Consider the following 288,358-nt stretch of genomic DNA (forward strand, 5'->3'; position numbering starts at 1 on the left):
AGGGCCGCCTCGGGAACAAGCTCTTTGTCCTGGGCCCAAACCCCCACACCTGGTGCCAATCTCCCTTCTCTACTCCCGACCCGCTGGGTGAGCTGATGACCAAGCCGGTGGAGGTGACTGGGTGGCCACTGAGCCCTCATCCAGTCCCCAGGTATTGGCGGCCCCACAGGCCAGATCCCAGCGAGGTGACACGGTCCCTGCCTTTCAGTGTATGGGGAACGCAAGACCATGCCTGGCACAGGGCCCTACTCAGAGCAGACGGGTGTTCTGAAAGCAGAAACCCCCTCTCGCACCCCAGGGTGTCAGGAGACACAGTTGGGGACCACAGAGAGGGCAGGAATGGGGACTCTCAGGACTCCAGGTTGGGAAGGAGTGGCCAGGCTTGGCATAAGCTCCTACAGGGGAGCCAGGCAGGTGTGCCAGCAGCAGGGCGCGGGGCCAGGGGCGGCCAGCGTGCCCTGCATTTGATGCCAGGGCCATTAGAGATTGATGGGGAGTGGACTGGGGTGGCTGGCAGTGGGCGGAGCTGGAGAGTGGGAGTCTGGAGGGGGCCGGAAGGGGTCATGGGGAGGGAGGTGGGAGCCAGGCATTGCACTGGGTGAGGGAGGCCAGGCCGCCTGCCCCTGAGATGCCCATTCTGACAGGCTGGCCGTGGGAGAGGCTTTTCTTGTCCATGGTGTGCAACTTCCTCTGCAGGCCTCTGGGCTGCTGCCTGGCAGTTTACAAACCTTTTACCTGTCTTCAAAGGCCCCAAAGGCCACAGAGGCCTCTGAGGAACTTGGTGGGCACCCCCCCACCTTTTTTTTTTTTTGAAATAGAGTCTCACTCTGTCGCCCAGGCTGGAGTGCAGTGGCAAGATCTTGGCTCACTGCAACCTCCGATTCCTGGGTTCAAGTGATTCTCCTGCCTCAGCCTCCCGGGTTGCTGGGACTACAGGCACCCACCACCACGTTCAGCTAATTTTTAGTAGAGATGGGGTTTTACCGTGTTGGCCAGGCTAGTGTAGAACTCCCGATTTCAGGTGATCTGCCCGCCTCGGCCTCCCAAAGTGCTGGGATGACAGGTGTGAGCCACAGTGCCCACCCCGGTGTGCCTTCTGTATGCCCATTTACCATATGCCCATTTACCCTCTTCTGTCTCCTCAGAGCCAGCATGAGAGGGCAGCTGGTTCCTGGGGCATTAAACCCTTCAAGAGGACCCAGATGTCATCAGGTGAGGAATGTCTCACCTATGGAGGTGTTTAAAGCTGAGTCCGTGTAACTCACAATTCCTCATCTCCTTTCACCGACTGTTCACATTTTGCCACATTTGTGCACCTGCCTGCTCTTGCCCTCCCTCTCTCTCTCTCTTTCTCCCCCCACACCCCTGCCCTGCCAAACCCTTGCAGGCAGGCTGAAGCCACCATAGCACTTCTCCGTCACACTTTGGGCTGTGCCTGCTGAGAACACAGTGCACGCCTACAGAGAGGTTCTGTCATCCGCCCCAGAAAACAGACGTCGATGCCACCATCGACTATTGAGTCCACGTCCCAATTTCTCCAGTGCTGGGACTGTGCCTCAGGCTGCCCTGCCCGGCAACTCTGATTATCGGCTATTCCACTTCTCCATTCCTTCAGTCCACAAACACTTATTGAGCACTTACTGTTTGCCACGTCCTGTTCTAGGTGCACAGGACACAGTGAACAAGGCAGATCAGGCCTTGCTCCCTGGCTCCCCTGCTAGCAGGGAGAGGAAGTCATCAGGAGAAGCTGGAGTCATTCTAGAGGGTGCCAGGGTGTCAGGATGGTGACTGGAGTCAGGCTCCAGCTCGTGGTTGGATTTGGAGGTTGTGGGTGAGCTGGGACCTGGGTGACGAGCCGGAGCTGACCACGCATCTTTGCGTCCGAGTCTCAGGCTGTTCCCCACCTGGCTCCTTCACTCACTGTCTGGGTAGTGGCGGTGCCCCAGGTGCCCAGCACTGTGCCAGGAGTGAGGGATGGGGGAGTGTGTTGCGGTTACCCCAGGCTGCCCTGCTGGGGGTACAGGGCCTGTGGGGCCGACCGCTTGGCTCTCCGCCTGCAGGCCTCCAGGTGGTGTGGCTCTCAGGCGAGGAGCTGACCCAGGAACGGTCCCGGGGAGCTCGTCCTCACCTGGATGAGATCCCAGACTCAGAACAGAGGCTGTGACGGGTTGAGACTTTCGGGGTCTGCTGGGAGGGGGAGCGAGGATATTTTGCACGGGAAGAAAGGCAGGACTCGGTGGCCAGAGGGCGGAGGGTGACACTTTGAAATGTGTCCTCAAATCCTTGGGCCTGCTCGTCAAACAGTGGGGCCTAATGCAGCACTTCCCCTGAATGTGGGCCAGACTTGGTGACGCGCTTCTGACAAACAGAAAAGGAGCAGAGTGACGGTGGACACGCGAGACCGGCCCATCGAAGGCACTGAGGCTCGTCACTGGCCCTCCCTAGGATCCCTCACCTGCGGGGGCAGTGGCCACATGACCACATGGGAGGACACTCCAGACGCTCAGATGGGGACATCCACATGGCGAGGCGCAGAGGCCTCCTACCGACAGCCACGTGGGTGCCGCCACCTCGGAAGGGGACCTGCCCACTTGGGGGCGTGTCAGATGATGGCCCTGGCTCTGTGACTGCACCTTCACGGGAGACAGAGAGCCAGGCCACGAAGACACTCCTGAATCCCTGACCCTCAGATCCTGTGGGACATTAAACAGCTAAGTTCTGGGGTAATTTTTTTTTTTACTTTATTTATCTATCTATCTATCTATTTATTTATTTATTTTTTGCAGCAAAAGAGAACAAATATGGAGTTTGGGTTTTGAAAGAGGGGTCCTCTCTAGAGGTGTAATTAAAAATGATAATCAAGTTGTCCAGGCACAGTGGCTCATGCCTGTAATCCCCAGCACTTTGGGAGACTGAGGCAGGTGGATCACCTGAGGTCAGGAGTTAAAGACCAGCCTGGCCAACATGGTAAAACCTCGTCTGTACTAAAAATACAAAAATTAGCTGGGTGTGGTGGTGCACACCTGTCATCCCAGCTACTCCAGAGGCTGGGGCAGGAGAATCAGTTGAACCTGGGAGGCAGAGGTTGCAGAGAGCTGAGATTGTGCCATTGCACTCCAGCCTGGGCAACAAGAGTGAAACTCCGTCTCAAACACACAAAAAAACAACAAAGAAAACCAGGCCAGGTGTGGTGGGTCACGCCTGTAATCCCAGCTACTTGGGAGGCTGAGGCAGGAGAATTGCTTGAACCTGGGAGGCAGAGGTTGCGGTGAGCCGAGATCATGCCACTGCACTCCAGCCTGGGCTATACGAGTGAAACTCTGTCTCAAAAAAAAAAAAAAAAAAAAAAAAAAGATAATAAAGTTGTGGGTATTCTGTTTAGGTGACATGTGAAGCATCATTCAAGGAGGGGCTTGGGTTCTTAACAGTTCATCTCTTGATGATTGGAACACACCTGCAACATCAGGGCGGGGCTGGAGGGGTTCGAGGCGACGAACACAGTGATAGGGAGGGAAAAGAACTCAGGCTCCAGGGTTAGAACATTAAAGCTGTTGGCTGTGACTTGATGGCTTAATCAGCCAATCAATACGGTTCCCAGGCAGAAGGAGTTGATGAAAAATGCATGAGGGGGGCTGGGGAGGCCTGGGAGGAGAAAATGAGGAAACAGCCTGCTCTGTTTGTCCAACACTGGCCAAGAGATTAAATCGGCAAGGCGGACACGGGGCGCCGCGGGCTGACTGTGACTTAGCACATAACACACGTGCGCATAGCCTTTCTCTTCGTGAGGCAGAAACCCGTTCATTAAACTGCTTTTCTTGACTAAAGATGGATTTGATAACCTTTACCAGTGTTAAACACCAGCAGAAACTGAAATCATGTGGGGTGCAAGAGAGGCTGGTGGAATTGGGTGGAATCGGGGTGTTAATGATCTTAGGGAAGGCAGCCAGCAAGAGGCGAGTGGGAGGGGGCCCCAGCCCCGACTGTGTTCACCACAGTCAATAACAAAGTCTGGCAAAGAGCTAGGACTCTTTTTTTTTTGAGACAGAATCTTGCTCTGTCGCCCAGGCTGGAGTGCAGTGGCGCAATCTCTGCTCACTGCAACCTCCACCTCCCAGGTTCAGGCAATTCTCCTGCCTCAGCCTCGAAAGTAGCTGGGATTACAGGTGCCTGCCACCACACCTGGCTAATTTTTGTATTTTTAGTAGAGACGGAGTTCCACCATGTTGGCCAGGCTGGTCTTGAACTCCTGACCTCAAGGGATCTACCCACCTCGGCCTCCCAAAGTGCTGGGATTACAGGCGTGAGCCACCGCATCCATCCTGAGCTGAGCCTCTCGGTGAGCTCCTCTGAAAGGGGACTACTGTGGATTGTTTTAAAACGCCAATTTTCACTTGACACCCTTGTGACAAGTAGGATCAAATCCAGCGGCGAGTGACAGAAAACCCAGAACATTAGCGGGTTAAACAAGATAACTTAGTTCCCTCCAGTACAAGAGAAGACCAGAGATGGATGTTCAAATTGCCAGTAAGCCAGCCTCTTACCTTGCTGCTCTGCCATCCTCAGCATGTGGCTTCTACCTCAGGGTCTAGAGTGGCTGCTTGAGGACCAGCCATCATGTCCACACTTCAGCCAGCAAGAAAGAGGAAGGGCAGAAGAGACCTCCCTCCTCCCACCACTCCCCTAAGGACACCTCCCAAAAGTTGTGCGTAACCTCAGTCGCACCTCCACAGGCACTCCGAATGGTAAAGAAGCTGGTTGATGAAGTCTTCGTCCCAGGCTAAAATTGGGAGCTCTATTACAGAGGAAGAATGGAAGCGTGACCACTGGGGAGGGAAGCAACACATTCTGCCACGTCCTAAAGTTAAAATACATTCAGCCTGAACAAAACATCTTAGGTCAAAAGAAGACATTGACTTTGAGCGCAGCGCCAGGGACAGAAGGATGACAGAGGGGGAGCGTAAGTCCCCCCTTGAAGGGGGAAAATGTCACACGGCGGGATGTTAAAAGTACACGGGGATTAGTCACATAAACCGTGACATTTCAGTCGTGATGCGATACATGTAAAAACAGCAAACTTCATCCAGACAGAAAACAAAAATTTACCTGATCACATCTGAGTAAGAGGTCCTCCCGCCGTCCCCTCCACCCCCGCTGCAAGGCCCTTCATGGGGACCCTGGGCTGCACAGCTTGGGGAGGATACGCAGAGTTCATCCTCTTAACACCCACTTAACAGTGAACCAGCCATGAAACCCTGGGTTCCGAACATATACCCACTATGCGCTGAAAACCTGCCCGTGGCCGACACACACCCCATCAGACGCATGCATGGATAAATGGCACTTTCCCAAGCTGTAGGTGCTGAGAGAGCCCGTCACAGCGGGTGTATGAGTTGGGACCAAGTTAGGTGGTGAGGGACAGAAGGCTCCAAGTCACGGTGGCTTGAACAAGGCAGAGGCTTCTCTCCTCTGTCTACACCCGGGGGTGAGTGGGGAGGGCTGGTCGAGGGCCCACGGTGTCTTTAGACCCCCAAGTCTGTTCTATTAAATTAGAGCCAATCTAATCAAAGGATGTGAACTGACGGGACGCTGAGGACGGGTTCCTCCAAAGCAAATCGAGGCCTGCATCTCTGGCGTGAGTTCAGCAGCCTTCAGTGGCCCCCAGGGTGGCCCCCATGGTGTCCGGCAGGTGTCTGCTACGCCCCGGAACCTGGGAGCACGTTAGGTTACAGGGCAAGAGGGAAGGAGGGCTGCCGCTGGAGAGGCGGGTGCGAATCGGCGGAGTTTTGAGTAGGGAGCACAGCCTGGATTATGCAGCTGGGCCTCGTGTTGTCCCCACCGTCCTTAAAGGGGTAAGAGGGAGACGGAAGGGGAGTCAGAGTGACGGCTGTGAGGCCTCCACCCAAGCCTGCTGGCTTCGAGAAGGAGGGAGCGGCCGTGACCAGGAACCAAGAAGTGAGGTCGGCCTCTAGAAGCTGGGAAAGAGGAGGAAATGGAGTCTCCCCCAGTGCCTCCAGAGGGGCGCACGGCCCTGCTGTCCCTGGGTGTCAGCCGTGCGAGACCTGCCGCAGACTTCCAGACTCCGGAACTCTGGAATACGTTTGTCTGTGTGAACCACGCAGCATGGTCAATTATTACAGCAGCCACAGGGGAGGAACGCACTGCCCGAGGGAGGCGCTCATGGCACCCAAACCTCACTGCCCACAGGGAGGGCCCAGCGCCTCCTACCCTGCCTGCCACACTCGGAACCACAAAGGGTCTAGTTCCCCAAAGGGCCGGCTGTGCGACAGCTCCAGCTTCTGTCCTCTGCTCTTTTTGCCTGGGTCTGTCCTTTGAGAGTAAACGTCTTTTTTTTTTTTTCTTTTTCTGAGACAGGGTCTCACTCTGTCGCCCAGACTGGAGTGCAGTGGTGCCATCTTGGCTCACCGCAGTCTCCACCTCCCAGGCTCAAGTGATTCTCCTGCCTCAGTCGCCCAAGTAGCTGGGATTACAGGTGCCTGCCACCACACCTGGCTAATGTTTGTATTTTTAGTAGAGACAGGGTTTGCCATATTGGCCAGACTGATCTTGAACTCCTGACCTCCAATGATCCAGCTGCCTTGGCCTCCCAAAGTGCTGGGATTACAGGAGCGAGTCACCACGCTCCGCCGACTAAATGCCTTTCTAGACACCATTGCCGCTGCTCAGAGTTAACTGCTTGGAGTGCCCGGTCCAGGCAAGCCCAGCATCTCTCGCTGGGGCGGCTGTGGTTTGATCATGCATCTGCTGCAGCTCCTCATCTGAGGGGGTGCATGGTGCTTGGTCAGAAAGGGGTTGTGGGAACCTTCCAATTTCTGGTGAGAAAGGCCTATTGTACAACAACGTCAGTCTGGTTGCAGCTGAGGACCAGCACGGTGAGTGTGTATAAAGCGCGTGGAGGGTGTGTTGGAATTTAATCTCTGGGTTTACCAGCTTTTGCTACCATAGCATAGTAAACGTTGCTAAAAGGTTTCTAAGTATCACTAGCAAGCCTCTGTTAAATACTGGCAGGAAGCCCTGTTTCTTTGCTACCTTCTGCTCCTAGGAGAGGCTGTGCAGCCGAGGCACAAGGATCCAGGCTTGTCGAGCCCATCAGACCTGAGTTCAAATCCTGACTCTGCCTAGAACCTCCCTGAGCTGCAGTCTCCTTGGTGATGAAATGGGGAAGCTGCCATGAGGCAGGCTGAGAGTCACATGTTCATCCCCTTACAGGCTGTCCCGGCCTGCCATGCGCCTGTCTGCAGCCAGGACGTAACCAGCTGCCAACACAAAGTTGCCACTTAGTGAATTGGCGTCTCTTGCTGGCATAGGCTCACAATTGCCCCTTTTTCTATGGCCCCAGAGTTTGAAAAACTTTAGAACTACCTGTCTGCTTCCTAATGAGATCCCTACTCTTTTATGCTCAGAAGTTTTCCTGAACTTTGCTGGTTTGCAAACTAATGGAATGAAACAGAAAGGAGAGCAAATTAACTATGGCCTTTTGGCGATCATTAATTTGACCAACTACCCTTTGGAAAGGAAAGGCCAGTGCCTATTAGCTTTAGGGGCATCGTGTGCAAAGTCAAATATCAAAAGGCCACGGCAAAAAAGGGACTGCGTTCTAATCAAGGCAGGAAGATGCAATGTGTTCACAGAAATGCAGAGAGGCCCACGAAAACGGGGCAGTGCCATGATTCTACCACAGTCTCAGACACTTGCCCTTTTTTTTTTTTTGAGACAGGATCTTGCTCTGACACCCAGGCTGGAGTGCAGTGGTGCGATCTCAGCTCACTGCATGCAACCTCCACCTCCCAGTGAGACCCCTGCACTTTCTAAGTGGCATTGTAAGGCCCTGTGCTGAGGACAGGTCACGACCCACACCTGAAGATGTCTCGTGTCTGCAGGGAGGAAGCCCTCATGGGATTCCCATACACCTCCTGGACTCCTTTCTTTCTTTTATTTTTTCCTTTTTTTTTTTTTTTTTGAGACAGGGTCTCGCTTTGTTGCCTGGGCTGGAGTGCAGTGGTGCAATCATGGCTCACTGTATCCTTGACCTCCTGGGCTCAAGCGACCCTCCCATCTCAGCCTCCCAAGTAGCTGGGACTGCAGGTGTGTGCCACCATGACTGTCTAATGTTTAAATTTTTTGTAGAGATGAGGTCTCACTATGTTGTCCAGGCTGGTTTCGAATTCCTGGGCTCAAGAGATTCTCCCACCCTGGCCTCTCTAAGTGCTGGGATTACAGGTGTGAGCCACTGTACCCAGCTTGGATTCCTGTCTCTGATTCCTTTCCTCAGAGTAAGCAGGGAGACATGAGGAGTCTCACCGTTCCATGGAAGATGGGGCAGGTCCCACGTGAATGAGCACTTCCCTATGGCATCCACACTTCTGCCTGTGCACACAAGGTGGGCTTCGCTCTCTGATCCTCTGCTCGTCTGACACGTGAACTGTAACCCCGGCACCCAGCACCTGTACACAGTGGCCGTGCAATACACATTTGGTGTTCAGGACTTCCACACCAGAGGGCTAGACTCACTGGCCAAATTCACAGCTGTAGAATTCACGCTTAGAGAGATCAAGTTACTGGCCCCAGGCCACCAATTTAGGAGCAGAGCAGAAACCTGGGCTTGGCATTCTTACTCCATTCCAGTCGGCAGGTATTCATTGAACACCTGCTGTGTGCGAGGGCCTAGAGCAGCATCCAAGACAGATGCTGCCCCTGCCCTGTGGAACCTGACACTTGTGGGGGAGACAGATGACAAGAGAGTTAGCAGCAGTGTGCGGGGAGCTCAGAAGGACGGGGCGGAGCTGGGGGAGGAAGGGACGGGGCGTGCACACTTTTATTCTGAGTGGTCAGGGACAGCCCAGCTAGAAAGGTCGCTTCCTGGAGGAAGTCAGAGAATGAGCCACGTGGCTTTCTGGAGGCAGAATGTTCCAGGTGGAGAAAGCAGCCCAAAGGCCAGGAGATTGAAAACGTGGGGAAGGTCTGGGCGATCTGCTGACTCAGCAGCTTCTTGCACCCGACCATCAAGGTGCCCTCTCCTGCCCTTCCCAGGGCAGATCCATCTGCAGCAGCTGCCCGTGACAGGGCATGGCGAGGCATCCCTGGCACCCTTCACTCCTGACTGAGGCTCCTCCACTGAGCACCACGACCTGGGCCTGGGGCCGGGTTGTGGAAAGCAGGCTGCTGTCGCCAATGTTTTCTTTCATTCACCTGTGTGGTTGCAGGGTCCATTTCATCTTGACACTGAAGGTCAAGTGTTACCCTGAGACGGTTTTGGGGACGTGAAATCATGTTGACCGAGGGGGGTTTGGTTCTTGCCTTCATGCTGTCACGCCCCTGCTGGGTGAGCCAAGCACGTCTCCAGGCCTTGGACATGGCTGCTGTCAAATGCACGGATGAACTAGAAGGTATCCAAAGTCCCTGCTGAGTGCGTGGGATGGCAGGGAGGAGAGAACGACCACGTTCTTCCAGCACAACACCACTCACCAGTCACTGAACCCAACACGCTACACCTGACAGCAAAGCCCCAGCCATAAAAGGGAAAACGGATAAACTGGACCTTGTTGGGACTGAACACGTCTGCTCTGTGAAAGACCCTGTTAGGAGGAAAAGGCAAGCCAAGGACTGGAAGAAAATATTTGCAAATCACGAAACTGACAAAGGACTTACATCTCAAAGATGGGAAGCGCTCTCAAAATCCAACACAAAAAAATCAATTAGAAAATAGGCAAATGGCTGGGCGCAGTGGCTCATGCTGGTAATCCCAGCACTTTGAGAGGCCAAGGTGGGTGGATCACTTGAGGTCAGGAGTTCGAGACCAGCCTGGCCAACATGGCGAAACCGTGTCTCTACTAAAAATATGAAAAATTAGCTGGGCGTGGTGGTGCATGCCTGTAGTCCCAGTTACTTGGAAGGCTGAGGCAGGAGAATCGCTTGAATACGGGAGGCGGAGGTTGCAGTGAGCTGAGATGGCGCCACTGTACTCCAGCCTGGTGACAGAGCGAGACTCCGTCTCAAAAAAAAAAAAAAAAAAAAAAAAGGCAAAAGGCATGCAGAAACATTTTGCTTAAGACACCAGATGGTAAATAAGCACACAAAAAGATCTTCAACATTATTAGCCAATAGAGAAATGCAAATAAAAGACGCAAGACATCACTACACACCCATCAGAATGGCTAATGTAAGAAATACTGACAACGCCAAACGCTGGTGATGCTGCAGAGAAACTAGATCACTCACACTGCTGGCAGGAACGGGAAGGACTGCAGCCACTCTGGAAAATAGTTTGTTCCTTAAAACTAAAAATGGACTTACCATACACCCAGCAACAAGATTCAAAGGCATATATATAAAGGCACAGAAATGAAACTGATTTTCATGCAGTGACTTGTACGCAAATGCTCGGGGTAGCTTTGTAATAGCCCCAAGCTGGAAACCACCCAAATGTCCTCCAGTGGGTAAGTGGTTAAGCAGTGTGGTACATGTACACCGTGGCACATTACTCAGCTAGGAAAAGGAGTGGACTGTACATACTGGTATGTGGAACAACTTGAATGACTCTTAAGGAAATGATGGTAAGTAAAAAAAGCCAATCTCAGAAGGACACATACTGCGTGAGTCCATGTATATAACACTGGTGAACTAAAATAATTACAGAGATGGAGAACAGATGGGTGGCTGCCAGCGGTTGGGGGCGGGAAGAGGGGGCGTGTGTGGCTAGAGAGGGGTACGATGGGGAGTCGTAAGGATGGTACCGTTAGTCATCTTGGTTGTGGCGGTGATGGTTTCACAGAGCTACATATGTGATGTAATTGTACAGAGCACCAGCCTGGGCAACATGGCAAGACCTGGTCTCTACAAAAAATGCAAAAATTAGCCGGGCATAGTGGTGTGTGCCTATAGTCCCAGCTATTTGGGAGGCTGAGGTAGGAGGATCACTTGAGACTGGGAGGTTGAGGCTGCAGTCAGCCGTGATTGCACCATTGCACTCCATCCTGGGTGAGAGAGGGGAGTATCTCAAAAAAATACAAACCACTACATATATATATATATATATATTTTGCATAGAGCCGTACACTCACATACAAACACACACGAGTGTCTAGCTGGTAAAATTGGAATAACCTCTGCATCACCCTGATGTCAGTCCCCTGGTTTTGATACTGTACTTTAGTTATGCAAGATGTTAACACAGGAGGAAGCTGGATGAGGGGTACATGGAGCCTCCCTATATGTTTCTTTGCAACTTCCTGTGAATCTATAATGATTTCAAAATAAAAAGTAAAAAAAAAATCCAATATAAGTATGGCATGCATTATGGTGTGCAACCAAATAGAGGAATTCCCTTGTAACATAAAATCCAAGGATGGACACAACCAAGAAATAAACAAGCTGCCAAGGACAGCACCACTGATCCACGCTCCCTGAGAATGGAAGAGGCTCAGCACGTGTTGTGTGGTGGGGGCTGCCGTTCATCCATCAGAAAGGGTTCTCCCCTCGGCCAGAGTGAGGGTCGCAGCTGGCTCCACGGCTGCCCAGTTAAAGACTGCATTTCCCGGCAGCCCTGGCAGCTGGGTATGCTGCGTGACGAAGTTTCTGCTAATGAAATTCAAGAGGAACTGACGTGGGCCAGTGCTGGGTCCGGGGCTTAACACACTGGCACGTGCTCCCCACGTGCCTTCCCCTTTCTGCAGACTTGGAAGGTGCCTGTGACAATATCCTAAGACAGGAGAGCAGGATCCCCAGATGACTGCGTGGAGCACAGCTGTCCACTCCCTGGTGGGGATCTTAAGTGGAGGAGAAACGTGTCTGCTGTCTTTAAGCCACTGTATTTTTGGACCTCTGTGTGATAGAACCTTAGCCTTTGCTAAATGGGAAAAAGATTTCAAAACAGTACAGTCTGATCTCATCTTTGTTCTGAAAAACAAAACAAAACAAAAAACAAAAAAAACCCAAACACACGTCCATAGGAGGGTCTGGAAAGGTGTGCACCGAAGTGCTCCAGGGATGAGCTCCTGCGTGTGGGAATCACAGGTATTATTTGCTTTGCTTATTCGCATTACCTCATTTTCTACAAAAGGAACATATGGATTCCTTTTGTGATTAAGAAAGCAAGCCTATGATGGAGATGAGAGCCAAGGCTGAGATGAGTAACGCATTAAATAACAGTCCATTCCACCCGAGCGCAGGGTGTGAGCACGGCGGGTGCTGACAGTCGCTTGCTGCTGTCCCGGGCTGGCTCTCCAGCTTGTGGTCTCAGTTTCCTCTCCCTGTCCCCCTGGCCTCAGCCCCTCCCTTGTCCCTTCTTCCCTGGAGGCACAGGTCATTGTCTCTATCAAGCCTGGGAGGAGCACGCTGCAGATGAAGCCCTGCCAGCAGGACCTGCCTGTTCCCTTAGCGCCAAACTGCAGCTCACACCGAGGATAGTCAATCTGCAGCTGAAATTTCAAACTCAATTAGCGCCGAGACAGGCTGGAGCTGCTCCCAAGTAACTAATCATCGCAGAGCTGCCAAGTGCTCTACCTGGGATGTGCTGTGAACCTCAAGGTTTAGCTCTTCAAGTACTAGTAACAGGGCACAGGCAGCCCGCAATTTAAAATTCAACTTGAAAGTGAGTTTCTGAAGTTCCTTTCCCCGGATGTAAGGGCCTGGCTGGGAAGGAGAGTGGGGGAGGGATGGCAGAGACTGGGGAAAAATGGCCCCTGCGTGTCCTAGAGAGTGAAGCCTAATTATCCACTGCCTCTCGTCCACGGTTTCGGACGTGCAGATCATTCGGCCTTGAGTGGCCTCAGCAGGTGAGCAGGTGGAATGGGGCTGGCCCACTGTGTCCTGTCAGGCCCAGAACCATGAGGCTCCCCATCATCTTCCACATGCTGCTGGAGATGTGGAGGCTGGGGGCACAGATTAGAAGGGCGCCTTGTCCTTTTCTGTCTTCTTCCCACAGACCTGATGGCCGAACAGTGCCTCCCGTCAGGTTTGCAGGGGCTCCAGATCTTGTGAGAATCCTGGTGTCGTCCCTGCCCCTCCCAACTCCAGTGCCCTTAAAAGGCTCTCGATTTAGCAGCAGGCCCACACTCCGACACCCTAAATGCAATGGTGAGTTTGCACATTAACACGGAAAGATCAGCCTGTCGTGCAGTCAGTGGTGTGAAGTAGAAAAACATCACTCCATACCAAAAGGCCAATTCCCAATTTAGTTCAGAAAAAAAAAAAAATCTGGACCACCTTTCATAGACCTCCTCGCTCCATTCTGTCAGTTCCTACTGGGCACCCAGGGGATTCACCGTCACCCGGCCAGCAGACAGCGTGGGGTAACGCCGTCCCGGCCTCTGGTGGCCACGGGAAGCACTGGCAAGACAGAGGAGTCAAGTTCTGGCTCAGGCCACGCCCAATGCAGCATGGCAGGGCCCGTCCCTTGCTGCTGAGGAGCCACAGAGCCCGGCTGTGGCCAGCCTGGCAGCCAGCCCCTCCGTGTGCTGCTGCGTGAGCCCCTCTGCTTGGTTTCTCATGTAATAAACAGGGAAAATACGCACCCCCCAGCCCGGGGTTAAATTAGCCAACAGTGTAGTGCACCTGGCAAGCAGAGGCGCTGCACTGTAGGAGCCCTAGTTAAGTCACATAAAATACCTTGTAGGTCGGGCCTAGAGGTCATTCTTGGATAGTCTATTTCTAATTGAAAAAAAATTCTTTTGTAGAGATGGGGTCTTGCTATGTTGCCCAGGCTAGTCCTAAACTCCTGGATTCAAGCCATTCTCCCACCTCAGCCTCCCAGAGTGCTGGAGTTATAGGTGTGAGCTGCTGCACCTGGCCCACCCTTGGACATTTGAGCTCATGTTCTGCTCCTGGTGACCCAGCACCCATTGATGGCCACCTTCCTTTCAGTGACAGGCACCAAAGGATGGCTCTGAGGCCTGGTGACCATCCTCACAGCAGCGGCGTCTCTGGCTTCCCTTGCAGTCCACCATCTTGGAACTGACCTCAACCCACCTTGGTCTCCATTTGTGTCAACTTCAGGTCAGTGCATTCTGTTTCAGTGGGAGACACACAAAGCCGGCCTCCCTCACGTTCATCTCCCGGAGTACCCAGCCTTTGAGGGTTTGGCAAATGAACCCATCACCCTTCCAGCCCCTCTCTCCTTTCTGGATCTCAAATATACTCCTGTTCACCCTTGATTGAAGGTGGAGAATGTCAGAGATGGGAAGGCGTTAAAGGCTAGCTGCTCAGGCTCTTGTTTTCCTCCAACCTTCCCTTTTTTTGGGGGTGGGGGGCAGGGGACGAGATCTCACTCTGTCACCCAGGCTGGAGTGCAGTGGTGCAATCTTGGCTCACTGCAACCTCCGCCTCCTGGGTTCAAGCAGTTCTCCTGCCTCAGCCTCCTGAATAGCTGGGACTACTGGCACATGCTACCACCATGCCTGGCTTTTTTTTTCTTTTTTTTTTAGTACAGACAGGGTTTCACCATGTTGGTCAGTCTGGCCTTGAACTCCTGATCTTAAGTGATCCACCCACCCTGGCCTTCCAAAGTGCTGGGATTACAGGAGTGAGTGAGCCACTGTGCCCGGCCTCAATCTCCCTCTTTAATTAGGGAGTGTTAAAAAGCAGGAAAACAGAACAGCAGGCAGCATGTGCGCCCCAACTGGGCAGCCTCCCCATGACTAACGCACGGCCGATCTGTTCCATCTCCAAGCCCCCAGCCCCTCCACCATGGCTCAATCACCAGCCTCGCATCTCACAGGTGAGGGCATGGGGTTCTCAGATGAAGCGACTTCTCTAGGCTCCTGCCACCGCTAGCAGAAGGCTGGGGTGCAGGCCTGGGCAGTGCGTCCGCCCCCCGCCACCTGCCTACATCCTTCACACTTTCTGTCACAGCCACACTCTTTTTGTGCTATTATTTAATGTTTTTCTTTAATAGTCACACTTTTTCACCTAAATAAATTTATTTTAAATGGACACTTTGTATCACTCCTGTAAATGGGAAACTGGCATCATTTTCAATAAACAGGTTTCTCTGAGGACGACACAGAGAAGACAAAACCAGCGCCATTTAGTTCCAAGTAGAAACAGGGCCTGCCCCTGGCTGTGACCTCAAGGCTCTTCTCTCTTTTGAAAACAGGGACTGGCGGGAATTGGAGCGACCTTTAGTGCCAGTGGGGACGTTCTCAGACTCGCTGCAAATCGGGAGGATTCAAACAGTTAAAAACCCAGATCGCTTTCTCACAATGAGATTTACCAGGACCACAAATCCATCAATCCTCAGATAGATGCTTTTCCACATTTGAACGTCTCTGCCGTGTGCCGTCTGCCAGCTGGCAGTCACGACGTGCGTGTCACTATCTGCACATGCTCCAACTTGGTCATAGCTGGTCACACTGTCGTCACTTCGCATGAGCTATGCACATCGTTCCTACCGCTCGGGGTCAGTTTACTTGCCTTTTAAATGTCTCCGGAAAGATGTGCGGCACTGAGACAAAGGGTCATTATGTACCCGATATCCTCAATTCCATCTTTTCTTGCAATGCAACGAAGAAACAAGTGTCTTACAAGACCAAAGAAAGGAGGATAGGGCAAGTCAATGGAGCCGTGTGCTGGTCTGTTACTGGGAGTGGTGTAAACGGATCGCCTATCACAGGCTAAACAACAAGACTGAAGGCAGGAGAAATGACTACTCCCTTGGAATAGATGAAAGAAAACGTCAAAGCAATGAAAGGCTGGTGCGACGGATTCACGTGTCACACAGGATTATCATTAAGACCAGGGTTTAATTGGCAGCATGGATTTATTAGTGGTTCGTAATCATGTATCTTAGGAGCACTGGCATCTTGAATTTGACAAAGCAGGTGTGGGATTTAATCTACGGCCACCCCTGGTCTGGAAACGTCCAGCCCTACCCCGAGTGTCCCTCCCACTTCCCCAAATGCCCCTCCCACTTCCCCGAGTGCTCCTCCCACTTCTCCGAGTGGGCCATCAAAGCATGGCCATTTCTCCTGGGCAGAGGCCTTAGGTGCCAGTGCATGTGACAGTCACCTGGAGGTTGCTAAAGATCAGGTTGCTGGACCCCACCCTGGAGCATGTGTAATTCTTTCTTTTTTTTTGAGATCGGGTCTTGCTCTGTCTCCCAGGCTGGAGTGTAGAAGCGTAGCCTCGACCTCCCGTGCTCAAGCGATCTTCCCACCTCAGCCTCCCGAGTAGCTGGGGCTACAGTCGCACACCACCATGCCTGGCTAATTTTTTTCGGTATTTTTTGTAGACGTGGGGTTTTGCCATGTTGCCCAGGCTGGTCTTACACTCCTGGGCTCAAGTAATCCACCTGTCTTGGCCTCCCAAGTGCTGGGATTACAGGTGTGAGCTACCGCGCCTCACCTGGGGATGTGTATTTCTAATAAGCTCCCATGGTGGCAGTGCTGCAGGTGGGACGCCACGTGGGCAGGCAGTGTCCTAGAGGCCTCAGCAGTAAACCCTCTCCATTCTCTGGCCCTTTTCAGCCAGGGGTCGGGGGAAGGCTGGGTGGTACCAGAAGCCAGGGAGGACCCACTGGTTTTTCTGGACATCTCAGAAGGCGTCATCTCTCTTGACGCTTTGTTCATGGCAAAGAGAACATTGTTCTAGCATGGGCCTGGCCAGGCGGGCTCTGGGCGATGCCACCACCCTCCTCAAGCCCTTTACCAGGTCAACAATCTTCACAGAAACAGGCTATGGCTTTAAAAGTTGGCGCTGAGGCATTGAACAAAGTCGGGAGATGGGGCTGGGATCAAGTCACAGTAATATTGAGGAAAAAACCTGGGACCCACAAGCCGACACCCCAGCGAGTGCTGCTCACGCGCGTCTGGCCAGCTAACCTGGGCGGGTTCCTTTCCCTCTGGGGTGTGCGTGTGACTGGTTTAGTAAAAAGAAACTTCTGCATGCTCTTTTTCTCAAAAAGAATCATCCATTTTTCAAGCCATCACAGTGTCTCTGAAATAGAGGATCTGCCAGCACTGCCCTCTCCCCGGCAAGCAGGACACAGGACAGTACCTGCTCAAAAAGAACCACCCTGTGAACATGGGACGTGCTGGTTTCTGTTTCCTCAAAGGGCCCAGGTCCATTACGGGTTCACGAACTGAATGTGTAGTTCTTATAAGGTGCTGTAAGAAACAAGAGACAAAGTCTTGTCCAGGGTACAAAAGGTTTATTGCTTATAAAAATAAGTTACCAAACCCAAAACCCCACAAAACACAAGAACCCTGCATGACGATCGCCATGAACACAAGGGCTCATTCCAGTAACAGCTCACAGAAACGACAGACAAGCACGGCGGCCGGAGGTCAGCTCACCAGCACTGCCGACACGCGGACGAGGAGCATGCTGCACAGCTTCCTTCTACCAGCTTCTAGAAAAGTCTTCTTTGCCTTCAGTCTACTGGCTAGTGGCAATAATTAGTCCCATCAGCCACAGAGGGGGCCTGCTCTTCGAGAGTGGCCTCAGCACACATGGCGCTGTTTTATGAAAGGGAGGAGCGGCTGTACCCATCTGGGCAGCGAGGAACCAGCTGAGCCTTCTGTGGGCTTCCTGCGTGTCTGGGAAGGTGCCGGGTGGGGTCTGAGGCTGGGGCCAGCGTGGGGGCTACTGCCGGCAGGTGTCATGGAAGGCTTCGAGGGTTCGGAAATCCCTCCACGTGGGGGGAAGGCCGTCCTGCAGAAACTTCCCGCAGCGCTGGCACGGGGCCTGGAACAGCTTTATGTAACTTCTTAACCAGGTCTAAAACGAGAAACGAGGAGAGAAGTGAAAGAATGGGATATGGGTGCTCCCAAAGTCCTCCTTCCTATCAAGCCTAATGGCCCAGACAACTTAAGTTGGCTTTGGCCCCAGAAGACGCCCCGTGATTTCACAGGGAGCAGCAGGCGGAACCCACAAGGTCACCTGACTGCTGATGTTCACTTGTGATGCTCGCGTGCCCCTCCCAACCGAGGGGGTTTTGAAAATAGCAACCCCTACTCTCAAAAGCAGGAAGGCCTCCCTGGAGTCCCCGGGAACCACCGAGCAGCCTGGCGTCTGGGGGCCAGCACCCCGCTTTCACTTTCTGGGTCTCATGTCTTCTGAATGTCAGTATCCATCCTCTTCTCCTTGCCCACCACTAAGAGCGGGCTGTGGGTGTGTGCTAAGGAAGCCTTGGAACTGAGGACAATTTCAGATTTCTCCGAGGAGGTCAACATGCCTTCTAGCTAATCTGATTTCGGAGGTCGTCACTCACTGTTACAGTATGGCCTGACACACTGGGGGGATGGGTGGGGACAGCTCTGGTGCCACTAAATAACATCATAAGCAGCAAATCCACACTTGAGTGGTTCAGAGTGCAGAGTGCAGAGCTTTCTTGGGCGTCATACATAAGGATGAGTCTCCCTTAACTCAATTCTCAAACCCAAGGAGATTCACTACCAAAGAAAAAAATACCCAAACCCCAAACGGAAGGCAAGCAAGTTCTCGCTGTGAAAGGGGCACACGAATCTTGTCATTTCATGTCCTCCTGAATTATGTCTATAAGAGAAAACTGTTATTTGAAGAGGTCGGCCGAGCTTATTGATACAAATTCTTCCATCTCCATCTCCACCACAGCTGCCTTCATGGTGACAGGGCATGGCTCATCAGTACTGTCCCCCTTTCCAAAGGCCAGGTGGTTGGGGGTTTTGGCAATAAACACGAGGTCACGAGGTCATTCAGTTAAACTACTTATTCTTCCCTAACTAGCAGAAGTTCTGTCTCTGCCACAAATAGTACTTATGTCTGTGCCTCAAATCAATCAATCAACAGATTGGTATTAATTGGCTGGTGTGGGCTGAGCACAGTGCTGAGTGCTGTGACAGATGAAAAGAGTTCTTTTTTTTTTTTTTTTTTAAGAGGCCAGACCTCACTCTGACACCCAGGCTAGAGTGCAGTGGTGCAATCAATCATAGCTCGCCGTAACCTTGAACTCCTGGGCTCAAGCGATCCTCCTGCTTCAGCCTCCTAAGTGGAGTCACTGGGATTCAAATCTTCCCTGAATCCCAAAGTCAGTTACCAAAGGGAAAGGGGGCATTACAACGTGTTAGGCTCAAAAGCACGTCTCTGCAGCTATCTGAAATTGGAGCAGGAGAACCGTTCCCTGGACACACAGAAGGACCACTCCGTGAGGAGCTCTGAGCACCTGGCCGTGTTGTGCCCAGTCTGCCACCATCAGGAAGCCAATCAACGCACCAGGGATGTGTCTTCCGAGGAATGAACTCCAGGCTCTCTGAGCAGTGGGACCGTTGATGCCCATGTGATGGATGAACACTGATTTGGCTTTGCTAACAGGTGAGTCTCTGGAGTCGGTTCTCTAACCGGCAGACTTTCTAGCATGAAGAAAACAGGGAGTCCCGGTAGCGGTGGACTCTGGGGTCTGCCGGCGTGAGAGCACGCGGCTGTGTGAGCATGACGGTGCAACAGCTGGCTACGTCTGTCAAGGATGCGGGGGACATGGTGTTAGCCCTGCTTAGGCCAACTGGTGGCCGTGTGATAAATGCTGATCAACTGGCCCTGGGGTCGGGGAAAGTCCTGACTTGCAGTGTTTGCTGATTTCCGTGGCGTCCACACTCCCACCAAGTTTGATTTCAAACTAGTAGTGGCTGAAGAACCAGCTCGCAAGACTCTGAACAGGCACTGGCAGGAGCCGGCTGCAGCACACCATGGGAATGGCTGCTTTGCGGCTGCTTCCATCTCCAGCTCCAACTCTGAAAATCGAAGGAGTAAACGTCTTGGGGAACTGCACGATTTAATTCACTGCGACATACAGGGCCTGGCCCAGATTAGGAGCTCAATGAAATATCTGTGGACTAAGTCAATGCTGGGAACTATTTTGGAAGATCATTTCTGAAAACACTGCATTTTCAGCAAGTAGAAGAAAGCACTAGTGAATGAAGCTGGAAGTGGTTTCACCCAGATCCCTTCCCAGTTTAAAGAAAGTAGCAGTTTTAAACTGGCAGCCCCATCTCCCACTGGGAGGCCCTCAAAGTCTGAAGATGCAACGGCTGCCCTTCAAGCTCCCTGTTCTCACTTGAAGGGAGCCAAGGTTTAAACAGGGGACCTGACTCCTGAAGCCACTTACCATGAAGGATCGAACCACGACATCCGGCATCTGGGGCAGCTGATAGTGGAGCAGGGCAGTGGTGGCGTGGTCTGTCACCTGAGAGTGCAGGACAAAGACTAGTCAGCGGCCACTCCCAGCCGGCATGGAGAAAACAAGCAGGACAAAGGCACGCCTTCTGTGTGAAAACAGATCTGAGTATTTTGTGGAGGAAAGGGCATCTAAAATAGAATCTCTGTAGAAAAACTCGTTAGCAGAGTCGGGGAGTCAGAGGGGGAGAAGGGGCATGCTGTCGGCAGAAAGGATGCGGGCCTGGAGGCAGGGGGAGTGTGGACGATTCCAGCAACTGAAAGCCTGGCCAGGCTGGAGCACTGGCAGAGGGAGCAGCCAGAGGCCAGTCGGGGCAGATCCCGGAGAGGATCCCAAGCCTCCCTGCTCAGCGAGGCGCGGCACACACAGGACATAGGCCAAGGAGCACTTCCGCCTGGTACACACACTTCCTCTTCCTCCTGGAACATTTTTCCCAACAGGGCAACTCTTTCTGTTTCCTTGAATTCTCATTCTGTCACCATTTGTAGCCACACAGGATTTATGATGGGGAGCCTGGCAGTTTCTAAGGCTGTTCTGTTGGGCCTCACCACTGCTAGGAGGGCCCTTCGCAGGAGCTGGGCGCGCCTGGTGTGGTCCCCTCACCAGCTCCCTGAAGGCTGTGGCCTATGGTCAGCACCCTAGGGGTCTGCATCCATTGTCTCCCGACTCCTCAGGGGAAGTTTATCAGCAAGGCCAAGGGCAAGGCTGCTTGAGGTCCACTGGAGGCATCAGGTGACCACATGGAAAGAGCACAGGGTTAAGCTGCGGCACCACCCCCTGACCTTGATCCAGCTACTTATCCTCTCTGCATCTCCATGCCCCTTCCGAGAAGCAAAGGGGCTGGCCTGAGAACCCTGGTGGTTCTGAAACTGTATGACACTGTGAATTGTTAATGCCTGCCATCAATCAGCAAATGAGCAGATTATACCTAATTTGATAGTCATGTTCAAAGTAATGGTTTACATGATTGTCCTCATTAGGGATTCTTGACATCGCACATGTCATCATTAAAAACAAAACAAGCCGGGCACGGTGTCTCATGCCTGTAATCCCAGACCTTTGGGAGGCTGAGTCGGGGGGATCACTTGAGCCCAGGAGTTCAAGACCAGCCTGGGCAATAGAGCAAGACCCCGCCTCTATAAAAAATACAAAAAATTAGCTGGCTGTGATGCCACACACCTATAGTCCCAGCTACTTATGAGGCTGAGGTGGGAGGATCATTTGAGCCTGGGAAGTTGAAGCTACAGTGAGCTGCGATTGTACCACTGCACTCCAGCCTGGGCGACAGAGACCCTGTCTCAAACAAAACAAAATGAAAAAACCACACCTAAACCAAAAACCCAAAAAACTCCAGAGAAAGTCCTTAGCTTTGAGAACAAGAATGAACACAGGTCTCACTTGTGCAGACGTAGCCATTTTCTAGCCCCCAGTGAACGCTATGTACGCGGCTGAACCCATGCAGGGGTAGACCAAGCTGGGCAGGTGGAGACCAGGGTCTGGGCCCCGCATGGCGACATGTGTCCACACCTGCAGCTAGAGAGGCTGCCCCACAAAGTGTGAGGACACCGGCTGTGCAGCCAGGCAAGCCGGGGCCTGGCCCCCTGGCCTCTTATGGGGCCTCTCTATAGCCTCAGTTTCCCCCTCCATAAAATGGAGATTGTCTCACATATTGAGTAAGGCTGGTGAGAGAACAGCGTGAGGCCAGTCGTGGCAAGCACTCACTCTCTGGCAATGCCACCAGTCCCGCCTGCCTGGTCTCCTCTTCTGCTCTGCCTGGGCCCTGGACTTGCCCTATTTCCCACTGGACTTTCACGGCCTGCCCGATGGCTGGTGAGCCCCACCAGACAGACGGTCAGCTCCACGGGGCAGGAATCATGTCTGCCTAGTTCATACTGCATCCCCGAGGCCTAGGATAATACCTTGCATACAGCAGGTGCCCAATACATATTTGTTGAACAAAGAAGTAAACTTAAAAACGCCCACTCACCAAAGGCCATGGACCACAAACACCTGCACTTTCTCGCAAATACATCAACAGTTCATGTAGCCAACACTGCTGAGAAATTCTTACCCAAGTGGCTTTCAAGATAAATGGTACTTATTCCTTCGAATGCCAAGACTGCTTTTATTTTAAGCATTTTTGACAGACAGCTTTCTAAAATGAGCAATGCTTTTTTTTTTTTTTCTTTTAAACAGTAGTAATGATAACTTTGCAAAATGACTGGTGGTAATTGGTGGGGGGAAATTAACGGCTACAAAACACAGCAAAGCAAACTGGGCTCGAACGGTCCGTGAACTTGAACGCTCGGTTCTTGCCCATCTAGCTCCCATGCTAAGAAAACCCGTGAAAGTGCCATTTTACGGGCTGACAAGATGTCTTTTGCAATTATACTTGCCATTACAGAAGAACTAAAGTTTTTGGAGAATTCTTTCTTCTCACCCCATTTATTTTTAAAATGTCTCCAGTGTAGCTCCTGTTGGAACAGCCGAGGCAGCTGGGCTGGCTTTGTTTGCTCTGGCCCTGCTGTTCTATAGCTCAGGTGTGACACCTTCCCCGCCATGGGAACGTCGGTCCCTGGGAGGCCCCTGGGGTGAGACCGCCTCTGTCCACTTCGGCCTTGTAGCCACGTGCAGGCGGAGAGGCTCTGTCTGGCTGCACTTTTCTTTCTTTTGTTTTCACATTTTTAAACACAAATGACCAACACTTAAAATTCGGGAAACTTCACTTAACCATGGTGCCCAGCTCCTCTTGAAGCACTGGAGGATCTGGGGACCGTCTCACAGGCTACTGTGAAGATTAAACGGGGCCCAGCGTCTCCCCATCTGTATGTGTGACCCTGGCACTGCCACGTGGCCACCAGCTGCAGCAGCTGAGGGGCGGTGACAAGTGCAGTTTGCCTGAGCACCCTAGGGTCTTAGATCCAGCCTGCTCCACTCATCAGGAGACCTGCCTGGCCCCTGTGGCCTTTGGAGTTTACAGCCTCTAACCAAACCAACAAGAGCCTGCACCCCCAGGATTCCCCAGACCCTCCCCAGCCTGCTGTTCCCTGGGCACCTGGCCTGGCTTCCTGATCTTTATTTGAGCTCATCTTCCCTGGCCTGACAGATCTGTGCCCATCTCCTCGTCCCTTCCTCAGCTGACCTCTGGACTTGACCTCCTCTGGCTGAACTTGAGTTCTCCAAGCCAAGTTCCAAGACAACTCAGTTTTGATAACTGCAAGGTGCTCTCTCCAGGCAAGGCATCATGTGAATTACAGGAACATTTCAAGTGGTCTTCCGGACCTGCACCTCCTCCAGCATTTTTGCTAAATGGCCTTTCACCCAGAGGCCCGAGCCAGAAACCTGGGCCCTGCCCTGTCACCTGTCTTCCCCCTGCCTCATACGTGGTTCCAGGTTATTTATCTCAAATCCTTCTACTTCTTCCCACCTTGCCTGCCTCATCACGGCTCAGAGGGAACATTCTGTAGCAAAGAGGGAAAGAGCATGGGCTCCATCCATTCCAGCAGCGACGCCTTGGGCGAGGCACCTCATCTTTCTTTGCTGCAGTTTTCCCATCTGGAAAATGGGGATAATGACAAAGAGTGCCTACCACAGGGGATGACTGTGAGAATGAAGTAGTAGGCAGACGTGTGTGCTGGTCAGAAAACATGAGTGATTGCCATCGTTCAACCAGAAACCCAACTACGTCAATCCCCTAAAACCCTCTTATGGCTTTCCCTGAACTCAGGATGAAATGCGAACTGTGAACGTCCACGTGAAACCCTGCAGCGCCCGGTGTCCGCCTCCTTTCCTCGGGTCCCTCAGCTCCTCAAATGCCCATCTCTGTCCTCCCTGAGTCCTCCCCTCGGCGTGGGCCTCTCTCCCTTCCCTCCCCTCCTTCGCATGTTGAGGGAAGCCCCCCAGGCTCTTCCGATGGGGCTTGTCTCCTTGCCTGGCTCTCTTCTCCCACCTCAGTCCTCATATCTGAACTTGGTATTTTTTGCCATGTGTGTTTAGTGTCAATTTCCCTACCTTGAGCCCATGTCCATCTAGTGCCTGACACGGAGGTCCTCAGTACATGTGTGCAGATGGAGAGAAGGGCCCCCATTCTGACTGTCTGCGGGGAGAGTGGCTCAGATGAGGTGGGTGGCGCCAGGGGCCTGGAAGGAGTGGGGACTGGACAGGAGCTAGGACCTGGGCTCTGGACTGCCTCTAAGGTTCTGGGGCATCTTGGACTTGCCCTCTGCGGTAGAAGTTACCAGCGGTCACTTGTCCTTGAGTGACACAGCCCGTCAAAACTCAGGATGGGGATGTAATGTGAGGAAGAAATGAGCTTGAGGCACGCAGAACTACAGCAGGTTTGTCCCTCAGCATCCTCTTCCTCTCTCCAGACCAATCTGCCGCCTTGGATATTCACTGCACATCTAGAAAATGGGCCATAGTGTCGGCCAGGTCTCCCAATCCCGTTACAGTGGTGGCACAACAAGTTCAAGCTGTGGCCAGGGAACTTTCCCCTTGAGAATGGTGCTGCTTGAAATGTTTGGGGATCAGCGGCGCTGGCACCATCTGGGAGTTGGTTACAAATCTGCCTTCTTGGGCCCCTCTCTTGCCACAGCATTGGAATCTCCAGGGTGGGGCCCAGACACTTTGTCAGCCCCTCCAGGCTATTCCTAGGGATGCTAAAATGGGTGAGAATGCAAGGCCTGTGAGCGCACAATCACCAATCACCGGGGGTCTTGTCAGATTTTCATCTAGGAACTTGGGGAGGGGCGGAGCATCGGCACTGCCAGCCAACTCCCAGGGGTGCCCATGCTGCTGGTTAGGGACTGGGCTTTGAGTGGCAAGGCTGGGGCATATCCCAGGCACTACAGGAGAATGGCCCCCAGAGGGTTAAGCATTTGATTCTGGGCCATGAAACAAAGAAATACAAATCAGAATGACAGTCTGTCTTTCTCATGAATCAAAATGAATGGCACCCCCCGAGTTTCACGATGGGCACTGTGGGGTGCCAGGGTGGAAGGTTTTCACAACGGGTGCCTGTAGAGTGGGGGGTTTCCTTATTTCTGAAAAGTGCTTTTTTTTTAAAGACCCATCAGATATTTTATTAACTTATAGTAGCTATTATTAATAAAAGCTTATTATGTGCCAAGCCCTGTGTGCCCCTCTCATTTAATTCCCACAGTAACTTGGAGATAGGTGCTTTTCTTTTTCTTTTTTCTTTTGAGAGAGGGTATTGCTCTGTCACCTAGGCTGGAGGGCAGTGGCATGATCTTAGCTCAGTGCAGCCTTGACCTCCTGGGCTCAAGAGGCTGAGTTGCTGGGACTATAGGCTCATGCCACCCCACCCAGCTAATTTTTTATTTTTGTAGAATCAGGGTCTCGCTATATTGCCCAGGCTGGTCTTGAACTCCTGGCTTACATCATTAGCCTGACAAAGTGCTGGGGTTACAGGCGTGAGCCACTGCACCTGGCCCACTATTCTTTTTTTTTTTTTGAGATGGAGTCTCTCTCTGTCGCCCAGGCTGGAGTGCAGTGGCGCATTCACTGCAAGCTCCGCCTCTCGGGTTCACGCCATTCTCCTGCCTCAGCCTCCCACCCCCTATTCTTATTTACATTTGATAGAGGAGGAGTGAGGATGTCCAGAAGCTCGGAAGATGCACATAGTGGGTGAGGGTAGCACTGTGGGAGCCCAAACACTGGGAGGCCCAGGCCTCTGCCCACCTCCCACCCACTGACTCCCATCCCTGGCTCTCCCAGTTTGCAGATAAAGGTGCAGGCCCAGGGTTGTGGCCAGCAGCCGCCCACCATCTCCCAGGGCGGATAAGTCTTTGGGAAGCTAGAGTTCCGACGCCAGGCACAGGTTGGGAGATTCACAAATGCACCTGCTATAGCACAGGCTGCTCAAGGGTAGCACAAACTGAATTCACTAGAAAGTGTCCTCTTCAGAGGCGGCGGGAGCCATGCGCCACAGCCCTGCTGGGCGTCTGGCTCACAGGCAAGGCACCTAATTAGTTTTTCCATTGCTGGTCGGCAATCTGGCCAAACTCAGCCTCTTTTTCAAAAGGTCCAGTATAAAGTATTCTCTTCCATTGCCAAGTGGTGGCAGCTTTTTCCAGCACTGATGCAATCACTCGATTTCTTCAATTTCCCACCGCCAATTACAGAAATACTTTAATAGAAGGAAACAAAGCTGATTAACTTGGTATGTTTTCCCTCCTGTCCTCCCCGAGTCCTCCACTGCTGGTTTTCGAATTCCTGTGGATGGCTGTGGAACACAGGAGAACTTCACCTACAATGATCTTCCTTCTTGTCAAAGCATTCCACCTTCAACATTTTTTTGTTTTACATTTTTCAACCACAAAGTTGTTTTTTTGCTCAGCATCCAAGATGTGGAAAAAACAGGCCGGGGGCAAAAAAAAAAAATCTGCTATTAACTAATTTAAATCCACTCTGTGGCAGCCGAGGTTCGGTCCCATTGTGTGGCAAAGCTAATGAGATTCCACTGGGAGATAAAAGCCGCCCTCCCTCTTGGCGGAGGCCAGGAAGGGCGCTAATGCTCCCAATGAGAGGGAGGCAACTCACCCCACCAGTGAGTGCCGGTTTGAGAAAAGGCTTGTAAAAAGATCAAAGGATGTGAGCCCAAGGAAAGGGAGGGAGAAGGAGGCAGGAGGGTAACAATAAGCCAGTAAGACAGGGGCCCTTGAAGCAAGAGGAAAGTGGGGATGGGGAGACAGGCCTCACAAAGGGGCAGAGGGCGACACAGGGCAGGGGCTTCGCTGTGAGGCGCCCTGCTCACCCCAAGGCAGAGAAGCCTCAGATGCCTCCTTTGGGGTGTGTCCCTTGTCTCAGTGGTGACCTGCAGTGATTTACTGTGAGAAGGGTGACATCTCCATTGCCTGCCAACAGATCCAGTTCACTTGATCGATGTTCCTTTCGGTTTTCCCTACCCTCTCTCAGCATATCCAAACCCAGAGAGAACGGAACTCAGGGAGGGAGTAGGGACTCTTTCAAGAGACCTTGAAACAGCTGCCAGTCAACGCGCTGGAAAAGGAGATGCCAGTCAAAACAGTCTCCCAAAGCTCCTCTGCCATATTGTGTGCACGGAGCTCCTGACGGCCCCCCTCCTACAATCAGAGCTGGAGGGTGCTTCGGAGATCATGAGTTATTTTAGCTAAACCCAAAGTGGCACTGCCTGCAATAACAGCAACAACCCACATCGCCATTTACTGAGCACTAACCCTGTGTGAGAGCTGGTCTACACTGCACAGCCCGGGTGTGTGGCTCCTCCAACAGGAGCCCAGCCTCTGGATCTGTCCCTTGTGAGCTGTGTGACCTTGGGCAACGGTTAAATGGGCCAATGCAGGGACAGTGCACTGACAAACAGATCTCAAGTGTCCGACGCATGGCAAGCGCCCGCCAAACGTGTCCCCTCGCGGTTTTAGCCCCACTGAATCCCCACGACAACCTTATGACAGAGGTACTCTCACATTTGACACTTCTAAGTCAGAGGGTTAAGTCGCAGGGAGGTTAAGTGACTTGCCCAAGCTAAGGAGCTGCTAGGTGCAGAGCAGGAGTTTGTTCTGACCTTCTGAACCCCAGCTTGAGTGCCCAGACTCTATGCCCCAAGCCTGATGGGACCCCACTCCAGGCCTCTTGGGGTGGACAGAGGTTGTAGGGCGATGAAGAAAGGTGCCATTTTCAGGCCCTCTCTTCCCCAGAGGGACTGGACCTCAGCACTTTTAGGGTAGAGCTGGGATTGGATAACAAGTCTCCTCATTTACTCCCCAGTTCCTGTCACTGACACAATGTTCCTTCCACCTCTCAGCCAGAAGCTTCAACCTGTCTGGCTCCCTGCTATGTGCCGGCCCCAACCCTCCCAACGGCCTGACAGAGACACCGGTGGGCCCTCAAGAAACCCTCCAGATTGAATGAGCCTCCCTGCCGTGGACAAAGAAGGGGAAATGGGGCAAATACAACGCGGCTGCATCAGGTGGGCGCGTACACACATTCACCGAGGAAATGAAAGTGCAGTGTGAGGAAAGGGGCGGGGCGGGGAGAGTGGGATGGCCCTACTGTGGACCCTATTCAGTGTGCATCCTACTGTGTGCCCAGGATTCGGTGTGCATCCTACCGTGTGCCTGGGATTCGGTGTGCATCCTACTGTGTGCCCGGGATTTGGTGTGCATCCTACTGTGAGCCCTGGATTCAGGTACGTGTCCTGCTGTATGTATTCAGGTGCGTGTCCTGCTTTACGCCCCGGATTTGGTGCTCACCCCACTGTACATCCCAGATTCGGTATGCAGCACCCACACGCTTTTTCCTACTCAGGCCCTCTCCCGCTGTGGGGGCAAAGATAACAGGTTTAGGCCCAGCAAGCTGATTTCTTGCTTAAGCTTAACCCCCAGAGCCCAGGTTTTATGTTGACCAGATGGAGGTTTGTTCTATGGCAGTAAGGGAAGAATAAAGGACACTGTGATGACACAGAAAGGACTGGGGGAAAAAACCCTTTTAATACACTATTGTTACTCAGCAGTTTCCTCTTTAAAAAGCAAGGGTCTGTTGGGCTCCTTGATGGGGTAATGTTGAGAAGATGACAATGCCAGTCGCCAGTCTGGCACAGGAACAACAGCGCCATCCACAGCAAGACCCTTGTCCTCTGTTTCAGGGGTGAACTTGTACTTGTCACCTAAGCTGGAGCTCGGTGGTCCGATCACAGCGCACCGCAGCCCCGAACTCCTGGCTCAAGTGATCCTCCTGCCTCAGTCTCTCAAATAGCTGGGATGACAAACACACACCCCCAGGCCTGGCTAATTTTTTTATTTTTAGTAAAGATGAGGTCTTGCCACGTTGTCCTAGCGGGTCTTGAACTCCTGGGCTCAAATGATCCTCCCACCTTGCAAAGTGCTGGGGTTATGGGCGTGAGCCACCACACCCGACCCAACCTTGCACCTCTTTCCTATATTTTTTCCTCTGAATTTTCTGAATACTTTCAACTTGGGGTATTTGATTTGATTTAAATGGAAACTTACAGTTTCTGCCAGGAGTTCTAAAACAGGGGCCCTTGTATTTCTCAGTGATCCAGGAATTGAGTGCCCGAAGGTCATGAGCACCAGCTGGCCCCAGGGGGCATGCTTCCGGGCCAGAGTGGAGGCTGCTGGCCGGCATGCAGGTAAAGAACAGACTCTGGAGGCTGTTGGGAACCGCCTTCCAGCTCCTGGTTGGTGGAGCAGGCTGGGGACCAGGACCCAGGAGTTCACAGGCTCCCTGAGATGATTCTGGGTGCAGGTGCAAGGGCCGCTGCGGGCCACTGCCTGCTTCCCACCACCAGGGGACAGGGCTGTGGCTGAGCAGCGCCGGGAGAGCTAAGCTTGAACAGGGATGCTCTTCCCAACGCACCCGCTGAGGGCATTATCTGCCGGCACACAGCCCACGAAGCCAAGCGAGGAGAGTGGGCGCCTCTCATTATTCAGAGTATTTCCCCACAAGATTAGTAAATAGGGAAAGTTAAGTACTCAAGTGTTTAGAAGTTGCTTATTTAAAAGAGAAGCCTGGTAGGGACCCAGACTGTGGCTTCCCTCCAGCCAATATGGGCTTCTATATACTGTGAAGAGAAGATTCCCTTAGACCTCGGTGAAAGTGACAAAAAGGCAGAGGGGAACCGTCAGGAGACCGGGGTTCGACCCTAGCTTAGTGATGAATGGCCTGGGGGGCCTCTTCCCTGCTGGCCCTTGGTAGAAGAGCGTGGTGAGGCTGGGGTGGGGCTGGGTAATTCTGCAGGCCCCTCGAGGTCTAGGTTTTCAGTGGATGCTGCTGCAGAGCTGGAGCTGCCCTAGTTACCTCCTGGCAGCATGGACACGCTGTGCCCTGAAGTTCCTGCCCTAATCCAGGAACCCACCTGCTGCCCTGATGTGAAGGCACTCTCAGGTGGGCCTCAGATCCTAGGCCAGTTCAAAGAGCTTGAGAATTCAGCTTGGAACCAGGGAGACCACCTGCACAGCACTGTTCTCTGTGTGGGAAGCCTCTGTGCCGCTCAACCAGACTCTGGAACACTCCAGTAGCAGGCAGCAAAGCCAAACGTGTGCTAGGCACAGGTGCCCAGGCGGTTCCCACGATGCAGAGGTCAGAATGGGCTTTCACTGGGTGGATGTATTTTAATGTTACACAAGGAGATTAGCCCAAGAGTTTGGGTCTCCACGAAGAGTTTCGCCAAGGACAGAGCCACCCGTAAGGAGAGGGACAGTAGGAATCTCTTGGAAGGAGAAAACTCTTTGTGGGTCCTGTGGGCAAAGACATGAACCAAGTGTGTTAAATGTTTAAAAAGACAGCAATCCCTGCCAGCAGTGTTGCTCTGAGGATGTATGCTGGTTTGATGAAGAATATTTAAAACAGTCCCAGAAGTGCTCATTCCATGAAAAGAGGAGCCGTCATTATTTCAAAACTGGAATGCTATGAAGTCAGCCCTGACAGTGATGTTGGGGGGTGATGGGAAGTGCGCAAAGACGAGCTTCTCAAATGGGGATGAAAGTACAGTAGAGCGGAAGCAGGGGATTTATTTTTTATTATGCAGCTCTCGTCTCTAATCTGTACCTCGGATTTGTATGCCACGGGTTCAGCGGGCCTAGCAGCCTGGAGAGGAAACATCGAAACCCTCAGGGACTTGGGATTACTTGGATGGGATCAATATTTCCTCCTCTGCTTGACGAAGGAGCCATTTGCATGGGCTCTGAAGGGCTTATAACTGTCCACCAGAGCCAGGCATGCTGCTCTGGGATGAGACCAGAGGCAAGGCTGCCTGAGCTGGAACTGGAGAGGTGAAGGCAGACATTGCTGCTCCATCTTGCCGGAAATCCCTGCTGACACTTTGGAGATCAAGCTCTGTGTCTGAGAGGGGCAAGTCTGTGGATGTACTTAGTAAGATCTCTGGCATACACCAGGGCCTCTATAAATGAGATGTGGTTTGGTTTGGGGGTTCTAACCTCACTCTCTTTAAAGTTCCAGCCAGGGTGCCACTGATGCCTGAGAGGGAAGCCCCCAACTCCCTGGACCCTTGAGGGCAGACTGGCCGCAGACAGCCTTTAGGGGTGATGTGCCCCCGCTGGCCACTCCACAGCCACCTACGGGATCCTTCTGAAAGCCCTGGAGGAGCAAAGGAGGCCTTGCGGACCTGGGTCTCAGCCGCATTTCCCTTCAGTCCCCACCTTCCATGGCAGCAACGCCAGCTCCTGGAGGAATCCGCCTCCCGCCCCAACACGTTTTCCTGGCTGCATGTCTGTGCTCAAGTGGCCTCTCTGCCTGGAATGTTCCTGTCAGGCTAAGCCCTTCTCACCCCTCAGGACTTAGCTCAGGGTCTTCCCCATCCCAGCCCACCCCCCGGCTGGGGGAAGGTCCCTTGCCTGTACTCTCAGCAGCATCCTCTGCACACCCCTGCCGGGCACTTGCCAGACCTGTGACCAGATGCCCCTGTCCCCCAAGCCGTGCTCTCCTTGAGGTCACACCTGCCACATCTCCATCCTCCCTGGGCCTAGCTCAGGGTCTCCAAGAGGACTGTGGCTCAGCACTGGGTGTGGCTCACCTAGCAGGAGCCTGAGTGAATGGGAGAGAAAGTGGACAGGAGTGTACGTATTGATTTTCAGCCACTGGGGAAAGGGGAGTGGAGTGACAGGGAAGGGATGGGGTAGAGAAGCAGAGGTTGGCACTGCCTGGGAGGTGGGGCCTGGGCGAACAGGGGAGCCGCAGGGTAGACACGAGGGAACTTTCCAGGGTCCTGACCGCCTTCCATGTCTGCCAAAGGCCCTGTGAGAGGCTGCGCTTTCCAGGGTCCTGACCGCCTTCCATGTCTGCCGAAGGCCCTGTGCAAGGCTGCGAGGAGACGCACAGGGTCTTTGACATTTCTCAGGATTAAGGAATTAAGGCTTTTTATTTAGATGAAAAGAAAAAAGTTCAGTGCTTTCCAGATGGCAAAACGTCAGTTTCTGTCCCTGGCTGCCAGGAAAGTCCAAGCCCAAAGACACCTGAATTGTTCTGCACCCACTTGGTGTGATATTATTTTCTGCAGGAACAGCCTTGCAGTCAGAGAAACATCCAAAGACATCTGGGCTCCCAGGAAACACAGACAATACCACCTACTTCTCCATCAAACTTGAGGTAATGACCGGAGAAGAACGCAGACTGCAGAGCTGGGAGAGAGACCCGCAATGACACAGCTCAGCCGCCAAGGCGCTGGTCCCCTAGCCACCCCTGCTCAGTGGGGGAAACGGGAAATTGGGGCACAACATCTCAATCTCGGGTGCCTTCCGGAGATCACCGGTTGTGCCACTGGCCCTCCCAGGACCCTAGGGACTGATCCAGGTCCTGGACCCAGGATGCTGCCTACATCAGCACTTCAGGGCTGCCCAAAGGGCACTGCTGCATGGCTGTAACTGTGATGTCTTACAGGCTCTTCAGCTCACTTTGTGACCAGAAGCACAGATAACATGCCTGAAAAAACGGGAAGGCGGACAATGCTTTGGTGGGAGTGGTAGGTCTGTCAGAGCAGCTAGGTCTTGGGTTGACTTTATACACGACAGCTGGGCGCAAACCCAGGTCTGTCTGACTCCAGCCTGCACCCTGAGCCACCGTGTCCACTGCGGAGATATGGGAAGCACAGACGGAAGGGGTGGTCACTGAGGAAGAGGCCTGTGGGAGGAAGCCTGCTCACAGGGGATGGAGGGATAACTTTCTCAGGAGAAGTGTGTGTCACCATTGACAGGCTCTTCAGAGAAGTCGGCCAGGTGGTGGACAAGAAATTCACCTTATACTTCATACCTATGAATTCAACTTCACGCCAAGTTTGTGGGGCAGGTACTCTCATGGCTCATCGCAGCCTTAACCTGCCACACCCAAACCATCCTCCCACCTCAGCCTCCTGAGTAGCTGGGACTGCAGGCACATGCCACCACACCCAGCTAATTTTTATTTTCTGGGGAGATGGGGTTTTGCCATGTTGCCCAGGCTGGTCTCAAACTCCTAGGCTCGTGATCCCCTGCCTCGGCCTCCCAGAGTGCTGGGATTACAGGCATGACCCATGCGCCTAGCTACGTCTCTGTTTTACAGATGAGGAAACTGAGGCAAGTGAATCCACACACAAAATAGGTGGGGGAGCCAGGACCTGATGACATGGCAAATGGCTCTTAGCCACTGTGCTATATGGCCTCTCTCTGGGATGGTCGCTGTGGGGAACATGGTGGGAGGTCAGCCTGGGCTTAGAGAGCAGATGGGCGGGGGCTGTCCTGCTATGCTGGCAGCCCATGCATGGAGTTTAGAGCCCTATGGGCTGAGGACGGAGGCCTGGGGAACGGGAAGGTGGGCGTTCTTCCCAGAAGCAGTTTTCAGATTTTGACCTGAGTACGCTGCAGCCCTCACAACCCTTCAGGAAGAAATAAGCTGTAGAGATGACAGATGACTACTCTGTGACTCCTCTAATGGCGGAAAGCCACAGACCACTTCCAGGGCAACACAGTGCGCCCTAAGAAAGTCAACAGGATGGCCCAGGCTTTCCTGGTTCAATTTTAGCCATAAAACTGGGTCCATGTGAGCTCCTGGGCCATGCCCACATTCAGCAGGGGCTGAGGGAGCCTTGTGCAGGAAAGGTACTGGGGCAGCATAAGAGAACAAATGATCAAATCTGTCCGGGGTTTAGATGCTTATGAATATTCAAACAAGACCATTAAGAGAGAAGGTGGCGGTAAAAGGGTTTTCGGCTGTCGAATTGAGCCTGATGCCCCTCCCTGCAGCTCTCAGCTCCCAGGGCCCTGCGCCGATGCTTCTGCTTGGTGACCTGGTCAATACAGTCCAGCTGTCAGCTGAGGGAACGGCTGCCCTCAGGGACGCCCTGGGACTGTCTGCCGCCACTCCTTCCCTGAAGCCCGTCGCCAGCCCACTAGCGGGCTCACACACACATCTCTTGGGCACACCACTCATCGGAGTCACGGATAGGACTCTGCCTTGCTACATGAAGCGGCCCATTTCCCTTCGCAAGGGTGAAAGCTGTCCCTCAGTTCTATCTGTTTGGAACACACTTGTGAGGCAGCAACAGAACGCACAGAAACAGATGAAAATGACACCACATTCTGTCCTTACAACATAAGTTCTCCCTGTTGGAAAAAGTTAATCACCATATAAGAGGTGGGGGGATGGTCAGAGGGCCGAGATCTGTAAAAGGCAGAAGGGCCTTCAACGACTCTGGGAGGCTGCTCCCGGCTGTGGAGTCCCTCTGAGTGTGGGGGTCTCACCTGTGCATGGTGCTGAACAGGGAACAGGACTGAGATCTGGCCTGAGGTCTTAGAACTTTCGTCACAACCATGGCCTCTTCCAGGCCTTCATCTGTGGCATTTGGAGAGGCTTTTGGAAGGAAATGCAGAGGAGGCTGGTAGGAGGAAATGTTAGAGATTGAAAATAACGTGGCTGGGCGCAATGGCTCATGCCTGTAATCCCAGCACTTTGGGAGGCTGAGGCAGGTGGACCAGCCTGTCCAACATGGTAAAAACCTGTCTCTACTAAAAATACAAAAAAAAAAAAAAAAAAAAAAAAAAATTTAGTTGGGTGCGGTGGTGCACCCCTGTAATCTCAGCTACTCGAGAGGCTGAGGCAGGAGAATTGCTTGAACTTGGGAGGTGGAAGTTGCAGTGAGCCAAGACCATGCCACTGCACTCCAGTTTGGGCGACAGAGTGGGACCCCGTTTCAAATAAATAAATAAAATAACGTAATGACCGTTGATGGGGCCTCTTTAGTGGTGTGAAATGCTGCAGCGGCTCCACACACCTGAGTGAGGTGTGCAGCACAGCCTGACTCAGAGGAGGGTGATGGGTCCCGTCCCTGGGGAATGATCCCATATTGAAACAGTTTCCTTCCCTAGGAGGTGGAATGCGAGATAGGTGAGGATTTTTGAATACTATTGGGGTTGGGAGTCAACTTACCCCAGGTTCTCTGTGTACCCACCAACGCAGTATCAGGTGTTCACCCACTTTTCAGAGAACTGAGTCTTCTAGGGCTGACTCAATCTCTTTTACTGAAAAGCACCAGGTGGCCACCAAGTAAACAGACCTTGATAAAGTCTGCCTCAGTTAGGGGCTAGTCTTGCATATTAAAAAGAATGAACAAGCCGGGTGCGGTGGCTCATGCCTGTAATCCCAATAGTTTGGGAGGCCGAGGCAGGTGGATTACCTGAGGTCAGGAGTTCAAGACCAGCCTGGCCAACACGGTGAAACCCCGTCTCTACAAAAATTAGCTGGGCGTGGTAGCGCATGCCTGTAATCCCAACTACTTAGAGGCTGAGGCAGGAGAATCACTTGAACCTGGGAAGTGGAGGTTGCAGTGAGCTGAGATTACACCACTGCACTCCAGCCTGGGCAACAGCACGAGACTCCATTATAAAAAATAAAATAAAAAAATAAAAAAATAAAAAAAATCAACTAATAAATGAACAAAGGAATGAAGAAGCAAATGGCACTCTGCCCAGAACATGACCCACCATGGACAATCCATTTGCTCACAGCTAAAAGTTCAGATGGTGCAGAACTGAAAGGGTTACTCATCTTTCTGCAACGACTGTGGACTGAGAGCTGGACATCTGCGGGCTACTTTCATGCTGTCCCTTACCTCTGATGAGAAAGCTGTAAAGTGTGCGCAGGTCCCTTTGGGCCTCTCTCTCGATGTCCCCTGCCTACCTGGGCGGTACACACACTGCACCTCTCTCTCCAGCCACCCCAGCAGGACTTAATGCAGTGAGTAGCTGTCAGTCTGCTCTCACTCTCCCTAAATTGCTGGATGAAAATGCACACTGTTCTGAAATGAAGGGGTTAAAGATCAAAACAGTGGCTGCCCCTGCAGAGTTTAAATGTCAGAAAAATATGAACACGCCTGAAACCTTTCCTAGCTCTTTGTGATTCTGCCCTTTCAGATGGTCACCCCCCACCCGCCCCGCCCATTTCTAAGTCCCATTCTCTGAATCTGCTCTGCTGGAGACTTGCTGGCTATAAAAAGCTTCTTCATCCTAGGACCAAGTGCAAGGAGCCTCCAGGGACCACAGTAAACGATGGGAACCTGTTAGCAGCCACAGACCCACGGCAAGCTGTCCCCAGCCCTCTGCTACTTCCACACTTGGGTAAGGGGTCTAACGAGGAAGAGTGAAAAGGGCTTGCTGACGGCGTGAACGTCTGCAGACAAAAGGAAGGCAGAATTTTGCTTCCTGTGGTGGGATTTGCTGCAGAAGCTCAGGTGCTCAGGCTGTAAGCCAGCGGGTCAGGCACAGGCCTGAGAGAATGTGACAGGGACATGCTTCCATTCTCCTACCTCCTGACATTGTTTGCCAGAAATAAAAAGGTGAGTGTTAGCTTGGTTTGGCTCTGCAAGGCAATCCCCCTCCCCTGTCACATTGAAGGAGGGACCTCGGCGGGGCTTCCTGCTTTCCCAGTTCTGCTTTCCCTCGTTCTGGGCTGGCCACGGCTGCTTCTTGTGGGCAAGAAAACAGACCCAACACAGTGACTGCAACCACATGGTGAAGGCCTAGGAGAGGGAGCTCTCGGGGTTCTACCTCAGCTAGGGCAGGAGGAGAATTCCGCCATTCATGCCATGTGAGCTGCTGCTGGTGGCCCAGAACTCCCATCTCAGAGGTGGGCACAGCTCTGGTACCTCCCACCACTGTCAGGACATATCTTCAACCTGAGCAATCTCCTCTTCTTGATGACCAAGGAGCCTCCTCCAGCTTGTCACGCTGCTCCCCAGTGCACTTCACGCCACTGCTGCAGGCTGAGCTTTTCTGGATGGTGCTGGGCACTAACGCCACCCTGGCCAGTCGACTTGGCTGGGTGTAAACAGGCAGAGCAGGTGGAAGATGTCTGCCGCAGTGCTCCCAAACAGCGTCTTTCTGGGAAACACTAAAAGCAACATCGATCGTGACACCCCATGTATAAGTGGGTGGACAGGAGGAAAATAGAATCTTGAGAAATAGCAAATCCTAAAAAGCGGAGTTTAGAAATGTTGCCACCGAATCCTTCTCTTTTGGTGATTTAGGTTTGAAATACTTAACGTCACCCCATAAACTGTGCCAGGTCTCTGAATCTGCAAAGGACAACGTGGTCCCACCTCTGCATGTAGTGCAGGGCCTGGTGGTGGCACAGGGAGGTCTACCTGCTGGCCACTAAGATGAACACGATGGAACAGGCACGGCAGTCACTTCCCTGGGATGGAGGCTACACCATGCATGCTTTGTGCTTTCTACCGCCATCTCCCACAAGCTCAGTGATACAGAAAGACTTTTTTTTTTTTTTTTTTTTACAAGATCCCAAACTCATTCCATGTGGTGATGATGAGTTGAAGACTTTATTGATAAAGGATTAAGCTTAATTCTGTATATTATTTTCCAATACGTCTCCTTCATTTGACAGTAAATGGAAGACATTTTAGTAGGCAAGAGAGAGGACTCACTAATTTAATTCTTACTTGTCCCTGGGAAAAAAAAAAAGGCTTCAATGTTATCTGCCTTTAGTTGTAATCAGAAGGCACTACCAGCTCTCCCAATTGTGTTTCTTTAATCTGGTACAGGTCAATATCAGAGGTTAAGTCCACTTAGTTAATAATAGGTGAAAGGAGAGATGATAAAGGAATCTCAGAAAGGCTTCTGCACAAATACACATGATATGCCACTCAGCAGTGACATAAAATTCCCATTCCTTAGAATTCATCAATTTTTACTACTTGAAATGTGTTACACAGACTGGAAGGAAGGAATTGGCGGATGCTCCTAAATCTCTCCAACTAGACTAATATCAAATTTTAAACACTTCTGCTTCAGAGTGTGTTTGTAATTTTAAACAAATACAAAGAGTGCCTGGCAGGTTATTTTCAAGGGAGGTAGGATAAAAATATAGCACTGTCTTTCTAAATCTGCTTCACGAAATCTGTGTTTCACACATCTTACAACTTCCTAATACACTTTCTGCTTGCATTAAAAAAGACAAGAACATTAAAAACAAACAGGCAAAAGTGAGCATGTGCAAGCCCCTCCCTCGCCAAGGGTATTGGAATGGAAATGGACCACTGTTAAAGACCAAGTTACGAGCTGCAATGCTGGCGACCCTCGAGAAGTCATCATTCACCTTTTGTGGAGACAGGAGGAGGGAACTCATTGCAATACCACAGAGGACATGAAGATAAGGACCAGGTTGAGGGGAAAAACCGACCGTTTTAATGTTCTTCACTATTAAAGCAGAGCAAGATACAGATAATGGGCAGTGTTCTTTCTCCTCAGAATATTTTTCAACCAGCCACTGGGGGAAAAATGACAAGGACAGTCAGCAGGGAAAATGTTAGCATTGAAGGCTGAGACCTTTTGCATGCGAAACAAGTAAATACCTCCAGTATGGTGACTTAGATAAGAACACTAAGATGAGAAATGTATTTCCCTGCACTAAAGCCTGTGCATAACCACACCCTTCCTTCTTTTATGTTCCAGATCCAGGGACCAGGGAGGAAGACAGGGTGGGAAGGAGGGAGGAAGGAAGGGAGGCTATTTTCTCCATTACAGTTTCAGGGAGCTCAGTTGGGTAAAGGGGTGTTAGAAGAGTAAAGCTATGATTTTCTTTGTTAAAACTTTATTTTAGAGCAGTTTTAGATTTACAGAAAAGCTGCAGAGATGCAACAGACAGTTCCCATGTCCCTCACCCCGTTGCCCCACTGTTAACATCTTCCATTACTATGGCACATCTGTCACAACGAAGAAACCAACACTGGTTACTCACTCATAACTGAACTCCAACCTTTATTTGGATTTCACCAGTTTTTCCATTAGTAACCCCTTCCTCCCTCCCCTACTACTTCTTTTTTTTTTTTTTTTTTTTTTTTTTGAGACGGAGTCTTGCTCTGTAGCCCGGGCTGGACTGCAGTGGCCGGATCTCAGCTCACTGCAAGCTCCGCCTCCCGGGTTTACGCCATTCTCCTGCCTCAGCCTCCGGAGTAGCTGGGACTACAGGCGCCCGCCACCTCGCCCGGCTAGTTTTTTGTATTTTTAGTAGAGACGGGGTTTCACCGTGTTAGCCAGGATGGTCTCGATCTCCTGACCTCGTGATCCGCCCGTCTCGGCCTCCCAAAGTGCTGGGATTACAGGCTTGAGCCACCGCGCCCGGCCTTTTTTTTTTTTTTATGTAGTCTTGCTCTGTCACCCAGGCTGGAGTACAGTGGCTCAGTGCAACCTCCTGCGTAGCTGGGATTACAGGCACCCGCCACCAAGGCTGGCTGATTTTTGTATTTCTAGTAGAGAAATACACCATGTTGGCCAGGCTGGTCTCAAACTCCTGACCTCGTAATCCACCCACCTAAGCCTCCCAAAGTGCTGGGATTACAGGCATGAGCCACTGTGCCTGGCCCCAATAGTAACCTCTTTCTGTTTCAGGATCCAATCCAGGGTAGTACATTGCATTTAGCTGTGATTAGATCATGAATCTATAACACTAATATAGGTTCCCTAAATGTGTGGTTTTCAGCCTCAGACTACTCCCCTAATCCTAGCCACCTGTCCTCTGCCTAGCCCTTATCACCAAAAAGGGGCCCGGGGGCGCTGTGGATTGATGTACAGTAAACACCACTAGAGGGTGGTCCATGACGCCCCTCTGATACTAAGTCCTATACTCACTGCTTAATGCACACCAGATTTTCTTCCGGGGTGAGGAAATGTTTTAGAACCAGACAGAGGTAGTGAATGTACACTATTGTGAATGCACTTAAAGCCAAGGAGCATTCACTTTAAAACGGTCAATTTCATGTTATGTGAATTTCACCTCAATCTACAAAAGAGTCCTATGCTTCCTGGCACACGGTGGACACAACCATTCTTCATCGTGGGGATAACTTGGACCAAGCTTTCAAAATCACATCCCCCTGTATCAATCCCGTCAGTGGTTTCTCACTGAATTAAGGATAAAATCCAAATTCTGCACCAGGGCCTAGAGGTACCTCCCTGAGCTGAACCCTGCCTTCTACCTCCACTTTGTTCCCCCTTCACATGGCTGGCTCCTGTTTCTCACACTGCCTGCCTCAGTTTCCCCTACAAAGGCTTCCTCTGACTAGCCTAATCGGAAGGAGGCCTCCCTGTGGTTCCTGGCCACAACCCCCGGTTAATCACCTGGAGTTATTTGTTAGGCTTCCTTGCCTGTTGGGAGTTTCCTCTGTGGTCCTGGCACCTAACAATGCCTGGCACATGGCAAAGGGGCTCAGTGGATACCGGTTTTTTTTTTTTTTGAGATGGAGTCTCACTCTGTCATCCAGGCTGGAGTGCAACGGCACAATCTTGGCTCACTGTAACCTCTGTCTCCCAGGTTTAAGCAATTCTTCTGCCTCAGCCTCCCGAATAGCTAGGATTATAGGTGCCCGCCACCATGCCCGGCTAATTTTATATTTTTAGTACAGACAGGGTTTTGCCATGTTGGCCAGGCTGGTCTTAAACTTCTGACCTCAGGTGATCCGCCCACCTTGGCCTCCCAAAGTGCTGGGGAGTGGATACCTGTTGTTGAGCTGGATGAGGGAACGAATGAGATGATGGTCAACTCTCTTATTTCACTACTGGATGAGACCAGAGATGGAAGATGGATGAGAACAGAAGAAGCGGGCTGCTGGGGAGCTGGCCCTGAGTACTGTGGGGACTGGTGGGGGTGTGGCGGGGGGCACAGAACCCTCATCAGACACAGGGCCTGAATTGGTCCAGGGAAGGGGCCCTGCACTGTCAGGAGCTGGGGAAATGAATTTTCTCTGGTCACTTTTCATTTTGTCTGACATTTCCCGTAACAGTTTTTCATAAGGAAGCCCAATATCTGAAAAAGATACAGTGTCGCCAGAGCACAAAGTGGGGAAGGGGCTGGGTGAGGGACTGCCAGCCTGCCTCCCTTGGTCCATTCCTTGGGCACCGGTGGAAACCGCTAGAGCTCTGAGAAACCGAGTTTTAAAACTAGGTTTTTCAGAATCCAGTTTTTGGAACATCTCAAAAACCTACGGTTTTCCTAAGGTATAATTTACATACAAAAGGCTGCCCCTTTGTAGTAATATAGTTGTGAGTTTTGACAAACATGTACAGTTGTGTAACACCACCACAATTAAGATACAGAATATTCCCACCACCCCACGTTCCCTTGTGCCCCTTTGGGGTCAATTCCCTGTACCCTCCCCTAGGCAACCACCGATCTGATTTCTGTCCCTAAGGTTTTGTTTTTTCCAGAATGTCATACATATGGAATCAGACAGTGAGCATCCTTTTCTGTCTGGCTTTTTTCACTGTTTCAAATGCCTCTCTTTTGAGACCAATGTTTAAATCTCAAAGCATTCAGGTTTTCTCAATGCCACTTGAGTAAGAAGCAAAAAGTAAAACTTACCTTCTGGAATACTTGATAGTTGGATTTGGACCATATATCAAGCTGAGGGGAAAGGAGAGAAGGATCATCAGCATCGGTCTTAGAATTTGGGACTTCAAGAAATCATATTGTAACTACTGTTAACCCTTCTTAAACTTGAAAAAAAAATCTGATTATAGAATAATAGGATCTCAGGGTTGAAAAGGATCTTAACTGTCCAACTTAATTTCTTCTTTATCCATTTGTAGGTAAGTTAAGAAAAGCAAATGGAGGAATACAGGAAGTCACCTTGAGGTACCTGCTGCTTCCAGGGCTCCGGCAGGCTGAGCCCCTGGCTCACTTGCAACTTTGATTCTCACCACGGCTCTTGCATTTCTCAAGGCCAAGGTCAACGCTGCTTCAGGCCCTTTGCACTTGCTGTGCCCTCTGCCTGAACTGTGTTTCCCATAAACCCCTGTGTGGCTTTTCTTATACCCCCTTTAGCTCAAATGTCACCTCATCAGAGAGGCATTTCCCAGTTACCCTATCAAAACATTCTTTCCCGTACCTGTTACCTTGATTCTCTTTACTTTTTTTTTTTTTTTTTTTTTGAGATGGAGTCTGGCTCTGTCACCCAGGCTGGAGTGCAGTGGTGTGATCTCAGCTCACTGCAACCCGCACCTCCCAGGTTCAAGTCACCCGAGTGGCTGGGACTATAGGCGTGCGCCACCATGCCTGGTTAATTTTCATATTTTTAGTAGAGTTGGGGTTTCCCTATGTTGGCCAGGCTAGTCTCAAACTCCTGACCTCAGGTGATCTGCCCTCCTTGGACTCCCAAAGTACTGGGATTACAGGCATGAGCCACTATGCTGGGCCCTCTTTACCATTTCAAAATTTAAAGTTTTCATAACATTTAAAACTGCCTGAAGCTCGATTATTCCTTTATTTACTTGTTTCCTGCCTGACTTGCCCACAGGATGGAAGTTCGGTGAGGGCAGGAGGCTTGCCTTCCTTCCCACTGCCTCCCCCGGTCCACAAATGGGGTCTGGAATGTTGTGGGCATCACTAGGTCTTTTCTGAGTGGAGGAAAGCTGGCAGCGTCCAGCTGCTGGGCACCTGTTCCATGCCAAGCACCGCACTAGGCCCTCCACACACACTCGTGTAATTCCCAGAACTGGCCCACGTGGCTGGTCCCATGAACAGTCTTCCTCTCCAGATGGGGAAACAACAGCTCAGAGCCGTTCATGAGCCCAAGACTGTCTGGCGAGGCATCTTACAGATGGCCTCATCTGGTGGTGCTCAAATCCTGGCTGGGCATCAGAAGCCCCTGGGGAAGGTTTTTGTTTTTTAATATACAGATTGCTCAGTTCCTCCCCTAGAGTATGGAATCAGTGGCTGGAGCGGGCCCAAGAGCCTGTTCCATTGTTTGTTTTGTAGCCCTGCTCCCAAGGGTAACTGACGCCTGGCCGGTCAAGAGCCCCTGCTCTAGGGCGCCCCTACTTGACGAATGAGGAAGCTGGAGGAGGTGTGAGTTGGCATGTGGGTAGGGCTCACAGTAAACCCAGTCCAGTCCTCCTCTGGCCACACTTGGTCACACACAGGGTACTTCAGTAGCTCATTCTAACCAAAACCATTTTGGTTTTTACTGGTTTGCATGATATACCAGATCAATGCCTTCTGTTTCAAGAGTTTAGAACAAATTAAGTACAGCAAAAATAGAACTACCCACAATACAGTGCTGACAGAGACGGTTCAAGGGCAATGAGGAAATGAGAAAGCCATCACTGTGTCCCATAGGTGCTAAAAAGTTGACTTTAATATATGAGTTCAAGAGCTGAGTGAATGGAACACCTGGTCAATGAGCCTCTGGGAACCTGCCTTTGGGGTTGGCCAGTGGTCAGGTAGAACCCTGGGCCATGGCGTTTTAGGCCTGTGTGGTGTGTGATTGATTTCGGAGCACCAGAAAGCATTGGGAAGCCACTGGACAGAAAAAGTCCTTTAAGAAGACAGGACAGGATGTGCTGCACTTGACCCAGAACACTTCGGAGCCCTGTGTCTATTCTGCGGAAGACACTAAAACCTAGCTTTCTGAAAACAGTGCTTGGAAATTAAAAGCAGGGCTGTGAACAGGCATATACATTTAGTTCTCCTGGCTTTTCCCTGTTCACAATTAGTTTCATGAAAATTTCACTGTGTTTGAAGACTTTCAGGACAGCAGAGAAGGTTAAGATGATTCTGAGGAGGCCACTCTACTTCTGCAGGACAGGGCAGAGGTTTAGTTCATCGCACTCCATGACAAATCACGGAGGAGCTTTCACTGATTCAGCATTCATTCATTCAATCGGAAAAATGAACCTCAAGTTCACCCATCTCTCCCTACCCCCACTGCCTGCACCGATCATCTCCTTCTTGGATTGCCACAAAAAGCCTCAACAGATCACCCTCTTTCTACTCTGGCTAAACTGCTCTTCAGAAAGGTGGTGTCAATTGCCAGTCAGTGCCCCCAACTTAAACCACTGGATGGAGTAAGAATTTTAAAGATCTTCCAGCGCTGGAATTAAAATGTGACAGCTCAACAATTTGCAAGGGGAAAAGTGACACGTTACCTCCAGATAACTCTGAGGGAAACCTCAAAAGAAACATACGAAATTAATTCCCCACGTTATCAATTCTGTTGAAGAAAACTACTGTTGGGCAGCTGGTCATATTTGGGAGGATAAATCAGGTTCCTATTACTTTCTTAGTGCAGCAGTGCAGCCCAGGGCTTAACAAATGCAGCATTTAAAGATGATTCAGGGGTTGCAGGATGAATAAGAATGACTTTTGCATCTTTTAGTTGTACCAAAATCACTGCCAAGATGACAGGGAGAATCCAAAGATGCTAAATCTCAATTTTAGGAAGAGGAACACCGATGTCTGAACTTGGAACTAATACAGTTCTCCTTCCATTTTGAGCCCACAGCTGTTTCTTCTGAACTTCTTCACTGTTTACCCTTCCTGCCTGCTTACATCATACATAAGCAGACCAAGACACAAACACAGAGCCAAGAAAAACAGAAAAGAAGAATCTGCTAGATTCAAAAGTTATAGCTTTTATCTTAAAGATAAACATATTTAAAAATCCTTCAGTATCTGCAAAATGTTTTAATTTTAAAAAATCTAGAGAAAACTACGCATAGGTTTAGTGAAAACGTGGCCTCTCCAGCCTCATTGTGGATTCTCCACACACACCACATTTATTCAAAGTGAGGATGATGCTCTTTTTAAAAGGTTTAAATATATTATTCAGGACCCTAGGGAAAAGCTCCTACCATCTGGGACAGAAGGACCTTAGACAATACGGTCTATTTACCTGGCGCGCATGGGTGGAAAAGAACCTCTGAACAATAGGGCCCTCTTTTGCTAGAAGTGCACAGCAGGTGGTTCGGACTTGATTTTCTGCTAGATTTATGCCAAAGAAAGCCAATGAAATGAGCATTCCGGAGTCAATGCCCTGCCTCTCCTCAGGGCCAGGAAGATTTCAGAAATTCATTTCAGGGAGCCAGAACTGATCCAAGTGAGTATTTATTAGCTTCAGCTTATTTGCTGCAGAGGCAGACATGGCTACCAATTCTTTGCTGGCTGCAATATTCAAAAAAGGAACATTCTGGAAGCTGCAGACCTTCAGCCTGATGAACAAGAAATTATTCTGAACTATAGTGCCAGGAAAAAGAAAGCAAAGCACCCTTCAGTATTGTGAGCAGGCATTAGAAAGATCTGAAAACACAAAAGTCAACCTTGCGGTAATTGGTGGCTGAGTCTGCGGTCTCAGAGCAGCCTCCTGGCCTCTGGGGATTGGAGTAAGTATTTTAAGGGTGGGTGGGGTGTGGTCTGTTCTCAGGTGAAATGAAAACAAACCCTGTAGATGACCAACTGCTTTAGCACAGACACATCTGTTCTTAGGGGCAAACACCAAGATATCAAAAGACTTCTTGATACACAGGAAGAACTGGTGAAAATGGTGACAAATCAAATTTATTCACTGACAAGAACAATCAGAGTGACCCGGTATCAGCAGGCAGGTGATTCTGTCTGCAATGCTGACCACCACCACCACCTCCATCACAACCAGCAAGGGCAGATGCCATTTACTGATGAAGATGATGCATTTGGCCTACTCTTTACCTGCATCATCTTTTAAAATTCCTTTGGCGATAACATGAGGTTGATAAAATCCTTTCTGATTCACAGATGAGGACACTGAGGCTCAGAGAAGTGAGGCAACTTGTCCACCATTGCATAATGCGAGGTGGGGAATTTGAAAGCAGGTCTGTGTGCAGAGGCCCAGCTCTTCCCCTGGGAGGAAGAGACTGCCTTCCAGCTAGATGGCAGGCGGGATGCCCGGGGCTGCACGCTCCCTAAGCTGTCACTTGCGCAGCTCTTCCGGGAGCACAGTTCTGCTTTGAGGCCTGCTGCTGTGACAACCACTGCCGCTAAAATTCATTTAACAGCACGTGAACATTTTGGCAGCTCATCAGAAAGTTATCAATTCTTTACTTCATTTCAAAAAACAGTGGAATAGATTCAAAATTATCTAAATAAAACTCATAAGCCATACAAGGTTCCAACTTTTAGAACCTTTATTTAGTAGCTTCATTTTGCAAGGTGAATAGGTGATAGGCCTATTGGTTTGGGTAGAATGCTGTAAACCAGCTATGGTGACGGAGCTCTCCATGGTTACCCACGTTTTCAAAACCATAAACTTCTATGTGGTCACCCTCTCAAATCCGCCCACCCTCCCCAGAGAATACAAGAGTGAACAAGAGCCTCACCCAAGAACACAGTGTTACAGGTCTATTATTCTTCAACTTTTCACTTTCCATCAGGACATGCATTTGTTACTAAAAAACTGCTGAAAGCTCAATTTCAGGGCATCCTCTGCATATGAATTAAACTGGATTCCCCTTTCCCTGGCTTTCACCCTTCCCCCTAGAAGTAACAAGAGGCCATTTTTCTGAAGGTCGTCTGAACAATTTCAAAGGCTATAACAAATCAAAATGTTCCCTGCATCTGATATCAAACAGGGCTGATGCCAACACTTATTAGAGAAATCAGATTCAGCTCCCCACCCCCTCGACCCACATGCACACACACAGCCAACTTTGAAGTGGAAAGAATGTGGGGATCAGAGATTACCCTGGAGACAGCTCTGGCTGTCTTTGAAGGTTTCCTTTGATACCACCATTTCTTTTCCTCTCTTATGCTCGGAGGCTAAAAGCTGCCTTTTTTTTTTATTGATATGGGGTAATTAATGAAGCTATAGCATTAACATAACCTAAATCCCCTAATAAGATAAATTCAACCGAGACACATATTTTTTCAGTTAAGTCTGACTGGTATAAAATCAGGACAATGGCCAGGTATTCATCTTCAATCCTGCCTTTTAACATGCTGAGTCATGGCTCTTGCTACTCCCTGATTACAATGAATAAGTGGTTGGTAAGTCCGAAAGCATTTTTGTTTTATTAGAGGAATCAGGCTATTGGTCCTTGGTATCAAAAATATGCATTGCAGGTAAAGAGACAGGAGGCTTCGGTCATGGTGGTGGTTGTTACAGCAAAGTGATAGCCTTGCTGGGCTGGATTCTGATGGGGAAAAAACCTGCAAGGTCTGGAAATTAGGGGTGGTGCTGGGCCACTACAGCAGCAATAAGGATAATGAAACTTTCGAATGTGCTGGCTGCTTCGGGCTTGGAGGACACAGACAACCGCAGAGGCAGAAGTTAAGCCCATAGGAGGCTTCCTGAGCCACACCCAGGCCTCTGTGGCTGTGCTCCAGGAGACTGCAGCAAAACAGCCCCCTGCAGCCACCTAGGCACCAACTCAGCAAATGCAGGGCTGCGTCCCGAGAGCGGCGACGTCTCCAGCGACAACGTGCTCTTGCAGAACACACGTCAGGCCCCAGTGGCTCCTTCCAGACGCCACATTTCATTTGGGATGTGCCAGACAACTCAACACGTTAATTGCACTAATGCCTAGATTGTACATAAATAAAGTACATACAGAGTACTCAAAATAGAGCACTAATAATGTCTGCATGGTTTATTTTTATCATTTGTGAAGTGCTCTGAAAAAAGGGGCTAATCAAATTGGCTAGGATGAGATTCTGGGTGGAGCAGTCATTTTGAGAGCTTCTCTGCCAAATGTGGTCAGGGTGTCCTTAAAGTACAAAGGGGCCTGGTTCTGTCAGTCTTGCAAGTTCCAGTTTTAGGGTCTCTGCTTACTGCTTGGGCCAATGCATACAGTTGTAAAGGGGGACACAAGGCTTCCTGTCCCACCACATTTCTGATGTCAACCACGGCCCCAAATGCACAGCCATTTTCCTTAGGAGGAAGAGAGAAGCTGGGCTAATCTCTCCTCAGGAGGGCCCGAGGTCTCCCTTTACTCGTATGTCTGTTTTTATCCTTTGACTTATTTACGACTTCAATTCCTGGCGCTCCTTTTAGTCCCCATTTCTCATTTTGGATTCTCCACTTTGCATTCCAGCTTGAGCATTTTCATATCCCAAGTAGGCTTTTTCATTATCTCCTCCCAGACAGGACTGGGCTCCTACCATGCTCCTGGCACAGAAGTGCACCCTAGGGACAAAGAGTCACACGATGGAGCCTGTGCCCTTGAGGAGCTCCTGGCAGATGCAGGATTGAGATCCAGCCCTGTGTGGCTGTGGACAACTTTAACATTCTAGGTCTCAGTCTCTCCATGTGTAAAATGAGTCTAAGAGCAGCCCCTACATCATGATGCTGTGAGGAGGATTCGACAGTCACTGTGGGCAAAGTTCGCTTTGTGTAGCGCCTACCTGATCACTGTGTGTTAGTACTGTTAGTATTTTTATTAATTGCAAGATGGACATGCAAATAATCATGATGCACTAATTCTAGTACTAGTAAAAGATTGTTCTGAATTCTGTGGGTGTGTAGATAATGATGATTACTCTGTGCTGTAAGGAGAGGCAAACCAGGTCGGCCATCTCTAGAGGCCATGCTCGTAAGCAAAGAGGCTCTTGGGAAAATGGAGACAGGATGGGAAGGAAGATGGCATTCAGCCAGTGTAAAGGGAAGAGTAAACCTTTTGTCAGGTGGACTAGGAGGGATCCCAGGGCAAAAAGCACAGAACGTGCAAATATGTGAAAGAGTCTGGCATGTCCTGGGAGTCACAGGGAGCACATGAGGCTGGAGATAAGATGAGGTGTGTGTAGAGAACGATGCCAGATGAGGTCAGAAAGGAAGGCAGGGGCTACGCCATGAGGCATTTAGATGCCTTGCAGAGGAGTCTGGATTTTATTCTACAAGCCAGAGTTTTCAGAAGTATGTTCTACAAAATGGCAATGTCACAATATGTTCTTTTTTTTTTTTTGAGACGGAGTCTTGCTCTGTAGCCCGGGCTGGAGTGCAGTGGCCGGATCTCAGCTCACTGCAAGCTCCGCCTCCCGGGTTCACGCCATTCTCCTGCCTCAGCCTCCGGAGTAGCTGGGACTACAGGCGCCAGCCACCTCGCCCGGCTAGTTTTTTGTATTTTTTAGTAGAGACGGGGTTTCACCGTGTTAGCCAGGATTGTCTCGATCTCCTGACCTTGTGATCCACCCGTCTCGGCCTCCCTAAGTGCTGGGATTACAGGCTTGAGCCACCGCGCCCGGCCACAATATGTTCTAAGAATAAAGGAAGACAAAAGAATTTGGTGGTCAAGTAAGTTAGGAAAATATTGCATACTCTCTACTCCCTTAAGATATTCATAAGGCACATCAGCAAACTGGTTTCCACAGTAAAGAAACCCACTGAACTTTCTCTAACCCAGAGTTTCTCCAACTTGTTTGACCATGCATTGCTTTCTGCCTAACATCTATTAATATCCTACTTTCCTACTTTGGGGAGGACTGCTTTGGGCAAGGGGGAGATGGCGAAAAGAAAGAGAATCATCCGCTCGCATGTGTATTTTAGGAAGACAGCTCTGGAAGCCAAGTGAAGGACAGACTGTGAGGGAAGCAAGACTGGAGACTAGAAGTGAGGCAGTGCGTGCATTCTTCAGTGCAGAGATAATGAGAACCGGAGAGGAGCGAGAGGGGTGGAGAGGGATGGGGGGCCCGGTTTGAGAGTTACTTAAGAGGGAGAACTGCCAGTAATCACTGACAGCCTAGACCAGCGGGATGAAGGGAAGAAAGGTTTAACCAGTTAGGTGGTGGAACTGTTAAACAAGATAAGGAAAAGAGGAGGGAAACTGAGTTTAGGGAGAGAGATGAGGAGTTTTGTTTTGGACAGGCTAAACTTGAGGAACATGGGAAGAAGTCTGATCTAGAAACAAATCATGAGTGATCCTTGTGTGGGTGACATGGATGGGAATGGCCAAAGAGAATGCACAGAGGGAGAAAAAACTCTGGGAAACTGGGAAGTCAAGGGTGAAGATAAGAAAGAAGGCAGTAACTGGAGCAGCTGAGGAGTGGCGATCAGAAGCATTTTGGAAGCACCGTACCTATGAGACTCTATACTCCAAGACCACTGTTTTAAGTGTAGAATAAAAATAATACCAGTTATCATTTACAGAGTATCAACTAGATGGCAAAGTGCCAAGTGCTTTATGTGTATTATTTCGCACACTTTCAGGAAGGGGCAATTAAATAGAATGTGAAAGTCACCATGCAAAGTAGGTAAATTTCCACTCCTCCTTACGATCTCAATTCAGAGCATGCTTCATTTGCACCCTAAGTTTGGTAACTCTAGTAGCATAGTCCTGATTATGACTCACCTTTCTACGTATTTGTTCTTCATCTCTCCAATTTGCTTCTAAGTCCTTGGCAAGCAAGGGTTATGTTTTGTACCAGGCGTGACTATGAAGTTGTCAACTTTGAAAAAACTCAACAAGAATGGCATCTCAAAATGCCACTGCCCGTGGTCTCTGCGAGGGTATACACTACCCTCAGTGCTGCCTTTGCTGCTGACCGACAGTGTGGAACCTTCTGGAGCAGCTGTCAGAGTTTACAAATCAGACGCACAGACCATACCTGACTGAATACTCACTTTACACGCGTGCTCCAAAGACATTTGGTTTTTCCAAAAAGAAAAAGTAAATCTCCCTTCAATGAATGATATGGTATCAACGAGGAAATTTACGAGAACTGGGCACAGTCCTTGGAGCAGGAGTAGCATCCCATGTAGACAACACTTGTGTGGAATGTGGAAATGCTGGGTTACTTGTTCAAAACACACATCTCATTATATCACAGGTCATGCTTCTTATGGAACGCCCTGCTATGTGCTAAGCCACAGTTACCACCTTTTTTTGAAGAACATTCTATTCTCATTATAATGTGGCTGTTGGGTGGTGAGTACCAGTATTCATGCTAACAAACCTTTACGTTTTAATGAGTCATGAGGGAAGGAAAGGCTCCTGATGGGGTGGGGAGACGAGGCTCCGCGCTGAGAGTGGCCTGGCAGAGTGTGGGGCATCTCAGGCGGGGTGCTCATTACACTCCGGTGCAAACACAAATGAAGACTGTCAGCTCCCATCAGCATCCTCCGACGCGCTCTGTGGAGCCATATGGAGACTGCGCAGTCAAAAGGAATTAGGGGTTCACACGGGTGAACTTTCCATGAAAGAAGTCACCCGTGGAAATAACACGTCTTTTTCAACAGCAGTATTCAATATATGCTGCTGTGCACAGCAACTTCCTAAGGTGACTTGTTAGTTTTGTGGAAAAAGAGTGTCATCAGGTTGTGTCAAATAAACAGGAATTTTCCTCATGGTTCTAGGAAAAGCAAAATGCTGACCCCTGGGCTATTGAGGAGCTGTTTGACTTGGGGAAAAAAAATCCATTTCCTCAGAAGACACATTTAATGAGGCAACTGGGGTCTAAGGTGATAAATTAGAAATTCAACTAAGGGCATCAGGCTTAGAGGAAAAAGCAGAAGCTTGATGAAAAATGCAAGCAGAGAGAACGAAATGTTTTTTCATAAAGTGTTCACTCTCACCCTGACAAATCTATGTTTGTTGATCATTTCCGCTATGATTGCTAGTTTTTAATGCCATTCATCTGAGACTCGACTACATTTGTTCTGGGATACAGAAAATCAAGGAACACGCAAGACTCCAGAATGCTTACCTTGCCATCTTCGGTGTAGACATTCTCGTTATATCCCTTTACTATTGTTCGATCAATGAACAGGCTCCGCATGACGACGATCACTTTCAACACCTTTCCCAAGGTTACCTGCCAAACACATGTAAGCTGACACTTGAGCACGCAAATCACACAACGTAGGGCAGGAGTGTGAGAAGAAATGACCACCTGGCCGATCCAGTGAGACTGGATTCATGGTGCTGGCCCTGTGGATCCTCCAGCACTGGAAAACGAACTCTCAGTAACAGCAAGTTCTTTCTGTAATCACTGAAAAATGTTTTGGGCCTCAACTTGTCTAACTTCCCTAAATTTATTTATATTTTTGGCTTACAAACTCTGAGGACAAGTTTTACATGTTTACTATCTGCTGGAAAAAGTAAAATCCTTCCCCTTCCCATTTTAAGATTTTCTTTTTCAAAGGTGAGGATCCTACAATTCTGGCAATTATAGGATTTAGTGAGCGTGTTGTTTCGTACTATGTCGTGGCCCTATGCAGACCTATGCAATATGTACAGAGTACAATATACAGAGCAAAGGCAGGTACCAAATGCCTCTTGGTTGAACTATCTATTTAAAGTAATTGGTAAAAGTGGAAAAGCAATACCAAATAAAGTCAGGAGGTAAAAGGAAAGTAGCTGAATTTTATCTCCAAAAAGGAAACATGATCCTGGAAATACATTTAAGTGCTTTTACTCTCAGAACCTAAGCACATATTATACATTTAAAAAAAAAAAAATCCTAAAAAAAGTGCAGTTTCATGTATGCCAGGGTAAAAGGAACCTGCTGTGCTTGCTGGAATAGGCTCAGCACCAAGAATAGAAACAGCACCTTCCTTTCTTTAGGGACACTATGGTGTGGATATGGCTGTTTCCCCCCACCAAAACTCACGTTGAAATTTTATCCCCAGTGTGGTGTTGGGAGGTGGGGCCTAGTGGGGGGTGTTCGGGTCAAGGAGGTGGATCCCTCAGAAATGGCTGGGTCCCTTCTTGAGGTACTGTGTCCCTGCTCTGGCGAGACTGGATCAGCTCCCTAGAGAGTGGGCTGTTATAAAGCCAGGACACCCCTCGGGTTTTGTCCTTCACATGCGTCGCCTCCCCTTAGACCTTCCACCATGTTGTGATGTTTGTGACGCAGTGCAACACAAAAGCCCTCACCAGCCGGTGAAGCAGATACGGGCTTCATGCTTCTTATACTTCCAACCGGCAGAACTGTGAGCTTAATCTCTTTTCTTATAAATTACCCAGCTTCGGGTATCCTATTATAGCAACAATAAATAATATACAGATGAAGACAAGGGGCTCATGTAACTCTTCTAAAACTTTGCTAAAGCTTTTCATTTCGTATATGAGACCCTGGACGCAGACCCCAGCCCGGGACCCACCTGCCCATAGTCCGAGTTGCTCTGATGAGGCTTTGATGTCACAGAATTTGCTGAAAGAAAGCCCTGCTGAGCTGCACAAGGTAAGAACCTTAGCCCCAGACGGCAATCCTGATCCTTCAACTCCAACCTGTCGTCAGTTTCTGGGGATGCCACCCCCAATCACCCCTTCCTCATGTCCCCATTCCTTGCAGTTTCCAACTGATCATCCCCAGTAACAACCTTCCGCTTTCCTTGATTAGTCCTGGGCTATCAGTGAACACCTCCAACATTTGATTCCTTCAATAATTTCAAGTATTAGGTTGATAGCTCTATTTCTGCATACTTTAAATAGTACTGAATGCAAACATGGTAAGAAAAAACATGTATTTACATTTAAGGGAACGCTAATAAAGGCATCCCATTTCTGCATACCACTTTTAAATATTGTCACACCATGTAATGTTCAGTGGGTCTCTTTATTTTTTTATCATCCTATGTCCAATCAATGGGTCAGTTTTTTGTGGAACTGAAAATCCCTATCTAAGGATGCCAATAAAACATGGAAGCAGAGTGAGTAACTCTGTCTTTAGTCAACATGGAGCCTATCGGAAGAAAGGGAGGGAGGGAGAGCAACTGAGTTATAGTTTTTGTGTGTGTGTGTATGTTTTTTTTTTTTTTTTGAGATGAAGTCTCGCTCTTTCACCCAGGCTGGAGTGCAGTGGTGTGATCTCGGCTCACCGCAACATCCATCTCCTGGGTTCAAGCGATTCTCCTGCTTCAGCCTTCCGAGTAGCTGGGATTACAGGCAAACACAACCACGTCTGGCTAATTTTTTTGTATTTTTAGTAGAGACGGGGGTTTCACCATGTTGGCCAGGCTGATCTCAAACTCCTGACCTCAAGTGATCCATCCGCCTTGGCCTCCCAAAGTGCTAGGATTATAGGCGTGAGCCACCGCGCCCGGCCGAGTTTTGTAGTTACAGGCACTGAAATCAGTACCTTCTCACTAGGCTAAAGTGAATGTAGGCCCAACACATTCTCCACAGGTCTCCTCTGGAAGGGCCACTGTTCGCAACTGCACGTTTTAACTTTCTTTGCTAACAAGCCTAGGTGACTAAGCAATTGTTTCCTGAAACACCAAAACCTGGCTGACATTAATTAAATGATAAATTGCCTTTGTAATTTAAGTTTCTTAAGATGGATTTTAGAAATACACACTAATAACACTAGAAATTTTATATTCAAATTTTTTTGTATTAAAAGTTAATTTTGATATTTTAAAGTTAACTAATACTTTAAAAAGTTAAAAATATAAACGTTTATTATGGAAAAATCTAAATGTAGAGAACAAAGGTTCTTCGTATCTTCTTGATAGTTGTTCCCGGCCTTGCGATAGAAAGATAATCACTATTAACATTTTGGGGTACTTCCTTTCAATCTTTTTATTATCAAAGGCTTATGGTTTTTGAATTTCTAACATTGTTACAATGAAACTATATATGTATATTTTCTTTTTTTTTTTTTTCTGAAACAGAGTCTCACTCTGTTGCCCAGGTTGGAGTGCAGTGGCGCCATCTCAGCTCACTGCAACTTCTGCCTCCCGGGTTCAAGTGATTCTCCTGCCTCAGCCTCCTGAGTAGCTGGGATTACAGGTGTGTGCCACCACGCCCAGCTAATTTTTGTACTTTTAGTAGAGATGGGGTTTCACCATGTTGGCCAGGCTGGTTTTGAACTCCTGACCTCATGATCTGCCCTCCTTAGCCTCCCAAAGTGTTGGGATTACAGGTGTGAGCCACCGCGCCCAGCCATATATATTTTCAAATCAAATTTTCCCTTAAAACTATGACAAGTATTGTTCCATACTGCTATATAGTCTTCAAAATCAGTGTTGCATTGCTGCACGACATTCTATTGAGAGGATATCCTATAATTTCTTTAACCATTCTCTTATTGGTGGACATTCAGGTTACTTCCAAGTTTCCCCTAATATAAATATGGCTGCAGTGTATACTTTTGTTCACAAAGTTTTCACCACATTTGGAATTATTTCCCTAGGTTTGCAAAGTCATAATTACTGTGGCAAACAATACAAATATTTTAAGGCTTTTGATATAATCTGCCAAACTGCTAACCACAAGGGTTATACCAACCAGAAAGGTATGAACACACCTATTTCATTCTGCTTTTGTCAGCGACGGGCACTACTAAATCAAAACAAAACAAAGTAAAACCCAACAAACCCCTTCCCTGCCCAAAGTACCAACTTAATTGATTTTTAAAAACTTCTTATTATGGAAGATTTAAAAACATATACACGAGTAAATGAAATAGTACAAAGAACCCCATGAACCCATCCCAACTTCAACAATGACCAACTCCTGGCCAGTCTTGTCACCTCCACCTCCACCTCCTTTTCCCTCCCTGAGTTACTCTTCTGAAACAAATAACAGCCATGGTACCACTTCATCTGTAAATATTTCAGTACATATTTCTCGAAGGGCTCCAAAAGCACAAAAGCAGAACCACGACACCCACATCTATAGTAATGCTCCAATATTATCAAGCATCCAGTTCAGTGTTCAGATTTCCAACAGCCTCATAAATGCCACTTTATTACAAGTCTGCTCGTATCAGGATCCAGATATGGCCCACACAATGTGGCTGCCCGACATGTCTCATAAGTCTTTCCCAAACTAAAGAGATGCCCTCCCAACCCCATGCCCCCATTTTATCTGTTGAAGAAACTGGGTTATCTCCTACGGAGTTTTCCACAGTCTGGATTTTGCTGATGGCATCCCAGTGGTATACTTTAACATGCTCCTCCTTCCTCTGTGTTGCCTGCAAATTGATAATAAGATGAGGCGCAGGTTTGATTTTTTTTTTTTTTTTTTTTTTTTTTTTTTTTGCAAGATGACTTCTGGGGCTGTAGTAGTTTATGGATAGTCAGTATGAAAAGTCTTGCACTGGCTTACTTTTAGGATCGTCTGAATCCATAAAGCTCTATGAAGTTTGTCAATTCTCATTTATTTATTATTTTTGAGATGGAGTCTTGCTCTGTCACCCAGGCTGGAGTGCACTGGTGTGATCTTGGCTCACTGCAACCTCCACCTCCTGGGTTCAAGTGATTCTCCTGCCTCAGCCTCCCAAGTAGCTAGAACTACAGGAGCATGCCACCACGCCAGGCTAACTTTTATATTTTTTTAGGGTTTAGCCATGTTGACCAGGCTGGTCTTGAACTCCTGACCTCAGGTGATCCACCTGCCTCGGCCTCCCAAAGTGCTGGAATTACAGGCGTGAGCCACTGCACCCAGCCAATTCTTATTTTTTATAGAGCCAAAAAAGATCCTGGTGCTCATCTAAGTTGAACAGGCATAGAATTATGGCTTGATGGATTTTTTTTTTTTTGAGACAGTCTTGCTGTCTCCCAGGTTGGAGTGCAGTGGCACTATCTTGTCTAGTGCAACTTCCGCCTTCCAGGTTCAAGCGATTTCTCCTGCCTCAGCCTCTCTAGCTGCTAGGATTACAGGCGTGTGCCATCATGCCCGGCTAATTTTCGTAGTTTTAGTAGAGACGGAGTTTCACTATGTTGGCCAGGTTGGTTTGGAACTCCTGACCTCAAATGATCCTCCCACCTCGGCCTCCCAAAGTGCTGGGATTATAGGCATGAGCCACTGCGCCTGGCCTGGATTTTTAACATGGTCATAATATACCCAATTTTGAAGCCTAACATTTTGAAGCTTTGGAATCACGTCTCAGCGCTGCTGTTGGAAAGCTTGGCCTAGCTACCTACCTACTCTGAACATCTAAATGGAGATAATCGCATTCCCATCTCAGATGACTGTGAGGAGTCAGTGAGACAATGCACAGGTGAAGAGGACAGCACAGGGAGTGCTCAGTGGCAGCTACTGTTACTTGGCCCAAACCCCTGTTTGGACTCAATGGAGGTGAAATGGTTTGAAGCCAGTTAACATCAAAGCTGGAACCAGAACTGCTGCTGTAGCCAAGTCAGTGAACTGGCTGACCTGGTCCTTATGTTAATTTCCCTTCCTGCTGTCACTCCTGGGGCTACAGGAAGCTGAGAGGGGGTGACAGCTGTGCTGGACTTGAAGGATGAATAAGACTGTGGGGTCTGCTGAGTGACCACTGAGCAGAAAGTGCCTGCAAGCCTGAGGGTCAGGCAGCCAGACCTCCTGGCGGTGGCCATTTGGTGTGCAGGTCAATTGCTCCTCCTCTCCAGCACTGGGCTTCAGGCTCTCATTCTCCACTTGCAGGCAGTGTGACCCAGGGCAACTCAGACAACCTCTGGTGCCTGATTACTCAGCTGTGAAATGTGGTGGGACCTTTTGAGGAAACTGAAGGAGGCGAGACCATGGAAAACTTGGGCCCAGGGGCGCGGTGCACAGCAAAGCTCAATGGCTGGTAGCACGCTTTCTCTTCGGAGTGTAGTGAGGCAGGAAGGGTAACACAACAGAAGCCCTCCCGGCTCTGCCATCGCGATGGAGCCTGGTGTGCGCTCTCCAGCGGTCCTCCCAGCCCTCACATCACTCTACGAAGATTCCGATTCTCATGTATCTGGCATGTGCCAATTTCTAACGTATCTGGATGCACCAGGTTGTAGTGACCTTGAACTTTTTGATAGACTGATAAGGCGATGTGGCACATACAGGCTGATGGGCATCTTTCCACAAACTAGCCAACGCTGGTCACAGTCAGCAGCAAAACGCCCACCGACGGGGCTACAGGTCGGCTCTTGGCAACTGCTATAGGATACCACTGATAAAAGCTAATGCCATCTGGTAATGAAGCGAGCTTGCTGTTGCCAAGGTAACACTTTTCTATACCAAGCAGCACATTTCCAAAGAGCTCGCTCACTACTCATGGTAGAGAGTCAGGGAGGCACTATGTTTCCTGTGCAGGCATCAAGGTGCACTTGAAGAGGAAGCCCAGCCCGCCTCCCATCTGGCCATCGCCTCCCCGAAGTGTATTTAGAAAAGCTGCCCCTGCCTAGCCCCCCATCAGGTCAGCTGCACTCTGGGCAGCGGGGGCTGAAACTGGTGGTCTTCTCTATCTGCTTTTCCAGCGATCGCCTGCCAAGCTGTATTCCATGAAGAGAATTTCTAGTCCACTGTGGCAAGGCAAGTCACAAGACAGGAAAGGAAAAGTGGGAGGAAAGTAGAAAAAGTATTTAGTTCGGCTCTGCCAACTGATGTCTAACGAAAACCGAACAAATCTGGTGGTGGAAATGATATCTCTACCGCCTAACCATGTGAGCTGAGAAGGTGAGAGGTCACTTAAAACATTCTTCCCCTAGAACTCGTGTAGGGGAGCTTTGAAACTGAGCGGTATCTGTGTCTAGTATCAGGGGAGGTGAGCTGACCAAAAGCTTACCTGCACGAGGAACCCGGGCCCAGGTGGCATTCCCAACCTGGCAGAAGGCACGTGTGTGGGGGGTGAAGGGGGGTAGTTCAGGGGTTTGTCAGTTAGACAAATAGTGGCATGTCTAAGCCCTGCTTTGGGGAGGGGAGTGTGTTATTAAAATTAAAAAGAAGCCAACTATTTCTGTAAAACCATCCATGAATGTTATTTTCTGTATACAAAATAAGTCTGATATGTAAGTGCCCTTAAGGGGTCTGTTGTCATTTAAATGATGTTTTTCCAAGTATAGCAGAAAGAAAGAGGGAGAGGGAGAGAGAGGGAGGGAGAGAAAAAAAGGGTAAGAGAGAAGGAGGGAGGGAGAGAGAAGAGAGAGACACAGAGGAGGAGGGGGGAGACAAGAGGGGGAGAGAGAGGTGAGAGAGACAGAGGAAGAGATGGGGAGAGACGAGGAGAGACAGGAGAGATGGGGAGAGAGAATGAGGGAGGGAGAAGGGGGAAGGAGGCGAGAGAAGGAGGAAGGGTGGAAAGGAGGGGCAGGCGGGCACTCCTCAAGGAGATTTAGGAAGCGTTTTCCTTCATACAATACTGAGAACCTTTCTCTTTGTACTAATTCCAAACAAAGAACAGGCTAAGGTGAGTGAGTGCCGTGAGCAGTGTCCTGCTGAAGAAATGTCTGTACTGTGTGCAACACTGGGCAAGGACACTGCTTCCCAGAATCACAGAACTGCAGGGCTGGAAAGGATGTAAACAATCATTATCTCTAGCTCTCCCATTTCTAAAGAAGTAAACTGAGGCCTAGGGAGGTTAAGAAGTATCAAATATGGCTCCTACCTTAAAGAAGGTGACACAACCGACATACGCCTGGAGTCACTGGAGGGCACCTGAAGTGCTCTGCCACCTGGAGCTCACAGTGTGCTTGAGGAACAAAGGGAGGAGGGCACTGCCTCACTGAGCTGTCTGGCACAACCAGAAAATGCCTGGTTCAGCACCTGCCTAGTGCACCGCGTATTTTGAAAGGGTAGAGTTGGCTGTATAGATGAGCAGTTCCCAAATGGGGTTCCAAATGGGGATCTCCTCTAAGGGGTGTTTTTAGATGTGGTCTGTGAAAACTGATCAGTGCCCCTACACTTTTCCTGGGGGTCCTTCCTCCATATCATGCAGATTTACGCCTTTGCTCTGGAACAAGGGCAGGTGCATGCACACAGGGCAGGCAACTTCCTCCTCTGTCTGCCTAACAACCCCGGGATTCAGCCCAGGCAGGTGTCTCATTCCCATTCTTAATAGAAGGAAGCGGAAGTTTTGAAAGATTTGAGTCCAAGGTCACTGGTTTTCTGTGAAGGGCCAGAAGCTGCCTCTTGCTGTTTCCCTACCTCATGCCTGGCCCATGACCCCACATCCGTGTCTGTAAATCACAAGCAACGGTGACCAAAGAGCCTTGAGTCATGGACTCCTCCAGCCACCCAGCAATCCTCCTCCAGGGCTCTGTTAAGGGGCTCAAAGCCTTGCCAATCGAGACTCCTGGCTTCCCTCACAAATGACTTCATACGCACAAAGCTGACCCCATCTCTAAGACGCTAATGAACTACTTGCTCCTCTAATTTTGGCATTTTTTAAAAAGCTAGCACTCTGAATTCTGCACAGCTGCTAGGTATGTGTAGCCTGACAGAGTCGTGCTGGGCGGAATTGTTCTCTTAACAGCAGGCTCGAGAGAGAGCTGCGGCAGCAAGGGGGGATGAGGGAAACTGGCTGTTGCTTCTTTCTAGGAAAACTGTAAAATTGGATACAGTCAAAAGAAAACAGAGACAGACCAACTCGGAAAGGCTGAAACTCTGGCAGAGCTGGGGCAGAGAAGAGAAACTGTCATGCCACGGAAGAGGGGGCCACCAGGACTGTATCGTGTAGGACAGAAACTGAATCATAAAAAGAAAACAGAGCGATGTGACTTGGAAACCAAGAGGTCAGACTGAGGGACTGTCAAAGCTAAAACCGATGTTCTTCCATGCTGAAGGTCACTCATTTTGCTCTGCGAAACCAAACCAGTTGTGCCTCCAATGATAAAACACAACGTAATATAATGTGATACAGGAAAGGAGAAATGGCCCCGGGGGCGGCTGCCACATACGGACTAGACTCCAGATACAAAGTTGTTACAACCCTAAGAGGTGAATTGTATTTTTCCTCTGACAAGGACCCAGCAAAAACGAGGCAGGCAGACTGAATGTTGGTCTGTTTGCCAACAAGTCAGAAACCAACTTGCCAGCAAGATGGGAGAGCACGGCAGCTATAGTTCTGGACTCTGGGAGGAGAAAGACCTGCATTTGTGTCTTGGCTCTGCTCCCTCCTGGCTGTGTGACCTTGAGCAAGTCACTTGACCTCTTTAGGCCTCAGTTTTCTTGCCTGTCAACCCTGGAAGGAATGACACCATGCATGTGAAGTGCTCAGCACCACGTCTGAACCATGGCAAGGGCTGGGTCAGTCCGTGGTGGCCACAGGGTGTATTAGTCCATTTTCACAGTGCTGATAAAGACACACCTGACACTGGGCAATGTACAAAAGAAAGAGGTTTATTGAACTTACAGTTCCACATGGCTGGGGAGGCCTCACAATCATGGCAGAAGGCAAGGAGGAACAAGTCACGTCTTATGTAGATGGCAGCAGGCAAAGAGAGAGCTTGTGCAGAGAAACTCCTGTTTTTAAAACCATCAGATCTTGTGAGACCCACTCACTATCATGAGAACGGCACGGGAAAGACCCGCCCCCATGATTCGATCATCTTCTACTGGGTTCCTCCCACAACACACGGGAATTATGGGAGCTACAAGATGAGATTTGGGTGGGGACACAGTCAAACCATATGATGGGGTTACCCCATTAGTCCCCTCAGCACAGGGACAGGCAGTGTGGGATGAGCGCCAGGGGTTTGGAGCCTGAGACCCAGGTTCAGATACTGCCTCTGCCACGTACAGAGCAGAGTGGCCCTGGGAAAGGCAGCCCACGTGCACTTTGACTTACTTTCTTCCAACATGGAGCCCTCTCTAAGGACTGCACAGCTGATGCTATTGGGCGTCCAGGAGAGCTACTGTTGGGACACTGTACTCAGTGGGCACTCCCTGCATCATGGCAAAATATTATCACTGTCGTCATTATTAATATTTTTGAGACAGGGTCTCACTCTGTTGCCCAGGTTAGAGTGCAGAGGCGTGATCTTAGCTCACTGCAACCTCTACCTCCCGGGCTTAAGTGATCCTCCTGCCTCAGCCTCCCAAGTAGTTGGGACTACAGGCATGTGCCACCAGACACAGCTAATTTTTTTTTTTAGATGGAGTCTCACTCTGTCACCTAGGCTGGAGTGCAGTGGCGTGATCTTGGCTCACTGCAACCTCTGCCTCCTGGGTTCAAGTGACTCTCCTGCCCCAGCCTCCTGAGTAGCTGGGATTACAGGCGAGCGCCACCACACCAGTAAATTTTTGTATTTTTATTAGAGACAGGAGTTTCACCATGTTGGTCAGGCTGGTCTCAAACTCCTGACCTCGTGATCTGCCTGCCTTGGCCTCCCAAAGTGCTGGGATTACAGATGTGAGCTGCTGCGCCCAGCCCAGCTAATTTTTTGTAAAGACGGGGTTTCGCCATGTTGTCCAGGCTGGTCTTGGACTCCTGGACTCAAACAATCCATCTGCCTCGGCCTTCCAAAGTGCTGGGATTACAGGCGTGAGCCACTGCAGCTGATCTGTTATCATTATTTTAAAAAATTATTAAACACCCTGCCTAATAAGACGTGTTTTATTTTTATATTTTTATTATTTTTTAGAGACAGGGTCTTGCTCCATTACCCAGGCTGGAGAACAGTGGCATGATCATAGCTCACTGCAGCCTGGAACTTCTGGACTAATTTTTCTTTTTTCTTTCTTTTAAATAGAGATGGTGGCGGGGGTGTCTCACTATGTTGCCCAGGCTGGCCTTGAACTCCTGGCCTCAAGCCGTCTTCCTGCCTTGACCGCCCAAAGTGCTGGGATTATAGGTGTGAGTCATTCCACCTGGCTAACAAGTTTTTATATGAGGTAGCTTATTCCACTCATGAGTGAACTGGGGTCATTTGCTAAAGAGCCATCAGTGTTAACAATTTGGGCAGCACTTCTGATTTTCCTTAGCTCTTCTATATTCTCCTCTCTTCTAAATTCAGAAGTATCCTGGTTGGAGGGGAATTTCAACACAGTGGACTAATCCATTTGCCAAGTGTCATAAAAGGTTTTCATGCCTGGGAAGGGTTATGAAATAGTGTTCCATCTCATACTGTAAATATAAAATTCTTCATAATCTTCCTATCTCACCTCGTCTCCCCTTCAATAACAACAACACAAGTTCACATAAAATGTAAAGAAACAAAGATAGAATAGAGAATTGTGCTTTCCAATCTTGGTTTCATGCTACCTCTGGGCTTCCCTTGCAGTCTTGGGAAAAATCCCCCCAAACTATCAAAATTAGCTCATTTAATTTATAAAACATATATTCAAATATATAAAATATAGCCCTTCCAGGGAAAGCGAATACAGAATTAATGCCAATGCCTGTATAAAAATAGGGCCTCCAATCCAAAAAGATCCTATGTGAATCAAGTGGGATACAGGTTACCTGACAAAATGGGAAGCTACCGTTTTCTTGAACATACTGAAAATGTCAAGGTGCTCCTAATAGATGTGAAGAGGAATCCTCGACAGCACACGTCCTTTATCTGTACGTGAAACTGAACATGACAGTAATGAAGCCCGCCTCACACTGTGTTCCTGTCTCACTGAAACTACCTGCCATCCAAGGAAGCTGCTGTTTTCTGTGCTGGGTGGAACCCGCTGGTCCAGTAGGCACCCTACACAGTGGCCTGGTAGAGAAGGCTCTGCCTCATATTGGTTAGGCCAATAAAACTGCCCCCTTCCAGGGCCAGGCACGGTGGTTCATACCTGTAATCCCAGCACTTTGGGAGGCCAGGGCGGGAGAATTTCTTGACTCTGGGAGGTTGAGGCTACAGTGAACTGTGATCAAGCCATTGCTCTCCAGCTTGGGTGACAGAGCAAGACCTTGTCAAAAAAAAAAAAAAAAAAAAAAAAAAAAAGAAAAGAAAAGAAAAAGAAAAAACCAACCTGCCTCTTTCCAGAATTTGGACTGCAGAACATGGAGAAGAACCTAGAGCTGCCTTGGATTGCAAATTGCTTGTTCTTCCAGTTCCTTCTTCCTCCTATCTACCCAACAAATATCTGATAAATACGTATTATGTGCAGGCCAGGCATTAGGCACCCAGAGTGAGAAATGAAATAGACGTTCACAAAGCTAACAGTCTAGTGAAGGAGACAGGCAACGAAGAAGGGTATAAATACAGAAATAGAAATTACGAAGAGTTATGAAAGAAATGAACAAACCGAGGATAGCTTAAAGAGAGATTATTCAGGTAATATCTACATGTGAAAAAATGACATATAGAACAGATCACTCAATTATTCACTTGCTCATTCATTTACTCAAATACTTACTAAGTACCCACCAGGTGCCAAGCATTGTTCTAAGGACTGGAGACTGAGCAGGGAATGAAACAACATGTGATCTCAGGCTTGTACATCTTTGGATGGGGGAGGGGGTTGTGGGCAGATAATAAACAAAAAATACTTGGTCTGTATGGGGCTATGAAGATAATAAAGCTGGACAAGGGTGTTGGTTCAGCTTTGGTTGAAACCTACTGGGTAAGACAAGGTCATCCATGCCCAGTGCCAGAGCAGAGCAGCACAGGCCGAGAGGGCAGCACCTGCAAAGGCCTGGTGTCCTAGGAACAGAAAGGAGGTCAGACAGGTGGGCAAGAGTGTGACTGGCCTTTGACGCTCTGATGAGGAGCTGAGTTTTGTCTGGGTGAAATGGAATGCAACTGTAGGGCATTCAGCAGAGGAGTGGCATGTCTGGTGTGTGCTTTTAAAGGAACACCTTCCTGCTGCTTTGTGGAGGCATCAAGAGAAGAAATGGAAAGACCAGGAGAGGGAATAATGGTGTTAGTGAAAAGGGGTCCGGATCCAGACCCCAAGAGAGGGTTCTTGGGTCTTGCGCAAGAAAGAATTTGAGGCAAATCCATAAAGTGACAGCAAATGTATTAGGAAAGTAAAGGAATAAAAGAATGGCTACTCCGTAGACAGGCTGCTCAACTGATTATACTTACAGTTACTTCTTGATTATATGCTAAACAAGGAGCGGACTATTCATGAGTTTTCCAGGAAAGAGGTGGGCATTTCCCGGAACTAAGGGTTCCACTCCTTTTTAGACTATATAGGGTAACTTCCTGACATTGCCAGGGCATTTGTAAACTGTCACGGTGCTGGTGGGACAGGTGCTTTTCAAATGCCAATGCAGTATAATGAGCATATGAGTAGTGAGGATGATCAACGGTCACTTTTCCTGCCATCTTGGTTTTGGTGGGTTTTGGCTGACTTCTTTACCACAATCTGTTTCATCAGCCAGGTGTTTGTGACTTCTATCTTGTACTGACCTCCTATCTCATCCTGTGACTAAGAATGCCTAACCTCCTGGGAATACAGCCCAGAAGGTCTCAGCCTCATTTTACCCAGCCTCTATTCAAGATGGAGTTGCTCTAGTTCAAATACCTCTGACAATGGCGGCTTCAACTAGGACGGTGGCGGTAGAGAAGTGAGAAGCCAATGGATTTAGAAACTGACAGGATTTGCTGATGGACTGGATATGAGGAGTGAGATAAAAGGGGAAACTAAGTAAGGAAACCTGCAGGCTTCTGGTTTGAGCACCAGGTAATGACTTTGCTATTTATTGAGAAGAAGAAGGGAAAAACCTGGAGGGGAAATAGCACTTCCTTTTCACCAAGTTTAGGATACTTCGGAAATATGTAAGTGAAGAGATGTTAAATGGGCAGGCCAGGCACAGCTGAGGCCTGAGCTAGAGATAGTTCAATTTTACGAACAATAATAATAGGCCCTCTTTTTCAAGGTGGCCTGGGTGAATCTCAGATGAGCTGATGCTCATCCTAAACCCACTCCTGTGAACAGCATTAGTGTGGACTCTGAGGGGCTCAAGGGGGCTCTTCCCCAAAAGGGGTGGGCCCCGGACTTAAAAAGGACTCTCCTCTTGATAAGGCAGATTCAAGTCCAGGTGAAGGTGGTCCCCACACAGACTTGCCACTTGCATTAGAAGGGTACCACAGTGCCCTCTGTGGCAAATTTGGCCCTGTTAAATCTCCGCTGCTTCTGCTGATACCCTGTTAGGCAGCACTTGGCTTTTTAATATTTTGTCTGTAGGATATATGCCAACTTGACCTTGATGAAGAAAATTTTAATACAAATCAATACGTGGACAAGGTCACTTTAAAAATCCAATTAATATGAATGGAAAAATATGTCCCACAGTTCTGTGAGCTGAAAGTGGAACAGTTGCAAGTTAACAACAAAAGAGGCAACCATATAACACTGTTTGGGTTCTTGTGTGTCTGAGAATGCAGCTCTCTGTGTCCTTAGACACATGAGGTAGTTAGAATACTGAAAACTTTTTTATTTTACTTCTATTTAGGGTAGCTTAAAATTAAACTGTAGTTTGTTTGAAGAAAAACATAAGATGTACTGAAAACTGTGAATTCCTATAACCTAATTTTAAATAAATTAAACTCTGGACTTCAACTCACCCAGGAATCCCTAGAGAAATCTAAGGCTTTTACAAGATTTGAATAGCAGCAGTTTGCATTTATGTAGAATTCATTTACAAAACTGTTTGCAATGATCACCATGATAGAAGGGGAAACCGAGGCGCTGGTATTTAAGAGTCTTGTTTATTCCTACAAGCATTATTCAACCAGAGCTCTAGACACTTCCTTCTCAGATTTACCACCTCTACCCCTATATTTCACTCCTGATTAATGAGAAAATTTTATTTTACGCCAAGAATTACAGAAGCACACAATAAATTATAGGAATGTATTATGTATTACTATTATTATTGGATTCTTCCATATTGTTCTATTTTCCTTGTTACATTGTATCCCATTTGGAATCTCAGCTTTTCTACCCTTAAACCAGGTTATAAGAGAATATAAATGATTAAGCATCTACCTAAAGACAAAACTACCTTGTAACTTCAAGGAACACCAGCAAATTACGTAAAATCAGAATGTGATGTTAGGGGTGCCAGTGAAATAACATAAACCTGTTTCTCAATTCATTTACGTTTGGATTTTTTTTTTAAAGGGCTACTGAAGGGCCCAGAGCTGAGTGATACAGGAAAGTCCCACACTTTGCAGGGTTTTTCAGCACCCTACGGAATCCTCACGGATTTGAAGAGCAGATGTCCTGCTATGCAGGGCTGAAAAGAAAGCTTCCATCTAAACAACACCGGCTAAGGTCACAGACAATGGTGTGAGTGTGTCTGCTCACCTCCACAGATTACACTGCAGCAACAAATTAAAAGGCGCCCAACTCTTTGCAGCCAAAGGACAAGCTGCTGCCTTGCATACTGCCTGCTCTGTCCTCCCTCCTGGACCAGTGCGGAGGATAGTTTTGCGTTCTCCTTCGTTCGAAAATAATACAAATCAGCAGACTTCCCATCTATCCCTCCCCATCCCCAGCAACCTCCAGTTACCTCATCTGCCACTAGTATTAATGCTCTTCACACCCTCATTATTCTTTAATGATGCCTGTTTGTAAATAGCAAGATGGGATGCAATTAAACCATGAGAGGCTAAATAAACACACATACTAATTAGGATCTTTACAAGAGATTTTTTTTTTTTCATGTATAGACTGGAATTTACCTTTCATTAATCTAACTTAATTGCAATAGTGCACCAATAAAGAGTCAACACAAATTAAGTGCTCTAAATGATTTCCCCATATTAAGGATGAGCAAGTGAGCCTTCCTTTGGGTAACAAGCCATAGTGTGCAGGAGGAGGGGACTAAATGGGAAAACAGTACCACTAAACATTAGGAGAAGGATTTTGGCACTAAGATAGGTATTGACACCATTATCAGAATGCTGGTGCTTCAGATGCCTGAAGTTAATGAGGTCAAGGTCACAGGTTCAAACTGCAGCTTCACCCCTCTTGTGAGTCAACTAGCTTTGCTTGGTTCCATGGTAGCAGACATCACCCCTTACATGTGTCAGCTGTCACTGGTTCCAAGAGAGACCAAATAAGGGTTTGGAACAGTGGGTTCAAATCCATTCCCACTCCTAGAATAATAATGGCCAGGAACATTTGCTTCGTGGCAAGGCAGTAGATATTTCTGTATGGAAAGAACATCTGTTATTTGCAGGAAAAGAAAAGTTCTCATGTTTTAACCTTTGATTCTAGAAGGTGTGAAATATTATACACATTTGGCAACTAACTTGAAGCAAGAATATGATGGTATATCAACATTAGATATAGTCTTTTAGCAAAGACGCAGAGTACCTAGCAACGTATTCATTAAACAGGTGCTGACTGAGCCCTGCCTAGATAGCAGGTGCTGTGCACGGTCAGGAATCTAAAAAAATGTCCCTCATCCAGAGCACTCTCCATCCTTTACATATTTTACTTTTCCTTCCCTAATCACTGCTGTTAACCATTTATTGCCTTTCTCTCCTGGTCAAACACAGACATGCATGGAGATGCAGTGGCCCCAACTTCCCTCCTGCCCCACAGCTGAGCCAGTGGTACCACTGTCTTAGAACTGGCAAATCTTAAAAAGCTAGGGCCTGAAAAGTCCAGAAAGGCAAGAGGTCTGAGCCAACCACCCGAGGAACTGAGACTCTACATTAAACTGTATGACCCAGAGACCAATTAGATTCTGGAGTTCCTAATTTAAAAAGAAGTATTTGGGAAGCTCTCCTTGACATTTTCCTAAGTCTATTTCATGAAAAGGGGTCTGTGGTCAAGCATGTCCAGGAAGCAATATGCTCCTCTTGAAGATTCACAGTGTGTATGAACTAAAGGCTCTGAAAAGGACTGCAACTAAGGAAAGTGCTTAGCCTTCTTTAACCAGTGAGTGCTTCCTAAACTTACTGCCCACATGAACTTCCTTTAGAATTAGTGTTCCAAGAAACCCACTTTGGGAAACACTGTTACATTAGTATCAGGAAAAAAAAATAACTTGCTATTCAACCAGGCACTGGTAGCCTGGATCCTAGTTTTGCAATTTGATACCACATGTGACTTCACTCACTCCCATGTCACTCCCTGCAGGTAAAAACGTGACAGCAATGCTGCTCCCCACTCCTTTACCCCAGAGTCTGGAACCCACTGAACCTGACTTCACCGTGTAACAGACCAACAGAGGCTCCAAGGATAGGAAATGGCTCCCTGACAGACTGTGGATAAAAATCTATCAACTCGGCTGGGTGCGGTGGCTCATGCCTGTAATCCCAGCACTTTGGGAGGATCACCTGAGGTCAGGAGTTCGAGACCAGCCTCAACATGAAGAAACCCCGTCTCTACTAAAAATACAAAATTAGCCAGGCGTGATGCTGTGTGCCTGTAATTCCAGCTACTTGGAAGACTGAGGCAGGAGAATTGCTTGAACCTAGGAGGCGGAGGTTGTGGTGAGCCGAGATCATGCCATTGCACTCTAGCCTGGGCAACAAGAGTGAAACTCTGTCTCGGGAAAAAAAAAAAAAAAAATCTATAAACTCTAAGACGTTTAATCGCTCCCAGTTCAAGAACTTTCAAAGATCCACTCTTAAATTCCTTTTTATGGTTACATTATAAGTCTCTGAAAACCCAGTCTTGTAACAGCATCACCAACAGCCCTCACTTAATCACTCTGGTAGATCATATATAAAAACAAAACAGAGCTAAAAAAAAATCATTCCATGTTAGCGAGCAGATGTCTAGCCCATTTGCAATTAATACGACCCACTTCCATACAATCAGACTGCTTAAAATTCCTGGAACAAGATGTAAAAGTTAAGATGCAAATGTTCTGATTTTAATGAGAATGAATGGAAACTATAAAATCCTCTCTCCCTTTGAGGGTAGGTACAATCTACATATAAGTCCCAACTGCACACTAAATTTATCAACAAAACAATCATTTGATAAAGGCTGTGTGAAGGAAGAAAATAGAACTGGGAAAGTCAGAAGTATTTTCAGAAAGCACTGCCTACCAAAATTACATTTGATCAAAACCATTATTCTTTTAAAAAAAACTTCACTCATTTCAATACATTTCCCCTAGTCACCTACATGCATTAGGAGCTTCCTGTATTTCTTTGAATCTCTGTGACCTTTTCATGGATAGCAGCAGAGGTTGATAAAGAAAGACCAGGACTTGGGCGTTTCATGGATCTCACTTCAAATCCCAGCTGTACCACTTAATGTGACCTTGAACAAGTTACTGAACCTTCTGAGTCTCAGTGTTCTCATCTATAAAACAGTGATAACATCTTTGGCTGAGGAGTGAGTGTGAACATCAAATAAATAATCATAAGCATATAGTAAGGGGTGAAATAGAGTCCTGAGCACACAGTAGGCATATTAAGTGGTAGCAGTGATCAGAATAATATTCACAGTGGCAGGGACATACTCTGCTAGGATCAAAAGGCAAATCTCACTGTTGTGAGATAACACTGTAACATGGTGCATTCCTATTATGAATGGTTATTGGGAATTCAGCAAAAGCCAGGTGCTATTGTACATGAGAGATACAACAGCGTTGTACACTGAGGATACAGCAGTGACCAAAACAGTCTCTATCCTCACAGAGCTCTCATTCTAGTGGGGGAGCCTGGAAAAAAGAAACAGAGAACATGGGGAAGAGATGGGTCATGTAGGGGCTTAGAGATCACGGTAAGGATGTCTCTTGGTGCAACGGGAAGCCTGTGGAGTCTCCTGAGCAGAAGAGTGATACCGCACAAGTGGCACTCTAGCTGCTATACAGATTACATGGCTGCAAGGGTGGAGACAGAGAGGCCAGTTGGGAGAATGTGGAGAAAGATGGCAGGCTGAACTGGGTGGCATTGGGGAAAGGTGAGTAAATTCTGGATATGCTTCTCAGGAAGAACTCATGGAATTTACCAATGGATTGATTGTGAAGTATGGGAGAAAGAAGAGGCAAGGACAGCTCCAAGAATTCTGGCCTGGGCAACAGGAAGAATCTCAAGCAGCAAGTATGGAAGTCAAATTGCGACATGAACAGGCAGATGAATCTGAGGCTGAAGTCCAGGGAAAGGCCAAGACTAAGGATGTCAACTTGGGTGCCACCAGCAAATAGAACCATTTAAAGCCATGAGATGCAGGAGATTATCTAGGGAGTAGGAGTAGACAGAGAGGGGACTAGACCAAAACCTGAGCTCCCAGATATGTCAATGTTTTGGGGAGATGAGCAGCAATCTATAAAGGAGACAAGAAGGGATAGCCAGTGACAGGGGAGGCAAACCTGAACAAACAGTAGCTAGTATTATGATAGCTTATTCTAAGGCAAAAACTAACAAAACATCTACTCCAAAATTCCATTTGGCAAGCCTCACACATCTTTGTAATTGAAGGAAGTGGACATAGATGGATGCGCAGTGAAATAAGCATGATCAATAATGAGTCACCTTAAAAGCAGACACAAGAACTGCCGCCATGGAATCTTAACTAAACAAGTCACTCAAGGTGGGGAGGGGGAAGGACAAGAATTTTCACTCTAGGTTTGATTGAAGGACCCAGATTATTTACAAAGGATTTTTGAATGGAAACAACGGCACTTTTTAATAATCACAGTGTTTAGGATCAACAGTTGCTGTGGTAATTAAGTGCGTGACCACGGCCTACAACATTTCATGATCTTCAACAAGCGCCTAGTGGAAACCACTGCCCTCCCACTCCCACTCCCACTGCCCACTGGCACAGCTGTAAGCAATGCTATCTGAATGAAACAGGCAATTTTCATGGCAACCCCAAAAACGAAGGCTTCAATTAGCTCCACTTTACAGAGGGGCAAATGATGGCACAGAGACTGACTACTCAAACTCACATGACTAGAAATGGCCAGGCAAGGATTTGAACCCCAAGCTGCCTGGCTCCAGAGGCTGCCCGCTAATTACAATTTGCTTACAAGTCAGGTTAATGATGATGATGATGAGAATGATGACTACTATTCCTGTAACTACATGTAGTACAATTAGTTCAATTAATTTTTATTAAGATCCAATATAATACAATTTATATAATCAATAATACCACAGACCATATTAGTGTAAATGCAGACTAATTTTTTAATTCAATTGCCAACAGAAATGAATTGTGCATGTCATTTTTATTAAAATCGAGCAACTGTTTTATCTCAATGTATAAACACCATGAAAAGATTAACTGGAGAAAAAAAATCAACTGTGTAGACTGATATTAAGAAACAAAGTAAAATATCAAGATAAACTGCTTTTAAAATCAGTTGAAGATTTAATATAGCCCTGGAAGGTTTCAATTATTTACATGCTTGGTCTATACAGTGTAAATCCAAGTTAATGAGATTCAATTGCTGTATATAAATTTGAATCAGGACAACCCGATTGTCTACAAGAAAATAGCAGCTTGGGCTTCTGTGTTAATAATTCTTCAAAACAAAGCTTATGGGTCAGGAACAGAAACATCATTTTTGCGGCACATTATTGACTGCAGTGGGTGTGGAGAGAAATGGCTCCATTTGGTAAAATACAAACCCTAAGACAAGTTGCAAGGGATCCACAGTCTATTGATCAATACCATTGTTCTTCTAACAACGAGGCCAACACTAATACTTTACATTGTCTCTTTGTCCTATAGAAATTATGAAGTCCCAAGAGAACCCTTCTTTGTGACGTTCCCTGTATCTAGTACCAAGGGCTCTGGCGTGCTATGTCACAAGGTGGAACACAGCAGACGTTAACAGGGCACTGGCCAGCTCCCAGCACTTCCCTGTTACCCTCTTCCTAAAGGCACTGCGCACAGCAATATATGATACTGTGGGCACCATCAAACGGCATTCTACAGCAAAGCAATCCATGTAAGATCAATCCACGATCCCTCTGCACACAGCACACCCCTTCAATACAGGCATAAATGGGATTCTAGGGGCATAAAGGAAGGTGAGGCTATCTCGGCCTGGAAATAAGGGTAGGCATTTGAAAGATGACATTAGAACCCAATCTCAAAGAATGCACAGTCGTTTTGCCAGAAGGGGCAACAGGTGGAGAAGGGTGCCATGGGCAGAAATGTAGGTACAAAGCATAAAAGCACCAGGCATGGCAATCTTGTTCCTAAGGAGCCCCCGGAAACGGGAAGGTATTTTTGCTTGTCACAGTATAAGTCGGGGAGCTACTGGCAGTCAGTAGATTGGAGCCAGGAATGCTAAACCTGCAATACACTGGCCAGTTCCACACACTGGAACTGAAATTGTTCCATCCCAAATGCCAACAGTGCCTCTACTGAGAAACATTAGAGAATACTGAGGATACCCAGGGAAGGGAGGAGAGAGGGAAGAAGAGGAGAAAGGTCAACTGAGGCCGGGTTATACAGACCATGTACACTAACTATCCTAGAAAGGGGGGCTTTATCCTGCCAGTGACAGGAGCCAACAGGGTAGTGGACTGGCGTCTCTGGAATCATGAGTCCAGTGTGGAAGATGAGGGGAGGCAGAGTGTTTGGAAGCAGGTAGATCAGGAGACCAATGAGACGGCTGGAGCAAGAGTTCAGACGACAGGAGACGAGAGCAGTGCAGATGGGGCGTGGGGCTGGCGTGCAGGGACGAGGCATGCCGACAACACATCAGGAGGAATGCGTGTGGCACTGTGGGTGACAATGCGGATGCCACCTGCAATGTAATCAGTGCTAGATATTACAGTTTGGGGTTATCTTTCACACAGGATTTGATCAATAAGCATTTGTTACAAGAATGAAGATAAGTACTGGAACAGAAAAACGTCAAATTGGAGACAAGTTGCAAGGGATCCAAAGGGTGTAGGATAAGCATAAGACAAGTAGTCTGGCCTGAAAACATCCAACATTTATCACTGACTAAAACTAAATTAGACAACCTTAAAAAAAAAAAAAAAAAAAAAAAGTAAAGGTAGTGGTAGTACCATGCATTCACTCAAACCACTTTTCTAAATTATAAAAAGAGTTTCACCCTGTCTCAAAAAGGCCAGTGCCACCTGTTTCTACCTGGCATTAATTTCACATATTCAAAATATTTTAAAAGTAAAATCCAACTTTAAAATTCCCTTGGAGGTGGAATTGCCTTCTCCAACATTTAAATTCACTATTGTAAATGCCAGTCATTGAAATATACCTGTTAGGGATGGAGGAATATGTTTTCCACCTCTTTGGGACAAATGCAGTTGAAATGTGTGGAAGGAAACCAGAGATCTGAATTATGGGCTTTCAAACGTTATCTTTAGAAATTATGAGCCTGATGATTTGGGCATATTAGCATTTTTGGAAAAGGGGGACAATCTAGATTGCCTAACTAGGCTATTGCTAATGTAGACTACATATTTTTGTGGAATCTTAGGGAAACTGTCAGTTACCCTGAAGTCCTAAACATACATTCACTGGACAGATACAAGTGCACCACTGCCTCTGGGAATGACTGTGCTGTAGAAATTACCTAAACAGACAATGTATACCTAGTAAGTGGCATTTGTCAAGCAAACAAACAACTCCCTGAAATTAGTTCTAAGAAAAAAATATTTATCTCTAAATTTGACTTAGTATGTTTTTGTCACAAAATAAAAACTATGTAACATAAAGTGTTTTCTTTCTGTATGACTTAGCTGTCAGAAAATTGAAAAACAGGTTTAATGCCCAAGCATTTTTTTTCAAGCTGCTCCACTCTGGTGCCTGAAAGCATCAACTCCTTCTGCTTCCTTTACATGGCCATTTTCGTCAACAATAGGATCTCTCCCACTGTGCTTTAATGTGCAAGCCACCACAAATTCACCCGGAAATGAAACACACATGTTCCAGGGTACTGAGTATGAAACAAGAGTTCAGAGAATAGAAGCTGGACCTGCAGGTCAGCAGAAAGCCTACGGAGAATGGCCTCCGAGCTCTAGCTGAGGTCTACAGCCAGTGTTCTTAACCTGCTTTGGGAATGAGCCTCCCATTCTAATAAAAGTCACAGACCCTCTCCCTCAGAAGAAGGCACAGAAGGACATCCACACATAGAAAACTGCAGGGTTCAGAGGTTTCCTGAAACCCATCCACTACCTCCCAGGAGTTCATGGACCCAAGGTTAAGAGCCCTGAGATAAACACAATAGCAATTTCAAAAGAGTAGGGAGGAGGAGGATAGGGAACTCCCACAAAATGACATTACTAGGTTTTAAACAGAACACCGTATTTACACGGAACTTGAAATTGTTTGCCTCCAAAAGATAAATAGCCAAGTACAGTTTTGGCATACATATTTAAGATGGAAGCACAGCACATATTTTGCCTAAGAGATCTCAGAATTGAGTGGGCCCAGAACAATTTCTGAGGCAGTTCTCAGCCTCGGTTGCTGGGTCCTGAGTTCACCTCTGGCTACAGGGAGGCTGGAGACTCTAGGGAGCTCAGGGCCAAGTGGGTGGCACCCTGAGCAAGCAGGCACGACATGCTGCAGGCTGGGGAAGACCTGAACATTTGGCTTCGAGTGACTTTTTTTTTTTTTAAAGATGAAAGTTTGAGCTCTCAAGTCAGACTAGGATCCAAATAGTCACTCTGTCACTTAGTACTGTAGCTTTGTGGGCTTGAGCCTCTTCAAGCGTGTTTTTTCATTTGGAAAATGGGGACAATGCCACCCACCTCCTGGGGTCCCAAGCAGGGGTGAGTGCGATGGTGTGGGTAAAGAACTGTGCACAGTGCCCAGCACAGGGAGTGCTCACACGAACAAAGACACTGGCTGAGGAGACCTCTAGCATTGGGCCACTATGTACCCCATGAATTTTACACTTGAAAGGAAACTTTATACTACAAAGTTTTTCCTTTGTAAATTTTAATTCTAAGAATAATGCATAATAATTCTTCTGTTTTTTTTTTTTTTTTTTTTTTTGAGATGGGGTCTCGCTGTGTCACCCAGGCTGGAGTGCAGTGGCGTGATCATGGCTCACTGCAACCTCTCCACCTCCGGGGCTCAGGTGATCCTCCCATCTAAGCTTCCCGAGTAGCTGGGACTACAGGCATGCATCACCATGTCCAACTAATTTTTTAAAGTTTTGGTAGAGATGGGGTTTTCCCATGTTGCCCAGCCTGGTCTTGAACTCTTGCACTCAAGCAATCCACTTGCCTCAGCCTCCCAAAGTGCTGGGATTACAGATGTGAGCCATCACACCTGGCCTTAATGCATGTTTCTAGTAAAAGTGATCAAACAATACTTAGGTGTCTTAAGCAGAAGGTAAAGAAACTAACGCTCTTACCCCACCCACCATGAGATAAACACACGTCTCTAACAGTGCAGTGTACAGATATCCCTTCTAGCCTGTTTACGAGTGCACTTATCAATAGGTATATGTCTGTTTCCCTCAAAACCAGGATTGCAGAGTCTGTATTTCAGGCTCATTTAATAATATATCATTCCCTAATCGCTTATCTCAGTATTTGAAAGAAGACATTTAATTTTCATTTCTTTACACACACATGCATGAATCTGAATCAACACTTACTCAACCAATAATTACTGAACACCTACTATGTGCCAGGCACTGTTCTAGCGGGTTGGGACGTATCATTGAACGAAAGAGACAAAGATCTCTCCTGTGTGGAACTTAGGGTCTTTCCAGAGGAAACACAAAAGCAATAAGCATAACAATAAGGAAATCATATCCTACATTAGAAAGTGGTAAGTATAACAAAAGAAAATAAAGGCTGCTAAGGAGATAAGGAGTTGGGGTGTAGTTAGTTGTACATGGTGGTAGAAGGGACAGGAGAGTGGAGCCTTGAAGACTAGCAGAAATGGGGGCTTGGGGAAACCTTTGGCCAAAGGCTTTATGGCAGCACTGGGCCTAGTGGTGGGGGAGAGTGGGGTGGAGTCAGGGGCAGATGATGGGCTGTCACAGGGGACACAGGCTTTCACTGGAGGGAAATGGGGAGCCACTGCAGGTTCTGAAGAGAGAAGATACATGCCTGACTTTCCCTTTAAAAGGCTCTGGCCTCACGTGGAGAACTGACGAGCGGCAGGATGGGAGCAGGGAGGCCGGGTAGGAGGTGGCTATAATAATCCAGGTGAGAGGGACCAGAGGCTTGGAGACGGGTGGTGACATTGTGGGGAGCAGAAGCAACAGATTCTGGGCCAAACACATATCGTTTCATCCAATGTGGATATCTAAATATGCATGCTTAGAAATGTTAATTTCTTATTCTGAAATAACTTTAAACAAGTTCAGAGTCACAGAAAGTTCCAACAATAGTACAGAGAATTCCCGTACACCCTTCATCTAGGTGCCCCGTTAGCACTACCCTGCACCTGCCGCACACTCACATCTGCACTCTCTCTGCACACACACCCGGTCCATCGTCAAACTGTCGCCCATACATTTTAGCACCCATTGATGATTCTTGATTCTTGTCTGAAACAATTACTATGGTGGCTACCCAATTTTCTAATTTCTTTTACATTTCTTAGTTCACATTCTACTGTAAGAAAGAGCTTTCCCAGAGCTATTGCTAAAGAAATGAGCAATATACCATGAGCTATTGTTACACCGATAGCTCTCAACTTTTTACTCATGTATTTACTTAAATCAGTATGGACTCGAAGATTATTACTGTATTCAGTGGATTGTAATCCATGATGAGTGTTATTTATTTTGGTGTTCAATTGTCCTGGGTTTGGTGAGTAGGAGGCTCCTTCCAACTGGCTTCTGTGTCTTTTTTTTTTTTTTGAGACACAGTCTCACTCTGCCACCCAGGTTGGAGTGCAGTGGCACGATCTTGCCTCACTGCCACCTTCACCTCCCGGGTTCAAGTGATTCTCCTGCCTCAGCCTCCTGAGTAGCTGGGATTACAGGCAGGCACTGCCACAGGCAGCTAATTTTTGTATTTTCAGCAGAGATGGGGTTTTGCCATGTTGGCCAGGCTGGTCTCGAACTCCTGACCTCAAGTGATCCGCCATTCTCGACCTCCCAAAGTGCTGGGATGACAGGTGTGAGCCACTGTGCCTGGCCTGTGTCCTTTGATGTGTCCCTATCATTCTTTGGGCACTTCCTTGCTTTCCGGTACAGCAAGATGCTCCAGGCTCATCTTTTCCTGCTATTCCGTTCTGGAATCAGCCACTTCTCCAAGGAGCTCCTATTAGTGAGAACGAGATTTGGAAACTAACATGTGGATGACAGTTGTGCTTACTGTTCCTGGGGTCTCACTGCTTCTAGACCTTCTCAGCAGACAGAACTGGGAAACATGCACTCGTGTGTGTACAGACACATCTATATCTATTTCTATATCCATACAATAAAAATAATCCGTTGATACTGATACTTCCAACTGCAGTCCAACACACTGAGGGTTGACTTTTGGCATTCTGCTTTCCATCTTTATAATTTCCCTCTCCAAAGGGAAGAAACCTGACTCCCATTATCCACAATTTATTTCCGTATTTGCTCAAACCTAGAATACACATAGTTTCAGAATCACTAATTCAAACCACTGTGAAAAACCAGCCAACCAACTGAAGTTTAATATTAGTTCACAGTTATTATAATCCCTAGCTTAAGGGTTTAGGGTCACAATGTCAAGTTCAAAGGTTACTAGTGTTAGTTCTCTATGCCTCTCCTATCCCCTAACGTGTGGTCACATTATTCAATTGAAATACATTTCAATTTATTTGTTTTGCATTCTTCTTTTTTAAAATCTTGTCCAGTTTATTTATTTTTTCGAGTATGTGAAACATTCACATGTTCTAACAGTCAGAACTACGTAAGAAGGTATGCCGGTATACTCAGAGTCAGGCCTCCCCAACACACACCTCCCTTCCTCTATTCCCCGCTCCTCACCCGGGACATGCCTTTCCCATCTACCCACCCATAACCAATTTCTCTGCTTCAGGTTTATCCTTCCCCACTACAAATGAGCAGATAATGGGTATTTTATATCTCCCTTTTCCCAGAAAAAGTAAGCGTATTAAGGATACTCTGGCATTTTGCTTTTTTTCTATTAACAACATATCTTGGCAATCACTGCATGTGAGTCACAGAGGTCCTTCTCATTCTTTTTGGAAGATGGAGAAAAAAGTGATGTGGCTCCACTGTGCGACTTATCATAATGTGTTCACTCACGCTCCTCTGCACAGGCATTTCGGCTATTTCCAATATTCTACAATTACAAACAAGCTTCAGTTAATAACGGTGTATATGCATTTTCATATAGTTGGAAGTGTGATGTACATAGTTTTCCTAGACACTGCCAAAGTCCCTTCAAACAGTTGGATGAATTTGCATTCTCATTAGCAAGGTATGAGAGGGCGTTTCCCCACAGCCTTACCAACAGAACCTGTTGTTACGTTTTTTAATGTTTGCCAATCTGGTAGGTGAGAAATGGTACCTCAGTGCAATTTTAATTTGCATTTTCCTAATTATGGGTAAGGTTGAACATCTTTTCATCTCTTTAAGTATCATATATATTTAAAATTTGGTGAACTGTCTCTTTTCCTCATTTTCTACCCCATTTTTGGTCTTTTACCCTATATTTTTATGATTTAAAAAATAATTTTAGGGATATTAGTCCTGTCTGTAATGTATCTTGCAAATATTTTCTCCCAGCTTGGCTGTCTTTTGATTTTCTAATGATGTTTTTGACCATCTGAAGGTTTTTTTTTTTTTTTTTGCTTTTCATGACAGAGGCCCTACTGACTTGAGATGCCACCTGCATCATACTAAATTTCCACATGCACCTGGGTCTATGTCTGGGCTATTTTATTCTACTGGCCTGTTTGTCTACTTATAAGCCAGTACTGCACTGTTCTAATGATAGAGGTTTTAGGGTATGTTTTAATGCTTGATGGGGTTAGCTCCTTTGGTAGCTTTTCTTTTTGGTGTTTTCCTATCCTTTAATGCATACGTATTTTTTCACACCAACATCACCTTTAAAAAGCTTTCAATAAGTATGTTAAATTAATTCATATTCATTGATATGACATATGTGTGGTCTCAACTTGGTCATACCATTTTATAGTTATGTGTGTAATATTTTCAGCGTTTCGGCCGGGCGCGGTGGCTCAAGCCTGTAATCCCAGCACTTTGGGAGGCCGAGACGGGAGGATCACGAGGTCAGGAGATCGAGACCATCCTGGCTAACACGGTGAAACCCCGTCTCTACTAAAAAATACAAAAAACTAGCCGGGCGTGGTGGCGGCGCCTGTAGTCCCAGCTACTCGGGAGGCTGAGGCAGGAGAATGGCGTAAACTCGGGAGGCGGAGCTTGCAGTGAGCTGAGATCCGGCCACTGTACTCCAGCCTGGGCGACAGAGCCAGACCCCGTCTCAAAAAAAAAAAAAAAAAAAAAAATATTTTCAGCGTTTCTTTCTCTAGGTGATACTTTCTTTGCTTGTTTATTTATTTAGGTCTACATTTTTGTTCTCACGCTTACCCAACAGATAACAGGAACATCACTTTCCCCAGGTTGTGACAATTAAAAATATCTCTAGGCCTTGCCACATGTCTGCTGGGAGGCAAAAATCACTCCCAGTTAAGAACCACTGCTCTAAACCAAGCAATTCCGCTCCTAGGAGTAGATCCAAGAAAAACGGTAGCCCATGGGTACCATGGAACATGAACAAGAATGTTCTGCGCAGGACCGTTTGATTATTCGATTCTGATTTTTCTGTGGGTACATGAGAGGTGTACATATTTATGGAATACATGAGATGTTTTGACGCAGGCATGCAATGCGTAATAATCGTATCATGGAGAACGGGGTGGGGGGGGGCGGGTGTCTTTCTCCTCCAGCATTTACACTTTGTGTTACAAACAATCCAATTATACTCTTCATTATTTTAAAATGTAAGAGCAGGACTGTTTATAATAGAAAAACAGAAACCCAGAAATAAATCGAATGACCATCGATTGAAAAATGGATAAATAAATTAGAATAAATTCAGATAATGGAATATTTCCTATCAGTGAAAATGAATAAGCTATAGCTAAACCAACAAATTGAATGAAATTTAGTAAAAAACAGAATGCTGAGTGAAAAATTAAGTCCCTGAAGACAACATATAATCCCTCTAAAATAAATTAAGTTAAAAACCAGGGAAAATTGAAGAATAAATTTACGAATACACATATATATGGTGAAGCACCCCCTTCAAAACAGGAGAGAATGATAAACATGCAGGGGGATAACAGCTCCTGTGGGGCGGGGGAGTGGTGGGGGATGCGGGGTAGTCCCAGGCAGCACAGGCTGCCAATCACGCTCCAGCTCCTGGTCCAGTGCTATGTTCAAAGGTGTTCACTGCATTATAAATAAATCAATATGAAAGGGCCATGCCTGCGTCAGTGATGACAGCGTGTCATGAGTCAAGGGTCACGATGAATCCAAATTTGTACATCTGAATTTAAAATAACAGAGACACCTCACTAAGCAGGAAGCCCTCCTCCCAGCCTGTGAGGCCCAGTCTGGTGTCTCCTGCTTAGGTGGTGTCAACTTCTCCCTTTCTTCCCCTCACTCCTGCACTCCGGCTGTGCTGGCCTCCTGCGGTCTCCCCAGGCAAGCCCACTGCCTTCCAGGGAGGGTCTATTCTACCTGTGTGGCCTCTCCTGGACCCCGCCCCCCAGATGGCTCACCTGCAACCTCGCTTCATGCAGGTCTTGATTCACAGAGGGCTGCCCTGCCCCCCAACACCTTCTGCCATGCTGCAGTCCCTTGCCCCGCTTCTGTTCCTCTTAGCCTTATCACCATCCGACATCATTTTATGCAAGTTGCTGCTCTCTTGTCCATTTTCTACACTACAGGCAGGCTCCATGAGGGCAAAAACTTCTTGTAGTCCATGCCGAACAGTGCCTAGAACTATGCCTTTATCTCCAGGGGCTCAGTGAGTATTTACTGAATAAATATGAACACCTTAGTAGCATATCTCATAAGCCAGTTTGACACTAGAGCTGGGACTTAACAAAAAGGCCAGCCTTCTTCAGAACTCCAAGGGCACAAAGGAGTTCTCAAAATGTACTCCACAGACTACCTGAGACTCAGCTGAGATGCCCAAGAAACACAGCAGTGACAAAAGGTAGAGCTCCAGGACTCCACCGTCCTTCCCCTCGCTCCCTGCACTCTGGCCGTCCTGGCCTCCTGGGTTCCCCAGAGCTGCTGAATTGGAATTTCTGTACTGCCTGTCAAGAATGTGCACTTCCCACAAACTACGCTGGTGACTCTTAGTCCTTCTCAAGCCTGAGCACTACTGAACTCAGTGGAGAAATCAAGGCCCCAAATAATTAAGCAGTCTAGCTACTAAACAGTCTTTCCTATCTCAAAGAACTCAGGGTGGAGTAAATGAGACAATGTTAGTCTAAATAGTTGAATACGGGATGTGTCATTCACAAGCAGGGTATGAATACGTTAAGGAAAGGGAAGGTCAGTTAAAATGTGGATTTAGAAAGACTGCTAAATGAGTTTTATCTTTTGCAAATCAAATAACATCTAAATAAAAATGATAAAATATCGAGATACATTTTCAATATCATGGTTGAAGCGTTTTTCTTTTCTTACATTTTTCTACCTAATAGATCAGTCAAAAATGGTAAATTAATATTTTAAATGCCGAGAGAAGCCAGCAGCTTGTTCCAGTCTCCGATTCAGTTAAGCTCGTAAAATATTTTGACTGTTCGAAGAAAATTAATAATGGGATGTTAGGCGGTAGATTAACTGACACTAAATATCAACATAGCTAGATTTATTTTTGGATAACTGTGCTCATCTCTTCAAAGAACGGAAGCAAGATTTATTATATCATGAGTTATTAATTTACACAACACCAAAACAGCCCCGGAACAGAGCAGAGAGCACCACAATGTATTGAAAGATTATGCAAGAGGCTGCAAGTTTAGATCTGACATTAGCTACGGCGTGGATTGTATAGGCTACAGTCGATTACCTAAGGTGTACAAGGACACCAGAAGTTAAGCCAGGAACCGTCTTGGCAATTTCAGAATCAAATCAGTCACAAGTGTCATTCCTTCTCCCCTGAGTAGCCAAAGAGCAGATCCCCATTTCTGCCAATATGGACAAATGGATACATATGAAAGTCGAAGATGCTTTTATTTCTGCCATTCATGTATTCATTCAGCAAATGCTGAGTGCCCATTTGTCCTTCCTCCCGTCCTCTCACCCCAACTCCTCTCCTAAGAGTGCACTCCCTGCGGGTTCACAATTGTGAAGAGGCCTCCAGCATGTGCCCCATATCAAACACAGTCCTAGGCTAGGAGGTGACTGCTCCTAAGGTTCTGATTGGCCTCGAAGCCCTGGTGCTTCCAGGCCAACAACAAAAAGCTGGTTTGGCTTTAGATAAGCCAAGCTGAAATATAGAGAGGGCTCAAAAAGTGCCAGTTTGGTAGTCTCCCTCTCCCTCTTCCCTTTTTATACTCTGAAGAAACTGTCGATGATGGACTGAGACTCCCAATTACAGACCGGACCTGCCAGGAGGGACAAAGGTCAGGGTTGCTCCAGGCATGTTAGGAGCTTCTTGGCAGGGACTGCTTGATGAAGGAGGAAGCCAAAATGGGATCACCAAAACCTGCCTTTTGTCCACACATTGCCTGAAGTCCAATGACTTTATGCTGTTTTCCCATGCATATGCACAAACAATCCCCAAGCCCGCTACACTCATATACCAAAAGCAGATGAGATTTAGAACAGCAATAAAATCAGTGGAATGTGTCATTGCAGAACCAAGGCCATTTAACAGGAGCCGCTCTGGACACCCATGTGGGCACTGCAACACCAGGTTTCACAACTCAGGTGGCTCTTAGGAAAACGCCGTCTTTACCTACTGATCACAACCCCGCCCTGCTCCTCCAGAAAGGAGTCTGCACTGGCTCTGTGGCTTGGGCTAAGGCTTAAAAATGTATCCTGAGGTGGGTGGAGCAAGATGGCTGGAGAGAAGCCTCCCCTGACCATCCCCCGCTGCAGGAATACCAATTTTTAACAACTACACGCAAAAAAGCAACATAATAAGAACCAAAAGTCAGGTGAGCAATCACAGTGTCTGGTTTTAACCTCATTTCGCTGAAAGAGGCATTGAAGAGGGGAGGAAAGACAGTCTTCAGTGATGCCACCCCTCCTCCTCCTCCAGCAGCTGCCAAATGGCCCAGAGAGGATCTGCACACTTGGGTGAGGGAGAGCACAGCAACTGGGGGACTTGCCATTGAACTCAGTGCTGCCCCGTCACAGCAGAGAGTAAAGCCGTGCTGGGCTCAGCTGCTGCCGTGTCCACGGAGGGAGCATTTGGACCAGTTCTGGCCAGAGGGAAATCACCCCCCCAATGTGGGAACTTGAGTTTCTCACCAAGCCTCGCCAGCGGTGCTAAAGTTTTCTGGGGTTCTAGGTAAACTTGAAAAGCAGTCTAGACCACAGGGACCGCAATTCCTAAGCACGTTCTAGTGCTGGGCTGGGCTCAGAGCCAGTGGACTGGGGGGCTCGTGACCTAGGGAGACAGCAGCCCAGGTGGCTAAGGCAGTGCTTGCACCACCCTTCCCCCAATTCTAGGCACCACAGTTTACAGCAATGAAGGTGACCCTTCCTTCTTCTTGAGGACAGGAGAGCAAAGAGTAAAGAGGACTTTGTCTTGCATCTTGGACCCAGCTCAGCCACAACAGGATAGGGCACCAGGCAGTTGTGAGGACCCCATTCTAGGCCCTAGCTTCCAAACGAAATTTCTCAACACCTTGGGCCAGAAGGGAACTTGCTGCCTTGAAGGGAAGGACCTAGTCCTGGCAGGATCCATCACCTGCTGACTAAAGAGCTCTTGGACCCTGAATAACCAACAGGACACCCAGGTAGTATGCCGTGGGCCTTGGTGAGACTCTGAGACGTGCTGACTTCAAGAGAGATCCAGCACATTCCCAGCCGTGGTGGCTCTGGGGAGAGACTCCTTCTGCCGGAGAAAAGCAGAGGTAAAAGTAAAGGGGACTTTGCCTCGCCCCTTAGGTACCAGCTTGGCTACAGGAGGGCAGAGCACCAAATGGGCTCTTGGGGTCCCTGAGTCCAGGCCTAGGCTGTTAGATGGCATTTCTGGACCTGCTCTGGTAGAGGGGAGTCCACTGCCCTGAAGGGTGAGTCTCAGGCACCGCAGCATTTGCCACGCCTTTATGGTGAGTGTAAATTAGTACAACCACTATGGACTCTCCACTGACTGAAGAGCCCCTGGGCTTTCAGTGAATGTCGGCAGTGGCCTGGCAGAACGCCCCATGGACCAGTGGTGGTGGTGGTCACTGGGAGAGGCTCTTCTGCCTGTGGAAACGGGAGGGAAGCGTGGGAAGGACTTTTCTTGTGGTTTGAGGGCCGGCTCAGCTGCAGTAGAAGAGAGTACCAGCTAGATTTCTAAGGTTTTTGACTCCCATCCCTGGCTCGCAGACAGCATCTTTGAACCCACCTGGGACCTAGGGGAACTTGCCGCCCTGAAGGGAACGACACAAACCTGGCTGGCTTCCCCATCTGTTGACTGTAGAGTCCTAGCACCTTGAGTGAACACAGGTGTAGTAGTTACAGCGAGCCTTAGGCAAGACCCAGTGCTGCGCTGGCCTCAAGTCTGACCCAGCACAGTCTCAGCAGTGGTGGCCACAGCAGTGTTTGCATCACCTCATCTCCAGCTCCAGGTGGCTTAGCACAGAGACAGAGAGGCTTCCTTTGTTTGGGAGAAAGTAAGGGAAGAGAACCGAGTCTCTGCCTGGTAATCCAGATCTAAAAAATAGCCTTAAAGGGCAAATCTAAGTGTCTTAAAGAGGAGGCAGAGAAAAAAGACAGGGGTAGAAAGTTTATTCCAAGGGGTAACATCAGATCACTATCCAAAACTAGAGAAAGATAGCAACATTCAAGTACAAGAAGATTATAGAACACCAAGCAGTTTTAACCTGAAATAGACTACCTCAAGGCATTTAATAATCAAACTCTCAAAGGTCAGAGATAAAGACAGGATCCTAAAAGGAGCAAAGCAACAGAAAAGAAGCAACATAAGAGTGGAGCTCCAATATGTCTGGCAGCAGACCTCTCAGTGGAAACCTTACAGGCCAGGAGAGAGTGGCATGGCATATTTAAAGTGCTGATGGAAAAAAACTTTTACCCTAGAATAGTATATCCTGTGAAAATATCCTTCAAGCATGAAGGAGAAATAAAGACTTTTTCAGATAAACCCTGTCTCTACCAAAAATACAAAAACTTAGCTGGGTGTGGTGGTGTGGATCTGTGGTCCCAGCTACTTGGGAGGCTGAGGAGGGAGGATTATTTGAGCTCACCGGGTGAAGGCTGCAGTGAGCCAAGATTGTGCCACTGCACTCCAGTCTGGGTGACAGAGTGAGACCTTATCTCTGAAATAAATAAATAAAATAAAATATAAATGAATGAATAAATAAAACAACAGGTTATAAGACAGTATTTGCAAACTTCATGGTAGCCTTAAATTAGAAAATATACAATAGATATACAAAAAATAAACAGCAAGAAATTAAATCATAGCACCAGAGAAAATCACCTTCACTAAAAGGAACAAAAGAAGGAAGGAAAAAAGGAAGGAAGACCTCAAAACAACCAGAAAACAACAAAATGGAAGAAGTAAATCCTTACTTATCAACAATAACATCGAATATAAGTGAACTGAACTCTCCAATCAAAAGACACAGAGTAGCTGAATAGACAAAAAAGCAAGACCCGTTGATCTGCTGCCTACAAAAACAGCCTTCACCTATAAAGATATACATAGACTGAAAATAAAAGGATGGAAAAAGATATTCCATGCCAATGGAAACCAAAAGAGAGCAGGAGTGGCTATACTTATATCAGACAAAATAGATTTCAGGACAAAAACTGTAAAAAGAGACAAAGAAGGTCATCATATAATGCTAAAGGGGTCAATTCAGCATGAGGATATCACAATTGTAAATATATATGCAACCAACAATGGAACACCCAGATACACAAAGAAAGTATCATTAGCGCTAAAGAGAGAGACAGGCCACAATACAATAATTTAACACCCCACTTTCAGGATTGGACAGATCTTCCAGACAGAAAACCAACAAAGAAACATCAGACCTAACCTGGACTACAGAACAGATGGACATAATAGATATTTACAGAACATTTCAATCCAATGACTGCAGAACACGTTCTTCTCCTCAGCACACAGATCACTCTCAAGGGTAAGACTACATGGACCACTCTCAAGGACAGACCATAGGTTAGGTCACAAAACAAGTCTGAAAACATTAAAAAAAAAACAAAAACAAAAAACTGAAAGAATATCGAGTATCTTCTCTGACCACACTGGAATAAAATTAGAAAGCAGTAACGTGGGGAATTTTGAAAACTATACAACACATGGAAATTCAACAATATACTCCTGAATGACCAGTGGGTCAATTAAGAGATTAAGAAGGAAACTGAAAAGTTTCTTGAAATAAATGATAATGGAAACACAAAATAAAATTGGCAAACCTTTAGCCAGACTGACTAGGAAAAAAAAAGAGAGAGAGAGAGAAGATACAAATAAAATAAGAGATGAAAAAGGAGACATTACAACTGATACCACAGAAATTAAAAGGATCATTAGTAGCTACTATGAGCAACTACATGCCAATAAATTGGAAAACCTCGAGGAAATGGATAAATTCATAGACACATACAACCTACCGAGATTGAACCATGAGGAAATCTAAAACCTGAACAGACCAATACCAAGTAATGACATTGACGCAGTAATAAAAAAGTCTCCCAGTAAAGAACAGCCCATGGTCCAATGGCTTCACTGCTGATTTCTACCAAACATTTAAAGAAGAATTAATACCAACCCTACTCAAAGTATTCCAAAAAACAGAAGAGGAAGGAACACTTCCAAACTCAGTTTATGAGGCCAGTATTACCCTGATACCAAAACCAGACAAAGACACAACAACAAAAAAGAAAACTATAGGCCACTATTTCTGATGATTATTGATGCAAAAATCCTCAACCAAATACTATCAAACTGAATTCAACAATACATTAAAAAGATCATTCATCATGATGAAGTTGGATTTATTCCAGGGATGTAAAGATGGTTCAACATACGCAAATCAGTTAATGTGAAACATCATATCAACAGAATGAAGCACAAAAACCATGCAATCATTTCAATTGATACTGAACAAACATTTGACAAAAACCAACATCACTTTATTATAAAAACCTTAAAAAATCTGGGTATGGAAGGAACATACTTGAACATAATAAAAGCCATATATGACAGACTTACAGTTAGTATCATACTGAATTGGGAAACTGAAAGCCTTTCCTCTACGGTTTAGAACTTGACAAAGATGCCCACTTTCATCACCGTTATTTAACATAATACTGGAAGTCCTAGCTAGAGCAATCAGACAAGAGAAAAAAATAGAGGGCATCCAAACTGGAAAGGAAAAGGGTCAAATTATCCTTGTTAGCAGATGATATGATCTTATATTTGGAAAAACCTAGACTCTGCCAAAAAACCATTGGAACTGAGAAACAAATTCAGTAAAGTTGAAGGATACAAAATATACAGAAATCAGTAGCATTTCTATAAGCTAAGAGTGAACAGTCTGAAAAAGAAATAAAAAAGTAATCTGATTTAACAATAGCTACACATAAAATTAAATACCTAGGAATCAACCAAAGAAAAAAAAATCTCTACAATGAAAACTATAAAACACTGATAAAAGACATTGGAGAAGACACAAAAAGATGGAAAGATATTCCATGTTCATAGGTTGGAAGAAACAATATTGTTAAAATGTGCATACTACCCAAAGCAATACATATTCAATACAAGCCTTATCAAAATATCAATGATATTTTTCACAGAAATAGAAAAAAAAAATCCTAAAATTTACATGGAACCACAAAAGATCCAGAATAGCAAAAGCTACCCTGAGCAGAACAAAACTGGAGGAATCACATTACCTGACTTCAAATTATATTACAGAGCTATAATAACCAAAACAGCATGGTACTGGCATAAAAAGACACATAGATCAATGGAAGACACTAGAGAGACCAAAAACAAATCCATACACCTACAGTGAACTCATTTTTGACAAAGGTGCCAAGAACATACATTGGGGAAAAGATGCCCCTTCAATAAATGTTGCTGGGAAAACTTAATTTCCATATGCAGAAGAATGAAACTAGACCCCTCTCACCATACATAAAAATCAAATACAAATGGATTAAAGACTTAAATCTAAGACCTCAAACTATGAACCTATTACAAGAAAATGTTGGGGAAACTCTCCAGGACATTGGTCTGAGCAAAAATGTCTTGAGTAATATCCCATAAACATAGGCAGCCAAGGCAAAAATGGATAAATGGGATCACATCAAGTTAAAAAGCTTCTGTACAGCAAAGGAAACAATCAACAAAGTGAAGACACAGTCCACAGAATGGATCTGCAATATTACGGAATTTGCAAACTACCCATCTGACAAAGGATTAATAGCCAGGATATATAAGGAGCTTGAACTCTACAGGAAAAAAAAATGTAATGATCCGATTAAAAAAAAGAAGACATACAAAACGGCAAAAACCCAGTTACAATAGCTTTTATCCAAAGACAGGCAATAACAAATGCTGGCGAGGATGTGGAGAGAAGAGAACCCTTGTATACTGTTGGTGGGAATGTAAATTAGTACAACCACTATGGAGAACAGTTTTGAGGTTCCTCAGAAAACCTAAAAATAGAGCTACCATATGACCCAGCAATCCCACTGCTGCATATATATCCAAAAGAAAGGAAACCAGTATATCGAAGAGATAGCTGCACCCCCATGTTTGTTGTAGCACTGTTCACAACAGCCAAAATTTGGAAACAACCTAAGTGTCCATCAAGAGATGAGTGGATAAAGAAAATGTGGTACACATACACAATGGAGTACTATTCAGCCATAAAAAAGTACGAGATCCTGTCATTTGCAACAGCATGGGTGGAAATGAACGTTGTTAAGTTACGTGAAATAAGCCAGGCACAGAAAGATAAACTTTATTATGGTCTCATTTATTTGTGGGAGGTTAAAATTAAAGTAACTGAACTCCTGGAGATAGAAGGTGGTTACCAGCAGCTGAGAGGGATAGTTGGGGTGGGAGTATGGGAGCAGGATAGTGGGGATGTTTAACAGGTACAAAAAGTAGTTAGTAAAAATAAGTAAGCCTCAGTATTTCATAGCACAATAGGGTGACTACAATGAATAACAATTTAATTGTACATTTAAAAATAACTAAAAGAGTATAATTGGATAACTTACAAAACAAAGAATAAATGCTTGAGAGGATGGATATCCATTTACCAGGATGTGATGATTACGCATCACAGGCCTGTATCAAAGTGTCTCATGTACCCCATAAATACATACACCTACTGTGTACCCACAAAAATTAAAATAAAAACTTTCAAAAAAAATATCCTGGTATATGCAAGAGAATGCTCATGCCAACATTATTTATAAAGCAAAACTGTAAACAACCCCAATGTGCCTTGGCAAGAGAAAGGATAAAGTGTGGACAGTCACAGGATGGACATTAGATGACAATGATCAAACTGCAAGATAGGACCACCATCAGGGATACATCTCAGAAACAACATACATAGTATGACACTATTTTTACACAGCTCAAAACTCAAGGAGGCGTTATTTAGCGATACAGGCACATGTGGCGAACTGCATTTTAAAAATGAGAAGGGGGTGCCTCTCAGGGTGGAGATGACCATGGGTCAGGAGGCAGGGATTAGGGAGGAGTCATACTGGTCATGTTCTATTTCTCAAATTGAGTGATGAGCTCATGGGTTTATCTCAGCTTTATAATTTACATATACATTACATAAATTATTTAGTATATATCAAATTACATAATTTAAAACTTTTAAGAAAAAACTGGCCAAGTACAGTGGGTCATATCTGTAATCCCAGCACTTTGGGAGGCTGAGGCAGACACATCACTTGAGCTCAGGAGTTCGAGACAAGCCTGCCCTCTCTACAAAAAATACAAAAATTAGCCAGGCATGGTGACACACACCTGTGGTCCCAGCTATTCAGGAGGTTGAGGTGGGAGGATTGCTTGAGCCCAGGTGGTTGAGGCTGCAATGAGCTGTGATCACGCCACACTGCACTCCAGCCTGGGTGACAAAGTGAGAATCTGTCTCCAAAAAAAAAAAAAAAAAAAAAACAACGAAAAAGGAAAAGAAAAAATCACCAGCCTGGTGCCTGGTAGTCCAAATCTTACTTGCCACCAGCATGAACTGTCCTCAGAGACAAGAGAAGGATAGCATCCTGGAGGCTTGGGGAGATAGGGATAGGTGTTCTGACCGCACAAGCCCAGGAAACAACTTCCTCCAGTTCCTACTTGTCAAATGAGCACAGTTGGTGCTACCCTACCTCGAGGGCCACAGTGAGGATCAGATGAGACAAGTGCTGCGTAAGCCACAAGCCTCTGTCCACACAGACGTTCACTGTGTCATACAGACAGCTGATTCCTCTAGGGAATTACTTCCCCTCCACTCCTTGCAGTTCTGTGGGGCTGCCAAGGCCTGACTCCCCCATCCTCGGGGCTCAGGGCAAAGAGCAACGGGAGGCTAGGCCAGCAGCAGTGTTCTTCCCAGATTGTATGCACAGGGATGGAAGGCAGTTCATATGGAATCATTTGGGCCATGGGGCCCCCTAAAAAACATTGTCCTGATCTTGTTCCTGACATGCCTGGAGCTACTCTGGTTTTTGTCCTGCCTGGCAAGTCAGCTTCATCACTGAGTCTCATGCACCTGGCACCATCAAACAGCAAAACCCAAACCAACTCTTTCCTTATGTGAGTCAATCAGTTGCTGTTGACCGCATTCAAGGAAGCCCAGCCAATTCCGGAGGAAATGCCATTGTATTTCAAAAGCACAGGCACAGTTCAGACATTTGCCAAGGGAGGTAAAGGAAGGCGTCGGCTGAGTGTGCTCAAGTGCTGCTTCAACGGCCTCCTAACTGGTCTTTCCCCATAGCCTTCCAGAATACAGTGTATTCCCGGTTAATTCAATTTATTCCAGGTTCATCTCCAGAAAACACTTTCAACTCTTTCCTACACCTCCTGCCTACAGTCTAGGCCCCAAAACTTTACCAGCGAAGTCCAGGGAACAGGTGACTAGCAGTAGGTAGTGGGGGAGGTGGCATCTGTTGGTCCTGCTCCCCCTCCAGGTAGGAATTCCCGTCACCCACCTCATGATGGATGTGGGAGGAGTGAACAGCCTAGAGATTTGCCATCTCATAAAATTCCAACTTCTAATAGTAAACGCCAAACGCAGGCATTATGTTAAAAGTATGGTTAACCCCGTGGCAATCTGATTCTAAATCAGATCACCTACCACTGTTCCTGTAAGTAAGCACCAGCTTCTGTGAGTTCCTGTGTCGCTGAAGAAAGATAACAAGTAGGCACCTAGATGCACATGTCTGAATTAGCGGGGGTGGATGGGTGTTGGTGGTAGTAAATAAACCGGGGATGTGAAACGTGATTCTTGCCTTGAATTGAGTCCCTAAACTCTCTCATCAGTCTATTAGGACAGAAGCTCCATGGGAAAGCAGGCGAGGTCGACTGTCACTGTGAAATACATGCCTGCCTTCTCAGGTGGAAGCAACTCATCTGTGTAGCCTGTTTGCCTGGAATCTTGTTCCCTCTGCTCATTCCCTTCAATGCCAAATCCCACCCTCGTCATGAAATGGGAGCTCAATGACCCAGAAATAATTTGAACAAACCTATTTCACTGAGGACGCATTCATTCATTTCTATCTTCATTAACTCTTTGGGACCCTGTCAGGTATGCTGAGAGCAGGATTTATGTTTCAACTGCTGGGTCTGGGGTATCTTAAAATCTGGGCAATTTGTACACTTAACTGAGAGAGACTTTTTTTTTTTTTTTTGGAGACAGAGTCTCGCTCTTTTGCCCAGGCTGGAGTAAAATGGCACGATCTCAGCTCACTGCAACCTCTGGAAGCAGATGATATTTTGTGCTCTGTAGACAGATACATTTTATATGAAGAAAACTGTTTCCCTTTTCTACGGAAAAAAAAACAACATAGCATTATCTCCTTTTCTTTAGTTTTTTTTTTTTTTTTTTTTTTTTTTTGAGACAGTCTTGTAATGTCACCCAGGCTGGAGTACAGTGGTGCAATCTCGGCTCACTGCAAGCTCCGCCTTCTGGGTTCACACCATTCTCCTGCCTCAGCCTCCCCAGTAGTTGGGACTATAGGCCACCACGCCCGGCTAATTTTTTTGTATTTTTAGTAGAGATGGGGTTTCACCGCATTAGCCAGGATGGTCTCGATCTCCTGACCTCGTGATCTGCCCATCTCGGCCTCCCAAAGTGCTGGGATGACAGGCGTGAGCCACCGCGCCCGGCGATTCTTTATGTTTTAACTGAAAGCAATTTTTTAAGTAGCATGTTATCCAGGTAGATGTCACTGATTTTTTTTCCCCACAAACGAAGTAACAAACATTTAACAAGCCCAGATCTTTTCCTGTCTTAAGACCAAAACACACATGCACACACAATGTTCCCCTAAGATGAATGGGCTGGAGTAAATAGTAACTCATCCTGGGTGACTGGCTATTTATAAGATTTCACACAAGTAAAATGCTAAAATATGGGGAGTTCACACTAGGCTCCAAAGCAGCAACAGCAGAATAGATGGAAAAAATACCCAGTCCTGAACCGTACCTCCCTGACACCCAGTGAAACCATCATTCTTATTCAGTAAACTCTGCTTTTTTATAAAATGTGGTGGTTCCTCAAAAATCTGCGTTCAGGGAAGTATTCTTCAAGCACATACAAGTGTTATTATACAGACCACTAGAAAAGCTTCTCATCATTGAGGTCTCTGTGACTTCCTAATTAATAATATAATCTGGCATTTCTATCCCACTGTATTTCCAAAACACACCTGTCTTTGATGAATTCATGCAAATACAAACATCCACCAGGAGATTATGAGGTGATGTGTTCAGAGCAAACCATAATCAGAAACAGCAAAACCAGAAGTCATCAGTCACAAGTCTCAGAACACTTTCTTCAAATACATAATATTCTGGTTTTGTATTAAGAGAGTGTTTTCTTTAGCAGGATCCAACAGTTGAGCATCACTATTGTCTACTATACTTCTTTGGGGAAAGATAGAAAACAGATTCACCAAAACATTGGGAGGTTGCATGAAGTGACTTAAGGTAAAATGGTCTTACAGTGTCTTTCCTCTCTGGTTAATTCTTACATGGGATCTGCAATTTTGTTCAAAAGCAAGGGTTCAATGTGCAGAATTATTAACCTACAGAATGCCAGTAAAGGAAATATGTTATTCACCATCAAATAGGAATTTAATCCCCATTCCATAGATCCTACAACACAGGACCAGACAATTAATTGAGAAGTCCATTTTTTTTCCCCAACATCCCTACAAATCAGTCAAGTGGATCTTACCAGAAGCATTGCTGATGTTCCATTGGGTCTGGATAAATGGATGGACATTTCAGGAAACATCCTGTCAATGCGGTTGATCACATCATCAACATATCTAAGTGGGAAAAAAATAAACATGTATGAACTACGACTCCAGTTAAGAACTACAGATTAATAGTATTCGAAAGACATTGCTTTTAAATGTAATTTTAAATCAACATAACACATTTTTAAGAAGGCAAATAGGATTAGAAATCTTTTTGTCTTTACCTCTGTATGTCCACATAATGTGTTTTTAATGCTAGTTCTTGATTTTTCATTTTAAGGCACGACTATTAATTTTCTTCCATAGGAGGTCAGGATTTAGCTGTGTCACCTGCTGGGTCACTGGACTCCAACAACATGGCCCCCTCCCTTTGTCCTTCCAGTCCAGGATGGCAGCAGTGTCCTGCTGTTGCACACCTCTGGGCTGTCTCACTGTCTCATCAGGCTTCTCCTCTGAATCACTGCAATAACCAATTCCCGGGATTAAATTCCTTCTTTTTTTTTTTTTTTTTTTTGGACGAAAACTTGCGTGACAATTGCTGTGTCACCCAGGCTGGAGTGCAGTGGCGCGATCTTGGCTTACTGCAACCTCCGCCTCCCGGGTTCAAACGATTCTCCTGCTTCAGCCTCCCAAGTAGCTGGGACTACAGGCACACGCCACCACGCCCGGCTAATTTTTGTATTTTTAGTAGAGATGGGGTGTCACCATATTGGCCAGGCTGGTCTCAATCTCCTGACATTGTGATCTGCCCGCCTTGGCCTCCCAAAGTGCTGGAATTACAAGCGTGAGCCACCACGCCCAGCCAATTCCTTCTGTTTTTAAATACCTGAAGTCATTCCTGATCTCCTGGTTGTGCTCTGATTCAAGTTATATCACAATTTTTACTTAAATCAGTAGTCTGTGATTATATTCTAAAATCTCTGCATATATTTTTAATAGCTGAGCTACATAGTAGCTCATGACTACATTTATTTACTTATACAGCTTTCTGTTTTCTTGTATTTCTATTTTGCCTTTCCTTTTTTTCCTTTTTTGAGACTGAGTCTTGCTCTATTGCCCAGGGTGGAGTGCAGTGGTGTTATCTCAGCTCATTGCAACCTCCACCTCCCAGGTTCAAGCGATTCTCGTGCCTCAGCCTTCCAAGTAGCTGGGATAACAGGCGCCCACCACCACTTCTGGCTAATTTTTGTATTTTTAGTAGAGACGGGGTTTCACCATGTTGGCCAGGCTGGTCTCAAACTCCTGACCTCAAGTGATTCGCCAGCCTCAGTCTCCCAAAGTGCTGGGATTACAGGCCAGAGCCACTGCACCCAGCCCTGTTTCGCCTTTTCATTTGATTAGTTTTCTATGTATCTGTTACAGTTTTATTCCCAAACTCTCTACCTGACTCTTACTCCAAACATATCAGGCAAGCTATCAGCTTCATGTTTTCCTTGGAGATATCCCACCGAAAGGGAATCCTCTGTTCTTACAGCCCAGATGAAACCTGTATCTCTTAAGGTTTAATAATAATTGAGGTCAGTGACATTAAGGACTGAGCATGAGAATTGGCACATATAAAGGACTCAAAAATTGTAAGTGCCCTGATTGGTAGTTCTACCACTTACACCATGGGCCAATTCTGCAAAAATGCCCTCTCTTACTGGGATAAATTCTTCCCTACAGTGGTAGCGCATTGTGAAGACATCAGCCCATAGCACCGAGTGGGTCTGGCTCAGGTCCTTTGAGAACAAAATCATACAAGAATTTGTGTTCACCATCCAATCACACTGGACACAAAGAGGATGTATAATATAATAGCTGACATGTAAAACTATCTATTAAGGATTTTACATTGGATTTCATATCCATTGGCTACGACAAATTAAATTACATGTCCATTAAGTTAGGGACCTATAAAAGGTGTATTCTCTTGGGGTAAGAGGGAGATTAGTTCTCTGTTCACAACATGAAAAGATTTTAGTTTGAACCTGGGGCTCATGAGAGATAGCAGAAAACATGATGCCATTTGTTAAAAAGCAAACATCACATGCCAGCTCTGAAAGTCAGAAAGTGACCCTACCTATTCTCTAAGGAAAGCCTATCAGGTTTTCCTTAGAGAATGTGATGTCGAGTTTTAAAACTTTCAGCTGAAGAAGGAAGGGGAAAAATTAGAGAGGGCCCAGCGGTAAACAACAACAACAGTAAGCAGACTGCAGCAGAGATGAGTGAGAAGGCGTGGAGGTGCACTGAAGGGTATTTGATCCTGGAGAAAAGAAGGCCGAGGGAGACTTTGATATTCTTTAAGTACATGAATGGCTTTTACGAACTCAGTACCAAACAGCATCTCCCATCTCTTGAAAGCACCATACTGTGAGGATATGGCACCAAAAAGTGAACTTGCTCAGAAAGAATGAGAGGCATTTCTTAAAGGCAAGGCCTCATTCTGCCGATTTTTTTTTTTTTTTTCCAGATGGAGTCTCCCTGTTACCTAGGCTGGAGTGCAGTGGCACAATCTCAGCTCACTGCAAGCTCCGCCTCCCAGGTTTACGCCATTCTCCTGCCTCAGCCTCCCGAGTAGCTGGGACTACAGGTGCCCGCCACCACGCCCGGCTAATTTTTTGTATTTTTAGTAGAGACGGGGTTTCACTTTGTTAGCTAGGATGGTCTCGATCTCCTGACCTTGTGATCCGCCCGCCTCAGCCTCCCAAAGTGCTGGGATTACAGGTGTGAGCCACAGCGCCCGGCCTCTGCTGATTTTTTAATGGTTTAATAAACAGTCTTTCCTGGATGGCTAAGACACAGGCTGACCACATATCATGTCCCGTGGTTCCTTCTAGATTTACAGCATCATGACACACAACCTTGGATCTAAGCTTAAATGCTACAAAAGGGGTGAGAAGTGAAGAAAAGAGGAAATGAACTCATTTTTCATCACTGCCTGACGTTTCTTGAAATGGTGAAGGCACATGACAAAAACGTCATGCCCAAAGTTTATACCAGGCCATTGGAAACATTCCTGCATGTATATACTTCTTTTCTAAATCTATATGTGTGGTTTAAACCCAGTTTCTTCCGACTCAGCAGGAAGCAAACATCCACTGTCCTGTGTGAATGGAGGTCATTGCTAAGTATATGCTAATGGGGAGGAGGATAGGCGATGTCTTCTGAACTGATCCTCAATCAATAGCCATCATAGCTCTGGACAGCAGAAAGCAGATGAATATGCAGATCTTCAGCACAAAGGTAACATCATAATTTGCTTTCTCTTGTACCTTTCACCTTGAAGGCATCAAGATACATTCTGGAAAACTAGTTTCCTTAGGAGGCTAGAAAAATAAAGAAATGAGGTGGGTTAAGCAATGATCTCAGGTCAAGCAAAAAGCCAGAAACCAAGCTCAGTGTGTAGATTTCTAGAATTCCATGCCAGCTACCTAACTTTGCTTGCTTTTAGTAAGGACCAGAGTTCTAAATGGGCAAACAAAGGTTCCTGACCATTTTTGATTCCTTTATTGATGAGATTTTTACCTCTAAGAAAAGGCAATGGCAAAAGAAAAATAAGTTCCTAGGGAAAATATCTGCTGATGGCGCGGGTAAGTGAAGAGATCCAGGTGGGTTTCGCTGTTCTTGTCTTGTTGTTTCTTCCCCAACCCGTGACCTTAGACAAAGCTCAGCAAACTCAAAGACTGTAGGAAGCAAAACTGCATTTTCAGGAGATTGTTTTCCATTCACATGCCTAACACAAAGGAGATGCAAATTTCTTTTCTACAGGTGACATTATGTATTTGCCAAAAAGGGAAAGAGAGAAAGTCAGTTGCATCTTTAGCTGAGGAAAACAATGTCTAAATTCGCGAGGCAAAAATCAAAACACTTCATTTTCAAACAGACCCAACCTTCGAAACACAAATCAACCACTAGTGACTTGACAGAAATAAGGAAAGCTTGGAGGCTCAAATTAAAAATCTAGAGACAAAAATGACACTCTTTTTTTCGCTGAGGGAAGGAGTGTTGATATGGGAGGTGGTCTCTGGCAGTACTCTCCGAGTGTTGCCTCCCGAGACAGTGGGCACTGCTGTCGTCTGCAGCGGGCTCTGCAGTGCGGCGCCCCACTTTGAGAGCAGGGCTAAGGACAGGTAGGAACAGCGTGCTCCCCTCCTACACTTCCACCATATGTTACACTCTGTTCTGTGGCAGAATCAAATTACTTTAATTTTTACCTTTGGAATATAGGCAAACAAGCAGTAACACAGCAGTGGTGACTAGTTTACACTTGAGCAGACGCGGCGCGGAAAGACATTAATTTAGTGCCAAATTGAGCAGTGAGTCACAATTTGCACATATCTGTCAACCTGTTAACAGGGTAATAACTTGGAAAGACTGCTGTTCCTATTTACATTACAGAAGCCTTTCGAAAATGGAGAGCTGCTTGGTTCTCCTTGAAGTATTTGGTCAATGAGCTGGCTTGATGGTCCAAGAACTGGGCTAGAAACACAAACTTCTAGAAATTACAGATTCGAATCAAGGTATGATCCATAACTTCAGCATGTTCAGATAGAAAACGAACTTTTAAACAACCAGAGCATTCTGTTTCCCTGTCCTTTGCCCTAGCTGCGGTCAGACTCTCAACGGTTTCCAATCCATTTTTTCCCAGCCCAACCCAACCATCTCTTCCTGAAGGACAGCTTCAGTCTCAACTGCCTCAACATCTCCACTGCATCAGAAACAATCCAACCATTCTCAAATGGCTAAAATGGATTTCAAGAGCCCTATACTTTTGTTCACTTCTAATTTTCTTCAAGTAGCCCAGCTTGCTCCTTTCAATGGCCTTAGTCTGAGAACTAAAGAACACCAGGACCTCAGAGGTCCTCTCATCCACTGTCCCCAACAATTTAGGGTTTTAACAGCATCTCCAACAGGTGGTCTGCATAAATATCCCCCATCACCACCTCATGAGACAACCCCTTGCATTGTTTGACGTCTGATTGTTTCAAATCCACTTGCTAGTATCTGCACCCAATCATCCTACTTTAGCCTTTAGAATGACACACAAATATTTCCTCCAAAACCTAAAGGCTTTCTGGGGTCCATGAATGGACTTTATAAAAGACTGTTGGGTTTTCTGATTTCTTTCATCAGCGGTTTTTAGTCTTTTTTTTCTGAGACGGAGTCTCGCTCTGTCACCCAGGCTGGAATGCAGTGGCGCGATCTCAGCTCACTGCAACCTCTGCCTTCTGGGTTCAAGTGATTCTCCCTCCTGCCTCAGCCTCACAAGTAGCTGGGATAACAGGCACCTGCCATCACGTCCGGCTAATTTTTGTATTTTTAGTAGAGACAGGGTTTCACCACGTTGGCCAGGCTGGTCTCCAACTCCTGACCTCAAGTGATCCGCGTGCCTCTGCCTCCCAAAGTGTTGGGATTACAGGTGTGAGCCACTGTGCCCGGCTGGTTCTTAGTCTTTCTTAAGTCACAGATCCCTTGAAGAAGGTATGAAAATTAAAACACATGTCTGTACAACATTTTATCTACAAACTTCTGCAGTTCATAGACCTTTACAGCCCACAAGCATCCCTGTTGTAGCCGTGTTCTGGGAACTGTGGTCCCTGGTTTGCTTTTTTGTTCTTTTCTGAATGGTTAACTTTTGTTTTTCAGTAAAGCTATTTTTATTAAAAATACATATATTTATATATTTGTTGCAGCCAGAAATGAACATAACTGAAATGGCCTAGGGGATACAAACAATCTACTAATTCTTATCATCTTTAAATCATGTTTCTGTGATGGAGCTGTAGGCTAGTTTTTGTTTATTTTTAATTGACAAATAAAGATTGTATATATTTATCATGTACAGCCTGTTGTTTTGAAATATGCATATATTGTGGAATGGTTAAATCAAGCTAATCAGCACATACAGTGCCTTAGATATTTAGCATTTTTTTTTCCATGTGTGTGGTGAGAACACCTAAAATCCACTGTCTTAGCAATTTTCAAGAATATAATACATTGTTATTAACTATAGCTACCGTGTTATACAATAGATCTCTTGAATTTATTCCTCTTACCTACTTGAAATTTTGTATCTTTTGATCAGTATCTCTCCCCAACCCCCACGCTAAGCCCTTGGTAACTACCATTCTACTCTCTACTTCTATGAGTTCAACTTTTTTAGATTCCACATAGAAGCGAGATTGTGGCCAGGTGCGGTGGCTTATGCCTACAAACCCAGCACTGGGAGGCCAAGGCAGGAAGACGGCTTGAGCTCAGGAGTTTGAGATCAGCCTGGGCAACATAGCAAGATCCTGTCTCTAAAAAAAAAAAAAAAAAAAAAAGCTGGGTGTGGTGGTATGTGCCTATAGTCCCAGCTACTTGGGAAGCTGAGATGGGAGGATCGCCTGAGCCCAGGAGTTCAAGGCGGCAGTGAGCGGTGACTGTGCCACTGCATTCCAATCTGGGTGACAAATAAAACCCTATCTCTTAAAAAAAAAAAAAAAAAGAGAGATCATGCAATATTTGTCTTTCTGTCCCTGGCTTATTTCATTTAACACAATGTCCTCTAGGTTCATCCATGTTGTTGTAAACGACAAGATTTCCTTCTTTTTCAGGCTGAATGGTATTCCACTGTGTATGTACAACACATTTTCTCTACTCATTCATCCACTAATAGGCAGTTAGGTTGATTCCACATCTTGGCTATTGTGAACAATACTGCAATGAACATAGAGATGGGGATGTCTCTTTGACACACGGACTTCATTCCTATGGACATATACCCAGTAGCGGAATTGCTGGGTCATATGGTAGTTCTAGTTTTAACATTTTGAGGAACCGCCATACTATTTTCCATAATGGCTGTACTGATTTACAGTTCCATCAACACTGTGCGAGGGTTCCCTTTTCTCCACATTCTTGCCAACATGTATCTTTCATGTTTGTTTTGAAACACCTGCCTCTGACTGTTACTCATCTTTCCAACAAATCAAAGACCTACCTCCATGACTTTAGAGGTCATCTGATTGGGGTAACCACTTTTGCCCTCTAAAGTCACATTTCTCATGCTTTACACCCATGTCCTTGTTTGTATAAGCAAAGGGCTTCCTACTTTTTGTATCACTGTTAAGGCACAGCTCAGTGGTGAACTAAAATCTCAAGTTCTAGGAGGGCCAAGGGGACCCTTCGCTCCAGCTGCAGTGACTGTTACAGCCTCATCTAGGCTTCTTCCACGTCCCTGAGCAGGCTCACTCTATCTTGGACACTGTGCACACTCTTTCTGGAAGATTCTTCTCACAAGTATTCTCACCCCCGTGCCTGGGTCATTCCTACTCATGCTTCCGTCTTTGAGTTTCATCTTAAATGATGCTTCCTCAGGGAAGTACCGTCTCACAGTTCCCTTGGCACCCCATCAGTCAGTGTATCCCATTTTATCTCTTATGATACTTTTAAATTTGCTTTGTGCTCCTGTCCTCTTTGTCATTAAATAATTTTTTGAGTGCCTATTTAACACCTAACTCCCCTATGGAATTCTATGGGAACCTATGACTGTCTTCTTTGATGCTGAATCCCAGTATCTTGCCACAGTGCCTGGCACCCACTAAGCATGCCTTAAATATTTCCTGAATGACTAGACTGTACATTAAAAGTAAGCCACACAGACCCAAATTAGGCCATTATAAAACAACTACAATGCAAAGTTCTCTTTAGCAGAGGAAGATGTGAGGTGTCAGGGGTTCATTACTTAGCCATCAAAAGTCACCAACAGCAGCAACCAGAGAACTCCACAAAACAAACCTCAAAGAAAGCTGCAGATATCCTTTATAGTCTTCCAGCTTAATATGCAGCTACAGAATCCCTGCATCTGTTTTAGTAGAAGCTCAGTGCCTCTTAGAAGCAAAACCTTCTACAGAAGCACACTGTTATTGACATGCCAATTTTAAAATGTTGCTTTTAATGAACTAATTAATTCTGCAAAACATTAGTACAAAGATGCATGCTACCAAATTGGGATTACAATACTAAAATGATAACAAAACAGAATGTGGAAGACATTTCTAAAGATATCGCCTTTGCAAAACATTAATTTTTTACTCCACACATTCAAATACATTGCAAAGTATTTGTTATTAAAACCTTAAAATAATTTACTGGACAGATGGCTTAGTTCTCTAAAGACTGACCCCCTCCTCAAAAGGAAAAAAAAAAACACACACACACAACAAATCTGGGCCCTAGCCAGTGATCCCATATTAGTGTGATGCTTAGCAGCTCGAGCCGGATTTAAATAGCACTTACCCCACACAATGTGTAAAATACATGCTGTTCATTTTCTCCACCCGTACAAAATCTAAAAGTTAGGAATGCATATATTAATAGACCACCTTTTGGGGAAAAGGGTAATGCCCAGTAGATACCAAGAAGGGAATCATTTGCACGATCTGAAAATGATTTAAGATTTCCCTCCATACCTGTCCGCAGTGATGAGACAGAGGCCTTTGGCAGTGGGTGGAAACAGACGGGGGCTTGTTTAATTACTTCAGGAGATGAGACTGACTGAAACTACGACTATCGATCTCGAGATGCTGGAGAAAGAGATTGGAAGCTTAGTCCAATTTGCTTACTTCTCAGATTTATAAAATGTCTATATCATGGCTGTGAAAAATTTCTGATTTGCTCAAGAAAATCAAAAATACTTTCTAAACTGTGCAACCAGGCCGGGCACACTGGTTCAGGCCTGTAATCCCAGCACTTTGGGAGGCAAAGGCAGGAGGATCACTTGAGGTCAGGAGTTTGAGACCAACATAGCCAATATCGTGAGACCCCGTCTCTACTAAAAATACATAAAAATTAGCAGGACATGGTGGCATGTGCCTGTAATCTCAACTACTCAGGAGGCTGAGGCACGAGAATTGCTTGAACCCAGGAGGCGGAGGTTGCAGTGAGTCAAGATCACACCACTGCACTCCAGCCTGGGCGATAGAGACTCCGTCTCAAAACAAAACAAAAAAAAACCCCAAAAATAACAACAACCAAACAAACAAAAAACAAAACTGTACAACTAAAAGCAAGACTAGATGTACTGCAGGCAGAAATAAACACATTAGCTTAGATTTCCACACCACCTCTCACTACACACCCTTCTCATCCCAACACAACTGGCTACTTATCTACTGTGTTGTTCTCTTCCAATGAAAGACACTCAAAAACTTCAAGATCTCTTTATGGCAACTCAACACTTAGGCAGGCAGAGCTGGCAAGATAAGGGAGAGCTGCTTCCTGGGAGGGAAATGGTGACCAAGCAGCAGTAGGTGGGGAGCTTGATCCTGTCTTCTCCTTAGTAGCTCTTCAATTTTGAGCCATGTGAATATATTACCTGAAGAAATGTAAGAGAATCAGCCAGGCAGGCAAATAAAAGCTACCCCTCCATTTCCAGAAGTCGAAAGCAACACGCAAGGGCCCAGCACACACTGAAACGTATAAACCAACCTGCCTACCTTCTTCCTGCTACAGGGTGTCAAGTTGCCCTTTGAGGTCATGGGTATGTCATGGACTAGAACACGTGACAAATATCATCATAAAATAGAATTATTCTTACACATGATTTAGCATGATTTAGAGAAGAATTGTTTACTAGTCCTACAGTATCTATTAATAAATATTTTTGAGTGCCTACTCCTCAACAACGACTGTGTTCTAGGAATGATATTAAGTACTAAGGATAGAAAACAATTACAGCAGGTTCACAGCAGGCCTTGCGAGAGGGGAGGATGACCAGGGCCTGAGCTTGGCCTTCCTGCTAGAGGAGGGTGAGTGACAGAGCAGGCACTGTTTTCCAGTTTTCAAAGCACTTTTGCACCCTGTGCCTTGCTCGATCTCTCACCAACTCCGGGAAGTAAGCAGGGCAAGCAGAAAGCTCCTGTTTTACAAACGACAGAAAAAAGAAGACAGAAAAAAGAAGCCCAGGAAGACACTATGGCTGAGAGGCAGAGCTGAGCCCAGAACCCACGTCTCTGGATTCCCCATTCTAGGGCTTTCTTACACACAGCAGTGTTTTTATCAGGTCTGTGAGGATTCCTTGGAAAAAGCAGGTTTCATTTTTGTCATTCTTCAGGCTTCTCATAAAACAACTGAGAAATCTTTTAGTAGTGTAGTAACAAAATGAAATCAATTGATGGTTTTCTTCCTTCCCAGTCATTTGGTAAATATTCGTGCAGTGCCTAAGTGAGCTCAGGGATGCAGTGATGACTAAGGCAGTCTCTGCCTTCATGGGGTTTCCAGTTTCTTCAAGGCAGAAGGCTTGTCTCTAGAGAAACAGGACAACTAGGTTAAACTTCCTCAAGTTCTCCCGCTGGGTTTTTGATTTTGTGACTCTCAATTAATGTGCAAAGTTGGCAGGAAACAGGGAGGAGTGAAACTTGCTTTGCATTTTATTTCATATTAATAACTAAAAATATTAATATAATTAATAATTTCTAAATTTCTGTTCTTCTTGCATTACAAATTTACTCAGATATCTTGTGGGTCCTGGTTTTCCCTAAAACATTTAAGCAACATATTAAGTTTGGGAAAGAATTTTAATGTCACTCAACATCTACCTGCTCTGCAAGCCCTTACATGTTTACGAGACAGAAAAAAAAAAACAAAACTCCTAATAATAAAACACCCACGTTGAGCTTTCCAGCAACATCAATTAACGATAGTTATTAAATCAGCCATTTCTGTCAGATCCGGTGAAATGACGCTTGGAGCTCAGATAGGCAGTGAACTGAGATGCAACAATTCACATGGAGTTAAAGCAAAGCAACCTGTGGGCGGCAGACACTCAACCAGGAGCTGGCGAGGGCAGATGATGCCTGCCTTCTCACATTCCAACGGCTTTCCCTCCCGTGCCCTGGTACGGCTGAGGACTGTCACTGTGGCACCACTTGGCAATGCTCGGATGTAGTGACTGCTTCCAGTTACTCAGTTTGTCGCACAGGTGTAGAACCATTATTTCATTTCCACTTGATTTTTTTAACGTCCCTGAGAATGTACACGGTAGATTTCACAAAAAGAAACGCCAAAGAGAACGATCACAATCACTGAACGACTTGTTCTAGCCATAACCATACATTAAAGCAAATGCACACTCAGAGTCAGAAATAGTCAACATATCTGAGGAAACCGCAGAACCCCTCCTGGGACAAACACGCTATTTGTTTGACAGTAAGTTTGATCTTCATTCATCAGACGATCAGCTCCTTGAGGGGAAAGTCTGAGGCTCACATCTTTAATTCCTGCAGTAATTCTGCACATAATACATACTCAATAAATGTGGTGAACGGGACATTTAAGTAGACTGACACAAAGAGAGATAAAGATCCCAGAGTAAACAGAATTTTGTTCTGTAATTGTTTCTCCTACAAGTAGCAAACATTTCTGAATCAGGAAATGTCACCCAACAAAGTGAACAGACACAGTGAAGTTGTGCGCTGCTTCTCCCCCTTACTGACGGCACTACTGTAGCGCAGCTGGGTTATAAAGCAGGACTGAGATGATGACAAATGGAAAGTAACTCAAACAAAAACAGACCTTCCTGGGCGAGGTGCCTTGGCTGGAGCTCCAAGAGTTCTTCCCACCTCAGGACTCATCCCCCAACCTCTTAAGTGAATTGCCTTCAGGTGTCTGCTGAACGGAACCTTCGGTAGAGAAGCCTTCTCCAAGGCCCTCAAATGCACACCAGCCAAGTGTCATCAATCACGGTATCCTTCCCCTGTTCTTCACAGTACACATCACAGTCTATCTCACATATCTGGGGGAATGACTGTTTAATGTTTACCTTGCCCACCAGACTAACTCCACAGCGGGAAGGCACAGGCCATCTTTCTCCCTGCCACCAGCCCCCAGCACACTGTCTAGCACACAGCAGGCTCTCAATAGACAACTGATAAATGAATCATGCACACGGAGTCCTTACAACTATATTCAGCACAACAGAGTCTGAAGCTGGGGCTTAGGAATCATAGGGACCTGGATGTTCAAGTTCTCACAGTGCCCTCATCTTGGACAGGTTACTTTAACCTCTCTAAGCTTTGGCATCCTTATCTGTGAAATAAGGATAACATCACAATCCTATTCACATAATCATTATGAGAAGTACAGGAGTGAACACAGCACATAAAGCACTTAACACAAAATAGACAAATAATGGTATTAGCTGTTCCTTTTATGTGTACAAACACTGTCTTTTTCTGCACGAAAGGTTAGGAACTTCTGTTTGCATCTACAGAAATACAAAGCCTCAAAAAGTTAATTGCAGCCATGAAAACACCTCGAAGCATGAGCTTTAAAAGTAGGGATGTTTTTTCAGGTTTCTGGTTCATTTTACTACATCAATGCATTTCAGTTAGTAAGCACAGTTCTTTTCATTATTTTTCGAAGAAGGCCAATGAGAGAGTGGACAGACTGTTCATATTTGGCATGATCCTGAAACGACCTAGTCAGGAAGTGGGCTGGAGTAAATGGATCTGGCTTCTAGAATAGGGACTATGCTGAAGAGCTTTCGTTTGTCCCTCTGCCATCCCGCACTGTGCCCCAGGAGGCTGGCCTACACACAGATTACAACAACAAGCCTTTTTGCTCTCTGGCTTCCAGCTGTGTTCTGACCAATACTAGGCACTGACTGGAGACTCAGAGGGCAGGAGAAGCACGAGGCCAAGGGTCCTTGTCCTTGAGGGCCAGCTGTGACAACTCAGTAACAGCAAAACACCAATGACTCCAATCCCACAGCAGGAAAGGTCTGGTTCATCCCACTATTCAGCAGAGGCACCAGCAGCAAAGAGACATGGACTGGGGGGAAACAGAAGCCACCCATGACCAATGACATCACAGACCTTGTTACTGGTGGCAGCGGGGCAGCAGCAGCTATGTTTCACGTTCACTGTTTCTCCACCCCCTGCCCCACTACCTTATGTAAAGAGCACTGGGTGGGAAATGACCAGAGCCTTCACCCTCTCCAGACCCACCCTCTCCACAGTGGTCTGTGCCCCAAAAAGCTGACCCACGTGGACTGCATCCATGGGCTCCTTTGCCCTCTGGCTGAGTTTGGCCAAAGGGAGACGTGGAAGGTGGAAAAGCAGCGAGGTCAGGGTATTTATCCTGCCTGCCAAGTCCCCAGGAACTGGCTGCATCCCTCATCATAGCTCTGTCAGGATCCCTCTCTACACAACTCTCTCTCTCACTCTGGGCTCCAGTAACTATGCCCTCCTCTTACCCCTGGGGGAAGGATAGTAACAGCTCCACCCATAGGCACTAGCCCAGGTGCTGCCCTAGTCCCTTATGGGTTCCCTATACCCTGCCCACACCTTTGGAAACAGTCTCTTTATTAAAGTCTCCTCAATCTGGAAATTGTTCCCTTGGACAAATTTCTTCTCAGAACAAAAAGTTCTTCCTAAATAAAACACATGACATTAAAACCAACCCTGCTAGAGTAAGAAACACGACAAATTGAAGACTATTTAAACCAACTGAAGGTAACAGTGATATAAATATTCTAGATTAGTAATGAAACAAAATTTACATGCACACTGCTTAACTGAACAACATTCATTTAATAATTTTTTCCCCCTGGAGTATTTTAACTGTGGATGTATGTGGCTAGTTTAGAAATTTAAGACATCCAAACAGGATAATGGAAGGATCTGCCTCCCTGAGAAACAGGTACCCCAGTCTGGGTTTCTGCTGCCTCTCTTATTTCCCCTTCCTTTTTTTTTTTTTTTTCTTGAGATGGAGTCTCGCTCTGTCGCCCAGGCTGGAGTGCAGTGGCGCGATCTCGGCTCACTGCAAGATCCGCCTCCCGGGTTCATGCCATTCTCCTGCCTCAGCATCCTGAGTAGCTGGGACTACAGGCGCCCGCCACCATGCCCGGCTAATTTTTTGTATTTTTTGTAGAGACAGGGTTTCACCGTGTTAGGATGGTCTCGATCTCCTGACCTCGTGATCCGCCCGCCTCAGCCTCCCAAGGTGCTGGGATTACAGGTGTTAGCCACCACGCCCGGCCTTCCCCTTCCTTCTTAAAGTGCCCTGGCACCTCCAAACTGCAGCCACAAAGTAGTCCTTCTCGGGCCACTCCAAAGTTTGCTATTCCCTTTAAGTTTTCTGTCAAATTCATATTTGCAGGTGTGAATTTGCACAAACTAACAGTTTCCAAAATGTCATACACGTAAAAGTGGTTTTAGGTGATATACGGATGAACATTTTTCATTTCAATATCTGTATATAAAGAACAATATACAACTAGCAAATAAAACCTGTGATTTCATAGATATTGCTCAGTCATGGTACCATAGAGGCTAGGCTTTAAAAAATTATACAAATATTATACAAATTATAATTAAAATTATATTATTTAATAATATTTAAAATACGATACAAATAATAGAACAGCTGACCAAAGGTTTTGGCAAAAATCCTACAGTTGGTTTGCAAATGACTGAGTTTAGAAACACTATCTTACAGTAAGGCAGGTAATTACACAGCTTCATTCCAAAAAGGTTTTGCCTTGTTCATAAATTGTGGGGTTTTTTTCCCCACTCTAAATAAATCTTCACTTTTATATCTTTTTTTTTTTTTTTTTTTTTGAGATGGAGTATCTCTCTGTCACCCAGGCTAGAGTGCCAGTGGCATGATCTCGGCTCACTGCAACCTCTGCCTCCCAGGTTCAAGCGATTCTTGTGCCTCAGCTTCCTGGGTAGCTAGGATTACAGGCCTCTACCACCACACCTGGTTAATTTTTGACGGTTTCGCCATGTTGGCCAGGCTGGTCTTGAACTCCTGACCTCAAGTGATCCGCCCGCCTCAGTCTCCCAAAGTGCTGGGTTTACAGGCGTGAGCCACTGTGCCCAGCCTTTATATCTTTTTAAAAAAGTTTTCATGCATATATTTGGATATATTGAAGGAGGAGAAATGGACAAGCACCCTAGGAGTGGCCAGGGTGTTTAGGTAAGCAGCACCACTAAGCAAGGGCTGCCAGTGATCAATCAGCTGGGAGCTGACCACATTGGGATGTGTGTCTGGGAAAGTGTGATATGAGCACAGGAGGAGGGCCTCCTTGATAGAAAATGTCTTTCCCACAGCCAGCAGCATGCACGCTTAGTGGCTCCAAAATGTCTTTTGCCCCTTTCAAAGCAGTTAAAAACCACGCCAGAACATACTTCTGTCAGTGGAGCCAAATCTAGGATTCTACCTGAGACAGGTGGATGATGCTTGCAATACCCTGAACAAACTTCTAGAGGGTGCCCTCTATAGGTTTAAGGTGGCCTCATCAAACCATAAACTAGACTCAGCTGTGATCTCCTGCGGCTGAGAACTCTTATGGCAGTCTTTCAAATTCTGGCAGAAATTCTTTTATATTGTACATCAGAGGAGAAATAAAGTGAATCAACTTGACCCCTCTGCTCATTAATGCTACCACTGCCCCTCTGAGTCCTCCTACCTGTTTCTCTCCCATAGCATGCCACCCCAAAGAAACTCCTCTGCGCAGAGAAAGGGGACGACTTCAGGGGTGAACAAAATCCATCATTTATAAGCAAGGAAGGTCATAAGAATTCTCATTTTTAAAAAAAGCTTAGAAGGATGAGTTCATCCAGAAGATATAACAATCCCAAATGTGTATGCTCCTAAAAAATAATCAATACCATGCCTCTCTCAGTAATTGATAGAACAAGTAGACAGAAAGTCAGTAAGAATACAGAAGACTTGAACAGAGTTAACCCAATGACATATATATTCTATATCCTAAAACGGTAGAAGGTACATCCTTTTCAAGTGCACTTGGAACATTCACTAATACAGACCATAAGCTGGGTCTTAAAACAAGTCTCAAAATCATGCATAATATGTTCTCTGACCGCAACTGAAGTTAAAAATCAATAACAAAAATACAACATAAAGAGCCCCCACATATTCAGAAATTAAACACACTTTTAAACAACTCATGGGTCAAAGAAGAAATCACAAGGGACATTAGAAAATACCTTGGGCTGAATGATAAAAATATATTAAAACATGTGGGATGTAGCTAAAACCATGCTCAGAGGGAAATTTATAGTTTTTAAAAGCCTATATAAGAAAAGAAAAAATACTTAAATATCAAATATCTAAGCTTCCATTAAAAAAAGAAAAAGAAGAGCAAATTAAATCCAAGGTAAGTACAAGGAGGCAATGCATGTAAATCAAGGAAATAGAAGACAGATAAATATAGAAAAATCACCAAAACCAAGAGCAGGTTATGGAAATAAAAATCAACAAAACTGAGAAGTCGCTACTTAAGACTGATCAGAAAAGGAAAAAGAGTGAAGATAATTTATCAGTACCAGGAATGAATGACGAGACATCATTCAGATTCTAGAGAAGAGAATACTATGAACCAATCTCTTCCACAGCTAGATAAAGTGGATGTCTTTGAAAGATATAAATTATATAACTGATATAACAAGAAATAAAAATCTAAAAAGCTTTACATCTATTTTGCTAAAAGTGAATTTGTTATTAAAAATCTTCCCATGAAGAAAACTCCAGACCCACACAGATTCCTCAGCTAAATCTATCAACTATCAAGGGAAGAAACAGTATCAATCATATGGAAATTCAGAAAACAGAGAAAAAATATTTCTCAACTCATTTAATGGGTCAAGCATTATCCTGACACTGAAACTAGAGAAAGGCACCACAAAAAAAAGAAAGTTATAGACAATACTCTTCCATGAACAAAGATACAAAATTCCTTAATAAAATATTAGCAAATAGAATCCAGCAATATATATAAAAAAAAGATAATATATCACGATCAAGTATATTTCAGAAATGCAAAATTGGAATAACATTCAAAAACCAACCCATGTGGTCTAGCCATACCATGAAATATTACCTGCTAAAGTTATGAACCTTGGGGAAATTAGGCTAAGTCAGAAAAAAATAAATACTGTCTGATTCCACTTTAAGGATATACTTACAGAGGTCAAATCCACAGAGACAGAAAGTAGAACGGCGGCTGCCAGGGGTTGGTGCAGGGAGAATTGGAAGTTACAGTTTAGTGGGTACAGAGTTTTAGTTTTGCAAGACGAAGAGTTTTGACGATGAATGGTGGTGATGGCTGCACAAAAATATGAATGTACTTTGGGAGTACATTGGGAATGTACTTTGGGAGGCCGAGGCGGGCAGATCACCTGAGGTCAGGAGTTTGAGATCAGCCTGGTCAACATGGCGAAATCCCATCTCCACTAAAAATACAAATATTAGCTAGTCATGGTGGCAGGCGCCTGTAATTCCAGCTACTCGGGAGGCTGAGGCACAAGAATTGCTTGAACCCAGGAGGCAGAGGTTGCAGTGAGCCGAGATCACGCCACTGCACTCCAGCTGGTTGACAGAGCGAGACCCCATCTCAAAAAAAAAAAAGTGAATGTACTTAATGCCACTGAATTGTAACATTTAAAAGTGATTAAATTATATGTGTACATAATAAGAATTTTAAAAAAATCAATCCATGCCATATAACTTACCATATTAAAGGAAAATCATTTGATCACTTCAATAAATGCAGAAAAAACTCTTGACAAAATTCAACACCCAATTGATTTAAAACACACACACACACGCACACTTTCAGTGGAGTAGGACTAGAAGAGGGCAAAAGATCTGAACAGATACTTACTTTGTAACAAGGACAGGCCAATCTTCAGGCCAGTAAGCACCTAAAAGGGGGCTCAACATCAATAATCAAAGGAAAATGCAAAATGTCCTTGGCCTGCACTAGAATGGCTAAAATAACAAGGACTGGCAATATGAAATGTCGGTGAGGATGCAGAGCAAGGAGATGTCGCATTCACTGCCAGTAGGAGCACAAAGTGGCAAAACAACTGAGGAAAGCTGTTTGGCAGTTTCTTATAGAGGTAAAGATATACATACAACATAAGATGCAAGAATTCTACTCCTAGGTATTTGCCCAAGAAAAGTAAAATGCTTTATCCATACAAACACTTGTACATAAATGCTCACAGCAGTTTTATTTATTTATTTATTTTTTTGGAGACAGGGTGTTGCTCAGGCTGGAGTGTGCAGTGATGTGATCATAGCTCACTGCAGCCACGAACTCCTAGGCACAAGCAATCCCTCTGCCTCAGCCTCCTGAGTAGTGGGACTACAGGTGTGTGCCACCATGCCCAACTAATTTTTTTTTAATTTTTGATAGAGATAAGGTCTCTCTATGTTGTCCAGGTTGATCTTGAATGCCTGAGCTCAAGCGATCCTCCCACCTTGGCTTCCCAAACCATTCGGATTACAAAGTAGCATGAGCTACAGACCATGTTCCTGGCCCAGTTTTATTTTTATTACCCCCAAAACTAAAATAACCCACAAGTCTGTAAACAGGAGAACAGATTAAACACATTGTGGTATAGCCATACAATGAAATACTACTCCATAATAAAAAGAATATACAATGTATGAACAACTAGAATGAATCTTGAGAATCTATGCTGAGCAAAAGCAGATGGGCACAAAACATGCTTCCATGCACCGTATATGAACTCTTAAAAGACACATCTGGCTGGGCTCAGTGGTTCATGTCCGGAATCCTAGCACTTTAGGAGGTCAAGGTGGGATGATTGCTTGAGCCCAGGAATTCAAGATGACCCTGTCTCTATTTAAAAAAAAAAAAAAAAAAAAAAAAAGAAAGAAAAGACATTTAATCTAGAGTGGCAAAGAGGAGACCAGAGTCTGCCTGGAGGGCAGACTGGGAGGGGGCAGATGACTGGGATGGAGCATAAAGAAATTTCTGGGGTGATTCTCCTATCTTATTTGGGGTGATGTTTACACAGATGCATGTATTTGTCAAAACTCATTGAACTGTACATTCATAAACACAGAATACATAAAATTGGTGTATTTTATTTTATATAAGTTATAGTTCAATCAAGTTGATTTTTAAAAAATGCTTGGAACACACATGGAATTCTCAGCACTAATCTCAAATATTAATAGGATGAGAGTCAAATTAAGTGTTTTCTGTTTTTTGTTTTTTGAGATGGATTCTTGCTCTGTCACCCAGGCTGGAGTGCAATGCCGCAATCTTGGCTCACTGCACACCTCCGCTTCCCAGGTTCAGGTGATTCTCCTGCCTCAGCCTCCTGAGTGGCTTACAGGCACGCGCCACCATGCCCAGCTAATTTTTCTGTATTTTTAGTAGAGAAGAGGTTTCACTATGTTGGTCAGGCTGGTCTCGAACTCCTGACCTCGTGATCCACCTGCCTCGGTCTCCCAAAGTGTTGGGATTACAGGCATGAGTCACTGCACCCGGCCAAATTAAGTGGTTTTTAATAAATAAGTCTTGGTTAGACAAGGCAAGAGACAGAATCCCCCAGGGACTCAGGCAATGAGAGCTCAGGTTGCTTTGCTCTCCAGACTGTGTCAGTGCTGGGGAGGCCACCAGCTCCCACCGCGGTGCCAAACCAGATGAGGGTCAGCAGCTGCCTCATCACCCATGCCTGTGAAACTACAGTCCTGAAAGGCTCAGGCACCAAGCTTGGTGTTATAATCATTGCTGCATTCCCATCTGAGCCTGTGACCGGTCTTTACAGCTATAACCCGTATAGGGTGAAAATGGACGTGAACGTGTTCAGAGATAGCTGGAGAGGAGACGCAGACTTCATGTGTTGAGCAGAATTTCAGCAGGACAACCTTATCTTGTGAAGAAGCCCTTTGGCTCTTTATTTGCCCGTCTGGACTATTAAGAGTTTCACATGCGTTTGAATAGAGAAAACATTTTTGACATATTTAGACCTGTACATTACTACTGAAGTAAGATATTTCCCTCAAAACAATTTTTGAATAGAAAATTCTTTTCATGTTGAATGAGAACAGTTAATAGAAGACAGTGCTGTAGTTTAGATCATGAAATCAGGCATCCAACTGCCTCGGTCCAATTCCCCACTCTATGAAGTGAGGTGAGTTACTGGGCTTCGACTTTCATCTTGAAATGGGGACAATAACAGTATCTTCTTTCATAAGGTGGCTGTGAAGACTAAATGAGTACGGCATGGAAGAGGCCTGGCATATTTCCTAGCACAACACACATGTAGACCCGCACGAAGCAGTCACTTATGTGATGAAGACAGCTCAGTACATTAAACTCTGACCCAGAATCCAGGTAACTGGGTCTATTGCCACAGTTTTCTCCACCACCTCACCTTAACCCAAAGCATATAGGGCGGTGTAATCAGCTGAAAAAACCCTGGTACCGCTTTGGAAAAGTCTAGATTCCATGCTGGCTCTCCTCCTTGTACAGTGGGCCACAGTGGACAAACCATCCAGCCCTCCGGCTTTGGTTTCCTCTTCTTTAGACAAGGTAATCTCTAAGGGTCCTTCCAGCTCTAGTCAACTCGATACACATCTCCTGAGAGCTTACTACATGCACAAAGAAGCAATTACACAGTTATAAAGACTGTCCATCTTTAAGTGGTACATATGGTAATTATTCCAGAAAACTCAAATTAATCAGAATAGCCTACTTCTTAACCTCTGGGAATAACTGGAATCTGTTATACTTGATAGATTTTAGTGAAATCTATCAGTATATAGCAGCAGAACAATTCCAAGTACCATTCTGGCATAAAATATGGGGTCTTTGCCACTATCTAGGGGGGCGGGCCCATTACTAGAAATTTCTGAAGAAACTTGTAACTAGAAAGAACTATTGCAACTAAGCCTGAGGACTAAAGATGAGTATTTTAACAAGAACCCCAGGAAACAAATTTTGTAATCAAGGAAATTTACAGGAAAGACTCTGCCCACTACAGTTCACAAATGGATATTTACTGTAGCTGAGTAGGCTGCCCTAATGTGGCTGCGTAGGATGTTCAGAGGGCATGTGTAATTAAAGGGCACATACCTAATCTGTCTTTCACTTGAGGATCTCAGAACAGAATACATAAAAACAATTATTTACTTAAATGTCAACGGCTTTAGAAATAGAAGCCAGGAATCTAAGCATCTAGGTCTTTGAATTCTTAAATTTCAGACACCCACTCTTGTAAACAGGAGATCTGTTACAATTAACAGATGCAGCTGTAACTCAGATTCAGTTGTGTCATATCAATCACTCCGTTTAATGCTCCAAATATCACCATATGCACCTACCCCATGAAGGCTGTAGCCTGACGCTCTGACTTGTGAAGTGGGGTGTATGTGTGCGCTCGTGCACACAAGAAACATTTGAGTGGGTACAGCTCAAGAGCTGGGGACACGGCTCAAAATGATGCAGCAAAGAGTCTTTCTCACTCAGATCTCACCTTTGTCCTGACACAGACTGGAGTGAATCACACTGTGAATGAGTCAACAACGCAACAGCGTTAAAATCAACTGCTGAGAATTGTGTTAATATAAAGGATTACATGTAAATGGGAGATAATCATTCCATTTTGGTAAAAACAGGTGTTATACCAACGTGAATAATAATGAGGGATGACAAATTGGAGCGTATGTACAGAAGATGAATACAGCCAGTAATCCCTTTGAACACAGGTATACAAAGCCTTAACAAGGGGAGAGTGTCTACCACAAAATAAGAGAGATGACACAGTTACTCCTAAAACATGCAAATGGAAGTTGCTGAGTGAAGACAGATCAATTATCCTCAGTCGATGGGAATAATAAGACAGAGTGACAGCAGGAAACACCGAGGTTAAATATTAGGCAAAATGAAACAATGGGGAGAATGCTAGCAGAGGAGAGGCTGCCAGGAGAGGCGAAGAAATGACCGCCTGTAGAGGCATGCGGGGTTAAAGCTGGACACCTGCCTCATTACGCGTGGAATTATTCCTGCCACAGTGCAGGGGAGCTGGAGAAGAGTGTCATTAGAGAGGCCTCTGCTGATCTAAATGGGTACAAAAACAAGGAGGCTGAACTCTTGCTTATCAACATTTTTAAACCTCCAAAATAAGTGAGGGTTTTGCCCACCGGGCAACAGTCTTGACACTGAAACCCATCACGTGCCTGTAAAAATGGCCCGCATGTGGTATATGTCGCAGCAGGCAAGAAGGCAACACAATGGCTGCTTGTTTCAGAGACAGAAGCTCAAAGCTGTCTGGGCGGTGGCTCTGGGTAAACACATCCCGAACACAGAACAGGATTTTTTCCCTGCCTGAAATGCTCTCTGATATTTTTCAGCCTTAATTCAAAGGTTTCTTTCTTTGTTGAGTTCAGAACAGTAGAGCACGTTTTCTGTTGTTAAACAATGTAAAGCATTTCACTTGATGAGCTGTAGTATGAGTATTAGCAGGACTTGGAAACTTTTCATCATCTTCATGAAGGTTCTGAGGGCCCACTGACAGCTCTGGGAAATAGCCTTTTTCCAGATTTCCACTGTAAATAATGATTGACCATTGGCCTCTGTGTTTCAAGGCCTGATGAAGGCAGCAGGGCACAGGACAGAACCGCTGCTTTCACGAACCAGCTAAGGAGCCTCACGCTGGGGAGGCGCTGCTTTCTACAGTCCTTTCCCACTTAGGGTAGCACAGCCATATCCACAGGGACCCTAAACACTCTACGGCTAAAGAGCCTTCTTCTGCTCTCTCGCTCTGAAAGATGACAATATGTGCCGTGCACCTTTAGCGCTATTTTCTCCATGACGTGAAAAGCACTTCAGTGAATCAATCCATGTTTGGAAATATATTCCAAAAGTTGACAGATTTAAGAATTATAATGATAGTCTCCAAAGGAATCATGTAATCCTGGAGACAGAAGACAACTGAGAGATAGCTAGTCCAAATTTGTTACTCCGTGGACAGGCTACCACTGACTTCTATCTAGCGGTAGGCAAAGCTGGGACTGGAACTCAGACCCTTCTGAATGTTTTCTTTTCCCCATACACTAGTCTGAGAGAGAGACATTTAAAATGTGGCTACTGATAAGCATTATGAACCAATAAACTCTTCCAAAAGGCAGATTTAAGAGACTCTTACAGCCACATGTAAAAAAGTTTCCGTTGTTATTTATTTATTTATTTTTGAGACGGGGTCTGACTCTGTCGCCCAGGCTGGACTGCAGAGGCACAATCACAGCTCACTGCAACCTCTGCCTTCCAGGCTCAAGTCACCCTCCCACTTCGGCCTCCTGAGTATCTGGCATTACAGGCATGTGCCACCACACCCAGCTAATTTTTGTCTTTTTTTGGTAGAGACAGGGTTTCACCACGTTGTCCAGGTTGGTGTCAAACTCCCGGGCTCAAGTGATCCACCCGCCTCAGCCTCCCAAAGTGTTGGGCCTACAGGTGTGAGCCACTGTGTCTGGTCTGTGATTTTTTTTTGATAAGAGTAGTATATTCTGATCCACTCTTACTTTTCCAGCAATAAACTCTGTTCATAGTTTACATGTAACTGAAATTATCCCACTAGGTTTTGAGAAACCTTCATCTATTTTCAAACACAGACTCAAGAAATCATGAGTTGTGTTTAAAGTGGATGCTTGGACATACTCAACTCAATCCCGGCTGGGTGCTATTTCATGCTCAATTAGTATCTGTTTTGGCATTTTCTTTAAATCTTGGAATAAAACAGTAATCCTGTTAAATAAATTTTTGTAAATATTCTTGGCATTCTTTCCTTTAGTAAAGAGGAAAGCTGCATGAAGTTCATAGTAAGATGGTTTCATTTTATCTGAATTTTAAGTAACTGGCTAATGATTTTCATTCCGCAGATGTGGACGACATTTCAGCATTGATTCAAATACACTTGATTCATCTATTTTGGTTTGCAAGAAAGTTTCTAATCCAAAAATAAAACTTTAAAAAGCTGAACATATATTTCTAAACCTGTGCCACAATGGCCAGTAAAATATTAAAGCATAATGTTCAGCTAAACTATTTCCAAGTCATATATCATTTTCTGTTTGGGTCCTACCCAACTGTTTCAAAGTTCATTTTTACAGTGTTCAGGGATAATAGCAACCGTATCATTCACAAGAGCCATGGCCAGTCAATTTCTACAGAGAGGAAATGGAATTTTTCCAAATAGATTAAGTTTTAGGGTAGAGAACAAAGACCCCCTGAGGTTAGCATTTCTGAAACAAAATGGCCAGAAATTAAGTTTGGATAATTTCAAGGGATATATTTCAAGTGTGACTAGCTTAAAATGGGAGGCCCCCTAACTTAAACATGAAAATTTTTAAAGCCCCCCGAAGCAGCAAGCAGAAAAAGAAGATGGGAACAAGGCAGGTTCCTATATCACAGCGAAAGTATTTATGACACCAACAGCAGTAAGGAGCCAGGCTCAGTGCCCCAGCCTCCCCTCATTTGTCCACCACTGCGGGAGAATGCGCCCTTTCTCATTAGCAAAGGTTTCAGATCCTTCAAGCCTATCTCTTCAAATGCTTACGCTTATTTTTTTTCTATTTTTATGATATCTTTTTAAAACAAAGATATACTTACATTTATTCCTAACGAGAAAACAACTTAATTTTTGTGAATGTTATGAGCCTCGGCTCCTGAGCTTCATATTTATAGTTCTGCCCGTCTCCTCTCTTGTTATATAAGCATTGGCTCCTAGCTGTTGTTAGTGTGTGTGCTGCATGTTTCCAAATTCGTTACCCTGACAACCCGGAGAAAATGGGCTTTGTGAGAGGGTCTTTGACAGTATGGGAAACCGACAACAGCACTTTGGGTTAGGCCTCCTCTCATACTTCTTGGTTCTTGACTGTGTTCCGATTTGTTACGGGGGTTAAAAGATGAATAGTGCATAAGTGAGTGTACCCTTCTATGATGTTGGCTACCCACTCAGAGTGAGTACTGTATCTGATTGTGAGGAGAGTGGAGAAGGTGGTATAGAAGCTGAAAGGGTTAAAAATATGGGCTCCAGTGAACCTGGGCAAGTAATTAATCACTCTAAGCTTCAGTTCCCTCATTCATAAAATGAAGATTATAGTTGCACCCAGTTCAGAAGGTTGTTAGGATTAAATAAGGTTAATCAGTGTGAAGTGCTCAGAACAGTGTCTGACAGAGTAATTACTCAATAAACAACAGCTGCCAGCAGTGATGGTGGTGGTTGATAGTGATTGTGGTGGTGGTGGTGCTGGTGATGATGGTGATGGAGGTGATGGTGGTGGTGGAGGTGCTGGAGGTAGAGGTTATGGTGCGGGTGGTGATGGTGGGGGTGGAGGTGGAGATGGTGGAGGTGATGATGGTGGTAGAGATGGTAATGGTGGTTGTGGAGGTGATGGTGGTGGTGGGGGTGGAGATGGTGATGGTAGTGGTGATGGCAGAGGCTATGGTGGTGGTGGTGATGGTGTTGGTAGAGGTGATGGTGATGGAGATGATGGTGGTGGTGGTGGAGGTGATGGTGACAGAGGAGGTGGTGGTGATGGTGGAAATGATGGTGGTAGTGAAGGTGATGGTGATGATGGTGGAGGTGATGGTGATGCTGACGGTAGTGGGGGTGATGGTGGTAGTGGTGGTGGTAGTGGAGGTGACGGTGATGGTGGAGATGATCATGGTGGTGGTGGTGATGGTGGAGGTGATGGTAGTGGAGGTGATGGTGATGGTCGTGGTGGTGGTAGTGTTGGTATTATGACTGTGAAGCAATATCCAGGCTCCTTTGTGCCTTCAGTAGCTCCTTCAGTGCCAAGATGGTCAATGAAAATTTCAGCCACTAAGACAAATCACTCTGGCCAAGTATCAGACAGGACCACAAATGCAAAACTGGGTATTTTCAATAACAAAAGAATAAGAGGAAGAAGGTGGCAAGGAGAATCTGGGTGTTGTGATACTGATACCTAACCCCCATTCCAAATTCTCTTATTTAAACCTTGAACCAAGGACGTGCAATTCTTGTAAGACAGTGGTCTGTTTTAGAAAGTGGAAAGCATAATGTTTAAGCACAAGGGATCAAACTGGTCGGCTTTGATGAAGTCCTTTCTGATACAAGGACATATTACCCATATTTTAAGCTTTCCCATGGTACTATGCTAATGCATGTTCAACACTACATCTAAAATCTCACAACCCTTCCAGCAATTCCATACCCAGTTCTTATTTTAAACTCACTGTATTTACATGCTTACACCTTTTCAATAAAGGCTTTTCAAAAGTGAAAGTACAATAAACTTACATACATTGTGTATGCATTATGACTTTTATTTATCTGGATTTACAGCATTTGTAGGTATTGTCACTTAAGTCAAAAAGGTTTGGGAAGGTGAAAAAGTTCAGATCCCTTAATCTTTTCTTCTGAAAATAAATTATTCATGAAGCTCTCTTCCTCATTCCCAAATGGTTAGGTTTAAACAATTGCTTAAAGTGCTGATTTTAACTGAAGAACACATTATTCATAAGGCCTACAGCCCAGGAAACACTTACTTGCTAACTGGTCATTTTCATCTGATCAATGACTTCACAGAGTTGAAACATACCACAGTGGAATGTGCTTCCAGCGCAAGGCCATGGCATTAAGTGCCTGACTCTCATAAACAAAGCAAGCTGGTTAATGGTCATTTTATGGTCCACATACTACTCTGAAATCTATTAGAGTGTGGTTTAGTCAACCTTATCAGAGATGATTTGGGGGTACTAAGCACAGTGGGAACCTTCCTGTAACAGGTTAATGGATCAATTTATTTATTTCAAATTTGTTCTTTTCAAGTTGAAAAGCCACTAAAGACCTTCCAAGAGATTCGCTCAATAACCACAAGGAGCGGCAGTGATGCTGGATCTGTTGCTCTTGGTCCTTCTCTGTCACTCATGGTTCAGAGCCACCGGCTCTCTGGTGACACCACAGCAGAGCTGAGTGAGATGCAAAGCCTGGCTTCGCCTCTTAGGAGTCTACAGGTTGATTAAAGTCTTGGGATACCTTATGTTGCAAGGCATCACTTCACTTTTTCTTCAACAAAAAATAAAGGATTCCACTTAAACAACAGACCCTAGGCTGTTCCCCTTTCTCGATAAATATTGTTTCAAATTTCTGATAAAAATATGTCACTAGCTTTAGACCTGTATCACCACCACCAACTGCTGGGAATTCTCTTTTTAAATTAACACTTTTTCAAAGTGTTGTTTTGCAAAATATAATGCACCACTGAAAAGTAACCAAGCATCAGCAAGACAGCAGGTGACCTTCAGGGACCCGGGAGTCTTTAGTGCTCCTTAGCAACTATGTGCATCCCAGAGAGGACTTCCACCTTGCAGTATGGTCTGACACCTAAGAATAAAGACTGCACTTTGGCCAGGGGTGGTGACTCACACCTGTAATTCCAGCACTTTGAAAGGCTGAGGCAGGAGGATTGCTTGAGGCCAGGGGTTTGAGATCAGTCTGGACAACACAGTGAAAGCCTGTTTCTTAAAAAAACAAAACCAAACCAAAACCAAAAGCAACCGATTTGCCAGGTATGGTGGCACTTGCCCGTAGTCCCAGCTACTCAGGAGGCTGGGACAGGAGGATCAGTTCCGCCCAGGAGGTCCAGGCTGCAGTAAGCCATAATTGTGCCACTGCACTCCAGACCAGGCAAGAGAGCCAGACCCTGTGTTAAAAAAAAAAAAAAAAAAAAAGGAAAGGAAAGGAAAAGAAAAAGGAAGTGCATTTCCACTAATGGTCCCCAAACTCAAGATTTCAGAGACCAGGCAAGAGAAAGTTTTATTTGTGCTGAATTTCAGGTTACATGCTATATGGCTAAAATCCCAATGTTGTCCCTAACATAAAAAAGAACAAGTTTAAAATGTCTTTACTTAGGATCCCTTGTGCTCTTCTAGTACCACTTGTAATGAAATGGTTGAAAGCAAGCACTTTGGAGTCTGTCAGTCACTATACTGATGCTGGGTGGCATGATCTAGTGGACAAGAACCTGGACTCCCAACGCTTAAGTGCCCAAGTTCAAGTCCTTGCTCTGACAGGACCTGAGCTAGCTATGTGACCCTGGCCAAGTCACTTAACCTCTCTGTGCTTCAGTTTCCTCCTTTGCAAAAGATACCTAATAATATCAACCTCACAGGAATTCTGGAAGACTCAATGACTAAAAAAAAATGCAGAGTACTTGGACTCGAGCACGTAGCAAGTACTATCTGGATGCTCACCAGAGCTATGACCATCTTCACTCTTCACTAGTTGTGTGGCATTGTTTAACTTTCTTGTATCTCAGTTTCTTCATCTGATAAAAAGGAACAATAATATTTCACTCACAGCATCGCTAAATAACCATGTATGTAATGTGCTTGGCACAGGGTCTAGCATATAATATGTGCTTGATATACAGTAGCTATCATTAATGTTCTATCAGTAATTGAATACTTTCTTACACTGTTCTTTACTCTGTACAAAAATCTTTGTGCTTGAATAAATATGCCATAAGTTTATTCAAAACATAAACCCTAGGCCATTCCAATTTGTGGGTGTTAATTCAAATTTTTCAGAAATGCATGGTACAATCTGCAGAACTGTACCTTCCCAATAAACCTCTCTTAAATGTATCTCCCATGACACCACCACTGTGAATCAACAAAAAATGCTCAATGGCTACTTGCAAATGGATAATTGTAAAATTAAACTGAAGTATATATTTTAAAGATATTACTTCTGCTTTCATTATCAGGTTGCACTTACAGCAGAGTCTCCAGCTCAGAAAACACTTTCCTCTCATGATTCTTTTTTTTGTTTTTTTTTAGTTTTGAGATGGAGTTTCGCTCTTGTTGCCCAGGCTGGAGTGCAATGGCACGATCTCAGCTCACTGCAACCTTTGCCTCCCGGGTTCAAGCAATTTCTCCTGCCTCAGCCTTCTGAGTAGCTGGGATTACAGGCATGTGCCACCATGCCTGGTTAATTTTGCCTTTTTTTTTTTTTTTTTTTTTTTTAAGTAGAGATGAGATTTCTTCATGTTGGTCAGGCTGGTCTCAAACTCCTGATCTCAATTGATCCGCCCTCCTCGGCCTCCCAAAGTGCTGGGATTACAGGCGTGAGCCACTGTGCCTGGCCTCTCATGATTTTTTTTTTTTTTTTTTGAGATGGAGTCTCGCTCTGTCGCCCAGGCTGGAGGGCAGTGGCGCATCTTGGCTCACTGTAAGCTCCATCTCCCGAGTTCGTGCCATTCTCCTGCCTCAGCCTCCTGAGTAGCTGGGACTACAGGTGCCCGGCACCACGCCCAGCTAATTTTTTGTATTTCTTTTAGTAGAGACGGGGTTTCACCGTGTTAGCCAGGATGGTCTCGATCTCCTGACCTCGTGATCCACCCACCTCAGCCTCCCAAAGCTTTGTGATTACAGCGGTGAGCCACCGTGCCCGGCCTCATGATTCTTATACTCAGGAATTAGAATGGGTCTTAAGCTAAAAGATATTTATGCTTATAAGAATGTTGAGACCAGGCATGGTGGTGCATGCCCGTAATCCCACCACTCTGGAATGCCAAGGTAGGAGGATTGCTTGAACCCCGAGGTTCGAGACCAGACAGGTCAACATAGTAAGACTTCATCTCTACAAAAAGTACAAAAATTAGCTGGGCATAGTTTTACATGCCTGTGGTCCCAGCTACCCGGGAGGCTGAGGTGGAAGCATCACTTGAGCCCAGGACGTTGAGGCTGCAGTGAGCCTAGATCACACCACTGCACTCCAGCCTAGGCAAGAGAGACACCCTGTCTCAAAAAAAAAAAAAAAAAAAAAAAAAAATTCCTAGTACTACGAGGTGAAAGGGACCCAACCCTCTTCTTTTACTGATAGTAGAAACCCTAGTGCATGAAGAGAGAGGCCCAAGGTTGCACCTTTACTAAGAGGCAGAGAGATGGGACAAGAATCTTGCTTTGTGGCCGGGCGAGGTGGCTCACGCTTGTAATCCCAGTGCTTCGGGAGGCCGAGGTGGGCGGATCACGAGGTCAGGAGATCGAGACCATCCTGGCTAACACGGTGAAACCCCGTCTCTACTAAAAATACAAAAAATTAGCCGGGCGAGGTGGCAGGCGCCTGTAGTCCCAGCTAATCAGGAGGCTGAGGCAGGAGAATGGCGTGAACCCGGGAGGCGGAGCTTGCAGTGAGCCGAGATCACGCCACTGCACTCCAGCCTGGGAGACAAAGCAAGACTCCACCTCAAAAAAAAAAAAAAAAAAAAAAAAAGAATCTTGCTTTGTTTCTGTTCTACATCCATCTTTCTTCCCATTATTTTATAGGACTCACTAATGGAAACACTTGAAAACACTGTATTTGTGAATCTAGAGCAGGAGTCTCCAACCCCTGGGCCACCGACGGGTACCAGTCTGAGCCTGTTGGGAACTGGGCCGCACAGCAGGAGGCAAGTGGTGGGCGAGCAAAGCTTCATCTGCATTTACAGTCGCTCCTTATTGCCCACATTCCTGAGCTCCACCTCCTGTCAGCTCAGCGGCCGCATTAGATTCTCACAGGAGTGTGAACCTGACTGCGAACTGCGCATGCGAGGGATCAAGCTTGCACACTCCTTATGAGAATCAAATGCCTGATGAGCTGTCACTGCCTCCCATCACCCCGAGATGGGACCGTCTAGTTGCAGGAAAACAAGCTCAGGCTCCCACTGATTCCACATTATGATAAGTTATATAACTATTTCATTATACATGACAATGTAATGATAACAGAAATGAAGCACACAATGAACGTAATGTACTTGAATCATCCCGAAACCATCCCCTGCTCCTGCCCCCCGCACCTTCCATCCATGGAAAAATTATCTTTCATGAACCAGCCCCTGGTGCCAAAAAGGTTGGGGACCGCTGATTTAGAGTTTACTCAGTCTTAGATATGAGGGACTCCATAATGGAAAGACAAGAGACCAAGATATCAGTCCTCTCTGCTGGGACAAGGTGAGCCTGGATTTTTAGTATTTGGTGACGGTTGATTCAGTGTATATTTCGTTACTATTTTAAATATCTTCAATGGAGGTTTCCTCTTGTATTTTGTATATTAAGTGCCCTCATCACATTTTAGAAAAAGATTTTTCTTTTACTTCTATTTCAGGGTAACATAATCATAACAAAGAGGTTAAGAGCTTTTGGGGAAAGTTTCCCAGTTTCTTGGTGGCAAGGGAGGATAAGCCTGTTGTGCCCATCATTTACACTAGGCCGCTGCTATTCCAGCCCAAGAGGGATTGGAGAGGGAGCCAGATGGCCCTGGCAGACTGAGAGGATGAAGAGCAGGTCCGGGGTGACACGCGCCACACACAGAGCTCAGAGGCTTGAGCGGGCAGTGCATGAGAGTGGCTACTTGCAGGTGGTCAGGAAGGCCCTGAGGCAACCTCTCATCTGATGGAGACAGCATAATTTTGGAATCTCTCTAAATCTCCTCCTGGAAACCAGACAAAGCAGCTGTAATAGTGAGAGCTGAATGAACTCTTCAGTAAAGCCAGATTTAAAGAACTCCCCGTGATCCACAGCACACAGGTGGGCAGCACCGCCCAGCATCAGCAGCTGTGAGGCTGGAGGGCTGGGGGGCGTGGAGGGGTGGGAGGGAGGTGAAAGGCGAAAAATGACCTGCCCTAGTGCCACAAGATCCCAAGATGTCCAGGAGATACTCACCTCCAGAAGAGGGCCCTGCAGCGGGAGCCTTGACAAGTGGGTCTGGGAACAGCAAGCAGATTGGGCAAAGTCCTCTGAGTGTTTGCACGCAGATGCCCACAAACCCTTACAAAAGGGTCACTGGGGGCTGCAGAACCACCCAGCGAACCTCCACTCAGAAAAGCAGCTCCTCTTCTGCGGACATGTGGCTGGGAGCCGAACCCAAATGAAGCCGGCGGGACGCCCAGAGTGGAAGGAGGGTGGGCTGCCCAGGGCCTGGCAGGGCCACCAGCACAGCACCTGAAGGCTGGGGTGGCCACAGAGTGCAGACACGTACCCAGTGCCTTCATCCTCGCTGAGGCCAGGAGGCCGCCCTGGCTACCATGCTCTCTCCATGGTAGGGCCCTTCATGGGGGCAACACAGAAATACTACAATACCACCTTACCCAGTACTACAGGAGAAAACAAGGTGAACCCGAACAGGACAGTCCACAACACGAAACGGTGACCACAAGCTGGTGAAAACTGTAACCAATTATTTCAAACTGAGCTGAAAGAAATTAAGGAAACAACTAACTGCTGCTTTGAAAAAACAGCACAAATCAGAAATAGACGTTCTCAGAAGCGAGATGGCTGGACAAGAACATGCGAAATGAGAACTGGCAAAACTCAGTAAAATGTGAAGGCAAACAATGTTAGAAATAAAGACCAAATTAAAAGAAACATAAAAGCAAAGAGACATCACAGAAAGCACAGCAAGATAAATGGAGGCTAGGAAGAGAACAGTGGAGAAGACAAACACCAAACAGATCATGTGGAGTTCGTTTGGATCCTGATAAAAAACAAACTGTAAAAAGGCATTTTTAGACAAGTAGGGAAATACGAATACAGGCAGAGTATTGATGATATGAAGGAATCGTTAATTCTGTTACATAATGGCATTGTGATTATAAAAGTGAATGTCCTTATTTTGCAGAAACAAGTGCTTGGGGGTAGAATGACATGACACAAGGGATTTGCTTTAAAACATTCCAGTAGCAACAACAAAAAAGCAAAAGCAAAAAAGAAAGAAACAAAAGATAGATAAAACACGGCCAAAGGTTGGTGATTTGGGATTGGGGGGATTATCCCATGGGAGTTCTGTTTCCCATTCTACTTTTATGGGTTTTAAAACTTTAATAATAAAAAAGCGTGTTGGGAAGAAGGACACCCGGCACGCTGTGAAGAGAGCACAGCTGGCAGAAGGAACAGAAAGTGCTGAGGCACAGGTGCTCTCAGACTTGGAGATTTCCCGGAACAGTGAAGAAGCTTAGCAAGGACAGGGTGAGAGAGAGGAGGGTGGAAGGTGATGAGGCAGTGGAACCAGCAGGAGCCAGATCACAGAAGCCTTTGCAGACCAGCAGTAAGAGGAGTTTGGAATTTATTGCGAATGTGATGAGAAGCCACTAAGGGGTTTAACCATTAGGGACAAAACTAAATCTGTGTCATGAAATGTTGCTCTGGCTGCTTTATGTAGAGGCCAGAGTAGAAGCAGAGTCCAGTGAGGAGACGTTGGCAGGACCCCAAGTGTGAAAAGAGGGTGACCTGGACCTGGGTCCCATCAGCGGTGACAGGGAGAAGAGCAGGACTTGAGATGTAATCTAGAGATATTGCTTGTGAACTAGACTGGGGGCGGGGGCAGGGAGGTGAGAGACATTTCTTTTTAGATTCCAGTCTTAATTACCTGTCTGATTTGAATCCTTTTCCCAGAAATGAGAGGAAAACTTTGCCATTTTCTACGGTTTATCTCTATGCAAAGGAGTCTGCATCTCTAAAAGGGAATTTCAAAAGCACTATCAGATTTAAACCGTAATCAGAAGTCTGACTTACATGTGTGGTCGCTGAGGTCACTCTTCCATGCAGACATTACAGTGATAAGCTTGCAGACTACGCAGGTAACTGACAGAAGGGATTTTACTACAAGGCTAACTACTCTCTCAAAAAAAAAAAAAAAATCTATGTTGGCAATTTCTGTTTCTCTCCCTCTAGCCCTCTTAATTCTAGTACAGATAGCTTCTAATCGGATTTGTTGTGATTAGAACACACAGGTTTCAAATATGAGAGATTTGAACCAATGAATATTTATTTCAGATTCTTCTGGAGGAATGAGTACTAAAATGATCTAGCCCTTTTCCCTACATGGAAAGTGAGGTCAAATTTCATATTCCAATTTACAATTGGAGCAAGTCCCCAATACAAAACAGTGTCTTTTAGATTTACCAAAAAAAAATAATAGCTTGAGCAGGCAGGTTTTGCTCACTTACACCTTCTTACACCAAATGCTATTCTTCCGAAGTTCTGCACTATAAATAGAGACAGACACACGCAGTTGATGGACAAAGCAAAGAAATATCCTAAGGCAGTAGACAGCAAATGTAACCTCCAGCAATAAATTCCTCAAAAGCCACACTAAAGTCTCAGGTGGTATGTCCCCACCACCCAGAATCTAGTACTCAGCCCTGTATACATTCAGGTTTAGGAAATGTCCAATGAACGAATAAATGAGTATTAAATCTTTGACTCCAGTTGTCCTGCTTCTCCCCTGAACTCTCCAAGTCCCTGGGCTGAATGAAGAGAGACTCAGGTAAGGGTAAAGCTTTCGTGGGAACAAGGTCAAGAAGATCCCTGGTAACATTCACAGAAAAGAACTGTTGTACCAAAAATGCTAGTCCCAACATGGAGTAACCTACAGAGTTTGCCCCATCAGTCCTGTTCAGAAAACCAACAAAAGGGAGGCTGACATGGGTGGGTCATCTGATGTCAAGAGTTCGAGACTACCCTGGACAACATGGTGAAACCCTCTCTCGACTAAAAATACAAAAAATTAGCCAGGTTCGTGATGGTGTGCACCTGTAATCCCAACTATTTCCAAAACTGAATATGTACCTCTCTACATTAAAATATGCAGAAAATAATTACTATCACAGAATTTATAAATGAGGGAAACAATTTAATACAATAAAATTTCAAACACTCAAATGCTCAGAGCAGGAAGATCACTGAAATTAATCATGAACCATCTTCCTGTCACTCCTACCTAGAAAAAACTATCAACTTTCTAGTACACTTTCTTTTTTTTTTTTTTTCAACTTTCTAGTATACTTTCTTGGTTTAATAGTTCCCTGTCCATTCCCTTCTTCCTTCTTGTGGACAAAACCCTGCCTGTGACAACTAGCCCCTTTCAGGGAAGGGCCCATCCCCAGCTGTAGGGATCCTGAGCAGGTTGACACTATCCCCTCCAGGATAACTCTGGGTCCTTGGCAATGACTAGGATGCCAACAAGCATGCATGTGATGTGTGACCATTCTGGCCAATGTGACATGAAGAAATTGGTTGCAGGGCTTCTGGAAGAGGCTTCCCTTTTTTCTTTTTTTTTTGAGATAGAGTCTCACTCTGTCACCAGGCTGGAGTGCAGTGGCACGATCTTGGCTCACTACAACCTCTGCCTCCCGGGTTCAAGCGATTCTAGAGGCAGAGTTACCTGGGTCTTGGCTTTGTCTTGTCTGACTGGATGGGCTGCAGTCATCTTGCAGCCATCGAGGGAGCAGCTGGAGGAAGAACAGCAGTTTGGAAAGATGACATCCTTGAGCTACTGAATTACTGTATTACTGGATTCTTTTTTTTTTTTGAGACGGAGTCTCGCTCTGTTGCCCAGGCTGGAGTGCAGTGGCGTGATCTCGGCTCACTGCAAGCTCCGCCTCCCGGGTTCATACCATTATCCTGCCTCAGCCTCCTGAGTAGCTGGGACTATATGTGCCCGCCACCACGCCTAGCTAATTTTTTTTTTTTTTTTTTTTTTTTTTTTTTTTTTTAGGAGAGACGGGGTTTTACCGTGTTAGCCAGGATGGTCTCGATCTCCTGACCTCGTGATCCACCTGCCTCAGCCTCCCAAAGCGCTGGGATTACAGGTGTGAGCCACTACGCACGGCCTACTGGATTCTAAGATAAATTTCCCTCCACATTTATTAATCTCTGAAATCAGATGTGTTTTATAAGCTGTAGCATGTCATCATGTAACTGGCAGAGATTTTTCTTCCTTAGTGGAATGTAGTATCAGGGCGCATCTTACAGTTGGTGACATCTCAGAGTTGACTGTAGTTCACCCTAGTGCTGCCCTCACCTTGGAATTTCTTTCTATAATAAACTTATTATAAATGGACTGCCCTGTTTCGGTTAGTTAAGTTAGTTCTACTGTTAAGTTAGTTTAAGTTAGTCAGTTACAGGGTTTCTGATACTTGTAGAAGAAGGTACCAGGCTTAACGGATATACAGATCAAGCAGGAATCTCTGAGGGTCCTGTGTCAGACTGACCAGCATCCTCGTTACCATTCTCACCACGCGGTTCTATTAGTGGGCTGAGCTTTTAATGAGCCCAGGACATTGGGGATGTGTGATCGTATCTGACCATGTAGACAGGGTTTTCAGAGTGAGAAGGGGCCTTGGAGATTGCAAAGTTTAATTCTCTCATTTAAAAAGTGAGGAAACTCAGGCCCAGAGAGAAATGACCTACCCAAAGAAGAGAAGTGGGTCAGTGACAGAGCTGGGGACAGAAATCAGGAGTCTGGACTGTTTTACACTCACAGGGGCCTCCTTCGTTCACTTGCCTGAAATGTGGAACGCGGGAGAGAAGAATGTGGGAGGGTTATACTTGACCAACATTTGACTGTAAACTTTCCTCCCAACTCACCTGTTAGGCAGGACTACATCTAAAGTCCTGTGCTCTTGTCACTCGAGCTGTATTCCAGTGAGGATCCTCCAGTTGTTGCTTTTACCAGTTACCTCGTTTGCTATCACTTCTTCAGTTTTTTCCTACATCTCCCCCTCCTCTCCCTCAGTTCAGAAGGGCATATACCTTTTTTTAAGACCAGCAAACCCAAAAACTTGGCTGGTAGTGGGTGTTCAATGGAACCTAAGTGATTTTCTACCTGATACGCTCAGTTCTAAGTTTAACTCTCATCTATTTTCATGCTGACCTTTAAGCCAAAGCAAAAAGCCACGAAAAGAAACATAATTACTTTGTAGTCATTTGTAAAACTTGTTTTAGTTGCTGTTATTTATCTCTTTTCCTTTAAATATGTGATTTGGAGAAGTAATACTCAGATTACACCTTAGAGCCAATCTTTTTCAAAAGGAATGTATCTCCAATTTTTTAATCAAATAAATAGCAGCTTAGCATTGTACCTCCACTATGAGAAGTTCACTACTTCTTAAAAATTGTAAACAGTCAACTCTCTGTGTGATGAAGAACATGTAGGAATTTGGTTAGTGGGTCATCCAGACCAAGTTACTACTCCTTTCATCTTGCTGAACAGTTTGTTGCTTACTCACACCTCAACAGACAAGGGCAGAAGCAAGGACAGTGGGTAAGTCCTGAGTTCTCATCTTGTTTCTGCTGCTAAATGAACAAGCTTCATCAATTTTCCGTGAATATCATCTCTCTGGGTTAGTTTCCTTGTTTTAATTAACGTTTTTTTTTAAGCAACAGTGGTCCAGTCATTCATTCTTTTGACCACATTCCTATACTGCCATAAGCGCTGGGGGAGCAAAGATGATGACACAATCCCTGCCCCTTAAAGAGTTAATAGCTTAAGAGAAGCAAAGAGTAACACAAATATGTAATAACTGATGAGAAAGGAACGACGGAGAAACACAAAGCATTATGAGGATACAAAAGACGTCATCAGGATCAACTGGCTGCAAAGAACAGGAACACACTAAAACTAAGCTGAGTAAAAAAGGACGGGGGGTTTCATTGGCACGACACCCAAATGTCCCTCACAGATTCAAATATCAGGAATTCTGCCGGCTCTCCAAGGGAGAGGAATTATAAACTGAGGGACTGTCAGAAATCTAAGCAGCATCTCTCTCTCCTTCTCTGTGAGTTTTGTTTGATTCTCTAGAACATACTCATTCCCTTTCCTGTCCTCCATTTAGCAGGGTCTGTGACCAAAGGTCACAGAGTGTGAGGTAGGCAGTTTCCCACGAAGGGCTGTGAGGGCACAGAGAGGAGAGAAGGACTGACGGAGGCAACAAGTCTCATCTCCAGGAAAGAGAAGGTTCTGTGTGGACCAGAGCTGTATCATACAGAGGAGTTCAAAGACACCTCGGGACTTGCTTAATCCAACTCCTGGTAACTAAAAGGGAAAAAATGGAGGTGAACTAAAGTCAGGGGAGCCCAAGGTCATCTGGCTAAATCAAGAGAGCCCAGAATGAACCCAGCCTCTGGTCTCTTACTCAATCCAGGCATCTAAGCACACCCCAGCAAAATGCTGCAATGCTGGAGATTCAATTATCCTCTCCATTATCCTAATCGGCTGATAAGTTATGCTCTTAAAATCAAAGGCCAAGAAAATAACAATAAAAACAGTCACTGGGCAGTGGGTATAATATTAGTAGGTTATCTTATTACTGAGATGAGTGATAGGATTATTCCCAGGACCCTGAGTGCAGGTCCTGTAACCAAATATGAAGAGCAAATGTTATCACTAATCCAATCTTCCATTACAAATAGGCCTTGCTAATGAATTAAAATAAATCCTGCCAGGAAAAGACAGGTAATTTAGGGAAGTTAGTAAAGAAATATCTACAAAGTCTTGTTTCTTCCTTGACAAACTGAACTTTTGAACAATTAGCTTCATCATTTGCTTTAAGAAAATCTGTAAATATAAACTGTTTACAATGATTACGAAAATAGCTACCAAAAGACACCCAACCAAATAAATGAATACAGCAATAAACTAAGCTGGTTCTGTCTCTAATCTACAACACTATTATCTAATCAGGACAGACTGAAAAACAGATCATTACGCTTTAAGAACACTATAATTAAAAGAGGCCTTCCCCCTTTCCGCTCTCCCAAACCCTGATCACAACACAGTTATTTCAAGATTCTACTTGCAGGAGCCCCATTTAAACAGGAAAAGCACTAATTGGGGCTCTAGTAGCAGCTGTACTACTTTGATGTCAGTTACAAGGATGAACTTGAACAGAATTTTTTATGGCCCTGCCAAGCCAGCCAGTCACCAGTCCAGTTAACCCTTCAGCCACTCGTTACTCCAATCATGATTTCTGGAACTGTATTCAAAAGCTGCTTCTTCAGGAACTCCACGTGTGCCACATTCTCTGCCTGGAGCCCCTATGCAGAGCAGAATGGTGACCATCACAGAGAAGCCAGGTGTCAGCCAAATAAGGAAGTGGCAGCTCTGGAACCAAAAGCAGTCAGGTCAAAGCCCGGTTTGTGGGAAGTAGTACTGAACTGAAAGTGAGAAAATGTAGGCCCTAGTTACCACTTGTCATTACTACTGTGGCCTTACAATATTTCTGGGCCTTATTTTCCTTGTCTGAAGAATAAGTTGGTCTGCATGATTGTTAAGGAGTGTCCGACTCCTTGAAAACCATCGTTAGGGCAATCTGATTTGATTTCTCCAACACAGCCCTTGTTCCCAGTCAACTCTCTGGGTGGCGTGGACTACTCTGCTCTGTGGCTGGCTGTGAAGAGCTCTTCCCCTCCCTGAGAGCTGTGTACTGCTCTCTCTGGAGGGGGTTCTGGAACACAGTACTAACAGCAGCACCCCAATAGCCTGGGGCTGCTCTTGGTTCATGTAAAGGGCCTAAGTCATTGCAAAAATGAACGTTGCTAGCCAAAAATAATTGTTATGTTCATTTCAAGAATAATTAGAAAATAAGTAAATCGGTCATTGTTGAGGGGTGCTAGAGAACCAGCTCTATTCTGAAAACTAGAACACAAAGAAATGAATCAAGCATTTACTCTGCCTGTCCTGGATAAGTTATACCACAAAGCAACCAAATAGTTTGAGATGGGGAAGTTTGTCTTTGTAGACGTGTTCCAGCTGATAGATGAACAAGGAAGACGGCATGACTGTATCGCCTCTCTGCAGCCTGAGGAATCTAGACACTGAGCGTAAGTGGCAGCTAACGTCATCAAAAAGAGAGACAACCAGACATTTTGTGCCTCCTGCTAGAACACAATACCATCGATGAAGCAGCCTTATGAAAACAAACAAGCAAATCAAACATGACTCTGATCAAGCATCTTCACCCAGCCACCAAATCTACAGTACAGACCAAGCACAGACACATGTTTAATGAAACCCAGGAGATGAAGTCAGCAAAATCCAGACTATGGAAAACAACTTGATGTCTTCAGCAACAAAATTTCAGGGGGAAAAAAGAGAGATGTGGAAGGAAAAATTACATATACATACATTTAAAAAGACACAAAAGACATTATCAATCAAGAAGTGGATTTGGATCCCAATTCAAATAAACTGCTTTAAAAAATCATGACACCTATGAAACAACCAGAAATTCATAAATTGACTAGACAGCTGACATTACAGAACTATAACTAGTTTTATTTTAGGTGGGATAATAGTATTATGGTTTTGTTTCTTGAAAGTCTTTACACTTTATGTATCTTGAAACTTTAGAGGTCCACAGTGAAATGCTTATGGATTAAATGATATGATATCTCAGATTTGCTTTGAAATAGCATAAGGATCTGATGGACGCTGGAGTCCACGTGAGTTCATTTCAGTCTTCTATGTGTGCGGACATTTGAAGTTCTCCATTAAAAAGTTTAAAAAAAAAAAAAAAACTTTTAAGAAAAATGACTGTCCAAGCATGGTTTCACTCTACCCTGACATTTAACTTTGTACCATTCTGCACTGGATTCAAATGGGCTGAAACATACTGCTCTTCAGAACAACTGCAGAACTGGAGAAACCAGGGCCTTTTATTCAGGTTTCAACTGTGCACGTACAGAACTTGCAGCAAAGAAAATTTCCTTGCTGTCTATAATATGGCTAGATCATCCCTACCCTTTCTCCCACTTTCTGTGCTCTTCCTTTATACTACAAAGCCCTAAAAATTATGTCAGGGAAGAGCCCTTTATGTAAATAAATGAATTATCATCTTTACAAACCTAAGATTAGCTACAACTACCTGGTGACAATTTGGTGCACAAGCTTGTACAGGCAAGTGATGAACCGCAGAGATGACGGGTGTCGCTTGCATCGCTTGCCTTTTTCTTTTTCCCTCTCACCCATGCCTTGGGCCTTGGGAGCTCCCTGGACATTATCTGGCTCTGATGAGGCACAAAGCTGGAGGCAGCAGACCCAATCTAGGTCAAATGTGGCACCTAACACCTCCCTCTTTGCCGCACCATTTTAAAGAACAGCATCAGCCCAACCAATGAATTAAATCAGGAAAGATCCAGAGTAACTGCAATCTCATTTTAAGCAGATTAGAGAATGTAACCAATGCTTATGTATCTTCCTTTCTGTATTAGGAGCATATGATAGATCTGAGCAAACATTTTGTTTTTCCAACTAAGTTGCACTACTTATTTGCTACTAAATATTAAAAGCTGTTAAAAAAAAAAAAAAGAAGAACAACCAAAAAAAACCCAATCTGGATTTTAGTACTGAAGCTAGATCACCTAGGGAGCCTGGTCTTAATGCTATCTGCCATCCCCCTTGCAGAGGGCCTGGAATATGGTAGGTGCTCAATGAAATACGGTATTGAATAAAGAATGAAGGAATCACTCTTAAACTCCCCCATTTTAGAAATGGAGAGTTTACATTTTAGAAATGTGTCATCTCCATAAGGACATCTGCTCAGTGGCAAAGCCACTTACGCCAAAATATTCCTTACCTTGGATGGGCTCTGTCTACTAGTCCATGCTAACTCCTTGTAGAGTAGCACCTGAAAACAAGATGGCTGGCTGGCTGGCTAGCTGGCCAGAGAATTCGCCCTCGGGATTCTATGAGACTTCTTTCCTCAAAACCTTAGGCTACTTGGTTTGCCTAAATTAACATTTTAACTTTTTATTTAAAGTATAATAAAACTATACATTTTCAATTAAGAACTTAAGCTCAAACCTTAACTGTTTCCTCAAATGGCTTTTGGTCTATGAATTGCCAAAAGTACAAATATATCACTAACAAGAAAATTGTTATCTCTTGAGGGATGGGGGAAGGTAATATATGTGTGTGTGTATATGTGTGTGTATATATTATAGTGCCACATACACACACATATGTACACACACACACATATGTATAAAAGCTTACAATGGGAAAACGGGAGGTGGGTGGGGGAGAGAGGAAGGAAAATGAGGTGCTATTTAACAAGAGCAGTTGCTCTAAGCACTGAACTGCCTTAAAAATAAGCCAGCCACCAAGTTCATTACATATCAAATGCTGGACCAGGCAAAATTTTTCCTCACATTCAGAACACACCTGATTTTGATCCAAAAACAAAGACTACCGTGCAATCAGCAGAAGGCTTCAATGATTGAGAGATTCTAGTATTCGCGAGAGCTCAAAACAGACTGGCAGGTACCCCTCCTGGACACAGCATGCCATTTCATGTGTCTGCACTTTGTCTTTCCATAAAACAAATGGACCTTAGGGCAAAAAGGTAAGGGGTACAAAATAATACATCGCTCTTCACTTATCAGGAAGCATTTGACCGAAGACAGTTATGCTTCCCAATTAGTTCTTAAAAATAAATGCACAATATTCAATCATTTTATGGATTCTGCCCTTCTTGAAAACTCTTTTAAAATGGGCTTTGACTGTTTGCTGGCAAAACTGTATAGAAACGTGAGCCTGACTAGTCCCATTAAAAAAAAAAAAAAAAAAAAGGTACAAAAATGTCACGCTTTAACCACTTCGCTGCTGCTCCAGAGAACCTTCTTAGTTCAATGAATTCTGACACTTCTCGCAGCAGACAGCAGGCAGCACAGACACAATCGAATTCCTTGTTAGTAAAGAAACAGTTCAATGGAGCAGATTAGGAAATAAAACCCCGGAGGAAGAGTTTCGGTCACCCCAAATTTTTGACAGAATTTGCACATTTTTAAAGCAAGGATTAAACTCCAGGTTTAAAAAAAAAAAAATCAGTATAGCTTTCTTTATCAAGAGCTAAATCTGGATGATGCTATCATTTCTTGAAGCAGCAGGACTCCTAATTGCAACAAAGAACACCACTGAAATTGTTGCCCAAAATATAAATCTGATTTCAGAGCTGTTGGCTAGAAGCACATTTTGTGACTATATGAAACTTAATTTCACACCTTGTATAAACATTTGCTCATTCACAGCAATTGTTGCAAGTTTTAAGGAAAACCACTATTTGTCTTGGCTAAATTACAATAAATCATATCCTTCTGATTTTTGCACAGGGTGATGGCTAAAGACGTTTTCCTTCAAAACTGGCGTAAGACATGTGTAAAGCCCCATGGAATCTGGGCCCATGTGCTGAAATGAAACTAAAATACGGTCTCTGATCATGAAGAAGTCACACACATAAGAAAATGCACAGATGATCCAAAATTCCTCTCTCTCAGTTTATTTTAAAATGTGGCCATTTGTGAGAACCAATCCTAACGGAGGCAAGCTGTACAGTTCTTCCTTCCTCAACTATTCCCAGGAGAAGGGGCTGCTAGTCCAAAACAGGAGGAGGAGCAGAAAGGGCTCATATAATTTACAACAGCCTGGGTGGTTGAAGCTGGTGTGCATCCGCAATAGCAGGAAGGCAACTTACTATATCAACACAATTGCAAAGCAAGGCCAGGAAATGGCGCAGGAGGCTACAGCCAGCCCCGTCACCCAGTCATCACACTGCTACCCTAAGGCAGCAAGTGGAGCTCAGGGAGAGGGGGCACACAGCGGCCAAGGAGGCAACACACTCTCTAACAGTCCTCCAATTTCCAACCAGATTTGACAACTGACTCCACTTACTTCCTACTTTATTTTGAAGTGGTAGAGAGGGTAAGAAAAGGGACTCCAGTTAGGAGGAAAGCACCTAGGGAAAGGCACTTACTACCCCTAGACCCTCCCCTGCCCTCCAGCCCGCCATGTATATGTTTCTATCAGCAGCAGTAGCAGCAGTGGTAGATACCACTTATCATGCACTTCCCATGTTCTTCCACGCTGGTAATCTGTTTCACTCATGGCTCCCGGTGGAACACTTCCCAGTATTTATGCCCTTGTGTAGTCTCCTCCCCTTGAGTCTAGGACAGTCTTGTGACTTGCTATAAGAATAAAACATGGTTGAACTGACAAGGTGCCAGTTCCAGGCCTAAGCCTCAAGAATGCTTGGCAGCTTTTGCTTTCGCACTCTTGGGAGCCCTGAATTGCCACCTAAGAAGTTCAGCTCTTCTGCTCGAGATCACGTGCAGAGGCCACACGGAGAGGGAGGGGCTGTGAGGCTACAGGGAAAAAGAATCAGCTCCCAACCAACCACGCAACTGAATACAACTCCCTGAATGATCACAGAGAAGACCAGGAGTAGAATCACCTAGGTGGGCCAGACCAGACTACACAATCATGAGCAAATAAAATGTTTTGTTGTAAGTAGCCAAGTTTTGACATGGTTTGCTATGAAGCAGACAATAAGTGATTCAACGTGTATGGCCTCATTTATTATCATGACTACTGATGAAGCAGATGCTGTTACCCCATTTTACAGATGGGAAAACAGCAGACAAGTAAAAACTTGGTCCACGGCTGCTGACGGGGAGGTGGATTTGAACCCAGTCGGTGGGACACTAGAGGTGGTCCTCTAAATTGGGGACCACCAAACATCTTCTTGAAGGCCCAGGGAGTAAATATCGTCAGCTTTTCTGGCTGCAGGATCTGCTGCAATGCCTGACCTCTGTGCATCTCGAGCTGCAGTACAAAAGCAGCCATATGCAATATGGAAATGAATGGGCAAGGCTGTGCTCAATAAAACTTTGTTCACAGAAACGGGTAGTAGGCCAGTGGGCCTTGGTTTGCCAATCACTGCTTTAGTCAGTGTTTTTCCAACTGTCATGATATTCACCACCTGAGGATTTTGTTAAAATGTAGATTCACATTCAGGAGGGTCTGCGACTCTGAGTTTCAGCAAGTTCCCAGGAGACCATGCTGCTGATCCACAGACCACACTTTCTGACTCAGGACACTCAGAAGTGCCTCATGTAATTAACGAGCACTTATTCTGTCCCAGGCATAATACTAACCACTTTCTACGCTTCCTTTAGTGAGAGGAAGCTTACAATCATGTAAGTTTTATTTTTATCCCCATTTTACAGATGAGGAAAAGGATTAAAGAAGTCACCTGGGCCAAATCTCTTCATGAAGAAAGCTACCATGGATTTTCCCTCACTGCTTGGCTCCTGTTACTGGATTCGATATAACTTACTCTTCACATTTCAAGACCACCACACTTTAGAAGGAAAATTTTAAGACATGCATAAAAAACTTTAATGATGGCTAACCTGCCAAGCAAACTTTCTCAGTGTTTCGTCATGCTGCAAACTTTCCTGTCATTGAATAGGGAATATGGTCCTTTTATTTCAGCAGTAGCTCCTATTTCAAAGGTTCCTGTAATACTTTACAAAATTGGCTTTGACTTTGGTGAGAGACAAATGTATGGAAGCCTATTACTATATTAAACCTAGACTTCCCATCCAATCATTAACAATGAATATTTTTAGCATCTAAAAATGTGCATTTCAGACAGATATGTAAATATTTAGCACTATACTTTTGAGACAACCTTTCATTTTCAATTATGCAGAGGAGGTGTTTTCATTAATAGTCTAATTATATCACATATTTTCATTCTACACAATATTTTGCTTCTATATTTGAAATAACTGAATTCATCTGTGCTAATAAATATTCTAAATGGACATCTTAATAATTGAAATTAGCACATACTGTACCTCTCAAAATAATTTATAAAACAGGAACTACTGTTTACATTACACAACAGGGCAAAACCAGCCATGATCAGTAGCTTGGCTCCAGGTCACATATCAGGTGAAATTCCTCATGTGGCTCCAACTGATCCAGCTCTATTTAATCAGAGCTTAATCAGAGTCACTTTCTGACCTCTCATCTCAAGAGTAAGTCCAAGCCTTGGTGTTCACAGCCCCAACTTGTCTTTACCCCTTTATGACACTGTTCCCCATCCTCTGTGTTGCTCTGAGACACCTACCCCAGAGACATACACAGCTAACTCCCTCCCCACATTTGCTCAGACATCACCATTTCAAGGCAGTCTCCCTAACCGTTCTTTTTAAAGTCGCTGCCCACCTCCCACAAGCTCAGCCCTCCTGGCTCTTCACATCCCCGCCACTTTCCCCGACAGCACTAATCACCTCCTCACATTCTGTACACGACTTCTGATTGTTTGTCTTCCACACTCTCCGCTAGAATGTAAGTATCACAAGGGCAGGAGTCTGTTCACTCAAGTGCTCAGGGCTCCTAGAACAGTGCCTGCCATTTAGCAGGCACTCAGCTGACTATGAACTCAAGATCGACTTGTTTGCCAGGCACTGTTCTAGGCACTGGGGTTACAGCAGTGACCAGGACAAACAGCGTCCCTCCTTCACAGGGATTTGGGCCAAATAACAAAACAAAACACAAGATAATACACCCATAAGAGAACAGCGGAACAGAGCACTACAGGGATCATGAAAAGGTGTATGATACAAGGTGACTGGGGAAGCTACTTTAGGTTGGGTAGTCAGGGAAGGTCCCTCTGACGAGCTGACATTTCAGCTAAAAACTACAATAAGGAGAAAGTATTTAAATCTTCCACATGCTTCTCTGATTTTCCATCTTGCTGGTCTGCTGTGAACTCCTGAGGTGAGTCACAGTCCCTGTTTCTCTTGGTGCTTCCTGACATTTATACATTTATGCTGGTATTTTGAGCCTGGGACTGACCTGTTATGGCCTCACTGTGGACTTACATTCTGTCCTTATAAAGCTTCTCTTTGCAGTCATTTATACCATATGCCTTGAACTCAGCCTTATCTAGTATTTCTATTACAAGTCCAGTTTTCTTTTAGTTAGAAATACAGGATCTGTCTTTGTCTAATAGCTGTTTTATGTTGTACATAGCAGGGTTTTATTTTGGGGACAATCTGAGTCTTTTTCCTGTAGCAGATATTTATCTCATTGGTATTTATTGATACTGCAGGTGTGTGGCCTAATTTGGTGGTCTTATGAGACTGTTTTGTTTTATCTTCTTTTATGTCTTATTTTATTTCATGTGTCCAGCTCCAGATGCTTGGTTTGTCTTTTGCTTTGCGGACTCTAAGTCTTTACTGTTGTCTTCAGGGCTTTGGCATCTCCTTTCTTTTTAATGCTTTTAAGGATTTTCTTTCAAATTTTAATAATATACTAAAACCTCTATTTTTTAATGTTTAGATATATCTCTTGCTCCCAAATAAGATGAGAAAATTCATCATCCCAATCTCCTCATTCTATTTGCTTTGTGAATAGTTTTGCATTCCCATGTTTTATAACACAGTCAAGTGTCACATAACAACGTCCTGGTGAAACCGCATATACGACAGTGGTCCCATAAGATTATAATGAAGCTGGAAAATTCCTATCACATAGTAGCCATGGTAATGTCACAGCACAACACATTACTTGTGTGTTTGTGGTTAAGCTGATGTCAACAAACCTACTGCACTGCCTGTCACATAGAAGCATAGCACATACAATAATGTACAGTACAGAGTGCTTGATTATGATAATAAATGACTGTTACTGGTTTATGGATTTACTGTACTATACTTTTAATTTTTTTTTTTTTTTTTTTTTTTTTAGCATATACTCTTTCTACTTATTAAAAACAGTTGACTGTAAAACATCATCAGGCAGGTCCTTCAGGAGGGATCCAGAAGAAGGCATTGTTATCATAGGAGATGGCAGCTCTGTGCGTTACTGCCCCTGAAGCCCTTCCACTGGGACAAAAAGTGAAGGTGGAAGACACTGATATGGACGATCCTGACCCTGCGTAGGCCTAGGCTAATGTGTGCATTTGTGTCTTTGGTGAGAGCAAAAAAGTTTAAAAAGTAAAAAAATAAATAAATAAAATAAAACAAAAATAAAAAATAGAAAAAAGCTTTACAGAAGAAAAATATAAAGAAAATCCTTTTGTATAATTGTACAATGTATTTGTGTTTTAAGCTAAATGTCATCACAAAAGAATCAAAAAGTTAACAAAATGTGAAAGTTTATAAAGCGAAAAAGCAAGGTTAATTTATTACGGAAGAAAAAATGTTCTTGGAGATTCAGTGTAGCTTAAGTGTACGGTGTCTGTAAAGTCTGCAGCAGTGTAGAGTAATACCCTACACCTTCACGTTCACTCACCAAGGCTCACTGACTACCCCAGAGCAACCTGTAGTCCTGCAAGCTCCATGCATGGTGAAGTCCCTGTTCGGGTGTACCATTTTCTATTTTTCTTTTTGGTTTGTTTGTTATAGAGGCAGAGTCTTGCTTTGTTGCCCAGGCTGGTTTTGAATTCCTGGCCTCAGGTAATCTTCCCACCTCAGCCTCTCAAATACTGGGATTACAGGCGTGAGCCACCGCACACAGCTCCATTTTTTACCTTTTACACAGTATTTTTACTATACATTTACTGTGTTTAGGTATGTTTAGATACATAAATACTTACCATTGTCTTACACTGCCTTTAGTACTCAGTGCGGTACCATGCTGTAGAGGCTTGTAGCGTAGGAGTAATAGGCTACATCATATAGCCCAGGTGTGCCGTGGGCTCTACCATTTAGGTTTTTGTAAATAGATGTTCGCACAATGATGGAAGAGTCTAACGATGCGTGACTGTATTTACCTTCTGAAATATCATTCCTGACAATGACGTGGCCTTGGCTGTTTATTTAAGCAGACCATTCACTTCACGATTTCTCATCAGAATGTAAGCTAATGAACCGTTACATCCCCCATGTCTCAAACGGGGATTGGCACATAACAGGCAGTCAATAAATATTTGCTGAATGAATGAACTGACTTTGCTGATCCCTTGACTCGCTGCATTTTGTCACTGAGTAGTTTTGAAAGAAAGGCTCGTGGGCCTTTCCTTGAGTTCACGGATTTTTTTTGTTTTTTTTTTTAAGAATACTACTGTCTTTCTACATAACAAAACTTGGTTCAATATAAAATTATTGAGTAGGCCAGGTGCGGTGACTCAAGCCTGTAATCCCAGCACTTTGGGAGGCCGAGACGGGCGGATCATGAGGTCAGGAGATCGAGACCATCCTGGCTAACACGGTAAAACCCCGTCTCTACGAAAAAATACAAAAAAAAAAACTAGCCGGGTGAGGTGGCGGGCGCCTGTAGTCCCAGCTACTCAGGAGGCTGAGGCAGGAGAATGGCGTGAACCCGGGAGGCGGAGCTTGCAGTGAGCTGAGATCCGGCCACTGCACTCCAGCCTGGGCGACAGAGCAAGACTCCGTCTCATAAAAATAAAAAATAAATAAATAAATAAATAAATAAATAAAATTATTGGGTCAAACTTTCCCCCCAAATTTTGTGCTGCTCCACTGCCTCCTGGTATTAAATGACAGCTGTGGAAATAATCTGAGATTATAATTCCTGTAATCTTCTGTGATAACTTCCCTAGATGCACGTTCTCAAAGAGGTTAAGTCCCTTCCTGTGACTAATGCTGGTGTGTCTTTTACTAGTTTTAACTTCTTTTTTGTTTCTTTTACTAAGTATATGGACAGGAAGATTTCAGAGTCTGGGGTAACTCTGCCATCTAACAGAAAGCCTCCAGAGTATCTGTAGATGTGGTGGTGAGAAGGGTCAAAAGTCTCATGCGATATGATGTGTCCTCAAAGTAGCAAAGTGGAGTCATTTACTCAATGGGGAGAGGGGGAATGGTGGGAATGTGGACAAGCAGGATCTTGAGCTCTTTCCAAGGCTGCATAAAACTGAGAGAAACTTCATTCTATGTAGAGTCTGTCTTAAAGAAATCACTCTCTCTCACTAAATAATCACACCTGACAATGCAAGAGATCAAACTGTTATTCAAATGATATTAAGTCAGTCTTTAAGGTATTTCAAAGGCATTCTTATTTTCTTGCAAATTTCCTCAATTTTCTGTCTCCTCTTGCTTTCTATTTACATTATCTTAGCTGTCAGAAGGACAATATTTTGACACAATAACAGGCAATTAAAATGCTATGGGCAGTCATGAAGAATTATGCGTGAAATTGGTCCTCTCCCTGCTAGAACAGGTACAAGAAAACCTTATTAATTCCACTGGGGCAGTGGGGAAAGCAGTCAACTAGGAACCAGGCCACTGGGGATGGCCCCTGGTTCCTCTCTTAGTTGGGGCGGCTGGTCCTCCCTGGGCCTCAGAGTCTCCAGTTCCACAAAGAGAGTATGCTCCAAGGTCCAATGCAGCAAAAACTGTCTGAAAAGGTCACGGTTTGTGTCCATTAAGACAAGGACTGGTTCAGGTGATTTTTAGGTTTATAGCTTTTAAAAATGTGAGCTAGGAAAATCATTTCTGTAAATACAATAGTCAAAAAGAAAATCATGGTATTAAAAACCTAAAATTGTGAGCTCTTTTGCCTTTTCCAAATTTGCTATAGCATAGTGGCTACTTAATCTTTTTAATTTCAGAAAACGACATGATATTGAGAAATAGTCTTTGTTAGCTACTTAGCCATGCTTGTCTACAAAGGAATAGTTATTAATGTATCGGTGGTACCTATTCATTAAAGGAGCCATTTATTCTGGCTCTCGCCATTTGAAAAATAAAAAAAAGAAGCCATTTACAGCTGACCCTTGAACAATGCGGGTCTGAACCGCATGGGTCCACTTACACTCAGATTTTCCTCTGCCTCTGCTACCCCAGAGGCAGCAAGACCAACCCCTTCTTCCTCCTCAATATGAAGACAATGCAGATGAAGACTTTTATGAGGATCCATTTCCACTGAATGAATAGTAGATGTATTTCCTCTTCCTTATGATTTTCTTAGTAACATTTTATTTTCTCTGGCTTACTTTATTGTTAGGAATACATTATGTAATACATATAACATAAAAAACATATGTTAATCAACTGCTTTGCTTTTTTTTGGGGTGGGGGGTTGGGGGACCAAGGTCTTGCTAACCCAGGCTGGTCTCTAACTCCTGGGCTCAACCTTCTCCCTTTGGCCTCCCAAGGACCTGGGATAACAGGCATGCACCGCTGCACCCAGCTAATTGACTGCTTTTGTCATCAGAAAAGCTTCTGGTCACCAGTAGAACAGTAGACTATTAGCAGTTAAATTTGTGGGGAGTTAAAAGTTATATGTGGATTTTTGGTTGTGCGAGGGTGAGCACCTCCAACCCCTGCATTGTTCAAAGGTCAACTGTACTTTGCAAACCTAGTTCTTTTTTACATTTTACTTTCAGTTCCGGGATACAAGTGCAGAACATGTAGGTGTGTTACACAGGTACACGTCTGCCACGGTGGTTTGCGGCACCTATCAACCTGTCATCTAGACAAACCCAGTTCTGAAGGAGAATCTTCAGAAGTGTGGAGAGAGAAATGGTGCTAGATGTTGAAATATTCATTATCTCACTTAAGCTTTATAACTACTACAAGGTATAAATATTATTATCCCCATTTGTGATAAAGAAACTAAGGATTATAGCATTATATAAGTAGCTGGCGAATGCTAGAAAAGAACATATTTACAACACTTTGAAAAGATCCCACTATTCAGGCTTCCTCTTAGAAAACAAGCTAGGAAACAGGTCTGGTTCTAATAGTTTGCCTAGAACTTCCCTTTCAGGACCACAGCAGGAGCCTAGGACTTCTCCTAACCTTTTATTCCATGAAAACGTGTCTTGAGAGGCCTCAGCAGTAGGTTCTGCGGCTGCTGGACAGGGTCTGATATTACCTGCTTTGTAGGTGAGATATATGTATTACTTTTTTAATTGTGGTAAAATACCTGCAACATAATATTTACCATCCTAACCATTTTAAAAAATTGTTTAAAAAACACATAAACCAGTTACCATCTTAACCATTTTTAAACACACTGTTCACTGGTATCAAGTAGATGCACACTGTTGTGAAACGAGTTGTATTATTTTTAATTTAACTCTATTATGGAAATGTTCAAGCATACCCAAGAGTAGAGAGAACCATACAATAAACTTTAGTGAGCCAGCTCCAGCAATTATCCATGTTGCCATCCTGTTTCATGTATCCCTCCCCTCCACATAAACATACTTAAAAAAACAAAAGGAACAATGCAAATCCTGACATCACTATCAATTCGCCTGTAACCTACAGCTGTGATATAGCTGTACTCAAACACCTGCCGTTAGGAAGCACTGTATCTACCTGGCAAGTCACTGGGCCAGCAGAGCCTTGCTCAAAATACCATGCTATTGACTATGTACTAGTTAAAATCTAACTTCAGCCTGCAACCAAGGCATTCCAAATTCAGCCACTGTCCTCCTATACTGCAGCTTACACACCACCTGGGCTGTTCACTATGGTTCCCCCGCACACAGAGCCTGCCCCACTTTAGATCCTTCCCAGACAGTGCTTCCCTGGCCCACCCCCACCACTGCTTCCCCACAGCTTCTCTGTTTACTGAAAGTCTTTGCTTCCTTCAAAGTCCAGCTCCAATCTTGTCCGTGAAGGGTTAGGGCCCTTAACAATGCTTTTTCTTCCCATGACTGAGCCCACAGATGCCATGTAATAAATACCTGAGGCTCATCTCCATCAATTTAGTGATGCTCCGAGGAGTCAACCCCTCCGGAACGTTCCTTCGTTTTCTGTTTTATCTACGAGCTCTACCGGAATTGTCTCTCTCTCTCACCAACTCTGAGGTCCTTGCCCTGGGGTCCTGAAATTGCGCGCGCTATTTCTATGTTCACAAAAACTATCACTGCCATGAGGGCAGGGATTTGTTTTGTTGTGTAGGCCCACATCCCTAGTGCCGGGAAGAGTACTCAGAACACTCATTCTGCAATCATCCCAGAGTGTTTATGGAGCATCCTCAAATACGACGTTCAGAACCACTAATCCAGTCCTTTTGGACATGTGCGTTGCTTGCACAGCCCACCTGGCCAATGATTTCAGTGTCATCCCAGGAGAATGTGGTCTCTCAGTTTGCCCTTGACTCCATGCTCCGCATCCTGAAAACCAGTCTTGTCCCAGGAATGTGGGTTCTGACCAGATCTAGGATTCCCATTAGCGCAGCAGCTCTGGCTGAATCGCACCTCCTGGAGGACTGCAGCTCGCAATAATCTCATGGCCCACCTCTATGCAAATCACCAGGAACAGTATTCTCTCCTCATAGTCAAGGGCACATAACACTGTGCATTAATCAGACATGCAACGGGAAATCCATAACACTTGTAGTCAATTCATTAATCAATGTAATTGGCATTACAGGGGTAGGGTACAATGAGAAATCTGGGGGGTTCTTGCTAAAAGACAGGACTAGCTATGCTAAAGAGTGGAGCATAGTGAGTCCCATCTTTTAAAGCATAACCGAGAGCACTAAAACAAGGGACTGTTTTCCCTTCCAAGACAACCTTGACGGTTTCTCATAGCTGCTACTTGTACCCACGTATCTTTGAGGCAGCCATACAAAACAACAGACACTTGCTATGTTAAAGTACAGCTGTGTTTCAAAAAATGCAAGTGCCATCAGGGACCTAAATGCACCGGTTGACAGAGAAATACCCTCAGATACAACTGCTCAGAACTTAATTTTAAAGCAGAGTTATTATATCTATATTCTCTAACCGAGCCAGGAATCCCTTAGAAAATAGACAGGAACATTCTAATTTCATTAGTTGCTGTAGAAATTCAAAGCCTCTATTTTTCATCCCACTATTAGAAGCAAGAAAAACACCTTTAGCAATTATCCCTGCCCACATCCTACAAAGATCTGAACCAAACTCAGTCACAGTAACAGGCAAATCTTTACTGAGCACTGTAAATGATCCATCCTCTCATAAAGTTGTGATATTTTAAATCTAATTTCCTGTTTTAAGGCACCACACTCAACATACATAAATTAACAATTTTCAAAATTAAAATACTATAAAACACAACAGAAAATATATAGCATGAAATTTAATTTTTCTTCGAATGTTCAGGAAGGAACTAATAGTTTTTGGTGTCTTGGAGACATCAACTATTTGTTTATTTGTTTATTTATTTATTTTAGATGGAGACTCGCTCTATCGCCCAGGCTGGAGTGCAGTGGCACAATCTCAGCTCACCGCAACCTCCACCCCCAAGGTTCAAGCGGTTCTCCTGCCTCGGCCTCACGAGTAGCTGGGACTACAGGCACCCGCCACCACACCCAGCTAAATTTTTGTATTTTTAGAAGAGACGGGATTTTACCATGTTAGCCAGGATGGTCTCCATCTCCTGACCTCGTGATTCGCCTGCCTCAGCCTCCCAAAGAGTTGGGATTACAGGTGTGAGCCACCACGCTCAGCCACATCAATTATTAATAACTAAGACATTTACCCAAAATGACTGTCAACTGACTTTTGTGTAAGTTCATCTAGTGACATCTGTTAGGACATTTCATTATCTTTCAATGCCCAATTCCCATATTATTTGGAAAGAAAATAATGTCCTTCCATGTGTAAGAAATATGAGAGTATGTGTGCACAGTGGAAAATATCCATGTTGATTATAGGCGACATAATTTTATCTGAGTTTGAACCAATGAGAAAAAAAGGAAAGAAAAGCCATGTTATCATTTCTATCCCCATTAACAGAATCTTTCTTTTGAGATGTGGACATGGAAAACATCTCAATGCAAACAGGGATAAAAATCTACAAAATTCCCATCTGTCGATATTGCATCTCTTTTGGTACCTTCATTCATTTATTCGTTGAGATGGGAGTCTCATTCTGCTGCCCAGGCGGGAGTGTAGTGACGTGATCACAGCTCACTGCAACCTCGACCTCCTGGGCTCAAAGGATCCTCCCTCCTCAGGCTCCTGAGAGGCTGGGACTATAGGCATGTGCCACAACATCCTGCTATTTTTAAAAAAATTTTTGTAGAGATGGGGATCTAACTATATTGACCTGGCTACTTTTGAATTCCTGGCCTCAAGCAATCCTCCCGCTGTGGCCTCTCAAAGAGCTGGGTTACAGGTATGAGCCACTGCACCTGGCCCAGTACCTACTTTTAAAGAGGAATGCACACATTCATATAAAAGATAACTCTTCAGAGCCCATCTGCCCCATAAGCCTTCCTTCTTGCCCCTTGCTGGAATCCCTGAGAAACTCACCACCCGCAATATTCAACTGGGACATGCTACTGCCACTCTAAACAACAATAATTATAATACACAAGCAGCTAGCACCTACTGAGTGATCGCCGTATCATAAATACGGTACTCTCATTCCATTATTATCCCCATTTGACAAATGAGAACACTAATGGTGAGAGGGTTTGAGTAAGATGTCCCAAGGCACACAGATAGGGCATGGGTGACCTGGATTCAAGCCCAAGAAATCTCACTCCAGAACTGGCTCATTTAGCCTATGCATCTTTATTTTCACATGCAGGATGTCTCACATCCCCAGCTTGACTATAAATTCCTGAGAACAAGGGCTCTCTGTATTTCTAGAGTCCACCACCATGCCTTACCTAAATCTGCTGGATAAATAACACCATAGTTTAACATCAGTTGTTATTCACATATATATTTTTTTAATTCAAGTTTTGCCTTACAGACCCTTATTTACCATGTTGAAAGGTTGTACCAAAAAGAATACTAGGGGAAGGGGGAGAAATGAATACAAGTATTCTTGATCTTAGCTATCCAACAACAGTATCGCAGCTGAGGACGAAAGAGGGTGGGAGACACAGAGACGTCTGCTCAGCTCCCCTCAGGAATGCTGTCCAGCTGTGGGAGGACAGTCAACACGTGGGCGCCAGCTGTTGGCTCACACAGGGTCAGCGTCAGCTGCAGAGAGCCACTTCTTAGAATTAACACCGATTCTTAGAGACCTGAGGCTTAATCATGTCCCCATTCCGAGTAGGGGCACATGGGGAGCAGGTAATAAATGGAGCCCTGGCCAGGTCTAGTTTACGGTGGGTCCATCCACTGGGTCCGCAGACCCATCTCATCATGTCTAATTGAGACCGACATACAGCAGGTCCTCCATTGTTCAACACATTTCGTTAACATCGATGAGAGGAAAAAAATCCATTCCCAGCTGGGGCCACTGTCTGTGTGGGGTCTGTAGGCTCTCCCCATGTCTGTGTGGGTCTTCTCTGTGCACTCTGATTTCCTCCTACATCCCAAAGACACGCACGTTAGGTGAACTGGTATATTTAAATTGTCCCAGTCTGAGCGGGTGTGTGTGAGTGTGCCCTGTGATGGGATGGCGTCCTATCCACGGTTAGTTTCTGCCTGGCACCCTAAGCTGCTGGGATAGCTGCCAGCCACCCAAGGCCCTAAAATGGAATAAGTAGGTAAATAATTATCTTGTTTCTATTAATCTTTCTTAAAGGTATGTATAGCTCACATTTACTTCAATGTTTAATATCAGAAGTATTTTGGTCTTGATTTAGAAGTTTGGTGATGTTTTGCTGTAGGAACTTAACTCTTGTTACTTCAACTAGCCTAGGGTAAAATTAGTTTTGTTATACATTGTTTTGCTTCAAGTCGCAATTCCCAGGAACCTATCGATGATGCTAAATGAGAACTTACTGTATTTGACAATTTCTACAACCACCACATTAGGTCCTTGGTCAATGGGGTAAGATCCACCAGAGTAGGGAAGGCCAAATGGAAGTCTCTGATACACCCTGCTTCTGCACTGCCTCCTCTACCCCCAATAGTGCATTAAAGACCAATATTGCATCCCAGGGCAATGGCAGAGATTAGTGCCACCTTGAAGGGTCTGAAGGACACAGGGGGCAGTGGTCCCACTTTATGTCTGTTTCATTTACCAGCCTGGCCCCTGCAGAAACCTGATGAATCCCAGAGGACTGCAGACCTCTGCGAGCTCAATCAGGCAGGGAGCCCTGATCGCCACCACAGTGTCAGATGTGGCATCTTTGCTAGAGCAGAACAATATGGCCTCAGGTCATACAAAGCCACTGATTTAGTGAAAGCCTTTTTTTATATCCCAGTCAAAAACAAGACTCAGGAACAGTTCATATTTCCATGAAATAGACAACAATACACACTTAGAGTTCTGACTTAGGGCAAGTTCTCCTGCCCTCTGTTATAATATATAATACCCATCGCAGTAGTCCCAGTGGCCTTCCCCTAGCTCATGCCTGTGGTTGCCTGGGGGAATCCTACATGAGCATACGGAGGAAGCGGGAAATGTCCAAGCTTGGTTTACAGACCAGTCACTCTGGCATGTGAGTAAAAGCCAAAAATCCATGGCAGCTGCATTACAAACTCACTTGGGGTGACAGAAAAGACAGCTGTGAGGGGAAAGCCTCCCAAAGAGTAGGGCTTCAAGCAGTGCCCTTTATATGGGAAAAGCATCAGCTCAAGGTCAGACTACAGGAAGACTCAAGGGCAGCAGTGAGTGGTCTGCTCAGATTGTCAAGGTCCTAGAAGGAAAAAGATTGGAAAATCAGGACAAGAAAGTATGAGGTATGGATATGTACGTGGGCATATGGGGAGGGGACACGAAGGGTAGAAAAGCTTTGTGCCATGTGTCATCACCCACCATGGAAAAGGCATTAAACAACCAAGCAGAAAAGCGACCCAAGCAGTTGAAATCGGCCATCCCATTGTTAGCATGATAGACCCATGAATAAAGTGGCCACAGTGACAGAGGTGGACCCAACAGCATGGACTTGTACTTATTAAAGCTGATCTAGTTGCTAATGTCAAAAAAATATCCCATCTACCAATGACAGAGACCATTATCAAGTTCCCAAAATGGCACTATTCCTCAAGGAGCCCAACCATCGACTAGGTGCAAGTTAATAGACTCCTTCTACCTTGGAAGGCCAGATATTTGTCCAACAGAAATAGACATGCCTTCCAACTGAGGGTTTGCCCTTCTGACTCACGGGGCCTGAGTCAGCACCACCATCCAAGGGCTTAGTGACAACCTTTGAACCTCCAGCACTGGATCCCACACAATATTATATCAAAGCAAGGAACCCACTTTCTGTAGCAGGCCCATGATCATGGAATCCACTGATCACATCACATACTACCAACCAGCAGACGTGGTCTACCTGCTGAAGGCACAGCTGAAGCACCAGCTTGGAGGCACTGCTCTGCAAAGATGGGGCACCATCCTGCAGGATGCAGTATATGCATTGAATCAAAGACCTTTTTATGGTGCTCTCCCCTAATAGGAAGAATACTTGGGTCTGGGAGTCAAGCGGAGGAAGCAGGAGTGTCCTCTACACTCCATAATTCCTGATATCCCATGGCAGACTTCAAGCATCCCCTTTCCAGAACTCCGGGCTTTGCAGAGTTAAGGATCCTGGTCTGCAAAGCCCAAGTCTAGATCCCCACATTTTTGCCTGGGAATGGCAGGAATCTCACTGCATTATAAGCTATGGCTGCCACCTGGGCACCTTGGGCTCCAGGTCCAGGGACCAGTAGTCAAAAAGAAGAGTCATCATCCATCTTGCCAAACTGGTTCTGCTCATAAGAAGCAGGGGTTGCTGTTATAGAATGAAAGCAGAGACAAATATTGTGGAGCCGGCATACCCCTGGATACTCGCTTGCTCAATTTTGACCATGAATGAAGACATAGCAACCCTGGCCTGAGAAGGGCACTGTGATGAGGGACTCAGACCTGCCAGGGATGAAGTGCTGGGTCTTGCCACTGGGGGAGCCACTGGAGCCAGCAGAGGTCCCAGCTAAGGGTGAGCCAAATCTGGAATGGATGTCCAAGGAGAGAGAGAACGAGACTAACTGCAGAGGTGGAGGCTATAGTTGATCTTGATCCCACGAAGCTTCTCAGCTCTCCCTCATTGAACTCCTGGAGGAGCAGCTCCTCAAATGTACATAGCAGAATTGTAGAAGTAGAACTGAGCAACACAGGGTAACTGAGAAGACACGGAGATGCAGTGATACAGAAGTGTCTGGCAGCGAAGAACACAGCACAGTTGGCTCTTGAACAACATGAGTTTGAACCACACAGGTCCATTTAAATATTGAGATTTTCTTCCACCTCTGCTACCCCTGAGACAGCAAGACCAACCTCCTCCTCCGTACTCTACTCAGCATGAAGACAATGAGGATGAAGACCTTTATGGGGATCCACTTCCACCTAATGAACAGTAAATACACTTTCACTTCCTTATGATTTTCTTCATAACATATTCTTTTCTCTAGAGTATTTTATTGTAAGAATACAGTATATAATACATACAACCTACAAAATATGTGTTAGCTATGCTATCGGTAAGGCTGTTAGTAGTTAAGCTTTTGGGGAGTCAAAGGTCATGCTCATTTTTGACTATGGTGGGGGGTGGGTACCCCTAACGCTGTGTTGTTTAAGGGTCAACTGTAGTTTAATAGTTGGTATTCATCGTAAACAATAAAATTAAAATTAAAAGCCAAGATTTTCTCCTCTGTAAGCCCTTATCTTATCATGTTGAAAGGTTGTACAAATCTGCCACTTCAGGAGAATAAAGAATTAACTTCCAGCATGCTGGAGCTTAGCCAGCTAGTAATAGTATCACAGCTGATAAAGATCAGGGGAGACAAGGAGATGCAATGGCAGATCCTCTCCCAGGAAGAACCTGCGGCCTGGCTACGGGACAGCGATCGGCATACAGCCTCCAGCTATCGACACGTTCAGGATCAGCCTGTGCTGCAGACAGCTATCTCACCGAGGTCACAGCCTTCCTGGAGCCACCTGCCTATGGTGACTGAGTGAGGCAGGGGTACAAAGGCCCAGTCTTTCAGCCAACACAGGACAAGGCAGGTAACCCTGCTGCAGAGATCCCCTGAGTGGACCGAGGCACTGCCAGCCCTGCACCGCAGGCTGCCATCTCCCCCAGCAGTCCTGCTTCCTCCCACTTTCTTTCACAGGGGGTGATCCCAAATAAATATACTGCAGCCCAACTCCAACTCAACCTCGGCTTCCTGAGAACCTAATCCTCTGCCTTGTACTACAGCTGAGACATGCAGATGCCGGGTTCTCTGTAGCCAGGTTTGAATCCCAGTCCCAGCACTTCCCAGCTAGGAGGCTCCAGACAAGGTGGGAGCTTCGGTGTTGGCCTCTGTAAAGCTGAGAAGAGTAACGGTACCTCTCAAAGGACAGCGTTCAAACTACATGAGTGCTCTGTGCGGTGGCTTTCATTATTAACCAGTCCGATGGTGTTCCTTCCCTCACTGTAGAATGCTTTGGTTGGTGATCTCTCATCTAATTTCTTTGAACTCTGAGTCTATAAATCTGGGCTCATTTGTAGAACAGAAATATCTGTTCCCACTGGCTGATCAAGTCTTGCTGCTCTGCCAAAAAGCACTGCTAACAGGGCAGAGTTCCAGGGCCACAGGAGCACCGAAGCAGAAAGCTCTAATTCTTAGCACACAAGTGCTGAAACCATCCCCTCCATTTGCAAAGAACCAGAAGGAATGGGCAAGGTTCACACGCAAGTCTCAGAAACAAAAAGGGAAGCAGCGCACGTGGGGAGAGCTACGAACAGCAAAACGGGGTAGTGATTCCATAATACCACTCAAAAGCATCCTCTTAAAAAAAAAAAAAAAGACACAGTTTTTATATCTTGCTTTTTTTTCCCCTTCCTCCTGCATTGGCCCCTCCCTCTCCTCCAAGAAGGGAAGACAGCGGTAGATTACCAGTGGGAGCATCACAGGAGCCGGGAAACTAAGAGGTTCCAGGCCTGGATCTGTTACTAAAAAGTCTCAGAACTCGTTGGAGAAAAACGTTTCACTTATCTGCATCCTTATTTCCTTCACCATGAAATGAGGGTGGAAAGGCGATGCCTTCTGGCTCTTCCAGGTCTGGGTTTTCACGACGCTCTAAATACTACCCAACGATATCAGAGGTTCCTTAGGGGTGAGGGCAATGCCATCTACTGTCTAAATGCCTACTCAATAAACTACACTGAATTAATTGGTCATAGGAGACCTTTAAATTCTAAGTACTCCTTTGTTTAAAATTAAAAAGTGTAATGAGTATTAATAAGGAAAAAGAATGGTGGGGGGAGATCTGTACAAATCAATCCTAGCCCCACATTTGATGTGTAAAGTCAGGTCCTGGTCAAGCCATACTTGGGAGGCACATCCATGTTAACTGACAGGAAGAAGGAGGGAAAAGGAAATTGATGGCTTTGATTTACTTAATGTATTTACTTAATTTCAATTGTTTTATTTTTTCCACAGTGCCCAAATCCACCAAAAAAAAAAACAACAAAAAACTAAATCTATTTTGTTACCTGTCAAATAGGAAAAGGACAGCTTTCTAGAGCGATTGTGCCTGGGATTCATGCTAGCTTAAGGAGCTGATAAAATATGAAACAAAAATTTGAGACTGTGAGAGACTTCTAAGGAAACCTTTGGAACGCTGTGATGCCCCAAGGTTTCTTCTCTGGGGACATTAAGTACCCAGCAAATCGAACTCCCTGTGTGGGGACCTGGGGAAGCTGCAAAGAAAGAGTTCCATTCCTTTAAAAGATATACCCAGGGAATATCTTTGCCGGAGCCCCAAAACAGCAGGGTAAGAGACAGTTGGAGGATGACGAGAAGTTTCAGCTCAACAGTCCATAATAAAGTCTATCTATGGGCTGGGTCCACTAAAACATTCCCAAAGCTGGTCCTGTCCTATCATGATGTGTCCATCAATGTCAGAGACTAGAGTCTTTTGTAAGTTTCATGTGAGACCCAAGTCTGGTAAAGTCTCTTGGTGTGGTTACTGAAGGGTTAAAGACAAGGTTTCTAAGGGACAAAGATGAATGGGAAAATGGGGATCATCTTGGCATTGACCCCAGAGGAAGGGCCTTCTTCTGGATCCAAAAGGCCTCTTTGCTGGTCTCCAAGGTACACCGCAAGCTCCTTAAGGGAAGGTTATTCATCACTGAATACCAGCACCAAACACTGTAGACATTAGATTTTATTTACTGAATTGCAAAAATGAATAAAAAGCATAGTGCAAATAAAATAACAATTACAGATAAAGAAGAGCAAGAATCTAGACTTCAGTGCTTCAAAGATAAGTTTTTCTACCAAAAGAAAATAAAAAATCAGGACAAACTAATTAAAAGCCTGTCAAAAGCACCAACTCCAGTTCCACAGCTATCACATCTGTACAGGAAAGGAGGTGACAAGGTTAAGAAACACTATGAAACACTCAAGCAAAACTTGGAGTGTTTGGACTCCTTGGTGTTCCAGCCCACAACTACTGTTTTCTCTGAATTCCCCACAGCAACTGGTGGAATGACGAACAGACAGTGGCTATCCAAAGGACACTCACCAATCAATCAATACAAAATTGATCTAAGAGAGGCTCTATATTAAGGCATTTTCACCCATGAAAAGAAATTCTGAAAACCTGTATTTCAGAAAAGTAAAATCTTTTGAGAAATACAGGTTTTCAGAATTTCTTTTCATGGAAAAAAAGCCTTAGCCTTTTTCTGCACTTCACCAAAGATATACGGATGGCAAATAAGCACACGAGAACATGCTCACCACCATTACTCATTACGGAAATGCATGTGAAACCACAATGAGATACCACTGCATACCTGTTAGAATGTCTAAACATTAAAAAGACGGACAATGTCAAGTGTTGGTGGAAGCGCAGCAACTGGAACTCTCATACCCTGCTGGTGGGAAGGTAAAAATGACACAACCTTTTGAAAAACAACTTGGCAGTATCTTTAAAAAAGTTAAACACACACCTACCATATGACCTAGCTATTGTACTCCTCAATATTTACCCAAGAGAAAAGAAAGCACGTGTCCACACAAAGACTAGTACATGAATGTTCACACTGGCTTTATTAATAGCCAAAGCAACCCAGTTGTCCATCAACAGATATATGGATAAACAAACTGCAGTATATCCAAGTGGTGGAATACTATATAGCAGTAATAAGAAATAATCTACTGATACACGCAACAATATGGATGAATCTCAAAATGACTATGCTGAGTAGAAAAGTCAGATTAAAAAAAAAATTTTTTTTTTTTTAGAGATAGGGTCTCACTATGTTGTCTTGAACTCCTGGGCTCAAGTGATCCTTCTGCCTCTGCCTCCCAAAGTGCTTAGATTACAGGCGTGAGCTACCACACCTAGCCAAAGCAGATAAACAAACAAACAAACAGTATATGCTAGGCCATCTCTACAAAAAACTTAAAAATCAGTCAGGTGTGGTGACACACACCTGTAGTCTCAGCTACTTGGGAGGCCGAGGCAGGAGGATCACTTGAGCCCAGGAGTTTGCAGATGCAGTGAGCTATGAACACACCACTGCACTCCAGTCGGGGCGACAAAGCAAGATCCTGCCTCAAAGAAAAAAAAAGAAAAAAAAAGTATATGCTGTATAGTTCCTCTAATATGACTTCCAGAAAACGCAAACTAATCTATAGTGACAAAAAGCAGATCACTGGTTGCCTGGGGTGAGGGTGAATGATAAAAAGGAATGATAAAAGGGCATGAGGAAATTTTCAGGGTAAGAAATATGTTCACTGTCTTGATTATGTTGAGTAAGGTGATAGTTTCAAAGGCATATACATGTGGCACAATTTGTACACTTTAAACAGGTATAATTGATATATTTTTGTAGCCTCAAATAAAACTGAAAAAATACAGCTATAAAGGAAAAAAGAATATACATCAGATCACAATAAACTGTATACTTCTGAGTTACATAAATGACAATGCATTATGCTTAGTCACAGATACCAATTTAACTAGAAGGATCAAACCACTATTATAATATGAAATAATATATTCAAAAGAAAAAAAGCAAAAAATCACCAGCCTATCTTTTTCTGTGGATCTGAGCATCATAAGCTAAAACAGGTCAGGAAAACGACTGGTATTGATGATGCCAGACACATTCCCAGAGCCGATGAGGAAGCAACAAAGTTAGGATCCACCTTCTTCTAAGTTCCAAATTCCAGCAGGTTCCCATCTGTGGCCTTGAACAAGTCAGCTCTACCAACATTCCCCCTACAATGCTCGTTTCCCTTTTGCTATAGATGCTCTGACAACTCTTGGCCCGGAGACCTCCATCTCTGGAGCATTCTGTGCACCCCTTCTGGAGCAGTGACTCTGAGTCTCAGCTGCATGTGGGAATCATCCTGGGATCTGCTTAAAAATATGGATGACTTGGGCCTCTTCCCCGAAACAATTCCCCCTAAGATTCTAATGTGTAGCTAGGGCTGGGAGTCCCTGTTCCAAAGTCCCCCTTACCTCCAGAGCAAAGCTGTGGCCCCGCATCAGCTGGCTGGTCCCCGCATCTGCTGGCCGGTCCCTTTAATTGGCAGCCCATTATAGTCTACTACTACTACTCAGCTGTCAGATGTCCCTACAGTGAGGCCTGGCCCTGACCACTTCTCCTAAGGGCCAGCAGGCCCTGAGCTCAGAGATTAATTGAGGTTTAGAAACACATTTGGTACCCATCCCCCTCACCACTGCCTCCAAACACAAAGAATGTCCAGTTCTTTCCACGCTAACCAAAATTAGAGAGATATTTAATGTCTTAGCAAGCTAGAAATAAGTATAATCTGCACTGAAAACAGGTTTTTCGTGTATTATTAAGAATTCCTGTGTATCTATTTTAAATGAGTACTCTCAGAGTGACTGGTACGACTAGAATAAAATCCATTCTGCCCTAAAACACTCAAGCTAGGAGACAAAGCCACTTCCCACGCATGCCTATTCTCATGTTACTGAGGTCACTGTGCCTGTGAGAACTGGCGCAATCTTCAACACAGGTGAACAGAGAAACTGGCTTACTGCTTCTTGATGACTTATAACCCTAACCAGGGACTTGCTTTCTGGGCCAAAATCTATATGGCAGAGAGAGAGAAAGAAAAAGGCATCAAGAAACCATCAAAATTGGCCAGGCGCGGTGGCTCTCGCCTGTAACCCCAGCACTTCGGGAGGCTGAGGCAAGCGGATCACTTGAGGTCAGGAGTTCAAGAGCAGCCTGACCAACATGGTGAAACCCCGTCTCCACTAAAAATAACAAAAAAATTGTCCTGGTTTGGTGGTGCACGCCTGTAATCCCAGCAACTCCAGAGGCTGATGCAGGAGAACCGTTTGAACCCGAGAGGTGAAGGTTGCAGTGAGCTGAGATCACGCCACTGACTGCATCCCAGCCTGGGGAACAGAGTGAGTGAGACTCTGTCTCAAAAAGAAAAAGAAAAAAAGAAACCATTAAAATTACTTTTCATTCCAAGAAAGAACAGAAAGATCTGAAACAAAAGAGTTTCACTTACAACCAGCATTAGTTACGGATGGCATGGTGTGAAATATTAACAATCCTGAAGCTCTTTGTTATGCAAAGAGAGATTTAAAAAAAAAAGGATCCAGCTTCTATGTGATGAGCTGTACTACACAACCACCCATTTCTTTTCTTCCTTTGCCCAATAATGGCCAGTGATGTAATAACCACACCAGACAGCTGTCTTCCTGGATAAAATCACCTTGTAAAGGAGAAATGCAATTAGAGGATGCAATGAAATATAATTTTTAAACTGCTTCTGCAGGCTGCCACATTCAACTTAGTGCTTAATGGCCAGGTTCTTTATTACAGTTTTCTATTTTATGCAATTTCTCTCTGACTCAGTATCTATGGAAGACACTGGGTTTTAAATTGTAGTCTATGTCACAATGGGTCTGAGACAAACATAGGTCAGGTGAGCTGAGAGTGAGGCCAAGATCAGAACCAGATAGTAAGGGCTGCAAGGGGCACATGACAGGTGGGCCTGAAGGGTTGGCTAAGGCAAGGCTAGACAGGGGGAGGCAGGGATAGGCGGGATGGGGTGGCAGGGCTCTGTCACCAACTCCTCTGCCTGCTCTTCTGGTCTCCCTCCACAGTCACTGGCAGAACATATCCACTCTGAGACTTCTGCCCTCCCTATGCTCATGAACAGTATCACGCTCTCATCACGCAGTTTCAACCAATCAGCAACTATTTGTCCACGCTCCCCTTCCGCACCCCACCGCCCAGCACTTTTGGGAAGGGGGGATTGGAGTATTTTAAAGTGAATCTGGTTCATCAAATCATTTCACCCAAGATTTAAGGGTACCTCAAACTTCATGTGCTTCAAATGAAACCCATTAATTTTCTGTTTAAATGCAGTAGTCCTTTCTGCACCTTCAGATTCCCAGCGTGGTCAAACATACACCTGGCCTGTGGAAAGTACATAAAGGCTTTCAGAGTGAACATACACACACACACACACACACACACACACACACACACACACACAAATTCTCTCTCTCACTCTGTCTCTCTCTTCTCTCTCCCTCCCCCTCCAGGACTTCCTCCTAGCTTTCTGCCACAGGCCAGTGCTTCTAAAGAGGAGGAAACCAAGGAAACCCCCCGGGATGCAGCAGGGGAGCGAATCAGTTCTCCTGGCCACCTAAAGTGTTCCATCCCTGACAGGCTACAGATTTCAGTCTGTGGCTTCTTGAACTGAGTACGGTTCTCTCAAGGGGAGAAAAGTAACTTTTACAACATATATGCTAATGAAGCATAACGACAGAGAGCATTTAAAACAAAATGTCCCTATATTTATTCTCCACAGACAGATTTTTGCATTAATATTTATGAGGGATTCCTCGTTTATTTCTCCCAGAGATTTTTCTCTTGCCCAAAGAGAGGGGATAAAAGATAACATGAACCAATTATCTTTTAAACAGTTACAAAGGACTATCTTATTTATCTGCATCCTGCTACTTGATTAATCTTCCTAATATACCACTTTCCACATATCAGCCGCTGCTCACAAGCCCCGGGGGCCTGCTCTCCCTGCAGCAGCACACTGCAAGGCCTCTGCCTGGCTCTGGGGCCCTGCTCGCTGCCAGAACCTCTAGATTCAACCCTATCCATCCTCACTCAGCAGGAAGGGTTGCCACTGCCACTGGGGACAGACCTGCGGCTACAGAGCCCTACCCACAGGCATTTCTGTCTGTCCAAATGGCACCTGGTTCCCGGCCATTCAAATACCCAACGCTCACACTTCCAATCCACTAAGAGCCACGGGCAGCAGGAACACATGTCCAGAACACGCTGTGAAAAGATGTTTTGAGCCTCATCAGCCAGGTCAGCAGCACAGAGAAGAACGAATCTTCAGGACTCATTCATTCAGCCAATAGTGCACAGTGAAGACTAGGCCGTAAAAGAGACACGGGCAGTGCCAGTCCTCAAGGAGTTAAAGTCTCACAACACAGGGCAGAAAGTGGCAACTGCCCTGGAAGAGACAAAACTGAAACCTTATAGGAGTAAGAAGCTGAAGGTTTCTTTCTGCCCAATCACTGAATCACATTTTCCCTTCCCTCATCAAAGACAGACTCAGAGAGACACTTTCCTCTTCTACCTGCCAATAACAAGAGTACATAAAATAAACACATAAAAAAGGACATTTCAGCAACTATTACTGGGTGTGACTTCTCTGACGCCTCAGATGAGCAACTCTAAAGAGCGATGAGGACAAGGCAACACTGGAGATGGGACACATAAGGAAGATGATCCTATACCCTTGACCTCAAAATGCCGTCTCAGTCTACTTCAAGACAAATGGAACAAAAAGGCAGAAGGAGAAAGAAACAGGGCTTGGGCAGTTAAACGTTTACAATCCAACCAGGCAAGGCCTTTCTCTGTTTCTGTGTGAGTCTGAGAGGGTAACTGGCTTCCAGGAGCTCTGAATGCCAGGTATCTGACCACGAAGGGTTTCTTTCTGTCACCGTGTCAAGGTGGTCTGGTAATGTCTATAGTGCTCCTGACCCTTCATGAGCCACAATGATAAAACCTTGGCAGGTATGCTAGTTCCAACCCATCTTTTAACTTTTGCACAAAAACTGACCAAAATTGGGATCTTAAATCTTGAAATTCATTGTATCCCTCTCTTTTGGCAACTGAATAATTTTCCATCTAAGATCCTAATACGGGTAACCCTTGCTGTCTAAAACATTCCTATTCACACTCGGGACATGGAATCGATATGGACAAATGTCTGGGATAAGAGTGGCATCCCTCACCATTCCTGGAGACAGCTCCAGTCTTGTAAGAAAAAGGCAAAAGCAGCTGTCTGAGTCAGACAGCTTAAACATGACTGATATTAATAAATGAGCTTAGGTAGTGTCAGTTATTGGCAACTGATCTCCTCCTTATTAATATGGCCCCGCAATGGAGAGAAAAGATTTCTCCATGTTCTAGAATGCAAACAATGTTTTAATCTTTAATTATATTCTCAATTTCAACTCTTCTAGAGAGTTATAGCCACCTAGGCCTAGGATTATTTCTTTATTACACAGCCTCTCTGTGGTATTTAATGAATATTGTTACTTAATACTTGCCAGTGGAGGAAAGAATGACTTAGCAAATTTCTACCCAAGTTTTGATGACTTTTTCCAAAACTCAGGAAACTTACAGCTGCAAAGTTCTCTGTTTCCTTTGCAGGACATTAAGCCAGGCGATACCTCTGCCCACCAGCCCAAGCTCAGGGTGAGCCAGTCTGGGTAATAACCTGTTCCCTTTGTACAGTGTCCCTGGAAAAGGAGACTGAGGAAATGCTCTGCATTTGCAAGGCTTGTGGCAATGGACCAGTTTGCATCACATTCATGGTTTACTCACTGTTCCTTTGCTCAGAGGCAAACTAAACTCCAATAAAAAATGATGCCAGATATTCTTGTTCAAGGTTCCTGTCCCATCAAAGTTGAAGAATTTAATATAAATTAATCAGCATATAACCAAATTCTGCCCTCAACAAAATACCAGGAGTCCAGGAACAAAACAAAGCCCAGGTAATCAAGAAGAAAATCAAGTCCCTGCAAGGACACATGTTCACAGTCACTATGCAAATGGCATCTAGAGCCAGGTTTTTGTAATCGAACTGCAGAAACCTGGAGTTTCATACCTGTCTGGCAAAGGGGGAAAAAAAAGAGAAAAAAAAAAACCCTTAAAAAACGTCTCAAAATGAGCAACAGAAGAGATAATGATGCAATAGTTAGGAAGCTATGAGAAGAGACTTGTTTCATGAGCTTCATCCTGGCAAGTGTTTGCCTTGGTCGGTTTAAACAGCAATGACAACGATCACCCCCCTTCATGCATCACTATTGCCAAAGACAGATTCAAGTTGCTGCTTTGCTCTCTGTGATTCCCACTGGTTTTACATCAAGCAAAAGACAACATGAGCCTCTGCCTTTCAAGAACAGAAACAGCATCTACCACACATCTTGGAAAGGATCCAATCATCTGGATAAGCACCATGTGTAATTTCAAGTCAACAATCTTCTTGGGAATTAATGTGCAAGGCGGGTGGCAGAAAATGAGCCTCTTTCAGTTAAATTCCCAGAGCCAAATCAGTGGCCGTCCCAAAGGCAATCTGTTGTTCAAACACTGGAAGCCCTAGGTGTGAGTGCTGTGTCATTATCCCTGTTACCTCCTGAACGGGTGGCACTTCCTTCCAGCAACACTTGTCACTGCATGCTGTTTTTGTGGTGGTGTTGTTACTCAAACCTGAGAGGCGAGTCATCCAAGAATCGAAACGGAAAGTGAGGACTCTGCTCTCTTGAAAGTATTACAAGATACTGAAACAGATGCAAATGCTGAGGAAATGGCACCAGTAAGCTCCAAAGAACATCAAAAAAATACTATTCAGCAATAAAATGGAACCAACCGCTGATACATGCAACATAAAGAATCTCAAAAACATCATGTTGAGTAGAAGAAATCAGAAGGAAAATATTATGTTCTGCATGACTCCACTAATACGGAAGTTCTAGAAGAGGCAAAGCTAAGATATAAGTATAGAGATCAGAACAGTAGTTGCCTGGGGTGGGAGAGAAACTGGAGACAAGTATAATCCACTCTTTGGAGGAGTCCTGCTATAAAGAGAGACATGAGGTGGGAGCTGGGAGGCAGAATGGTGTCATGGGCATGTGTTGTTACAGGGAACGGTTTTCAGGGTAAGCATGTTTTATCTATGAATGAGAATAATCAGGAGAAAAGGGAAAAATGATGGTGTAGGACGGAAAAAGGAGACCAATGGAGACACGGCCTGGAGTAGGTGAGAGGGATCCATCAACAAGTAGAAGGGCTGTTCTTAGCTTGGAGCATGAATAGCTCACCCCCAGGGACCGCACAGAACGAAGCCCAGGAAACAAGTGCGCCCTTAATCAAGCAGACAGAATCTTTTCATGGAAGATAATATAATGCAACAGAAATTGCCTGTCCCCACAATTTCCAGGGCATGGAAGTAATAGTTTTCAAAGTAAGCTTTCTGAAAAACTATTTGTTTTCCCTCAAACCTAAATAAGATCTAGGTTTGCTGGACAAGAACACAGTCACCTCTGCCGTCACTGAAAACCGGCATTTCATCAGGCCAAGTTGTTGAAACTCAGAGAAGTCCTAGGCCATTCAGCCTGGCCATACTGATTAAAAGCAATATTCCATGTTAACACAAAAGCACACAACACTGGATTAGAAAATCAAGGCTGCTAAGACAGAACACAGGTAAACATAGCTACATCTCTCAAATAATAAATACATAGATATCACAATATATAACTTATAGATCAATTAAATAAGATAGCCACTGTCCAGGCTGATCTCAGTCCTATGAGGCTCAAAAAGCCCAACAATGTTTACACAGCAACAGTGGACACAGCCTCTTTATGGAAATGATAGTGCCCCTTGTGCAAAAAACTTAATTTGAGCACTTGGAAATCCTAGAAGTGAGGTCACTTAATTAGTGCCCTCTGAACGCTAACACATGATAAATTTCATCGCGAACAAGATCTTGATCTTCTATCAAGCTTCTCTGGAAGGGGAGAAAGATACGAATCACTAATCCCATGAATCACTCATCCTATGGGAGCTAAGGGAGGAATCTGAGTCTTCAGAGACTACTACTGTTGGAGCCCTGGATTTTGAAAACAAACACATCGTACACATCTCCTTCATTCTTGCCATGCCTGTGCTCTCGGCACAGCTGGGCAGAACTAGTAGTTTTGCTGTGGCAGCCTTAGTGCCATCCAACTGCTAACACAAGCCATGCAGAAACCTACCCGTCACTGCACTAACACGCACGGGGTTGCAGAGAAAGGTGTGTGAGGAACCCAGACGTGAGCCTTTCACTGCTTTCCTCCATTGTTTTTAAAAAAACCTTTCCTTAGAATCCTGTAAGCCTATACAAGAAAGCATCTAGCACTCTCAATGAAATAAACCCGCCATCCTTCACAGCCAGTAGCAGAGAAATGTGGTAAAGGGCGGCTGGGCTTCCCCAAGTGGACCTCCTTCCCCACTCTGCCCGTGGCCTTCTCAGGCACTGGAAGAAGGTCATGTCAGTCAACTTGGTCCATGTCGCTATGATGCTCTGCTCCTTGTTTGCTCCTGTCTCTACTCAGAGCTTCCCAAAAGCCAAGATTATATCTTATTCATCTCCGAATCCCCAGCACAGTGTATAGAACCAAGCATTTGCAGGCCCTGAGTAAATATTTACTGAATAAATAAGTGAATGGGGTTTACAGGCTCAGCCATTGTTCCTGTGTGCAATGTGATGGTTTTAAAATATGTCCACAAATTCTTTGACACGTCTTTCTTCAAAAGGGAGAGCCTTATCCCCTCCCCTTGAATGTCAGACAAACTTCGTGACTCATTGCAAATGAACAGAATGGGGTAGAACTGACGCTATGTGTCTTCTGAGATTAGGTCATAAAAAGGATGGCTGCTGCCTGGTTCTCATTCTCCTATATTGCTGGCTCTGGAGGAGCCAGAAGCCTTGTCATGAGGATATTCAAGCAGCCTGTGGAGAGATCTAGGTGGAGAGGAATCAAGATTTCCTGCCAATGGCCAGCACCAACCTGCCTGCCATGTGAGTGAGCCACCATGCAAGTGGAGCTCCTAACCTCAGCCAAACCTCAGGTGACTGCGGCCTTACGACAGGCTCTGAGTCAGAACCACCCAAACGAGCCACTCCTAGATTCCTAATCCACAGAAACTGTGAGAGATAATGCTCATGGCTATTAAAGCACTAAGTTTTAGAGCAATCTGTTATGAAGCAATAGATAATTAATTAACATAGCAACCTTGGAGGATTTCGGTGTTTTATAAGGGTGTTGAAAGGATTTTCTTAATGACAAAAAGTTAGTTTATAGTTACATTGTGCTTATAATAAAAATTTTGTAATAAGGAGTCTTCTACAGAATACAATCATAAGATGAGTATTGATATGCAAATCTGAATATTACATAGATCAAATTATGCTCCCTTAAATTTCACAACTATAGTCAATAAAATGTTGAGATATGAAATAGAAAAATACTATAATATACTCCTTTTTTGAGATTTTTTTGCTTTTAAAACCTATTTATTGCTTTAAAAAATTATAGCTTTTAAAAACTATATATGATATATTCATAGAAAAAGTCTAGAATAATATCTATCCTAGTCTTAACAACTTTTTTTCAAAATCTACATTATGTATATACTATTATTGTTCTATTTCCTAGCTTAAAAAAGAAAAACAAAACTTTTTAGGGTGGCAGCCATGTTGCATTTCCAGCCAACATCAAGCATAATGAGTGGCACATAGTAGGTGCTCAGTGGAAGTGCAATAGGGCGGGGTGCCGTAGCTCACATCTATAATCCCAGCACTTTCGAAGGCCAAGGTGAAAGGATCATTTAAGCTCAGGAGTTTGAGGCTGCAATGAGCTGTGATCATGCCACTGCACTCCAGCCTGGGTGACACAGGGAGAACCTGCCTCTAAAAGGAAACAAAAAGGGGAGTCGGGGAGGCAACTGATGTCTTTTAGATATAGATTCTGCCTACTGGACAGTAGTTCTATAATGGGATTCCAGGATAATGTAAGCCCAAAAAGCTCAATGATGTGAAAAGGTAGCAGTCAATTTTCACAGGAAATAGGCTACTAAGTATAGGAAATCATTTTTATGTTGTATTCTTAAGACATAGTAACCACTTTTCTCTTTGAAACTATTTTGAGTGATTTATTATAAATTTATAATGGCAGTTGTGAATACCTCTTGCTCTTTTTTTTTTTTTTTTTTTTTTTGGCATGAGAACAGAGTCTGTTGATTGCCCTGATGCTTAAAATAGTTTCTAAGTGTCCTCATAATAGCATGTCACCTGTAAACAGGTTTCAAGCCAATGCAAATTAACAAATGGTGAACAGATGGACTAAGAACTGACTTTTGTCAAGAGAGAGTTAGCAACAAACACTTTTTGGCTCCAGTCTTATGGGACCATTAGAAAGTCTTTTACTTCTCGCCAAACATCTTGCCTCAGTAGACAATCCATGCAGGGAAAATGACAAGTTACAAGGTCCGTTAGACTTTAGAGAGCTGAAAGTTGAGATTTGCAGAATCACCAAATCAACACATGAGAAACAACAGATAGAATAACAGCCGTTAAGAAGCGTTCTGCCAAATAGTAAAACCTCTGGCTTGCATCACTAAAAGCAGCTGTCCCTGTAGTGAGCTTCTTTTTGAAAAACATGGCCCCTATGCGTGCAAGCAGCAGACACAAGCTACTTGTCGAGACTGGCTGGTTACGTTCCTCCTATCCTGGAAGCAAGTGTGAACTGTGAAGAACGCCTGAAAATCACGGAAGTGGTGGCAGCTAGAGAAAGGATCCCCAGAGCAGTCACCCCTTGGGATCCCGCCGGCTCTTCACTGGCCTTTCTCCTCCTCATTCGTCAAGCCTCTGCCTCACGTTGGCTCCTCGGGGAAGCCTTTTTTTGATCACCCTATTTAAGCAGTATCCCCCACTCCCATACCTTCCCCGACTCTGTAGTCCCTTCCTAGCACTAAGCATAACTACAAATTGTGGCATTAATTTATTAATTTGTTAAGGGGGGCTTTTCTGGTCTCCTCCCGCCCCCGAAATGAAAAGCTTAACAAAGATGGGACAGTGTCTGTCCTGCCCATGTTTATATTCCTAGGGCCTAGAAACATGCCTGACACATAGTAGGTACAATAAATATTTGCTAACCAAACAAAATGAGACCTTGAGCAAAGGTAAACAATCAAGTCATATATGCAAACACTCCCTTGGACTGGAAAAGAATGCTGTTTGTAACTGAGGATGTAAACAGAGGAAGGTACACGAAGTGAGCAGGACAGGCGAGGGAATGCCTCTCAGGCGTCTGGCCCTCCCAGAGGAGTGTGCATACTGACAAAACAGGGACTGATGTGCCCACATTTCTCATTCCACATCATTGAGTGAGCCTTTGCACTCACCTGCTAGGGCTTCTAATACAAAAGAACCCAATAGCTTGAATGAACCAAGTGGATCAATCAAGTGTGGCATATTCAAAGGAAGACTACACTGCAACAGAAAAGGGCAACTGGATGAATCTAACACATATGATGTTAAGTGAAAAAAAGCTCATACTTGGGAGGCCGAAACGGGTGGATCACGAGGTCAGGAGATCAAGACCATCCTGGCGAACACGGTGAAACCCCGTCTCTACTAAAAAATACAAAAAACTAGCCGGGCGAGGTGGTGGGCGCCTGTAGTCCCAGCTACTCAGGAGGCTGAGGCAGGAGAACAGCGTGAACCCGTGAGGCGGAGCTTGCAGTGAGCTGAGATCCGGCCACTGCACTCCAGCCTGGGCCACAGAGCCAGACTGTCTCAAAAAAAAAAAAAAAGCCGGGCGCGGTGGCTCAAGCCTGTAATCCCAGCACTTTGGGAGGCCGAGACGGGTGGATCACGAGGTCAGGAGATCGAGACCATCCTGGCTAACACAGTGAAACCCCGTCTCTACTAAAAAATACAAAAAAACTAGCTGGGCGCGGTGGCGGGCGCCTGTAGTCCCAGCTACTCGGAAGGCTGAGGCAGGAGAATGGCATGAACCCGGGAGGCGGAGCTTGCAGTGAGCTGAGATCGGTCACCGCACTCTAGCCTGGGGGACAGAGCAAGACTCCGTCTCAAAAAAAAAAAAAAAAAAAAAAAAAAAAGGCTCATACAAAAAAATGACACTGCGTGATTCCACTTATATGAAGTTCAAGGACAGGCAATATTAACTGTTTAAAGAAGTCAGAATGGTGTTAAACTTGGGAAGGAGGGCAGCACGGGTATAGACAGAGAACAAAGAGGAGGAACCCTTATGGGATTCTGGAAGTGGTGGCTACATGGATGTACACAAGTGTGAGAAAATCTTTAAACTGTATGCTCTGTGAAGCTTACTGTATCCGTTATCCTTCCTAATGGGAAAAAGAAGAGCACATATATTACTATTTTTAAACATGAACAAATGAACCTAGCATTTATTCTAATCTCAGCTCTAGCAGGTTCTCTAGGTGGACTGCAGCTTAACCAAAGGTGCTCCTCAGCTGTCTCATTTATAAAATAAGGATAACTGCACTCATATTCTACCACCTTTGGGAATGTGATAAGGAAACAAATAATAAGCCGTGAGGTCTCTTAAAATCCTAGGTAGAAAAGTCACATACAAAATATGTAAAATAAACTGCATTATAGCTGTTTCACAAAGATCTATGCAAATTATGTTACCATCATGCTTGATTTCTAATCCTAATAGATGCCCTTTTAAAAGAAAGAAATAATTCAGGGCCGGGTGTGGTAGCTTATACCTGTAATCCCAGCACTTTGGGAGGCCAAGGCAGGTGGATCACCTGAGGTCAGGAGTTCGAAACCAGCCTAGCCAACATAGTGAAACCCCATCTCTACTAAAAATACAAAAATTAGCTGGGCATGGTGGTGTGCACTTGCAATCCCAGCTACTTGGGAGGCTGAGACACGAGAATTGCTTGAACCTGACGGGGTAGGGGAGGGCAGAGGTTGCAGTGAGCCGAGATCATGCCACTGCACTCCAGCCTAGATGAAAAAGCAAAACTCCGTCTCAAAAAAAGGAAGGGAGAAAGGGAGGGAATTTTGAAGAAAACAGTAACTTTCCACTACCCCGAAACAAGTATAAAGTAAAGAAGTTCACTCAGGACTAAAGTAATTTTTCAAACCCGTCACTCACTGAGGTGGTAGAACAAGAGTTGTGGGCTGAGCCTTTGGTCTACGTTTGGCAGATACTCCCATCTGATTAGCGGAGCGCTTCAACGACTGCTGATTCAAAAGGCCAGATGCTAGTCCTGCATGGTACTGCAACTGCAGAGAAAAACAAAACAAAAGGGAAAGAAAAATAGCTTTTGGTAAAAGCAGGACAAATGGTATTAAACTAGCAATACTTGATAATCTTATCCCCTTAGAACATTTTAAGTAACTTCAAATACAACTGCTCACATTCTGCTTCAAGGAATTTATCCATAAAAAGATAATCACACAAACAGGAAACGAAACAAGAACAAGACTGTTCATCACAGCATTACCTCATGATGAAAAACTGGAAGCAGTCAAAATGTCCAACAAATGACTGTGAAATTGATTAAAATAGAGAAAGAACCTCACAATATCATTTTGTTGAAAAGGAAAAAAGGTTCCATTGTAAACAGAGAGGTACTTTAAAAAATGTTCTCTAAAACGCTAACTGTATTTTTCGGCAGCAGAATTCGACTGATTTTTACTTTCTTATTTTTCACTACTATTCACATGCTTTATGTAAATGGTTTTAAAGCCTATGTAATTTTTTCAATAAGGAAATCCAGAGGTTTTCCTTAGAGACAAAGTTAGTTCTGGGAAGTCTTGCTACCGTCATATCTTGCTTATAATAAAAATCATAGAATTTGTAGTCTACTGCAGCACACCATGACCACGACCATGGCTTATCATACATAGATTCAAACATACTGTGAGTCTGCATTCAGAACCACGGAGCTATCTTCTAAATGGTTAAATTACAAATATCAATCATAAGAACAAGCTCATGAATATATCTTACAACAATGTATACAAATGGATATAAGCTCATTGGAGAGAACAGAGTGGAGAAGTCAATTTCAAGTCCATGGACGTGCAACTGGAACAATATCTAAAGCAGCAGCATGCTTAATGTGTCTGGTGCCAGCATCCTTTGCTTGATCCCTAGACAAACTGCTGGGCTTCACGGTGACTTAGGATAGATAACTTTACTTCTCTATACTTCAATTTATTATTGGGAAAGATAAATGATACTGCCCAGTTCTAAACCAAATAAGACTTTGAATTATAATTTATGTAAAATATAATACACACATTTTACGTGAACAGTTTAATGAGTTTTGACAAATGTATATACCTGTGTAACTACCATCCCAATCAAGATAAAGAAACTTTCCATCACTACAGAAAGCTCATTTGTGCCCTAATGCAGTCAATCCCCTTACACCTACCATCAGGAAATTCTGATTTAAAATATAACTCATCATTCTCACTCCTTGCTAAATGAAGCTTATAACCAATTTGACGTATGACAATAACTTTTAGCTTCCCTTTCTAATCCCATACTTTTGTATTTTAGATCATGAGTTGTCATCAATATCGCTATGATAAAATTATCCTTGAAAGGTATCCCAATTGTGAGCAGATGTAAATAAAAGATTCACATGTGAAAATGCCAAGCTAAGAACTTGGATAGAGACCATTTATAACATCCAATGTGTTTCTTCCTCTCTTCTCAAATTAAGCAAGGTCTTTCAAACATTTATTTAGAATTATCTAAACATACAAATAGTAATTCATTCTAAAGCTCTGAATCAATTTCTTCTCAAAACGCTCTTCCAAGGCACAGATTTTCTTTGCCGAGTCAGCTGCATTACAGCTCACAGTAATGAAACTGGCGACCACCATATAAAAGGGGCTGGGCCTTGGATGCAAAGGGCAATAACGTTCTGAAAAATAAACAGCCTCACCTAAAGCCACAGGGCTGCCTGCAAATAGAGCGCAGAGAAAACAAAACCAACTGAAATGATCTGCTGCTGGAATGTGGCTATAAAAACGAGGATATCCAGTGATCCAGTACGACTGTGTTTGGAGCATCCATACCGCTTTTTAACAGGCTCTTGATTTACTTGGTCGATTTGCTGTGGGAGCCTTATGGGTGCCCAACACAAGACAAACATACATCACATTCATAATAAAGATGGAGCTCTTTTCAGGGTGGAAAAGGGGCGGGGGTATCATAATTTGGCTCTAACAACTCATCTTAGACCAATGAATTTTGCTCAAATTTGTTTTTTTCCTACAGATTTCTTAAATGGGAAATCAATGGAGGCAAGGGACAGTACAAGTTTGAAAGACAATGTTTCAAAATGTCAGCTACTTGGGTTTCGATCTTCCCTGCCAGAATTTGCAATGAGTGCAATATGCATGGGGCTTTATGGAATTACAGGGAAAGACAGCTTGGCAGGGGCCTCCTCCTGGCTCAAGGAATCGTCTCTCCTTTTGGCTCTCCTCCTTTGTATTTATTAGGGTCCATGCAAGCTCAGCCGTTCCAGCCCTGCTGACTCTTTGAGTGGAAGAGTCCTGCTAACTATGCAGAGTCGCAGGGTGATTTTGCCCACCTGGCATCATTTTGATCATTTGCTCAAACAAACAAACAAAAAACCCAAAACAGCAGAAATGTATGCTAACTGCTATCTGTCTTTTAAAGCGTTCCTTTGAAACCTCAACCATCTTGGATGCTCTCAATATAGAGTGCACCTCTGATAGCACACATAGGTGGAAGGACTCTTCTTCCCCCAAAACAAAATCTGCCCTTGAGAGCTGACTCATAATGATTAAGCAGCACTTGTTAATCATATATATGTATCCCGGTTTCCAGGAACACGGCTCTGACTGTCAAGATCTATAGGGGCCCATTAAATATTTACTGAACTACCTTTATAATGGGAGAAAAGGTCAAAGTTAATAAAACTGACAGGCAGCTCCTGTCCAACTGGATTATACATTATTCAAGCACCAATACTCCATTCCATGGAACACAGTTTAGATCTGAAGAGGCTCTTGGAAAATGTTCACTCAGCCAATGGTTCTAAAACAGAAGAAGGGAGTTCAGAGTGAATCTACAAATTAACATTAGAAACATGTAACTCCCCAAAATACTGCCATAAGTTCTCAATTACAGGTTCTGTAATATTTTCTATAAAAATATATTTCAAGAAACATACTTATCTCCAAATGTCTGCAGCATGGAAACAACTCTATTTCAAAAAGCAACTTATTAAAAGTTCTAATGTGATTTTTCTATCGAAGATCGTTTCTCCACTAACCAGCAGGAATAAAAATGAAAGAAGGAGAGAAATGATCTATTCTTTTAACTTCCATATCTGACAAGTGTGGGGAATGGGAGTGTTGATGTGGTTGGTGAGTTGGAGGGGAAGGTTCGTGACTTACTGTTAAGTTACCACTCCACAGGAACAGCCATTTCCGTGTTGCAGTGTTCTCTGAATTTTTTAGAGTATTTCTCTCAGTTACAATTTTGCTATCTATTAATTTCCACTTTCTATTTTCTATGAATGACCTAGGATTTTTCTATCAGTTCTCAACCTGAAGCCCTTTCTAACCAATTATATCTACTAATTACCGCCATACCTGAGAAAGTTTTAGCAATTAATAATGATCTGAGGAAAGACCAATTAAAATGAGGAAAACTTTGATTTCCTGAATCGTTTTAAAATAATGCTGTTTTAGTCATATTGAATACATAAGAGGCTCCAAGTTGTCAGGCAGGGTTCTGATGAAATGTAAGTGGGAGAGGAAGGGCCTCTGCAATCAGCAGCCTCTCTGGAAATGTGCTCCTGGGCTTTGCTACTACCACACTGGGTGACCTTACGTATCTCCTGTCCCTCTCTAGAAAATATGCATGACATTTTCTCTGAGGACCCACCAAATTCTAAAATTTGATTCCTTGTATTTCTAAAGGTAGAAAGGTATTTGACATGAAGGAATATCCCTGCAATATTAATACAAGAGACTTAACAAACCTTTTTCTGTTGGATAGCCAAGGTCTTTAAAGAATCCTCTTTTGAAGAGTCCAAACTATTGGGAGTCAAAATTCAATTAGCTTTAAAATATGCTCAAATTACAAATAACATATACTGGAAGGAAATGATATAAAAGGCAATGATAAAAACAGGATTCAAACGCAAAGTTTCTTTTTTTTTTTCTTTTTTGAGACGGAGTCTCGCTCTGTCACCCAGGCTGGAGTGCAGTGGCCAGATCTCAGCTCACTGCAAGCTCCGCCTCCCGGGTTCACGCCATTCTCCTGCCTCAGCCTCCCGAATAGCTGGGACTACAGGCGCCCGCCACCTCGCCCGGCCAGTTTTTTTGTATTTTTTAGTAGAGACGGGGTTTCACCGTGTTAGCCAGGATGGTCTCGATCTTCTGACCTCGTGATCCGCCCATCTCGGCCTCCCAAAATGCTGGGATTACAGGCTTGAGCCACCGCGCCCGGCCTCAAACGCAAAGTTTCTGACTTAAATCTTGGGTTCAGGAAATGAGATGAGCAATGACCCCTCCCCCATTCACTCTCCACTTGCTTGATGTCTTCCGCAGTGTTCTGAACGCTTCTACCGGCCCCAAATATTCATAGGTAAATGTTTTGCACTGGACCAAAGTTTGAAAACAGAATAGAAGGAAATTCATCAAACCGATCATGTTCAATATACTAATTAAGCCAGTGGCATTCAATTAGGCCTAGTACCTAAAAGTTGAAGTGTATGCTGGAACCTCCCTGGGGTCCATGCTACAGCATCCCATCATATGCAGCATTGCTCTACCCTTGCCACCTGGCCCGAATCCCACTTTAAGAGAACCTGACATTTGACAATCTCAAAACGTATAAGCCAGATCAATCAAGATTTGATTCTTCTCACTATGAAAATCACTATTTCTTTCTCAAAATTCACCAAAGGCTTTTTTAAGAGTGAAGGGGAAAAAAAGAGCTCTCCTGGCCATAAGTTATGATTCACTTTATTTTTTTAAATAACTTTGCATATAATTACATATAAGGGCAAAGAATGGCACAGAACTAAGTTATAATAAATTCTGTCTGGCTTAGACCGGAGGACCCACAGGAGGGCAGAAGAGATCAAGGGGGTAGGGAGCCCCACCATCTCCTCTGCCAGTCACTCTAGGCCAATTTCCTTCTCCAAGCACAAAGCTCCTGTCTGTACCGGGAAATGCGCCCAGAAAAGGCAGCCTTGTGTTATTCCTGGGTCTGGGAGTGAAGCTGCCACCCAGGGAGTCTTATCTCTAGGGCACAGACCTTGTTATTGATGACTCTATTCTGTACAATGTCCAGGATAGTACATTGAATACAGGTGATGCTAATGAATTTGTCAACTAACAAGTAGACTGGCAGATTCGTGGGAATGCTGGCTTGGCTTGGCACTGCAACCAATCTAGAAGAGACTGCCTCCATCTGACAGTCCTCTTACGGCTGGCCTCTTATGAAAGCAAATACACTGCTTTCTAGGTGCCCACTGTCATGACAGAACCACAAAAGAAACCTTTTTCCCTCTTATTCCAATTGCCCAAAAGTGGGTATGTTCACAGGCTTGAGTTCAGAAAAAGGGGTCCATAGGGACTGCCCCTGGATGACTTCAAATCACAGAATTTAACAATAGAGAAAAACCATAGTAGATGCCAATCTTCCCCCTACCCACAACCCTATTTCACATGAGAGGAGATGCCAGCCTTAAAGAGGTCACTGACCCCAGGTCACACCATTCGCAGGAGGACGGTGGGCCATACAGGGTTTGCCTTAATAACGCTGTCCCACGGGGACAGGTGTGCTGCATCTTTCTAACTGGAGGTACTGACGTTTATCTCCCCTTCGGCAACGGAACACAGCAATCCCTCCTGGACGGGAGCTGGCCCATGCCAAGGAGGCAGCCACATTCCTGTCACCGGCCTCTCCTGGCTCCTGCTTGTCATGATAGAACTCTTCACTCTGCCCTCCTGCAGGCGCTGAGATGTTGCATACTTTACCCTCCCACTGACTCCAGTCATGTGTTAGGTGGTGAGTGTGAAGAAGTTTTAAACTCTATTGTCTTCAAGTTTTAATATTCAGGGTTAAATACTTTAGAGAAAAGAAATCAAGAAACCATAATTTCATCAGAAAATCTAAATTCCAGATGCACAGTGGCATGTTGAACCTTCCTAGCAGTTTTGATACGGCTCTGTCATAGAGCAGTTGTGCTTCTGTCTAATGGGTTTCCAGGAGATTCCACATGTATCCTCTGTTTCTACTGAAGAATTCTCTTTGCGAATGTATGTTATATATAATGATAGCAAGAAAGGATACTAGTGCCACTTCCCCTGTAGATCACTGACCAAAACAGCCAGAGCTGGCTGACCTAAGTGCACTGAAAATCCTTCCAATGTACAACAGAACACGCCAAAGCCCACAGCCACAACCTGAGGACACATGACACCTGGAACAATTCATACCACATACACCTGGATCAAGTCACACCCCATACAGCTGGGATGTGTGTTGCAGCACTGGGAGGTAGGGTGCTAATCTGAGAGTCTCACACAGTCATGTTTCCCTGGACCATTAAGCTTTCAACTAGAACTAAGAACTGTGCAAAATCAGGAAACTTTGTCACCACTGTGAGTTGCAAAGACCTTTGCCCCTCATTACTGAAATATGTTTTGTTTCCAGCTAATGAGAAAGAATCATGTATTACAATAGAGCTCTGGTTCTTCTTTTGAACGTAACTCTAAGCAAAAAACAGGAAAGCTCATCCAGTATTATCTGTGCCAAGGAAAACAGCTACAGAAAAATACCATAAATCTAATTGTTTTGCTTGGGTTTTAATCTAAATATCAGATAATGATATTAGCTTCTTTCCTCCTTTTATCTCCTAATGCTTCTTTCAAATAGCCAATAGTTTAGAAAAAACACCTTAGACTTGAGCTTTTATGGGTAAATAATCTTTTTACTTGGTCAAAACAGCATCAGTAAACCATAAGAAGGAAGCCTTCAATTTACTTGCCTATTTGTTCTCTCCTGGAAGCTCGGTTTCAGCTCCTTCAATTACTAGGAAAGCAGGACAGCAAATCAGAGCTGCGCTTCCTGCTCCACTGTGGCATTATTTACATGCTAAATGCCATCTGAGTTTCTTTCTTCCCTACATATTAGTGTTCAAATGTCCAAACTTCAAAAGCTATCCAAGAAGTAAACAGAGACGATGGATAGCAGCCCTTTTCTCTCTTAAATATCTGTAATGGTTAGGGTTGTTTAGATGGTTCTACTGCAACTCCCCAGAATTTCCACCTTTATTAATAGGCCTTTCTCCACGACTGCTCCTGTTTACGCTACAGCTGTATGCATGTTACCATCCTTCAAAGATGCCAGTCTGACAGAAGGAGAATGACTCACATATCTGAATGAATTCACTAACAAAGCAAACTAAAATGTGGCTAACAATGGAAGAAACAACCATCATAGGGATTATCTGTAAAGGGAAAGAGAAAGACAACTGAAGAAAGGGAAAAAATGGGAAGATGAGCAGCTAAGAAAAGACAGACAAGGGTACATATATATAAAAATTGGTGTTTTCCTGTCTCCCAGGAGCCCCCCCTCACTTCACACCAGGCGCTCACCCCATCTGCCTTGCATGGTCTCAGAGACCAATGGACAGGGTCATAAAGATCACGTTGGAGAGTCACCTGGTGTCAGGGGTTGAATGTTTTTGTCTCCCCAAAATTCTTCTGTTTCAATACACATTGGCCTAATTCCCAATGTGATGGTATTTGAAGCTGGACCCTTTGGGAGATAATCAGGTTTCGATAAGGCCATGAGGGTGATGCCCCCATGGTGGGATTAATGCCCTTAAAGAAGAGGAAGAGATCAGATTTTTCTCTCTCTCCACCATGAGAGGATATAGCAAGAAGGTGGCCATCTGCAAACCAGGAAGAGAGCCCTCACCAGACACCAAATCTGCCAGCACCTTGACTTTGGACTTTCCGGCCTTCTGAACTGGGAGAAATAAATGCTTGTTGTTTACCCCAGTCTATGATATTTTATTACGAAGCCTAAACTAAGACACATGGCCACTTAAGAAGATGCAGGCCAAAAATATAAATAGGATCAACGCAAAATTTGACGACACAGTAATGAGAGCATCATAACAGATTACTGACAGGCCGTGACGATGAATGAGAACATGCCCTCTGAAGAGGGACAACATGGTGGGCTATCTTGTTTGCCCATGTTTCTATTAGAGGAAGAAGACCATGTCAGATGCACCATCATGTTCTTGCCACCAGCTAAGGATGAACCACCCCAGAATCCTTATCCATTTGCATATTACACTTCTGGACTCAAGAAAAACAGATTGTGCATCTGATCTTTCAGTTATTAACCAAAGACAGAAGTAACAGGGAAGAAAGACACATCTCAGGATTATCGTTATATTTCTACCAGAAATGTAGGACACTAGTTTTTAAACATGTACTTAAGGCCTGAATCAAAAGTCTACAAAGTAAGGCTAGAATTACGACTGAGGTCCTAACAATGAAATTCTGTATTTAAATGTTACTCTGAGCAGTCTGCGCTTGACTTCCTAGCACAAAAATCAACATCAGTGAAATTTAAATATGGAATGCAAACATTTCACTAGTCACCAAAAGTCTCCAATTAAGGCAGCCAGTGAGGGGGGTGCTGGTGTATTAGTCCATTTTCACACTGCTATAAAGATACTTCCAGAGACTGGGTAATTTATAAAGGAAAGAGGTTTAATTGACTCACAGTGCCACATGACTGGAGAGGCCTCAGGAAACTTATAATCATGGCAGAAGGCATAAGGGAAGCAAGGGCCTTCTTCACATGGCGGCAGGAGAAAGAAGCAAGCGAAGAAGGAACTTGCCAAACATAAAACCATCAGATCTCATGAGCACTCACTATCATGAGAACAGCAAGGGGAAAACCGCCCCAGGATCCAGTTGCCTCCCACCAGGTTCCTCCCTCAACACCCGGGGATTACAATTAGAGATGAGATTTCGGTGGAGACACAGAGCCAAACCATATCAGTTGGGAAAGGGCTCCTTGAGGTGTCTTATGCCTAGTAAAAGTTGAAATCAAATGCAATGCTACAGCCCTAACAGGCACTTAAGCATTTACTGACATACAATATTTATCGGTTTTTCTTCCCAAACACTCACAGGTGAGGCATGGGGGAAGAACTAAATATTCCCATATAAGAAATATGCCCCTGAATATTTCTCTTTCCCCTGCCCCAAAAGAATACAGACGTTTTTCAACTAAACAATGAGTACAGTGAGAACCACCAATGGACATTTCAAGTTCTAAACACTGAATTCTAAGCATTAGTCACTCATTGCCAAGGTATCTAGTCAGTAAACTAATAAACCTGATTTTTTGAAAATTGCCAATCTAATATTTTATAAACTTCTTCTTTTATGGGTAGTGTGAAGAAGGGGTGGCTTCTCAGAAGAGAAAAATGAGTTTCTGTGCACCTCCTAGTTCATTTAGATTTAGTTGGAGAGTTTATTTAGCTCTTCTTTATTCCAGTATCATGAAATGCCTGTTGCTGCTTTAAGCACCATTTTCATTATGGTCAGAAGCAGCCCCATTAGTCTCCTCGGCTTTCCTCCATAAACCAAGAGTCTGCTGGGAGACACTTGGCTACAAATCAGGGATTTGATCAGCCATCCCCCTACTCCCTGCTTACTGGGGACATACAGTCAGAAGAGGCAAGGAAGAAGGACAGGCAGTGAAGAGAAAACTCAGATGGAAGGAGACAGGAAAATAGGGAGCCATAGAACCACTGACTGGAAAAAGATACACGACGATGATGTCAGAAAAACAAAGAAGCATAGGAGTGGAAGTGAGACAGCTGCTTAGTTAGGAGGCATGCAAGAAGAGAAATCAGGAAACAGGAGAGAGCTCTTAAGAAGGAATTTTTTTTTTTTTATTGATCATTTTAACAACTGCATTGTTCTTTTAGGAATAGGAAGAACAAGGTGTGGTGGCTCAGGACTATGAGGAGGCAACAGGTCCAAGGAGGCACCTGCTTTCCTTTGTACTTGGCCATGAAGCAGCAAAGGCTGACACTCTGGAGGCAGTGTGGCCCAATGCACAGAAGATGCAGCCTTGCAGTGAGATAGCCCTGAGTTCAAACCCCAGTCCAACATGAGTGATTCTGGGTGTTTTCCCTCCCTTCTGAGCCACTTTCTTTATCAGCTCAATAAGCAAAGGCAACGGAGAGAGCTGTTTTTGTGTTTATTGGGAACACTCCCTAAGGCAGGCTTGAAAAGTGCCTTTTCCCTATCTCACAACAAACCCATGGAGGGCAGTATTGTCAGCCTCCTTTTACAGGTGATGAATGGTTGTTGTTGGAATTAGGCGGTATAATGTGTGCAAAAGCCTTAAGCATACTGCCCAGTACACTGCAAACAGGCAAAGAAAGAGCTGTTCTTGTGATTTTCACAAGTGACCATACCTAGAAATTCGCTTCCTCCAATAACACCAGGAATGACTGAATTTTCACGAAATTGATTAGAATGATCACCTTTTAAATCAAATCCTGTCACCCTAAGCATGTCAGATAATAAATTGATAAATGTAATGAGAAAAAAGGAAAAATGTACCCACTAGGTCATTCTAAATGAGTAGCTATATTGAGAAGGAAACCCAACTCAGAATTCTTCTCATACAACAGAGGAAGACAATCTATTACAAGATGATGCCTCTTGGTCAAATCCTAAGGACAACTGTATAAGGCCTGCAGAAACAAGGTGAGCATTCTAATTGAAAGGCAATCCTGAGGATTAGTTGGGCAGCTCCTTCTAATATACTGTAGAGATTGTTCTTTTTAATCTACACACAACCTAAATGCCCAGAAAGTTGACTCAAGCTTGATGCATGAAACAATCAGGTTAAGGAGTGCTTCTTATGCATCTATCTAAGAATTCGGTACTAGGAGATCAAAGTTTCTCTCCAGACTCCCACAGCACTCTTTGTAGGACTGCTAAAGGATTTCTGTCGGTCTGTTCAAGTTCCGATTGTGATTATCTGCACACAGGAAGTATGAGAAAAGGTAATGCAGGTGGGAAGCCTGTGTGTCAGGATTTTCCCATATAAATACAGGACAATGGTTTTTCCCCTTGGAAGGAAAAAAAAAGGCAAAGTCATACATATTAACAACAGGCATGTTTTTGGTTTAAAACAAACAGATTAGAGTGAATTTTTTTTTTTTTTTTTTTTTTTTTTTTTTTTGAGACGGAGTTTCGCTCTAGTTGCCCAGGCTGGAGTGTAATGGCGCGACCTCGTCTCACGGCAACCTCCGCCTCCTGGGTTTTCAAGAGATTCTCCTGCCTCAGTCTCACAAGTTGCAGGGATTACAGGCATGCGCCACCATGCCCGGCTAATTTTGTATTTTTAGTAGAGACAGGGTTTCTCCTTGTTAGTAAGGCTGGTCTTGAACTCCGAACCTCAGGTGATCTGCCCGCCTCGACCTCTCAAAGTGTTGGGATTACAGGTGTGAGCCACCGCGCCCGGCCCAAAGTGAATTTTCTACTGATCAACAAGACCTAGGCAGAGAAAGAGTTCTACTACTCTTAATCTAATTAAGAATGTGGGTTCATGGTCAACCATCTGGATATACGGCAGAGGCCCTCTCCTGAACCAACTCTATGACCTTGGGAGAGTTCTTCAACTTTCTGAAGCCTTTGCTGTCTTCTACTGTTGGGGATAACACTGCTACTCAATACTATTTGATTACTCTAGAAACAATCTCAGGTTTCACTGAGCAAAATTACACTCTGGTTCTTGGAGTTAGTGAGGGTTAAGAACATGAAAACGGCCAAGCAAAGTGGCTGGCACAAAGCACACATTCGATAAACATTATTACGATTAGTGTTAATAGGCTGAGATTGTTGAGCCATTAACACTTAAGCTAAGTCTTAGGAGTGACTGTGCCAATAACTGGAAGAACTTGCATCTGACGAAAAAAGCCTTAGGAAAGATAGACAAGTCAAAAACAAGTCTGTTCCTGGTGGATTTGGGGAAGGGGAGTGCACAGGGATGGCTGAGCCATAAGAGAGTTGAGTCCAACACAAGAAGGGCTACTCCTTCCCTACTCTAACTCCAATGATGCTCAGCAGCCTTACTCAAACTTTCCAAAATCTGCTGTGAAGAACAAGGCGAGCAACCAAAGTGAGGAGCAGCAGCAGCCAGCTAGAAATGTCCAAGAAGGAATATTCACACGTCCATCACCAACCACGTCCATCCAGAGGAAGAGCCCAGATAGGGAAAGTAGCCTGCTTTGGGACCAGGAGTGAGAAAATAAGAACAGGCAACTTGTGCGACATCTCATGTGTCCTCTTGGTCCCCAATACCCAAGAAATAGGCTGCCTTTCCCTTTAAGTACCTGGCATGCAGAGAGTGGTGAAGAACTGAAATTGCTCAAGCCACACCAGAAGCCTTTCTGAAACACCTTTCCCAGGGCTGACCAATGTACATGATAGTGTGGGGGTTTCTGTGTAACTACCTTTACTCTTTTCCCAAAGTGTATGCCACAAGAGTGCCAGAACTGTCTCTAAAACCCCATTTTAGAAGCCTCCCTGCCTAGCATAAGGGTCTACGTGAGCATTCAATAAAAATGTGCTGAGAATGGGATAGCCTGATGGATGCAGAGCACAGTGCTGGACATGAATGGACATACAAAGAAACGCTCTGCTTTTAGTAGGTCAAGATCTGCCTAGAATGTAAGCCCGGTAGGTGTAGATACCTCCCCTAGTCCTCACAGCTACATCCCCAGTGTCTGGAACAGTGCTTGGCCTATCAATAAAAAAAATAACATCAGCTAATGTGTATACAGGACTATGAACCAGGTGCTATTCTAATTCATTTAATTAATCTGTACAACCACCCTGTGAGGCAGGTACTATTAGTATCATCGCTGTTTCACAAATGAGAAAACTGAGGCACAGACGTTAAGCGGCAGGGTCAGGACTGGTATCTGGAGAGCCTGGCTCTGGGGCCCCTGCCATGTAACCATTACACTCAACTGCCTCTCCAGGACTTAGCATGCTCTCAGTAAGTATTTTTAAAATAAATGAGTAAATGAATCCATTAGCTGGCAGGAGATAGCCAGAGGGGATGTAAGTAAACTTCAAAGTATGGTAGAAATTTGAATTCTGAATCAACGGAGTGAGGATGATGGGGATCTAATGACTCCTCTTATTATCCAGTTAGGTCTGCAGGTTACCACAAGCACAGTTGTGCTCTGGTTGCCCAGTTAGTAAGGGTCTGCTCTGTGGGAAAGAAGAGACCACAGGAGCCGTATCCACAACCAGGCCTCTTAAGAGACTAGAACGCAGCCCACTGCAGCCCAACTGCTCCAGCAGCTTCCGGCCATTTGTCCTACTCAGCTTCTGGGATTCGGATTCTTCTGGGCTGCTTCTTCCAACTCCACCACAATCAACGTCTCCTGACTTGCCTCTGCTCTCTCCTGGGACTCTGCCTGCTGCCGCCTGAGCAGGCACACTCGTGTGCACACACCTTTTCACCCACTCACTGCCTTCTGATGTTTCACACCCAGAACAGAGGATGGGCCAAGAATCTGCCAGTACACAGCCATAATTCCCTTGCACAGTATAAAATGTATAAAAAGTTCTGAACATCTAAAGCCTTCTCGTCGATGTAGGTGCCAAAACTCATGTGGCAGCAACACCTGCCATGAACTGATGTGAGTCTATTGAAATCTTCATTTATCTCACTTAGTGTGAACAGTCACACATTTTGCTGCACAGAATTTGATTACACTGCACTGCCCCAGACCCCGCTGGAGAAATTAATGGTATAGGAGCCATGCTACCATTCTATAATATAAAATGTTATAAAATCCAAAACACACTCAGATGCCCAAAGCTTTGATAAGGAGCTGTGAATCTGTGCCAGGCCGTGGAGTGTGAGTGTGCTGGGCACAGCACCCATGCTGGCTGGGACCTCATCAACTGCTGGCAGCCACTGGCCTAGGTGCCCGTCTCTGATCTGAGCAACCACAGCCACAGTAGAGTCACAGGGCACACACACAGCGGGACAATCTATGTGCTCTGGCCCCGCCTCCTCCTTCCACCTGCCTCACCAGCATTCCACCACTCTAGCTGACTTCCTTTCTGTTCCTGTTTTGAGGCCTCTTGCACTAGCTGTCCCCTCTATCTGGAATGCTCTTCACTCTGATCTTTGCATACCTGACTTCTTGTTGTACAAGTCTCAACTTGAACTTTACCTTCTCAGAGAGTCTTTCCTGGCCACCTAAAGGAGCTGGCAGGTGCTTTCCATCACAGCAGTTTTATCTTAATCACAGTAGTAAAGCCAGCGAGGTATTACTTACATATGGTTTGTTTGTTTAGTTTCTACTTCTCCCACTCACCCTCTCCCTATCTCCCATACTTTAGAATATAAGCTCCAATAGGACAGAGACTTCTTAGTCATGACTGTAGCTGCAACATCTACGACAGTGCTTGGCACATAGTCGTGGCTGAATGAACAAATAGATTAAAAAAAAAAAAAATCCAAAGAGGTCTGTAGGCATTGCATAACTGCACAGCCAGACCTATATACCCTGCCTACACAAATGACAAGTCCCAATGCTCCCAAGTAATATGGAATTTTTACATCTTCTTTGGACTTCATATAGTAGACAATTGGGGGAGGGGTGTCACTGGAGATACCGAATAGGGGAGTGGTATAATCAAGGACATTATAGCCTTCAAATCATTTTCAAAGCATAGCCAGAGATCATCTGCAACAGAATCATCTACAGAGTGTTTGCCAAAAGTGCAGATTCCAGGGGCCCACCTCCAATCTGTGAGATCAGAACTTCTACTGAGGAACCCAGGAATTCACACCGTAACAGGCACCGCCGGGCAACTCCGAGACATGCTAAAATCTGAGCACAGAATTAACATTTGCAGATTCACCGGTAGCTTCAGGAGGTCAGTCTCTTGAGACCTGGAGGCCATCAGAGATACGCCACGGAGAGAGAAGCCTCAGACAAGTCACGGTCAACTAAGAGAAGGACACAGCTCTTGCTAGTTCACCAGAAAGATTCAGCACCGTACCTCCAGCATTGAGAGGACTCCTTCTTTCCAACTCCTATCAAAAATCTGGCCATTTCATGCATGTATTATTGAAGAGTCAGGGAGGGAGGAGGATAGGAACAAAGAGCAGAGATTGAAAGCTTTTAGAATTCTGAAACCCTACTCTAGTACCAAGTTACTTGATTAAGCAAATACAGAACATGCATTGCACAAGTCTTCAAATAGTTAAATTTTCACTCTTTATAAAAAAGAAAATCCATCAAATTTGATTGATAAGTATACTTTTTAAAACTAAGAGTAAAAAAGTAAAGATTGGCAACATTTTTTTGCCATATAATTTGCTTTCTTTGCCTTTTTCCACAGCACTGCACATAAATCAAAGAAATGTTAAAGAGGCCCATATATCACCAACTGGCATTTCAAAACTATTTACAAAGTCTTTAACAGACACAGGACAGAGTATGAAAAACCATGGCCAGGGAGGCTAAAATGAAAGGGAGAAAATTAACTCAAACACTGACAGAGAGTTAATTAAGTTTACAAATAACTCTCCAATGAGCAAATTATGATATTTAATAAGAGTGGCCTCGGTGAAGCGAGGTTACAAAACATGGAAGGAGGTGGGGAGGAAGACAAGCCAAGAGTTTTCCAAGCAAGAATAATGTATATTTGAACAAGCTGGCTTTCTATGATTAAGCACAGAAATCTGGGAACAAGGCAGGGGAAATGATGTTTTAATAAAGTCTGAAATAGGCCTGTGAGCTGCATTTTGTATTACCCTTGCAAACAAAAGTGTCGGGGTGCGGGGGGTGGGGGAGCCGGTGCAGAGCATGGTCCAAAAATTGCAAATCAAGGTACACAGGCAATGGCACGTGAACTGCTGCTAGAGTGGCAGGAGGCAAAAAAGGGTGGAGTGACATGGGCTGGCTGCGCTTCCCATACAGAAAATGTGAGGATTTCCCAAAGGCAGAAGACAACAAACTGGCGACTTATGTCTTGGTTTTCAAAGACAGGGAGGGATGTGAAAAGGTGTTACTGGTCCATCTGTTGGAGGTGGCACAAGCCTGACCAGTGTTAGGGGATTCGGGCCTCTGCCCTGTCTTCAGCGGAGTGTGCACTGGTGCCAGAGCCACGTGGTCTCAAAGACAGCGGCGCCCCTCATGACTGCGCTGCCTGGCTCTCCATGGCCCTGACCCAAGGGAGTGGCTCTTAGTCTAGTGGAGTGTCTGCTTCTCTGAAAAATTCAGCTTCTAACACTGCCATCAAACACCAGGTACTCTTGCCCTCAACTATTCCACTCTAGAAAAGCTAACTGCTGGGAGCCAAAATCATAAGAGCACCGCTGAGAAAGAGGTTTTTAAAACCAGCGTGCACCTAAAAGAGGGGAAGAAAGGCCAGTCCTTTCTTTTCAGGAACTTCGTGTTTTATCATTTCTCCCTCCCGCTACGTGATGAAATACTAGCATCCAACGGATCTTCTTAGAAAGCATACTAGAGACCCAGAGACATTATTACTCTATTTCAAAGTAGCAATGTGCTTGTCTGCACACATTTCTTAGAATCATGTGATGAAAAAAAGACCCTTCATGAAAAATATAGGCCCATTAAATCAAAATGTGCTTTTGAAATTCAAAGACGCTGTAGACCTATGTGTAAAACAAAGCAAAACGTATCAAAAACAGAAGCCAGAGACCTTCCTGTTGAACAATGGCAGAATGAAGTCATGTTCACCTGCATTCTCTCCCCAAACCACTAAAATGACAGCAAATGAATAAACTCACGGTATGAGCCTACAAGGACAAAGAGAAGAGGAGACAGCAATAGAAAGAGAGGTCAACTACATTTCAGAAGACAGGAAGTAAGTGGACCAGCACTACCTTCGCAGAATGAAGTATACTAAACACCTACCCTGAACAGCAGGGAAGGCTGGGAGGGTGGGAGCAAGCTGAACTGCACTGCAGAATTTCCAAAGACTGAGGAGGTGGGGGCACTCAGTGGCCTGGAAAGCCAGGGGTCAAGTAGGCATAAAACAGGTGGACTGGTTAAATCTTTCTTGAATACCCAGATCCCAGCTCCATCAGAAGCCAGGTGGTGTCCTCTCTGGAGAGGCTGTCCTAGAGGCTCAGGGTTTAGGGACAGCTGAAGACAGGGGGATAAATCTGCACACTAAATGGTGAGCTACCCTCTACTTCAGCATTCACCAAAAGAAATAGCAATCACAGTATCCTACATGTCTCCACTATAAAAAATATTTCATAGTCATAATAATGTAAAAACCAAGTATCAATTAAAGCAATGCAATGGGAAGATGGTGGTCTATGAAAGTCAAATCTTCATCTTCCATGGCAGAGGCAAAAGATAACATCTAAAACAGCAGTCTCAGCAGGTTATTTAGGAAAATGTGGGCAAGTATCCAAGGAAAGAGCTAAAAGAGTGAACAGAAGCCAGGCGTGGTGGGGTGCACCTGAGTCCCAGCTATTCGAGAGGTTGAAGTGGGAGATCACTTGAGCCCAGGAGTTACGAGTCCAGCCTGACCCCTCCTCTAAAACAAATAAGCGATAAAATAAAGAGTTAAAAGGAGTTGCCTCTGAAGAGTGGCATAGCATAGTTGGGCAAGACCAACACATCTGGTATAAATCTTGTAGTATTATTTATTTGCCTTTTAAACTACATGCTTGAATTCCTTGGATGAAAATAAAAACTATACCGGGGGAGAGGGGGCAGAAAGAGCGTCAAAGTTAAACAGATCCTGAAAACGGAAGCCCCTACACACTACAAAATGTGCTTCATCACCTGGGGACTATTAGTTTACTAGAGTAACACTTAATTTTATTTCACGTTTTACTGCCACAGTTAAAGGTTTTTACAATAGCAGATGCCTTCCCTCCCACACATCAATTAATGTGCAAATTCACTCAGGTTGCAGAAATAATGAGGTGTGGAGAGAGCTTGTTCCACTGGTGAGCACTGCCATCAGAAGGTGGATGTGGTAGGCGAGGCGCGAAGCTTGGCCGCTGCTAGCTGCGTGCCATGGGATCCTGGGCACGGGGGATGGCTCTGCCACAAGCCCACGAGCCGAGCCCACCTTGGCTGCAAATAAAGATAAAGAACGTAATGCCCACCACTTTGAAAGCTGAAAAACCATGGAAAAAGTAGACAAGAACGCATGTTAAGTCTCATGAAATAAAACCATGTTTTTTAGGCTCCTTTTTGTAGGTTCTTCTTTGGTGTTTATTGAGAAAGTGAACTTTCTGAAAAGAAACGATGTGGCACTCTGAATGCAACTTTTGGTCTGTACTTTGGCAAAACCACCTATCAAGCCCACACATTCGATTTTTTTTTCTTCTTCTTTCTGAAAGAGCTGAACTGAAGTAACCAAGGTTGTTTCAACACACAGGGGTTGAAAATAGTTACACGGTTTCTGTTCTGCCAAAGAACAGTCTCTTTTCTCATTTTCACTTAAATCTTGTTCTTTAATGACCTAAATGATAAGAGGAACAAGAAGACACTTTTTCATTTGCACCTAAGCAAATACGATTTTGTTACAGAATGTGTTCCCAAATGGAGCTCTTGACTAACTTGAGGGGTTGACAGGTCCCAGGAGGCAGAGCCAGTCAGGAGGGAATACAGAACGCCACCCATCACCAGGGCCCGCTTCCCACTTCCGCTGGCTTCAAGTGATGGCTCTTGTCACCTAGTCACTCTCTTGGCCTCCCCTGCCCCTCCTCTCACAACCCTGTGCCCAAGCCACTCTTCTCATGGGGAGCACCTAGTCCCGCACTCCACACTAAGCCTCTCTCTAGTTCTATAATAAATTGTCTGAGTGTGAATAAGCATTTCAAAAGGCTTCCTGCTTTGAGAATTCACCTTTCCAACAAATTAAATAGGTGTCTACAACAGCCTGACATGTAGCTACATTTTTTCTTAACCACAATGGGTCTGAACCCGAAGTAAAATATCACTTAAATATTTTTCCTTCCCCACCAGCTAAAAGCAGTCCCATGCATGCTGTTTGTGTCTCTGAACATATCACTCTATTAAGAATGCCTGTCATAGTCTCTGGATTTTGAGGACAATAATTTTCTTTACACGATTATGAAGGCAATCCAAAGTTCCCCTGACATTTTCTGACCTGGCATTGTCTGTAAAGGGCACAGGTTAACAATGTTTAAGAAAAGATCACATACCATATATAAATCACAAAGCTTCCTGGGATATTGTATGGTCCAAGGCTTTGGATTCAATACCATATTACCAAGAAAGAAACTGCTTTTCTTTTCACTTACACTCCATACTGGGCTCAAAAAGCACCATTAAAATGCCAACAAAGGCATTTTTGGATCTACAATCATTTGACATTTTTTTCTAAGAAAATTTAAATTTGAAAAACTTTGGTAAATTTAGAGTCCTGTGAAGTACCACCCGCCTCCCCTTTCACTCCCCTAAAAAGGGCAAGAAAATTCATCATCAAAGGTTACCTCTCCATCGAATGTCATCAGAGTGTGGCATTTCAGCACATCCATTTGTGTATATAAACTTCCAACTGTTCTGAGATCTCTGCCATTATTGGCCTAGCTGGATGAGTTAATGATGGAATGCTGCCTTCCTAAACTCCGGTTTGGATATGGGCTTTTTGTTTTGGTTTCTGTCAGTGTAACTTAGATCTCTGGTGTTCTGTGTGTCTCCAGATTCTATTTGGCATAAAGGTAAAAGGAAGCCACTTTCTTTCCTTTCTCCACCTCCCTAACCCAAGAATCCAAGGACATTCATAACTTGGTTATTAAAAATACACTATTTGTATTTTGAAAGTTCAACCATAATGCATTCCCTGCTTTAAAAATTTTATAGTATCTACACTTTCAATTTGAGATTTTTCATTCATGCTAGGTGAGCCTCTTATGTTCTGTATTAAATGCAAGGCATGTGTGATCAGTACTATTAATAATATAACAGTGCCAATCTCAGAAGCGGCAACACAGCACCAATACAGCCCCGTATGAATAGACGAGGAGTCATGAGTACTGCTGCAATCTTTATTAAACACATGGGAATAAAGAATGCGGCTTACGGCTCTCCCCCTCCCCCAGCTCAAGAATCAAGACGAACTTTTCCTCTCTTCCCCAAAGGCATAACATAATATATCATTAGTTCTCATAAATATAAACAGATCTGAAGCAGAAAACAAGAGATTACCTTTATTAGATTCAAGGAAGCAAAGAAAGAGGAGTTTAAAAGTGTCCACGGACAAATCAAGATCATAAATTCATCAAAGTACGTCAGACTCAAGGACTGAAGGTCACTAAAGTCACCTATTATCACAACAAGACAAACTCTGGTTCTCACCTCTCTAAGAACTACAACCCTAACAAAGCCTGCCCTTTGCTTTGGTGCCCTTGCAGCACTCTGTCCAAGGGCAAAGGGCAACTTAAGAAATATTCTGGAAAGACGTCTGCAGAAGAATCACAAGGTACATCTCACTTTTAGGTCGAAAGGTAGCTAGAACTGAGCACGTGATGGAGAAGGGAACCTCAGCGTGACAGCTTGGGTTTCTGACAAGGTACCAGAAAGCCACACCCTTCTGTCTCCTCAGCAATCTCATGTAACTCAGGGGCAGCCCCTCCCCCGGCACCCAGGTGGTTCAGGAAGAGTACCAGACTATGCGCTGACTGTGGCCTTCACCTTCTCCTGTCTGGCTATGAGCATAGGTCAACCAGAAAGAAACTCAAGGTACGGGGACGTGACATGTAGGTCTTCATTATAAAATATCAAATTGTTATGGGTAAAAAGCGGGGACCGTTTGTGCCGAGACTTCAGCTCTGAAAACTATCTGTGAAAGTGGCCTAGTTTATTCACTGATTACCACAATCAGTTCACCAGACCATACACACACATGTGCACACAAACAGACATGCCCCTCGAATGAGTAGTATGTAAACAGAAACAACCAATCAAGACTCCTAGGCTATGCAGCTTCTGAAACGATGATAATAGCCTCCAAGTGTTCACTGTGGGGCAGGCATGAAATCCCTGCAACTCAATAAAGGGGAAGGTGTCCCTACAACCCACACCATCAATCAGGAAGGAGGCTTAGAGAAGCTGTCAGTTGCCCAAAGTCACACAGTTGATCCCGGGTCCAAATGAACCCAATACCTGCAGGTTGAATTACAAAGCTAACTTGTCTAGCCAAATAGCATTTCATTCATTCAATAATGAATAATAAATATTAATACATCCTATGAGTCAAATGTGCCTGGCACTGCTCTAAGGACAGTACTGGGAATAAGCAACAAACAAAACAGACAGAGACATCCATGCTTTTGGAGAGCACACTCTAGAGGAGGGATACGACAGACAAGAAACAAAGGAATAGGTACAACATGAAGGATGTTCAGTGACAAAAAGGAGGACCGTGAAAAACGCGTAGGGAAGCAGATGGGGGTGGCAACGAGAGGGCCGCAACAGTAAATAGTGTGGTCAAGGAAGGCTTTCCTGCAAAGGAGTCACTTGAGCTAAAACCTGAAGGATGCAAGTGCATCTTAGAGGCAGTCAAGGAAACCTTCTGACAGAGGGAAAAAAAGCAAATGATCATCTGAACAGTGAAAACTCCAAGGCCTGGCCAGGCATGGTGGCTCATGCCCATAATCCCAGCATTTTTGGAGGCCAAGGCCAAGAGTTCAAGACCAGCCTAGACGACATAGCAAGACCCCATTTCTACCAAAAAAATTTTTTAAATTAGCTGGGCGTGATGGCAGACACCTTTAGTCCCAGCTACTTGGGAGGATGAGATGGTAGGATCACTTGAGCCCAGGAAGTGGAGGCTGCAGTGAGCTCTGATCGCACCACTGCACCCCAGCCTGGGCAACAAAGCAAGACTCTGTCTCTGAAAAAAACAAAAACACAAAAAAAATTCCAAGACCACAGAGAATGGGACCTTTGTAGGATTCAATCCCATTCTTGTAATGGGTTGTTTAAAGCAGAGAAACAGACATTTTAGACACATGAAAAAGCTAGAAAACAAAAATATTCCCTGGCTAACGTTTATTAAGTAAGAACATCTCTTTCTCCTAACCATTCTGATGTACTCAGAATGCAGGTCTTTTGGTTTATGTATTACTGTCTTAGTTTTTTGTTTTTATAGACAGGGTCTCTCTGTTGCCTATGCTGGAGCGCAGTGGTGAGATGACAGCTCACTGCAGCCTTTAACTCCTGGGCTCAAGCTATCCTCCCGCCTCAGCCTCCTGAGTAGCTAGGACCACAGGCACATATTACCACACCCAGCTAACTGTTTCTATTTTCTTGTAGAGAGGAGGTCTTACTATGTTGTACAGATTGGTCTCAAACTCCTGGCCTCAAGACATCTTCCCACCTTGGCCTCCCAAAGTGCTGGGATTACATGTGTGAGCCACTGCATCTGGTCGTTACTGCTTTTTGACTGTCTTAGTCACTCATATGTCACTCATGCCAGCATGCACTGCTTCTTAAGAAGAGCAGAGGAAAGAGCATGGCTCTACCACTTACCAGCTGGATGATTTGGGCAAGCGATTTAACCTCTCTCTATCCCAGTCTCCTCATGTGTAAAACAGAAGTTATACTATGCATACATTTCATAGGGTTGTCTGTGAAAACACAACATTTATTACAGAAACATGACTCAGTCTATTTCCAGGTAGTGTTAGGTGCTAATAAAGCTTGGAACCTCACAGAACTTACAGCCTGTAAGTACAGACAGACAATAAACAGGTAACCCCCTAAACTAAAAATTAATGACCTTTGTGTCAAATGCCACCAAGGAAAGACACAGGTGCTAAAAGCCTATGCCAGAAGGACAGTCCAGGCTGAAGGAACAACATGTAAAAGCAGAGGCACTGCCTGTAAAATTTGTGACCACATAAAGCGACTGAGACAGAGGGAAAGAGACAGCCCAAAGAGCAGAGCAAGGAGAGCTTGGCATGTTAAAGAAAATGAAAGAAGCTGTGGGTGGAAGACGAAATGCTGAAGCACTGTGCTGGGTACAGGTGAATGCTCAGTAAAGGATGGCAGTAACAACAGACGCTGCTGCTAGGACTGAGAAGCGCGCCACACACAATCATGCTCACAGACCCCTCCGTTTATCACAGAGAATAGTAAGCTGAAGTCACAACGCGAATAAACACGCTTGAAGTGTAATCCTAATCCATGAGCTTACTATATTTAGGGTTACTATATACTGGTATCTTTCTCAAACAACTTTCTGATTTAATGTTCCCTATCGGGATGAAAGCACGGACAGTAATAGTCGCATATGGTGGTTTTCAAGCCTAGGGTTCAGTTAGATACCTAGGTACTAGTTCATTCGGCCACAATGACTGCCCAACGCGCCTACACCACAGAAGAGTAATCTAGGCTTTTAAAACGGTGATGCTAACAGTTGAAAGACTAGTTACTGGCATACAAAACAAACAGTAAGCCATTGAAATCCCTGGAGTGGTTGGTAATTCATATTTCAAAATCTAAAGCTTGGATGGTAAAGAGAACAGATGGCTGTGCAATATGCAAACAAATCCACAGCAACAATGGGCTTGGGCTGGCTTCGGTGGCACTGACAGAAAACTGGAGCTACCCTGCTGGTGATGGGAAATGACAATGGCACTGCAAAGAGGCTCTGGAAACATCACCAAAAGAAAGTGGGCAAAACGGGCAGGCTCTCACTGGGCAGCTGTAGGCTGGGCAAAGTGCTGTGTTTCTGACACACAAGCTTTGGCGGACACACAACATGTCCCGACCCCAGATAGGAGCTGAACGTAGATCTCTAGATCCAGCAATGCAGGATATGTCATCTGCCTCCCCAACACCAGCTGAATTCTGTCTGCTCCGCGAATCTCACATCCTGGGGTGGGTGAGGGTGGATTTGTGATGCATTGACACAACCAAGATGCAAAGAATCAACAGAAGTTACAATTGGGAGGATGTATGCCATCTACAGCAGTACAAACTGCTATTCTACCTTTTTTTTTAAGGCCCCCAAAGAGAAAGTGGCTTCACCAAGGCTACACTCTCATTCATTCATTCATTCATTCATTCAACAAATATTTATGGGCCAATCCCTAAAATGTGCCAGGTATCCTTCTAAGCACTTGAGAAATATCACTGAAATAAACAAAGAAAGGCTACTTCCCAATAAGCACTCTTTGTAAAAGTAAAATATATAGTATATTAGAAGATAGAACATGTTACGGTTTTTAAAATGTGCAGGGTGTGGGAGTGGGTTGCAATGTTAAACACGGTGCTTACTGAGAAGATGGCACCTGCAATGTGATCTGAAAATGAGGATTTAGGTATTTGGGATATTTGGGGGCAGAACAGTGAGCACAGAAGCTCTAAGGTGGAGAAGGGAGTGTGCCTGGAATGACTTTGAATCAGCAGGAGACAGAGAAGAAGGAAGGAGCTGAGGTGGGTGGGGGCGGTCATTGCAAGTTTCCCTCTGGATATGATGGGTGCTGTGGCAGGGCTTCGAACAGAGTGACAGGACTCAACTGTCCTTGCTAAATGACACTCTGCCTGCTGACAGAGAACAGGCAGTAGAGCGGAGAAGCCAGCCAATCCATGGCAGGGCCACAACAAGAACATGGAGGTCAACCTGGTTTCATCATGTCTTCAAATGCAATTAAACAGTATGATTTTGGTCTCTTTGCCTTGAACGTGGACTTCAAAATTGCAAGGAATCCCATAAACCAAAACGACTCCCAATGGAATAAAGAGTAAATGATTTCTAGATGGAGAGGTTCTCAAGTTTGAAAGCAAAGAAACCACAAAGAACACTATTAAGAGATTTGCCATACAAACAGTTTAACTTTATTGTCAAACTTGTCACCACGTGAGTGCTATGTATCAGGCACTCTGCTGAGAGGCGGGAGAACTCAGGGGCCAGTGAAGAGGAAGCTGTGTAACTGAAGCTCTGTGCACCTCAGTTTCCTCGGCTCTCAAGTGAGAAAGATAATAATAATAGTACACACGCCTCCAGGCTCTTGTGGGGACTAGATGTGTTAATTCATGCAAAGTACCTAGCACGGTGCCCCGCACATGGCAAGTGCTCAATAAACACTGGCCATTGTCATTACGAGTCTTAACAGTGCAGTTCCAGTACTGACTCCATCCCGAGGTACTGAGGGAAGAGAAGGCTGGGTCTCACAGCAAGTGTTCACTGAGCTAAATTCACCGCCAGTCTGTCTGCCATCAAAGGCCACAATGGATCCAAGGTACACTTCAAGGAGGGGAGCCCTACTTCAAAGGAGAGTGAGTGAACACCCTGTGTCCCAAGGACGAGTGGAAGACGACCCAGGAAGCCGGAGTCCACGTGCTCGGCAATCCCTCCTGCCCGTCAGCCGCCACTGTGTGCTCCGTTCAGTGCTGGCCCTGGGAGAAAAAGACACTCAAGACAGGGTCCTGCCTCTAGGACTTTCACTGGCTACAAAGGACACCACTCGCCTCTGTGACTGCAGGTCCCTGAATTATAATAAAAGATAGTACTTCTGTGGCCTCTCTGCTAATTCTGAGATTTCATGATTCCCAGCTTTGTTTTGTTGTCTTGTTTCATAAGACCATAGAAGGGTGAAAAGCATCAATAAAAAAGTGGGACATTTTGATAAAGAAAAAATATACAATATTCCCCTTTCACATACACTTTATGATATGATAAATTTCACTCATACCACTATACCAATATCAGCTCCTTACACATCACTTTTCAAAATGCTGTCAGCTACAAATTGATGACCTGTGAGATTTCACCTTGTCGTGCTCACCATCAGTCCTCGCACATGGGCTGCCCAGCACTAAACAAAGCTGCCGCCAGCCACCGGGGGCCTCAGTCTCTTCCCTGCGGTGGGGAAATGAATTATTAAAAGATTAAAAAGCAAATGCCGTCACCTTTTTGCTTTATTTCCCTGTGGGAGAATACTTTAAACCAAACTAGGTAAGAAACTGCATGGCAGGTTGCTTAAGAGCAGCCATTTATACACAGAGAAATCTAAGTCGGGATGAGAGGTGGGGCCATGGAGAGGGGCTGGCTGGGCTTAGGCGGCTCCACACGCAGATAAGGCATCCCTGACGAGAGACTGCCCGTACAAATGTCACGAGAAAGCTATAAATAGGGCTTTAGATCTATACATTGGGCAAAAGTGTGGTGTGGAAAACAAATACTAAGGCAGCATGTTTACTTTTAGCTGGGAGCAGACGGCAGAGCTTAACTACACCCAGACCTTCCAGCCCATCAGGCTTCAATCTGGTCAAGGACATGAAGGTCCCAATAAGAAGCACTCAAGGTGACAAAGTGCTCCGCTCCACCAGCACATCTCTGCTTCTGCCGGTGTGCCCTGTGCACTTGCACACACTCCGCACACTCAAGCACCAGCACGCACGGCAGGATATTCTAGGAAGGTGCAGGCAGCGGTTTGATTTCCTCCCGTATGCTTTGTCAAACAACTGGGTGCTTCCATCATTTTCTCTCATGTTGAGATTAGGGGAGGGGAGGGGGCCACAGCCTGGTTCCAAAGAGTTAAGCTGTACCTGCAGCCAGGGCCCAGAGCCACTGCCGTCTCACCACCCCAGAGGCAAGGCGTACAATTTATCTGGAAGCAGTGCAACACAGCGGCCCTGCTGGCAGCTGTCATCAGACCACACCACGGGCAGCAGAGAAGAAGAAAAGAAGGGAAGAACAAGAAAGAGGAAATAAAGTAGAAGAAGGGGGTAGAGAGAAGAAACAAAAAGAACAAAGGGAAAAAGAGGGTCACCAACAACTGCCTCTGTGTCCCTCAGCACCTAATGTGGGCTGCAAGGGAGATGACGAGCTCACTAACAGAGCAGGGAGGATGGCAGTGAGGGGCCAAAGTGGGAGAGGAGACAGTCATGCTGAGAGTCCAGACCTGAGTGGACTGAACTGAGCACGCACATGTGATTAAAGAGTCTGCATATTTTTATGACTCATACATCCACTCTTACACCATCAGCTCTGTGATTTCGATGCAAGGAAATATTCTGTAGACACCAAGCTTTGGGAAGAACCAGGTATGGCACGTAGGGGCAGCACCGAATGCACATTTAATGTAGGTGACTGCAGCTCTGCCAGAGAGGAACCATCATGCTACCGACTGCAGCGTCCACAGAGCTCAGTCGCTCCCCATCTTCCTGTCGGGCACTGCAAGCACAGCCTCACGTGGCGTCAGAAGGCCCGCGGTGCCCATGTGTGCAGTGACACAGCTCGACTGAAAGATGGACAGCCACAGGATTTATGGAACAAAATGAAAGAGATTACTTTTTAAATTTTTAAATAGTCGAATATTCAGTGTGCTGAAAAACTTGTTCTTAAGGGCCAAAGTCCAAATTAGTACGGTATGGCAAAGAAAAAAAGGGAGAAGCAATTACGTGCAAGCACGTTCGTGGGGCCTGGCCTACGGTGGCAGCTGCCACTGACTTTCTTCTTCTCAAGAATGCAAATGATTAAGATAGATTAAATACCTACTTTGCTTAAATACTCTTGATAATGAGTTTCTTCCCTTCTTTTAAGAGTGTTTGATGTTGGCAGTTGATGGATCTTGAGTTAAATTGTTTTAATTCAAAACAGAACCATCTGTTGTTAGGATCTGCCGGCACTGCAGAGAACCAGGGGAGGTGACAAAGTACGTGATCTAGAGATATGTGGAGACAGGCAGGTGGCGAGGTGGAAAGAGCACCGCACGGGAAGCCCAGACGCTGCCAGTCTTGTCCCAGCTCGGCTGCTGAGTGGCCACAGGACCTGGGACTCAGTTTCTTCCTCTACAAATGAGGAGGCTGGCTTAAGAAAAACAACGATGACGGTGACGGCCATCACTACTGGCAGCTACAGTTCTTAATGCATGCTGTGTGCCAGGCACCGAGAAAAGGGTTTGCAGAAACAGTCTCATGTATACCCTATTTATACATTGTTTAAACTCATTATGCTCAAAAGTGTGTATACTGATGTTGCCCCCATCTTACAGATGAGAAAACTGGCTTCACGAGGTAAAGTCACTTGCTGCAGGTCACAAGGTAAAGAGGGCGTGCCAAGAGGTATGAGACTTCAACGTCTGCACTCATAACTGCAATGCCATACTGCCCAGGGACCTCTGGGACCGAAGAGCCCACAATTCCTGCCCCTCCTTTATCCACAGTCTAGTGGCCACAATCTGCATTCACCGTGAGTCAGCACTGGAGCAAATGCCAAGAAGACGACTAAGCATCTCTGATGCTGGAAACTGAGGTCTATGAGTGGACCCTGCTGCACACACCACCACTGCAAGACAGATCTTATTTCACTGGGCTTCACTTTTAATCCACATCTGTGACCTGAATGTTGATGTGAGTTATAAAAATTAGCAAAAACTGAACTAGAGCCAGTGGAAAATCCCCAGCATTTGACTTTTGGAAAGGCTAGCCATCTTTCAAGATAGGTTGATTCATTTGGAACCATGGTATTGATTGTATAAAAGGGGTGATCACATACCCACTAATCATGTGTGCATTACCTTTGCCAACTCTAGCTATGGGAACAAATTAGAGAGGCTAATACACAGATATCCCACAGACCATCGGTACTTTTGTTTTTGAGGGACAAGGTAAGTTTTCTAGTAACATCTGGAGCAGGCAAATGTAAAACTCTCAGTAATAAGAGCACTACTTCCCAAAAATTTTAATTTACTCTTCAGAAATCTGTATCGTTAAAACCGATAAAGTTAAATCTATATAGGGTGAGGGTCAAAAACACCCATAATACTATGAACAAAATGAGGAGGTATTACAGTGTTTCAGAACAGAAAGGAAAAGTCACACTTACACTAAAAGGCCGAGATTTGGGTGCCAGCATCACAGTTATTTTCACTGCCAGACCCTGGGCAATTTACTTGACCTTTTAAGGCTTCTATTTTTTTTTTTTTTTTTTTGAGACGGAGTCTCGCTCTGTCGCCCGGTCTGGAGTGCAGTGGCCGGATCTCAGCTCACTGCAAGCTCCGCCTCCCGGGTTTACGCCATTCTCCTGCCTCAGCCTCCCGAGTAGCTGGGACTACAGGCGACCACCACCACGCCCGGCTAGTTTTTTGTGTTTTTAGTAGAGACGGGGTTTCACCGTGTTAGCCAGGATGGTCTCGATCTCCTGACCTCGTGATCCGCCCGTCTCGGCCTCCCAAAGTGCTGGGATTACAGGCTTGAGCCACCGCGCCCGGCCTTTTTTTCTTAAAAAAATAAAATAAAATAAAGATGTCTGTCTTCAGGAAATAATCAACTCAAAATTCAGTCAGGTGGGGTACATTGGAGGAACTAGAAGGAGAGGGAGAATGAGGAGGGGCTCATAAGATATGCACAGGAACTGCTGCCTGCTCTGTTTCATAAGCTGGGAGCAGGTACATAAGCATTTATTATACATCTGCATTTGACATATATGACACATGTATATAGTTTCATACATAAAATCTTTTATAATTTAAAAAAGAAAAAACCTTCTAATTCCACTATTACAAAGATTAAATGAAAATACATGCTATCAGAAAAGAGTAAACCGAAAAAAATAATTTTCAATTAAAACTTACATTAACAGATTTAATAAGGAATTCCCAATGGTAACGGATCCAGGAAAAAGGTTCTTAGGGCAAAAGAACCAAAGCTCTACAGTATAGTAGAAGTGGAAGGAACATGGATATCAATTTAAAAAAAAAAAAAATGCCACACCAAGCAATGCAGAAAGGGCAAAGGCAGGAACTTGCAATGTGCAAAAGATGACATGCAGGCCCCACCTTCCTTCAGGGCAACTGGCAAAGACTGTCTTCTCGTCTCCATACCCAGTGCTGACAAACCGTGAAGGGAAATGAGACTCACACACCGTAGTCAAGTGTGTCAACTGGCGGGGATGTCTTCTTGCTGATCTTTGCTATATACTCCAACATTTCTATAATAAATGTGTTACTTTGATAATCTGAGATGTTGTTTTTTAAAGTCCCTCATGAGATAACAAAGGAAAAGACAAAAATGGTCACAGAGGGAGAAAGGATAGATGGGAAAGAAATAGGGAGAGCAGGAGGGAAGGGAGAAGTACTCTAAAGTTTGGGGGCAGACAAACAAGCCTGGCTGCACTGCCTGGTAGCTGAGGGACCCGGCATGGGCCACCTAACGCTCTAGACTGTTCTCTCCTCGTTAAAGGAGGAACAATAATGCATTTACCATGGAGTTGCTTCTAGGTTCAGCAATTGTATCAAGCACCTTGCACAGTATTTGCTCATTTATAAATGCATGACAAACTTTCTATTACGCTTCTTACTTCTCACTCCCAGTGCTTTTTCAGTGATCGTGCATCAGAAACTCCCGGAGGAAGAGGGAGGAGGAGACAGAAATGGAGACGGTAACCATTAGATGGTCTGTCCTGAGGGGCAACACGAACAGTGGGTGAAGACAAGGCTGACTTCACCTCTTCCCCAGGCGGGTGCTCTACCAGCAGCCAGGCTGCCCACTGCACCAGATTTTCAGTGTGTAAGCTCACTTTGTTTATCATTAACTGCTTTGCAGTTGGATCTGCTGACCTCACATCTGAAGGGCAATTCTGTATCTGCTTAAATGATCAAAAGCAGTCCACATTTTACCCTCAAATTCCATGGCTGGAAAATTACCTGTAGAAGCGAATCAAATGAAGACACTCAAATTTTTTTTTTTTTTTTTTTCATTTCTGGTCAGTTTTCATTTAATGAGATCTCTATCATTACCAAGTCAAAAATAAAATTTACTTAATTCAGTGGAAATACATTAAAAACAGGAAAAAGTTTTAATTTGGAGTGCCACTTCACACCATATAGCAGAAGTAATTTTAGATCAATTAGAGCTAAAAGTATGAAATCAAATCACAGAAAAACATAGGAGGAAAAAAAGATGTGAACATCTCACAACCACTAAGTTTCAAAGAGACAAGTGAAAAGAAAAAGACCAACAGATCTGGCTATAAAATTTAAAATACGTATATGTTTTTAAAAAAGAAAATATAACAAAATGTAAGGCAGACAACAAATTGAGGAGATACTTTAAAAAACAAAAATGTCTAAAATTAATAGATTTAAGGAAAACAATGACAAATATATGTACCAAGTATGCCAAGATAGATACTCAAGACTGTTTCCTGCAGGCATATTTGTAAACGTAAAACAACTAGGCAACATGTCTATCGATACATGAAAAGTAAGTTACAGTACATTCATACAATAGAATATTGTATGTATGCTGTACATACACATGATTTGTATGTCTATTATTGAATGAAAGCAAACTCTAAGTACTGTCTGAGAAGAGGAAATTACACACATACACACCTTTTACATGCATAACAAAAGGTCCTAAAAAACTGTCTGCCAGCCATTAACAGCGGTTATATTTGAGTGGTAAAGTGAAAGGATAGGAAGGAAATCCCAACCCAGCCATTCACCTTTGACTTTTTAGACCTCTATTACGTTTATTTGCTTGTTTTACAACAAATAGATATAATTCCAAAGGAACTAACACCATGGCAGCCACTTCTGACTGCATGTCAGTGTTTATTCTCCATTACTTTTTGCGTTACAGAACTCCAGTTTTTTAAACAGGTTCTTTGCTGCCCAGCTAAACACTGTTTCTCAACAACCCTTGCAGTGAGGTAGCCAAGTGTCTAAGAATTGAACAAAATGTTATCTGTAGGTTCTGGAAAACCTCCTTAAAGCTCATGAGTGTTCTTTGTTCCTCCTACTTCACTATTTCCTCCAGGTTGCTGCTAGGAATGAAAGCGTGATGGCTGGAGCTCCAGCAGCCATACCGGACAACTTGGGAATAAAAGCTACATGTGGCAAAGCAATAGGATAATGGAATCTTGGTCCCTGGAAATACAGAGCTCCCATACCAGCCCTGTGATATTTTGAGAGGTTTATGTTATTTTATAGTTAAAAATGACCATGTATAAATATGAAGACTAAATTTAGCAAATAGGCAATGGATCAGAACTGACGATTCAAGAGAAGAAAAGAGATACGCTAAGTTAATAAATATAAAGGCAAAAGTTAAACCACACTACTAATTAAGGAAATAAACTAACACAGTAAGCTGCAGTGGTTCACCTATCAACTAAGTAAAGATGAAAGTATTTTTATTTTGTTATTTTGTTTTGATTGTTTTGACAACTTTTTCTAATGCTCACAAAAGTAAACTGAAACAGGTCAGCTAATACTGCTATGGAATATAAACTGGTATAGTTATTGTGAAAAGCAATTTAGTAATAGGTACCAAGAGTCTTTAAAGAAAAAAAAAAAGCCATACCTTATTCTGGATGCAAGTAAGTCAGAGGGAGTACTCTCCACCCTGACTTTCCACTGAATGCAGCTATAAAAGCTGAACAGAATATATGGAGCAGTTATTTGAGGACTACGAAAAGTAAAGAGTAGTGGGTGAAATCACCTGTTGGGTTTTTCCCTTCTCTCCATTCTCTCACGTCCCAGCCCCCAAGCAATTGTAGCAGTGGTGACGACACCGGCATTAGCAGCTGCAACGGGAACCCAGAAGAGCCTCAAATGTTGAGGGTAGAGAAACTTTCTTTCCAGTCAAAGGAACAGTAGTCCTAAGAGAGTGAAGGAATCTGTCCCCCGCACATACACACACACACAACCCTTGCTTTTATTCTCTCTCTGCCCTGCTACCGTTTTGTCCCAAATGCAACGTGAAAGTACCCAGCAAAGCAGGGCAAATAAAGCCCCAGTTTTCCAGCCAAGGAATCAAAAAAGGAGAGCCTCAAGAAAAGTGTAAGAGAGATTACAGAAAAAGAAGCACTTGGAAAAGTGACCTCACAAAGTTGATGAACTCCTGGCTTCATCCTTAAGCTGAACATGCACAGGTTTCACATTAGAGAGCATGTGTGTGTGTATATACATGCAATCTTAAAGATACGTGTGTAAACGATCATAGATGTATATCTATCTTTAAGATTGTACTTGTTTCAGGGATCTCTCTGACTTTACAGCTTTACACCTCAGTTCAGTATTACCCAGAGAGAAAATAACCACGTGGAATGTGAACGTGTACTGAGCAACAAAGACAGTTAGAGGCAGAGCATGAGATGAGGGGAGGAGGAGCAAGAGTAAAGGACACAAGAGATCGATAATCACGAGGAAGAGTACCAAATACAGTTAGGGTCCCATTTGCAAAATGGCAGGAAAAAACCACCCATATATAGGTAACCTTACAGTTTAAGGCCAAACTGCTTGACAATTTTAAAATGCTTCATTTTATACACGTTTTAGAAACACACACATACACACACACACACACACACGTCTTAGTCCACTTGGCACCTTTATAGTGGTTCAAATGGTGACCTATGGTTTTGTGATAAAGTTTGTCCAAATCCTGGAAAAAAAAAAAAAAAAAAATCCATACTCTTTGGCCCAATAATTCTTCCAAGACTCTATCTTTAGGAAATACTCCTAAGCAAAAGATATTTATGCCATCAATATTTGTATCAGTGGTAAACAAAATTTCCAACAACAAGAAAATGGTATGAGAAATTACGGTGCATGCCCTGAATGGAATATTATACAGTTTTTAAAATTCAAATTTTCTGAATACTATATAATAATATTACCATATAACATCATAAAAAATTTGTAGGCTATGGTGGGAAACAGAGTGAGGCTAGTTTTCGTTGCATATAAAGAGTGAACACAACAAAGCTAAAAATGAAAACATTTACCTAGAAAAAAGGCTAGAAGGAGGTACAAAAATGCTGATGGTGTTTAAAGCTCATTTATGCCTAGTGTTCCATTATTGGAACACTAAGCATATGGGAGTTATTTATATCCTACTGCTCAAGGTCATTGCCAAGGTCTGATTGCAAAAATTCAAAAAAACTGCAACCTCAGGTATACATCAGTCAGGTGGCGAGATTACAGATAACTTTTTTCTTCGTTCTGCTTTTCTGTTTTTCAGGTTGGGATAATGAGCACATATTACTCTGAAAACAATACTTAACCATTCCCTACAAAATAATAATTTTTCTCCTATCTTGCAAACATCCTCGACATTATGACACTAAGTCATGTTACAGATTTTCCAAACACAATTTTTCTCTCAGGAATGGAAAAAAAAAAATGCTTCTGGAATGCAGGAATCTCAATTACTCGTTTCCAGTCCTCCAGTCAACCACTATGGAGAGAAAAAGCATTCCTGCAGCTGACAGTTAATAAATAATGTGAAATTACTCAGAACTTTCAAATCAGACCATTCCTCCTTATTAGGGAAAAAATTAGATGACACATTTGCAAGAACACCATTCCAAAGTAGTTGGGTCTCTGTGGACAATTACAGAATGTCAAGCTGTCACACAGAACGCCGCTAGTAACTAAACTGTTCTTTTGATTCATCGTAACTTAAGGTCCCCACCCTCCCAAACTGTCAAGAAGGCCCCTTCCCTTCCATCTGTTCTACAGCCCCATGCTTAACATGAAAGGCCAACAGCAGAACCCCTCTGGACCTGTCAGCTTGGTTCATCAACTGCTCAGATAAGCCAAACCCACTCTGCGGCCACAGCCCGTCCTTCACCCGACACCTGAATCACGGGGGTGGCGGGCAGGGCTTTGGCAGCATGCTGGGGTGTCATGCCATTCATGTGAGGACTTCCATGGGCAAAACAGACCATTTCTAAACCACAGACAACTGGCTGTGACCAATTTTCAGGATAAAAAAACGCAGCTTGGGTTTCTGTCCTTTAAGAACAGGTACAACTGCTGAGTAAATGAGAGCTGTGCTGTCAAGAACAAACAGCACCAAAGGGCAACACAAAGCCAACTATGCAACTTGGGCAATTCGGAATCTTCTTCAATCTTCCTGAAATGTGATTAAGCATGACCTTTAGAGTAGTGGAGCAACCAATCAATTTTGGTGAAACAACCTTGCACAAGACAAGCGAGCACATGGCACGGAGGGAGGAGCCCACCATGGCAGCAGAGCCTAACCACCTCACTGTGCAGGAAAAGTTCCTGAGATTTATCTCCATTGATTTTACTTGCAAGAAAAACACATCGGAAAACTGCAACCTCAGCAGGACACCAAAGGTCGGTCTTGGCTTCTGGAGGGATGAACTTGATATCAATAGTTATTAGGACACATTCATACGAGATACACAAGAGAGATGGAGAGAAGATGCTGGTAATCTTACTTAATCCTGGTTCGGCCCTAAATCAGGCTCTGCAGACTGTGGGAAAAATCAAGGAAAAACTTCAATATTCCTGAGATGAGCTTCTGCAGGCATGTGCTCAAAGTGGAGCCAGAGGGAGAGCGGCAGTCAAGTGGTCATTCTAGAGCCCAGTGGGGAGATGGCCAGCACTCTCCTCCCAGCTCTCAGGGACAGGCTGCCAAGGTCTGGTCAATGTCCAGCAGAGTACGGTCAGCCCAGCCAGGAAACCAGCAAAGAGAATCATAGAGAACTTGGGCCTGGACAGGACCTTCCAACCAGAAAGGGCTGAGAACAAAACAAAGCAATGTGAGCCCTCCGAAGCTGCACACATAATCTCTGACCCACCGACTGTCAGCAAGACTGGCTCCCAGAACCCCACATCACCCTAACCACATATTCAGCTCTCAGAAATAGGAGAAAACTGAAAACACTGCCAAAGAAAAATGGGGGAAATCCAAAGAACCCCAAAAAAGGAAAAATTTCTTCTAAAGAATTCAGAATTGGAGTGTCTGTATGTTTTACAGGATTTTAAATTATTTTTTTTTCCTCAAACCTGACACTACAAAGAGTCCTTGAGTTCAAGGCCAAGAAATTGGAGAAATAAAACATGGGATGGGCCCGATCATATTTCTTACCAACTCAACAAATATCAGGGCATTGCTTGTGATGTAATCCAAACAAATCCCTCACCACAAATCAGGAAATAAGGGTTCCGGCCACAGCTGGGTGGGTGTGGTCAAGTGTCCCAGGAGAAGGGAGAGTAAGCGGATGGGAAAGATCAGGGAAGAACTGAGGAGAAAAGTTTGTTTCAGAAAAGAGGCACCACATGAACAAAAGGGAAATAAGAAAAGTACTAGCTCTGTTCCAAGGACAGAAAATGGAACAGTCTTGACTACAGAAGGCAACGTGCAGGGCCTCAGATGGGAGATGAGGGGCAGTCGAGGTGCCGGGCTAAGGAGCACGCTTGCCCATGGGATCACCACTGAAGATGATGACACAGCCCGTGGGAAGACAGCCCACTGCATGTGGCAATTAACAACCTGATTTTGGGTGAAGGTGCCCAACAAAGACAGTCGCTCTGTAAAAGACAGGGTCCAGGCCTGATTACGTTCACAGGGAAAAAAAGAGTGAGAAATCAATATAAGTTCCAGATATCAAGAGCCCCTTCTGTGACAGCAAGAAATACTAACAGCTTCAACTGCAGCAGAATGCCTTCCAAAGACTCCACGGCTGGCCTTGCTGTTTCCTCTGCTGGAAGGCTCTCTCCAGACACCACATGCAGGCCTCTGCTCAGACTCTGCTCTCCACACAGACCTGCCCCCAACCCCATCAAAGGGACTCACCCCAGTCTTTCTGTAGCTCTTATCCTGCATGATTTATCACTACCTGCCATTGTTTTTATAGTTTTGTCTCCCCCGGCAGAATGTAAGCTCCATGAGGGAGGGTAAGGGCTGTGAGACCTTGACTTTTTCAATACTATGTTGTCAACATCTCGGCATATGAATGGCACTCAGTAACTACTGGATGGCTGAAAAGACTCAATGATGGCCTTATTTGTGTTTCTCCAATCATCACTTGTCCAGGAAGCCTTAGGTTCAACACACGCATCTATACAACTGCACATTCACCCCCACACACTGCAGCGAATGTTCTAACGGATCCATCCTTTTTCAAATGAAGTGTCAAGACACAGTAGTTTTTGTAATCAATTATGAGATGTGTCCCAAATAACATGTTCCCAATAACAGTTAAAGTACACGAGATTGTCAATTATTTACTGATAAATTAGATCAGATTCAAGGTTATCCCTAATAACATTTCTGTCACTCATTTGCATTCCAGTAAGCTTTCCTGAGTGGGAAAGAAAGGGGTAGAATTACAGCTAGCTAGTACACGGATTTCTGAAAGGATTAACCCAAATGCCAAATGTACTTTGTTCTAAAATCTAACTACGTTGGGGAAAAAAGAGGGCTTGTCTTGGCCACAGAGTTCGAGGCTCCCTGTCTCAGAGGCTCTGCGTTCTTTCTCACCCCATCACTAGAACTGATGCTTTTCAAAGTCCTATCCCATCCCCTGCCCCTCCTTAGCTAGACAGAAAGACTGTGGAAATAAGCACAGTTAAGCAAAAAAGGGTTAAGTTAAGCACTCATCTACATGACCCAAGGTTCCTTCCAGCCTCCAGATCTATGCTGTCCAACATAGTGGCCACTGGTTACAGGTAGCTATTTAAGTTCCATTAAAATTAAGTAAAATAAAAAACTTATTTCCTCAGTAACACTAGCCGCATTTCAAGCGCTCAACAGTTACACGTGGCTAGCGGCTACCACGTGGGATAATGTGGATATAGAACATTTCCATCATCACATAAAGTTCTATTGGCAAGCACTGCCCTGATCCCAGAAAATATGTCACATATCATATTAAAACCAGAAGAATCCCGATGGACGAGACTGAGGTGCCAAAGTAGGTCCCTTTCCTTGCCATTTTAACTACGATGAGAGAGTTTAGCTTATAATAGTTGATCAAAAGATGAATAAAACAAAACAACTGTGTTCCAGGAAAAAGGGCAATAGGAGAAAATAACATGGCTCCATTCAATCCGTGACTTGCTTCATCCAGCCCAAGCATGAGATTTCGTGAGACAGGGGTGGGCAGCGGCGCAGCTCTGACAAGCAGAGATGGATGGCGACACAGAAAAGGAACACGAAGGGAGGAAAACGGCACCAGCAGGCCCTGGGTCTCCTGGCTCTGACAAGGTCGCCTCAAGACAACTTTATTCTTGTACATTTCCTTTAAGAGGGATCAGTTATTTGTCTACAAACTTCCGCTTCAGAAGCAAAATCAAAACACTGTGGACAAGAGCAGACATTTAATCTGCAAACAGTCCCTATTTTGAGGTTGAATAATGAAGGTTAAATCCACACAGTAGTGATCTAGTGGTCATACAATATATAGGTTTTTGAAGTATGTAATAGCGATCAGGATAAAGCCTAATAACTCTTTGTAGAGGTCACATTTCAAAGCTAAGATTTAAACACATACACAGGGAAAAAAAATCTCTCTGCAGCAAGGCCCAACCAAACACAGGTGCAGTAAGAGTTTCCACACCACATTCCAAGTCAGCTGAAATTACCTGTTCATACCATTCTCTCTCTTTTTTAAAAAAAAATAGTGGTTTCAGGGTAACCATCACCTGAATAGTATACATTGTTGCCATTAGGCAATTTCTCATCCCTCTCATCCCTCCCACCTTTCCCCCCGTCCAAACTTTCCCAGCCCCAATGTCTATTATTCCACTCTCTGTGTCCATGTGTACACATTATTTAGCTCCCACTTAGCAAGTGAGAGCATGCAGTCCTTGACCTTCTGTTTCTGAGTTATTTCACTTAATAACCTCCAGTTCCATCCATGCTGTTGTAAAAAACATAATTTCATTTTACATGACTGGGTAGCATTCCATGGCATGCACACACGACACCTCTATAGATCCAATCGTCTGTTAATCCACCTTAAACATAAGTTCATTTTTCATGACTGGGTAGCATTCCATGGCATGCACACACGATACCTCTATCCAATCGTCTGTTAATCCACCTTAAACATAATTTCATTTTTCATGACTGGGTAGCATTCCATGGCATGCACACACGATACCTTCTCTATCCAATCATCTGTTAATCCACCTTAAACATAATTTCATTTTTCATGAGGGTGCTCTTTAAGGTTCCCATGAAAGGGCCGCTCAGACACTTGTGAGTTTTAGGCTGGCTGCTGAGAAAACATGGTAAGGGAAAAAAATAATGGGGTACAGAGGTGCTCACTTCGTTAGGATGAGCACCAAAGATCTGAATACAGTATAGCAGAGAGAAAGAGACTTGGGTACCCAGCAGAAATGCTTACCTCTTGTAACAAAAAAAAAAAAAAAAAAAAAAAAAAAGGAAAATCTATTGAGGGGCTTACTATGTCCCAAATTCGGTAGTGAATAATTTACAGACATTACCACATCTTCACAATAACCCTATAAGGTGGACACTATCCCACTTCACAAGAGAAAATTGAGGCACGGAGACAGGAAACAACATGCCTGAAGTCACACAGCTGGGAAACAGCAGAAGCAGGCTATGGACCCAGGCTGCCTGGTTCCAGATCCAGCTGGTAACTCTGGGCCACACTCCCCATCTTCCTGCTCTGCTTCTCCTGCTCTCCAAGTTTTCAGGCAAAATAGTTGAGCCTCTTAGCCAAATACAGAGTTCCCCAAAGCGTGTGAGGTGTACCACTGGTGAATTCCAGGTGATTCCTGGGTAGATCCCAGGGGAACACTGCTTCTCATTTTAGTGTTTATATATTTATTGTAATCTCTATTAGGAAAAATATATATATTATATATAATATGTAAATTATAAATAAAATAGATTAAATACGTGACAAAATTTCCTTCTTAAAGCAAATGTATTCAGAAAAAAAAAATTGCTGAAAAAGATACCAAGTAATCAAAACTAAAACTAAAGATAATACGGGAGTATGGCATCAACAACAAAAACCCAAGAAGATAGCATGCTGATACAGCTTGGATATTTGTTCCTGCCCAAATCTCATGTTGAAATGTGATCCCCAGTCCTAGAGGTGGGGCCTGGTGGGAGGTGTTTGGGTAAAGGGGGCGGATCCCTCACGGCTTAGTGCTGTACTGGTGATACTGACGTCTCCTTTAAAAGTGTGTAGCACGGCCCCCCTCCTCCCAGTGCTCCTGCTGTGACTGTGTGAGGTGGCTGCTCCCACTTCACTTTCTGCCATAAGTAAAAGCTCCCTGAGGCCTCCCCAGAAGCCCAGAAGCTCGGCAGATGTCCCGCCACGCTTGTGCAGCCTGCAGAACAGTGAACCAATTAAACCTCTTTTCTTTTATTTGAGACAGAGTCTCACTCTGTTACCCGGGCTGGAGTGCAGTGGCGGGATTTCTGTGCACTGCAATTTCCACTTCCTGGGCTCAAGCCATCCTCTCGCCTTCCACGCAGCTGGGACTACAGAGGCACGACCACACCCAGCTAAATTTTTTGTATTGTTTGTAGAGATGGAGTTTTGCCATGTTGCCAGATCTCAAACTCCTGGGATCAAGAGATCCGCTTGCCTCGGCCTCCCAAAGTGCTAAGATTACAGGCATGAGCCATCATGTGCCACTACCTCTTTTCTTCATAAATTACCCAGCCTCAGGTACTTCTTTATTGCAACCCAAGAACAGCCTAACACACCTGCAAATCTAATTTCTTAGATTAAGAAATTTAGGAACCTAGTTGTTTTGTTTACCTTTGCTCAAACTGTCCTTTCCACCTGGAATACTCTCCTGCCCTCCCCCCTACCCTCCACATCTGCCTGTTAGAAGCAGACACCCTTTGGGGCAGGCCAATGCTCTCCTCTGGTCTTCTTTAGGGTACCCTCACCAGTGCTGCCTCCTCCTCAAGCCTCTCAGAAGGGCGCTTTCTTTGACCATCCCAGCCTCACTGCTCCCTCCTGCCCTGTACCCTGTGGATCTGCTTCCTTGCTGTCCACCTCACTACCCTGGAAGCGCTGTGAAAGCAGGGCCTTCAGTTGAGCATACATCCCTGCACATAGTGGGCCCTCAAGAAGCATTTCCTAAATGACCAAGCATTCTCAGGATGCTGGATTAGGTACTCCTAATCCAGTACCTAATTAGGAGACAGGATTAGGTACTCCTCATTTCTGCCAGCAAATAGGAAAAGGTACAAAATAGTTATGCCCCCAATATTTCCTGAAACAAGGGACCCAAGCAGGAATCTCCCAGACCAAAACTGTAAAGAGTTGGAAATTCTTTTTCATTAACGCTCACCAAGTTTTATTGCAAGTCTGCAGGCCTAAACCCAGATGGAGCTTTTGTAAGTCCTCCACAATGGGCCTAGCCATCTATGAGTACTTTATAAACAAAATACAGTAATTAACCTTGGGACCATTGAAAACCACATGAACAACCAGATAAATTAATATTTACAAGATCAAACAGGACAGCAAAGACGATTAGATCAAGGAAGATTTAGATGTGAGTCAACTCACACTGCAAACCACAAATGAAATCTGCTATTAAGATGCCTTATACTCACTCATAGCACTGATAAGCCACCTCTAAGATAGAACATTAGGACAGGTAAAGCATCTGGACTAATAACAGTATTGAGAAGACTCCCCATTATCCATCCGTTCACTGGAACCAAGAGAGCAGCCGAGACCATTAAATCCACAGATAACACAAAAGCCTCATTTTAGTCAAACCTCCACCACAGTCCAATTGTAATGATTAACAACGCTAAGAAAAGTAGCCATTTATTGAGTCCTTATGATGTGCCAGACGCCACTTTAAGTACTTCAGGGGATTTAATTCACTGAAGCCTTACAACAACCCACAGAGCCAGCTGCCATGCTTAGGCCCATTTTTCAGATTAGGAAGCAAAAGGAGATCAGTGCGCCCCCCAGGACAGCCAGCAAGGCAGTGGTAAAAGCAGGGTCTGAACCTGGCATCAGAGAGGGCTCATGGGCTTCTTCATCATGTCATACTTCTGTGCACCTAAAATTGCAATTTTATCCTCAAATATAACAGGCCTAACATTTGCTCACATTTCCATCAAAATAACTATGGCATATTTGCTTGTTTCATGCCTTCATTATGGTGACTTCATTAAGTCGGACAAATACTAGCATTTTTTATACCTCATTATTAGTTCTACAACAGACGTTGCTTATGCAAGGAACACAAAGATTAATCCTCTTTCTAAATCTTAGCGGAGTCCTAGCTGATGCAGTCATGACAGGGAAAAGCAGCAGCAAACTTCAAATATATAAGGCTGATGCCCTAGTAAATAATTACACAGTAGCCAGCCTCCCATCCCAGTGATAAAATGAGAATTGCTGGGTGAAAATACCACCAACTTCCAAGCAGGTACAAGTTAAGCATCCCAAGTCTCAAAATCCAAAATCCCAAATTTTTTCAGCGCCAACATGATATTCAAAGAAAATGCATATGGGAACATTTTGGATTTCAGATTTTTGGATTCAGGACACTCAACTGGTAAGTATAATGCAAAATCCGAAAAACCTCTGGTCCCAAGCATTTTAAAAAAGGGATACTCAACCTGTATGAGCTATTTCAGAAAAGCAACTTCCCGACTTTCACAGATTAGGGAAGGTATAGACACCATGACAGAGGGCTCACACCTTGCAGAGGATGACTCGGGTCTGGTCCAGCATAACCCCTGTCTCTCAGAACTGTACACCCCAACTCCATGGACACATTCAGTGGACCAGAACAAAGAGCTGGCTTCAGATACTCTCTCAAAAAATGGAACTAAAGATTCTTCATTCGGCTCATATGGCTCACCGACGCTGAGGTAATGTAAACTCAGAGGCCACGAGGCCATCGTGCCCTGACAAGTACACCCATCTGCTGACAGCAAAGCCTGATAGAGACTCATGAGGAAGCAGAGACAAGGGATCATGGGGCCCCACAGCACCAAGACTCACAAAGGAGTTGCACTACCCCTTGGTGCCAGGCCCTTGCAAGGTCTGGCTATATTGTTTGCCCTCTGGTTCCACAAAACACCCAAATAATGCCTCCTTTTTGTTCACATGAATTCAAGCGAATCTTTCCCTCTTAATCACAAGAGCCTAGACAGAAGCACACCACCCGAGGTAATCCTCTGCCAGTCCCACCAAACAGGATGATCTACAGCGCTTGGCCATCCAGTGCTGTTTGTGTCCTCCCGGAGGCTCAGCATCCTCATCTAGCAAACCAATCTAGTCTAGACTCACAAGTTACTGGGGACCAAATGAGAAACAAATGGAATCTGGGCTGTGCTCTGCTGTGAGCAGTTATTTCTATGGGGAATCACACATGGAGGCAGCACCAGCAAAGGTCTGCCAGTGGTTGGTGTGCCTTCAAGAGGCAACAGAGCTGGGCTGCGTGGGCCACAGGTCACATCCATATGGCGTTTAAACATTCTCTTGCATCTGCAGCTAGTTTACCGACTGAAATAATCAGGAATAACTTAGTAGGACCTCCTTAAACTTCATTTGCTCTAGGATAAACATAAGCCAATATGATGGCAATTAAATCAGTTTCCCAGATACTCATCTAGGGAGTGACTAGAAAATTCTGCCTGTACCTTGGATTTCCTAACAGGTGATCCCAAACATTACTCACGAAAGTGAAAAGACCTCCTGAGTTTATCTTTCTTCCAGATTCCCAAATTGTCAATGCCCACTCCACTTCCCCAGCCCTCCCTGGTGACAACAAAGGAGATATCAGGACTGTGTTGCCCAGTGAGTGGAGCCCGGTGCCATGGCATGTGCCAACAATCCCAGTTACTTGGAAGAATGAGGCAGGAGGAGCACCGGAGTCCAGGAGTTTGAATCTAACCTAGGCAGTATAGTAAAACCTAATTTCTAAAAAATAAACGAAATAATAAATTAATACAGTGAAATGTTCTATCCTCAAGAAAAAAAACATGTCAAGCGATAATCCTATTTTTTTAAAGTTAAGAATTATATGAGGCTTGGCCACCAATTTTAAAAGTGAAAACTTCAAGCTGACTGAAAATATGTAGAATGTGATCATCTGAAAGTCACACATAAAAAGCACAATATTCCAATCTTTCTGTGCATAACTAGGGATGCTGGTCTCCCTCTTCCTACCTCACAGAGAGATGGGTACATTACTTTTTTAGCAACTTGGAAGATGGTACAATTTGGCTGTGTCCCCACCCAAACTTCATCTTGAACTGTAGTTCCCATAATCCCCACATGACGTGGGAGGGACCCGGTGGGAGGTAACTGAATCACGGGGTGGTTACCCCCATGCTGTTCTCGTGACAGTGAGTTCATTCTCACAAGATCTGATAGTATTATAAGGGGCTTTTCCCCCTTTGCTCAGCACTTCTCTCTCCTGCCGCCATATGAAGAAGGACGTGTTTGCTCCCCCTTCCAGTGCAATTGTAAGTTTCTCTGGGCCTTCCCAGCCATGCGGAACTGTGAGTCAATTAAACCTCTTTTCTTTATAAATTACCTAGTCTCGGGTATTTCTTCATAGCAGCATGAGAACGGACTACTATAGAAGGTCATATGAAGGTCACTGGATGACATGAATATCTGGGTCCTCCAAATCCACATTTCCACAACTTCAGTGAAACCGTATCGAAAGCTAAGGATTTTATAACCAGCCTCATTATCAACATATCACATTTCACTTATTCTAAAACCTGAAATAATGATGCATCTTATGATCACAGTGTCTGAAAATTACCTGTGGCGGTGCTTTATCTTTCTTAGTGGTACAAAGAATGAAGCGTCTTACACTTTGTTTACATTCAATAAAACAGAAGTGATTTGGTGAGGGTCACCCTTCCCCCCGCCCCATGCATACCTCCTTCCCATCCCTGAAGAAACTTTTAAGCCCACTCGGCCCCATTCTGAAAATCCCACTTGACTTGAAAGCAGCAGCAGCAGCAGTCGGCTACAGACTCACACTACTTAGCGGAAAAATGAAATTTAACTCACATGCAAAGATAAAAGGGGACAGTTCTCCGCAAGCGAGACACAACATACGGGACCAGAATCCAAACAAGTCCTTTCTTCAAAGCTTCTAACTTGAACTTCGGAGAAAGTCTGGTATCTCAGAGAGGGCAAGAGGAACAGAATCACCCTCAGAAAGACTCTGGTGGAGCACTACAGACCAGCCTGGGGGCTTAGTGAAAGGGAGGCCAGCTTCAAGTTTCAACAGTGATTTGTGCATAATGATCCTCTCAGGTTGACACAAGACAGTTAGATTAACTAAATTAATCAAAGTACAAATTGTGCTGGCAAGCTCTAGTGCCTAGCTTCTCCTAAGACACACCTGCCAGCAATGCCAAGGCCGCGCCTCACAACCACCAGCTCAGAGCTGGCTGGTGATGGGGCCGAGAGATGCAGTCACGCTCCGAGCCAGAGGCAGTAATCTGAGGGGCGGGCCGAGGGAGGGCTCTGCTGAGCCGTGACAGTAGAAGCCTTAAACACAAGATCCATTACAGCCTCAACACCCACAGCCATTTGTACATCACGGCTGGAAATAAATCCTCGGGAAAGCAGCCATTAATGTGCCTTGCCCAAAACCCAGCTGAAGATCCCTGTCTGCTGAGATGTGATACAGGGACACACGACTTCCTCAACTTCCTCGCTTGGTATTACCAGTCTGAAGAGCAGCTCAGGTGACTGTCGTTATATTTAGTACCAATGCTCACTAATACATTTCGTTATCATACCCCTCACAGCTGACACTAAGGGAGCCCTGAGCTAAGTTCTTTACCAGGGTTAGCTCACTGAGTCTTCACAGACATCCTAGAAGGTAAGAACCATGATTCTCTCCACTTAAAGATGTGGAAACTGAGACTCAGGGGAGGTCAAGTAACCTGCCCAAGGACACAGCAAAGAAACTGCAGAGCTTGGACTTGATCTAGTTACCTAACGCTGCTGGGAAGTTGGTTTCAAGGTAGAAAAACATGAACAAATTAACAAAATTTCAGTTTCCATTTCTTTCGAAGAAGAATCACTGATTAGCATAGGTATGACCCCCATGTACAGAGATTAATGGGAGAACGAGGAAGTGGGTGGCCCCCTGCTTTGGGGGAGGCAGTGACACACCATCTTGTCGAAATGCAGACGCATCACCACTGGCAGACAGACACAGCGGAAGAAGATGAATGTTGACAAAAAGCTGTAGACACAAGCTTGACCTCTTTGGCTGCCAGTTCCACGTACAGCCGTGAGATACAGATATCCCTGCCATAAGGCAAATTTGATGTAGGCCAACTCTCAAAGGCTTTTCTCATCAGTTGGACAAATGTGCACAGGGACGGCAAAAATTACTACGCCCCCTCCCACCCGACTGACTACTGCACGGTTCCACATGATGGCTCCATTTCTATAGAAGCTTCCTCCAAGGGCCGCCCTTTCCAAGCTTCTACAGGAAACCCTTTATGGTCCCCACCAAGCACAGTGTGTTGCTCAACTTATTCAGTTTTCAGATAAAGTGTTTTAAACATTTCCCAGCTGGGCACAGTGTCTTATGCCTATAATCCCAGCACACTGGGAGGCTGGGATGGGCAGATCACTGAAGGTCAGGAGTTCAAGACCAGCCTGGCCAACACGGTGAGACCCCATCTCTACTAAAAATACAAAAATTAGCCGGGCATGGTGGTGGATGCCTGTAATCTCAGCTACTCGGGAGGCTGAGGCAGGAGAATTGCTTGAACCTGGGAGGCGGAGGCTGCAGTGAGTGGAGATCACACCACTGAACTCCAGCCTGGGTGACAGAGAAAGACTCCATCTCAAAAAAAAAAAAAAACCCTTTTTTCTTTCAGAGGACAGTGTCTACAAGTTTTAACTTTCTTTTCATCTGCTGTCACCCTACAAGTAGCTCTTTCTTCATTAACTAATGGACTGATACAAGAGCATTTCTGCATCTACAACCATTTCTCCAACACTAAAGGACACTTAAGGACAGAAAGTGGGGCAGCAAAAGGATGTGGGTGAAACCTTGAGGGATGGAGGCTGAACCTTAACTTCAGACATAAGTTCTCCAAATCAAAAGTAAGTCAGAGCTAAAAGGACCAACGGTGCCTTATTCACAGCACATTCCTGCAGGCCCTGTCCCTTGAGGGCCAACGAGTAGCTATGGGAGGGTATGTCTCACCCAGCAAAGTTAGAATTGGAGGTGGTGCTAAGGTATAAAAACAACCGTACTTTAGATCTTTTGATTTTGGTTGTAAGATCTTGCTTTTTATACTGACACTGCTAGTAGTTTGTAAGTGAAGTTGACGTGGCATACTTTCAAATTGTATTGTTTTAGCTTGAATGGTCTATAATAAACTTTTATAGAGCATAACATATTAATCACTATAAAATTTGTTGTATTTTAAGAAGGGTCTAAACATTTTATTAATAAAATGCCTTGTTTACAAATCACTCCTGCCATCGACCTCATTTTACAGATCAGGAAACAGAAGTGAGCTGAACAACATCACCAGTTACTAAAGGGCGGCAGCAGGGCTGGCACCCAGGCCACCACTGGGCCCCAGAGCCCAGGCTTTGACCCCATACATCGCAGCTGCTCCTGGCTTGATGCAATGACAGGCATGTCCATGCTTCAGAAACCGTAAAGGCCTAAAATAAACATAAGGTGTCTCTATGACTTTCGCTGTATCCTTTCTTTGCCCTTTTCATAACTGCCTCAAAATAATCAGGATAATTTACCTTCTGTTTGTATCCCCAAACTAGTTTAAAAAAAGAAAAAAACAAGCCTTAATAGGCATGCTCCTTCAGCAAGCCGAGCTGTGAGTGGAGTGCATAAGCCCAGTACAGACATCGCAGCAGCTGTGTGCTCCGGAGACACACGGGTTAGCAGTCATCTCCCGCCAACCTCCAGAAAGCGGGCCTGGAATCCCACCTATGCTCCTACCTCCTCTCAAAAATATGCTCAATTAAAGTTATTGTCTTCAAAGATAATTAAGCTACTCATCTGACTGAAAGTGTTTTGTTAGTTTGTTTTCTTCTGCTGGACTTGCTAGATGTTGGAAATAAAATGGGGAACAGGCCGATCTGGCCCCAGGCCCTGTCCAGGCAAACAGTACTTACAGTCCAGCATGAATCAGGCCATGATGTGGGCAACACGGGAGTGGGAAAGTGGCCTGTGGAAGCACACAGGAGGGCACCTTGCCCCAACTTGGGGAGTTAGAAAACACTCTCAAGTAACAAATACAGAAAAATGAACACGTATTCACCACGCATAAAGTGAGGTGGGCCCATCTGAACACGGCAATAGCTCAGGCAGTAGCATGGGCCAGCATGTCGAGTATGGTGACTCAAGGTGACTAAGTACCAGAGCTGGGGCGCTATGGGAGCCAGACCTGGACCATAGCAAGCTACATTACGCAGTCTGTCTTCATCCTGAGCATGAGAAGGAGTCATCAATACTTTTTTTTTTTTTTTTTTTTTTTTTTGAGACAGGGTCTCACTCTGTCACTCAGGCTGGAGTACAGTGGGGTGATCACAGCTCACTACAGCCTCGAACTCCTGGGCTCAAGTGATCCTCCCACCTCAGCCAGATTCTGAGTAGCTGGGACTTAGGATTATCGCATACCACCACACTTGGCTGATTTTTTCTTTTGTTTGTAGAGACGGAGTCTCACGATGTTGCCCAGATTGGTCTTGAACTCCTGGGCTCAGGCTGTCCTCAGCATCAGCTTCCCAAAGTGCTGGGATTGCAGGTGTGAGCCACTGCACCCAGCCATCAGTACATTTTCAGCAAGACAGTTATGTGATCAAACTTGCATTTTGAAAGGTCACTCTGACTATGTGGGAAAAGGACTAGGTGTAAGACAGGGCCGCCTGTGAGGAAGCTGTTGCAAGTGTCCTAGTGACAGAAGACGGCCTGAAACAGGGTGGGAGTATTTGTTCATTCAGTTAGCAGCAAATTCATCAGTATCATCTGAGGAGATGGGAGATGCAGTCACTGGGAAGTGCCTTCCAGAGCACACCAGGCTGCAGACAGTGACAATGTTCCATCTGGGTTGCTTATGGGAGGCCTATAATAGGCCTTTTCCATTTTGCAACTCATAAGAATAAAGCAGTTCCCCCAGAAACCCCCTCAGCTAGCCAAGAGCTTTGAAACCTTCCTTGAAAGCAATATGAACCCACCACTACGTGATGGAGAAGGACAACACTTCACTATCTGGAGGAGTCTCAACAGGAAAAGCAACATTCCCCACAAGACATCTCGCTAGGAAATTACCACGTTCCGGCTTTTTGAGCTGAGGTCCCCAAGTACAACGTTTTGGCCAAGGATTCCAACCAACTGCCAGCAGGATAATGTGGTTATGCTGTCTGAGCTACTGTGAAAATGCATTAAAATCTCAATGTTTGAGCTCATCCAAGCAATTAAAATTAACACGGACTGTTCTGTTTTAGACTGGGAAAAACAAGGGATAGAGGAATGTCGGCCTCCATAATCCTCTGCTAGTTTCTTAAACATTTTAAAGGCATTTGGAGCTGGTATGTGTGCTATCCAAGCCGAGTCTGAAGGGAATCTAGTTAGGCAGGAACACCTCCACCGCTCAAGTGTTCAGGGGCAGAGGGAATGGCGGATGGAAGCTTGGGGTAATGAGAGAAAAACTTAGACCTACTGGGCGCCTACTATATGCCAGCCCGATCTAGGTGCATTCACCACCTGGAAAAAGGAGTGTCTTCAAAGCCATTTGGCAGGTGAAGTGGAAGAAACTTGGAGAGGATCTAAAGCACACAGAAACTATCAGGGAGACACTGGAAGGAAAACGTACTTCCGCCTTGTCGCTAAACAAAGCTCCTCAATGGTCACTTCGTCATTTTCTGCTCACTAAGACATCAAGAATTCAGTGTATCTTGAAACTCGGGTGATTCCAATTCTCATCACAGACAACATGGATGATGTAGTATTTTGAATCAATGCATTCAATTCTGGGAAACATGCCGAATACCAAGTGTGATTTTAAATGGAGAGGTAGATAAATCTTGCTATGATCGGATGACTGGATGAAGAGCAGGTGGGTGGTCGGACACACCAAGAGAATACAGAGCATCCGGGAACCCAGCATGCCCGGAGGAGGTGCTGAAGTCAGGGAATAAGGCCTGTCTCACACACGGCCAAAATCAGCTTTTGGGGATCTAGAGGAGATGTAAACAGACCCAGTCTGAAATACAAGGAATAACAAATGTGTAGCTTCTTTGCTACAGAGTCACCAATACATATCTCAAAGAACATGTAGAAAGTTATCTCATGATAGAAACAGACCAACTGAGTCAGGTCTGAGGTTGATGGAACCCTAAAGCTGATTGAATGGTTGCTTTTCCTCGATGGGCCATAAATATAAGATATATAGTGTTCTCTTCCAATCAGTGAGAATCCCTTAAAGTGAGCACAGCCTTAGGCTAGAAAAGGATAAAGGCAAACTGGTGCCAAGCCGAGGGCAAATAAGCCAGAAAGGGTATATCGCTAACAATACATCTGCATTTGCATTAAGTGTGGAGCAGAATTAAAATGCACCACGCTATAAAAACTGGGCGATATTTAAGATACCAGGATAGCAAGACAAAATTTCCTTCATGTTCAGACACTGCTTTAGATAAGTTACATTTGCCAATTGAAGTCACCCGGCACGCTGTCATGTTCCATTCTGACAGTAAGGACTGGTAAGCTGAGGCATTTAAGGCTACTGGTTAAGGGGAAAAAAAAAAAAAAAAAAAAAAAAAGGCAAGCAGTAGGGCCAGAAATTATTACTAAAACCAGGTGCTTTGGGCACTTTAGTCCTCTGTCGACCAGGAAGGTGGGAACTTACGGGCTTCATTCACTGTGTTAGAACAGCACCTGGAATGTAGGAGGTGCTCAATAAATGCCTATTGACTGGGTGCACTGGATATTTCCTAGCAAAAAGCACACTATCCAAAAACACAGTTTGGAAATGATTAAGAGTTAGCACACTGGTAGCAAGTGCGACCATCTTCTCACACGTTAATGCATATACACATTCAAAACCTACAGATTCTCACCCTTCAAAAGTTAACACATTTAGCGGCATCCAGAGAGAGCCAAGACCAGAACACACAGTGGTGGGAACTACTGATAAGTAATCAATAATCAGAGAAGCCTACTGACTAAAAATAACAGTGGTCTACCATAACCCTCCAGTGCTAAAACACACAGACACACACAAACAGGGAAAGGAGAAGAGCAGCGGGTATCTCATCTTATGAACCCAATGGACGACCAAGTACAATCCCTGTTTAAAACAAACAAAAAGGTGCAGGGGTGGTGCCTGTCTTGACACAGCCATTCTTTGGTGCCCCCTTCCACCCTGCTAAGGGGCTCCTGGGCAGTACCTTTCTCTTTCATGAGACGCCCTGCAAAGATGCCAGTGAGTTGCTCAGATCCCAACTTATCATAGCTAGAGCTTAATGCACACAAGGGTGCCTGCCGCTCCCGAATCTGAGAGGCCTGCAGCTGCCTTCCTCATAAAGGTCAGGGCAATTCCTCTAAGCTGTGTCCATGCCTGGGCTGGGCCCCACATGGCTGCCTGTGGATCACACCTGTCCCCAATGATTCCCTTTGGTATGTCACGTGGACAGACCACTGGTCCTGCTGTACTGATGGGGGCCACCCAGGGGAAAAGTCAGTATCTTAATGGGCCTCAATGGTAGAAGAAACCTCTCTGCTTTTCTGGACATTCTACTGACATTCCCTCTTATAGCTGCCAAATACTGCTGGTCCCAGTTAGAGGGCTAGCAGCATGGCCTTGGACAAGTCACTCTCTATCAAATAAGATGTGATGCCCAACCTCGTCACCAAGGTCCCCTAACAGTCCAAGGAAGTACAGTCCCTGGAGTATGCTTGGAAAGATGGCAGAGGTGCTGCTCAATTACGGCGTGCCTGCTCTGTACTCAGAGCCAGGCACTCCAAGATGACTCCAGTCCCCACCCTGGAGAACGGGGCCAGACCCAGAGAGCAGGCAGCCACAGTGTGGTCAGCGTGACTGCCCAGAGGCTGTGGGGCAAAGCCGGCTGAGCTAAGCTCTGCTTGGTCTTCATCGAAGAGACACTTTAAGAGGGCTGGAGGAGAAAATGCATTCGCAAAAGTGCAAGGCATTCCAGGCGGAGGCACGGCGAGCAGCAGGGCACAGCTGACCTCTGCAGGCTCCTTGCAGCTGACCCAGGGTGCATCTCGCAGAGCAGCCACAGCTGAGGCTGGAGGAGACTTCAGAAACAGCCTCCAACCCCAGGGTTGAAACAAGTTTGGCAATGTGACAAAAAGACAACAAAGTTCTTGACTTCCCAGCAAGTACTAGAGGAGCAAACCGTCCCCTGTGTGATGTGAGGGTCTTAGGGAGTTCTCTTCACCTGGAGAAGTCAGCAAGGAAAAGCAGAAACTGAGCCAAGACCCTGGGCAGGGACTGGCCCCAACAACAAGCCTCACCACGCCCAAGAAACTGTGGTGAGCTGGTGCCTCCCAAAACAAGTAAGTGACTGCAGCAAAGGAAATGCAGAGAGCAAGTTCCAGAAGCCAAAGAAAAGTGCAGTGAACACGAGGCAAAACAGATGCCCCAGCTCCCCTCCCGCACACAGGCCAGAAGTCCTGAGCCAGTGTAGAGCATCCCTAAGATTAGCACAGAGTGTAGTTTGGGAATCTTCTATTGCTAGAAAGAAAATGAAAAAAATAATAAAAATAAAAATAAAAGCACATAGCAGCCAAAGAATTGGAGAGGACGCCTCCTGGCACTCACTCCCAGGCCTCCTGCCCCTCAGTGCTCCTGCACCTGACAACAGCCACAACCAAAATCTGCAGAAGTTAAGGTGATGCAAACGGAGGCAGATGCAGAAGGAAAAGAAACCACAATCTAAAAATGACAGAGGAAGAGATTCAGAGGCTCCATTTTAATTCCATTCAAATACTGTTTTATTACACACTTGGAAATCATTAATACCAATAATTACCATTTATTAAATGCCACTGTGTGTCCAACCCTGAACTAGAAACTTCACATACATTTTCCAGTTAGATGCTTAGAACAGCCCTGTGAGATCAGCGCCATGCCCGTTTCACAGTCCAGCAGGTGTTAGGTAACTGGCCCAACGCCTCAGTGCTAATACAGGAGAAGCCTTCATCTTGCAGGGAAAACAGACAAGTAAAGGCAATCATGGGGTAAACACAGGGAACACCTAATTTGGATGCATCTCAAAGCCTGGCTTCCCAGAGGTGGTAACAACTAAGCTGAGACTTGAATGACTCAGAGTTTTCCACAGAAAGAAAGGAGGAGGAAGAACAAGTGCTAAGGCCCCAAGACGAAGAGATGATGGCCCCTTGGGGAACCGCAATTAATTCTGTAGACTAGAAGTGGCAATAAGAAGAAGAGCAGGGAAAGTGGGGAGAGAGGAAGCTGTGCACTAAAGTCTCCATAGACGAAATGCAGGATGTCTGGGCTCCATTTTCACATATGGACTCCAGTCCTCGCATCCCCCCACCAAAAAAGTAAGCAAGCGTGGGGAGAGATGGGGAAATACATGTAACAAGTTTAGCAAAATGTTCCTTTTTTATTTTTTTCATTTTTTTTTGAGACAGAGTATCACTCTCTGTCACCCAGGCTGGAGGACAGTGGTGCGATCTCGGCTCACTGCAAGTTCCGCCTCCCAGGTTCACACCACTCTTCTGCCTCAGCCTCCCCAGTAGCTGGGACTACAGGCGCCCACCACCACGTCCAGCTAATTTTTTGTATTTTTTAGTAGAGACAGGGTTTCACCGTGTTAGCCAGGATGGCCTCGATCTCCTGACCTCATGATCCGCCCACCTCGGCCTCCCAAGTGCTGGGATGACAGGCGTGAGCCACCGCGCCCGTGCCAAAATGTTCTTAATGGTTGAAGCTAGGTCATTATTCTCTCACTTTTGTGCATATTTGAAATTTTGCATAATAAAAAGTTTTCATAATAAAAAGGGTTTCTTCCCCCCACAAGAAGGGAGGGAGGAAACAAGCTAGAAGAACAAGTGGTGCCAGACCATGATGACAACAACAGACCATGATGACAACAGACCATGACGACGACAACAGACCACGACGATGACAACAGACCACGACGATGACAACAGACCACGACGACAACAGGCCTGCACTGGGACTACTAACGGTCAACAGGTCATGTACAGACACTCCCCCTTGGCCACATATTCGCATGCAGTATTCATGTCGTCCTCACTGCTACCCTAAGAGGCAGGACTATTTGTGGCATTTTACAGATGAGGAAACTGAGGCGAGGGAAGCCGGCCAAAGGACTCGGGCTCCCGTGTATTATTACTAGAAAGCCTCTAAGCGCCAGCGAGGGAGCTGGAATTCATCCTAAGAGAGAGGGAGGAAATCACTGAAGAGTGACAAAATCAGATCTCTACGTTTTAAAGATCCCTCGAGAGCTGCAGAGTGGAAAATAGATTAGAAAGGGTAGACTACAGGCCAGAAACCAGTGGGGAGGCTGCGGCATTGCCCCGAGCAATAATGGAGGCCCGGGGAGAGGCAGCAGCAGTCAAGACGGAGAGGAAAGACCTGAGAGGCTGTGAAGAAGGGGAATGAATAGATCTGTCAGAGGGTGTGAGGGACAGGCAGAAGCGACGGATGACACCCAGGGATCTGGGCAGGTGGCTGGCTAAGGCATCCCACCACGAGAAGTGGGTTGGTGGTGGGGGTGAGGATTTCAGTTCTGGACTGCTTCAGTCTGAGAGGCCTGTGAGTCTCCAAGGGCAGCTGTCCAGCTGGGCCCTTTGATACATGGGTCTGGATATTGGGGGAGGGAGCCAGCCTGGTGATGGAGTTAGATGTCACTGTGTGTGGCTGGCAAGCGCAGCCACAGAACGGATGAGATGGCCCAGAGAAGGGAGAGAAGCACTAATAACCTGGCGGCCTTCTCCCAGCCCAAACCACCATGAAGAGAGAAGACAAGAAAATGGGAGGCTTCTGTACATGTAATGATATGCTTCCTTCCCACCACCAATGTGCAATTTTGCATAACGACAAATGACAGGAGACAATTTCCTTTCTGCAAGAAAATGCCCTTTATAGGCTCTGGTTACAATCTACAGAAGGCTCTGGACAAACCACACAAATCTGATCATCCCAGAAAAGGCTGATAGAAGAGAGTCAAGCAGGGAATCAATGTGAGTCCCCACGGCCAGTGGCTCCCAGGGGGCAGGCTGACACACGTCCAGCAGCCTCTGCAGCCTCCCTGGGGCCGGCCAGTGAGCCTTCCAAAGACAGTTCCTGCTCTTTTACAGAAAGGAATGAGGGAATCACAAACCTGATTCCAGGCAACAATAAAGTGACTATTTTCAGAAACCACAACTAATAAGTAGAACATAAAGACATGGAACTGGGCCAAAGCCTTGGGATAGAAACCGTTTCGAATGATAGGGGTATGGCTTGATTTTCAGTAACATTTACCCATGGTGTGTTACAAGAGGCAAATGCTGTCTGCAGAACCTTTGCAAGGTAATTTTCCACTAAAGTCCCTGGGGGCTGCTGCTCCACTCTGCACTCGGGGATATTCTGAGATGCTCTGGAGCATACACAAAGGCTGTGTGTACTTCAGAAACATTACTGAACTAGAGCTGAAGAGGTGGAAATATTCTCCATTCCTCAGATTACACTTTTGTTTCCATGACCACAGAAATGCACTGATGACTCCAATGAACCTCTCCAGGGCAGAGCTGGAAGGGACTGAAGAGATTACCCAGCCCAACCCTTCATCCTACCGACGAGGAAGCTGCAACCCAGGTGGGGAAAGCCACTGGCATGAGGCCACAGAGCAGGACAGTGGACGGCCGAGACTGAACAGTGCTCTCTAGAATGCTCCGTCCAGAGTTCTCCTGACTGTACACCGCCAGGCGCAGCTTTACCGTTCATATTAAAATGAGCAAGAATAAAGGACAGTCGCTGCAAGTGCACCACACTGGGCACCGGCCTAGGTCCCTCAAATGTGTGCAATGCCTTAGTCCCCACAACAGCCCCGGAAGGTGGAAGCTACTGTTATCCACATTGAACTGATGAGGAGGCTGAGGCAAAGGCACGTTCTGCAACTCATCCCAAATGAGAAAGCTGGAAAAAGGGGGATGAAGATTGAGACCCAATGAAGTCTGACTCCAGAGCCCTGCTGATAACAAGCACCCAGTTTACAACCTGGAGAGAATCCAAATGTTCTAATTTAGCCTTTGTGTTCAGATATTGTCCTCAAGAAACAGGGGTTGCCAAGCATGGTGGCTCACGCCTGTAATCCCAGCACTTTGGGAGGCCAAGGCAGGAGGATGACTTGAACCTAGGAATTTGAAACCAGCCTGGGCAACATAGTGAGACCCCGTCTCTACAAAAAATTTAAAAATTAGCTGGGGCGTGGGTGTGCACGCTTGTAGTCCCTGCTACTTGGGGGGCTGACGCAGGAAGATCTCTTGAGCCCATAAGGCTGAAGCTGCAGTGAACCATGATTGTGCCACTGTACTCCAGCCTGGGCAACAGAGCAAGATCCTGTCTCAAAAAAAAGGCTAAAAATCCCAGACTGGCCCACAAGACCTTTCCCACCAGGTGAGAAGACTATAAAACAGATCTGATTTCCTAGGTCTTACTGAGTCCCAAGGTGAGAAGAGTCCCCTTTGGTGTGCACAAATGTCTGCCTGGAGCCGAACATGCCCTTCTCACCTCCTCTCCACAGTCCTCTCACTACTCCTGTGGTTTGTCCCCAGGACTCTCACCCTGCCTTTACTGCCCCTCGATTCCCACACCCCCCCACCAAATCCCCAATCCCTTACCTCCACCCCCAGGTTCTGTGAGGAAAGAACTGCCCCCCAACACGTTAATTCATATTAATGTGTGAATTGCTGTCTCAGTGGAAAAGGTACTGATTATCCAACAGAATCTCCAATGTGAAGAACTTCAGGAGAATACCAAAGTCAGGTGTGGGAGGCCTGGTGAGGGAGCAGAAGCCACTGGAAGATGGGCCACCACTGCCTGGAATCTGTCCTCAGCATTGTCTTAAGACAGTAATAGCAGCCACTGGAGAGTACTGACTCTGTGCTAGGTTAAGTGCTTTACTTGTATCACCTCATTTAGTCCTCATAACACCTTTCTGAGGTGGGTACAATTATCATTCCCATCTTAGAGAATACAGCACTGAAGCACAGAGAGGTTAGCTTCACGGCTGTTAGGTAACACAGCATGTGAGCCAGAGTGGTCAGGCTCTGGAGCCTACGCTCTGAACCACTGAGCAACACCACCACTCGATAAACGAGTACACACGCATGTGAGTAACACACGCCCCATAAACAAGCACACACACGAGAAACAGGTGCCCCATGAATGAGCACACACATACATGTAACGTGCACCCCAAAAATGAGCACACACGCATATGCGTAACGCGCACCCCAAAAATGAGCACACACGCATATGAGTAACGCACACCCCAAAAATGAGCACACACGCATATGAGTAACGCACACCCCATGAACGAGCACACACACAAGTAACACACACCCCAAGAGTACAAACGCATACAAGTAACACTCCATGAGCACACACACATGTGAGTAACACACACCCATGGACGAGCACGCCAAGCAGACGAGTAACCCACGCCCCATGAACAAGTACACACCCATACAAGTAACCCGCACCGCATGAACGAACACGCATATGAGTAACCCGCGCCCCTGAATGAGCACATATGCGTACGAGTAACGCGTGTCCAGGAACGAGCACACATGCATACAAGCAACGCACTCCTCATGGTGAGTACACACATACGCGCACCCCATCAACAAGCACACACACACACGCACGCATAACAAGCATCCCATGGATGAGCACACACACATACGAGTAACACACACCCCATAAATGAGTACACAGGCATATGAGTAACACGCAATCCATGAGTACACGGGCCCAGAAGTAACGCACGCCCCATAAATGAGCACACACGCGTATGCATAACACGCACCCCGTGAACAAGCACACAGGCATATGCGTAACACACACCCCATAAATGAGTACACAGGCATATGAGTGACACACAATCCATGAGGACACGTGCATGCAAGTAACACATGTTCCATAAATGAGTACATATGCATGAGTAACATGCATTCCATAAATGAGAACACACACGTGTACTATCACTATGCCTGGTCATTGTAACCACCATTTACTTAGCACTTACTACGTGTGAGTTATCCCAAGACATTTGATGTGCATTATCTCAATCTTCGCTTCAACCCTATGACACAAATACTAGTATTATCCCCATTCTACAGATGAGGAAACTGATACTCAAAAAGAATTTTTCCCCTTGTATCAAGGGTTGTGAGCTCAAGTATAAGCACAGAGCTGGATCAGAACTCAGGTAGTCTTGACTCCAGAACTCACATCTAGGTTTTTATATTTTTGATATACCTTCTTGACTTCTGAATCCTACCATATATCTAGCTGTCCAGGAGACCGGCTGAATTTCATTGTTTTTTCTGGTTGGCTGTTCTTTTCATAATGGCTCCCATGGTATCCAGGGTTTGCAGGTGGGGAGGGAGGAGGAGGGTGCAGGGTTCAAGGCTAACCAGAGCAGTCTATACCACAGCCCAACCCACTATGCTAGCAAGTTCATTTTGAGTGATGGGGCGCTACACAGGTTAGATTTAGGTGAAAGAACACCTTCGCTAATAAAAGGACAATCCAGAAGGGTGCTCAATCCTAAAGTCATGATGATTAAACTTTGAGGGGCATTTAAGTCATTTTCTTTCCTATTATATTCTGAATGAATCTGTATTCCCTGAACATGTAGCAGCTATATGGAGAGAAGAATGAGCCGGGGTGGGCCTGGTGGGAAGGAAAACACGAGCAGAAATTGGTTGTAGGTAACTCACAAAGTAGGATAACCCTAAGAGGCTGGTGGAGCTGACTTTCCTCTTCCTAGACAGTTTCCACATTGCTGCCAAAATGACAGCTGCCACAGAACACCTGACATCAGGTGCAGCAGCTCAAATTAGCCTGACTCAGGCAACTCCAAAAAACTTCCACCAAGTCCCATTAGAAGGGCACACCAGGTGACAGATGATATGGATAAAAATGCTACAATCAGCCTCCAAAGAGCTTATCATTGGTTCACCCAATGACCTCACCCTGGCCTTCCAAATGACCCCCAGCCCTAGCCTCCATCATAAGATCTCCAAATTTCCTCCTATCTGCAAGCACCACAACTGGCTTTCTCAGTAATGGCTGAAAATGGAAATGCCCTCATTGTACTTCATCAAAAATACAAGCAAGCAAACCACAAAAGGGTTGTAAATTAAAAATTCAACAGAAAATGCTTCGATTCATTTATTCTTTCATTCACTCAGCTAGTCTTCACTGAATGATTACAGTGTACCAGGCATCTTGCTAGGTGCTGGGGACTCCCAGCAAGGAACAAGATGGACATGTTTTCTCTCCCCTGGGCCTTAGAGTTTACCCTTAAAAGAGGACGGAGTCCCTAAAGGAAAGGCTCTGCGTTGCAACGTAAAACGATTCCAACCCTGTTAGTTCCGTGATGCAAAAACAGAAAAGAGCCCCTTCAGAGATAGATGTAAGAAGTGAACTTTGCAGTAACTTAGTCATTAAGCAACTGGATTCTGATAAGAACGGTTCAGGAGGGCAGGACGGAGGAAATGTCCTCAGACTTTCCAAAGGAATATTCTTGGAATAGAAAGTTGCTCTTTCTATAATAAAAAATCAAACATTAAAAAAAAAAAAAAAAGGCCGGGCGCGGTGGCTCACGCCTGTAATCCCAGCACTTTGGGAGGCCGAGGCGGGCGGATCACAAGGTCAGGAGATCGAGACCATGGTGAAACCCCGTCTCTACTAAAAAATAGAAAAAAATTAGCCGGGCGCAGTGGCGGGCGCCTGTAGTCCCGGCTACTCGGGAGGCTGAGGCAGGAGAACGGCGTGAACCCGGGAGGCGGAGCTTGCAGTGAGCCGAGATTGCGCCACTGCACTCCAGCCTGGGTGACAAAGCGAGACTCCGTCTCAAAAAAAAAAAAAAAAAGGTAGCAGCAGCACCTCGCTCTGGGCCCATTTCCCAAGCCCAGTAAAAAGTGACACTTCTGGGGTCTTTGCAGCTTCAGATGTCGCCAGGGAAAGGCGGACGTCTTAGTCTGCTTTTCCAGGCAAATATACAAGTAGCCTTCTGCCATAAACAAATGAAAAAAAAAATAAAAGCCAGAAATAAAAGCCTGGTGACAGGATGCCAGAAACCTTCAAAAGGGGACCTTCAGAATAAGTTCAGGTTAACTCTCACCATCTCTGAACATAATAAGCACTATCAAGTCTACATTCACTATTTTATAGCAAGGACAGCGTTGATGCCAATTATTTTTTGCCCTAGTCAAGAGAGCTTGTCATCCTTCTCAGAACAATTATCTATAGGTGCATAATAGTGAAAAGCTAAATTCTTCCCCCAATTCAGTATGGGAAAAGTGCTGCTCACAGCAACTTGACATCATTCCATTAGATGAGATTAATTTTTAAACGTGTTATTCTAACAATTATGCCAAGTACCATGTAATTAATATTCCAACTGACTTTACAAAAATTACAAAATCCCCTAAAGAAAGTAATTAGTCATTAGGCATGAACGAGACTTTTCTATAGCCAACGGCACATAAAACAGAAAGTTCATCTCATAATGGGTGGGTATCAAAGCCTTTCTCATATGTCCTTCAATTCTTAGCCAATAGCGCATACAGCTGACATTGGCAAGTTACCCCAAACTTCACTTAACATATTAACGCACTTACTGGTTTAAACTCTTTGAGGGTAAAATGACGAACGATGAAAGCTTTAGCAATTAAAAAGCTCTTTTCATTTGTAGGAAAGGCAAGATAAACATATATAATTAATTGTTTGCTCTTCCATGTCCCTAGCTGGAAATTAGAGTACTGGCTTATTTCTTGAGGCTACTTCTTGTGTTTATTAAAGAAATGTATATAGGCATCCTCATCCTTGTTTTCCCTCTTTTCTTTCAGGGTTTTGTGTATTCTTATAATCTATTTTAAATCCCTTGTAGAAAAAGGTAAGGTATAAATAAGTAATAGTCGCACAGGACGTCATATGCTATAACAGAAATAAAAAACATGTTTTCCTTGCCACCCTCTTCTGAATAATTGGCAGTCACTGCCTAGTGCCAGAACAGAGAGTTGCAAGGATTCTAAGCCAATATACACACAGCCTCAGCAGGAAAGAATGCAATGGTTGATTAGTGATGTCTGCCCTACAAAGAGCAATAGGTTAAGAATCCAGGTACCATGTATTTGCCATCTCCACCCTTTGATAAATCACTAAAAATTAGAAAAATACATACAGATTCATGAAAAAAATATAATGTGAATTGTTTCCAGGATGCAAGTAAACGGGGAAAAAAATGTTTTCTACAGTTGAAAACCTTAAGCAAAACCGGACTAAAACATCAAGTTTTGAGGAAAGAACATTGAACCAGGTCAGGAAACCCAAATTCTGGTCTAGCTTGGGGAGCTATAAACAGGTCAGTTCACCGGGCCTCAGTTTGCTCACCTCTAAAATAAGGGGCTGAGTCTCTTAACTGTTCTCTCGTGCTGGTGAAAGAACATAGTTCCTTTACAGGAGCCGAACCTCAGCAGGCTGGGGACATGTCTGCAGCCTCGACACCCCCTCACATTGCTCATAGGAGATTTATAATCTGGGATAAATGCATACAGATATTTTTAACCTGTAGCATTCCCAGCACAAGAAGTTCCACATACATAATACATAACATTTCTTTTCCTTAATACAACCTATTTTCCACTGTGGGGCAAGGGTAGGGGTTGACGTAGGAACTTCTTTTTTCTTTTTTTTTTTTGAGATGGAGTCTCGCTCTGTCGCCCAGGCTATCATGCAGTGGTGTGATCTCGGCTCATAGCAAGCTCCGCCTCCCAGTTCACGCCATTCTCCTGCCTCAGCCTCCTGAGTAGCTGAGACTACAGATGCGTGCCACCACGTCCGGCTAATTTTTTTTATATTTTTAGTAGAGACAGGGTTTCACCGTGGTCTCGATCTCCTGACCTGATGATCTGCCCGTCTTGGCCTCCCAAAGTGCTGGGATTCCAGGCGTGAGACACCGCGCCCAGCCGAAGTAGGAACTTCTAATAGCGGAACAATTCAGTGATTAAACTACCTTCATTCAAAAATTCAGTGTCATCACTTCAACCTAAGACTAGTCATTTCCATGAAGGGTCCCACTCACTCATGGTTTTGAGATCAGCCTGAATCTTCCCACCACTGAACAGTCCTTGTCACTGTACCCTATTTCAAGAACTTGACCCACAGGATACATCAACATGGCTTCCTTTTCCAAACACCTATCTGTGTAGAGCTGGAACAGTCCCACGTCTGGCCTAAAAAACTGCAACAGACATCTGTGATTTCTTTATCTGCCCTGCATCCATCCCTTCTGGGAACTCCCTCTCTCCGAACTCCAAGGAGCCCCATTTCCTGTGTTTCAGGTGCTCTGAGCTGAGGATCCCACCCATGGATGCAATGAACCATCTCAGAGGGCCCCTATCAAGTTTGGGCCAGAATCCTTTTTCAGAGCCTGACATGGACACTGGGAGGTCACCAGGTATGAGAACTATGTATACCCACAACTGCTGAGTCATGTTTTTGACCCCTTGGAGAGCATCAGGCCAAGAAAGGAAAGCAGTCCTAGAGAAGGCAGGGGAGTGACGTTCTTGCCACACCACCCAAGCACCCTGATCCTCCTGAGCTCAGTCACGGACAAGTAACTCCCTGAACATTTTAGTTCCTTGAACCAGTGAAGGCCCCCATGTCTTTTTTTTTTTTTTTTTTTTTTTTTTGGATAAATCTAGACCCAGCTGGGTTTCTGTCACTGGCAGCCCAGAGTTTTGGGGAAAGGCCTTGTAGGCTACATGTATGCATTCAAGGTTCAAGTTCTTTCTTTAGTAACCCATGATAAATCACCTTCCTAAATCACAAAGGCAGCTCCCAGGGTTCCCCTTCAAACCAAAGAATACTAAAACACCCTCAAAGAGAAATTCAAAGAAAAAATTCTGCACACCAGGAAAACTCTCAAGGTTTATCTCTTATCCAAGACCTAAGGGGGAAAAAAACACCAAAAAGAAGAAAATGCCAATGGATTACTGGAGGAGGCACCACCCTGCATACAGTGAAACAACTAACAATTCTAACAACAATTATTCAAAGAGGCAGCACAGTATAATAAAAAAGATTCCAAAATCATTCCTAAAGTATATATATATTCTAGTTCCCTATCAACATAAAAAGCCCGTACACACATGCACGCCACAACACATAGCACCCAAACAAAAGGAACTTGTTCGTAAACAAACGAACCGTTTCCAGATTCATGAGCCTAACTGTTTCTGTTATTTTACAACTACAGTTTAGTTTTCCACTTATAGCTGTCCTAGGGTCTCTGCCACAGGCCTGCCTGCTGAAAGAAATCATGAATATCAAACTCTACAGAGCATGTTAAGAAAAATCTCCCTTAGGTGGCATCGAAGTAATTAGAGAGTCATCTAACAAACGGTATTGTAGCGATGCTCATCCATCTGTGACAGAGGAAAAGACAATACAAGAGCATAATGTTTGCAGCTAAACATTTAGACACCTCCTGGGGGCCACAGATTCCTCTGTGAACCTGACAAAGCTACGAAGCCTTCCCCAGATACACATGCACATACCACAACATGCTGCATATAATTTTAAGGGGTTCATAAGAGTTGCTCCCTATACCCGGTCTCCAGGTTAAATACACCTGAGTGAGAATTTTTAATATGTAATCACCTGAGCATCATGAATCCCCAAAGACTTCAAAGGACTACAAAATAGATCACAGAAAAATTCTACAACTTCCAACTCTATAACCCCATGCTGAATCAAGAACATAACAAGCAATACAAACTTACTCTTGCTTTCTGCATTTATGGAATATAAGAAAATTTGGCTTTCCATCTATTAGCTCCATTTATTACATCTCCCTTACCTTGTTTGACCATTTATATGCTTGAAGGAGTTGACTATAGAGAGGAGTTTTGTCCTGCACAGGATCCAGGCTTAACAGCCCACTGTTATGAAGAGGATGGTTCTCAGATGGCTTGCCTACCAGATTGCTCAGACGTTCCAGCTCACTGAAAAGCAAAGAGATAAGGCAAATAAACCTAAGCCCACTTACACTCCAAGGTAAAGCCAACCCCCAGGATCAAAGACTGCTCTTCAAACCATCCATCAGAAGTCCCTTAAGAAGAAACACTTTTTGAAAGGTTAAAAAATATTTGGGACACTTAAAAAAAACAAAAACAAACAAAAACCCTAAATGAGAGCTTATCTGACTTTAAAACAGAGCTTCCTGGTGCCATTCCAAAGGAGGAAAAAAACGTACAGGCACTCGAATCAATAAGACTCCCACAATCAGAATTGAACAACTCAAATTCATCTCTGCAGTGGGGACGAGACTTTCTGGAATTTTGAAATGTGGCATAACACGGCCTCTCACTAAGAGTTTTCAGACCCACGTGCAGATCATTACACTTGGCAGAACAGCAAGTACCTGAATAAATGATTATTTATCATTCACATAGGGATAGATTTGTACATGAGGCTTCACAGATGGCAAAACTTAACAAAACAAAGAAGAGATAAAATAAACAAATGGAATGGGAAGACACCACCGAGGGGGCTGTGTCAAACACACTTCAGTCTAGCAGGAAAACCCTCGAGAAGCTTGGGAAAGCGAGCCAACAAGAGCACATTCCAGGAGTACGTTCTGAGGGGCCAGTCCCAAACTGCCAACAAAAGACTCTCTAGGAACAGCTTCTTATGCCACATTCATTTTGGAATCATCAGCCACCTTCTTCTTGGCACTACTGTACAAAGATTTAAGACGGCACAGGGATAATGTCAGCACTCTTAAAGTTTCTATTTAAAATGGTGAAGGGTTATAATATCCTGAACATTACAAAGGAAAGTAACTCGGAGAGAAAATGGAAAGAAAATAGAAGATAGGGAAGAAGAGCCAGTGCATCCCCTGAAGCAGGGAAAGTATTAACTGGTGCTCGGCGCTGTGCCAGAGAATAGCAAGCGGATGTGGGCGTTGAGAAGGGGTGTGTGATTTATGGCAACTACTTAGGGGGAAAACAAAAAGGCACCCATCATTTGGCCACCTCCTCCACCTCCTCCTCCATCCTACCTCCTCTTTCCATCTGGTTACTAAGGAGACCAAGTTGAAAAAACAAAAATTCAACCAGTCCAGAAATCAAAGGATGACTAGCTCACCAAATGCTTTCCCCTACTCAGGTCAGTTCTGAGAAGTAAAAGGCAAAAATCCTGAAATTCTAACCTTCCTGGGAAGGGCTGACTCTTTTATAAAAGAGAAGGCAAGTTCAGGACCTAAGCAATCAAGAAGTGCCGACTATGTGCCAGGCCCTTTACAAACATCCTCTCATTTAACTCTTACAACACTTGTAAAGTATAAGTGAGGAAGGTGCTTTGTAAGAAAGACTAGGAAAAGTGGAATCCTTAACCCTAAAAGACTACAAATTAAGAAGCAGGGGCGTTAAGCATAAGTAAGTAAACTGGTTAGGAGCTTGAAAATTAGGTCTCTACTGCGGAAGGAACTGAACAGGAGCAGTGAGAGTGGGAGTGAGGAAACTGATCAGGTGGTTTGGGAGAGGGTAGGGAAAAGAGGGAAGATAGCTCAAGGCCTGGCCTGTTTCCTCGTGGTTGCCGGTGGGTGGTGGTGGAACTGATGAAGTCCAAGTTCAGGGCCAGGGAATTGGGGCTAATCAGATTGGGTGCACTTGGGTTTGGAGCGGACTGATCAGGTCCTGTCTGTACTATCACTACATTCGGATCAGACGTGATGGGGCACAGAGGGCCTACAGGTGAGAAACCTGCCAAGCTCAGAGAAGCGGAACTTCATAGGAAGAGCATGCCTCCTTGTCAGGAATGGAACTGCCACAGAAGAGGTCGAGGATGGCGGGAGACAAACAGGACCAGGAGGCCAGGAGAAGCGAGACGAGAAAGCGGGCATGGTGATAAGGTGTCCCTGAGAGGCAGGCAGAGGCTTGGAGAGCACGAAGAGAAAGAACGGGGATCAAGGGAAATGGAGAACAGCCCCTGCCTGGGAAGACTCGAGCGACGTAGGCGCAGGGTCGGAGCGAGGCCGGTCCCCGACCCCGGCCCCTTCAGCCGGTACCTACTTGAGGTCCCGGTTGACCGAATGTAAGTTGTCCTGGAAGTGCGCAATGAAGGCCTTCTCCCGGCCCTCCAGCGTCTCCTTGTTCCGCATCCCATCCTTCAGGCAGTCGAACACCCTGCTCACGCTGGAGCGCAGCGCCTGGATGGCACTAATGGCCTGGGAAAAGGCCTCCAGGTTCACACTGACATTTATCACGTCCGCCATGTTGCCGCCGCCACAGCAGCTCTCCAAAGCCGGCTTCGCCAGCAAAAAGCCGCGCTCGCTGATGACGTAACTCCGAAGACCTCTGGGAAATGCAGTTCGCGCGGGGCTGCCCAGAAAGCACATTCGAAAAAGGGTTTCTCCTTGAGCTACACGAATGCGTGGGCAGGAAAATGATTTTTCTCAACTTGGGGAAGTCAGGTTGCACTCTTTGTTTGTTTAATGGTAACAAAGAAATACAGAAAGTTCCCGCATTTCCCCAAACTTGCATTCTGGGGAGTCATAGAGAAAAGAATTGCTCAGAGCAATAGTGTAAAAAGGAAAGGAGCGTAGCCCATTCAATAAAATGAGTCCATATTCATAAATAAAGGGGGGAGAAGGGAAGTTTCTTCTTTCTAGTAGAATACCAACTCATCAACGCAGAAAGAGTGATGGAATTAGAAAATTGCCATTTGACAACCATTAAAATAATTGATTCAGATAGAAATCGATGGATGCTAACACTAGTGGGTGAAAGTGTCAGAAAAATAACAGGTTTTTCAGGTAATCTCAAAGTATTGTCCCCCAAGATGCTTATGAATTAAGAAGAGGAAAATAATGATCCAGAGGTTCCACTTCTGGGCGCATACCCAAAAGAAGTGAAAGCAGGGACTCAATACTTGTACACATGTTCATAACAGCATTATTCACCAAATAGCCAAAAGGCAGGGGCAACCCAAGTGTCCATAAACTGATGAATAAGCAAAGTGTGATATTGGCATACAATGAAATATTCTTCAGGCTTAAGCAAGAAAATTCTGACATATGCTATCTGGAGGAAACTTGAAGACATTATGCTAAGTGAAATGTCAGTCACAAAAAGACAAAATTCTGCTTAGAGTAGTCAAAATGTTAGAGACAGAAAGTAGAATGGTGGCTGGTTTACAGTGAAGCACACACCTCCGAAAATAACATACATAGCACAGAGGTTGTGGAAGAAAGAGAAGGTTTGGGATTTAAACAAAACCATTTTGGCCAAATCTGGCTTTATGAAAAAATTCAATGTCTCTTTGTCCTGTTGGCTATAGACAGGTTTCTGAAAATTTATTATCTTTTTACCAAAGGGAACCTGCCCAAGTCCTCATGTTCTTTCCTTAGAGGAGCTGGGGTTGCATAGCTTGGAGCAGACAAGAGTAGAGCAGGAGGTAGGTCATGATTGTCACTTTCAACTCACCTTCATGTCAACCCAAGACAAGAGTCGTCCTTGGTTAACTAGTGGCAATAACAAGAACCAGTTGTAGGAAAGCTGTAGAGAGGAAGATTTCAGCATAATATTGCAAATGGCCACCTTTAAGTCTGTACTTAAAGAGTACAGACTTGGAAAAGTTTTACAGCTGGATGGTGGTGATGGCTGTTCAACAATGTGATTGTACTTAATGCCACAGAACTGGACACTTAAAAACAGTGAAAATGGTTGATTTTATGTCATGCATATTTTACCAAAAATTTTAAACAATTCATTAATGTAAAAATAAGGGGGGATGGATAGTGACTTAAGAGTGACTTCACAGTGGAGAAACATGGCAGACACGAGCTTAACCAAAAGGCCAAGGTCAACATCACCAGTGATGGGACATGTTGTGCACCTCCTGGTACAATGCACTGGAAAGAGCACAACATGACCTCCGTGATATTCTTGCCAGCAGTGCATAACCTGAATCTAATCAGGACATCAGTAGAACTCAAACTGAAAAACATGACAAAAGTAACTGACTGATCTGTACTGTTTCAAGAAATATCTGTGTCAGGCCAGACACAGTGGCTCACGCTTGTAATCCCAGCACTTTGGGAGGCCAAGGTGGGTGGATCATTTGAAGTCAGGAGTTCCAGACCAGCCTGGCCAACATGGTGAAACCCCATCTCTACTAAAAATACAAAAAATTAACTGGGCTTGGTGGTGGGCACCTGTAATCCCAACTAATCGGGAGGCTAAGGCAGGAAAATTGCTTGAACCTAGGAGGTGGAGATTTCAGTGAGCCAAGATTGTTGTGTCATTGCACTCCAGCCTGGGTAATAAGAGCGAGACTCAGTCTCAACCAAAAAAAAAAAAAAAAAAAATTTATATATATATATGTATATATCTGTGTCCTGAAAGACAAAGAAGGCTGAGAAATTCTTCCGGATTAGGCCGCGCACAGTGGCTCACGCCTGTAATCCCAACACTTTGGGAGGCCGAGACGGGCGGATCACGAGGTCAGGAGATCGAGACCATCCTGGCTAACACGGTGAAACACCGTCTCTACTAAAAATATAAAAAATTAGCCGGGCGCGGTGGCGGGCGCCTGTAGTCCCAGCTACTCGGGAGCCTGAGGCAGAAGAATGGCGTGAACCTGGGAGGCGGAGCTTGCCGTGAGCCGAGATAGTGCCACTGCAGTCCGGCCTGGGCGAAAGAGCGAGACTCCGTCTCAAAAAAAAAAAAAAGAAAGAAATTCTTCCGGATTAAAAGAAACCAAAGAGATGTGACAGCTGACAGCAATGTGTGAGCTAGGATTTTCTTTTGCTGATACGATCGGGACAATTGGTGAAATACGAGTAAGATCTGTAGATGAGTTAATAGTATTTTTATCAATGATTGCATTGGTCTGTTCTTAAACCGCTATAAAGAAATACCTGAGACTAGGCAATTTATAAAGAAAACAGGTTTAACTGACTCATGGTTCTACAGGCTGTACAGGTACCATGGCTGGAGAGGCCCCAGGATACTTTCAATTATGGCTGAAAGTGAGGGGAAACAGGCGCATCTTACATGAGTAGAGAGTGAACAAGGAGGAAGTGCCACACAGTTGTAAACAACCAGATCTCGTGAGAACTCACTCACTGTCGCTAGAACAGCAAGGGGAAAATCCGCCGCCATGATCCATCCGCCTCCATGATCCAATTACCTCCTATCAGGCCCCTCCTCCAACACTGGGGACTACGATTTGACATGAGATTGGGGTGGGACACAGAGCCAAACCATATCATTGATAATTTCATGATTTTGTTCATTGTATTGTGGTTACGGAAGAGGATATCTTTGTTTTAGGGGAAATATACCCTGAAGAGAAAAAAGAGCATCATTATGTCTACATGAAAAAGAAAATAAAATGAATATGTTTATTTAGAGAGAGAAAGAAAAAGCAGATGTGGTAAAATGTCAACAGACACGGAATCTGGGTAAAAGGTATACAGAAATACTTTGTATTATTCTTGCAAGTGTGAAATTATGTCAAAATAAGTTGCTTTAAATGGCCATCCAGGCCGAGAGCAGTGGCTCACACCTGTAATCCCAGCACTTTTGGAGGCCGAGGCAGGAGGATCACCTGAAGTTGGGAGTTTGAGACCAGCCTGACCAACATGGAGAAACCCCCTATCTACTAAAAATACAAAATTCGCCGGGTGTGGTGGTGCATGCCTGTAATCCCAGCTACTCGGAAGGCTGAGGCAGGAGAATCGCTTGAACCCTGGAGGCAGAGGTTGCTGTGAGCCAAGATCATGCCATTGCACTCCAACCTGGGCAACAAGAGTGAAACTCCATCTCAAAAAAAAAAAAAAAAAAAAAAAAAAAAGTCATCTTTAAGATGCAGGGAAAGTCTAAACCACCATCTAGATGGTAAGAAAAATCTTCAGTTCAGCCAGGCTGTGCTGACAAGGTAGTTCACCTCAATTCCACCTCCTTAATAACTCACCACTTCCTGGCCAAGTATGGTGGCTCACGCTTGTAATCCCAGCACTTTGGGAGGCTGAGGAGAGCGGATCACTTGAGGTCAGCAGTTCGAGACCAGCCTGGCCAACATGGTGAAACCCTGTCTTTACTAAAACATACAAAACTTAGCCGGGCGTGCACAAAACTTAGTCAGGTGTGGTGGCACGTGCCTGTAATCCCAGCTACTCGGAAGGTTGAGGCAGGAGAATCGCTCGAACCCAGGAGATGGAGGTTGCAGCGAGCTGAGATTGTGCCATTGCACTCCAGTCTGGGCAACAGAGCGAGACTCTGTCTCAAAAAAATTCACCACGTCCTCCTAACCTGACCTCACCACCTTGGTTCAATTCCTCTAGTTCTGGAAACACAAAGATGAATTCTGCTAAGAAACTGGGCCCTGACAAACCAACTATTAAACATTCTTTAAATTAATTAATTGTCTCATGCAAGAAAGCTGTTTTGTCTTGAGATTGTATAGTTTCTTCCATTTCCTGACATCTAGCTCACCTTTACGGTGTGGTCATTTATAGCTTTTCTTAAGGGAAAGGATGAAGATAGCAGGAAACTTCTAGCTGTGGAGTTTAACAAGTTATTGAACCTCCCTGAATCTGTTCCCTTGTCTGTAAAACAGGACTGGTAATAATACAGATCTTCATAAAATAGCTGTGAGGTTTAATAACACCTTGCGGGTAAAGCTTTTGAAATAATGCTTGGTAAATAATAAATACTCAGAAAAGCATAGCTGTTAGGAGAAGATGTCTGTGACTTATGCTTCTCATCCCACTGAGAATTCTTTACATAGACTCAAGCAAAGATTAACAATGGGATTATTAGTTCGAATTATCTCTAATGACAGGACCTTGTTGCTAATAGCTTGTCAATGGATTGTATCCCATAATTCACTGTATTTGGTGGCTTTTTTTCTTTTTTTCTTTTTTTTTTTGAGATGAGTCTCGCTCTGTCGCCCAGGCTGGAGTACAGTGGTGCGATCTCAGCTCACTACAACCTCTGCCTCCCAGGTTCAATCAATTCTTCTGCTCAGCCTCCCAAGTAGCTGGGATTACAGAGGCATGGCACCATGCCAGGCTAGTTTTTGTATTTTTAGAGAGATGGGATTTCACCTTGTTGGCCAGGCTTGTCTCGAACTACCAGCCCCAGGTGATCTGCTCGCCTCTACCTCCCAAAGTTCTGGGATTACAGTCGTGAGCCACCGCCTCTGGCCTTGGTGGCCTTTTTATTGCCTTTGGAATGTAGGGGTAAAGCTTTTTTCTAAGGTTTGGTAGAAAATATTTTTTAACTTTACAAAAGTAAAGGAAGTAAAAATAAATAAAAATATCTTTGTTCATTGGCTTGTTTTGGTTTTTGCTTTGGTTTGTTCATTCTCTCTAGGGAAAGAGTAGAGGAGGCAAATTCTACTATCATAGTTACTTACCTTTTGGGGGTTCAAAAGGTATCATAGTTACTTACCTTTTGAAGGATTAGAAAATGTGACTCATGCTGTATATTTTGTCTCCAGGAAAAAAAGAAAAGAAAAAAGTACCAATCTGTTTCTACCCTCACCCATATGTGCCCATAAACATGAGATTTTACATACAATTTCAGGGGGTTCATAGCACCACCTCCCCAAGCCCAAACGTGAACCTCTCATTAAGGATCACACTCCGGCACTAACAACGTTGGGTCTCCAATGCCTGGGACTCAATAAGTACTCAGTATAAGTTGGTGGAAGCAATTAATTAATGCAATATGTTATATTTGCTTTTTTGGATCCTCTCTCCAAATTATTCCATCTCTTTGTATATGCAGATCCCATCTCTCCTTCATGCTCAGTCTCACACATACAATAAGATTTTTCTTTGTCTCACTCTCCGATTCAGTGGTTTAGACTCTGATGGTGCAATAAAGTACAAATAGACTTTGCTCCCGCAGCCATTCGTTTTCAGGATTTCTCTGTGGCTCCCCTCTTCTGGGAAACTCAGAAATTGATCAGTGGAAATACACATTTCCCCGGAACCTAGTAAGGAGTCTTTTATCACGTCAACAGAAAACTTTTCATTTTGGAAAGAAATGGACAGAGTTTCTCTAAGGGGTTGTAAATTCTTGGGAATGTTGGCACTTACATGGCTGCATCTGTGTGTGTTTGTGGGATATAAATTACTTTAAAGGAGTTCGTTTCGAGCAATATCAGATTTTAATTATTATGATCTTATGTTTGGGTAAAAGGCAGCGCCCCGCTGTTAATATCTTCCAAAACGAACAAGCCATTAGCTTGGTGCTATTAGCTCAGGAGTATTAGAATGAGCAATCAGAATTAAAGTTGTCAGTATTTAATTAAAATATGCTGCAACTCCCATCATCATATTCAGAGAGCATGTGGTTTAAGCATTCAGACTGAGAAGGCACCCTCATTAATTAATAATTATTAAGGATTCGCTGGATGCAGAGCAATGCATTCGATGGTTGGAATGTCACCAGAGAGATTTAAAATCAAATCTGCCTCAGATAAGCCACAACGTAACTAAGCCACATGTTGTAATCAGTGTGGCATAACACTTAAGACCTTGCAGGTTGCTCTGAGGATTAAATTAAGAAAGCATCCAGTTCTGGGGACATAGTAGGCATTCGTTTGAGTCACTCAACAAATACATATTGAATGTGCCCAACATTTTGCTAAACCTCTGGGGAGTCAGTGGTACAGCCCAATAAATATCACCGAAAATATCTCAAGTGGGTTTTGTGTTCTTCCATGTTCACCTGGTTAAGGCTCAGAACAACCATCATTTTTAGATTGCTTAGAGTCAGGTTTATTATAACTAATCTAAAACAAGCATGGTAGAGAATCCTCTTTTAGTCCTTTCTGAACTTTTCCTCTTATTTCCTTCCTATCATGATTTTGACACGATGCTGATGCTGACGACAATTACCATGAGGACAATGACCCACATGCTCCCAGGGACAAAGCGGACCCTGGAAGTCAGGAAACCCTCATAGACTAGGGCCTGTGGCTCCACTGGTATCTCTCAGGCGAATAAGTTAACCCTTCTGGACCTCAGTTCTTGCAGCTAGAGAATAAGAAAGTGAATCCCCTCTGTGGCTAACAATCCAAGGGTAGGTGATTCAGAGGAACTTGTTAATTCAAGAAGGAGGACAGGGAGAGAATCCTTAACCACCAACCCTGATCATAACCACCATGCCAGGATTCCTGCATTCCTGATTCATTCGTTTATTAGGGAGTATCCACCCAATGAAAGGATTAAATAAAGATCCAGGTAGAACGTGTTCCTGTTCTCATGACACCCACCCACAGCTTGGTAGGGGAGGCAGACGTGATCAGAACATGAAACACAGTGAGGTTCAAGTGCAAGGTAAGAGACATACATGGAGAACTGTGGAGTCCTTAGAGAGGATGGTCAGAGCATCCTCCTGGAGAGGGGAAGCTTGAGCCACACCTGTCGAGGTACGTAGGGGCTGACCAGGTGAAGTAGGGGTAGAGGTAAGGGAGAACCATCCGGCCAGTGCAAAGTCTCCAGAGTGAGAAGCCGCTTAGAGTGTGGAGGGGCAGAGCCTGCAGCAAGAAACTAGAAAGGCCTTGGATGACATTTAATAAATAAATGGAATAACTGTCATGTATCCTGAGCTTCCCTCTGAAGGTAGGGTTGGGGCAAGTGCAATAGATGGTTAAAACGAGGGTGTCATGTGATCAGATCTCTTTTTGCAAGTCCACTGTCTAGCTCTGGAGAAAGTGGGCAGATGTGCCCAAGCTCAGAAGCAGAGTGACCAGAAAGGCAGTGGAGACCTCCACCTGCCGAACAGCCAATGAAGGACACACAGGAGCCATACTCTTCCCACCACAGGAAGCCAGGAGGTATTTTAAATATTTTAGTAAATTATTGATTGCCCATTTGGATGCTCACTTAATCAACCACTGGCCATGTTGTTAGGGTCCTCCACTCTCTGCTATGGCTATGTTCATACGTAATTAAGTACAAGACATCTCAGGAACGGACCCTTTTACCAACACATTAGGCCAAATCAAAGTGGAACAAAACATGCATTGTTTGTGCAGCCTCAACCGCAGCCCATTTGAGGGAGGAATTGCCTTCTAATTCTATTACTGAGTTATGTGGATGGTGCATTTTAATCAAGAGGGTCAGTGGTCTGCCAGCATCAGAAGCTACTAAATCTGGAGTCTTCACCCAGCACCTGGGTGCAAAGCACAGATGCCTGGCTTCCAGGGCCCCAGGGAAGGCCAGGGCACATGGGGCAGCAGCAGCTCTAGGATTTTTGTCTCAGGAGCTCCCATTCAGCTCCCCCTACCCTTCCCAACACCCTCTCTAGCTTTCCCATAAGACAATAAAGGGGGCGTATGAGAGTCCAGACAAAGCAACAGTCCATTCAGGAGCCTTATTTTTCTTAATGTGTTGCTTTCTATTTTCCTGATTACAAAATACAAACTTACTTTGCAATCTGGGAAGCCAAAAAAGAGTCTACATAAGAAAATTAAGGCCGGATGAGGTGGCTCACACCTGTAATCCCAGCATTTTGGGAGGCGAAGGTGGGAAATCACTTGAGCTGAGGAGTTTAGACCAGCCTGGGCAACATGGTGAAACCATGTCTCTATAAAAAAATACAAAAATTAGCCAGATGCGGTGGTGCCTGCCTATAGTTCCAGCTACCCAGGAGGCTGAGGTGGAAAGTTCACTTGAGCCAGGGAGGCAGAGGTTGCAGTGAGCCAAGATGGCACCACTGCACTCCAGCCTGGGCAACAGAGTGAGATTCTGTCTCAAACCAAAAAAAAAAAAAAAAAAAAAAAAGGCCAGGCGTGTTGGCTCATGCCTATAATCCCAACACTTTGGGAGGCCGAGATGGGTGGATCACCTGAAGTCAGGAGTTCAAGACCAACCTGGCCAACATGGTGAAACTCCATCTGTACTGAAAATACAAAAATTACCTGGGTGTGGTGATATGAGCCTGTAATCCCAGCTACTTGGGAGGCTGAGGCAGAAGAATCCCTTGAGCCCAGGAGGCAGAGGTTGCTGTGAGCTGAGACCAAGTCACTGCACTCCAGCCTGGGTGACAGAAAGAGGCTTCATCTAAAAAAAAAAAAAAAAAAAAAAAAAACAGAAAAAAATTAAGTTTTGTGTAATCCTACCACTCCACATTTTGATTATTTCCAAATATACATTCTTTTACAAAATTAGAATCATACTATTTTGAGACCTCCATCTTTCATAATATAGATTAAATACTCTATCTTAAAATAGTCTTCTAAAACATCATTTTAATAACCATCAAAGATTTTAGTCAATGGCTTTGCAGAATGTATTGAATTCCCTATTGCTGATGGCTTAAGTTTCCTACCTTAAATGATACAGCGGTGGACATCCTTATTTGTAAATCTATGTGTGTGTAAAGTAGACACATTCCCTGCAATTGATGCATGGTCACCGTTTGGCTAGAAAATCCCTTTCCTGTTTGGGAGTAATCATGCAGAGGACAGCCAGGAGCCTGGTTTTCACCTCACTGGTATCACCAGTCCATTATTGGGAGGCAGTGGGTGGTAGAGGTGGAGAGAGATAATGATGTGGTTTGGCTGTGTCCCCACCCAAATCTCATAATTATAGCTCCCATAATTCCCACATGTTGTGGGAGGGACCTGGTGGGAGATAAATGAATCATGGGGGTGGTTTCCTCCATACCGTTCTCATGGTAGTGAATAAGTCTCATGAGAGCTGATGATTTTGTAGGAGGTTTTCCCTTTCACTTGGGTCTCATTCTCTCATTCTCTTTGCCTGCCACCATGTAAGAAGTGTCTTTCACCTTCCACCATGATTGTTAAGCCTCCCCAGACACATAGAACTGTGAGTCCATTAAATCTCTTTTCCTTTTCTTTTTTTCTCTTCTTTTTTTTTTTTTTTCCGAGATGGAGTGTCTCACTCTGTCGCCAGGCTGGGGTGCAGTAGCACGATCTCAGCTCACTGCAACCTCTGCCTCCCAGGTTCAAGCAATTCTCCTGCCTCAGCCTCCTGAGTAGCTAGGACTACAGTAGTGCACCACCACGCCCAGCTAATTTTTGTTTTTTTAGTAGAGACAGGGTTTCACCATGTTGGCCAAGATGGTCTCGATCTGTTGACCTCGTGATCCGCCTGCCTCGGCCTCCCAAAGTGCTGGGATTACAGTCGTGAATCACCGCGCCCAGCCCCAAACCTCTTTTTCTTTATAAATTACCCAGTCTTGGGTGTGTCTTTATCAGAAGTGTGAAAACAGACTAATACAGATGGAGAGGCTTTAGGAGACAGACAGACATGTGCTCAAGTTCCAGCTCTGCCACTTTAGGAGTGATCCCATTATAGAAGTGTGGCCACACTAACAAACGCATAAAAAGCTACAGGTGGTCTGAAGGGAAGCTTATGGTCTTGCATGATGAGTGGTGTGGGGCTACATAATGAGAGGCCGATGCCAGGGTTCATCAGTAAGTCTCCTCTTTCATCAGTCTGCCCCATCACCCTTAACCTCATCCTCATTTCTGTCACTTCTTGGTTGCATGGTGCCTTATAGGCAGGAAGAAGGAGGAAGCAGAAGAGGTGGCATCAGCAGACATGCTCATGCCTCACTGACCAGAGCAATGTCACTTGGCTGCCTCTATCTGCACAGGAGGCCAGGAAATCAAGTTTTCTCTTTCTTTTCCAGACTCCATTAGCACTGCTGGCAAGAAGAAATAGAATGTGAGCTACATGTTTTCTAGTAGTCATGTTTAAAAAGGTAAAGAGCCTCATACCCACTAGACTGGCTATGATCAAAGACAGAAACAGCTGGGCATGGTGGCTCATGCCTCTAATACCAACATTTTGGGAGGCTGGGGCGGGTGGATCACCTGAGGTCAGGAGCTTGAGACTAGCCCGGTCAACATGGTGAAAACCCATCTCTACTAAAAAAAAAAAAGATTAGCCGGGCATGGTGGAAAATTAGCTAGGTGTGGTGGCACACACCTATAGTCGCAACTGCTCGGGAGGCTGAGGCAGGAGAATTGCTTGAACTCAGGAGGCGGAGGTTACAGTGAGCCAAGATCACGCTACTGCACTCCAGCCAGGGTGACAGAGTGAGACTTCATCTCAAAAAACAAAAACAAAAACAAACAGAAAGTAGCAAGTGTTAGCAAGGATGTGGAGAAATTGGAACTGTGTGCACTATTGATGGGAATGTAAAATGGTACAGCCACTGTGGAAAACAGTATGGCAGTTCTTCAAAAACTTAAAAATAGAATTGCCATATGATCTAGCAATTCCACTTCTAAATATATACACAAAGAATTGAAAGCAGGGTCTCAAAAAGATATTTGTACACCCATGTTCACAGCCGTGTCATTCACAGCAGCCAAAAGGTCTAAGCCACCCAAGTGCCCAGCAAATGAGTAAACAAAATGTGGTCTAGCCACACAATGAAGTATTATTGAATCTTGAGGATAAGGGAAATCTGACACACGCTACAGCATGGATGGACCTTGAAGACATTATGCTAAGTGACTCTCGCTTCCTGCCACGTAAGATGTGACTTTGGTCTTCCTTCACCTTCCGCCATGATTGTGAGGCCTCCCCAGCCAGGTGGAACTGTGAGTCTATTAAACCTCTTTCCTTTATAAATTACCCAGTCTTGGGTATGTCTTTATTAGTAGCATAAGAACGGACTAATACACACCAGAATTAATTTTAATAATATATTTTATTTAACTTAAAATATCCAAAAGTTATTTTAATCTGCAATCAATATAAAAATTACTAATGAGATAGTTTACATTCTTTTTTTATACTAAGTCTTTGAATTCTCTGTGGATCTTACAGCACATCTCAAATTGGACATTAGCTACCCTTTAACTACTGTGTCACACGTAACTAGTATCTAGACTATTGGACAGCTCAGCCCTATAGTAAAGACGGGCATGGGAGAACCAAGAGTGGGAAACAGAGATTAGGTCAGCCAACCTGACCCGTCTTTGAACCTTGGCTGGGATGCTCAAACTCCTTGAGTTGGGAGATGGTGGATGGGTGGGTGATAATGACCAACTTCTATGGTTGACCCAAGGATTCTACTGGGAAGTATGTGGAAAGCCCCCAGTAAACTGTCTGGCACACAATAGCTGCTTTTGTAAATAGTGGCAATTGCTATTCATGTTTCCATGGAGAATAGAGATAATAATAAAAAGGACATTATATAAACTTTTTTTTAAAGTTTGTAAGATAATAAGGGAAACTTGAATATGTTTTGTATGTGTGTGGGTTTTTTTTGTTTTTGAGACAGGGTCTCACTCTGCCACCCAGGCTGGAGTGCAGTGGCTTGATCACGGCTCACTGCAACCTCTGTCTCACAGGCTCAAGTGATCCTCCCGCCTCAGCTTCCCAAGTAGCTGGGAGTACAGGCGTGTGCCACCACACCAGGATAATTTTTGTATTTTTTGTAGAGACAGGGTTTTGCACTGTTGCCAAGTCTGGTCTCAAACTTCTGAGATCAAACAATCTACCTGCCTCGGCCTCCTATGCCTAGGATTACCATGCCCAGCCATGTGTGTGTTTTTGGAGTCCTCTTTCAGAAGTACATACTGAGATATTGACGGGTAAGATTATATGTTATATGGAGGAGCAAAGGTGGATGGGGGAAGGTGAAACCAGATTGGCTATCAGCTGAGAATTATTGAAACTGGGATTCATTCTACTATTCACTCTACTTAGGTTTGATAGTTTGATAGCTTCCATAATGAGTTTAGACTTTTTTTATTCTTTATTTTTGTTTTTAGGGACATTATGTAGGTACTCACATGCCTTGAGTTTTTCAGATTCTAAGTTGTTATTTTGGGAATTTGTTGGTTCTATATTTTGTTGTTAGAAATGAGGTCTCCCTCTGTTGCCCAGGAGTGCAGTGGCATGATCATAGCTCACTACGACCTCGACCTCCTGGGCTCAAGTGATCCTCCCAATTCAGCCCCCAAGTAGCTGGGACACAGGTGTGTGCCACCGTGCCCTGCTCAGGAATTTGTTGGTTGTGGTGACTGCCTGGTAGAAACAAACAGGCGACGTGGATTCTTGGACACCAACCTGTCCACTATCCACTGTGATGGTCATTGCTGGAAGGGATGAAGATAACATGATACTACCAGCAGTCACTTTACTTCCTCTGCATAATATCAACCAGAAAATGACTTCTGTTTTTATCTTTGCCCAAAACATTGGGTGTCTTGTGTTATTCGTACTGGGAGGAGATAGTTGAAGTCTGTCAAAATGGTAGTCGATTCTATTCAACTGCTTGATTTGTGTCTCTGTGTGTGTGTGTGTGTGTGTGTGTGTGTGTGTGTTTTCATAATAGATGCAAATATGTAAAAGCTACCTATGGTAATCACTTTTATTGGTTGTTTAATTACTCAAAGGTGAAGGCTAATTTTTTAGAAAAATAACAGCTACATTGAGCTATAATTTACATACCATAAAATTTACCCTTTTAAAATGTGCATGCTTTATATATCCACAAAGTTGAGCAACCATCACCATTATCCAATTCCAGAACACTTTCTGTCCCTCTCAGTCTGTGGAAACCACTTTCGGTCTCTATGGATTTGCCCATTCTGCAAAATTCATATAAATGGAATCATACAATATGTGGTCTTCTGTGTCTGGCTTCTTTTACTTAAAATAATGGGTTTTTAAAAGTTTCATCCAGGTTGTAACATATATCAGAGCTTCATTCCTTTTTATGGACAAAAGGAATAGATGGACCACATTTTGTTTTTCCGTTCAACAGTTGATGGGCATTTGGGTTGTTTCCAGTTTTTTGACTATTATGAATAATGCTGCTATGAACATTTGTGTGTAAGTTATTGTGTGGACATATGTTTCCAATTCTCTTGGATATTTATCTAGGAGTGGAATTGCTGGGTCATGTGGTAACTCTGCTTACATTTCTGAGAAACTGCCAAACTGTTTTGCACAGTGGCTGCACCATTTTTCATTCCCACCAGCAATGTATGAGGGTTCTTATTTCCCCAAATCCTCATAGACACTTTTTATCATCTACCTTTTTGGTTATAGCCATCCTTGTGTGTATGTGTACTGGAATCTCATTGTGGTTTTGATTTGCATTTCTCTAATGACTAATGTATCAGTCAGTGTTCTCTAGAGGGACAGAACTAATAGGATAGATGTATATATGAAAGGGAGTTTATTAAGGAGAGTTGACTCACACGATCACAAGGTGAAGTCCCATGATAGGCCATCTGCAAACTGAGGAGCAAGAATGCCAGTAGTGGCTCAGCCCAAGTCCCGAAACCTTAAAAGTAGGGAAGCCAAAAGTGCAGCATTCATTCTGTGGCTGAAGAGCAGAGAGCCCCTGGCAAACCACGGCCGTAAGTCCAAGAGCCCAAAAGGTGAAGAACTTTGAGTCTGATGTTGGAGGGTAGGAAGCGCCCAGCACGGGAGAAAGATGAAGGCCGAAGACTCAGGAAGTCTGCTCGTTCCACCTTCTTCTACCTGCTTTCTTTTGAAAAAATTTTTTATTTCCATAGGGTTTTGGGGAACAGGTGGTATTTGGTTATATGAGTAAGTTCTTTATTGGTGATTTGTGAGATTTTGGTGCACCCATCACCCGAGCAGTATACACTGAACCCAGTTTGTAGTTTGTTTTTGTTTTGTTTTTGAGACGGAGTCTTGCTCTGTCGCCCAGGCTGGAGTGCAGTGGTGTGATCTCGGCTCACTGCAAGCTCCGCCTCCCGGGTTCACGCCATTCTCCTGCCTCAGCCTCCCGAGTAGCTGGGACTACAGGCACCTGCCACCGTGTCCGGCTAATTTTTTGTATTTTTAGTAGAGACGGGTTTCGCCATGTTAGCCAGGATCGTCTGGATCTCCTAACCTCGTGATTCACCCACGTTGGCCTTCCAAAGTGCTGAAATTACAGGCGTGAGCCACTGCGCCTGGCCCCCAATTTGTAGTTTTTTATCCCTCACTCCCCTCCCATCCTTTTCCCCAAGTCCCCAAATCCACTGTATCATTCTTATGCATTTGGATCCTCATAGCTTACCTCCCACTTTGGAGTGAGAACATACTATGTTTGGTTTTCCATTCCTGAGTTACTTCACTTAGAGTAATAGTTTCTAGTTCCATCCAGGTTGCTGCAAATGCCATTAAGTCGTTCCTTTTTATGGCTGAGTAGTATTCCATTACAATTTTATATGTATATATTTAGCAATATAACAATATATAACAATTTCTTTATCCACTCATTGATTGATGGGCATTTGGGCTAGTTCTATATCCTGGCAATTGAGAATTGTGCTGCTATAAAAGTGTGTGCAAGTATCGTTTTCATATAATGACTTATTTTCCTCTGGGTAGATACCCAGTAGTGGGATTGCTGGGATTGCTGGATAAAATGGTAATTCTACTTTCAGTTCTTTAAGGAATCTCCACACTGTTTTCCACAGTGGTTGTACTAGTTTACATTCCCATCAGCAGTGCAGAAGTATTCCTTTTTCATCGCATCCTCACCAACATCTGTATTTTTAAAATTTTTTTTATTATGGCCATTTTTGCAGGAGTAAGGTGGTATCGCAATGTGGTTTTGATTTGCATTTCCCTGATCGTTAGTGAAGTTGAGCACTTTTTCATATGTTTGTTGGCCATTTGCATATCTTCTTTTAAGAACTGTCTATTCATGTCCTGAGCCCACTTTTTGATGGGACTGTTTGTTTTTTTCTTGCTAATTTGTTTGAGCTCCTTGTAGATTCTGGATATTAGTCGTTTGTTGGAGGTATAGATTGTGAAGATTTTCTCCCACTCTGTAGGTTGTCTGTTTACTCTGCTGACTGTGCAGGGGCTCTTTAGTTTAATTAAGTCCTACCTATTTATCTTTGTTCTTGTCGCATTTGCTTTTGGGTTCTTGGTCATGAAGTCTTTGCCTAAGCCAATGTCTAAAAGGGTTTTTCCAATGTTATCTTCTAGAATTTTTATAGTTTCAGGTCTTAGATTTAAGCCCTTGATCTGTCTTGAGTTGATTTTTGTATAAAGTGAGAGATGAGGATCCAGTTTTACTCTCCCCCATGTGGCTTTGCCAATTATCCCAGCACCATTTGTTGGATGTGGTGTGTTTCCTCACTTTATGTTTTTGTTTGCTTTGTTGAAGATCAGTTGGCTGTACGTTTTTGGGTTTATTTCTGGGTTCTCTATTCTGTTCTGCCTGCTTTTTCTAGCCATGCTGGCAGCCAATTGGATGGTACCCACCCAGTTTGAGGGTGGATCTGCCTCTCCCAGTCCACTGACTCAAGTGCTAATCTCCTCTGGCAATACCCAGGAACAATACTTTGCATCCTTCAATTCAATTCAATCAAGTTGACACTTAATATTAACCATCACAACTAATGATGCCAAGTGTCTTTTCTTGTACTTATTGGCCATTTATGTATCTTCTTTGGAGAAATGTATTTTCAAATCCTTTGTCTGTTTTTAATTGGGTTATTCATCTTTTTGGGCTATTCATCTGTTGAGTTGTAAGAGGACTTTTAAAAAAATGAATTCTAAATGACACCTGACAGAGTGGACATAATTGAGCAGACAGTAAAAGTTCTTTGAGATATTAATCACACTGCACCTCAACCCCACTGCTCACCAGCACTCCCAATTGACTAAGTATGAAAAGCTTTCATCATGAAAAAAAAAGATATTTCAACCTAAATATTTCCAAAACCTTTCCATTAAAGAGAACAGAGGGAGGAGGAGGACATCATTTCTTTTTATACCTTGTGTTTCATGAGCACCTGCTGGCATCTGGGTGAGTGATTGCTCTCTGGGAATTGTTCCTAACAAGAAATACGAATACAAGTTACTAAAACTCAAGTTGCTGTAGGTTAAGGCCACCTCAATAGTGACCGCTGGGTCTGAGGAGAACACAAAGAAAGGGGAGTCACTTTATCTAAAGGGTTAGAGAGGGCTCAGGAAGGACATAGCATGAAAGTTACCCAGTCATTGTCAAGTCTGTCTGCAGGACGTTCTGAGAGTCCACAAACTGATCTGCAAACATAAGAAATAGAGCAAACATTGATTAATGGAATACTCCATGCCAGGCACAATCTAGGCCTAGGGAACACAGCAGGATACATAGTGAGATAAAGTCCCTGCTTTATGAAACTGACATTTTAGTTGTGGAAAGTGGTGAGATGCGTTAAGAAGAGAATGAAGCAGGATGAATGGACAGAGTGATACAGAGGTGCCATTTTGATAGATAAGGAGATCTTTGAGTAATCACCTGTGTGCAATCAGGAATCGACGAGGCTGTGAGGATATCTGTGGGAAGGACATTCCAAAAAGGAAGAACAGCAGGTGCAAAGTCCTGGGGGAGGCCAGGCATGGCGACTCATGCCTGTAATCCCAGCATGTTGGGAAGCTGAGGCAGGAGGATTGCTTGAACCCAGGAGTTCAAGACCAGCCTGGACGCCCGTCTCTACAAAAAATAAAAAATTAGCTGGGCATGGTGGTGTGCACCTGTAGTCCTGGCTGCTAGGGAGGCTGAAGTGGGAGGATTGCTTGACCCCAGGAGGTCAAGGCTGCAGTGAGCTGTGATTGCACCACTGCACTCCAGCCAGGGCACCAGAGTGAGACCCTGTCCCCCCACCGCCAAAAAAAAAAAAAAACCCAAACAACGAAAACCCAAAGTCCTTGGGGGGAGTAGCAAGGAGACCAGAGTGGCTGGAACACAAAAGGAAAGGGAGAAGGTGGATGGGAGCTGAGATCACAGAGGTGAGGGAGGCGGGGTCTCATTGAACCTTTCAGTTGACCTTGAATGTCTACTGCAGAGCAAAAGAACCCTTGGGCCACATATCAAGGATGTGCGTGCACATTCCAAAAAGTCTTTGTTGGAGTCAGCTCACGTTGGGTCTCCCAATCTTGTTGGCGTGTCTTCTTCTCATGGCAGAAGAATGTCTGAGAGACCTCTTGACAGGATGGTGTGTTCTGCAGGCCATTCCCTTTGAGAACATCTCTACTAATCAGAATCTGGTTTTCAGCAAAGTCCACGCCTCCGAGGAACATATATAGAGGTTGTAGAAGGAAGAGAAGGCTTGGGATTCAAACAAAAACAAAAACAAAGAAATACATTGACCAAATCTGGCGTTATGGAGGCTCAAGACCTCCCCTTTGTCTCTCTGTCCTATCCACTATGGACAAGTTTCCCAAAAAGTTATCATCCTTGCTACTGGAGAGATCCTGCCAAGTCTTCATGTTTCTGCCTTAGAGGTGCTGGATGTGCTTAGCTTGGAGCAGGAGAAAGATCATGGTGGTGACCTTCAACTCACCTTCCTGTCAGCCCAAGAGAGATTCCTTCTAGGTTATCTTGTGGCAATAACAAGAACCCGTTGCAGGAAAACCGTAGGGAGGAAGATTTCAGCCTAATGCTGCAGAGGACTTCCTACAGTTGGGAAAGTAGTGAGTTCCCTATGACTAAAGGCATCCAAGTAGACATTAAAAGGACGTTCATCTGGGATTCTAGGCAGGAGATCCCTGCATTGGTTGGTAAGTGGTACCAGACCCCCCTCAGAGCTAAGATTCTGTGATCATATTGTGGTGTCTTTCTTCTGGGCAAAAATCAAGACCGTTCTTGTGACTTTGGGAATCTCGTCGGGGAAGGAGAACCCTGCGGAACGAGTTGAAGGTCGTGTATAGTACACACTGAGTCTTCTTCCTGGAGCTATGTGCTGTTCAGGGGGTTTTAATTAAGCTTTCCCCTCCGGGCACAACCAGCTTGTTTTGGTGAGTGCAATATGCCATCCCAGAATATGTCAAACTTCATTTGCAAAATATCAGACTGCTGTTTTTTTCCCAGAGCCAATCTGCAGAGTAATACGTTCAATAACTTTTGCTCTTTTCGCTCTCAAAGACAGGTCTTTTTGGAGTCGATAGCGCAATAAATGCGGATGTGGTGCAAATTCCAATGGAAGGAAAAGATATTGTTATTTAAAGGCCAAATAACGGCTTAAAATTAGAGTTGTGAAGGCATTGAAAAACACCAGACTTCCCAGATGGCTTGGAGATAATTCACTTTGCACTCAGTCCACTCACACGCTAAAAAAAAATACTTTTGACTCTGTTTCTCCTCAGATTGAAAGTTGGTGCCTGCTTTAAACATATGTGCTTCTCTCTTTAAATTTAGCTCTGAGTCATGTTGTATTACATTAGGAATTCAGCAGGCAGGCACTTGGAAAATGTACATCAATGCGTTTATTTTTAAATTATATAAAAATAAAAATATATATGTTTAAATATATTAGGCTATATTTTTGCCCAATTTCAAAATGGTTGCTCTCCAGAACAGATTAGATAAAACAATAATAACGATGATGACACTATGGTTCTGGAACACTGCCCGTTCCCAAGGATCCCAAAGCTACTTGACAAATCCTGTCGCTTCTAGCCCCCAGCCCAGCTCTGCGCGGGACTTGTCACAGACACCTTCGCCTCCATGGGGGACCAGGCAGCTCCCCGAACAGCTGCAGGGTGGCCTAATTAAGATGCTCCTTCCTCCAGAGTGTCAGGTCTCTGGGCAGAAGTCAGCAAAGGCTGGGGGCTGGGGACAGTCAGGGAGGCAGAGGCAGACAGCCTGGAGGGACATCTTTAGCTTAGCAGCTAAGCTCATGGACTGAAGGCCCCAGCAAACAATGCTGGGCGCGAATCCTGGCTCTACTCCTTCTAATCTGTGCATCCCTAGAGAAGTGATGGGGCCTCATTTGTGTCTCAGTTCCTCACCTGTGAAATGAGTAATGCTTCCTACTTCCCAGGGTTGCTGTGAGGACTACCAGGGATAATCCCTTTGATTCATTTACTCATTCACCCACCACATATTTATTAACATCCATAGGACAAAGTGGTGAATAAAATGAACAAACCCATAATCGCAGGCCTCATAGAGCCCGTGGTCTAGTGGGTAGAGAGACATGAATGAATAAAAATCCCTGATGATTTAATCAGAATTGTGGTGAGTGCAATGAGGGTGAATTTGCAAAGTGAGGCTCACCCAGATCAGAAGGCTCCAGAAAGTTCCAGCAAAGAAGGAATGTAGACTGTGGTCCTGTGCCTGCCACACAGTAGATGCCTGTTAGTTCCTGTATGCATTTCCTATGGTTGCTGTCACAAATTGCTACAAATTTAGTGACTTAAAATAACATATATAGGTCGGGTGCAGTGGCTCATGCCTGTAATCCTAGCACTTTGGGAGGCCGTGGTTGGTGGATTACCTGAAGTCAGGAGTTTGAGACCAGCCTGGCCAACATGGCAAAACCCCATCTCTACTAAAAACACAAAAAGTAGCTGGGCATCTCACACCAGTTAGAATGGCGGTCATTAAAAAGTCAGGAAACAACAGATGCTGGAGAGGATGTGGAGAAATAGGAACGCTTTTACACTGTTGGTGGGACTGTAAACTAGTTCAACCATTGTGGAAGACAGTGTGACGATTCCTCAAGGATCTAGAACTAGAAATACCATTTGACCCAGCGATCTCATTACTAGGTATATACCCAAAGGATTATAAATCATGCTACTATAAAGACACATGCACACATATGTTTATTGTGGCACTATTCACAATAGCAAAGACTTGGAGCCAACCCAAATGTCCATCAATGATAGACTGGATTAAGAAAATGTGGCACGTATACACCATGGAATACTATGCAGCCATAAAAAAGGATGAGTTCACGTCCTTTGCAGGGACATGGATGAAGCTGGAAACCATCATTCTGAGCAAACTATCACAAGGACAGAAAACCAAATACCACATGTTCTCACTCATAGGTGGGAAATGAACAATGAGATCACTTGGACACAGGGTGGGGAACATCACACACCAGGGCCTGTCATGGGGTGAGGGGAGAGGGGGAGGGATAGCATTAGGAGAAATACCTAATGTAAATGACGAGTTAATGGGTGCAACAAACCAACATGGCACATGTATACCTATGTAACAAACCTGCACGTTGTGCACACGTACCCTAGAACTTAAAGCACAGTTAAAAAAAAAAATTAGCCAGGCATGGTGGCGCTTGCATGTAATCCCAGCCACTCAGGAGGCTGAAGCAGGAGAATCACTTGAACCCAGAAGGCGGAAGTTGCAATGAGCTGAGGTCACGCCACTGTACTCCGGCCTGGGTGACAGAGCAAGACTCTGTCTCAAATAATAATAATAATAATGTTAATAATAACATTAATACTATCTTGTAGTTCTGGAGGTCATAAGTCTGAAATGAGTCTAATTTGGCAAACAGCAAGGTTTTGGCAGGGCTGGGTTCTTTTTTGGAGACTCAAAGCAAGAATCTGTTTCCTCACCTTTACCAGCTTCTAGAGGCTACCAGAATCCCTTGGCTTGCGGCCCCTTCCTCCACCTTCAAAGCACATCACTCCAACATCTGCTTTCATGGTCATACCTCCTTTTTCTGACTTTGACCCTCCTGATTTCCTTTTATAAGAATCCTTGCAGCCAGAAACAGTGGTCCACACCTGTAATCCCAGCACTTTGGGAGGCTGAGGTGGGAGGATCACATGATGCCAGGAGTTCAAGAGAACCCTGGGCAACATGACAAGACCCCATCTCTATAAAAAATTAAAAATTAGCCTGGTGTGGTGGCATACATTGGTGGTCCCAACTACCCTGGAGTCTGAGGCTGCAGTGAGCTATGATTGCACTACTGCACTCCAGCTTGGGTGACAAAGCAAGACTCTGTCTCAAAAAAAAAAAAAAAAAAAAAAAAAAATCTTGCTGTTTCATTAAGCCCAGCTTAATCTCCTCTCTTCTTCTTAAGATCCTTAATGAAATCACGTCTGCCAAGTTCCTTTCACTTGTCAGGTAACGTATTCACAGGTTCTGGGGATTAGGATGTGGAAATCTGTAGGAGGGGGGCATTATTCTCTCTACAACAGTCTGGGAAATTCAATATCCAAAAGGAGGAATTCCAGGAAAAAAAAAAAAAGAGAGAGAGAAAATAGAGGGGCAGAAATGATCAAAGAAAATAATACATGGCAATTTCCTAAAACTTTAGGGCAAACATTTTCAGATTTAAAGAGCCTTCAGAGTGCCCAGTGCAAAAGCATGTCAAAAGCTTCCAAAGACGGAATGTCATACACAAATGGCATACACAAAGGATCAAGGATCAGGCATCGGGCTTTTTTTTGTTTGTTTGTTTTTTTGTTTTGGAGATGGAGTCTCGCTCTGTCACCCAAACTGGAGTGCAGTGGTGCAGTCTCGGCTCACTGCAACCTCCGCCTCTCAAGTTCACGTGATTCTCCTGTCTCAGCTTCCCAAGTAGCTAGGACTACAGGCATGTGCCACCATGCCCAGCTAATTTTTATATTTTTAGTAGAGACGGTGTTTTGCCTTGTTGGCCAGGCTGGTCTTGAACTCCTGACCCCAGGTGATTTGCCTGCAGGCATTGGACTTTTTAATATCATCACTGGAAACTGGAAGAAGGCACAGGCCTTCATAATCTTGAAGAAAAATATTTCCAACCTAGAACTTATTGATAATCTTATTTCGTTTTTAGAAACAGGGCCTTGCTATGTTACCAAGGCTGGAGTGCAGTGACTCTTCACAGGCATGACTGTAGTGCACTAGTCAGGCTTGAACTGCTGGCCTCAAGTTATCCTTCCACCACAGCCTCTCAAGTAGCTGGGACTAAAAGCATGCACCACTATGCCCAGCTGATAATTTTTTTCTTTTAGAGATAGGGTCTCGCTATGTTGCCCAGGCTGGACTTGAACTCCTGGACTCAAGTTATCCTCCCATCTTAGCCTCTCAAAGTTCTGGGATTACAGGTGTGAGCCATTGCACCCAGCCTCCAGCTGATAATTTTATCAATCAAGTGTAAGTGTGGACTAAATACTTTTCAAACATGCCTGGTCTCACTGAATTTTCCTTCCATGCCTGCTTTCTCAAGAAGCTACTAGAGGATGTGCTCCATCAATATGAGAGAGTAAACCAAGAAAGTGGAAAACAGAGAATCCAGGAAACAGGGGATGCAACAGAAGAGAGAAGCAAACGTTATCAGAGAGATCCCAGACCACAGGTATGCACAGGCCCCAGCACAGCAACCAGCCTGATTGCAGCCCAGGATGGAGGGCTCAAAGCAAGACAGAGAACTGATAGGTTCTGAAGTTTTAATTATATTTTACAAGAGCTTTAGAGTTGCGACAGAGATAAATTAGCAACCGCATTGAAAATATAAAAACCCACCAAAATTACTAACTCGGAGAAAAATGAAATCATACCAAAAAATGCAATCACAGTGCATTGGGTAGTCCGTGGCATACAATATTTTCCCGAGTCATAGGACAGTAAACTCTGAATATTGATTTAAACAGAACCTGTGATCTTGGGGTGGTGAGACGAGAAGATAAGTGTGTGTGTGCCTGTGTTTAAGAGCTAAATCCTCATTTTCTATAGCAAGTAGTCAATTATATGATGCTTAAAGCTGAAACATCAAGATAAAGCTGAAAGAGTTGAAGGTGGCTGCCTCTGGGACAAGCGGATCAGCACCAGTGAGTAGGGCTATTTTTAGACTAAACCTTATAGGGCTACATGATTTTTTTAAACTATGTACATGCATTTCTTTAATTAAAATATATATATATTAAAGGGGGAGAGAAGGGAAGGATGTTAATCCTCCCTGAAAAAGAAGGCATTGGTGGGTTTGGGGAAGAGGCAGCCCTTCTGGCGTATTTGGGTTTTCTCTGACTTCAGCCTCATTAAATCACAGGAGGGAGATGACCTCAGCAAAGGACATCAAACCTGTGGGAGCACCTGCGAGGCCAGAAGCCTTCTGCCCTCTACCCTCCACCGTCCCCAGCCATCGCAGTACAGTGGCAGACAGGGCCCTGTGAGCGGCAGGCACCTCTCAGTGCCAAAGTCCTCCCAGCAGACCTGGTGGCCCTGGTGAAGGGGTCAGCTTGGGAGAGACAAAGCTTCCTGGAATGGAGCTGGGTGGGAGAGGTAGAGAGGAAGACTTCAGGGCTACATAGTACATTATAATCATACCTGTAAATAGTCACTGCACTCCAGCCTTGGAGGGAGATGGGGTGGGAGTGATGGAGGAACTTCCTTGCAGTATGGACCTGAGTGGATCCCACACTTCTGACACCCACTGGGAATGTTAATGTGACTCAGCTTGCTCTGGCAGCCAGAGACACCCTATGTGCCTTGAGGTCCTCAACTCTCTGCTTCAGTCTCCAACTCAGAGAAAATCTCAAGAGAGGGGCATGGCTCCTGGCAGGCGGTTTGGGGAACAAAAGAAAATGTCATCTCCCATCAACAATGGGTTTGTGGCCCCTGAGAGGGCTGACTCCTGGCACACCCCCACCCCAGGTCATGTAGGGTCACTTCAGGTGGGCCTACTGGGTTCCTAGAGGCAGGAGGTATTTGAGCAAGACCCCAGGCAGAACTCAAGCTCCGCAGCTCTGACACCCTGGAGCTCAGCACAGTCACAAAGAAGAGTGGTGAAGAGTTCAAAGAACATGGATCACTTCTGGCCTGAGAACAAGAGAACGGCAGGTGACCCTAGATGGCATTCTCTATCCTCTTTTAAAATATGGCCAGGCACGGTGGCTCACACCTATAATCCCAGCACTTTGGGAGGCCAAGGTGGGCCAACCTGAGGTCAGGAGTTCAAGACCAGCCTGGCCAACGTGGTGAAACCCCATCTCTACAAAAACACAAAAATGAGCCAGGCATGGTGGCAGGCGTCTGTAATCCCAGCTACTCAGGAGGCTGAGGTGGTAGAATTGCTTGAACCTGGGAGGCGGAGGCTGCAGTAAGCCGAGATCACACCATTGCACTCCAGCCTGGGTGACTGAGCGAGACTCCGTTTCAAAAAAAAAAAAAAAAAAAAAAAAAAAAGATGGTCACCATCAAATTGTACTGGGCTTTCAAGGTAAAAAAACATTTGAGATGTACTATCAAAACACTGAAAGAATAGACTTTAAGTGATGAACATTCTCAAAGGGGGAAGAAAATTCGGTGTGGAGCTCCTTCAACAGTGGACATCTCTAATTTGAACCCAAAAAGAAATAAGCTTATTCCCCAGATTCTCCACAGAATCAAAATCCACTTTGTAGGGAACCAACTAGCATCGGTGGATGGTAACATGTTAAAGAGTAGGTGTGGGGGCAGGATGTGTCTGGGGTCAAATGTTTGGAAAATGCTGGCTTAAACAAAGTAAATGGGCAAGAATGCTGAAAACATTAATGTTTATTGTAAACATCCCAAAGAAGTTTATATCTTTTGACAGTTGCACCTGTTTTTAAGAAGCAATGGATGGAACAGTTCCGTGGAACACATTTTGGGAAAGACTGGCCAAGTATCTCAAGTCTCTGAGGGCTTGGCCATCCCTAGCACCTGTCTGCAATATGCTTGGCAAGAACACACATCTGTGGGCTTCCCAAACCCCCACCTAGCTAGGAAGTTCTGAAACATCTTCAGGATGTACTCCCTCTTTTTGTCATGCACCAGTCATGTGGTTTATGGTTTTCACAAAAAGATATCTATCAGGGGAACCTGCCGCCAATACTTCAATGTAGGTTCTTTCTATTTTCTGTAAGTGTCAACCAGCTGAGAAACAAAGAGAAAGAGTACAAAGAGAGGAATTTTACAGCTGGGCCTCTGGGGGTGACATCACATATCAGTAGGACCATGATGCCCACCTGAGCCACAAAACCAGTAAGTTTTATTAAGGATTTCAAAAGGGGAGGGGGTACAAGAACAGGGAATAGGTCACAAGATCACATGCCTCAAAGGGCAAAAAGGAGAACAAAGATCACATGCTTCTGAGGAAACAGGACAAAAGGCAAAACAGAACTACTGATAAGGGTCTATGTTCGGCTGTGCATGTATTGTCTTGATAAACATCTTAAACAACAGAAAACAGGGTTCGAGAGCAGAGAACTGGTCTGACTTCAAATTTACCGGGGCTGGGTTTTTTCCCCACCCTAATAAGCCTGAGGGTACTGCAGGAGACCAGGGCATATTTCAGTCCTTATCTCAACTGCCTAAGACAGACACTCCCAGAGCAGTCGTTTATAGACCTCTCCGCAGGAATGCAATTCTTTTCCTAGGGTCTTAAAATTAATATTCCTTGCTAGGAAAAGAATTTAGCGATATCTCTCCTACTTGCATGTCCATTTATAGGCTCTCTGCAAGAAGAAAAATATCGCTCTTTTTGCCTGACCCAGCAGGCAGTCAGACCTTATGGTTGTCTTCCCTTGTACCCTAAAAATCGCTGTTATTCTGTTCTTTTTCAAGGTGCACTGATTTCTTACTGTTCAAACACACGTTTTACAATCAATTTATATAGTTAACACAATTATAGTGGTCCTGAGGTGACGTACATCCTCAGCTTACGAAGATAACAGGATTAAGAGATTAAAGTAAGACAGGCATAAGAAATTATAAGAGTATTATTGGGGAAGTGATATATGTGCATATCAAAATTAAATCTTCACAATTTATGTTCCTCTGCCACGGTTCCAGCCAGTCCCTCCATTCAGGGTCCCTGACTTCCCACAACAGATGTCTGTCTTTCATTAATTTTCTTAGATATGGGGAAGAGCCTCACAAAATAGGACCTTAGCTGACTCGATTCTTCTAGTTCTCACTTCTTGTTGTGGTTGTTGTTTTGAGATGCAGTCTCACTCTGTCACCCAGACTTCAGGCAGTGGCTCAATCTTGGCTCCTACAACCTCCACCTCCCGGGTTCAAGCTATTCTCCTGCCTCAGCCTCCTAAGTAGCTGGGATTACAGGTACCCACCACCACTCCTGGTTAATTTTTTGTTTTTTTTGTTTTTTTTGTTTTTAGTTTTCACCATGTTGACCAGGGTGGTCTTGAACTCCTGCTCTCAGGTGATCTGCCTGCCTCAGCTTCCCAAAGTGCTGGGATTACAGGCATGAGCCACCAAGCCTGGCCTGATTCTTCCTTTCTTGATTCCTTGGTTCTCTCTTCAACTCCACACGAAATTATCATGAGAATTTTTAGTACACATCACCCTGAGAATCATTTGTTTTCATGCCTTTGTTCCAAGAGCTGTTTGTCAAGCCTTAAATGACTTATGCTTCTGTTAAGGGTCTCTACCTTTTTAAAAGGTGGAATGCCACAGGCCCACTTGCAACAGGGGCTTCTCATGCAGTATTGATGCTCTTGAGGGTGTGGAAATGTGTAGGTGACAAAAATATGCTCTGCAGTCCATTCACCAAGAGTCTCAGTTGATTAATGCTACTATGCTACCAGAGACTGGGTATCTCATAAATAACAGAAATTCATTTTCTTATAGTTCTGGAGGCTGGGAAGTTCAAGATCAAGGAGCTGTCAGGTTCTGTTGTCTGGTAAGGGCTGGTCTTTGTGTCTAAGATGGCACCTTATTGTTGCTTTCTCTGAGCAGGGTAGGGGGCAATGCTATGTCCTCACACGGCAAAGGCAGAAGAGCAAGGGAGTTGAAGGCTGTGTGAAGCCTCTTTTGTAAGGGCCTTAATCCCATTCACACAGGAGGACCCCTCATGGCCTAATCACCTCTTAAAGGCCTCATCTCTCTTAATTCTATCACACTAGCAACACCTGAATTTTGGAGGGGACACATTCGAACCATAGCACTAATTCAAACAACACGGTTTGGGGCTGCATCTACCTGAGTGAGGGGCAGGGGGAGTGAGGAGCATCTTTTCCTAACTGGCACAAAGGTGCTGCTGAGTCGGCCAGTGGCAGCTCTGACTTCCTGTAAGGTTGTAGGGTTTACAGACTTCACCAGATTAGCATAACCTGAGAGTAGCCTCATGTCAATGATTTCTGGATTGATTAATGATGTCTTTGAACTCCAGAATTGAACTGAGCAGTTGTTAGACCCACACGAAGCCAGCAGCTCTGCACTGGCTCCTCTGAGAAGGGAGGGGGGAAAAGGAAGTTTGACCAATTATATTAAAATTGCAGGCGGGGCACAGTGGCTCATGCCTGTAATCCCAGCACTTTGGGAGGCTGAATTGGGAGGATTGCTTGCATCCAGGAGCTCGAGATGAGCCTGGGTAATGTAGTAAGACCCTGTCTCTAAAAAGAAAATTAAAAATTAGCCAGGTGCGGTGGTGTACACCTGTGGTCCTAGCTACTTGGGAACTTGAAGTGGGAGGACCACTTGACCACTTGAGTCCAGGAGGTTGAGGCTGCAGTGAGCTGTGATCACACCATTGCACTCAGCTTGGGCAACCAAGTGAGACCTTGTCTTAGTAGGAAAAAAAATAAAAAATAAAAATAACTGCTGCCACTCACTTCCTAAAAACAGGCCCCTCTGCCTTCTGCTGTGGAACTAAGCGTTCAGTCTCAGCCACCAACTTTGTAAATACAAATTTCCCCTTCCCCTTACACGTTATCCCTCAAATCTCTAACCAGCCTGAATAGCACATGAGGGTATCATAGGGCACATCAGCACACCCTAAAGGCAACCTGGCTGTTTAATTTTTTTAATTTTTTAAATTTTATTTTTTGAGACGGAGTTTCCCTCTTGTTGCCCAGGCTAGAGTGCAGTGGTGTGGTCTCAGCTCACTGCAACCTCTGCCTTCCGAGTTCAAGCGATTCTCCTACCTCAACCTCTTGAGCAAGTGGGATTACAGGTGGTGCGCCACCACGCCTGGCTAATTTTTGTATTTTTAGTAGAGACAGGGTTTCACCATGTTGGCCAGGCTGGTCTCGAACTCATGACCTCAGGTAATCTGCCTGCCTCGGCCCCCCAAAGTGCTGGTATTACAGGCATGAGCCACCATGCCCAGCCCAACCTTGCCTTTTTAATTTTTGCCACTTCAGTGTTTTCTCACTCTGGGTAGGAGGGAATCTTGTGTATTATAGCATTTGAGAAACGCTCTCGAAGACAGGATGGAGACATGTAATGAATCTTTTTGATTTCCAGGGTATGTCCTGTGTTTGTGAGTGAGATTGTTTGGGTGTATGAGTTCCCTGGCTCAGTGCTTCTCAAATTTTAATGTGTAAATGAATCACCTCAATACTTATTAAACATGCAAATCATAATTCAGCAGGTGTCTTTCTAACAAGCAGCCAAATAATGTTGATGTGGCCAGTCCACTGGAGGTACAAAGCATGACAATGGTGTTACCCGTGCTTTGGGATTAGAGACCCCCGTGTTATAATTCTGCTTCTGCCTTTTACTCACTGCATGACCTTGAGTAAGTTATTGACTTTTGTGGAGCCTTAGCTTTTTCCTCTGGAAGAGACAGAAAAATGGATATCCACTTCCAAACATTCTTGTTAGAATCGCATGAGACCATCTACCTCTTAACATTCTCGTTAGAATTACGTAAGCAGCATGGCTTCTGACACATTGGAGGCTCTCAATCAATGGTGGGAATTCCATATTTTTTCCTCTGCCTTTTAAGAAACAAATATCAGAAAAAGGGAGAAAACGTCATTAAACAAAACCTCAGTAGTAACGTTGACCTGGTCTTTGCCACCGAGTTTAGACCACAAGGGCTCCCAATGTTTTTGTCTCGTCCCGGTCCACCTGAGGGCCAGGACTGTGCCTGCACGTGGTTAACGCTCAGTAACTGGTTGCTGAATGAATGACTAATGCACTTCCGCCAATAATAGTAGCTGTTGCTGGCAGTGGGGCCCACTTCTCCCTAAGGCAGCAAAATTAGAATGTGTGGGAGGTGGGGATAGAAAGTAGATGAGAAAAGCTCTCTCCAAGACTCTAATACTCCCCCAAGGGGGCATCCCTTCTTCCCATTTAGGAATCAATAGTCCAAAGGAACTTCCAGAAAACTTAATTTTACCTCTTCTAAAATCATACATTGTTTGGTTCTCTTGTTTCCTGTGAGCCCCTAGAGAGGAACAAAAAACCCAAACTGCAAGAGCAGCCAGGGAACCATGGTCAGTTGTGCTGGGGAGGAGGGTGGCTCTCCCCGGGTGCTCAGCCTTGGAGGCCCCGTGCTGCCTCATCTCTTCCCTGGGGGTTAGCACGGCACTCTTTGTTGAGTTGGCAGGTCTTTGGCTAAGGATTTGCACATCGTCAGTGTTACAACCTGCTGCCACTGTTGTATCTCGTGGCCGCTCTGCCCTCTGTGCAGCCCGAGAAGTCTTGGCATCCCTCTGCCCAGGCATGAAGCTTCCAAGTCTTCGCCCCACTCTCCAAGCCAAATTGAGCTGTCTCTGCCTTGCCTTTCATTTTCTTTCTCTGTGGGTATAATTGTGTTGACAGCCACAAGAAACCAAATGTTTCCCTACATCATTTAGAGTTGTGTGGCCCATGAAATTCCTTTCCATTTTGTTGTTTTCACCATGACTGCAATGAGCACAGTTGTCAGGAGAAAAACCTCAAAACATTTTGGGGAAATAGAGAAAACTTAGCATCCTAGCAATGTGTTGCCATTAGACTAATGAATCACTCAGACAGCCAGATCACAGTGACTGCCTGAACAGAATGCACCTAGTTCCGTGCAGGTGTAGGCTGAGATGCCACAGCCATGGCCTGTCCAATGCATCCCAGGGCTGAGGGAAACCCAGACCCAGCTGGGAGCTGAGAGGAAGGATGGGGTGAATAACCAAGGCGGGTCACAGGTCAGATGATGAGTAGGTAAATTACGGAAAGCTGCAGTTAAGAACTGAGACTGGGAGTTAGAAAGACAGCAAAGGTGGCAAGAGACACAAACATGGGATCTCCCTAAATCCATCACATGGATTTATTTTTTGTCTTAAAGGGATATTTTCCCCTGATTATGAGAGTTCTATTGACTTATTAAAGACAATGTAGAAAATATAAAAGTAGTTGGATGTAGTGCCTCATGCCCATAATCCCAGCCCTTTGGGAGGCTGAGATGGGTGGACAGGTTGAGCCCAGGAGTTGGAGACCAGCCTGGGAAACATGGCAAAACCTCATCTCTACAAAAAAATTTAAAAATTAGTTGGGTATGGTGGTGCATGACCATAGTCCTGGCTCCTCAGGAGGCTAAGACAGGAAGATTACTTGAGCCCAGCAGGCAGAGGTTGCAGTGAGCTAAATTAGCACTACTGCACTCCAGCCTGGGCAATATAGTGAGGCCATGTCTCAAAAAAGAAAGAAAAGGGAAGAAAGAAAGGAAGGAAGGAAGGAAGGAAGGAAGGAAGGAAGGAAGGAAGGAAGGAAGGAAGGAAGGAAGGAAAGAAGGAAGGAAGGAAGGAAGGAAGGAAGCAAGGACGGAAGGAAGGAAGGAAGGAAAGAAGGAAGGAAGGAAAGATGGAAGGAAGGAAGGAAGGAAGGAAGGACGGAAGGAAGGAAGGAAGGAAGGAAAGAAGGAAGGAAGGAAAGATGGAAGGAAGGAAGGAAGGACAGAAGGAAGGAAGGAAAGAAGGAAGGAAGGAAGGAAGGAAGGAAGGAAGGAAGGAAGGAAGGAAGGAAGGAAGGGAGGGAGGGAGGGAGGGAGGGAGGGAGGGAGGGAGGAGAGAGAGAAAGGAAGGAAGGAAGAAAGGAAAGAAGGAAGGAAGGAAGAAAGGAAAGAAGGAAGGAAGGAAGGAAGGCCGGCCGGCTGGGTGCAGCAGCTCACACCTGTAATCCCAACACTTTGGGAGGCTGAGGCGGGCAGATCATGAGGTCAGTAGTTCAAGACCAGCCTGCCCAACATGGTGAAACCCTGTTTCTACCAAAAATACAAAAATTAGCCAGGCATGATGGCAGGTGCCTGTAATCCTAGCTACTCAGGAGGCTGAGGCAAGAGAATCACTTGAACCTGGGAGGCGGAGATTGCAGTGAGCCAAGATTGCACCACTGCACTTCAGCTTGGGCGCACAGCAAGATGTAGTCAAAAAAAAAAAAAGAAGAAGAAGAAGAAGAAGGAAAGGAAAGAGACAGACAGACAAAGAAGGAGGAAAGAATAAAAATAAAAGAAAAAAGAAAAATAAAATATAGAGGTGCCTGAAAAAGAAAATGAAGATTGCTTACAATTCCACTTTTGGTTAAGTATACTCTTTGTATATATCCCATTAATTTCTATTTACATCCACACTAGCCAGCCTATCTTGCATGGTTCAGAAGAGCCTTGGACAATTGTAAAATAAGTACATCCCTGCTGCTCTTTACCCAGAGCAAGCTTCCTGAGGTTGTCCACCTGAGAAGCAGCCCAATTTCAGCCCAACATCCGCATTCTGAACATCACCCTCATGACCTTTAAGGCTGGAATTAAAATTTGTTCTTTGTTTTCTACATTGGCAGTGTCTTAGCATGTATGGAATGTCATCTATTCAGTCATCAAGTCCTGATTGTTCCACTATCAAAATGTATTTTGAGGCCAGGCGCAGTGGCTCACGCCTATAATCCTGCCACTTTGGGAGCCTGAGGCAGGTGGATCGCTTGAGCTCAGGAGTTCAAGACCAGCCTGGGCAACAAAGTGAGACCCCCCCGTCTCTACCAAAACAAACAAACAAACAAAACTAGCCGGGTGTGGTGTCGTATGCCTGTGGTCCATTAAACCTCTTTTTCTTTATAAATTACCCAGACTCGAGTATGTCTTTACTAGCAGCGTGAAAACAAATGAATGCAATCTTAAACCACAGACTTTCAGAATATGAAAATCATAAAATATTTGAATCCAGATTTTACAGTCATTGGGGATTCCAGAAACTGGTCTCATAACTCCACTGTATAGATGGAGAAACTGGGCCCAGTGGGACTCAATGACTTCTTCCAGGCCCAACAGTTAAGGGCAGAGGTAAGATCTCCCCATGTCAAGCCAGACCTATGCTTCCACAGCAGTGGTTTTCAAACTGACTTCTCCAAGGCACCAAGGTTCCTTCGTACCATAAAGGTTCTGCCTGCAAGTCATTGAATCCCACTTGGCCCAGTTTCTCCATCTATACAGTGGAGTTATTAGACTGGTTTCTGGAATCCTCCATGACTGTAAAATTTGGATTCCAAAATTTTAGGATGAAGGTAGGGATGAGGAAGGGATGAGCAGAGAGTGGAGCCTCAAGTCTATAATTAAACAGTTCTACTTTCACCCCATTTATCTTGAGACCTGAGTAGTTGTCTTTTTTAAAAAGGGGTTTCCTTCCCCTCAAAAGTTTCAAAAACTCATGCACTGTATACTGTGTTTAATAAATAATCATGAGCAGCAACAAAAAAATAAACCAAAACCAGAAAAAAGAAACCCCATACATGATCACAATGGTAATACAAATGAAATCTTTAAAGATATTTGTTAGGAACGCTCAGGTTGATACAAACACCCTAATTTTATTTCCTGCAGGTAGTGGTTGGGGGTTGCAGAATACGGCCTAGAAATCTGCATCTGAGCTCACATTTCAAATAGAGCTGGGCAATTTCGGATTCTGGGTACAGAGAGGAAGGGAAAAGACTGTCCTAAAATGTTCCTCTGGCGTCACGTCAGGAATAACATGTATTTACAAAGAAGGCACTTACTCCCAAAAGACCGTGGTTGATAATGATATGCTTGGAGGATTGGATCCTAATTCTGATTAAGACTTTCAGTTACACAAATGAAATATTGTCATTGATCAAGACTGAATCTTCCACTTTTACTCCCCAAAATGCATGTTTTCTATCCTGGGGAAGTAACACTCCCAAACTTTAAAAAAAAGGAACCAGATCAGGATTCAGTCAGCAGCAATCAACAAGGATAAATGGATTAATGACTGGCTGTGAAAAGACATTTGTCCAGGTCTACAACATTGAATATAGATAGATAGATAGATAGATAGATAGATAGATAGATAGATATAGATATAGATATATATTTAGAGATGGGATCTCACTGTGTTGCCCAGGTGAGTCTTGAACTCCTGGTCTCAAGTGACCCTCCAGCCTCGACCTCCCAAAGTGCTGGGATTACAGGTGTGAGCCACCACATTTGGTCTACAATGTCAATTTTTAAAATGTACAGCATCAGCCAGGTGCGGTGGCTCATGCCTGCAATCCCAGCACTTGGGGGGCCTGAGGCAGGTGGATCATTGAGGTCAGGAATTCGAGACCAGCCTGGCCAATGTAGTGAAACCCTATCTCTACTAAAAATACAAAAATTAGCCAGGCGTAGTAGCATGTGCCTGTAATCGCAGCTACTCAGGAGGCTGAGGCAGGAGAATCACTTGAACCTGGGAGGTGGAGGTTGCAGTGAGCCGAGATCCTGCCACTGTACTCCAGTCTGGGTGACAGAGTGAGATTCCATCTCAAAAAACAAACAAACAAAAACCTTGCAGCATCTTGATAAATAAACTGCTTCCACTCTAGGACACTTTGAATGGAGGATAAAGGGTGCCAGGGGAGCACACTGTTTTAGCCCCTAGCTTTACCTTTGTGCCCTGGTTCCCAGTGCAACACTCTGCAATAGGTTGATTAGAAAGACACTCATGTATTTTTTATTATGTATTTATGTATGTATTTATTTATTTTGATGGAGTCTCACTGTGTCACCCAGGCTGGAGTGCAGTGGTGTAATCTCCACTCACTGCAAGCCCCACCTCCTGGGTTCAAGCGATTCTCCTGCCTCAGCCTCCTGAGTAGCTGGGACTACAGGTGCATGCCACCATGCTTGGCTAATTTTTGTATTTTTTAGTAGAGATGGGGTTTCACTATGTTGGCCAGGCTAGTCTCAAATTTCTGACCTCGTGATCTGCCCGCCTTGGCCTCCCAAAGTGCTGGGATTACAGGCGTGAGCCACCGTGCCCAGCCACTCACTTATTATATAATGTGTGTGTAAGGCACCTAGATCCCCTCAAGATAGGAAACCTCACTTTCACTTTGCCTGGATCAAGGTTTAACTTCACCACAGTTCAGTATTTCCAGGACTGTTGAAAGATTACAGACAAGAGAGGTCTTCTATGAGAAGCTACCCAAAGCAGCAGGGACCCTCATGAGGGATAAGACCCTACTCTCTTGCTTTCTAGCGGATTTTAAGGCAACTCTTTGTTTACTTTGTGTTTTTCACACTTGTTTTTCTGCTTGTTTGTTTTTCACACACATTCAACCCAAGGATCATAAAAAAGCTTGGCACTCAAGGCAGTCACAACACCCTTTTATTTCGTTCAGTGTGCTTTATTGTTTTCATAACTCAAGTAACGATGTAACTTACGATCCAAATGAGACTATGAGAGAAAAAGAGAATATTAAGAAATATTGTATGTGCATTGACTTTCCTGCATATGTTCAGTTTCCATCACCCCAGCATCCAAGCTCCACGAGGGCAGACTTAACCCAGCCCACCACAATGTCCTCAGAACCATGGACAGCGCCCAGCAGAGTGCAGGCTGGTGGAGGCTGGGCAGTACAGTCGGCTCCTGGGAAGCAGCTGATGGGACAGGCCGGAACGTCTGCTGTGAGACCTAAAGGATCAGTGCGGGTTTTCTAGATGAACATCGGGGAAGAGAATATGTCAGGCTTCTGTACAAACTCTGAACAGAGAAAGACGAAGACTTGCTTGCAGAGCTGCCAAAATGCCACCATGGCTACAGTGGGAAGTGGAAATGTGCAGAGGGGTGAGACACACTAGGCAGGGACTTTGGAGGCCTGGACTTTATCCCAAGGGAGCTGGAAAGCCACTGAAGTATATTAAGAGGAATGACGACTCTTGGTTGCCTTTTTTTTTTTTTTTTTTTTTTTTTGATGGAGTCTCGCTCTATCGCCAGGCTGGAGTGCTGTGTCAGGACCTCGGCTCACTGCAACTGCTGCCTCCTGGGTTCCAGTGATTCTCCTGCCTCAGCCTCTGGAGCAGCTGGGACCACAGGTGCGTGCCGCCACACCCAGCTAATTTTTGTATTTTTAGTAGAGACAGGTTTCACCATGTTGGCCATGATGGTCTAGATCTCTTGACCTCGTGATCCACCTGCCTTGGCATCCCAAGGTGCTGGGATTACAGGCGTGAGCCACAGTGCCCAGTTTTTTAAGTTCATCCACATTTAATGGTATAATACACTACAGGGTATTTTTCTTTTACTTTTTAATAGGTAATATTTTTACATGATTCAGAAGTTGAAAGGATTCAGTGATAAGTCTATCTGTCCCCTCTATTTTTCCCTGGAGTCATCAGTAAACGTTATTAATTTCATATTTATGTGTCCAGGGATGTCTTGCAGCTATATAAGCAAATATTTTCAAAAAAAAATATGCTTTAATATATTTTTGTACCCCTTTTGTTGAAAGTAATGAATGCATGCTTTACACACCCTTCTGCACCTAGCTTTTTTTCGTCTAATGCAGTATGCCGAGCGGATCTTCCATATCAGCTGTATATCTTAGTTTAGCATTTAAGGCATTTCATCTGCTCAAAATTGTTTCCTGCTGTTTCTCATTATCGTTTTCTGTGAGGCCAATTCTTGCCTTTGGTCTCAATCTTTAGAGTATTATTTTCTAAACTGTGTTTTATATTTACAGACATTCGTCACCCTACCCCACTCCCAAATAAGTTTGGGAAGTGCCAGGTTACACAAGGTTCAGTGTGTCTGTTTTCCGCAGAACTTCTGTCGACTGCAGTAGATTTAATGTCCTAGTCCTCGCACTAGCTCTCACAGAGAGGACTTGGTGTGCAACCTTCCCCAACTGCATTTGTTCCCGGAAACTTCTCCCCAAGCATCTCCGGGAACTGTTGTGCTGTAGAAGGGATGTAGGAAAATGCTGCTTCAGACAGCGTTTCTCTCCCTAGTCCAATACAATAAAAACTGACCAGTTCCTGCGGTCTATCTATCTTTTGTGCTTGATGCTGACCAGTACTTTTCTGTTAATAATTCCTCTCCAGACAGGTTAGAGCAAAATCAATGAGGTTACCACTTTCTAAGTCAGTGACCAGATATACCCGGGTCATTTTGATTAGATTTGAGTGTTTCCCAAGTCAAGGAGGTGTCCACAGTCTGCTTCTCAGAGAGAGCAAATGTCTACGTTTACATGTCCTATGCTGATTCTAACTAGGTCTGCATTGTCAAAGGCACTTCTGCTCTGAAGTTGGAGTGCCTTACCCTAGCTCCCTAATGACCGGCCATAGACCAGAGGACTTTGGGCTCCATCTCCAGGCGTCTCTCTCCTATCCCCTGGCCTCCTCAGCCCCTGTTCCCATACTCAGTTGTATAGGATATTATATTGAGCACCAATCAATTTCCCCAGCAGAAATTGCAAAATTTTTCAAGTCAGAAACTTTGTTTTCTTCTTAGTGTGTTCTATATTAACCTCCCCGCCCTCCCGCAGGGCCAGGCACCCTAGAGCTCATTATTTTTGAAATAACTTTATGGGGAAAATAGGTACCTGATATGGTTTGGCTGTGTCTCCACCCAAATCTCATCTTGAGCTGTAGACCCCCATATTCCCCATATGTCGTGGGAGGGACCCAGTAAGGGGTAATTTAATCATGGGGGTGGTTGCCTCCGTGCTGTTCTCATGATAGTGAGTGAGTTCTCATGGGATCTGATGGTTTTATAAGGGGCTCTTTCCTCCATTTCGCTCTACACTTCTCCTTCCTGCTGCCAGGTGAAGAAGGACATGTTTGCTTTCCCTTCCACCATGATTGTAAGTTTCCTGAGACCTCTCTACCCATACTGAACTGTGGGTCAATTAAACCCTTTCCTTTATAAATTACCCAGTCTCAGGTATGTCTTTATGAGCAGCATGAGAATACGGTAATACAGTACCTATAATCTCTCTCTCCTTTTGTCAAGCAAAAAAAATGTATTGCTCAATAGAGCTCTGCAAACCAGTGGACTTGTGGGTGGGGATGCGTTCTCTCTGCACCTGCCCTCCGTGTCCTCACCTGCCCTGGCTTGCAGCAGACACTCAGTGAATGCTGGGGGTGGGGGCCACAGTCCGCCCGTTATTTGAATATTCACAGAATCAATGATGATAAAGGCTAAGGGTCCTTGGGAATCATAGAGTCTGACTCCCCTCATTTTGCTTATGAGGGGCCAAAGATGGCTCTGGCTTGCCCCAGGACACACAGAGCTGGGACTCAAGCCCAGGTCTTCTGCCTGCCCTGGCTCTGCCACTGGCAACATTGTCTCCTTGGTAAAATGGGGTTAATGATGTCCACCTTGCGGGACTACCGAGGCTCACTCAGCCGAGAGGGTGCATGTAGAGCTCTTGGCACAGTGTCTGGTGCTGTCACTGCTCAATGCATAGTGGTTATTATAGCTAAGCAAATATCCTTCACCCCATGCCTTAAAAGCTCAAATGTATAAGGCTGATTTCTCTACATTTCTAGTGTCTATCAGTCTCTTGCAGTTAATAGAGACCAGCAAGCCTTTGATGATGATAACCAATTATCTGGTTGCTTATGTAACTTTTACCTTATAGCCCCAAGAGAAACTGACCCTGTCCCCTTCTGAAGGATAATAGATGTTCACTCTGGTAGAAAACTGAGTTCCTATGTGACTTTGGTTAGACAAGACTTCCCCTTGCCTCAATTTCCCCCATCAACTCACTAAGCTTGGCCTGAGGAATAAGATGCAGTAAACCTTGATTTATGGATTCATTAGTGCTTGGAAAGGGTCCCTAGTCCTCAGAGCCAAGTACTGTTATTTAAAGAACACTGATGGAAGAGTGGAGTTAGGTACTCAAATCGTCCTCAGAGGACCGACAAGGCGGCCAGTCATTGTAGGGCATTTAGAGAGCTAATTCCTTGTTTCAGTATTTAAGGCCTTTGAAAAAGCTACATCCATCTTCCACGAAGAAAAAGAAAATGTTCTTGCATCTTCCTGCTATCTAGAGATTATTTAGTACTCTGATATTGACACCACTTCTGTAGAAAGATTTAAAGATAAAAATGCAATGTATTCAAGTGCTGATCATTTTTCATCGTCACTTAGTGACAGTACAGCCTGGAGTCAATTGCAGAAGATTTATCTTTTGTGGTATTGATTATGTGTATGTGTGCTGAAGCTGTTTGCAAATACCTGGCTTCATCTATGAGGGGTCACTGCAAGCGCTGGCGGTGGGAGGCTTGGACAAAGAGACAGGGCTCGGTGAGGACCCTGCCTCTAGCTTTTTGCACTACAGGAGAGCCTGGATGGGCACTGCTGAGAAAGACCTGGACCAGGAGTCCCAGGGAAGGCTAATCATTAAATGTCTGGGGAGGAACCTACTGTTTAGCCATCATGCAAAGTCCCTGAGGTGTTAGGAGCAAAATGGTCAGGAGTCATTTGTGTCCTGAGGCTTATGATAAACATACAGAGCTGGAGTTCCAGCCTTCTTTGAAATTTGTGTCTCTTTCCTAAAAGTGTATGGGTCAACAGCTCCCCAGTTGGGGGGATGTGATCCCAGTCAAGTCATTCAAACTCCCTGGTCCTCAGTCTCCTCATCTGTCAACAGCTCCCCAGTTTGGGAGACAACTAAGCCCTAGAATGAGACCCTCTTCTCTTCGTAACCACAGGGCTACCATTTACAGCCACTGTACTGGCCATTTTCCACGCTCCCTTATGAAGAGCAGCCCTGGGAGCAGGGGAGGGAGGCTTCTGAAGTCAAGGTGGGTGGTGGTGATCAGTATCCTTCATTTCAGAGGACACAGCTGAACTTTAAGGAGTTAAAGGCCTTGCCCTCAAACCACTTACCTTTCTCAGAGTCATTTCCTTCCATCTTATCCCCACTGGTGGCCACTTCCTGGGTTATTTTCCTTCAAAGCCAGCTTCAAATCCTACACTGTCTCCTAATTAGGGAGTGGTTCTCACCAGATCTCAAGTCCCCATTTAAAAAAATGACAATAGAGTATGATTCAAGAAAAAAAAATAAAAAAGAAAAGCAATGGGTTAGAAAATAGGAGAGTAGAATTCTGGGCTTGACTCTACTACTAGCTTATTTGGTGATCTTGCTACTTATCCTCCAGAAACCTCAGTTTCCTCACCTGTAAAATGGCTTAAAATGAAAGCATATTGAGGTAAAGGCCTCAAGAGTTATTTCTTAGTTCACATAATAAATATTTGTTGAGATGGGATTCAGGTTGAGGTTGCTGCTTTGTTCTGTACTGCATTGATATGCCTTCTAAGGCAGTGGAAAGTTATTGGCTTCAGGGTCAGAGACCTGGGTTTGAATCCTGCTTTAGCCTCTTGCTCATTGTGTGATTCCAGGCAAGTCATTCAAACTCCCTGGCCTTTGGTCTTTTCATCTGTAGTATTGAGATGGTGATATGGTTTGGCTCTGTGTCCCCACCTGAATCCCATGTTGAGTTGTAATTCCAAGTGTTGGAAGTGGGACCTGGTGGGAGGTGATTGCATCACAGGAGTGTTTCTAATGGTTTAGCACCATTCCCCCAGTGCTGTCTTATGATAGAGTTCTCCCAAAATCTGGTTGCTTAAAAGTGTGTAGCACCTCCCGCTTTGCTCTTTCAGTCTCTCTCTCTCTCCCCCCGCCCCACCTGCTGGCCATGTGAATATGTGCCTGCTTCCCCTTCACCTTCTGCTGTGATTTTAAGTTTCCTGAGGCCTCCCCAGAAGCAGAAGCCTGTACAGCTTGCAGAACCATGAGCTGATTAAACCTCTTTTCTTTATAAACTACCCAGTCTCAGGTATGTTTTTATAGCAGTGTGAGAATGGACGAATACAGACAGTTACTCCTGCCCCACAGGGCAGTTATGGGGACAGGAGAACACTCATATAAAGATTCTCAGAGATGCCTGGCCCAGCAAGGTGTACATTGGAAACAAGCACAGTGGATACCAGTTACTCAAATGACTTTCGGTGCATGTCTGAGGTCTCAGCTCTCTTCTCACCCGTGCCTACCACTTGCTAATGGAAATGGGGGCTCCCAAGCACCCCTTCCCAAGCTCTCACACTGAAAGCCATCATGGGCTTTAAGCACTTTGTAGAAGCCCAAGCCCCAACCAACAAGGGTCTATTTGAGCCCCACTTCAGGATGACTGGTCATCCTGGTTGTAAATGCCAAGAATTTCTAAGAAGGCCAATCTCTCACTGTCAGGGAGCTTTTCCTTGATATTTAGTTTACACTGACTATTCCTAAATTTCATCAATCATGCCTCCTCAGACCCAGCTAAATCATTCCTCTGCTCCTCCCCATGACTCTACACTTTTTAATACTGTTCTACTTTTTCCACCTGATATCTATTTTGATGCTTCAAAGACATCAAAATAGGGATAGGACCAGGAAACAAGGTTCCCATTCCCTGCTCTGCCCCAGCCATGGACACCTAGACCTTTGGAGATGGGAAGGACCTTAGAGATTACTAAGAATTTAACCTCTTACTGTTCAGGTAGGAAAACCGAGGCCCAGAGAGGAAATAACCTGGATAAGGTCACAAGCCCACGCTTTCAAGATAGTAGCCCTTTGAAAATAAATAAATATAAAATTAAACAAAAATGAAATCAGTCCCTGAATTTTATTGGATAAAAGAATGCATATTACTGTCATGGGCAAGGGTCATTTGCCGAGAGCTATTAGCTTGATCGCAACTTAATACTGTTTACTGAGCACTTCTCTGCCGGTCAGGAAATGGACTTCCCAAGGCAGGTGATTTATCTCATTCAGTCCTTGCAGCAGTCGTTGGATGTGGATGCTATCACCCCCAGTTCCCAGCTGAGAACACTGAGGCTCAGAAAGGTTAAGTCACTTCTCCATGGGTCACACAGCAAGCTAGTGGCAGAGTTGAGTTTCAACTCCAGGCCTTCCCAACTCAACGTCCATCACCTCTCTCTCAATAACACTTGAGATTGGAAGTCAAGAAAGTGTTGATAAAGCATCAAGAGGTTCAAATTCCAAAGATGGGGAAAGGAAAGGGAAAGTGCTACCTCTAGGAACCAAGTCACTTGGCCCAGGACCTAAGGAAATAAAGGGCAGGACATTTTACTGAGTTGCTTCTTCTGTACTAGGAGCATCCAGTGAGCAGACAGGGGCTTATTTATCTCTGAATCCACAGCACCTGGCACAGAGAAGGTGCTCAATACGTGTTTGGTGAATAATAATTGAAGAGTGTGGAAAATGACCTTACCAAAGGGAAGTCCAGGAGGGAAAAAGTGCATGCAGAAAGAATATTACTGACTATGCCTCTCCAATATTACACACCTGGGAGAATGAGAGTGTTGACATCACCCCAGACAGGAAGTACTAACAACTAGCTGAGATTCTACCCCAAGATATTCAGAAAATACCAGTTTGTTGCCAATGGTCTTGTGTATAGTAATAAGGTCATAAGAGTTACCATTTACTGAACACTTACCCAAGGTCAGACATAACACTAAATGCTTTAAATGTATCATTTCATTTAAACCTCATACCAGCTCCCAAGAGGTAGGTGTTGGTGTTCCCATTTTGCAGAGGAGAAAACTGAGTCACAGAGAGGTTAAATGACTTGCCCAAGGTCACACAGCTAGTGAATATTGAAGCTTGAACTCAAAGCTCAGTCTGCTAACACCAAAAGTCCACTAACTCAAAGTTAACCAGTTAACTTGAAGTCAACGGCTGGTTGTCCCTATCGCTGAATCGTGGACTTGAGACTCCAAACAGCCACCAGCCTGGAAGCCATCACTTAAAAATACTGTTCTAGCATCAGAGTATTAGAACATGGTGGTGATCCACATGTTACTTTCTTGTTCTTATTGTTTATCTTCATCATTCTAGATCCTCTCCCAAGTTCTTTTTTTTTTTTTTTTGAGACGGAGTCTCACTCTGCAGCCCTGGCTGGAGTGCAGTGGCACCATGCTCACTGCAAGCTCCGCCTCCCGGGTTCACGCCATTCTCCTGCCTCAGCCTCCTGAGTAGCTGGGACTACAGGCGCATGCCATCACGCCCGGCCAATTTTTTGTATTTTTAGTAGAGACGGGGTTTCACTGTGTTAGCCAGGATGGTCTCGATCTCCTGACCTCATAAGCCACCCGCCTTAGCCTCCCAAAGTGCTGGGATTACAGGTGTGAGCCACCACGCCCAGTCGACTCTCCCAAGTTCTTTAACCACTGCCTGTCATCGGCTGACCTCCCGTTTATTTTTTCTATGTACTGTGTTTTGGATTTGCGCGATCGTCTGAAGGATATCTTCCTAGAAAGGAATTTAATCGTGTTCCCACCCTGCTTTCTGTTCCTGGAGAGGCAGGTGACCACCAAGGCCCAGTATTGTTTCTAGCATGTACACTCCAAGAGGGCAGGCACCTGTCGGATTGGATGCCTGGCACTGTAGTGGGTGCTCACAAAATGTATTTTGAGCAAACGGATTTCATATCTCTGTTCAGCAGAAACGGTATTGGCATCTCCAAGCAAGGTAAGGTAATTTCTGCCATGCAGAGCATCAAATCTCCCTCATCTCATAGGCTCTGGGAAATCTTTGCAGAAGCCGCTATTTCTCTTTCTCTGGTCCAGAAAACTGCAACGCATCTGCTTATTGGGCCAGCCCAACTGGCCGGAGTCTAGTGGCCTTCCAGGGACCATCCTATCCTCGCCCACAGTGCCCTCCCTAAGGATAAAGTTTCTGGGAATTGTACATCTAACCTCCGAGGAGCCAGGATGACCTCACCAAGGAAATTCCCTTTGGGGACACTTTTCCAGGCAGAGGCTCTGGGCCCTAGTGACCTGTATGACCCAAGACGGAGCCTCTGGAGTTTATGAGGTGGGTGAGGAGCCAGGACAGGGATCCTAGCATTGGATCGTATATCTCCTTTTCAAATGTCCTCCATAATCTTGGCCATTTTCACCACATCACACCTCCAGCTAAGATCGCTGCCTGCCTGAACCTCTTTCTGCATTATTTTTGCATTGTTCTTCTCTCCAGGGAATATCCTGTTTTAGACTTTCCTCCCAGTTGAATTTGTCTTTCTTCCCTCTGAGCCAAATCCTATTTTGTTATTTTCCATTGATATCTTTAACCCCTCTTTGAGACATCTGCATTACCTCTCTGCCCTTCTTGGTGATAGCAACACCTCCCAATTAAGGATCTTATGCAAATTTCATTAGCGTGCTGTTGACTCATCTTCCAGATCATTATTAAGGATGTTAAATAAGAGCAGAACAAACATCAGTTTCCACGCACCTTCAGGGAGGCCGTGCTCTGTCATTTTTCTTGGGTTTGGATGTGTGCACCATTTCATCTGCAAAGTGAGTTCTTTTCCATTCCAGTTCGAATTTATTTCATAAGGAAAGTTTCATAATATATTAGAACCAATGTTTACATAAAAATCTTATGGCTCTTCATGGTACCCCTGCATATGTGGTCCCAGCAGATGCCTGAATGAGCTTAGGTGACCTGCTTGCTTTCAGTAGAAACTTACCTTGCTGGGGAGCCCCCAGTCTTCAGGGTGCCCTCTGAGTTTCCTTGAATATCTCTGTATTCCTTGCTGGGCTGGCCAAGAACATAGATTAAATACCTACTAGATTCGGGCTTCCACCTGTGCTGGAAGAGATGCCAAAATGGAAAAAGGGGCCCTTGTCCTCAAGAATCTTGTATCTGACCGAGCAGAAGGAACATTCCCACACACACACCCTCCACACATAAGGAAGTGAGCAGAGCAGGATTCTGAGGAAAGCAACGTTTAATCAGGTACAGGCTACAGTTCAAAATGCACAAGCATGGCATGCATTTTAAAATTTTAACTTTTTATTATGGGATATTTCAAACATACATGAAATGGAATGAGTCCCTATGCACCCATTATCCAGTTCGAACAGTTGCAACATTTTGCCATTTTTATTTCGTCTCCCCACCCCCCTTTCTCTCTCTCTCTCTATCTCTTTTGTTGGAACACTTTAAAGAAAATCCCAGGCATCATATATATCATTGCACCAGTAATTACTTCAGAATGCAACTTTAACATAGGCTTTTTTTTCTAACATAATCACAATGCAACTAATACATCTAGCGTTATTAAGGATAACTCCTTACGACATATCATATTTTAACTGGATCTTGTTCAACTTTTCCCCTGATTGTCTGAAAAATGTCTTTTTACAGTTGGTTCATTTGAATCAGGACCCAAACGAGGACCACACATTCTAGTCCTTATTTGAGGCATCTGGTGGACCTGCCTCTTAAGTCTCTTAACCTGTAAAACATCCTTTCTAAAATGCCATCTATTTGTTGAAGACACTAAGTCATTTGTCCTGTAGAATTCTAAGTGTAGTTCATTTTAAAGGACATTTGTTACATGAAATATAAACGTAGAAAGATAAACCAGGAGATAAAGTAAGATAAACTATGCATGCCAAAACATTTGAAGCATGGACCCTTCAAGTTGGAAGGAAGCCTAGAATCTCTTCACACAAACCCAGCCCCCACCCCTTTCCCTATCTTTGCCCCAGACACAAAATCCTCGTCAGCAATAACGTGACAGATGTACATTCTCTTCACTTTGTAGAAGAACCCACTTTGGGATTCTTTTCTATACCAAATCCTTCCCATGGAGATAAAAAAAAATGTTATTCAACTTAGCAACAATTACAAAATCTATTCATACAAATCTATAGTAAAACTCTATTGCCCCAAATGTGCTACACCTGGGAAGAGCCCTGAAATTAGAAAGAGAGAAAAAAGAGAAGGAAAGGAAGAGAAAAGAAAGGAAAGGGAAGAAAAAAAAGAAAGAATGGCTGGGCACAGTGGCTCAAGCCTGTAATCCCAGCACTTTGGAAGGCTGAGGTGAAAGGCTTGCTTGAACCCAGGAGGTCAAAACTGAAGTAAGCTGTGATTGTGTCATTGCACTCCAGCCTGGGTAACAGAGTGAGATCCTGTCTGGAAGGAAGGAAGGAAGGAAGGAAAGAAGGAAGGAAGGAAGGAAGGAAGGAAGGAAGGAAGGAAGGAAGGAAGGGCAAAAACAAAACAAAACAAAATAAAGGGCCGTAGATACAAGAAATTCCAGCTAGAGTTAGAGATGTTTAGAAGGCTAAAGGTAGATGATGGTTAAGAGCAAAAGATGGCTGGGCACGGTGGCCCATGCCTGTAATCCCAGCACATGGGAGGCCAAGGTGGGCTTATCCCTTGAGCCCAGGAGATCGAGACCAGCCTGGCTAACCTGGTGAAAATCCATCTCTACAAAAAATGCAAAAATTAGCCAGTCGTGGTGGTGTGCACCTGTGGTTCCAGCTACTTGGGAGGCTGAAGTGGGAGGATCGATTGAGCCTGGGAGGTCAAGGCTGCTGTGAGCCATGATCACACACCACTGTACACCCTCTTGGGCAACAGGGTGAGACCCTGTCTCAAAAATAAAGAGCAAAAGATGATGGAAGTTTGTTGGATTAGAACATGACCCTACCCACCTCTACTCTTTTGTCTAAGACTTGATGGCTCACTGAGGTGGAGAGGGAGGCAAAGCTAAGCTTTGGAGGGGAATGTTGTCTCTATTTTGAGGGAAGGTTTTAATATTCTGAGCCTGAGTACCCATCTCAGTGACTTGGGATGATAATTCTCACTTCCAGGTTTTGTGCATGAAGCCAATAATGTGGGAATGGGGCAGGCCATCCAGTGTCTGGCACGTGGCCGGAGCTGAATGGGGCAGGGTGCTTGTTGTGTACCTGGCAGGGCTAAGCTCCACCTGTAACGCTCCAGACAGACAACCTGTTCATTCTGCCTGATGGCAGGTTATTGCACTGGGGAAATCTATCACACTGATTGGCTCTCCTAACAGGTTGATTGGGGGAAAATAAAACATTCGACATAAGTGAAAAAACAGGAGTAGGTGAATCCGTGAACCCAGCAGGGAGGTGGCCCTACCGTGGGCATTCCAAGTGCAGGTGAGTGAATTTGAGAGCAGCTCTTCTGTTTTTTTCTGAGGTATTTGTATCACATTCAGATCATTTTGCATTTCCGGTCTCAGCTTTATCCTTTATAATTTTCCCAAAATACTAAGTAGGTTATACAATTCCTCCAGGGCTCTTGGATGCTCGCCGCCCTGATGTGCTGATGGTGCATTTGTTTACCCAGCGGGATCCAGGTGAGGGGAGAGCCTCAGCCCCTTTCAGCCCGCCTCCCGCCTCCCTGCACCTCCTGGAAAGCCTGAACCGCTTGCATTCACAGTCAGCAGGTGCTCCCTTCATCACACGACAGGAGAAGGACCTCAGCCTGCACCTTCAGCCCCTTCCGGCCCCTCCACAAGGGATTTCCAGGGGAAAGTTTAAAGCTCACATAAGGATCTGAGCCTCTCCCAAGAGAATGGCGAAATAAACACAAGCTGTTATCGGCATCATCTCAATATTGATCAGGGCTCATAACTGCTTAATTCTTCACTTTTATCAAGTCTTCCCAAACTGCCAACCGTCTTCAGTGCTTGGGCATTTTGGCTTCATGTTGAAATGAGGTCGGTGCAGCAGCCGTTTCTGCATCAGGGGCTGTGTCTCCCCACTCCCTTGGTTATGAGCAGACTCCCAGCCCCTCCTGTCTTCTCTTCTCCATGGCCAATCTTCAGCTGATGGTTTGGTTTCCAGAGATACGACAGAGCTTTTCCAAGTCCATTAGAAACCCGTTATTTAGGGCAGTCGCCCCTACTTCCTTCCAGACCCCTCACTCCCCTGACCACAAAGATCCCTTATCAGGAAAGTCGGCGTTTGGTTTCCTGAGGGGGGAAAAGCCTATCTGCAGACAGAAATGACTCCATGTGCCACCCTCGGAAGGAAGGTCTTCCTGTTTGGATGCAGGAAAGCAATGTTGCTCCTTGCGTGAGGCCCTGTCTCAACTCCAAACTCACCTGTCAATCAACAGAGCTCTCCAAGTCTGGCAGGGAAAGCAAGAGGCAAAGAAAACAGTCTCTGAGTCCTTCAAAGACAGAGCTCCTCTACGACTACAATTCCCAGCCATCGATCACTTCTTTTCAATAAGCAAGCCCCTTATTCCACCCTTCTATGCACAAGCCCCTGAAATAAACTGAGCTAGTCATTAACGCCCCCCCACAACTTCTTGTTCTCATCTTTTCCAGTGCTGACTTGAGTTTCTTTTTTAACATGGGGATTTCCTCCACCCCTGCCTGCGACCCCCCTGTTAGGAAATGTAAAATCGAAAGCAGCCATAGAGCTGCGGTCTTCACGATGAGTAAAATGAGTGACTGCCAACCTGGCCCACAGCCTCCCGAAGCAAGGCTCACTGACGACTCATTCTAGCTGTTCCAATCACATTGTGATTTTAATAGTTTAGCCCCAGGTGGGGTTGTCTCGGCTGGTGAGTGGCTTCGGAAACTCAAGTTATCAAAACGTTAATGCTACTGATTTGTCAGCCCTCACTGATGGAGCATCAGAAGCTTCTGGTAGTTGCAGGGGAGGTAGACTTACAATAACAGAGATGACGCTGGCCAAATGGGAATCTCTGAGTGAGGAAACACAGGCGGGTGTGTCCTCTGCTACTGGCTGTCCTGGGACCCCAAGGGGAAGACTGTGGCTCAGACCTTGCAGTCAGTTAGACCCTCCAGGGATCAAGGGCGAAAGGGTGATGGATGGTGTAGCAAATCCGGTGATTTAGATTTTTGAAATCTGGCATAGGGACCCCCAGTGGAGTCTCCTTATGGATTATTTTGCTGTCTGCCAACATGTGGGTTGCGTGGCCCTGGTGATAAGTGGAAGGGCTTGAGTGGAATTGGGCATGGTGTTGAATAATGTTAAATCACATCGTGAGAATAACTTCCTTTTCCAATTCTCTTTCAACCTTCACATTGCTTAAAGGGAAATTTCAGGTGCTCCGGAGTCTCTAACGCCTCCCTAATACTTGCGAATCATCTTCCTTAACAAGGAGATCTGTCCTCAGGCTCCCAGACTCTAGTGGGAATGCAGCTCTAGAAATTGACAGCATCATTTGGTTTTCATTATATTTATTTGTAGAGTTACCTTATGTTTGTAGCAAGTTGTACCGATTTTCCATTTACCGTGGTGATATAAAGTTTCCTTTTGTTTAAGTTAATGTTTAAGTTAAACATTAGATAATTCCAAATAAAACTATTAAGAAGTAAGAGTTAGGGTGGGCACAGTTGCTCACGCCTATAATCCCAGCACTTTGGGAGGCCGAGGCGGGTGGATCACCAGAGATCAGGAGTTGGAGACCAGCCTGGCCAACGTGGTGAAACCCTGTCTCTACTAAAAATACAAAAAGAGCCAGGCATGGTGGTGCATGCCTGTAAGCCCAGTTACTCAGGAGGCTGAGGTGGGAGAATCGCTTGAACCCAGGAGGCAGAGGTTGCAGTGAGCCAGGATCCCGCCACTGCACTCCAGCCTGGGTGACAGAGCAAGACTGCAACTCAAAAAAGAAAAAAGAAATGAGTCTGGGTGGTATGTGGATAGAGCAGTACATCTGAAAGTGAGTATGGGGTGAAGGGTCTATGGTCGGGGGGGAGAGGAGCTCTCCACAAGCAGGGAGCTGAGCTCTCATGGTGCTCATCTCATGATAGTCCTCAGGAGACACTCACGGCCCACACATCTCTCAAGGGCTGATGTGAGCCAAGGCCAGGTGGGGCGGGGGAAGCTGAGGCTGGGGAGCCAGGGGGATGCACAGTTTGCCTCTCAGACCCTCTGCTTCCCTGCTTGCAACATGGAAATATTTAGGTTACTTCAAAAACAAATGAGAGAAGTCTGGGGAGAGTTCTGGAAAATGGGGAAAGTACTACTAAAGGTATGTAATGGACACGTTTAACAATATCACATAGGCCGGGCGCGGTGGCTGACGCCTGTAATCCCAGCACTTTGGGAGGCCGAGACGGGCGGATCACGAGGTCAGGAGATCGAGACCATCCTGGCTAACACGGTGAAACCCCGTCTCTACTAAAACTACAAAAAAAAAAAATTAGCTGGGCGTGGTGGCTGGTGCCTGTAGTCCTAGCTACACAGGAGGCTGAGGCAGGAGAATAGCGTCAACCTGCGGGGCGGAGCTTGCAGTGAGCCGAGATCGCACCACTGCACTCCAGCCTGGGAGACAGAGCCAGCTCCGTCTCAAAAAAACAAAAAAACAAAAAAACAAACAACAAAAAAACTCATATCACATACTGGATCACCAACTGCCGACTGGCCTTGAGTCCCCCAGGCCCAGCTCCCTCCCGAATAAAGCACAAGCTTCAGGCTCAGAAGGCAGAGTGGGTTCCCATTTGTGCCGCTAAGGAAAATGTCCTTGCACACTCACTCGCCTTCCAGCAACCCCAAAGAGGGTGGGGTCTGCCTTAGTTAGCCTCAGGGGGAGTGGAGGCCTAGCAAGGGGAGATCCCTCCACCAAGGATCATGGCCACCGTGTCACTCAGCCCAGGAGTCTGACACCAAACCCCGCCCTCCTCCCTCCTCTGCCCTCCTGCCTGATACTTTTAACAGCAGTAATTACGTGGTTCAGAAATCAGACTAGATAGGAAGGTGCTCACTGTGAAGACCAGCTTCCACCCTCCATCCTCCACTACAAGGAAGCACGTTATTACCTTCTGATTTAGCCTTCCAGGTTCCATACGCAAACAAACACTAACAAACAGGGTGCATGTGGAGTTTTATGTATGTATATCCTTATTCCACCCTTCTTCTTTTTTAACTTTTTTACTGTGATAAAATCACATATATCTTTTTTATTTTTTTACCATTTTAAGTGTACAGTTAAGTGATATTAAATATATTGTAATGTTGAGTTCCATCTCCAGAATTTTTTTTTTTTTTTTTTTTTTTTTTTTTTTTTTTTTTTTTTTGAGACAGAGTCTCACTCCGTCACCCAGGCACCCAGGCTGGAGTGCAGTGGCACGATCTTGGCTCACCACGACCTCCACCTCCCGGGTTCAAGTGATTCTTGCGCCTCAGCCTCACAAATATCTGGGATTACAGGTGCCCCCCACCATGTCCAGCTAATTTTTGTATTTGTGGTAGAGACCAGGTTTCACCATGTTGGCCAGGCTGGTCTCGAACTCCTGACTTCAGGTGATCCACCCGCCTCGGCCTCCCAAAGTGCTGGGATTACAGGCGTGAGCCACTGTGCCCGGCCTCCAGATCTCTTTTCATCTTGTAAAACTGGAGCTCAGTACCCATGAAACAGTAACTCCACATTCCCCTCTCCCTCCAGCCCCTGACAACCGCCGTTCTACTTTTTTGTTTCTATGAATTTGACTATTCTAGGTACCGCATATATATGGAATCATACAGTCTTTGTCCTTTTGTGGCTGGTTTATTTCACTTAGCATAATGTCCTCCAGGTTCATTCACGTTGTAGCCTGTCAGAACGTCCTTCCTTTTTAAGGCTGCATAACATCAACCGAAAGTGTGATGCAGTGGTGCTAATTAGAGCACGGCTTACTCTGCCTGTGACCTCAGTGTGACTTAGCTGTGGTTGACCCTTTTCTGGGAAGTCACAGTGTCCACTGCTGTGGCTAGAGCTGGAGGGAGGCCAGAGAGGTGGGTGGGAAGGAAGGCGGGTGGGCTGCGGCTCACTGAAGGTGCCTGCTGTAGGGCTCCTGGTAGACCAGGTGTCTAGGCACACTTCACAGACTGGGGGCAGGTCCTCAAAGGGCCTCAACCAGAAAGTAGTGAGTGCCGCCTGGTGCCTCTGTGACAGGCACCATGACAGTGCAAAATGCAACTCACGCCTGGAAATCTCACACTAGGTAAAGTGGATGTCAGGACATGACTGCATATCTGTTCAAACATGCTCAGCATCCTACTAGGGACCATCACATGGGGGGAGACGGGCATGAGGACAGGGGCCTTTCACTCAGCGTGGCGTGAACAGGGTGTACCTGCAAGCACTGGTCACTTCCGAGACGCCTGACAGCCCTGTCCTGCACCTGGGCAGGGATACTCCCCTTCAGCAGCCACCCCTACCTCGGGGCCTCAGAGCCTGCTAGTGATGTCAAGGAGCAGAAGGAGTCCATTGGTTCTGATAGGGGCTGAATTCATCTGTTGGAGTCCTAGCTCCAAGTACTCAAAATATGACTGTGTTTGGGGAGAGGGACGTTAAAAGGGAAATTAAGTTAAAATGAGGTCATGGCCGGGTGCAGTGGCTCAAGCCTGTAATCCCAGCACTTTGGGAGGCCGAGACGGGCGGATCACAAGGTCAGGAGATTGAGACCATCCTGGCTAACACGGTGAAACCCCGTCTCTACTAAAAAAATACAAAAAACTAGCCGGGCGAGGTGGCAGGCGCCTGTAGTCCCAGCTACTGGGGAGGCTGAGGCAGGAGAATGGCGTGAACCCGGGAGGCGGAGCTTGCAGTGAGCTGAGATCCGGCCACTGCACTCCAGGCTGGGCGACAGAGCGAGACACTGTCTCAAAAAAAAAAAAAAAAAAAAAAAAATGAGGTCATTAGGGTGGGCCCTAATTCAATATAACTGGTGTCCTTAAAAGTAGAGGAGAGTGGGGCCAGGCGCAGTGGCTCATGCCTGTAATCCTAGCACTTTGGGAGGCCAAGGCAGGAGGATCATCTGAGGTCAGGAGTTTAAGACCAGCCTGACCAACATGGTGAAACCCTGTCTCTACTAAAAATACAAACATTAGCCGGGCGTGGTGGCATGCGCCTGTAATCCCAGCTACTCAGGAGACTGAAGTAGGACAATCACTTGAACCCAGGAGATGGAGGTTGCAGTGAGCTGAGATCATACCACTGCACTCCAGCCTGGGCAACAAAGCGAGACTCCATTTAAAAAAAATAAAGGGTGGGTGGAGAGGAGAGTGGGACACACAGATGCACACAGAGGAATGACCCTGTGAGGATGCAGGGAGAAGATACCATCCACCAGCCAAGGAGAGAGGCTCCAGGAGAAACCAGCCCTGCCAACACCTTCATTTCTGGCTTCCATCTTCCAGCACCATGAGGCAATACATCTCTGTTGTTTAAGCCACTCAGTCCCTGGTCCTTTCTTGCAGCAGAATAATACTGGTCTGGCCTGCTGTGTGATGCCATGAGCTGCGAGAGAGAAGCCTTGCTTCCTGCTCTGCCACCTTCTCTGTGCCTCACCCCACCTTCTTCCTAGAGTGTGCCTGGGAAGCCCCAGCTCCATCCTTCCCCTG

General features: G+C 45.0%; 1 protein-coding gene across 5 annotated transcripts; it reads right to left on the bottom strand.

Annotated features, from left to right (window-relative positions):
* Nucleotides 1–17,146: 17,146 nt before the first annotated feature.
* On the bottom strand, nucleotides 17,147–235,798 carry MED27 (mediator complex subunit 27). 5 transcript variants are annotated; one of them, XM_008005878.3, is made up of 8 exons: nucleotides 235,560–235,798; nucleotides 233,345–233,489; nucleotides 169,503–169,633; nucleotides 93,982–94,075; nucleotides 51,623–51,730; nucleotides 41,537–41,578; nucleotides 20,093–20,170; nucleotides 17,147–17,730 (listed from the first exon to the last, which is right to left on the bottom strand). In XM_008005878.3, exons 1-8 carry the CDS (start codon nucleotides 235,760–235,762, stop codon nucleotides 17,596–17,598), a joined length of 936 nt encoding a protein of 311 aa, XP_008004069.2. In that variant the 5' UTR covers nucleotides 235,763–235,798; the 3' UTR covers nucleotides 17,147–17,595. The 5 variants fall into 5 exon arrangements, with proteins under 5 accessions (XP_008004069.2, XP_037849970.1, XP_008004070.2 ...); XM_037994042.2 differs by having other exon boundaries at nucleotides 20,093–20,249; XM_008005879.3 differs by lacking the exon at nucleotides 51,623–51,730.
* Nucleotides 235,799–288,358: the final 52,560 nt, after the last annotated feature.

This window comes from Chlorocebus sabaeus, chromosome 12 (genome assembly GCF_047675955.1).
Source record: "Chlorocebus sabaeus isolate Y175 chromosome 12, mChlSab1.0.hap1, whole genome shotgun sequence".
NCBI lineage: Eukaryota > Metazoa > Chordata > Mammalia > Primates > Cercopithecidae > Chlorocebus > Chlorocebus sabaeus.

Excerpts from the sequence above, each read along its gene's own strand:
- MED27 (XM_037994042.2), bottom strand. The coding sequence starts at position 235,762 with ATGGCGGACGTGATAAATGTCAGTGTGAACCTGGAGGCCTTTTCCCAG. Across the intron at positions 94,076-169,502 it reads ACTCTTGTTCTACCACCTCA|ATATGTTGATGATGTGATCA; the intron begins GTGAGTGACGGG and ends TTTCCCACTTAG. Across the intron at positions 17,731-20,092 it reads TCGTGGTTCGATCCTTCATG|ACCTGGTTAAGAAGTTACAT; the intron begins GTAAGTGGCTTC and ends TTCTCGTTTTAG.